Below are 288,358 nucleotides of genomic sequence, written 5' to 3' on the forward strand. Positions count from 1 at the left end.
CCCCCCCCCCCATGCAACCCGGGACGCTTGTAACGCTGTTTTGCTGCCCTGGGCTGCTGACAGGCAGTCTTTTGCTTTTTGAGGGAGACAAAGTGTCTACATTGTAAATAAACCAAATATACATAGCTTCATGTTGTTAAATAACTAAGAAACTAAGATATCTGTGTTTGTTGTAGGAAAAATGGCCAAATATAATGCCGCAAAGTTGCCGCTAAATTTCCATATTTGTGCCGCTAAATTTCCATTTTTGTGCCGCTAAATTTGCTAATCCATGCCGCTATATCCTGGGAGGTCTGTGGTAAATATGCATCTACCACTGTCAATAAGGCTGCTGACATACTCTAGGGCTCAGAATAGGTCTCAATAAAGTATTCCCATACTTGGTAGCTTGGCTGTGAGCAGGTATACTTAACTTAGGAGACAGATATGTAAAGCATTCAAAAACATCAATTCAGTAAATAATGAAGACACAACACACAACAAAATCCCTGGCAAAGTTACACAAATATGACATATTTTTATCTTTAAAATGACACCAAAATTTAAGAAATCCAATGTAGGGAACCGGAGATATGAATTTTCATACAATAAACTCTTTCAAGCACTTAGAAACCTTTAGCACCGTTCTGGGACATGGGGTCGCGCTTTACCGGGTCAAAGTCAACCTTTCAGGCCAACTGCGTTGAAGCCCTTGCACAGGTGCACTAAGAGGGAGGTCCCAGTCAACATTTTACCTTCGAACTTAGAAACTTTTCTGGAGCGTTTTTTGCTGGGATCCCTCAATGCTCTTCACCAGTTCGTATTTGGTAAGGGTTCACAGGGTTGACTTTCAGGGAGCTCCCGGTCAAACTATGAAAGTCAGACTTCCTGAGCTTTTCAGTGGGACAAACCTGAAATCCATAGTGGGTTGTGGCTGAAGGTGGCTGGCTTGATCATCTCGGTTGAATAGGTCACCTTATGGAGTTTTTTCCGAAATTGCTTCAAACTTCTGGAACTTCTCCCTGAAGTTTTTCTTGAGGGTCCAAAGCACAATCCAAGGGTCTGGAAGCTCTAAGATTGTCCTTGAAAATTTGGGTCCACAATTCCCACAATGCACCTGGACAAACCATTTGATGTCCACTAAACAGGCTCAAGGTAGGGGACTTTTGGTGGTGATGAGGTAGGTGAGCTCTGTTAACTTGTAGCTTGCAGGGAGTCCACTCTTTAATCTTTTAGAAGCAAGGTACATCTACATGGCCGTAGTTCCAGATAGTACAACAGGCTCAGATAGTCAGAATGCAGGGCCTGGTGGTGCAAATCCAGCATGGCAAATCTTCATCTCTTTAGTTCAATCAGCAGACCTGAGAGGCTCTACATCTCTCACATATTTATTCAGTGTTATCTGGGCTCAATCAGGTGAGCACTCCTGTCCACTCCTGTCCATTGAGATACAAGGCAATACCCCAAAGCATGACCACTTCCTCCAAAGTGTTGCATAATCTTCTGCCAGAAAGCAATAGTCTAGTCCTCCAAATTTCATCATGGCTGAAATCTCAGCCGAGCATAGAGCTGTAACTATTCAATTCAATTCAATTCAAAAATCTTTATTCGATTGTAGATTTTACAATCATAAAAGTACAATTCTTAAGTACACATTTAAAAACATTACAAGCAATTCATTTCATATGGCAAATAAAGACACAGTATACAGTAGGACGAAAAGGATGGTGCATGAGACACTATGAGCATGAGCAGTATTTGGTTAAAAACATAAATAACTGTATTCTTAAAAAAGCACCTAAAACATTTGCAGCGTAATTAACCATCCATACTTTTCCTAAAACAGATGGCTTTTTAAAAAAAGTTACAGACAAATAATGTACAATCGCTATTCAGTAGTTGTAAATAGTAAAGTGCAGGTTTAATTTGTGCAAAACTCAATTTTTTAAGGCACGGTTTAAGATATAATTTCCGTGGGATGGAATAATAGGGGCAGATGAAGAGAAAGTGTGCCAGATCTTGAGGAGACTTTCCGTCGCAGCCACAAGCTGGCAACACTTCACCCCGTTGAGCCCCACTTGGTACTGCCAGTAGAAGATGATATAGATCAAAACGGAACCTTATTAGCAGAAACCGTTCATAGCTAGTCATTGGCCATGTCAGGTAAGGTTCCATTTGTGGACATGTTTTTAATAGTAAGTGTTTCCTTACACTGTCCTTCTGTATCTCAACCTCTTCTCTGTCAGTACATCTTAACAATAGTATAGCGTTCTTGACAGAAATAACATCAGATTTTATAATTGAGTTGGGAGCATAAAACAGGTCCGGCCGACCAATTGCCGTTAAACAATCCTTTATGTACTTCACCCATGGTACTTTGAACCTCCCGTCTAGCAGTAAGGCTTCTTTCAATAGTGCATGTGTTAGTGGAATGTCAGTGTTAAGCCAGCAATTCAGCCAACACAAAACCGGATTTACTGCTATTCTGTCGCCTAAATAGGGGATCCCCAACTCCTCATGTACAGAGTAATTCCCAATACCCCTTGGCAGCCTCAGTGTCTTTTTCAGGAAGTTATTTTATGTAACCTCTAGGTCTTTTATCTTGCGATAGCCCCAGAGCTCGCTCCCATAGCAGGCGACAGCAACACTTTTTGCCTGATACAGTTTAAGCAATGCGGCCATAGGGCAATTGCCGATTTTTTTTGCAAAGCCAAGAATGGCCGCATTTACCCTTGTTGTTTCGCCCTTCTTTTTAGAGACTGCTGGGCCCCACGATAGTTTATGATCTAGAAGGACCCCAAGGTATGAGAAGGAGTTAGTTGATGGGATTTTCTCCCCATTTATGCTAAAGGAATCAATTTTCCGGGTACCCTTTCCTGTTTTCATGACGTAGGACTTGGAATTGTTTATATTTAGGCCACGTGACTCCATAGATTTAAAAAAGGAATTTAATAATTTCTGGAGACCGATTGCTGTTCTAGATATAAGAACACAAAAAACAGTGGTGACAGAGTGCACACCTTCTTTCCCATATTTCAAAACGCATTCATGTTTTATGTAGTTTTGCGTGCTGGCCCGGAATCGTGGACTGTCCTGCCACGTCATGAAGGAAATCACTGGAGCACGTGGGGGGAAGTTTTCACCCCACTCCGGACGCACAGCGTGGAAGCATAACAAAGATGCCAGAAGTTAATCCAATTTATCGATGTTTTTTATTTCCATTTAATCTTTCCTTGTATAACATTCATCATGGGTTATTCAGTCACGTGTGGGACGCACTATGTTAACATCAAATCCTTAACGCTTTAGACATGCCTTATCGAGCCTTATTCTATAGCATGGAATGCTACATAGATTCTCCTTGATTAAGTCTTTTTCCCAATGCATTTCGTGCCTCTCATGGCACTTCGTCAGGGGTTAAACTACAAATTTAAAAACAGAATTATTAGGCTACATCCTGAAATGGTTCATGTTTATCATATTTAACATCCTATGCACAACATATACACAGTAGATGCTTGCGAATGAAGTTCTCCCCGTGATCGACGTTTTGCCCGCAGAATTCATCATAATTAATGATGTGAGTTAAACTCCCCTTATTTCCTTTCGTGCTTATTATCAAATGATCCCCCAACATACCTTCAAAATAATCCCATCAAACACTATGATATAAAAGCACCCTTATCCATCCCTCAAATCCCACATTGCAACACAAGTTACACAAGCCCATACCTCGAGCGTTTCACTGACTGCCTCTTCTCATTTCCAGCCACATACTGAGTGTTCCGCCCTTTCCTTCAACTATTAACACCTGTCTTGTGTTCTCTGATCCTCCTATTTTTCTCAAGTCCCACCCCTTCAGTGCTCCAAATACAAAACCCATAATGCACTAATGTTACTATGAAAAATGTTGATGCTGACCGTATTCACCCTGCAAAGTCTCTTGTTGTGCCCTTCCTTTAACAATGTCGAAACATATATTTTGTAAAAAACGTGTCCTGAATGTTAAATTATAGAATTCACCGCCCACCCCTAAAGATCTTATTAAACGTTCGTCACATCTAGCATCAAGTTGTAACTGACTGCATAATGTTATTCGTACTAAGATAAAACATCACATCATTCCAATATGACTATAAATACAACTGATGTTAATCACAATCTGTTTTTAAAAAAAGTAGTCCATGTTAATCCTTCAATGGAGGCTGTAAAAGTAGTCCCGCAAGTGACATAATCCTTTGGTTGGTTTGTTTGCCTTATTCCATGGGTGCTACTCGTCGGGTGGACAGAGTAATATTGGTTCACAAAAAACAGTGGTGACAGAGTGCACACCTTCTTTCCCATATTTCAAAACGCATTCATGTTTTATGTAGTTTTGCGTGCTGGCCCGGAATCGTGGACTGTCCTGCCACGTCATGAAGGAAATCACTGGAGCACGTGGGGGGAAGTTTTCACCCCACTCCGGACGCACAGCGTGGAAGCATAACAAAGATGCCAGAAGTTAATCCAATTTATCGATGTTTTTTATTTCCATTTAATCTTTCCTTGTATAACATTCATCATGGGTTATTCAGTCACGTGTGGGACGCACTATGTTAACATCAAATCCTTAACGCTTTAGACATGCCTTATCGAGCCTTATTCTATAGCATGGAATGCTACATAGATTCTCCTTGATTAAGTCTTTTTCCCAATGCATTTCGTGCCTCTCATGGCACTTCGTCAGGGGTTAAACTACAAATTTAAAAACACAATTATTAGGCTACATCCTGAAATGGTTCATGTTTATCATATTTAACATCCTATGCACAACATATACACAGTAGACTTAATCAAGGAGAGCTGTGTCATTTGGATTATCAAACAAAGGTTTGTTGATTATTTGCCAAAACTTGCTGCTGTTCCCCAACACTGATGGGTCTAAAAGGGATTCTATAACGTTGACCTTAATTTCCTTTTTTCTAACAGCTATTGCCTTCTATAAGGCAAACGAAGATTTTTTATCAAATCAGAATCTCTAAGTTTAATTTTTAGAGCATATTTCAGATCCCTACTTGCCTTTGAGCAGTTATGATCAAACCATTTGGAATTTTTCCCACTTTGCCCCTTTGTTGGCGCTGTAAGCATGGAACCAATTTTGGAGACCAGCCCCTCAAACCCGGTCAGAATATTCGAGGGGGTTGAGTCAAAGGATGAACATGCAAACAGCTCCTCTTCACATGCACTGTTTATTTTGGAGTATAAAGTGTCTTGGTTTATCATTGTCCATTTGATGCGGCGTCTGCCATTTATGCAACTCAACGTGTCACGATCAATGCGTGACTGTCGCTTTATAAGTAGAGGCCCGCCCAAATTAACGACGAGGGGATTATGATCACTGTAGACACTGGTATGGATAGTAAAGTACGAGACCCATTGTACAAGATCTGAAGATACTAATATATGATCAATAAAGGATCCCTGCCCATGTCCTTTAAAGGTTGGGGTGTCAAAAATGTTTGTGTCAGGAACCAAGGACATAGCTACAGTCAAATTATTTTCATTCACTAAGTCATTTAAGTTCTTGCCACCCCTAGTGTGAGAGAAGTGAAAACCTTCAACACTATTACACCCCAAGGAACCCATTGGGGTACAGCCTGGATTACCACATGGTTGGACATTAAAATCGCCTACTATCAACAGGTGCCGTGATACAGTGTAAACATTCTTGCTCATTAATTCTGTTAAGGAAGCAATATTACATACATCATTACTGCTATTAGCATTGTAAAAGTTAACCAGGGTCAACACATTCTTGCCATTTTTTAGGTCAATCATCTGGATGTTCAAATTATCGTTATGACAGTTACTTATTTTGCAGAGCAAACCCAGGTTGATAAAGGTGGCCAGGCCACCCTTAGCACTGCCCCTGATCGAGGCGACCGCTGGGATAATGAAACTTAAAAAACCATCAATATGAACATTTTTATCCTCCAACCAAGTCTCTTGAAGACACACAATACTAAATTTTTTGATGAATGATAACCATACTGGGTCTTGTAACTTATTGGCCAAGCCAGCTATGTTCCATGAGATTAGGCTTACACAATCATCGGATACAGGGCAGGTAAAAGTTTCTCTGATAATTAGAGCGGATGTTGGAGTGGGCATCACTGCGTTTGTGTCCACCAAATCTGCAGTGCTTACTGCAACCAGTTCTGAATGCTCAAAGATAAGATCAGAAGCCCCGTACCGAACAAAAGAGTTCTCGGTTTTAGGTGGAGAATCCACAGTTAACAGTGATGTACTGGGGTGGTTTTCGTGGTATCCTAACGTACTTACACCCTTATCGACACCACTTTCAGAGTCGCTATTTACTGGCCTTATAACGGGTAAAAGCATTGGAGTCACCTCATTTTTCCCAGAAAGCACTGTGGGTAATACTGCAGGGGATCTGCTATTTTTTCCAGCATATATTAAAGCAGTACGTGTCTCTGTTTCGTGGCAACAGCTACCCATCTTATCATGTGACCTTATGGTGCATGAGACGCTTTCACCCCCCCCCCGTACCCACTACACTCCTTAAACATCAGTCGCATTCCTCCAGGCCACTGAAGGCCTCGAACCTGTTAGAAAGCTCTAAGGGAGTAAATGGTATCAGATTTGACATATTACCATTAAGTCCTATTTTATGGTTAAATGGTATAGTATTCCACCCTTGTATAACTGGTGGTGGGACTAAATGGTGCATATATGCAGGATTCAAGGCAGACTCCATATTGAGGAATTGGGAGGTAGAATAGGTATTATTATTTTGGTATTGTGGGGGGAAGACAGTGGATCTGGGGTAAAAGTACGTCAGGGGACGTGGTACAATGCAATTCTTTTTATTGCCGAATGGCCAATTCAGGATATGGTGTACTGCTTTTCTGTCCCTAAAATTTATAACCACAACGTCACCACCTATATCCTTCACTCTGCCCCCCAACCAAGACAGGCGGCGAACATGGACTATTTCGCCATTTACCGTGATGGGTTTTGGTCTGTATAGAGAGAGCCAATGCATTATTTTGTTTTTTAATTGAGAGTATCCCTCTCTTTTTCCATTTGGCAGTTCGGGGACCCCAGTGAGTACAACCACGTACGGTAGTGCTTCCGGTGGGAGTTCCATAGGCGGTGTCCTAGACTGGCCCCCTCTTCCCCGGGTATTCTCTTTCCCGTCGGGTCTAGGGAGTCTATCCGGGAGAATGCTAGGTTCCCTGGTTAGAATATTGGCTGAAGTAACTGTATTACTATTTGATGTTGTGGTAGTTGGTCTACCCTGGGCAGCTATTGAGACTGTTGACAAAGATTTGTTACAAGTATTGCCATCATGTATTATCGAGGCCACATGCAAGGGATTAGGGGCAGCTGGAGTTGCTACTGCTGCCTGGCTATTACCTGTAGAGGATGTAGGTGGTGTGGGACCCACAACATTTTTTAAAAGGGATTGTGTTGTTGTGATAACTTTTTGTTGTTGCACTTTTAATGGACCTTGTGAACGTACAAAATTCCCTAGTGCAGTCAAGTCCCCCTCTATTTTACCTAGCCTTGACTCCATCCCCTTAAATCTTTCTGCTAGTGCAAGCATGTAACTACGTACAATCAACTCAATATTGACCAAAAGCGTCTTGGGTGTAATGTCTAGCTCTATAGTTACTTGGGCTAGCAGTGTTAGAGGGATAGGACTAGCTGCTGTAACTTGGTTAGTATCAGGAACTCCCAGTGGTGTTATAGCAACAGTGTTCGCCTTTTTGCCAAACTCAGTATGACTTATTTTGGGCTTATTCACAGTTGTTGTTTTCCGTCTCCTTTTAGATGGAGGGGGCCCATGCATTTTTTGTGCCAATGGCCTCGAGTTTTTGCCTCTTACAACCTTACCAGGTCTTATTGTAGGTGAAATCAAGATCTTAGAGGTATTGTTAAGGGCATTGGTCACAGTTGGTGAGACTTGTTGGGTTTGAGTAGGTGACACTGCTGGGGCTAAGCATTCTTGAAGGAGCAGGGGTGCACTGGCAGTCAGTGAGTTGTTATCTGCTGGGGTGGTGATCAGATCGTCGTCCAGAGGAACAGACATTATGGGTTCGGAAGATGTTCTGTTTTTGATGCGTTCTATTGAGCGACGACGATCGGCCCTCCTCTCAGCTAACAGAAGCTCCTTATTACCTTCTAAGGCTGGTTTAAGAAAGTAATCACCCAGTGTTCGATTTGACGTGCCCCCATTTTTATCTGCTCCCACGAAAGCAGGGCTAGTAGCAGCTGTAGCCATAATGCGGTGGAAAGTAGTGGCGAACTATATACAGATATGAAGCTTTAACTTACGGATATCTCGAACCAAGACCTCTGGCCCAGCCCAGCCTCCTCTGGCCGATGAGGGCCGTAGAGGGCCCGCCCTTTGCCCGGGCTTCGCCCCGGGCGTCCCGCGTTGCGGGAGGACCCGGCTTTTCAGGCGCCTCCTGGCGCAAGATGATGACGCGCACAGCGTGCGCAAGAGCAGGGCCCCCTGGGGTACCGAGTCCGCTCTGCTGCCGCTGGTGTCTCCAGGCGCGGCGGCGGCGGTAACTCGGCGTGTAGCGTGTGACCCAGGTGCCAGGCGAGGTAAGTGGTTTCCAGCTTTTGGTCAGCTAGGGATTTGGCAGCAATACCGGTCAGCTCGGGATTTTGGCAGCAACACGCACTGGTCGGGAGGACCCGGCTTTTCAGGCGCCTCCTGGCGCAAGATGATGACGCGCACAGCGTGCGCGAGAGCAGGGCCCCCTGGGGTACCGAGTCCGCTCTGCTGCCGCTGGTGTCTCCAGGCGCGGCGGTAACTCGGCGTGTAGCGTGTGACCCAGGTGCCAGGCGAGGTAAGTGGTTTCCAGCTTTTGGTCAGCTAGGGATTTGGCAGCAATACCGGTCAGCTCGGGATTTTGGCAGCAACACGCACTGGTCGGGAGGACCCGGCTTTTCAGGCGCCTCCTGGCGCAAGATGATGACGCGCACAGCGTGCGCGAGAGCAGGGCCCCCTGGGGTACCGGGTCCGCTCTGCTGCCGCTGGTGTCTCCAGGCGCGGCGGCGGCGGTAACTCGGCGTGTAGCGTGTGACCCAGGTGCCAGGCGAGGTAAGTGGTTTCCAGCTTTTGGTCAGCTAGGGATTTGGCAGCAATACCAGTCAGCTCGGGATTTTGGCAGCAACACGCACTGGTCGGGAGGACCCGGCTTTTCAGGCGCCTCCTGGCGCAAGATGATGACGCGCACAGCGTGCGCGAGAGCAGGGCCCCCTGGGGTACCGAGTCCGCTCTGCTGCCGCTGGTGTCTCCAGGCGCGGCGGTAACTCGGCGTGTAGCATGTGACCCAGGTGCCAGGCGAGGTAAGTGGTTTCCAGCTTTTGGTCAGCTAGGGATTTGGCAGCAATACCGGTCAGCTCGGTATTTTGGCAGCAACACACTGTAACTAAACTAACTCTCAGTTTGGTTCATTTCCATTATTCTTTAACCCCTAACATCTGCATATTACTTCTTAAAGCCTCTGATCTGGCTGGGTCAGAGGGGATGGGGGTAGGCAGACCTAGCATTCCCTGCCTGTCCTGTTCCACATTTGAAGACTCCTGCTTTACAACCCCTTCCCCCCTGCTCTGGCAAGTTTTTGAATTATATTTACCCAATTTCTAGCAATATTTACTGCGCTCATAAACTATTGCAATCTTATATTATGAGGCTAGGCACATACAATGGAGGAAACTAAAAGGTATAATTCCTCCATAATCAGAGCACAGAAAACATAGTTTATAAGAGCCATGCCTATAGTTACATAACCCTCTACCCATGGGACTCCTAGGGGAAACCTTGTGGGTCCTTAATATGCAACAATAGTGACAATCCTTAGTCCACACTGCTCATGGCACTAAAGTCAGTTTTGGGATGAACTTTATTACAATGTGGGAAGTGAAACGTGTAATTTCTTTATCCCCAGGGCATACAAAACATTTTTCATAAAGACCCTGCTTATAATTACATGACCCCCTTCGCCACCTCTGGGACACCTAGGGGAGACCCTGGGGATACCTACTATGTTTAAATAATGTAGATTATCACTTTTTCAGTGCTCCTAACCTCAAAGATGAGTTTGGGCACAATTTACATTAAAAAACTGTGCTACACCGCAGGGCCGCTTTTAAATGAGCCTAGGCTCTGAGCAGTGCACACATGAAACTGCAACAAAGGTTGCTGGGTCTAAAACTCCATGCCTTATTATATACTAGGGACTTAAAGGTAGTTGCAATACCCCTGCCCTATTATCTACTAGGTACATATAGGGTAGGTCATGCCAATTGAAAGGGAACCCTAATACATAGCATACCCTAAAGCATGTGAGTTTTTCACTGTGTTTTCAAAACAGTCACGGAAAAAACTCTGATTTTATGTCATTTTGTATGAATAAAAAGTTATAATAATGCATTATTTTGTGTACACTCAGCCTTTTCCACTATCATATAGCAATCAAGTTTTCGGATGCTTTATAGATTAAATGTTGCCTAGGGATTTATTTTGAACCAATGAGAAATATTCGGGTCTCAGTAGATCTGCTTGACCTACCTCAAGTCTTGAAGGACAGCAAGGCGTCCACCCCAACCTCACTGTCGTCAGGAGTCAGTCGGTCAGAACGTGCCTCCACCCCTTCCATTGCTTGCGACTAATCCAAGTGACCTGCTGAAGCAATTTAAGATGTTAGCAGCTCAGGACAGGTATATGTCATCATCACAATCATGTACAGAGGAGGCTCAAGCATCTAATGCGGTCAGTTCTTCTATTCACTTTGAATGAATAAACTATTGATCAAATAAATCAGATCTACAAATCAATTGACTACAAATTATCGCAAATTCAAATATTGACAAAAAATAAACCTTTTAATATTACAGGTAACAGCTGAAGTGAAAACAAAAAAAAAGTTGGTTTCTGTTCCGCTATAACTGACAAACTTACTTCTCTACCTCAGAAATTGAGTACAATAATAAAAGAAGGTAAAACGCTCAAAAAGCAGCAACTCGTCCATAAAGAAGCAGATGACAGCTTTATCTCTAATTTAGAATCCCCCACACAATCAAATCAAGGCCCAGAAGCTTTAGTTGACAATCCTGCCCTCACCCAGGTCACTCTAACCATAACCAAAGAAACAGAGGAAAAGGTTAAGAATGACAAACTTGATTACAAGCAGAGACTCCTTCAAGTAGGAAACCCAACGTCTTACCAATAATTGCAAGTACAAATAAATCAAACCAGCAACTTAATCTCATTTATATTTTTCCTACTACCCTGAAAGTGGATGGAGTGTTTAAAATGGAATAACACTAAAGAGGTTCTTAAGGTCCAAAAGGTCGAGAAAACACCCACACTTAATGATATGCAATAAACCATGCAAATAAATGAGAATAAAACATTGTCAGGTGCAGAAAAGTCCACCGACTCATTAGACATCAAGCCGTCCGCAGTATGGGTTGCAGCACCCATTTCCGTCCGGCATGCTGCAATCTTGGTTTCACCAGGCCATTGTTCTCAAATCGAATCAAATAATTCAATCTTTATCCTGCATCGGTATAGCCATAAAAGATACCTACATAATAAAAATATGCAGAGGAATAGAATTACTGAATAAATAAATACTTCTAGCAAACAACGTGACATCAGTACAGTGCAATCAAATCTCTGCTGACAACAATGTATTACGAGCAACGTGGAGGCATTAAAACGGGATACCTGATCAGAGTACAGCAACCACTACCTACGCCCCGGTATTCGAATTCATCGCAGACCACATCCGTGGTTAATTGGTAAAAAACACATACCTGCCAGGGCTCTCGTCCGGAAGCTGCTTGAACCAGCTTATTTCTCGCTTAAAACAGAATCAACTGCTAACTATAAAACTGGGGAGAGGATGTGGCGTAATAATCAGAGCTGCAGATTCTGGAGCTAGGGATCCAAGTTCGAGGCTTGGCGTCGGCTCAACATCTGTGATTCGGGGCGAGTCATGTCATGTCCATGTAAATTAAAGTGTGTTTAAATGGTACTCGAGAAAAGCGAAGGTGTTGATGATTGCGTTCCGGTTAAGTCACCAGCTCAAATTAAGCACAACACAGCCTATAGTACTACCCGCTGGTACAAACATTGGCACCTTTACGGGGGTATGGGATCGGTGCACTCTGGCATCTAGCCCTCCATCGATTTCCTGCACCTCACAACTGTTTGGAGCAGACACCGAAACAAACATCAGTGCTGTTTGGGAGCTGTAAATAAAACAGCACTACCTGAACCCCAGGTGTTTTAAAAGCAGTTTATTAAATAACTTAAAAAGGGGACTATGGGCTAGATGTAGGTGGCCGTTTGAGGCCATTTACCGAGCGGTAACGGCCGATTTTGGCCATTACCGATCGGTAAATGGGTGACAGGTATGTAGGGGGCATTAATTTACCGAATCGGTAAAATTACCGATTCGGTAATTTTACCGATTCTGTGGCACCCAGATGTAGGTGTGATTCTTCAGAGTCCCAGAGGCCTTACCGAATCGGTATTTTACCATCAAATCCAATTTGATGGTAAAATACCGATTCCGGTGTGCATGCACATGTGTGCATGCACACCTATGCCATGTGACAGGCAGACCTGCCCTTAGGGCATGTATGCCTGCCACATGGCACCCGAGCCTGTTTTGGGGGTGCCAGAGGGTGTCAAAGTGACACCCCCTGCACCCTTGTGAAAATCGGTATTTACCGATTCGGTAAATACCGAATCGGTAATGCTCATTCATTCCTATGGGCTTCAAAGCCCATAGGAATGAATGGGCATTACCGATTCGGTATTTACCGAATCGGTAAATACCAAATTCTTCCGAATCGGTATTCCAGCACATCTGGAATACCTACATATCCACCCCTTAGATTTACCGATTTTTCATTACCGAATCGGTAAAATTCGGTAATTAAAAATCGGTAAATCTATTTTACCTACATCTGGCCCTATAACGTTTGCAAAATAGCATAAAGTGCATCAGTGTTCGCTCCGACAACCCATCACATGGGCAGGCCGAAAATTACCCTACCAAGGGCACCACAAGCGTCAGGAAATCACATAAGCTGCCACACTGTGCCATCCCGATAGCGGAAGATTACTAATCTTTCCCAGAGTGTGAGATCTAGAGTTAAATACAGTACACCATCAGCAGGAGTAAGGAACATTAAATAATCTCCAATGGCGATTTTACATAATTCATTGTGCAATCTCTGCGAGTGATACAACTTCATGAAACTGAGTTTAATTAACATTCCCCGTCCCAGCCTTTTTTAAGGGTAGACGGCACATTAAACATGTCAAGTAAACTCAGTGCGATTCGATTTTTTTTAACGTTACCCGGCCATAGGATTAAAGGCCCTTTTAAAAAAAATGTTTTTTACATTTTTATTTTATTTAATGCAATTTTATATAGCGCAAACTTTACCCGAAGGTGTCAGAGCGCTTTACATAAGAACCAGTTACAAAACATAAGGATTTAGGATTACATGCGTTACATAAAAGATACAAACAGAAAAAATTGAAATGTAAGTCACTCAAGTAAGAGATACACATGGATATACTCTAAGAGTCACATAGGAATTGTAGTCAGTACAAAGGTTTACTGCATATACTAGTGATTAGAGTTATCTCTATATACATAAGGTAGGGATACGAATGGATATGCTCTAAGAGTCACATAGGAATGGTAGAGAGTACAAAGGTCTACTGCATATACTAGTGATTAGAGTTATTTCTATATACATGTATACACATGTATACCTTATTACATTTAACCCCTTGAATGCTCATGACGAGCTGAGCTCGTCATGAGCCACGGCGCTCCAGTGCTCATGTCGAGCTCAGCTCGTCATGAGCCGTGAAACGCTGCCATGCGGCGATAATTCCCCTGCTGTGCTGAGCATTCCACGGAAACGGGTGTGGCCGTGACGAGCTGAGCTCGTCATGAGCACAGGAGCACCGTGCCTCATGACGAGCTGAGCTCGTCATGAGCATGTGAGCGCTGTGCGCCCCCTTTCCCCCCCAGCACAGCGGGAGAATATCCCCCATGGCCAAGGGGTTAATGCAGTTTAAGGAGATATCCATGTTTTAGCTAGCCTCAGTGTTGACCCAAACATTGACCCAAGGGAAGGAGGGTGGGGGGTCGATATATATTTGTCCGATATATACTGAAGGCTTAGCTCTGAATGAATAATCAGGTGAGAACCTGTAGTGGGCGGATCAATGAGCTGCCTGCAAATACGATTTTCCTCAATCTGCAAGGAAGTGGCATTAAAATATCCCCAGCACCATATATAGCAGCAGAAGCACACAGGGTATTATATATGTTCAAAAAGGGGGCAACGTGCCTCTGCCTGCAGTCTTGGGCATGTTAAATCGTGCCCCAACCGATCTGCAGAGCTTCAAGCTTGAGCAACCAGTCTGCATTTGCCAAGAACCATTAGAGTCAAAAACGACCCCCAAATAACTAAAGAGTCTCACTCTACGAGAGAATGCCCACTCACCCTTAAGTTTTATATATTTTTCCTACCTGGCCCACACGCCATAATTTTAGACTTCCCATGTTTTGTGACTAAATCTAACTCGCTCATTAAAGATACATTGGATTCCACCAGAATGCATTATGCACCTGGTGTTTGCACCAAAAGTACCATGGCGTCTGCGTAAAGTAATGCCTGCACAGGTACTTGAGTGACCTTCGGGATGCCTCTGGTGGCATTAATCAGAGAGGGGCTTCGGTTTGTGATACTCCCTCTCAAATCTTTCACCTGTAAATGGACAAATAACAATAATACCAGTAGCCGATGTGACCTCTGTAAAGGAGGAGTTCAAGATCTGATGCATATTTTGTTTGTTTGCGCGTATCAAGAGAAAGAGAGAGGACTAGAAAGCTAGTCTGAGTCCCTGTAGTTTATATGTGTTATCAAAAGAGACTAGCTTAAATATGACCAATATTGTTGAGACTCTGATTAGATTTGTCATGGGCACCTCGTTGGTGAGTTCATGAAGCCCTCACCCACCAACCTGGTTGGTGGCATGCTTCATCATCGGGCCCACCAAGTGACACCTAATGTGTCCTGGGTGTGCTGCGACGCCTGATTACATATTTTGTTTGTTTGTCCTAACCTCACAGTAGTCGTCGCCAGAAAGCGATTTTTAAAACCAATTCAAAGTGCAACTCTCCAAGTGTACAGAGTTTGACTTCCATTCTTAAATCACCTCCCAATGAATTTGTATGCTATAATCTGTTGACATTTTTACAAACTTTTTTAAACTTATATTAGGATAAGCGTTCACAATTTTGCCAACTATAAATGTAATTTTACTGTTTTATCATTTTATTTGTAGTTCTCAGTAGAGAACTAAATCAAATAAATAAATACATTTGAATATAAATAATAAAAAGCGAAGGACCAGATTGAAGCCTTGTAAAACCCCAATAGCTAAAGGGAAGGTGTCAGCCATTTCTTCTGCCAGGCCCAATAAACCCTTGTGACTAGATTCTTGTGTAAGATGTCCAAAATATTCAAGAGTGCCACCTCGACTACTGAATCTACCGACTCCAGCGAGAGTTTAGTTGTTTTAACACATTTGAACGCTGTGGACAGGTCCATAAAGGCCAGGTACACCGGACAGCGCTTAGGGATGGTGTACTGGTTTCAAGTTTAAGCACTGTTCCACTATGCCCAGCCCTTAGTTGAAACTAAATTGGAAAGGGCACAGAATGTTGTGTTTTACCCAGGATTTTACACCCTTAAATATCACATGTCCAATTATTAATTCAGAACTATCTTTAATGGAAACGGGACGGTAGCATTTGGACGATGAGCGATCCCCTTTTCAAAGACAGGGTCAATTGTGGAGCGGGTGCAAGAGTGCAGAAGCTTGTTACATAGCAAACTATTGAATACATTCATAAGCGGAGGACCCCAGAGATCAATATTGCACTTGATGAGATCCATTGGAACCCCATCCGATCTCAGGGGTTTGCCACTTGGGCTTTGCCTAATGGCATCAGCCACTTTCTGTAAGGTGGCTGGCAGTGTAGTTGAACTATGTACATTGCCCTTCTGTAATTCCCCCACACTCGCCTCTTCTTCGAGATGATAAATAGCATTAAAGTGAGTTACCCAATCATATTCATAAATCCTTTGATATCATCTGGGGAGGGGATTTTAATATTCGTACCTGCCCCCATTCATTCACCAGAATTTGTGGGCATGATGGGGATAATGGGGAAAACTGGGCACATTTTATTCACTCACCCTATGGTGATTCTCCTAATTCTTTTATGTTAAACATGGACCTTATGATTCACCCTCCGGCCGCTGATGCTGATGGTAACCCTATACCAACTTTTGTCGGACTGAATTCGGCCTCTGTTATAGATCACTTATTAGTTTCCGCACATTTTGTCCCATTTTGCACGGTTCCCATTGTTGCCGACCTAGGAAGTAGCGATCACAATGCTATTACATAACATAACATAACATGTGTATTTGTAAAGCGCACGTTCACCACTACGGGTATCTTGGCGCTGAATAACAGATGTTTGTTGTTTCTGATGTTGATTTCTGTTTGGGGGGCTCCTGCTAACATTCAACGTTTGATAATTGAAGATGTAACCCCTTGTAGGCAGAATGGTATCCGTATCAAGTGGAGTATGGATAACTCCGAGAAGCTGCAGCTTGAAATAATTGAAGCGGGGTCTGTGGCAATATTTAAATGTTTGGATCCTGAGGCATCCCCTGAGTGCATTATAGTCGATTTTGTGGAACTAGGTACAATTATTAAAAGATCCCTTACCATCACTAAAGGCCTAACCAAGAAGGAAAATGTCAGATGGTTTGATAGTATGTGTACTAAATCTCTTCGGGAACTCAAGTGGGCACTCTCTAAACAACCCAGAGATAGGGAGGCTATCATATCCCTTAGACTGACCTATAAAAAGCATTTAGTACGCAGAAAACAAGAGCTAAGGGAGCAAGCTTGGGATGCTCTTAATAAAGCTGCTATATTGCATGATAGCAAGCTCTTTTGGAACACGGTTAACAGCCCTTTTCTTGTAAAAGAAGACTTCCCCATATTGTCAGCTCAGGATAGTGAAGCGAATTGGGTTGCACATTTCTCTGAAATTTTTGACCCGATTAGAGAGGATTGTGCTAGTCCCCCCACCCCCATGCTTGAGTTGAAACTATCCTTGGACATTACCCACCAAGAAGTGGAAACTGCCATCAGCCAGAGTAAAGGGGGAAAGGCACCGGGGCCTGACGGGGTCCCGGTCGACCTGTATAAATCCAACTCAAAACTCTGGAGTCCACTTTTAACTCAGTTGTTTAACGCCTCAGTCAGGGAGAGTGCACCACCTACCTGGAGTGAATCCATAATCCTACCCATCTATAAGAAGGGAGATAGAGGAGAGGCCAAGAACTACCGCCCTATCTCCCTTCTGGATTCCTCCCTTAAGATCATGAGTAGGGTCCTACTGGTGCGTTTAGAAGAATGGGCGGAGGACAATAAAATTCTACCCGAATCACAATTCGGCTTCCGCAAAGGCCTATGGACTACAGAGCAATGTCTTAATCTCGACCTCCTCATCGGGAAGTACACCAAAGCGAAACAGGGCCCTTTATTTCTCTGCTTCGCTGACCTCTCGAGTGCCTTTGATTTAGTGGACCATACTTTGTTATGGTCCACTTTAATGGAAATGGGAGCACCCCCAGCAATTATTTACTTCTTGGCCAGACTCTACAACAAATTATCGGCCCAGATCCGTTATGGTCAGGCAGGGGAATGCACTGGGAAAATTAGGGTTAACTCAGGCATAAGGCAAGGCTGTGTGCTGGCTCCATTGCTTTTCTCCCTTTTTATTAATTCCATGGAGTCCGAATTGAAGAGGGTACAGGCAGATTCCCCGTAGGTTGGTGGTTATCCTGTGCCGGTCCTGCTATATGCCGATGACACGGTACTACTTTCGCGTACCCCAAACGGGCTCCAAAACTTAATGGACAATTTTTATGATTTTATTCAGGGGAGAAAACTGAAAATTAACAATTCTAAGACCTACATTATGGCCTGTGGGAAACAGATTTAACTTTCCAAGCCGTTTCATTTTAATAATCACAGAATAGAGGTTGTGGACAGATTCTGTTATCTCGGTGTAACTTTTTATAACAGAGGGACTTAGGCACCCGAGATTTTAAATGTGAATGTTAGGATGGGCAAAAGCTCCTCTGGAGTATTTCGTTTTGCATCTAAGCTAGGTAGTCGCCGCATTGCAGACATGTTAAATATCTATAGGCACAGATGTGTATCCATCGCTCTATATGGTTCTGGTATATGGGGCTATTGTAATCATAGAGAACTGCAAGTCACTGAGAATCAGTTCCTTAAGAGACTCCTTTGTCTACCTTCCTCGGCATCCAATGAACTGTGCCACAGAGAGGTGGGTTTGAATCATCTTACAGACCTTATGGGAATGAGACCTCTAATGGTCTGGAGGTCAATCTGGGTTAAGGATGAGACTGACTTTACCAGGCGAATTATCCTGGACTGTCTTCGTTTGGACAACGCCCACAAGATTCCCTGGTTAAAATATGTTTCATCCTCCTACAGTGAAATTTTTAACCTTGATATTGTCACTGACCCCCATAGTGCTATTACTGTACCAAAAAAGGAACTCAAAATGTCTTTTTAGGGACTAAATCCAAATTGCGAAGGGCTGAATGTAGCCACATGTCAACCCATGTATTTTATCATTCTAATATGCTGGAAGACAGGGGCATGCCTATGTACCTCAAAACTATTACCAAGCAATCCCATCAGTTTGTTCTCACTAGGTTGAGACTTGGTATTGTACATAATTTAGTGGCTTTCCCACAGATGAAAAGTTATAGCCAATCTCCTTGCCCCTGTGATGGCCTAACTAGGCAAAGCACTTTGCACTTCATGCTTATTTGTCCTTTTTACATGCACCTCCTTCGTTATTATCTTAGACCTGTTTTAAGAAATATTCTGTGTATACTACTGCCCAAGCATTGAAACTGTTATTTGCACTAGAAACTTTGGATATCTGTTTTTTTACTGCTACCTTTTTACTAAAAGCTGTTTTTCATAGGAAAACCCTGGTGTTTTAACCCTATTATTGATGAGTTGTTCTGTACTGAAATGTCTGTCACCTGTTTCTTATATATTGTATGCTTTTGTGATTGTTTTCAATAATCGAATAAAGCTTTGAAATTGAAATTGAGTTACCCAATCTGTACCTGAAATGTTACAATTCAGAAGGGGATTGGTCAGGGCTTCCATTTCCCTGATCTTTTTAACCGTGTTCCAAAAGCACTTTCAAAGTGCTTTCACAGAGCTTTCGGACTTCGCAGACTGCAATCGAGTCCCTTGGAGGTGCAGACATAGCCTTCCTTACCCTGCGCTTAGCTGTAGAGCAATGGCTATCAAACCAACAAGGGTTATCCTGCACACGCCTGTTTTGTTTCAGCAATAGTTGTCAGATATCCAGGCTTAGATTGTTGCAGTGGGCTAGCATTTCATCCCCCGTTCATCAGACAAACAGTTCAGAACTAACCCAAGGTGAGACTTCAGAAATGTAGCATGGGTAGCCCCCAGCTCTATCAGGTGACATACAAGCCTGAGGCTGTCATTGGAGTGTTGGCTGATAGGAATGAACTTTTCTGGGGGAGTGAATCTATTCACTGGGAAGTGGTCTACTGACACTAAAGCAGTATGATCCCCAATCTGTCACTAAATCAACACCCAGCAAGGCCCATGGTAAAAAATTCCTTGCTACAAAACTGTAATGTATATAATTGTCCTCATGTACACAATGCTCTTACTTTGAAGCTAAATATGTTTTTGGTGTTTAGATGTCAATGTATTGTACCACCAACCGCCAGAATCTTTAATCTTGAAAGCCAATCAGTTTGGTTTTGTGAAGTGAAAATATGTTTTTAAGTTGCACTGGCATCAAAGTACAACATAAGAAGCAGTAATGAAAGCTTCGAACAACAGGTGCAGCACACTTAGCACCAGAGTAGCAAAGACACAATTATGCAGAAATGCAGGTGTTTGCGAAGCACATAATTAGTTTCCATGTCAAAATGTAATGCAATGATTAAAAGGAAATAGTAGTTAGCAGGATTCAAAATTGGTCTGGGGAGTCCACGAGATTTCGAGTCCATCGCCTTAATCACTTGGCCACAGATACATCCGTCAATTTCTGCTCTCACTCCTGAATAAGGTTTAGTGTGGTCTATAGTATGGGTAGAAGAAGCTATTTAATGAAGGGAAGGCACAGAGAATAATGAGCACATCATCTGTTTTAGAAAGTTATAAGTTGTGTACTCTGGGGAACCACACAAGAAGATGCAGCAAGGGTCCAGATCTATGAAAGTGAAGGGAGAGGGAGGTGTAAGTGATTGGGGAAGAAGTACAGAGAAAATGTTAGAGGAATGAAAGGGTTAAGGATTGACAGGCCAGTAGTGATTGTGTGTGGTATGGATTAAGCTCAGGTGTGAGAAGAACCTGTATAACATTTAGCAAGCGCAGTGCTGCTTAACCGAGGCCAGTTCCTCTCTGGGTGAGTGTGGCAGATGGGAGGGTCTGGGGATGACTCTTGCTTTCAATCCATCTTTTCTGGTGAGTGATGGTCGTGCAGCTCTTGTTATTGAAGCACATTCAGTGCAGCTTATTAAATAATATCTGTGTTCTTTCGTGACGCTCCCCGGTAAGTGCGAGTTGGTGCAGGATTATCGGAGCGCATCAATGTCTTGGCCTGAAACTATGATGGGTCAGTAATGGCCTGTCTGTCTGTCTATTCAATGTCTCTGTGTACAGTCACAGCCTGTTCAGTTTCATTAGAACTCCTTTAGAGTCAAATTCCGCATTGGCTGGTTAGCTCAGTTGGTTGGAGCGTGGTGCTAATTACACCAAGGGCGTCTGTTAGATCACTGCATGGGTGACAACTTTTCCATAAAGTAGAAAACACATGCATTAAAGCACAAGGCTTTAAAAACACCTTCTAGGGTTGTTGTTTATCCTGGTAATTTACTGAGCTCAGTGTGGTTATTGCTAGAGCCATGTGAAGGTCACTGCAGGCTAACAGCCCCCCTTGCTGTGATACCTGCCTCTGCCATGTATTCTTGGGTCTCTCAAAGTGCACTTTTGGAAGCACTGTTTCAACATGGAAACGTCACTAAGGTGACACTTTCTCTCGGTGAGTGGCGGTTCCTCTGTTTCTCGGTGGGATGTCCAGAGGTCACGAGAGGTGAAGGATAGAGCACATGGGTAATGTAGGCATGTAGGCAAAAGGAATTTATCTTGTATATATTGGAGACCTTTAGGGCATTGTTGCCTGGTTTATTTTAACGAATGTATTGAGCTCCTCGTCCACCAGGGTAAAACATTAGAAAATAAATACAGATATGTACGTATAATGATATTCATTTTTCATGACCCTCTTTGTAATATTTCCATTCTAAAATCAGATTTTTCTTCTCCATTTTCTTGTGGGTAGCAGCAGGAAAACATCAAATCTTTGCAGACAGAAAATATGCAGTGCCTCACAGTGACACCAGGACAGAGGGTACAGTGGTGTTTCTTGAAGAGGCAGAGGTGCTGTGGCTTTGTTGGTTAAAGTGCCTGTCTAGTAAACAGGAAATCCTGAGTTTGAATCTCAGCAGTGCCTTGTGTTTTACAGAATCTTATAGAAGACGTATTGTTAGATAATAGACTCAATGTCTGTAAACCCAGTTGCTCCTATTATAATTAGGGCTCCCAGTTTTATGGTGTTTATTTTTTTGACAATTCCGTCTGTATTTATCCATATTTATTTTTTGCCAACTTTATCTGTATTTATCCGTATTTATGATGGGTTTTGTGAGAAAAATAAAGATGAAACCGGTATATTTCCATTTTTATTTAACCAATAAATATACATCCATGCTTGAATGTCTGCCAGGTTTTAGAGAAAGAAACAAAAGCAGAAGATAAATCAATGCACTTATATGAGAAAATGCGCATTTCATTATCAGCTTTGTGCACATCTACTGCTGTTTAAACCTTTTTAAGAAAATGTCTTTCTTTTTTCACCCCTTTACCTATCAGTCCACACAGTTATTGTCCTGGCAGTCATGATAAAGTGTATTTAGAATCACTCAAAAGCACCCAATTTTCGTTGTTATCCATAATTAAAAATAAATACAGACAAAAAATAAAAAAAATTCAGTATATATTCATCTGTAAAAATCAGTAAAAAATGGAAAACAGGGAGCCTTAATTATAATTATCCTCATGCACACAATGCTCCACTTTCGAAGTTAAAGATGTTATGGGTGTTTAGATGTCAATGTATTGTAACACCAACCACAAGAATCCTGAATTTAAAAAGCCAATCAGTTTCGTTTGGTGAAGTGAAACGAAGTTTTTAATCTACACTGTCATGAAAGTATAACATAGGAAGCAGTAATGCAATCTGCAAACAACAGGTGCAGCACACTTAGCACCAGAGTGGCAAAGACACAATTATGGAGAAATGCAAGTGTTTGTGAACAACATAATTAGTTTCCATGTCAAAATGTAATTCAATGTAAGGGTGGGCGTAGTTCGCGAAGTAGCGCTACGCGAAGCTACGCGAAGTGCACTTCGCACTACGCGAACTTCACATAGCACTACGCGAGCTGCATAGTAGCATGTTCGCACTGTGCAAGATGTGCTTTCAATGATTGCACAGTGCGGACAAGCATCCGGCACTGTGCAATCATTGAAAACGGCATCTTGCACAGTGCGAGCTGTAGTTTTCTGCTGCTCGAGTAGATTATTTCTTGAGCTGCAACTTTCTCAACGCGAACTGGTAGTTTCTCATTGAGAGCGGTCGCGAGCATGCGCAACCACTCACAATGAGAAACCTTACCTCCCCGCGTTGAGAATCTCGCCGGGATGTCATTTTGCTTGCTCGCGGTCGCCAACATGACGTTCAGGACTGCGAACAAGCAAAAAATGAGCGCTGCACTACGCTACGCTGCACTACGCGTGTTCGCACTGTGCTACGTGCAGCTCGCGTAGTGCGAAGTTGCGCAAACTTCGCAAACTCCGCGAGCATAGCGTAGTGCTTCGCCCAGGGTTAATTCAATGATTAAAAAGGATTACGTAGTCAGCAGGATTTGAGCCAGCGCATGGAGACCCTAATGGATTTCAAGCCCATCACCTTAACCACTCGGCCACAACTACATCCATCACATTCTGCCCTCACTCATGAATAATCTGTAGTGTGGTCTATTGTATGGGTAAAAGAAGTGAGTTAATGAAGGGAAGGCCCAGAGTATATTGAGTACATCATTTGCTTTAGAAAGTTATAAGCTGTGTACTCTGGAGTACTACACAAGAGGATGCATCAAGGCTCCATTTCTATGAAAGTGAAGGGAGAGGGAGGTGTAAGTGATTGTGGAAGAATTACAGAGAAAAGGGTACAGGAAGGGAAGGGTTAAGGATTGAGAGGCCAGTAGGTATAGTGTGTAGTATGGCTTAAGCTCGTTTGTGAGAAGACAGATGTTACAGTGGTCGTTTCAGCAGTGGAATAGGTGCTGAGGCTTAGTTGGTTAAAACGCCTCTCTAGTAAACAAGAGATCCTGAGTTCAAATCTCAGCAGTGCCTTGTCTGTAAACCCAGTTGCTCCCATTATAATTAGGGCTCTTTGTTTTATGGTGTTTTTTTTACCTTTCCATCTATATTTATCGTATTTATTTTTTGTCAACTTTATCTGTATTTATCCATTTTTATTATGGGTTTTGTGAGAAAAATAAAGGTGAAACTGGTATATTTCCATATTTATTTAAACAGTAAATATACATCCATGCTTGAATGTCTGGCAGGTTTAGTGATATGAAGAAATGCAGAAGATGAATCAATGCACTTTTATGAGAATAGTCACTTTTCAGTATCAGCTTTGCGCCTATCTACTGCCGTTTAATCCTCTCTACCATATTTTCTTTTTTGTTTAACCCCTTTACCTATCAGTCCACACAGTTAGTGGCCTGGCAGTCATGACAAAGTTTATTTAGAATCACTCAAAAGCACACAATTTACTTTGTTATGCATATTTAAAAATAAATACAGACAAGAAAATAAATGGTTTTCAGTATGTATTCATCTGTAAAAATCAGTAACAGCGGAAAACAGGGAGCCTTAATTATAATTATCCTCATGCACACAATGCTCCTTCTTCGAAGTTAAAGATGTTTTGGGTGTTTTGATGCCAATGTATTGTACCACCAACCACGAGATTCTTGAATTTCCAAAGCCAATCAGTTTGGTTTTGTGAAGTGTAAAAATGTTTTTAAGCTACACTGGCATGAAATTACTACATAGGAAGCAGTAATGCAAGCTTCAAACAACAGGTACAGCACACTTAGCATCAGAGTAGCAAAGACAAAATTATGCAGAAATGCAGGTGTTTGTGAACCGTATAATTAGTTTCCACATCAAAATGTAATGAAATGATTTAAAAAAGAACACGTAGTCCGCAGGATTTGAAACGGCGCAGGGAGACCCCAAATGATTTCAAGTCCATCGCCTTAACCACTCGGCCACGACTACATCCATCAAATTCTGCACTCACTCATGAATAAGCTGTAGTGTGGTCTATAGTATGGGTAAAAGAAGTGAGTTAATGAAGTGAAGGCGCAGACTATAATGAGCACATCATCTGCTTTAGAAAGTTATAAGCTGTGTACTCTGGAGAACCACACAAGAAGATGCAGCAAGGGTCCAGGTCTATGAAAGTGAAGGGAGAGGGAGGTGTAAGTGATTGGGGAAGAAGTACAGAGAAAAGGGTACAGGAAGGGAAGGGTTAAGGATTGACAGGCCAGTAGTGATAGTGTGTTGTATGGCTTGAGCTCGTTTGTGAGAAGACAGATGGGACAGTGGTCATTCCAACTGCCCAATAGGTGCTGTGGCTTAGTTGGTTAAAGTGTCTGTCTTGCTAACAGGGGATCCTGAGTTCAAATCTCAGTAGTGACTTTTACACAACCTCATAGAAGACGAATTGTTACATAATAGACTCATGGTCTGTAAACCTGGTTGCTCCTATTATAATTAGGGCACCTTCTTTTAAGGTGTTTATTTTACTGACATTTCCTGCTATATTTATCCATATTTATTTTTTGTCAACTTTATCTGTATTTATCCATATTTAGTATGAGTATTGTGAGAAAGATAAATCATAAACTGGTATATTTTCATATGTATTTAAACAATAAATTTGCATCCATTCTTGAATATCTGGCAGGTTTAGTGATATGAACATATGCAGAAGAAAAATAAATGCACTAATATGAGAATATTCACATTTCAGTATCAGTTTTGTCCATAGTTACTGTTGTTTAATCTTCTATACCATATTGTCTTTCTTGTTTAACCCCTTTACCTATCAGTCCACACAGTTAATGGCCTGGCAGTCATGACAAAGTTCATTTAAAATCACTCAAAAGCACCCAATTTCTGTTGTTATCGATACTTAAAAATAAATACAGGCAAGAAAATAAATGGTTTTCAGTATGTATTCATCTGTAAAAATCTGTAAAAACAGAAAACAGGGAGCCTTAATTATATTTATTCTCATGCACACAATGCTTCTCATTCGAAGTTAAAGATGTTTTGGTTGTTTAGATGCCAATGTATTGTACCACCAACCACAAGAATCTGGAATTTCCAAAGCCAATCAGTTTCGTTTTGGGAAGTGAACAGATGTTTTTAGACTATACTGGCATGAAAGTACAACATAGGAAGCAGTAATACAAGATTCAAACAACAGGTGCAGCACACTTAGCACCAAAGTAGCAAAGACACAATTATGCAGAAATGCAGGTGTTTGCAAACCACATAATTAGTTTCCACGTCAAAATGTAATGCAATGTTTAAAATGAAACATGTAGTCGGCAGGATTCGAACCGGCGCAGAGAGACCGCAATGGATTTCAAGTCTAATGCCATAACTACTCGGCCACAACTACATCCATCAATTTCTACTCTCACTCTTGAATAAGCTGTAGTGTGGTCTATAGTATGAGTAAAAGAAGTGAGTTAATGAAGGGAAGTCACAGACTATAATGAGCACATCATCTGCTTTAGAAAGTTTTAAGCTGTTTACTCTGGAGAACCACACAAGAAGATGTAGCAAGGGTCCAGGTCTATGAAAGTGAAGGGAGAGGGAGGTGTAAGTGATTGTAGAAGAAGTACAGAGAAAAGGGTACAGGAAGGTAAGGGTTAAAGATTGACAGGAAAGTGAGTGATAATGTGTGCTATGTCTTGAGCTCGGTTGTGAGAAGACAGATGGTACAGTGGTTGTTCCAGCAGTGGAGTAGGTGCTGTGGCTTAGTTGGCAAAAGTGTCTGTCTAGTAAACAAGAGATCCTGAGTTCAAATCTCAGCAGTGCCTTGTCTTCTACACAACCACATAGAAGACGACTTGTTAGATAATAGACTCATTGTCAGTAAACCCAGTTGCTCCTATTATAATTAGGGCTCCCGGTTTACTAGTATTTATTTTTTTGACATTTCCCTCTGTATTCATCAATATTTATTTTTTGTCAACTTTATCTGTAGTTATCCATATTCATTATGGGTTTTGTGAGAAAAATAAAGCTGAAATTGGTATATTTCCATATTTATTTAAACAATGAATATGCATCCATGCTTGAATGTCTGGCAGGTTTAGTGATATGAACAAATGCAGTAGAAAAATCAATGCACTTATATGAGAATATTCACATTTCAGTATCAGCTTTGTCCATATTTACTGCTGTTTAATCTTCTATACTATATTGTCTTTCTTTTTTAACCCCTTTACCTATCAGTCCACACAGTTAGTGGCCAGGCAGTCATGACAAAGTTTATTTAAAACCACTCAAAAGCACCCAGTTTCCGTTGTTATCCATATTTAAAAATAAATACAGACAAGAAAATAAATGGTTTTCAGTATATATTCATCTGTAAAAATCAGTAAAAACGGAAAACAGGCAGCCTTATTTATAATTATCCTCATGCACACAATGCTCCTCCTTCTAATTTAAAGATGTTTTGGGTGTTTAGATGCCAATGTATTGTACCACCAACGTCAAGAATTTTGAATTTTCAAAGTCAATCAGTTTGGTTTTGTGAAGTGAAAAGATGTTTTTAAGTTACACTGGCATGAAAGTACAACATACGAAGAAGTAATGCAAGTTTCAAATAACAGATGTAGCACACTTAGCACCAGAGTAGCAAAGACACAAATATGCAGAAATGCAGGTGTTTGTGAACAACATAATTAGTTTCCACATCAAAATGTAATGCAATAATTAAAAAGGTACACATAGTCGGCAGGAATCGAATAGGCGCAGGTAGACCCCAATGGATTTCAAGCACATTGCCTTATCCACTCGGCCATGACTACATCCTTCAAATTCTGCACTCCCTCATGAATAAACTGTAATGTGGTCTATAGTATAGGTAAAAGAAGTTAGTTTCTGAAGGGAAGGCGCAGAGAATAATGAGCACTACATCTGCTTTAGAAAGTTATAAGCTATGTACTCTGGAGAACCACACAAGAAGGTCCAGCAAGGGTCCAGGTCTATGAACATGAAGGGAGGGGTTGGTGTGAGTGATTTGGGAAGAAGTTCAGAGAAAAGGGTAAAGGAAGGGAAGGGTTAAGGATTGACGGTCTAGTGAGTGATAGTGTGTGGTATGGGTTAAGCTTGGGTGTGAGATGAACCTGCATAACATAGAGCATGCGCAGTGCTGCTGAGACGAAACCAATACCTTTCTTGGTGAGTGTGGCAAATGGAAGGGTCTAATTTCTTTATCAGCTTTGTGCATATCTACTCCTGTTTAATCCTCTTTGCCATAATGTCTTTCTTTTTTAACTCCTTTACCTATCAGTCCACACAGTTATTAGCCTGGCAGTCATGGCAAAGTGTATTTAGAGTCATTCAAAATCACCCAATTTCCATGTTTATCCATATTTAAAAATAAATAGAGACAACATAATAAATGATTTTCAGTATGTATTCATCTACAAAAATCAGTAAAAACGGGAAACTGGGAGCTTTTATTATAATTATCTTCATGTGTAGTGTAGTTCCTATATCCTTGATAGACTATGCGCATTGGAATAATATACACTATAGTTGTGGCATAGGACTGAGGTCAGTATGCCTCTATCGAGTACTCTTTATCTTAATAACTTGTGTGTGCCAGTTAACTTAGAGGTCACTAGAAACTTCTTGAATAAACATCTACTGCTGTTTAATCCTCTTTGCCATAATGTCTTTCTTTTTTAACTCCTTTACCTATCAGTCCACACAGTTATTAGCATGGCAGTCATGGCAAAGTGTATTTAGAATCATTCAAAATCACCCAATTTCCATGTTTATCCATATTTAAAAATTAATAGAGACAACATAATAAATAATTTTCAGTATGTATTCATCTACAAAAATCAGTAAAAACGGGAAACTGGGAGCTTTTATTATAATTATCTTCATGTGTAGTGTAGTTCCTATATCCTTGATAGACTATGTGCATTGAAATAATATACACTATAGTTGAGCATAGGACTGAGGTCAGTATGCCTCTATCGAGTACTCTTTATCTTAATAACTTGTGTGCGCCAGTTAACTTAGAGGTCACTAGAAACTTCTCGAATAAACAAGTAGGGATTTGATTCTGACAACCGCACAAACATGACAATTTTGTTTCACTTAGAATCGTAACAGTCTCAGAATAGTGGAAACAATAGATAACAGTTTCACTCAGTCAATCGTGCATGCTTTGTTTCTGAAGAGTATACACAGAAATAGGTAGATGGGCATTTCAATAAAAAAAGTTTATCGAACACTCTTATTTCTCGTGCAAGAGATATGAACTGCTACAATCATAAGACAGAATGCGAAGTATAATACGTACAGCGTCAGCAGTAAGATAAAATAATAAGGTAAAAGCATGGTTTGTAGCTATGACATATATTTATAAACATACATATATACATAAATACCATAGGCTGAAATGTGAATACTCATCTAATGCTTCTAGCTAGTTCTACCCCAGTGTACCTAACCTAAGTGTAGTAGGAGGTAAGAAGTAGGTGCTGTTTTTCTATAGTCTAGTTTAGCTATAGTTAGGATTGGTGTTGCCAAGATTTGCCAAAAGTCCCTCTAGATTCTAGTCTGCTCTATACCTTTGAATGAGAGAGGTTGGAATCTCTTTCTGGATCGCAATCTCTAACAGTCCTCAAGGGTAGTCAGAAACACTGGAGCTGCATTCTCTGCGAGGAGGATGACAGCGTCTGGTCAGTGCATCAGGCGGGGACTTGACTTCCTTTCCAACTTGCCGTTGCGAGCCGTGCAAGTATACAGCCGAGCAGTGCCGTCATTTGCCATGGCAAGTGAAGATATATTTATACCTTGAAGGTGTTTAGAAATGCCAGTATTGACGTAAATGTTGGGCAGAGGAATGTCATGAATGAACCTCTAGGGAATCGATGTTCATGCATAGTAAATGAGTTCTTAGAGAAATCAATAATCCAAGCAAGGGGAAGTCCTAAAGCCTTAAGAGTCTGGTTTTCCAAGAACTCCTTGTGATGTGAATGGATGGATGTAGGTGGCCAAGCCTGTATTTGGTTAGAATGGATAATGACTAAATAAGGGTAGGATTTCTATGCCTATATAATGGCAATGTGAATTGTGCCTATATAAATCGACACACAACACCCACTCCAGTTTTGCATGAACGACATTACTAAATTCTAAACATGCTAAACATATCTAAAATATAGCTACACATGAATTGCTAAAAACATGTCTAAAACACATTTATCAAAAATGCATTACAACTATTAGTTATGCATAAAAAATGCAATGGTGCTGTACATATTAAAGCACTTTTTCATTCCAAGCATACATTTACAGTGAATGCTAAATGAATGAACATACATATATATATACACATGATGAAATGGCTCGTAAATACAGAAGAAATAAGCAGAAACCATTTCTTGTCAAGTTACATAAAACAATTGTTATTGACAAGGTGACATAATGTCTCTGAAGGTGTTTCAAAGAATTCTGTTCTCTATGAATTGTTCTACTGTAAGCAGATTACTTTGCCAAAAAAGAAAAATTCAAAGTTGGGAAAAAAAAAATCAGTCCTTATATACATTTTACAGAACCTGGACACATTAATCATTAACAACAACATCCTGGTGTGAGCATTTTACAAATATGTCCACGTGTACATTTACCTTATACATGACGCACATGACCATGCTAATATTTAGCCAATCTCTTACGCTACTGCCTCCTGACCTAGAGCTTAAGTCTGTTATCTTGTTTTTGTCAAACATGCACTGTTTGATGTAGTCAGCAGATGCTCATGGTCTCTGCTTTCTACGCATTATTTAAACACACAACATTTGTCCTAAGCAACACTTTACCCAAGCAGGGGCAGGGCAGGTTGACACGTCCCAATTCAGAGAGCCAGTTCTAGGAATTAACTCTCTGAACCGGCTTCTGTACACAGGTGAAGGCTAGTGAACCATTACACATGTTTGAGTTACAACAGAAGGGACATGTACTCTTTCATTTGCAATCCATTTGGTTTTAGCTGAATTTCAGACAATTTAGTTTAACCATCTGTGCATCATGGAGCTGCCTTTCATTATGATTAGTGGGCTCATATTATTTGCAAGCAGGTGAAACACAGAAATTAATGTAAAACTACGGTTCACTTTAATGTATCCCTTCATCAAAGGGCTAATTAATTTTTCATCTTTCACAAATGACCCTTTGAACCTTAGTTTAAAATAATTTCATCTTGAAGCATATCAATATTCAATAATTATATTGTCTATCCTTTTCATTGTCAGAAATGTCCATGTGCATCAATTCAGTAGTGACTATTTGCATCATTATTCTATCATTTTCCTTTGATCTCATCCCTGGGCATATCGTCAGCTGTCCTAATAGTTGACAGCACATTGGCAGGCAATTAATTAATAGACAACAGCCTATTATTAATAGGAAAATTGTTATGAACGCCATTCCTATCTTCCAACCCCATGAACTCAACCAACTCCAAAGTCAACCTCATATATCCCATGTGCCGGAATCCTTATGTGCTTCTACACCCATATGATGCAGTCTTTTTATTGCTTCCCTGACAGTAACAGAGGAGTCAGGGACATAGGTGCAACAGGATGCCCCTATAATTGCACAGACTCCTCCCCCCTCTGCTAGCATCATGTCAAGAATCATTCTATTTTGTAACGAAACTAATCTCACAGCTTGAAGCTCTACTGTAATATTTTCAAGTATACTTGTTGTTTCATTTATTGTTGCTTCTAGTAGTCTGGACAAACTGCGTATATCCCTGGAATTTATAGCTGGACCAATCAATGGTATTACTCCTTTTAATATATAACCCGTTATTTCTGCTGTATCTCTTTGATCCACTCTTCTCCTGCCTCGCCGTGGTGCATGTCTTTGCATGTCCCTCCGTACTTCTTTTGTGTCTTTTATCGCTATAGCAGGTAGTACAAAACCTAGGTGACAACAACCATTCCAATCTGTTGGAAGCCATGTATAAGCCTTTTCTCCACAAATAAAATTAATTGAGTCACCTTTGTAAAGTGGAATGCTATTATTTCCGGCCGTCATTTCGAATGTCATGTTACAATTTGTACTGTGGCCCACCTTGATAGGTCCCATTAATTCTAATACAAATACTCCCTATTGCGTTGTGTTTTCTTAATTTTAACTTCAAAAATGGTATATTCTTATTTGCCTCTTTTGATGGGCCTGCTATCCCAGTGCTTGTATTCTGATTTGGAAAGAGCGGAGTAAAGATATCAGACAGGGGGAATGTTGCATTCTGTTCTACTACTTCTGTGCAGTTCCCCAGTGTCAGAATATCTGCCATATATTTGTTATATAATGTTCCTGCAGGCGGAGCCATAGTTGCTCCTGCACTAGAAGTACTTTTCTTTAAATTTTGCAAAACAGCTGTTATCTCTATTTTTAATATCGTCATGTAAATGGCATAACAGGATGCTGCAAAAGGCAATGGAACTTGAACCAGGGGCAAACTTTGGTCTACCGAAGCTGGGAATTGCAAACATATCCAGCAATTTCCCCTTGTTAATATCTTATTGGTATGATGCAACAAAGTCACAAAGGAATTGTGGTGCATATCTTCTCTCTGGGCTATTTCTTCAGGTGCACAGTGTATGCAGGTATGGTAGCAGGGGGTGTTGGTGTTGGGACCAACTGTTCCATGGGATATAACACGTCCAATAGATATACAGTGATTAATGCTAGCAATAACAGACAGAATATCACCCCAGGTATGCACATTTTAGACTTGTACCATTTTTTCTCCATTTTTAGAGCTGTATATTCCCTATCGATACCTATCTATTCCTACACTTTCTTTAATTAGATGTAGTGCTATTGATGACACTATGTTGTGAATTATCACTGTGAATCTTTACTATAATATAAGCTAAACACACTAAAAGCATGAACACATGTAAGTTGAGGCTGTAGTACACAATATATTGCGAACAGTTATTCGTTAATATTTCAGATGGCCTCTGAGGATTTCTTGGTACTTCACGCCTCCCAAAGATATGCATGTAATTCTTGTAATGCACGACCCTTTGCTCATGTATATCAATCGTTAGTGCAGCTACACTTAACTTTACAGGAGTGTCTACTGTACCTCACCCCAAAGATAACTTTCTAAAGCTGGCTGTCTTGATGACCTGGAAAAAGTTATTTGCTGGTTGCTGCAGCAGCACGGGTGCTCGCAGTGACAGAAGGACTCGCAAATACCTCCTGGATCAGTTCATCTATTCAATGCTGCAATGGCACACTCTTTGCTACTCAGCTTTCTTTCTAGACTAATCATTCCCTGATGAATTGTTGTAGACTTGTCTTGTATACAAACAGGCTATTACCCCTGGTGGTAGTGAGCAATATACCCTGGTTGAATTTTTTCTCAGTCTGAAAGTACTCTATTGAAAGCTTCTTGTCATGCTATACTATTTAAATCTCGCATTAATTGATATTCTAGCTGATCAAATACTTCCTGAAGGTAAATGAGTGCTTCTTCATTGTTTTTTTCACCGCTATTCTCAAAATCAAAGATTGTTGTCAAAATATCTGTTAGGATAATATTTAGTAGTAGTACTTCATCTATTTCCTGTAGAAGATCAGTTACCGGAACTACTGACATTTCATCTCCTTCTTCTTTGTAGACCTCAAATTGTACCTTTTTTTCCTCTTTGATCAGTTCTGGTGTTGGCATGTGCTGCTGACCTGGGTCTTGGCTGGATGCAGTCTCAGGAGGTGCCCTCTTGATATCGCTGGCGTGGATCCAGGATTTGTTGTTGGTGCATTTTACTGCTGTCTTTGTGGCGAGCAGGACTTGCTGTGGAACCTTCCAGCGAGCTTGGAGACAGTTAGGCCTCTGGAATGATTTGATGAGTACCCAGTCTCCGGGCTTGAACTTGTGCCCCTCGACCTGCAGTGGCTCTGGTGGGGTCCCCTTCACCTGCTGGTTGATAGCAGCAAGAGTACGTGTAAGTGACATGCAGTAATCATTCAACAATTCATTTGTCATCATAGGCAGAGCATTTTTGTCTGGAACTCCCCAAGCTACCATTGGCAACCCAGTGACTATTTCATGTGCACTGAGTTTTTTCTTGGCATCCGGTGTGCTCCTCTTGCTCATTAGGGCAATTGGTAAGGCATCCATCCAGGTCAATTTTGTGTCAGCACATACTTTCGCTATTTTGTTCTTTTTTTACGCCATTTTTCTTCTCTACTGCACCAGCAGCCTCTGGATGATAAGCACAGTGCAGTTTCTGCTGTATTCCCAGAGCCTTGCATGTTAGTTTTATTATTTCATTACAGAAGTGGCTGCCATTGTCTGAAAATATTATTTTTGGGACCCCAAAACGTGGGATCAACTCTTTTATTAGGCACTTGGCTGTTGAGATGGCATCGTTATGATTTACTGGATATGCCTCTATCCATTTTGAGTACATACACACTACCACCAGGATATACCTATACTTATTTGTAGGTGGCATCTTCACATAGTCAATTTGCAGGGTTTCAAACGGCATTGTTGGTTTTTCAAAGTGGAATTTAGGTACTGGAGCAGTCTTACCCACATTGTACTGTGGACATACCATACATGTTTGACATATCTCCTGTGCTGTTTTTCTTATGTTCTTGTTCACCCAGAATTTGTCCATACAATTTACTATGCCATACCTACATATGTGGGCCGGGCCATGCATGGCCAAACACATGGAGTTGACCATTCTGTCTGGCAACATGTGCTTCTCCTTGGTCTCATTCATCCAGCATCCTTGTACAAATGACCCATTCTTTGACCAACTCATCTGTTCTTCTGTTGTTGCTCCTTGTTCCATTAGTCTCACGCCTTCAGTTGTTAGATCTAGTGACTTCACTTCTTGGGGTAATTCTTGGGCTGTTAGTACTAGTGCTGAATGACTTTGTGCTGTCTGTTTTGCTGTTGAATCAGCAAGTGCATTTCCCTGGCCTACTTTGTCTGTAACCTTTTTGTGAGCACTGCATTTAACTATGGCCAATTTCTTTGGAAGTGCCAAGGAGTTAAGTAATTTGGTGATAAGCACTCCGTGCTGTATCTTTGTGCCTTGTGAGGTAATAAAACCTCTTTCCTTCCAGAGTCTTCCAAAGGAATGTGCCACATTAAAGGCGTATTGACTGTCTGTGAATATGTTAACACACCTTCCTACAGATATTTCGCAAGCTTGTGTGAGTGCCACAAGTTCTGCTGCTTGTGCAGACAACTCAGGTATCTTACAGGACTCAACTACAGTTTTATTTGTTACAACTGCATAGGCTGCTGATGTATTGCCTTCCTCTGTTCTAAGGCAGGACCCATCCACCCACAATTCTCCTTCAGTATCTGCATAGGGTGTATCAGTCATATCTATTCTACCCTTTGTTTGCTCTTCAGTTAACAAAATACAATCATGGTCTGAGTCCACTAGATCATCAGTGGGAACAGGTAACAGAGTGGCAGGGTTAAGAACATTACACTTGTGAAGTGTTACATGTGCTGCAAATAAACAGATCTCATACTGCGTGAGCCTGGCATTTGTGAGGTGCTGAGTACATGTCTTATTCAGTATCAGCTCCACAGCATGTGGAACATACACATCGACTTCATGTCCCATTATTATGCTTTCTGCATGTTGTAGTGATAGAGCAGTTGCTGCAACCAAACGTATACAGGAAGGTAAAGCCTTGGCTACAGTATCCAAGGTGGCAGAGAAATATGTGCATGTTCTTTTGTGGTCACCAAACTGCTGGCAGAGAACCCCAAGAGCACACCCGTCAGACTCATGAACATAGAGTTGGAAAGACTTAGAATAGTCTGGTAGGCCTAAAGCAGGAGCAGAGCAAAGAGATTGCCGAATGGCTGGAAAGCTTTGTTCATGTTCTGGTAACCACTGAAGGGGTTCTGGCGTGTCCTTGTGGGTCAGGGCCAGTAAAGGTTTTGAAAGCAAGGAAAAGTTAGCAATCCAATGTCGACAATAACTAGCCAGGCCTAGAAAGGCTCGCACCTGTTTTTGGGTGCGTGGCACTGGTGTCTGTAGAATCAATTTAAAGGCTGGAAAGCTTTGTTCATGTTCTGGTAACCACTGAAGGGGTTCTGGCGTGTCCTTGTGGGTCAGGGCCAGTAAAGGTTTTGAAAGCAAGGAAAAGTTAGCAATCCAATGTCGACAATAACTAGCCAGGCCTAGAAAGGCTCGCACCTGTTTTTGGGTGCGTGGCACTGGTGTCTGTAGAATCAATTTAATGCGCTTATCATCCAGTCTTCTCTGCCCTTTCGACAGGATGTGTCCTAAGTAGGACACCTCCTGTTGAACAAATTGTATTTTTCCGGTGAAACCTTGTGACCACGTTCAGCTAGGAAGTTCAACAAATTAACGTTGTCAGGTGTACATTGTGTCTCAGAGGTGCTGCCAATCAGCAGGTCATCTATGTACTGTATTAGCACAGAATTGGGTGATAAATTGAATGTGTCTAGTTCTCTTTTCAAGGCCTTATTGTAAATGCTTGGGCTCTCTGTGAACCCTTGTGGTACACGTTGGAAACAGTACGTTCTTCCGTTTACAGAGAATGAAACAAGGTACATGCTGCCTTCATCTAATGAAATTGAGAAGAAGGCATTTTTTAAATCGACTACTGAAAAATATGCCATTTCTGGTGACAATGTTGACAATATGGATACTACATTTGGGACAACCGGGAACTGCGGCACCACTATTTTATTCATTTCTCTGAGATCAACTATGAATCTGTCATTCTTTTCATCAGTATTTCCAACCCCCTTTTTCAGGACCGGTAGAATTGGGCTGTTGCAAGGACTGCCCGTTATTTCTTTCACAATCCCTTCTTTTAGTAAGTCAGTTACTATATCCTGCAACCCCTTTAGACCTTCTGGAGCTATTTTGTACTGTGGTATCCTTGGTAATTTCACATTCTGTTTGACTGTAATTGTTACAGGTGTGATGTTCATTCTCCCTGTGTCATTTTTATGTTTTGCCCAAATTCTCGAATCTATCTGGTCCATTATTTGTGCTGGTATATTTTTTATTCCTGTTGACAGTAAACAGTTGTCCATTTCATCTATCATCGGACCATCTACTTCCAAGAACACTCCATCTGCACTACACTTAATTGTTTCATTCATTTTTTTTAGCAAGTCCAATCCCAACAAATTAAATGCACATTTGTCTGATATTAGAAATGAATGGGTGTCCTGTATTGGGCATATACTGTATTTCAAGGGTGCCGAAATTGGACTTGTTACAGGTATGTTGGTGAATCCCACTGACTTATTTATTTGTCCCGAGAGAGAAACATCTGGAAACTTTTTCTTTGTCAAGGAGGAATTGGTGGCCCCTGTATCTATTAATAATTCCACAGGTGTACCTTCAATCTTTCCCCTTACATATGGTCCAGTGGGATCTACAGGTATTACCATCCTCTGTATTAACTCTCATAAGAAGGTGCCGCAAGTGTCCAGGTCTATGAAAGTGAAGGGAGGGAGAAGTGTGAGTAATTGGGGAAGGATTACAGAGAAAAGGGTACAGGAAGGAAAGGGTTAAGGATTGACAGCCCAGTGAGTGATAGTGGGTGGTATTGATTAAGCTCTGATGTGAGAAGAACCTGCATAACATTGGGCATGCACAGAGCTGCTGTACCGAGACCAGTACCTTTCTGGGTTAGTTTGGTAGAAGGGAGGGTCTGTGGATGATTATTGCCTTCAATCCATCTTTTCTGGGGAGTGATGGTCGTAAAGCTCTTGTTATTGAAGCGCGTTCAGTGCAGCTCATTAAATAATATCTGTGTTCTTTGGTGACGCTCCCTGGTAAGTGCGGGTTGGAGCAGGGTTATCGGAGTGCCTCAATGTCTTGGCCTGAAACTATAATGGGTCAGTAATGATTTTTCTGCCTGTCTATTCAATGTCTCTGTGTACAGTCACAGCCTGTTCAGTTGCATTAGAACTCCTTTAATATTTCGTCCTGTGTTGGCCAGTTAGCTCAGTTGGTTTAAGCGTAGTGCTATTAACATCTAGGTTGTTGGTCTGATCTCCGTATGGATGATACATTTTCTACTAAGTGGAAAAGACAAGTAGTAAAGCACAAGGCTTTCAAAATTCATTATAGCATTGTTTTTTAATCTGGTTATTTATTGACCTCTGGTGGCTGATGTTTGGACCACGACCAGTGTGGGTATGGCTAGATACATGTAAAGGGCACTAAAGGCTAACAGCCACCCTTGCTGTGATACCTGCCTCTGCCATGTTTTCTTGTGTCTCTCAAAGTGCACTTTTTGAAGCGCTGTTTGATCATGGAAACGTCACTAAGGTGCCACTTTCTCTCCGTGAATGTCAGTTCCTTTGCTTCTCAGTGGGATGTCCAGAGGTCACGAGAGGTGAAGGAAAAAGCACATGGATAATGTGGGCATCAGTAAATTATCTTGTATAAATTGGTGACCTTTAGGTCATTGTACTCTGGTTTAGATTAACAAATGTATTGAGCTCCTCGTCCACTAGTGTAAAACATGAGGAAATAAATACTGATATGTATGTATAATGATATTCGTTTTTCATGACCCTCTTTGTATATTTCCATTCTGATATCAGATTTTTCTCCACCATTTTCTTTTCGGTAGGAGTTGGAAAATATGAAATCTTTCAAGACAAAAAAATATTCAGTGCCTCACAGTGAAACCAGGACAGAGGGTACAGTGGTTGTTCCTGAAGTGGAATAGGTGCTGTGGCTTAGTTAGTTAAATCACCTATCTAGTGAACAGGAGATCTTAAGTTCGACTCTCAGCAGTGCCATGTCTTTTACACAACCTCACATAAGGCGTATTGTTAAATAATAGACTCATTGTCTGGTAAACCCAGTTGCGCCTATTATAATTAGGGATCCTGGTTTTATGGTGTTTAATACTTTCGTCTGTATTTATGTATATTTATTATGGGTTTTGTGAGAAAAATAAAGCTGAAACTGGTATATTTCCATATTTATTTAACCAATAAATATGCAGCCATGCTTGAATGTCTGCCAGGTTTTAGTGATATGAACAAATGCAGCAGATACATCAATGCACTTATATGAGAATATTCACATTTCAGTCTCAGCTTTGTGCATATCTACTGCTGTTTAACCCCTTTACCTATCAGTCCACACAGTTATTGGTCTGGCAGTCATGGCAAAGTGTATTTAGAATCACTCAAAAAGCACCTAATTTCCATTTGTATCCATATTTAAAATAAATACAGACAAGAAAATAAATGGTTTTCTGTCTGTATTCTTCTGTAAAAATCGTAAAAACAGAAAACAGGGAGCCTTAATTATAATTATCCTCATGCACACAATTCTCCTCCTTCGAAGCTAAAGATGTTTTGGGTGTTTAGATTGGCACATCCTAAATTCCCAATTTTCAATACATCTCTGTCATGTTTTCTTGTGTCTCCCAAAGTGCACTTTTTGAAGCGCTGTTTGATCATGGACACGTCACTAAGGTGACACTTTCTCTCCGTGAATGTCAGTTCCTTTGCTTCTCAGTGGGATGTCCAGAGGTCACGAGAGGTGAAGGAAAAAGCACATGGATAATGTGGGCATCAGTAAATTATCTTGTATAAATTGGTGACCTTTAGGTCATTGTACTCTGGTTTAGATTAACAAATGTATTGAGCTCCTCGTCCACTAGTGTAAAACATGAGGAAATAAATACTGATATGTATGTATAATGATATTCGTTTTTCATGACCCTCTTTGTATATTTCCATTCTGATATCAGATTTTTCTCCACCATTTTCTTTTCGGTAGGAGTTGGAAAATATGAAATCTTTCAAGACAAAAAAATATTCAGTGCCTCACAGTGAAACCAGGACAGAGGGTACAGTGGTTGTTCCTGAAGTGGAATAGGTGCTGTGGCTTAGTTAGTTAAATCACCTATCTAGTGAACAGGAGATCTTGAGTTCGACTCTCAGCAGTGCCATGTCTTTTACACAACCTCACATAAGGCGTATTGTTAAATAATAGACTCATTGTCTGGTAAACCCAGTTGCGCCTATTATAATTAGGGATCCTGGTTTTATGGTGTTTAATACTTTCGTCTGTATTTATCCATATTTATTATGGGTTTTGTAAGAAAAATAAAGCTGAAACTGGTATATTTCCATATTTATTTAACCAATAAATATGCAGCCATGCTTGAATGTCTGCCAGGTTTTAGTGATATGAACAAATGCAGCAGATACATCAATGCACTTATATGAGAATATTCACATTTCAGTCTCAGCTTTGTGCATATCTACTGCTGTTTAACCCCTTTACCTATCAGTCCACACAGTTATTGGTCTGGCAGTCATGGCAAAGTGTATTTAGAATCACTCAAAAAGCACCTAATTTCCATTTGTATCCATATTTAAAATAAATACAGACAAGAAAATAAATGGTTTTCTGTCTGTATTCTTCTGTAAAAATCGTAAAAACAGAAAACAGGGATCCTTAATTATAAATATCCTCATGCACACAATGCTCCTCCTTCGAAGCTAAAGATGTTTTGGGTGTTTAGATTCCAATGTATTGTACCACCAACCAACAGAATCTTGAATCTGCAAAGCCAATCAGTTTGGTTTTGTGAAGTGAAAAGATGTTTTTAAGCTGCACTGGCATCAAAGTACAACATGGGAAGAAGTAATGCAAGCTTCAAACAACAGGTACTGCACACTTAGCACCAGAGTAGCAAAGACACAATTATGCAGAAATGCAGGCTTTTGCAAACCACATAAGTAGTTTCTATGATAAAATGTAATGCGATGATTAAAAAGTAATGCGTAGTTGTCAGGATTTGACGGCGGGAGACCACAGTGGATTTCTAGTCCATTGCCTTAACCACTGGGACATGACTACATCCATCCAATTCTTCACTCACTCATGAATAAGCTGTAGTGTGGTCTATGGTATGGGTAAAATAGGTTAGTTAATGAAGGGAAGGTGCAGAGTATAATGAGCACATCATCTGCTTTAGAAAGTTATTAGTACTCTGGAGAACCACACAGGAAGGTGCAGCAAGAGTCCAGGTCTATGAAAGTGAACGGAGGGGGAGGTGTGAGTGATTGGGGAAACAGAGAAAAGGGTAAAGGAAGGGAAGGGTTAAGGATTGACAGCCCAGTGAGTGATAGTGTGTGGTAAGGGTTAAGCTCGGGTGTGAGAAGAACCTGCATGACATTGAGGATGCGCTGTGCTGCTGAGCCGAGACCAATACCTTCCTGGGTGAGTTTGGCGGATGCGAGGGTCTGTGAATGATTCTTTCCTTCAATCCATATTTTCTAGGGAATCATGGTCTTGCAGCTCTTGTTATTGAAGAGCTTTCAGTGAAGCTCATTAATTAATATCCGTGTTCTTTGGTGACGCTCCCCGGTATGTGCGAGTTGGTGCAGGATTATCAGAGCGCCTCAATGTCTTGGCCTGAAACTATGATGGGTCAGTAATGACCTGTCTGTCTGTTCAATGTCTCTGTGTACAGTCACAGCCTGTTCAGTTTCATTAGAACTCCTTTAGTATCTCATTTTGTGTTGGACGGTTATCCCAGTTGGTCAGAGCATGATGCTAATAACAGCAAGGATGTGGGTTTGATCCCTGTATGGGCCTCAACTTTTCCATAATGTAGAAAAGACATGCATTAAAGCACAAGGCTTTAAATAACCTTATAGCAGTGGTTCCCAAACAGCTTTGACCCATGGCTCCCTTGACCTAATTGGCAGTTGGCCGTGGCTCCCCACCATTTTCTTTACCGCCGGGTGGGGGGATGTAAGCCCGACCTCCAGGAAGTCTACTTTTCAGAGTCAAAACAATTAAAGTATATTTTAGGAAGCTAACTGCTGAGAAGTTTAGAGAAAATCATTTGCAGCTAGGAGGTAGTCTCCATCAGGTTAAGAAAATGTGTACTTTAATAGCAAGTAAAAAAATATTGAAAGATATTCAAGTGGATTCCAGCAAGTCCAGAAAGACGGTCACCCACACACTCATCAGCAGCAGACTCAACTACGGAAATGCACTTAATGTTGGCATCAACCAGAAACTCCTCAAGAAACTGGAAAACATACTCATCAGCAGCAGACTTGACTACGGCAATGCACTCAATGCTGGTATCACACAGAAACCCCTCAAGAAACATTCAGAACGCCTCCGCAGGATTCACCCCAATATCCCCTGCCGTTGCCGGAGATCTCCTCTGGCTCTCAGTTAACAAAAGAATCACCTTCAAGCTCCCCCCACAAGCCTACAAAGCCCTATATGATGCGGGACCTTCGTATGTCAACCACCGCCTCGCATTCCACACACCCAATAGAGACCTCCGCTCCACCCAACTGACCCTGGCTACCGTCCCACATAGCTGCAAGACCATGGCCGGACGAAGATCCTTCCCCTACCTCACAGCAAAGACCTGGATCACCCTACCTCTCCACTTTAGACAATCACTGTCACTGCCTCAATTCTGGAAGGACCTCAAGACCTGGCTCTTTGACTGAACAACGGTGCCTTTGACTGATCAGCAGTCATCTCCCTCCCACTCCCCTCACAAATCCCCCCTGTCCTCCAGCGCCTTATGACCGTTACAGGTGAGTAGTTGCACTTTATAAGTCACTTGATTAAAACCCTGGTATAAGGTCAACAAAAAAAGGAATCCATTGAACTCTTGCATTTCTGTGCTTGAGCCAATAAAATATAGGCACGTCTTAAACTGAAGAAACGCCAACAAACTAGGTGTCTACAGTAGGGTGGAGTATGGTTCAACGAACATTAATTTACTGATAACATATGGGAACCACTTTAGAGATGTATTGAAAATTGGGAATTTAGGATGTGCCACATGTTTTACAGAGCTTGAATATTAACTGAGGAGCACTTACAATTTCTTCAGTCTATGTGTCTGCTATTGTTTGCATTTTCAAACCATTTCCAACTGATTTTATTGGAAGTTAAAGGCTGGGGCTGGTGTTGGTGATTCCATTCAACAATCCTTTGGAAAAAATGTGGTCTAGTGGTAGAGTTTCAAACCAGGAATGCAGAAATGTAGGTTTGTACTCCTGCTCCCTTGCTTCATAAAATTCTGTATTATTTGGTACTTCCTTTTATGACTAGGTTCATAGGTCACTGGTTAGTCAAACAGGCGGACATATAATGGCAATTCTGGTTACCTTCTATGCTAGGCAATAGCATTTTTTATTTTAAACTGCTGTGATGCTCCTGATACGAGGGTCTTCATTTGGAAATTCGACTGAAAAACTGCAGCCAAAATGCAGGTGCATACAAGGACAAATAATGGATCAAAAACGTACTCATAAGCAAGAGGCAGCCACATGCGGTCCCTTGCTTTGCCTGGAGATTAAAGACAGTCATTTTATGTGTATCTGTACTCCCAGAGAGAACACCGGGATACCGCCACAGGTTTATTAAGCAGCGCACAAACACCATCTCTCCCAATCATTTAATAACTCCACCATTTAACAATCCAAAATATATGTCTTCAATAGTATGCTTTTTTGCCTGATAATGGACTTGCTACAATGTTGCGCATGAATTTGAAACAGCCGTTAAATAGGAACATTCGTGAATGTGATGTAACAATATGTAGTGAGTGCGCCAACGTTGTACGTCACGTAGCCACGTGACGTACGGTGACGTAGGGGCGCGGTGTGCGCAGCGCGGCATTAGAGCGCGAGCAGGCTGGGCAGGACATGCTTTGCGCTCCTTGTATGTATAAGCTTGAATAAAGAGGTTGACACCGTCACCCGACTCCAAGAGTTATTGGGGGGAAGAAAGTGTATCGTTACAGTGGCGACGAGGGTGGGATAGCGACCCACGACCCCCACCACGCAGACGACGTGAAGTACGGCGGAACGGAGCGGTGTCGCAGAAGCGAGCAAGGAAGGCCCGAGGGAACGCACAGCGACCCCACCCTGATAGGGTACCACAAGGAGCGCAACGCAGCCAACAGCACGGGGAATAGAGCACCGTGGGCGCACAGCGATTAACCTGTCGGAGAACTGCGACACATCCAAAGCAGGAGGCCAGTCACGGTCAAGGCCCACCGGCAACCGCACTGGCTACCCCACCCGAGCAGGAAAGGGCTGAAAGGAGCAGCCCTCCACCCTTACTCAAGAAGGAAGAACAAAACGGTGCGCCAGGGAGCCCGAGAAGCCTGGAAAGTACGCTGCCCGCATCCCGGGGCGAGAAGATGAACGCACAAGCGGGTTACGCGATAGCGCCAGTCCAGTTCCTTCCCAGACCCGGGGAGCCGCTCATGAAATGGGAGGACTGGAAAGAATACATAGACAATTTCATAGAAGTGCTGGAAGATGAAAGTGAGGAAAAATTCAAACCGCCGAGAAAGAAACGCATTCTGCTGCTAAACCTGGGCCCAGAAGGCCTGAGGATCTACAAAAGCTTGGTACCTAAGAAGAGAGAGACAGATGACGACGATGTATACGCCCACGCACTGGAAGACCTGGAAGAACATTTCAAACCCTCAGTATGCGTCTCAGTGGACAGGTTTAACTTCCAACAAAGGAAACAACTACCAGGGGAAACGGTGGAAGAGTATGTGGCGGCGTTGAAGAAACTGGCGGCCTCGTGCAAATACGCCAACTGGGAAAGTGAATTCATAAAAGACCAAGTGGTGATGCACACCTCGTGCACGAGCGTACAGGACAAGCTATGGGCCGCAGGAGACACCTCGCTCAAGGACGTGCTAGTCGAGAGAGCTGAACTGGCGCGAAGGTGTGCAGCGGCCACGAAGAAAGAGAACGTGCCCAGTGGGGTGGTGAACAAAGTGGACAATGAGGAACACCACAGAGATCACCTGGCGCGGAAACAGCCAGAAAAGGGCCCTAACAAATGGCAAAGCAGCCCAGGCAACCCCGGCAAACCGGCCGGAAGTAACAAACGGCCTTGCTACAGATGCGGCAGTTGGACGCACGAGGCGCACGACCGGAAGTGCCCCGCGCTTCGCGCCAAATGCATGTTTTGTGGAATCGTCGGCCATTATGAAAGGGTGTGCAGGAAGAAGGCATCCAAGAACGCAGTGAAGTACGTGGCCCAAGAAGTGGAGGAGCCAGAAGAGGCGGCCGAGGAAGAGGTGGTCACAGTCCTCTGCATCTACGACGAAATCCTGAGCGTAAACGACCGAGGCCGAGGCACCGATGGAAGAAGAACAATGAAGCCAATCTTGGAAATGAAGATAGGGGGTGTAGAAATCCAAGTGGTGGCAGACACAGGGTCACCTTACACCATAATCCCAAGAAACGTGTGGGAGGAGAAGTTTGCTCCACAACTGGGGCCCGAGCTGGATAAGCTGGACATACGTCCAGTCACCTACAATGGAGACCGAATACCCATGGCCGGATGCAGGAAGCTGAACTTCGAGTTCAGGGGCTGAGCGGCCAGGTGCAAACTGTATGTCTCCGAGAAAGGCCCTTCTGTCCTGGGGTGGCTCGACCAAGGAGACCTGGGGATCAAGTTGGATCCGGGTGGCAAGGAGCAGATATTGCTGACGGAGCCGGAGGAAGGGCTGGACACGAACAAATGGAGGAAGGAGTTCCCAACAGTCTTTGGGGGTTCAGTTGGAAGGCTCGACAAATTCGCGCACAAGATCATACTCAGAAAAGGAGCAGTACCGGTAGCGCACAAGGTGAGAAACATCCCGTTGGCAGTAAGGGACGACGTGAAGGAGGAGCTACAACAGCTAGAGAAAAGAGGGATCATCGAGCCGATTGCCTGTGCCGAATGGCTATCGCCGTTGGTGGTGGTGAAGAAACCCAATGGCAAGGTCCGTCTATGCGTGGACCTGCGTGAGTTGAACAAAAACATAGTGGTAGAGAAGTTCCCCCTTCCCCGGATAGAGGAGATGCTGGCCAGCACGAGGGGTGTTCAGTGGTACTCCACCATAGACTTAACATCAGCGTATCACCAGATAGCATTACACCCGGAGAGCCGCAGTTTGACGTCCTTCATAACTCCCTTCGGGTGCTATCGATTCCGCCGCATGCCGTTCGGGCTAGCCTCGGCGGCTGCTGTGTTCCAAAAACTAATGCACCAGCTGTTTCAGGACATCCGGGGGGTGCAATACTTCCAGGATGATATCTTGGTGATGGGTCGCGACAGAATTGACCATGACAAGAAACTGGAGGTGGTATTGGGTATCCTGGAAAGGAAAGGCCTCACAGCAGAGAGGGCTAAGTGCCACATAGGAATGGAAAAGGTGACGTACTTGGGCCATGAGATAAGTGCACAAGGAGTGACTCCCAAGAGAGAAAATGTGAAGGCGATCTGCGACGCACCATCACCAGCCAACAAGGAGGAGGTCAGATCATTCCTGGGTATGGCGGAATATTACGGAAAATTCATTGAACATTTCGCCTCGAAAACCCATCACATGAGGCTACTAACCCGAGAGAACAGTGAGTTCCAGTGGTCAGAGGACGCTCAGCGAGAATTTGGAGTAATAAAGAGAGAAGTGGCAGGGGCGATTCCTCTGCAAGGATTTGACCCCCAAGGAAGCACAATACTCACGACAGATGCCAGTGATAAAGGACTGGGTGCAGTCCTCATGCAAGACCGAGGCCAGGGGAGAGTAGAAACAATATGCTTTGCGTCCCGCACCCTCAATGACACTGAAAAAAGATACAGTGTGATCGAAAAAGAAATGTTGGCAGTGGTGTGGGCCATGTCCCGGTTTCGGCAGTTTCTGTGGGGCACCAGGTTCCGTTTGAGGACCGATCACAAGCCCCTGCTCAAGGTGCTCACATCAAGCGGACACGCAGAAGCAACGCCGAGGATCTCGAAAATGTCGCTCAAATTAATGGAGTTCCGATATGACGTGGAACACATTCCAGGGAATAGGAACAAAGTGGCGGACTACCTGAGTATGGCGGCAGCGATGGAGCCCAGTACAGAATGTAGTGAGGCGGCGGAAGAGTGGGTCGCACTCACCGAGGACCTAGAAATGTCCATAAGTAAGCAGGAATGGAAAACAGCATATGAAGAGGATCCTGTCCTGGAAAAAGTGAAGGCCCATATAGTAAGGGGTTGGCCAGACAAAAGCAAGACTGAGCGTGGCCTCGTCCCCTACTTCGAAGTGAGAGAGGAACTGTCTATGGATGACCAGGGCATATTCGTATATAGAGGGGAGAGAGTCATACCCCCGGCAACGATGATATCCCGGTTGATGGACATGTTACATGAAGGCCACCTGGGAGCGGGAAAGTTGAAACTAAGGGCCAAGCAGAATTATTGGTGGCCAGGGATGGACATAAGAGCGGAAAGACACGTTAGAGAATGTCCGAGGTGCCAGGGCGCGGACAAAACACTAAAACCGTTACGCCCTGCCCTAGGAAAAATTGATCCTCCACAAAATCCGTGGGAGGAACTGTCCATAGATATCTTAGGTCCAGTACTGAATGCACAAGGAATACAGAAGTACATATGTGTAATGGTGGATCGCTACTCAAAATGGCCGGAATTGAGGATCGAAGAAACCATGGACACGGAGAGGATAGTGAGCTTCATGGCGGAAACTTTTGTGAGAGAGGGCATCCCAAAGTGTGTCCTCAGTGACAACGGACCCCAATTCCGTTCTGAAAAATGGTCTCAGTTCATGCGGAGAAACGGAATAGTGACAAAACACACGTCCATACACCATCCGGCGGGAAATGGCTAGGTGGAGCGTTTCAATAGAGTGGTGATGGGCTCGATACAAGCGGCTATTTCAGATAACAAAGACTGGGAAGCAGAGATTTGGCACATGGTGTGGGCATACCGGATAACACCCACGAACACTGGCTATAGTCCCTTCCAGATTCTTAGAGGCCGGGAGCCTTTCACTCAGGACAACAGAATATGGAAGGAAAGAGTCATTAAGAGCGAGTGGTCACCGGCAGTGGTGCAAGCCAATCTAGAGAAAGCACAAGCGGTGTACACCAAACACTACGATGCAAGGAGGAATGTAAAGGACACGGCTCTCGAAAAAGGAGAATGGGTGAGAGTAAGACTGCCCACATTGCAGAAAAAGGGTGAAAGCAAGTACAGCAAGCTTGCCCTGCGAGTAGTGGAAGTCAAGGGCAGGGCAGCCTTGCTGAGCGATGGCAATGTGTGGTCGCAGGACCGCATGGCCAGGTGCAACAAAATACTCAGCTGGAGAAGCAGCGGTAATGTAGGAGAAAGTGAGAGCAGCAGTGACCACCCCGGTGAATATGGGGGAGAGGACCTAGACATTGGTGAGAGAAGGCATGAGGATCAAGAGGCGAGTGGAGAACAGCAGAGTGAAGAAGACAGAAGCCAGAGTGAGCCTAGCGCGGTCGCGCTAGGGAGCCGACAAGGAGAAGAAGCAACAACTGCCACGTCCCCGGTAAGACTGACGAGAAGGGGCAGGGCGGTGGTCCCACCAGCAAGGTTCAGAGACTATGACATGAGTCAGGACTTGTACATATAGTTCGTTGGAAAAAGGGGAGATATGTAGTGAGCGCGCCAACGTTGTACGTCACGTAGCCACGTGACGTACGGTGACGTAGGGGCGCGGTGTGCGCAGCGCGGCATTAGAGCGCGAGCAGGCTGGGCAGGACATGCTTTGCGCTCCTTGTATGTATAAGCTTGAATAAAGAGGTTGACACCGTCACCCGACTCCGAGAGTTATTGGGGGGAAGAAAGTGCATCGTTACACAATAGTTTTGCCCTTTTTCTGTGTATTGGTCAGCTTGAATGTATTCTTTTTTTTTTGCTGTAGATGTATATAGCGCAAATTCGACCAGAAAGGCACCAGTTAAGTTACGGCAGCTTATGAAGGTCAAATGTCACCTCAGTTTCATAGAAGCTGGGTAGCAAATAAGCGAAGAGAGGAAAATCTCATTCTTACATTAAATACATTAATCTTTCAAGATATTATCCCCGAAGGGCACGAACCATGCAACACAAACCGTAACCCAATTTCTTTTCACATTTGCTTAAACAGGGGAAGGGATGGAGCATTTCTCAGCCCTTACTTACTGATTTCCTGATGAAAAGGGTCCCATGAGGCAAAACACGGCGGTCACCAACAAAGATCCTCAAACACTCTGAGCTGCTTATACTGGAAATGCTGAGAGTACACATTTTAAAGCACGTACGACGTGTGCGTACATATGCATATGGAGGCAGTGGGCTATTGGGCCAAACCATTTTAAAGGTGGCATTTTAACATCCCACCGCATGTTGCAGCTGCAGCTGCAATTTCCATGACCCACATCCTGCGAGGCAGCGCAGCGCCCTTGACTTCCCAGCACGGCGCATCAGGGTGCCGCGGTGCACACTTTGGGAACCCCTGCCTTATAGGGTTGTTGTTTATTCTGGTAAATTACTGACCTCTGGTGGTTGATGTTTGGACCAGGACCAGGGTGGGTATTGTTAGAACCATGTAAAGGGCACTGCAGGCTAACAGCCACCCCTTGCTGTGATACCCGCCTCTGCCATGTTTTCTTGATTCTCTCAAAGAGCACTTTTTGAAGCCTGTTTGAACATGGACATGTCACTAAGGTGACACTTTCTCTCCGTGAGTGGCGGTTCCTCTGCTTCTCAGTGGGAAGTCCAGAGGTCAAGAGAGGTGAAGGAAAGAGCACATGGGTAATGTTGGCATCAGGGAATTATCTTGTATATATTGGTGACCTTTAAATCATTGTATTCTGGTTTAATTTAACATATGTATCGAGCCCCTCGTCCAGCAGTGTAAAACAGAAAATAAATACAGATACATACGTATAATGATATTCGTTTTTCATGACCCTCTTTGCAATATTTCCATCCTAATATCAGACTTTCTTCTCCATTTTCTTACTGGTAGAAGTCCGAAAATATCAAATCTTTCCAGATAGAAAAATATGCAGTGCCTCACAGTGACACCAGGACTGAAGGTACAGTGGTGACTTCTGAATCGGAATAGGTGCCGTGGCTTAGTTAGTTAAAATTCCTTTCTAGTAAACAGGAGATCCTGAGTTTGAATCTCAGCTGTACCTTGCGTTTTACACACCCTCATAGAAGATATATTGTTAGATAATAGACTCATTGTCTGCAAACCCATTTGCTCCTATTATAGGGGTCGATTAGGATGGCGGACGGAAACGTGTTCCTTCCGCCATGGTCGCAGGAAAAATACTCCCAACCGCTCTGCGGATAATCCGCGGTAGTGATTAGGATATAACTGACAGCAAACACCAACCGCGGCGGACGGATTACATCAAACACCGACTGCGGCGGACGGATCATATGAAGGACCACCACAGGCGGACGGTACAACATATATTCCCTCCGCCGCAGACACAAGCACCGCGGAAACAGGGCCAACCGCACGATTAGGATAACCCCGCAATCCAAACGGAACTCACCAGCTCCCATGACCGCCGCGTGCTGTCATCACTGTAAAACGGAGCATGACTGCGGAAGGACCAAACGAACATCATCGCTGCCATCAAACCGATTCTAAAATGGCGGACGGAAGTAAATACAAAACACACAAAACAGGACACCCACCAACCTGAAACACCCACCACCAACAACTACACACCCCTGGGCCCCCCTCCAACACAAACAAGAGCACCCAAGTCACCACACCCACAGAACACCTGACTGCCAACAACCATTGGGACACAAGAACCACACAGAGTATAAAGGGAATCCCTCCCATTACCACAATCCTTTGCATCATACCACACCTGGAAGAAAGAGGCAGAATACCGCAAACAGCAGAGACACACATACACACACACACACATAGAACCTGAACACCAGCACACCCACCACACAAACCCCCACAACACCATCCCTACATACCACACACCTGCACACCTCACCCCACACCACCCACACCTTGCACATCACACACCATGGCACCCAAGAAAAACCCCAAGTTCACAGACACTGAGTTGAAGATCATGGTGGATGAAATCATCCATGTCGAACCACATCTATTCGGCAACCTAGTCCAGCAGACCACCTTGGCAACCAAAACAAACATGTGGAGCAGGATAGTGACCAGAGTGAATGCTTCAGGGACCGTGCCACGCAACAAAGACGAGATCGAGAAGCGGTGGCAAGACCTCAAGGCAAGGGTGAAAGGCATCAGGACCAAGAACCACCTGCGGGCACACCACACTGGCGGCGGCATTGCCCCGGAGCCCATACCATTTTCAGAATGGGAGGAGAAGGTGCTGGGCATACTGCACCCTGAGAGCCTGGAAGGAATAGAAGAGGGACTTGAGGCTGGTAAGTACAAACCAATGACCACTATCACACATCACTACAACTCTCAACAGGCCCCATGTTCACAGGGAGGGTTGGGGAGTGTGGAGGGGGGGTAGGCCCAGCACTACAACTCCCAACAGGCCCCCATTTTCACAGGGAGGGTTGGGTTGGGGGGGATTGGTCCAGCACTACAACTCCCAACAGGCCCCCATGTTCACAGGGAGGGTGGGGAGGGTGTGGGTCCAGCACTACGACTCACAACAGGCCCCCATGTTCACAGGTTTAGGTGCAGCACTACAACTCCCAACAGGACCCCATGTTCACAGGGAGGGTGTTGGTCCAGCACTACAACTCCCAACGGGCCCCCACGTCTACAGGGAGGGTGGGGCTTGGGAGGGGATTGGTCCAGCACTACAACTCCCAACGGGCCCCCACGTCAACAGGGAGGGTGGGGTTTGGGGGGGATTGGTCCAGCACTATAACTCCCAACAGGCCCCATGTTCACAGGGAGGGTGCGGTTTGAGGGGAGGATTGGTCCAGCACTACAACTCCCAACAGGCCCCCATGTTCACAGGGAGGGTGGGGGCGGTGGATCCAGCACTACAACTCCCAACAGGCCCCCATGTGCACAGGGAGTAAGGGGGTGAGGGGGAGATTGGTCCAGCACTACAACTCCCAACAGGCCCCCATGTTCACAGGGAGGGTTGGGGAGGGTGAGGGTCCCGCACTACAACCCCCAACAGGGCCCCATGTTCACAGGGAGGGTGGGGGTGGGGAGAGGTTGTGGGTCCAGCACTACAACTCCCAACAGGCCCCCACATCTACAGGGAGGGTGGGGTTTAGGGGGGATTGGTCCAGCACTACAACTCCCAACAGGGCCCCATGTTCACAGGGAGGGTGGGGGAGTGTGGGGGAGGGTGGGGCGGGGGGGGGGGGGTAGGTCCAGCACTACAACTCCCAACAGGCCCCCATGTTCACAGGGAGGGTGGTGGTGGGTGGGGGGTTGGTCCAGCACTACGACTCCCAACAGGCCCCCATGTTCACAGGGAGGGTGGGGGGGAGGGTGTGGGTCCAGCACTACAACTCCCAACAGGCCCCCTTGTGCACAGGGAGAGTGGGGGGATTGGTCGAGCACTACAACTCCCAACAGGCCCCCATGTTCACAGGGAGGGTCGGGAAGTGTGGGTCCAGCACTACAACTCCCAACAGGCCCCCATGTTCACAGGGAGGGTGGGGGGAATTAGTCTAGCACTACAACTCCCAACATGCCCCCATGTTCACAGGGAGGGTGGGGGAGGCTGTGGGTCCAGCACTACAACTCCCAACAGACCCCCATGTGCACAGGGAGGGTGGGGGTGGGGGGGAGGCTGGGGGGTAGGTCCAGCAGTACAACTCCCAACAGGCCACCATGTTCACAGGAAGGGTGGGGGAGGGTGTGTGTCCAGCACTACAACTCCCAACAGGCCGCCATGTGCACAGGGAGGGTGGAGGTGGGGGGTTGTTCCAGCACTACAACTCCCAACAGGCCCCCATGTTCACAGGGAGGGGGGAGGGTGTGGGTCCAGACCTAAACTCCCAACAGGCCCCCACGTGCATAGGGAGGGTGTGGTGGGTGGGGGGGTTGTTCCAGCACTACGACCCAACAGGCCCCCATGTTCACAGGGAGGGTGGCTGTGGGGGGGAGGGTGTGGGTCCAGCACTACAACTCCCAACAGGCCCCCATGTCCCGTCGCAGAACAAGATGGAGTCCGCCTATCATGTGCTGACCACTGCATCTCCCTCTTCAAACTCATATGTAGGTAGCCATCTTCACAGGTGCACCATCCAGTAGCAGGACAGGCCCACACATATCCAAGTATTGTCTCCCCACCTCCCCACCACCATAATGCCCAGTACTGTCTAACACACCAATTTGATGACACCAACAACCATGTCCTCATTCCCTACAAAATAGAAATGTAACAACAACAAACCTGTCATGTCCACAGCATTGATTTCTATATTCTTGTCCCTCAGGTGACCAAGACTTGACAGGAGAAACCAGCAGCCACCAGCACCAGTCGCCCCCCTGAAAGCATGGACTCTTAGGTGATGATCCGGTGGACACCTCGGGTGCAGAGGACGATGCCGGCCCAACTACACTCCCAGGGCCATCAGGCTCACAGGACATCCCTGCCTCCACCGCCATCAACACTGGACCAACAGCAACTACTGCCACTGTGACCTGTGCAGCTACCACCACCACCACCACCACCACCACCACTCCTGCCACTGCCATCCTGCCTGACCCATCGGACGATGATGAACCATCAACATCACAGGCTAGCAGGGAGAGTGGACGGGTGAGGACACAGGTGACGGCCCAGGTCACAAACAGTAGTGCAGCTGCAAGGCGAGGCCGTGAACAACACCCAGCCCATCCTGGGACAGAGACACTGGATGCCATTGCCAGAGTGGAAGCCTCCTACGAGCAGTCGCAGGCACAGGCCGATAATGCCCACCAAGACTCCATAGACACCTGCCAGCTGTTGCGGTCCGTGGACACCCGTTTGGGACAAATAGTTGACATCATGGGGCAGCAAACGGCCCTTTGGAGGGAGTGATTATCCCGCACCACACCACCTCCCTCTCCCCCAAGTGGTCAGCGGGACAGGCCACCAACACCATCTCCCCCTGGCCCGAGTGGCCAGCGGGACAGGGCACCAACACCACCGCCACCATCACCTGAGGCCACTGACAGGGAGGTTGTCCCAGAACAACCTGCACCCACAGCTGGCACCGCTCCGGCTCCAAGACGGAGGGGCCATCCGAGGCTGGATCCAGCTCAGAGCAGTGGCAATGCACCATCCACCCGCTCAAAGAGGGGCTGCCACTGACTTCACCCTTCCTTGAGCCTGGCATTCACTCTGCGAACTATCTTGCACCACAATGCCAAGCATTGGCACTCGTCTGTTGGACTAGGTGTACATCACACAATGTGGTGTCCCCACTGTGTTTTCATCTGATATGACCTTCAAATCTCACTTCCCCACTAAAACCTATTTGTAAATATGCACAAACAGTAATCCACACCCTGTAAATAAACACCACGTAAACACTCAATGCTGTGTGACCTCCATGTTTCAATCAAAGGTTCGTCTTAGTACTTGTCATTACCAGGTGCAGGTATCAATGTACTTGACAATCATGTCTCTGTGGGAGTGACCTAGGGATAATGAGAGAAAAACAAGCACAGGTCAGGAAGCTGAATCACAACCATCACACCACACCATACAGCAACATCCCACAAACCACACTAATCACAAATTAAGTAGCTCACAGGACACACATCAGGGAGCATTGGATGTACACCATCTCCCACACCTATTTGCAAACAGAACATACCAGAACAGGCACCATCCACACACCACATCCACACATCACCACCGAACATACATCACGCTTCGAACACAAGCACAAGAGGTAGTTACTCACATTCAAGTAAAGTAGCGAGCAATGAGCTGACGTCTCTGGTCCACACCTTCTTCCTCCCCCCTATCCTCATTACTGGACATGGGTGGTATGGGAGGCGGAGCAACCTGTTGGTCTGCAGGGTCCATGATCAGTGCAATGTTATTGCGTAAGGCCAGGCTGTGGAGCATGCAGCAGGCAACCACAATTTTGCATACTTTTCTGGGTGAGTATGGCAGGGCCCTTCCGGTTTTATCAAGGCAACGAACCCTAGACTTCAGCAGTCCAAATGTACCCTCCACCACCCAACGTGTCCTCCAATGGGCCTCATTGTAGCGCATTTCTCCTGGGGTAGTTGGATTCCGTAGGGGGCTCAGCAGCCACGGTCGGTTTGGGTACGCAGAGTCGCCTAGGTGGGGGGATGACAGACACATGCATCATTACCGGGATTGGCAGTAATAGCTTGGCACACATACAACACAGTAGTCATCACAGCACACTCACCTACAAGCCACGCACATTCTTGACGCAAATTAGCCATCAGTTGGGGGACAATGCTGCTCCGCAGGATGTGTGAGTCATGTGCGGACCCTGGAAACCTTGCACACACATGGGAGAGGATGTTGTCAGCCAGGCACACCACTTGCACATTTATAGAGTGGTAGTGCTTCCTATTACGATAGACGGCTTCACGTGCCTGGGGTGGAATCAGACCAATATGTGTTCCATCAATGGCACCCACTACGTGTGGGATCTGGCCCAGGGCAGAGAAGTCACCCTTCACTGCAGCCACCTCTGCCGGACATGGGAAATAGATGTATTCATCCTTGTAAGACATCATGGCATCCAGCACATCCCGCAGTATAATGCTGAACATGGATTGGGACATCCGCCCGGCATGTCCAACTGTGTACTGGAAAGTGCCAGTTGCAAAGAAGTGAAGTGACTATACAACATGCGACACACAGACGCATACCCAGTATGCATGTATATCACCATCAATGCGACTTGCACACAGAAACCACACACTCACGACAGCTTCTGGATGTGGGTACAAAGCCATGATGTACTGTGTAGATGTGTACCAATAGAAACGTGTGACCTCAAAACCAAGACGTAAACACATAGCCATGCACATCTGACGCAACTTGGGCTCACATCACTGGCCAATGTTCAACACTGGCAAGGTCAATAGTGTGGGCACACATGTAAACAAAGGACATAACTTATACACGTGTACACGGGCCATTGACATGACATAATGATTAATGACGCATTCCGGACATGTCCTGACATACATGTACAACTATGAACATTACATGTGTGCGGAGACATGCATTGTGTGTACACACGACATCCGGATACGCCTTCCCCCAACACATAAGATGATCCTTGATACTGCAATAGTGCATTACATTTGCTAGTCACGGTCACACCACACAAACCGCACGTGCACACTACCAAGACGGTGCATCATTTGAAAATCATCACTCACTGGCATCGCAATGGCGGAGCACACATTCCGCTTGGGCGGGACAGGCTAACACATACATTTGAATGGACAAGTCGAAATACCAGTCACATAGCAGCACCCACCGCAGACCGCCGGGCCTGGCCGCTCACCCACTGCCGTGTGCGTATGGAGGGTGACCGCCGGGTACAGGCGGTGGCTGACCACCCTGCGTAGTGATATCAGCCTGGCATGGTTGCCCCTGGCCGCTCACACACCATCGGGTGCAGGCGGTGGCTGACCGCCCTGTGTAGTGATATAAGCCTGGCATGGTTGCCCCTGGCCGCTCACACACCGCAGGGTGCAGGCGGTGGGTGACTGCAGGGTGCGGGCGGTGGATGACCGCCGAATGCGGGAGGTGGGTGACCGCCATATGCGGGCGGTGGGTGACCGCTGTGTGCGGGCGGTGGGTGAATGCGGGTGCAGGCGGTGGGTGACCGCGGGGTGCGGGCGGTGGTTGACCGCCGAATGTGGGTGGTGGGTGACCACCGTATGCCGGCGATGGGTGACTGCGGGTGGCGGGTGACTGCGGGGTGCAGGCGGTGGGTGACCGCAGGGTGCGGGTGGTGGTTGACCACTGAATGCGGGTGGTGGGTGACCACCATATGTGGGCGGTGGGTGACCGCGGGCGGTGGGTGACCGCGGGATGCAGACGGTGGGTGACGGTGGGGTGCGGGCAGTGGGTGACCAAAGAATGCGGGCAGTGGGTGACCGCCATATGCCATATGCGGGCGGTGGGTGACCGCGGGCTGCGGGCGGTGGGTAACCGCATGGTGCAGGTGGTGGGTGAGCAGCCAGGGGCAACCATGCCAGGCTGATATCACTACACAGGGCAGTCAGCCACTGCCTGCACCCGGCTGTCACCCACCAACTGCACCCCGCGTACACCCTCCGTCCGCACCCAGCGGTGGGTGAGCGGCCAGGCACAGCGGTCTGCAGTGGGTGCTGCTATGTGACTGTAAGGTGGGAGTACCAACTGCCATTCCCACTTGCACATTCAAATGTATGTGTTAGCCTGCCCCACCCCCACGGAATGTGTGCTCCGCCATTGCGACGCCAGTGAGTGTTGAATTTCTAATGATGCACCATCGCGGTAGCGCGCACATGCAGTTGCCGGCGTGTGACCGTGACGGTCCTTGCACATGTAGCCAATGGAAACAGGTAACGCGGGGCGCGTAAGTGATTAAAAAAAATAGCGGAAGCCGTGCACCGCCACAGCAGGGCCAGTCATTGGCTCTTTTAAAAGAGGCAGCCCGGGAAAACCAATTGCTGCAGACGTGGAGACACCATCGTCCTCATCTTCAGACGGTGTTGGTGAGTCAGCACTGTTGGTAGACACAGGGAGTGGGCAATCTACACCTTCAATCGGTACACAGCACACAGGGCCAACACTGCCAACAACTGCAACAAGTACTGCTCGTGCTCGTCAGACTAAGGGGAGCAGACTGGCCTTCGGTGCAGGCACCGCTGCCCCTGCCCCTGTGTCACAAAGTGCCCTTTGTGCTGAGGCGGTTGATCTACTGTGACAGCTGTGTGTAGGGCAGACCAACATGATCAATGCATTCCTAGACCACAATAGGCAGTTGGGGCAGGCGGTAGCATTCATGGAGGGGATGCATGGCGATGTTGCTGGTCTACACAGAACAGTTCAGTTGTTATCCAACACAGTGTCTGCAGCCATTCAAAAGTCGCAGGGACAAGGTTCTACTTCAGTTCCCCCATCCACACCACTTGATGTCTCCGCGGAGAGTGACATTTCTGAGCAGGGCTGATTTTCGGGATATTGCACTAGAAGCAGCCACAGGCAGCAAGGCAGGGCATGGAGGGCACAGACACCATCCCCTAGGACAGAGAAATCTTTCACAGACCACGACATCAGCTACCCTGGAGTTGATACACAGGATACTCAAAGGGTGTTGGGGACACAGATTCACTTGTAACACAGGGATCCCCCTCCAAAGGTACTCCCAAGGCAAGGGCACCTCCCAAGACCAAGGACACTGCAAAGGACAAGTACACTGCAATGGAAAGGGCACCTCCCAAGGCCAGGGACACTCCCAAGGACAAGGACACTGCAATGGAAAGGGCACCTCTCAAGGCCAGGGACACTCCCAAGGACAAGGACAAAGCAAAAGAAAGGGCCCCTCCCAAGGCCAGGGACACTGCAGAGGACAAGGACACTGCAAAGGAAAGGGCACCTCCCAAGGCCAGGGACACTCCCAAGGACAAGGACACTGCAAAGGAAAGGGACACTACAATGGACCGGGACACTACAAAGGACAAGCCAACTCCCAGGGACAGGGCACCACCCACGGATCAGGCACATTCCAGAGACAGGACACATCCTACAGGCAAGGCACCTCCCAGGGCCAAGGGTTCTCCCATGGACACGAGCTCCATCAAGGACAGGCATACATCACCCCTGGATGTCCTGAGGCTGATGTTGGAGAAGGAACGTAAAACACATGTGTCAGCGGTGGAGTCCCCCCATACTTCTACTCCCATCCACACCCCGCAGAAGCAGAGGAAGGAGTACACTGTTGTTGCATCACCCATTACACATGATGCAGCGGTCAGAAAGCAGGGCCACAGCAAACGTCAAGCAGGGTCCAGCACGTCCCCAGAGAGCAGACCCACACCAGCACATGATCCACCTTTGGTGGGTGATGTTCATGATGAGGCCACACCACTTACCAGTCCAGTCATGTCCAGGGTGCCCTTCCATATCCCAAAGAAACAGAGACACACACCTGTGACACCTGCCCCCCCAATGTCGCTCAAGTACAGCTGTCTCCAGCTCCCAGAGCCACCCTGCCTCCTGGACCATACAGCTCTGTGGCTCATCATTTCAGTGGTCCTAGTGGGTCAGCTGCAGTTCACTCTCATGTGTCAGATAGTGACACTGAGTCTGTTGTTTGCTGTCATGCCTCATGTAGTAGCACTGTGTCAGTTGTGCCCTCTCCTGTTTCAGGTACTACCAATGTGTGTGTCCGCCACTCTCATGTCTTAGATGCTGGCATGGTATTTGTTGGTCACTGTGCACGGTCATGTCCTGGCAGTGTGTCGGGGTCTATGGCTCATGTGTCCGTCACTAGAGCTGTGTCTGTGTCTCACACTCCTGTTTCTGGTGCTGGCAGTGTGTCTGGGTCTATGGCTCATGTGTCAGTTACTACATCTGTGGCTGTGTCCTACATTCCTGTTTCTGGTGCTGGCAGTGTGTCTGGGTCTATGGCTCATGTGTCAGTCACTAGAGCTAAGGCTGTGTCTCCCAATCCGGTATCAGATCCTGCCACTGTGTCCGAGGCTACTAGGTCGAGCAGTCCACCAGATTCTGTGCTGTGAGGTGTAGTTCCCATCACTCACATTTCATTTTACTTGGTGTGTAGATAGTCCATTGTTACCACCCTTGCGGTATTTATGTCCATGGGATGGGCCGCTTGAGACACGTCCTTGTGCTGCCTCTGATGTAGCTGCTCTGTTACAAACACTGCCTGTTGCTGTTAGGATGCTGCATTGTGCCCTCTCATGTGCTACCTCAGATGTACCTGTTCATTGCCATGGACTGTTGATGCTCTGTGCCCCTCTCACGTGCTGCCTCTGATGTCCCTGTTCTTTGCCATGGACTGTTGATGCTCTGTGCCCCTCACATGTGCTGCATCAGATGTACCTGTTCTTTGCCATGGACTGTTGATGCTCTGTGCCCCTCTAATGTGCTGCCACTGATGTCCCTGCTGTGTGCCATGGACTGTTGATGCACTTCACCCCTCTCATGTGCTGCCTCAGATGTACCTGCTCTGTGCCTTGCCATGGACTGTGGATGCTCTGTGCCCCTCTCATGTGCTGCCTCTGATGTACCTGCTCTGTTACGAACACTGCCCTGTTGCTGTTAGGATGCTGCATTGTGCCCTCTCATGTGCTGCCTCAGATGTACCTGTTCTTTGACAAGGACTGTTGATGCCCTATGCCCCTCTCATGTGCTACATCAAATGTACCTGTTCTTTACCATGGACTGTTGATGCTCTGTGCTCCTCTCATGTGCTGCCTCAGATGTCCCTGCTGTGTGCCCTGGACTGTTGATGCACTTGGCCCCTCTCATGCGCTGCCTCAGATGTTCCTGCTCTGTTGTGAACACTGCCCTGTTGCTGTTAGGATGCTGCATTGTGCCCTCTCATGTGCTGCCTCAGATGTCCCTGCAGTGTGCCATGGACTGTTGATGCTCTGTGCTCCTCTCATGTGCTGCCACTGATGTCCCTGCTGTGTGCCATGGACTGTTGATGCACTTCACCCCTCTCATGTGCTGCCTCAGATGTACCTGCTCTGTGCCTTGCCATGGACTGTTGATGCTCTGTGCCCCTCTCATGTGCTGGCTCAGATGTCCCTGCTGTGTGCCATAGACTGTTGATGCACTTGGCCCCTCTCATGTGCTATCTCAGATGTCCCTGCTGTGTGCCATGGACTGTTGATGCTCTGTGTCCCTCTCAGGTGCTGCATCAGATGTACCTGTTCTTTGCCATGGACTGTTGATGATCTGTGCTCCTCTCATGTGCAGCATCAGATGTACCTGTTCTTTGCCATGGACTGTTGATGCACTTGGCCCCTCTCATGTGCTTCCACTGATGTCCCTGCTGTGTGCCATATACTGTTGATGCTCTGTACCCCTATCATGTGCTGCATCAGATGTACCTGCTCTGTTACGAACACTGTCCTGTTGCTGTTAGGATGCTGCTTTGTGCCCTCTCATGTGCTGCCTCAGATGTACCTGTTCTTTGCCATGGACTGTTGATGCTCTGTGCCCCTCTCATGTGCTGCATAAGATGTACCTGTTCTTTGCCATGGACTGTTGATGCTCTGTGCCCCTCTCATGTGCTGCCACTGATTTCCCTGCTGTGTGCCATGGACTGTTGATGCACTTTACCCCTCTCATGTGCTGCCTCAGATGTACCTGCTCTGTGCCTTGCCATGGACTGTTGATGCTCTGTGCCCCTCTCATGTGCTGCCTCAGATGTCCCTGCTGTGTGCCATGGACTGTTGATGCACTTGGCCCCTCTCATGCGCTGCCTCAGATGTACCTGCTCTGTTGTGAACACTGCCCTGTTTCATTTAGGATGCTGCATTGTGCCCTCTCATGTGCTGCCTCAGATGTCCCTGCTGTGTACCATGGACTGTTGATGCTCTGTGCCCCTCTCATGTGCTGCCACTGATGTTCCTGCTGTGTGCCATGGACTGTTGATGCACTTCACCCCTCTCATGTGCTGCCTCAGATGTACCTGCTCTGAGCCTTGCCATGGACTGTTGATGCTCTGTGACCCTCACATATGCTGCCTCTGATGTACCTGTTCTTTGCCATGGACTGTTGATGCTCTGTGCCCCTCTCATGTGCTGCATCAGATGTACCTGTGCTTTGCCATGGACTGTTGATGCTCTGTGCCCCTCTCATGTGCTGCCTCAGATGTCCCTGCTGTGTGCCATGGACTGTTGATGTACTTGGCCCCTCTCATGTGCTACCTCAGATGTCCCTGCTGTGTGCCATGGACTGTTGAGGCACTTGGCCCCTCTCATGTGCTGTACCTGTTCTTTGCCATGGACTGTTGATGCTCTGTGCCCCTCTCATGTGCTGCATCAGATGTACCTGTTCTTTGCCATGGACTGTTGATGCTCTGCGCCCCACTCATGTGCTGCCTCAGATGTACCTGTTCTTTGCCATGGACTGTTGATGCTCTGTGCCCCTCTCATGTGCTGCCTCTGATGTACCTGTTCTGTTGTGAACACTGCCCTGTTGCTGTTAGGATGCTGCATTGTGCCCTCTCATGTGCTGCCTCTGATGTACCTGTTCTTTGCCATGGACTGTTGATGCACTTCACCCCTCTCATGTGCTACCTCAGATGTACCTGATGTGTGCTATGTACTGATGATGCTCAGGGCCCCTCTTATGTGCTGCCTCTGATGTACCTGCTCTGTTATGAACACTGCCCTGTTGCTGTTATGATACTGCATTGTGCCCTCCTATGTGCTACCTCAGATGTACCTTTTCTGTTGTATCCAGTGCCCATGCTCCTGCCTACTCTAGGAGTTATTTACTAATATGTGCAATACAAAAATGTATTCGTGTGTAGTGGTTTCTGTGTGTCATTTCTGGTTGTCTACTTGAATTGTTGATATATTGGTAGTATCGTAAATGCTGTTTCCCCTACATGCACCTCCCCCCTGCCCACGTCACAGCCCGTCCGGTACTCCCCTACCGGCAGCGATTGTTGTGTTTGCGTACCTGCGTCGTCGTCGGCGACGATCCATGACTTGGTGGTGTTGGACCACGAAGAGGATCGGAAATGCGTTCAGAGCTGGGTCCATGAAGGAGATCTGCCTGTGGTGGGCATCTCTCTGCAATGTTTTGCCTCTCCGCAGTGGTGAATACGCCATGTTCAGGCTGGTGGTTTTTCCGCTGCGATTTGCTGTGTCTTATCCGCTATCGTAATTACGTGGACGGTCGGAGACGTCATTCCGTACGGTGGTGTCTCTGATTGATTATGTCCGCCGTGGGATCTGGTGTATTTCCGGGGCGGTGCTTGTTCTTCCGCGGCGTATGTAAATTTGACAGTGCTTCCCATCCTAATGTGGCGAACGGACTGACCGTGGCTGGCAGACTGGAAAAAGGCATTTTCCGCCTACTTCATGCCTGCGGACGTCCTTCCGTCCGCCATCCTAATTACCCCCACAATTAGGGCTCCCGGTTTTATGGTGTTTAATTTTTTGACATTTCCAACTGTATTCATCCATATTTATTTTTGTTCAACTTTATCTGTATTTATCCATATTTATTATGGATTGTTTGATACAAATGAAGCTGAATCTGGTATGTTTCCATATTTATTTAACCAATAAATATGCAGCCAGGCTTGAATGTCTGCCAGGTTTTAATGATATGAACAAATGCAGAAGATAAATCAATGCACTTTCTTGAGAATATGGGCATTTCAGTATCAGCTTTGTGCATATCCACTGCTGTTTAATCCTCTTTACCAAAATGTCTTTCTTTTTCAACCACTTTACCTATCAGTCGGCACAGTTATTGGCCTGGCAGTCATGGCAAAGTGTATTTAGGATCCCTCAAAAAGCACCCAATTTCCGTTTTTATCCATATTTAAAAATAAATACAGACAAGAAAATAAATAGTTTACTCTATGTAATTATCTCTAAAAATCTGTAAAAGCGGAAAATAGGGAGCCTTAAAAATAATCTATGACTGAAGCACGGCCATGTCCCCTAAAAGAGGCCAAAGATGGTCCACCTGTACAGAGCCACTTGGCAAGGTCTACATGGTCATGTACTGCTAAATGCCTGCCTAGCTGCTCCCTTCTACTGCCGGGTTTTAACCACGCTGATACAGATCATTCCATTCCACAAGCCTTAAAATGAGCCACCAACTTGGAATTAAAATCCCCAGAGAGAAGGTAGTTAGCCTGAGACGTAAACATACCTCCTAAAGTCTTCTTTTTTTTAAAGAAAGTAAATAGAACGAAAAATGAGCACATACACAGTTTAAAAAAATAAATACTATATATGTTAATCAAATAAAAATAAAAAGCGCCCAATTTGTCCTTGATTAGCTAATCTCTGATGGCAGGTCTACCCATGTCCAGGACTGAAACTTTCACTTTAAAATTTAAGCTAACCCAGATTGGGAGTCCACCCTTGTGGAGGGGATGGGAGGACATGAACTCCAGGCAAAACCAACAGCACAAGAGGGAGAGGAAGTGTCCCAAGTTTCCTGCAAGGGATAACATCTAATTATGCAATAAAATGAATCCAAGCCTGATTGAGGATCTTATCCTCCAGGCCAGCAATGTTCTAGCTCAAGAGAGTAAAAGGGCGATTCCAATTGTCATTCAGAGCTCTATTTGTTAGAGTCTCATCGCCCAAAGTGTTAAGAGTGTGGTGAGGGGGGTACTTTGAGAGGCGCTTGAGTACCATCCGAAATTCAATCCAGATGAGAGAACATCATATAGGTTTTCTAAAGATGTTAGAACCTGGTCCCCACTCTGGAAGGAAGATCTGAAGCCCACCCACCTGGCTGTGAGACTTTGACAGTGGTGGAAGAAATGTCCTGTGTACTCCTGATGTTGACTTTGGGCATAAGTGCCAGATGAGGGTTGTCTTTTTGCTGTTGTGGAGTGCCAGGTTTGTAGACGTATCCTAGCAGGGCCAGAGAACTATTTTCTTCCATTGTAGAATGACTCAAAGCCCTAAAGAGGAGGCTCTGCACCAGCAATGGTAATCTGAAATTCACAATAGCAAAGTCCTCCCCTTGAAACAACTGGACCAGGCCCAATCCCTCCAATCCTGCAAGTTAGTAAGACATAATTGACAAAGGAGAAAGGGAATCCACTTTGGCATCCAAGCCAGTCCTTAACTTGGCCCCTTCACAAAGAGGGTGACCTCAATGAGAATAACCACATAATAGTAAACAGTAGGAGGGAGATTAATTATCATTCTGTTGATAAGGGAGAATGTCTCACTTAGGGGTTGCCCAGACTTGTGCAGATTGGCAGAAGAACCACTTTGTTTAGGGTTTGGCCTAGACTCATTTGAAAGGGTATACAACCGTTACAACGCATCTTTTACCACGCAATACTATTACCACGCATCTTTTACAACGTAAAGTCTTTTACCACGCATACTTTTACAATGCATACTATTACAACGCAAGTACCTTTACAGCGCAAGTACCTTTACAATGCATTTTTGTTTAAATATGCAAAAATATGTTAAATGTAAAATAATATTAAATTTAAATGATACTAAAGATTTGTTAAAAATACTTTGGTATTTTTTTTAAAAATAAAGGAATTTATAAAAGTGTTGTTTTTGGTTAAAAATTAATACTAGAGTATTATTTGTAGTAATTAGTAGTAATGTAAATTCTGTATATTATAGTAGATAAAAATACTTTAGTTTTTATATGTTTTAAAGATAGTTATTATTATTCTTTTTTTGCTTAAATATTAATACTGGAGTATTTTTTGTAGTAATTGTTAGTAATAGTATTAATGTATTGAACATCAATACATTTTTTTAAATATGTAAATTATGTATAACTAGTATTAATTTAGAAATATGTATTTTCTAATAATTTACATTTAAAACAAAAAATGCAGTATAAAAAAACGTTATTTATTTTTTAAAGGCAATGTGTTTAATAATTAAAGAGTTTTTTAAAACAGTTGTTAATGTAATTAATTTTAAAGTAATTAATTATTATTAAATATAACTTTGTTTAAAGTAAAAATATTTTTAAAAGATTATTTAGGATTTATTTAAAAATAAAAAAATGGTTTGATTAAAATTTTACAAATTATACATATTTATGTACCAGGATAATATAAGTTTAAAAAAAATATAAACACATTTTTACAAAAAAGAATGTTAAAGATAAAATTAATGAGAGATTTGGTTCCCACGTTTTATCATTGAATCAAATGGCAAACATTGTCCTTCTTTTATTTTCATGTTAGATGATATGACTCCCGCGGAACAGAAAAAGAATGTCGGAAAGAAGAAGAAAGAAGATAAAAAGAAGGGAAAAGGAAACAGAAAACAGGTAAGGAGATAAATATATACATTTACAAAATATATAATAAGAATAAGAAGTAATGCATGTGAAATAGATTACAAAAAAATAAAGATAACATTGTTTCAAAGTTTAGTTTTTTTTATTTTAAACACATTGAAAAATTGCTTGTATTATTCTGAATTTATTACATATGTTTACACATTTTTAAAAAAAGGGAAACATTTTGAAATAATTAAAAAAGAATGTATTAAATATTAATAAATAAAATAGTCCCTTTTTTCTCGTAGCAGCATCCAATTACGTAATGACGTAAACGTGAGCGTAAGCGGCCATTTGGAAGAGCATCCAAGGAGGAAGCAGCTGGAAGCTGATCTGTGTCCAGGTAGGAAACATTTTAAACTTAATTTTAAGTAGTTAATTTAAAAAGGTCTAGATATATTGTAAGGAAAGGATAAGGAGAGGTTGCGATATACGTAAATGATGTAATTTACGAAATAAAGCATGTCGCCGATCGTATAGCTAGAGTATGCCTATGTCGGGTCGGGGAAAAAAAAAGGAAATGTTTATCCTGTTTTGAAAAAGTTGTCTTTATTTTAAAAAATGACCTTAGATGTTTATGTATTTTACTTTTTTTATTGGTACGGAGGAAAAGAAAAAAAATGCATTTTTGAAATTATCGATTGTTTTTGCATCATTTTAGAAAGAGACAAAAGAGGTTAGATAATTGTAGAAAAAAGCTTCGATGAAAGTAAACAGTTGTTTTCAAAAGTTTCTTTGGTACGGATACTTTGGGGTCCAATAGGATGGCGGGCGGAATAAGTCCGCCCGCCACCCTAACGGAGATCGGGACCGCCCGCCTAAAGGGCGGGGTTCCCGATATTGGCATTAGGATGCGCCCGCCACAGTGGCGGGCACATCCTTCATTTTTAGCATTGTGGCAGGCGGTGCACTCTGCACCGCCCGCCACAATGCTAAAAATGCATTTTAGCATTTGCATATACAAAGCGGCAGGCACCGCGCGGTGCCTGCCGCTTTGTATATGCAAATGAAGGGGGGTACCACAGGTACCCCCCGTGTGCCACCCCCCTATGGCCGTCACTCTGGGGGCCCACATGGGCCCCCCAGAGTGAACACCGCATGCCTTTCCGTGGCAGCATTGCCACCACGGAAAGGCATTGAATTATGCCCATAGTAATATTGCGGACGGTGTCTGACAGACACCGCCTGCATGTTACTCGTTTTCCGCCCCGACCCCGCTGCGGTCCCCCCCACCATTGTAATGTGTCGGGGGGAAAAGGGTGGCGGGCGGGCATTTCTGTCGGGCGGATCGCCACCGCCACCATGGCAGTGGTGATCCGCCCGACATCATAATGGAGCCCTTTATTTGGAATTGTTGTCTTGTTGAAAAAAATTATGAAACATCACGTGGTTTGGAAGGGATTTGTAGGTTTTTTTCGACTTATGGTTTACCAAAAAAAGAGTTGATATTTTGTTGGAAATATTTTGGAGAGTTATCCATTTTGGCTTTTGATGAGAAAGTTAAAAATAAGTTTATATGGAGAAGAAATAGTTAAAATATATAAGCAGAGTTCAGAGTGAAATGTTAAAAAATAGTCGTAATATACAGAGTAGGAATTTAAAGATGATTTAAATTATTGTACTGTTATAACTTTGTACTTTGCCAAATGAGAATTTGAAGATAGAAGAACATTTTTCTTTACACATGGATTGATTTTTGATAAAAAAAAGTTTACAAGTGGACAATCAACATGGTATGCGGATTTTTGGGCATAATTTAAACCAACAAAAGATGGTTCTTTCCATTTTAGAAAACTATTTTTGACAAAATAGTAATGTCGTGGACTGAAGGAAGATGCAAAAGGTATTGTGTTTTTTAATTAATATCTCTTCAAAATTGAGATGGATTTTTCTTCACATTTTGTAAATATTTGGATTGTTGGGAAAAAATTTGCAGGATAATGCAAATGGAATATGATTTATTGGCAAACAAAAATAAAAAAAAAGATGGATCTCTCTTTTTTTCCAACATTTTTTCCATTCTAACTAATGTTGTGGACTTCTAGAATGTGCAAAAGGAGATGGGTGTATTATAAAAAATCTAATCAGAAAAATGATGGATCACTTTTTTGCTTTTGGAAATAAATTATTTTTTTTAAACACATTTTCTGTAATGAAAATATTTTTGAAAAACATGCTTACTCATTTGAAGAAGCTTTTTTTCCACAATTTTAAGAAAAGAGAAGAACAGAAGATTTTTACTATTTTTTCAAAAATGCATTTCTTTAAAAATCTAAATTCTGGAAAATTTAAAGAAGAAGAGTGGATTATTTTTTTATAAAAAGGAAAAGAAGAAACAACTTGGAATACCTGGAGTTTTGGATTGATTTGCAACTAAGGGTTTTTTAAAGTTGCAAAAAGAAGAAAAAATAAAATGTAATAGCCAATTAAAATTAGAGAGGATATAAATTTTGAGCAAAGCAGGAAAGTAATGTGTAAAAGATGATTAAAAACTAAGAATGTTAGCTAGATTTTCCAGGTAATCTAGAGCCACACACAACGCAAACTGTTGTAAAAGTGCCAATAGTCTCTCGGACATTTCCTTTGTTTTTTGGGTTATTCGTGGGTTTAGACTACCTGTAAATGTATTGTAAATGTATTGGCATTTATATAGCGCACTACTTACCCATAGGGTCCCAAGGCGCTTAGACCGCTGCGAAACCCTTCCTGGCTTCCCTGAGAGATGGTCCCTTAATGGGTATCTCCAGGGTGAGACCAGGCATCCCCGGCGGTCTGGTGGGGCCGTTAGTGAAGATGAGGCAAGCTAATGCCGAGATTTGCCGAGTGTGATCGCTGATCAGAGTGGGCACCAAGGCGGGAGAATTATCGAGTCCGCTGACCCTGGTCCAGAAACCTGCCGCGCCGGGAATCGAACCCTGGTCCCGGGCCGTCCTCTGCTCTCGGGTCTGCTGCCTCTAACCAGTGAGCCACACTACTTCACTAAGAGTTTGGGAAATTCTCATTTCCTGAAAAATGTGCTCCTTCTTCAAAGATTCCAAAAAAAGAGTAGAAATTAGGGTGGGGTTTACCAATTGTATGGTTGAAGGAGTTATGCCATCCCTCAATGGCATTATTTGTTTTTGCCTCTCCCTGTAAGCAACTCGAATAACAGTTCCACCACTCCACATGGAAACGTTGCTTCCTCTTGTGACCCGATCTGCTTAGGTGTCCAATCCATGTGTCTTCCATATAATTTAGAATGGGTGCCAATTTTTCTTCATTTGCCATGTAATAATCAGACTCTGTAATGGCAGTGTAGTACTCGTCTACACTTTCGGGAGGGACAAAACAAAGAGCAGTTAGTTTTTTTAACTCTACCTGTAGTTTGCTGTCAGAGGAGTATTCTGTAACCAGGGGTGTTTTTTGTAACTTACGCCAGAATGCCTGGGAAAAATGGATAAAACACCCCTGAATTTGGGTATCCGTGTACGTTTTCGTGATCACATTGATCATGCTCAATTCAAAATCAATAATAAATTTCTTAGGGCTTTGGTTTGTTGTTGATTTTATAACTGATAAAAGTTCAGTGTAGGTTGCAGAAGTCTTATCAGGCAGCAAACTATATACTAGGGGGATTACATTATTGTTAATTTTTGCATGCATAGTATAAATTTGGGTGAATGGATGGGGCGTACTTTTAAACATCCCATCCATCATCCAAATTTCACTAGTTTCAAGTTTAACAAGGTTGCGGGGTGTACTAAAAATTAATATACGTTTTTGAGGGTTTTCATTATCATGCAGAAGGAAAGGTTCATCAGCAAAAGAAATATTGAGTTCGCGAGGAATAACTATGTCTGAAAAGGTATGAGGTGTATTTGTTTGTGTATTACTTGCCTGCTTTTGACGTTGAATAATTCTTCTCAAATTATGTATGGTAGGCATATTACTAGCTACATGGCTAGGGACATGCTGAGCAACCTCTCGTAAAATGGATCCTGTAGAATCATTTGAGGTGCTTGCAAGCTCCTTCATTTCATTTACAGTTTCTCTGACATCAACCTCCATTGCAGAGGCAGAGTGGTTATGGTCAGTTGTTTTTATAATGATATCATCAACCGTAACCACTCTGCCGCTGCAACAGGTTGAGAAGTATTGCACGCACCTCCAATGATTTCTAGGGAAACTTATCCTTTCCTTACAATATATGTAACCCGCATGATTTAAAAGTCTGTTTCCTTTTCGGGATTTGATGTAGTTTGCTGTGGGTTTAGTAGACATTATCTGTAAAGAATTTTTTTTATTCAGTTTGTGCTTTTGTTTACTTTAAGATTATAAAAAGAAACCAACACTTTCCCTAATGCTGCACCTCCCTGGAGTTGGAATACTAATTGATTCCCCTACACTATCCAACACTTTCCATACTGTAGCCCCTTCCTGGAGTTAGAATACTAATTGATTCCCCTACACTATCTAACACTTTCCATACTGTAGCACCTTCCTGGAGTTAGAAAAGTAATTGATACCCCTACACTATCCTACACTTTCCCTACTGCTGCACCTTCTTGGAGTTAGAATAGTAATTGATACCCCTACACTATCCTGCACTTTCCTTACTGAAGCACCTTCATGGAGTTAGAATAGTCATTGATACCCCTACACTATCCTACACGTTCCCTACTGCAGCACCTTCATGGAGTTAGAACAGTAATTGATACCCCTACACTATCCTACACTTTCCCTACTGCAGCACCTTCCTGGTGTTAGAATAGTAATTGATACCCCTACACTATCCTGCACTTTCCCTACTGCTACACCTTCTTGGATTTAGAATAGTAATTGATACCCCTACACTATCCGACACTTTCCCTACTGCAGCACCTTCCTGGAGTTAGAATAGTAATTGATACCCCTACACTATCCAGCACTTTTCCTACTGCTGCCCCTTCTTGGAGTTAGAATAGTAATTGATACCCCTACACTATCCTACACTTTCCCTACTGCTACACGTTCTTGGAGTTAGAATAGTAATTGATACCCCTACACTATCCAGCACTTTCCCTACTGCAGCACCTTCCTGGAGTTAGAATAGTAATTGATACCCCTACACTATCCTACACTTTCCCTACTGCTGCATCTTCTTGGAGTTAGAATAGTAATTTATACCCCTACACTATCCAGCACATTTCCTACTGCTGCACCTTCCTGGAGTTAGAATAGTAATTGATACCCCTACACTGTCCAGCACTTTCCCTACTGCTACACCTTCTTGGAGTTAGAATAGTAATTGATACCCCTACACTATGCAACACTTTCCCTACTGCAGCACCTTCTTGGAGTTAGAATAGTAATTGATACTCCTACACTATTCAGCCCTTTCCCTACTGCTGCACCTTCTTGGAGTTAGAATAGTAATTGATACCCTTACACTATCCTGCACTTTCCCTACTGTAGCACTTTCCTGGAGTTAGAATAGTAATTGATACCCCTACACTATCCTACACTTTCCCTACTGCTGCACCTTCTTGGAGTTAGAATAGTAATTGATACCCCTAGACTATCCTGCACTTTCCTTACTGTAGCCCCTTCCTGGAGTTAGAATACTAATTGATTCCCCTACACTATCTAACACTTTCCATACTGTAGCACCTTCCTGGAGTTAGAAAAGTAATTGATACCCCTACACTATCCTACACTTTCCCTACTGCTGCACCTTCTTGGAGTTAGAATAGTAATTGATACCCCTAGACTATCCTGCACTTTCCTTACTGAAGCACCTTCATGGAGTTAGAATAGTAATTGATACCCCTACACTATCCTGCACTTTCCCTACTGCAGCACTTTCCTGGAGAAAGAAAAAGTAAATGATACCCATACACCATCCTACACTTTCCCTACTGCTGCTCCTTCTTGGAGTTAGAATAGTAAATGATACCCCTACACTATCCAACACTTTCCCTACTGCAGCACCTTCCTGGAGTTAGAATAGTAATTGATACCCCTACACTTTCCAGCACTTTTCCTACTGCTGCACCTTTCTGGAGTTAGAATAGTAATTGATACCCCTACACTATCCTACACTTTCCCTACTGCTACACCTTCTTGGAGTAAGAATAGTAATTGATACCCCTACACTACCCAGCACTTTCCCTACTGCAGCACCTTCCTGGAGTTAGAATAGTGATTGATACCCCTACACTATCCTACACTTTCCCTACTGCTGCACCTTCTTGGAGTTAGAATAGTAATTGATACCCCTAGACTATCCTGCACTTTCCTTACTGAAGCACCTTCATGGAGTTAGAATAGTAATTGATACCCCTACACTATCCTGCACTTTCCCTACTGCAGCACTTTCCTGGAGAAAGAAAAAGTAAATGATACCCATACACTATCCTACACTTTCCCTACTGCTGCTCCTTCTTGGAGTTAGAATAGTAAATGATACCCCTACACTATCCAACACTTTCCCTACTGCAGCACCTTCCTGGAGTTAGAATAGTAATTGATACCCCTACACTTTCCAGCACTTTTCCTACTGCTGCACCTTTCTGGAGTTAGAATAGTAATTGATACCCCTACACTATCCTACACTTTCCCTACTGCTACACCTTCTTGGAGTAAGAATAGTAATTGATACCCCTACACTACCCAGCACTTTCCCTACTGCAGCACCTTCCTGGAGTTAGAATAGTGATTGATACCCCTACACTATCCTACACTTTCCCTACTGCTGCACCTTGTTGGAGTTAGAATAGTAATTGATACCCCTACACTATCCAGCACTTTTCCTACTGCTGCACCTTCCTGGAGTTAGAATAGTAATTGTTAACCCTACACTATCCAACACTTTCCCTACTGCTACACCTTCTTGGAGTTAGAATAGTAATTGATACCCCTACACTATCCAACACTTTCCCTACTGCAGCACCTTCTTGGAGTTAGAATAGTAATTGACACCCCTACACTATCCAGCACTTTCCCTACTGCTGCACCTTCTTGGACTTAGAATAGTAATTGATACCCCTACACTATCCTGCACTTTCCCTACTGCAGCACTTTCCTGGAGTTAGAATAGTAATTGATACCGCTACACTATCCTACACTTTCCCTACTGCTGCACCTTCTTGGAGTTAGAATAGTAATTGATACCCCTACACTATCCTACACTTTCCCTACTGCTGCACCTTCTTGGAGTTAGAATAGTCATTGATACTCCTACACTATACAGCACTTTCCTACTGCTCCACCTTTTTGGAGTTAGAATAGTAATTGATACCCCTACACTATCCAGCACTTTCCCTACTGCAGCACCTTCCTGGTGTTAGAATAGTAATTGATACCCCTACACTATCCTACACTTTTCCTACTGCTGCACCTTCTTGGAGTTACACTAGTAATTGATACCCCTACACTATCCAGCACTTTCCCTACTGCAGCACCTTCTTGGAGTTAGAATAGTAATTGATACCCCTACACTATCCAGCACTTTCCCTACTGCAGCACCTTCCTGGTGTTAGAATAATAATTGATACCCCTACACTATCCTACACTTTCCCTACTGCTGCACCTTCTTGGAGTTACACTAGTAATTGATACCCCTACACTATCCAGCACTTTCCCTACTGCTGCACCTTCTTGGAGTTAGAATAGTAATTGATACCCCTACACTATCCTGCACTTTCACTACTGCTGCACCTTTTGGAGTTAGGATAGTAATTGATACCCCTACACTATCCAGCAGTTTCCCTACTGCTGCACCACCTTGGAGTTAGAATAGTATTTGATACCTCTACACTATCCTACACTTTCCCAACTGCTGCACCTTCTTGGAGTTACAATAGTAATTCATACCCTTACACTGTCCTACACTTTCCATACGGCTGCACCTTCTTGAAGTTAGAATAGTAAGTGACATCCCTGCAATATCTAGAACTTACCCTACTGATGCACCATCATTGAGTTACAATAGCAAGTGATACACCTACACTATCCAGTACTAACTTTACTGCAGCACCTTCTTGGACTTAGGATAGTAATTTATGTTTCTAAAATATTCTACACATTACTTACTGCAACATCTTCCTGGTATAAGAATAGTTATGGATACTCATTAAGTAATCTAAACTTACTCTACAGATGCTCTATAGTTTTTTTAATACAAAATGTATCTACAACTGTATTTTATCTGTCGTGTAATGTATGTTTAGATGCAACAATGGCTATTTCAGAATACTTGCTTGTTGCTATGTTTAAAAAGAAGGTGTGTATTTTTCAAATACCTTTTGTTCGTGCTGTTCTTTGGTTTTCTTGGATTGCTGTTTTGGGAAATTATTTTATCTTGGTTGTTTTCGTTTGCTGATCTTCTTGTTTTTCTCTTTGGTTTGCGTTTATAACTGGATAATTTTGAAATTGTAGAAAAAAAAACAGAGGAAAATGAGCATTATTTTTTCCAACGACATTTTGAAATGGAAAGAAAAATCATATTGTGTTTTTTTTGCTAATTATACAGTCACTCACACTTTACACACTGCAGCCCTTTCCTTGGAGTTAGTATATTAATTGTCACTTTTAAAATAACCTACACTTTCACTACAGCAGCACCATTCTGGAGTTAGACTGGTAACTTAAAACCCCTCAAACTTTTTCAGACTTTCCTCACTGCAGCATCTACTTGGAGTAAGAATAGTAATTGATACCTCTACACTATCCCACACTTTCTTTACGGCAGCACATTATTGGATTTAGAATACTAATTGATGCCCTACACTATCCTACACTTTCCCTATTGCAGCACCTTCTTGGAGTTAGAATACTAATTGAAATCTCTACACTATCCTACACTTTCCCTACTGCTACACCTTCCGGGAGTTAGAATAGTAAGTGATACCCCTATACTATCCAGCACTTACCCTACAGATGCATCTTCCTGGTGTTGGAGTAGTAAGTGTCACCCCTACACTATCTAGCACTTACTCTCCTAATGCACCTTCCCAGAATAAGAACAGTAGGTGACATTCATACACTATCCAGCACTTACCCTACTGATGGTGTGTTTTTTTTTTTTTCAAATCTGGTCTTTTGTTGACGTTTTTTTTTTTGAAGTTTCCTATTTTGGTTGTGAGATTTTACAAGAGTTACGAAATATTCTGAAACAAAAGAAATGAAAATCGATGTAAGTTTCAGATACAATACCTTTACACTATCCATCATTTAATCTACTGAAGCACTTTTTTGGATTTAGAATAGTAAGTTACACCCCTACACTATCCAGCACTTCCCCTACCGACAAACCATCTTGGAGTTTGAATAGTAAGTGACACCTTTACACTGTCCAGCACTTACCTTACTAATGCAATTTTCTGGAGTTGGAATAGTAATTAATGCCCCTACACTATCCTACACTTTCCCCAACTGCAACACATTCCAGGAGTTAGAATAGTAATTGATACCCCTACACTATCCTGCACTTACCCAACTGCTGCACCTTCATGGAGTGAGAATAGTAAGTTGCACCCCTACACTATCCAGAACTTACCCTACTGATGCACCTTCTTGGAGTTTGAATAGCAAGTGACACCCCTACACTATCCAGAACTTACCCTACTGATGCACCTTGTTGGAGTTAGAATAGCAAATGACACCCCTACACTATCCAGCACTTACCCTACTGATGCACCTTCCTGGAGTTAGAACAGTAAGTGACACCCCTGAAGTATCCAGCATTTACCCTACTAATGCACCTAATGGGGTTAGAATAGTAAGTAACACCCATACATTTACTGCACATTTATTGAGTTAGAATAGTAATTTTTACTTTTACTGTGTCCACAGTCCTACAGAATTTGAATTTTTTTCGACAAATTTGATAGTTTACATTTGAAATGTTGCTATTTGTCTTGCACACTAGTTAGGTATGCTATTTGGGGCCAACCTTACTTTCAATTACCTTTTAATGTTGATGTATACTTCTTTGTCTGGATCCTGGACGTGTTTCTGGATTTTAGATGGCTTTCTTTGTTGTCTGCTCTTTCGGGTTTTTCTTTTGGTCAGAGGGCTGCAGAAGATCAATTTGAGTATCTTAAAATTGGTTAAAAGTGTACTGTCATTATTGATTTTAATGTTTGCGATGCAGTGAAAAGTGACAACATTACTCTGTTTAAGGTACATTTAAGTTACTGTTCTGTCCCTACTGCCTCACCTTACTGGATTAAGAATAGTAATTGCAACACGTATAATATCCATCATTTTCTCTCCTGCAGCACCTTCCTGGAGTTGGACTAGTAATTGATATCTCTACACCATCCCACCCTTTCCCTTCAGCTGCACCTTCCTGGTGTTCGAATAATATTTGATACTTGTACATCATCTCACACTTTCCCTACTGCTGCATATTCATGGAGTTAGAACATTATTTGATTACCTTTACTATCCCTCACTTTCACTTATTATTTATACATTTATTTAATGAAAAAAATATTTACCCTCTTTAATACGAGACGTTTGTATTTCAATGTTGAAATTATTTTGTTTAATCGTACTTTGTTTTCTGTGGAAAAATAGGAATAAAAAGGTATGCATTATTAAATGTTTTGACGTGTAAAATAATAAATGATTTTTCTAAAATTTTTTAAAAGTAACTCTAAATAAATGTTGTAGAGGATTGTGGCTCTTTTAACAAAATGCTTTATTTTGCAAAGGTGGTTTTATCGACAAACTTTATAGGAGTTTAAAAAAAAAAATTGTAACTTTAAACGAAAATTACATTAAACTTTTGCTTCGAATTTAATTTAACTGTTCCAATTATTTAGTTAAGATATTAGTCGGGTTAAATTGTTGTTTGCATTTTTAGTGATATATGTAGGTATTTCGTATGTAAAAGCTTAATACTGTTTTCTTTTAAATAATTAAGAAAGTTATACTTATTATTTTCAGCTTTTAAAAAGCTTAAAGCTAACATTTCTTTTATTCGTTTCACAAACTTACTTGTATTTCTGCGAAAAATGCTTCAAAGTAGGCTACGGGTGTTATCACGTTGAAGGGGTCAGAGGGTCAGCTTTTGATGTCTGGTCACTCTGGGAGTTGATAATCAACTGATTAAAAAATGGTGTCTTGCTTGTATTTATAAGTTTTAGTCAGGCTCATCGTTTTTTGTTAAAAATACACCGTTGGTAATCTATTTAAATAATCTTTTAATCAATGAGGAAAGTAATAATTTAATTTGTCGTGTGAAAAAGTGTTGTTTTGACATTTTCTTCCCGTTTTGGCATCCATTTTGAAAGTATTGTTGTGGTATGATTTAATTGAATTGAATTGAATTGAATTGAAAAAGGTTCTTGTATAGCGCATGGCTACTCGGAAGCATCCCAGCGCTTGATGTTGAACAGAAGGGATAAACAAGGATCTGAGATGTGGGGGCTAACTCATCTGTGTCTTGGGAAACAGTGCTGTTTTAAGTTGTTTTCGAAATGCCAGCAGACTGTGTTCTAGGCGAAGTGAAAGCGGGAGGGCATTCCACAGCCTGGCTGCATTTCGCGAGAAGAGACAGTCCCCAGATCGGGCTCTGTTGGTTCTGGGTATTGTAAGGAGGTTTTGCTGTTTAGAACAAAGAGCCCTAGATGGAATGTAAGGTCTGATCATCGTTCAGAATGGGGGGGTCATTCCCATAGAGAGTTTTATGGACCAGACAGAGGGTCTTGAAATGGACCCGCTCTTTTATTGGGAGCCAATGTAGGGTCCTTAGTGAGGGTGCTGCTGAGGTACGATGGCTGGTACCAGTGAGTAGCCTTGCTGCAGAGTTCTGGGCCATCTGAAGTTGTCGGATAACTGAAGTGGGGGCTCCTAGGTAAAGTGCATTCCCATAGTCCAGCCTTGATAAAATGAGGGACTGGACTATGGTTTTCTTAGCAGTTTCGGGTAGCTGGGGGAGGATTTTGCGGATGTTTTTCATTAAACCGAAGCAAGTAGCCACTGTCTTTCTTGCCTGGATTTTGAAGGACAGCTCCGTGTCGAGCCAGAACCCGAGGATTTTTATCTCAGTTTTTGGGGTAGGCCCGGGTCCCATGCAAGGAGGCCACATAGAGAGGGTGTTAAAGGTGGCCTTCCTTCCGAGCAGCATCAGCTCGGTTTTTCCTCCGTTCAATTTCAGATGGGATGCATCCATCCACTTTGCGACCGCACCCAGGCAGTTGCAAAGATTGTTCGGGGGGGAGTCTGCCTGGTTAAGGGAAACTACTAGCTGGGTGTCATCAGCGTAGTTTACCAGTTGGATTCCGAAGGGGGCCACTATCTCTGCCAAAGGTGCCATGTACACATTAAACAGTGTGGGGCTAAGGAAGGAGACCTGTGGTACCCCACACTGTAATGGCACTGGAAGGGAGCAGTTGGTGTCTGAGAAGACCTTAAAGAATCTATTGCTAAGGAAAGACTCAAGCCACTCAAGGGCCTTACCTGTGACTCCAATTCTCTCTAGACGGGCTAGGAGGACACAGTGGTTAACCGTGTCAAAGGCGGCGCTGAGGTCCAGGAGGATAATGGCCGCGCTTCCACCTGCGACCAGAATCCTCCTGGATACCTCGACCACCCTCAACAAAGCTGTTTCGGTTCCCTGTCCCTTTCGGAAGCCTGTTTGGGTGGGGTGTAGCAGGTTATAGGACTTCAAATAGGATGCCAGTTGTTTATTCACCCACTTTTTAGCAAGCTTACTGATGCCAGGGAGAAGGGAGATGGGGCGGTAATTGGAAAAGTCATCAGGGTTGAGATTTGGCTTTTTCAACAGGGCCTTTACCATGGCTAGCTTCCAGTCTTGAGGCACTGTGCCAGACTCCAGGGAAGTGTTGACAAGGTCAATGATGTTTTTGCTAACATGGGGGAGGACTAATTTCAGGATGGACATGGGGGCGGGATCAAGGGGAGAGCCGCTTTTTATGGAGTTGAAAAGGGAAGGGAAAAGATCGTCACTGAGCCGATGGAAGGATGCAAGGTGAGGTATGGTAGAATTAATGTCATCCCTCGGAGGAGGGTTGGATTCAGCTGCTGGGAGTGGAGGGAGAGAAAGAAGAATCTTTTCAATTTTCGTGGCAAAGAAGTTTGCTAGTTCGTTGCAACGAGCACCAGATTCTTCAGATGAAAGCTCGGATGAGGGGGGGGGTCGGGGGCCCTTGTCAAGGTTTTTACTATTCTGAACATTTCTCTGGGAGCGTTAGTGGATTTTTCGATTTTTTCCGCAAAAAAGTTGGATTTGGCTACATTAAGTGCAGTTTTATATTTCTTGATTGTAAGTTTGTATTTAGTTTTCTTCTCCTCGTCGAAATGTTTTCGCCATTGTCTTTCCTCTCGTTTGCATTCCTGTTTAAGGGACCTTAGGTCTGAGTTGAACCAGGGGTGTTTATTCTGACTTTTTTTCTTTGAAATACATTTTTTGGGGAACACACTATCTAATGATTGTTCTATCCATTGGTTGAAGTCAGTATTGGCCCTATCGATATTCTGGTTGGCCGTAGGTTCGTTCTGCTTCAGAGATTCTATCCAGTCGCTGGGTTCTAACTTTGTCCAGCGCCTACCTAAGGTTTTATGGGGGGGTTGATTGGTGCAAGGTCTGTTAATTTTCCATGAAAAGGGAATTACCATATGGTCTGACCAGGGGATAGAATATGGTACAGATGTAGACAATTCAGCAACGTTGGAGAATATTGGATCTAAGAGATTCCCTTTAGAGTAAGTAGGGTGTTGAACAATCAAGTTAAGATGGCATGCAGCTAGGTCTTTGGTTAATTCCGTGGCAATAGTGTCCAAAGGGTTGTTAAAATGGAGGTTCAAGTCACCTAGCACTATGAAATTAGAGACCATGGTGGCTGATTCCAGAATTGTTTCAGTTAGCCCTTCTATAAATTGACCAATCTGGCCAGGTGGACGGTAGATTAAGAGACCGGAGATTGAGAGTTCTGAGGAGTGGGTGATGGAGAATTGTGTACTCTCACTGTCTGGGATAGTGCTGTCGATCAGGCGACAAGCTAAGTGTTCCTTGTATAAAATGGCGATCCCTCCGCCAACTTTAAGTTCTCGGTTTCTGTGCTGGATCAAATATCCAGCAGGTAGGGCCCGGACGATGTCGGGGCCGGAAGACGAGCTGAGCCACGTTTCTGTTAAAAACAGAATGTCCACGTTTAGATCTTCGATCAGTAGTGCGATTTCCATGGCGTGCTTTGGTAAAGAACGGCAGTTAACCACTGCCATCTTTAAAGCAGTGTCTACTGTCCTGTTTTTAGGGAGTGGTGTGGTTTTTATGGTAGCCTCTGTAGCCCTAAAAGAGCAGTTGTTGAAAGAGAAGCCACCGAGCCCAAGGTCCATTGAATGGTTGCATGATGATGGAAGCTCCCTGTTGAGCGAGAGTAGTGTCAAGCAGGAGTATGTTAAAGGGCATGGGGCTGGTATACCAGGGGTCTTGGGCCCTGGGCCCGACTGTGCGCGAACGGGCGCAAACGGGCATGACTCTGGCACGACTCCGGCGCCTCCGCAGTACGTGTCCGCTGCGCGGAGTCATGACCGTTCTTTTTATAGCGCCGCTAGAGCGCGCGATTCACCTGGCCCACACCCAATATGGCCGCCCAGTTCGAATCCCAGCCCTCGGCGTCGATGCTCAGCCGAGGGCGGTCCGGGTAGGGGAGGGGCACAGAGCGCTTAGGAGCGCTGAGGAGTCTCTATTCTGAAGCGCTTTTTGATCAAGCACTAGAGAACACGCTAGGGAGATGCAAGTTTTTAAAAGTGCTTTTTAATCAAGTATGAGCTAACAAAGTTAAAAATACAATTCCTAGGGTGTCAAGGCAAAAGTGAAAGAAAGAGACCTCCCGGCTTCCGCCTCAGGAGTGAAAGGGGTCCTTCTGATGGTAATCGCTGGAGGAAAGTCCTACTTCCTTTTTATAGCACCGCTAGAGCGCGCGATTCGCCTGGCCCACACCCAATATGGCTGCCAAGTTCGAATCCCAGCCCTTGGCGTCGATGCTCAGCAGAGGGCGGTCCGGGTAGGGGAGGGGCACAGAGCGCTTAGGAGCGCTGAGGAGTCTCTATTCTGAAGCGCTTTTTGATCAAGCACTAGAGAACACGCTAGGGAGATGCAAGTTTTTAAAAGTGCTTTTTAATCAAGCACGAGCTAACAAAGTTAAAAATACAATTCCTAGGGTGTCAAGGCAAAAGTGAAAGAAAGAGACCTCCCGGCTTCCGCCTCAGGAGGGAAAAGGGTCCTTCTGATGGTAATCGCTGGAGGAAAGTCCTACTTCCTTTTTATAGCGCTGCTAGAGTGCGCGATTCGCCTGGCCCACACCCAATATGGCCGCCAAGTTCGAATCCCAGCCCTCGGCGTCGATGCTCAGCCGAATGCGGTCCAGGTAGGGGAGGGGCACAGAGCGCTTAGGAGCGCTGAGGAGTCTCTATTCTGAAGCGCTTTTTGATCAAGCGCTAGAGAACACGCTAGGGAGATGCAAGTTTTTAAAAGTGCTTTTTAATCAAGCACGAGCTAACAAAGTTAAAAATACAATTCCTAGGGTGTCAAGGCAAAAGTGAAAGAAAGAGACCTCCCGGCTTCCGCCTCAGTAGGGAAAAGGGTTCTTCTGATGGAAAGAGTTGAAGGACAAATATTGAAACTACACAGTTTAAAATGGCGACTCTGTGTATTTGAAATGTTTGTGTTTACGAAAATATTTTGCTATATTTTTTAAATACATTTCTAATATATTATTTTCAGTAATTCGTCGCCTTGGTAAAGTATGTCATTTTTTAATAATATTAGTATTAATTTTAATACTCGAGTATTAATTTTAATACTCCAGTATTAATTTTAATACTCCAGTATTCGTTTAAAAAAAACTTCGCATTTCGTAAAATTACGTTCAGTTTTTTACCACATTTTAATACACTTCCCCACCCAAAAACCCCTAATTTCCCTGCATCCCGTGCCAGGTTTTATTTAACAAAAAAAAAAAATAATAATATATTTGCGTTGTAATGGTATGCGTTTTAAAGGAATTCGTTGGAATGGTAGTTTTTCATTAAACACACTATATTTCGTTGTAATAGTATTCGTTGTAAAATAATGCGTTGTAATTGTATTTGCGTTGTAAAAAATGCGTTGTAAAAGCATGCTTTGTAAAAGTATGCGTTGTAACGCCATACATCCATTTGAAAGAGATGGTTGCGACCTAGAATTGGTATTGCCCACAGACACCAAGGCTGATTCCTATCAGAGGGTAACCCTCTGGGTGCTCCAGAAGTGGAGGTTGGAGATGAACTGCGAGGAGGAGTCCGGGTGTTTTAAAGTTATCACTGCATGTGATGTGTAGGGTGATCTCTTTATGGGAAAAACTGCCTTAGCAGGGTCGCAGGTTGTGACTCGTAAGCTTTGAGTCTGTGGATAAGGGGGGAAAGTTTGGCGTGAAAAAGCTCTTGGACTTTGTCGAGATAGACCTCCATAATACAATTGATGCAGAATTAATTCATGGTTGGAACCAGCAAAACCCCCGTCAGAGAGGGTGATAGAGGTGGAAGAAAGGTGGAGCCTGACCCTGTGACCAGAGTTTGATTTGCCTGACTTAGCTCTTTACACATTATTTTTTGTTTGCTACAGGTTCCTTTTTGTATTTCCTATTGGCTGTAGAAGAAGTTGGTGATTTCACAGGTTATTGAGGTGATTAGATTAAGAACACCCATAGCATCAGGGGCTGGTGTGTTGAAGTTTAAAAGCAACTTGGACACATGGCTGAGGAATGTGTCTTAGGTAGCGTCATTGGGATAGGTGCTGGAGCCGTATTTGCTTCTGTGATACCAATAGTTCTGGGACTTTTTCTGTTTCTGCTAATGGCAGTTCCTCGGGCCTTTAAAATAGCTTTTTAGCAAATACTTTCAAAAAAGCTATTTTACAGGCCTGAGGAATTGCCATTAGCAGACTCATCCCAATGCCAATCCAATGTTATTACTATCACAAAATATGTCACGACAATTACAATTACAATATTTAAATAACCTGGACCAACATCCACAGTGGTAAAGTTCTCCTTTAATTCTAAACGGTGCAGAAGAATGCCATAGACACAAGTCATTTATGCTGCACAAGCTTGTTACTTCGAGATCAGGGTAGTCAACTCACAGGGCCATTACCACATGCATGTTGGCTCCTCAACGTATGGAAAGATAGGAGAAAGCTGGCTTTGGCTGTCTGCCACTCTTAATTATTCAAAGAAGAACTAAATTGAGCAATCGGCGAACGAGGCATGCCTGAAACACTTTTGCTTGTGGAACTTAACCTGTCTTAAACGTTTAACACAGGACTGTGACATAATCTCCTTCTGGGAAACCTTTGACTTTCAATGGTTCTAGGAAACATGGGAGCATGTGTACAAGCCCCTTTCGCCACAGGAATGTCACTATTTGTGTTGTTCCTGTGGTGACATGGGCCTTTCCTTATGTACAAGGCAGTGTTAAGCCACTTAACGTGGCTGTTAGATCTGGCATCCTTGGCATGGTTTCCCCTGACATTTCGCCTCTACCGCCTATATTTTTGATACTGTGCTGGAATTCGTTTTTGCTGGTTTAGTTGCCTTGGGCACTTTGCCACTGCTGCTCAGTGCCAAAGTGCAAGTGCTTCCTGGTTAAATTATTATTGTGATTGGTTATCCATGATTGGTATATTTGTTTTACCAGTAGGTCCCTAGTAAAGTGCACTGAGTGTGCCAGGGTTGGTGATTCAAATGCTACTAGTGGGCCTGCAGCACAGATTGTGCCACCCCCATGAGTAGCCCTAAAATGGTGTCTCAGGTTTTATGTATGAATTGTATATTACTGTATTGTGTGCTTTTATGACTGCTTTTCTGTCAGTCGAATAAAGAACTTTTGATTTGATTTGATTTTGGTGTCTAAGGCCTGACACTGCAGTGCCTGTGTGCAGTTTGTTAACTGCCATGTTGTCCTGGCCAGTGTGCACACTTCCCTGGCCCGACCCTTCCCTTTTCCTACACATTGGACACCCCTATGGTAGGCCTAAGGTACCCCCCTGAGCAAGGTGCAGTGTATGTGAAAGGTAGTAACATGTCCTGATTGTGAAATACTGCCAATTTCGTTGTACACTATTGAAAGGCTATCTTGCCCATAGGATAACATGGGGAATGCTGTGGAACATGTTTACCTGCATATCTTCCCATAGTGGCAAGATAGACATATGGAATCTGGTATCCTTGAACTCAGAATTTAATAACACATATTTTAGTGAAGATGGTTTTTAAATTCTTAGTTTGTAAATAGCACTTTTTGAAAGTGGCTATTTTCTTGTTCAGACTTTATGTGTGCCTCTGCCTGTTTGTGGATTGACTGTCTGGTTTGTGAGTGACAGGGTCTGGGGTGGCTCCAGGAGGCTGGGTGAGTCAGCACTAGGCTGAATAGATCTATCTGCATGTAGAGTGGTGAGAAGAGTAGCCCCTGGGTCTGAATAGAGCTCTGCCTGCCTTCCACAATGCTGGCTCCGCCTCGTGCGATGCGTCTGATGGTCCTGGCCCACACTCACAAAGGAAGAAGATGTGCACTGGCAGAGTGCACCCAGAACTGGTTTGGACTGGGTCCAGGACGTCTCACACATGAAGAACAAAGACTTTTGCGATATAAATATGTGAGCTGAAACCCCAAGAATTTAGATTAGGAAAAACTTTGTGATCAAGAAGGAATCCCTGCCAAAGAAGAACAGCCAGGAAAACTAAGGGAAAGTACTGCCATTGCTGAGTGTCTGGGAGCTGACCTGCAGTTACTGTGATTGAAGGACCAAGGGACTGTCTGTTGTGTCCTGTGTCCCCCTTGCTTGAAGAGGAGTTGTGCTGTGTGCTTTGCCCTCTCTGAAGTTTACCTGTCTCCAAGGGCCTGAGAAGAGCTGGCCTCCTGTTGAAACTCTGAGATATAAAAGTTGCCAAGTACCTCTGCAAACTCACCCTATATCGTTCTCCACTTTCCCTGCTGTCTCTGGGGCTGTCTGTGTGTGCCCAGGATGTCGTTTGTGCCACCGGGCTTGCTGGTATGCTTGGCTGCTCTCCACCAGTACTGAGAGAGCCGCGTACATCATCGCTGCTGGCCCAAGATCAAAGCAGTGCACTGAGGGCCGGTATCTCTTCCCCATCGCCCCCCGATTGACAAGATTGCTGACCTTTAATTTGGTAAACACTGCTGCTACTTGAGCAGTCTGTCCAAGGCTGGGTCCATGATCCAAGAGGAGCTGTGTTGCCGTAAGACTAGAGCCGGAGGGTTGCCTAGCAACCGGGACTCCAGTGCCTACGTCACTGGGAAGCAGAGCGGAAGAAGGAAGTCCCGTCCCCACTGCAGCTGTGCTGCAGTAGGAAAAGGGCTCCTGTCGAGAGGTCCACAGGGAAGGAAGAGATGCTGCAAGAGCATCCCCAGGTATATGCTCCCAGCCGCGCTGTGTCTATGTGAGCCCAGGAGTGGGCGGAGAGCCGGCGGTGGCAGCGAATACCAGAGCAGGTGCACAGCGTTGGCTGTTCGCACTGTGGGGTCAATATTTAAGGACAGTGTCCTTCATGGCTTCATCCGAGTGCAGCGGGGGCAATATCTAGGGATAGCGTCCTTTTGGTGATTGAAAGTGCAGCGTCCTTTTGGTGATTGAAAGTGCAGTGGGGGCAATATTTAAGGACAGTGTCCTTTTGGTGATTGAAAGTGCAGCGGGCCATATTTAAGAACAGTGTCCTTCTTGGTTTCATCGAGTACAGCGGCGGCATTGTTGAGGAACGCCCGATTTCCATTTTTGAAGTAACTTTCCACATGCTAGCAACAACGGCTCACAGCCATACTAAACCTACATGTGCAGTTATTCTTACAAGTACGTTTTTGCAAAATAACATTGCTAAAGTGAACTTTTTCAACAAAAAGAACATTGCTACAGTGAACCTTTTTTTACTAAAGAACCATTATTGGAAGAGAGTTTATTTTTGTATGTGGGATTCATGTCATTTTGACTCTGCCTAATCAAGGTAAAGTGATTTATATTTTTTATAAAGAACTTGTGTAGTGTCCATTTGTGGTGTTTCACTATATTACTGTGAGTGTTGGTACAAATACTTTACACATTGCCTTGGGGATAAGCCTGTCTGCTCGTGCCAAGCTACCAAGGAGGTGAGCAGGGGTTAACAACAGTGTGTATCCCTTTACCCTGACTAGAATTAAGGGTCCCTATTTGGACAAAGGTACTTAAATCTGCCAACTAGAGACCCCAAGATCCAACAGTGGCTTAACGCTGCCTTGTACATAAGCACCCTTTCACACTATGTTTAGCGAGAAAGGGCCGTGCAGGGGGTGTTGTGTTGGGCGTTCCACTGCAACAACCATTGTATTTTTGACGCTTTCCCCTATGTACAAGGATGGCGTACATAGGAGGCAGCGCTAAAATCAAGATCAGGAAAACCGTGGTTTTAAGTTGGTGATACGAGGAAAAAGTGAATATTTCTCATTGTTTTTGCTTTTTCCATGTGTGCTGGCTTGTGCAAATGGTTTAGGATTGTTTATGTGCAGTAAGGGACACTTCCTACACATGACCAATCTTTCCCTGCACACAGACACCCTTGCACTCTGGTGCAAGGGTGCCTGCATTGGTGTTAAGTTGTTAAACTTAGCGCCATCGCAGGGGGAAAAACAAGCCTGCATCACATTCTTGTAAATATGGTGCAGCCTTGGGTTTCCGATGTGTCGGAGCGTGTAGTTAAGCCCAGAGGCTAACAAAACGCTCTGCCACTTCTATTGTACATATCCCCCATGGTGTGAAATCAATGTCCCCTGCTTTTGCACCTTTCATAAGCACGAAAAATGAAAGCTATGGCCGACCAAAGGCTGGCTTGGCCTCTTACATAAAATTGAAACACCAAATTTAGCTATAGACAACCATTCTGTATATGCGGTTTGACTTGAAAACTGTATCAGAGTGACAAACCTCCAACTCTCTTATTTAAAATGTATTTGTTAATCCAGCCCTGAAAAGTAAAAGAGTAGCCATAAGGAAAAACACAAACAACATTACAGCAACTCGTAAAAAACAGCTATCCAGAAGATAACTGGATAGTCACAGGAGATGTGAATGCACACTTAATGACTGCTCCATTACCATATGAATATTAAACAACTTTAGCATAGTATGAATTATGTGTAATACCACAAGCCTTTTCAATGCCTCAAAAAAGAGATTAGCAAGGTGAGTTTCTAGTTGCCAACTTCCATTAAATGGACATGAGAGTCCAAAACAGTCGATTTGACCATGATCAACCAGCAACTTCAACTGGGACCAAAATTTGTTATTTCGGAAACTAGCCCATAAATCATACAGGAAAACAATTAAAACATTCTTATATATACCAGTAAAAATCGAAGCCCATGTACAAAGTACAAAACAAGTGCATGACAGCAGATTCAATCATTATAATTCATTCATCACAGTACTAAATGGAGCATCAAGACAACCAAGAAATAAAACTTGCAATTATGTTAAAAATACTTGGCTCGTGGTACAAGGACAGGTGCATTGCAACAAAGAGAATCATTATAGGTCATACAGCATAAAACCAAAATGGAGCATCAAGGTAACCAAGAGATAAAACTTGGAATTATTTTTAAAAAGCTTGGATAATGGTAAAAGGACAGGTGCATAGCAGCAAAGAGAACCATTATAGTTCATACAGCATAAAACCAATTTGGAGCATCAAGGTAACCAAGAGATAAAACTTGCATTTATATTAAAGAGACTTAAATCATCATTAGGGCTCCCAGTTTTATGGTATTTATTTTTCTCACATTTGCGTCTGTATTTATCCATATTTATTTTTTGGTAATTTTATCTGTATTTATCCATGTTTATTTTTGACGCAAGTAAAAAAAACGCTAAAGCTAGTATTTTTCCACATTTATTTAAATTGACATGTACATTTGCACTAAGTTGTTACGGCTGTTTTTAGGTCAGTCTGCAAGACCTGGGGTAAACAGAATACGGAGGGTAATCCCGGCTGCTGCTTGCCATTGGGTAACTCCTCCATTCCTCTTCTTTTCTGGCTCTTTTTGGTTGGCTCTTCAGATACATCACTTCCGATGTATGGGAAGCAGCACCGACCAACTACTGTTTTGTCACAGAGTAAGTGTTTAAGTCTTTCGTTCTAGGACTACTTACTTTGTTTTGGCCTAGGTATATTTTATCACTGCGGTGCCAAGGGTGGCACCAGGTTTTTAATCTATCATCATGGCGCCCGCTTCATGAGACGCCATACACATATATGAAATATATACGGGCGCTGCGCTTTCATCATTATTGTCAGCTTCTTTATTCTCGTTTTTTTCCTTTAACATGTAAACTCTGGTGTTCTTTGTGCACTCTCTTCGGCCTCCTCCCTTCTCTTACTGACCCCTTCTCCGCTGTGTTTGTGGGGGATGCCTGCATTAACTCTGCCCGGCGTGGTGAACACTCACTGCTTTCTAAAGCCATCCCTGCCAGCAGCCTGGATCCTTCTGTTTGTGCACTGCGCCCGAAAAGGCAGACCTCGCTTTTAGTTGTTAAACTGTTTAACTATTTTTACCTTTAACGGAAGAGAACTGAGCAACGAACAAGCCTTCAAGAGAGTAGAACAAAAGTGAAATCGTGGAGGTAAACTATGCCCCACTGCTTTCGACAACACAAATCACACTTGTAAATACTGTCTTTCGTCCGCTTTACTGGCTCATGGAGTTACACGTTTTTTCCCAGAATTCAGCCTAAAGCCTCTTTTATGCACATTAACTCCGACCCCGGGAGCCCTGCATTGTCTCCATCCTTCTATGTATCCCGATGTCTCCTATTATATTTTCTTTTTATCAGACACATGTATTTATTTATTTATTTATTTCGATATATAGCGCGTAATCACCCCGGGGTCTCTAAGCGCTTTGTCAGGTACATATCAAAAAATTCTACAGCCGATCATCAAGTTACAGCACACCCCATGCTTGCTGAAAAAGCACTGTTTTTAGTTTTTTTCGAAAAGGCAGCAAGTTAGATTCTTTGCGCAGTTCGATTGGTAGGCTATTCCAGACAGCTGGAAAGATGTTAGAGAAAGCACGACCACCCAAGGTGGATAATCTGAAATGCGGTTGGGTTAGGAGGGTGGCTTCTTAGGAGCGCAGCCGCCTACCAGGCTTGCATGGGGCCAAGCGGGCTTTAATATAGCTTGGCGCCTTTCCATACAGGACTTTATGCGTAATGCACAGCCCTTTAAACAAAACCCTCTGTTTAACAGGCAACCAGTGGAGTTCACGCAGTAAAGGGGAGGCATGCGTTCTCCTCGGTTTTTTGAAGATCAATCTTGCAGCGTCATTCATGACGATTTGCAGTCGGTTCAGGTGTTTTTGAGGGAGCCCTGCATATAGTGAGTTGCCATAGTCCATCCTGACTTGGATCATGACAGATACAGAGCGCCTCAGAATGGCAAAGGACAAGAGCGAGGAAATTTTCCTTATTTGTCTAAGCAGGCCCACACAAGTGCCCACCACCCCGAGACTTGCTTTTGCATCGTCAAACTCCCATCCAAGGATATGCCCAGGCTTTTCACTACTGCTGCAGGTTCTGGGGGCGCCCCTAGTTCTGTTGGCCAGAACCGATCATTCCAGGGGTTGCCCATGATAGTGATTGGCAACACCTCGGTCTTATCTGGGTTGATTTTCAGGGAGTTCACAGACATCCAATTAGCTGTGTATCTTAGGATATTCTGCATTCTTGCATGTGCACCCGGACAATCTTCCATTTTGATGATAATCTGGGTGTCGTCGGCGAAGTTGTAAATTTGACAGTCCATCTGGTTAAGGGCCGAAATCAAGGGTTGCAAATAAACATTAAATAAAAGAGGGGAGAGGGCAGAGCCCTGTGGCACACCACAGGTAATTGGCACTGTGGTTGAGACTAAGTCTGCCAGTTGAACTCTCTGAGTTCTCCCTTGGAGAAAGGAGGAGAGCCAGACATATGCTGTGCCCCGGATGCCTAAGTCCCTCAACCGCAACAACAATTGACTATGACAAATGGTGTCAAATGCCGCAGAGAGGTCTAATAGCACCAGGGCCCCAGGGAGTTTCTTGTCTGCTCTACGCCTTAGCTCATCCAAGATGGATAGCATCACTAGCTCCGTGCTGTGGTGCGCACGAAACCCTGCCTGATTTTGTTCAAGTAGGGCATTATTCTCCAGATGATCGGAGAGATGAGTAAGGACATGCTGCTCCAGAACTTTGGCCAAGAATGGTAGTTGAGAAATAGGCCTAAAGTTCTTTAGGGTCTTAGCGTCCCCCCCAGTTTTTTTCAGCAGGGGGATCAACCGTGCCTCCTTAAAGGAGGAAGGTACTTGTCCTGTTTGTAGCGAATTGTTGAGTAGGGTCAAAACATCTTCCTCAATGCCTGCATAGCTAACTTAAAAACCCCTGGGGGACAAGAATCATCCTGAGAGCCGGATTTAACCCGCCCCACAAGATTTGTCAACCTGTCCTTCGTAATCAAGGGCAGAGTGACCAAGGGGTTATTCACCGGCATGGTAGCCGGGGTAATCTGTAGAGGACAGTCCATAATCGGGTTATGGGCGATTTCTGATAGGAGATCTTTAATCTTATTGGAAAAGAAGTCCTGGAATTTTGGCAAAATTGTAGGGACTGGTAGCCCGATGTGCCTTTGCTATGTCTCATGATGTGTGCTCCAGTGGTCTTTGAGTAATTTAGGTTCAAAGAAATATATATATCTATGGCAGCGCCCCGGTACACGCCCTGGGGAGCGCTCCGGGCGCGCCACGCGAGGTGCGCACGGAAAGCTGATTGGCTCTCGGGTGTCTGTAAACATTAGAAACAGTACGGAGCGGCCGCCATCTTGTGTCTCGGTAAAATCGAGACACAAGAGGTGGCTAAAACAAAGGGGGAAATGACCATAAGGCGTCAGGGATAGACCCCCTCTGACCCCCTAGGTTTGATGTGGGGGCTATAAAAGGGCCCGCGGGGCATTCTAAATATTTATTTTTTTTTTCGTTTTGCACGGGGGGAGCGGACCAGGGAGCGTACTATGAGGAAAAAAGAATGACAGAGTTTTTAAAAAATGAAGCTTTTTTTCTAGAAATTGGAGGTAGTTCTAAAAAGAACTTTTTTTTCTTCTTTTTGTTGTTTAATATTTTTTTGTGTTTTTTGAACATTTTGTACTTTTTTTGGCTTTTCAAAACAGTTTTATATTTTTTTTGTATTTTTTTAGGGGTAGAAACAAAAAAAAGGGAATTGAAACTGGCTCAACTGGAGCAAAAAAACAAAAAACCCAAAAAATTACTTCTTTTTGGGGCACTTGTGATTGTCACCTGCAAGGACGATGAGCTTTACGCTCTTTTCACCATAGGCGATAAGCTTGCCACATGCAGTACAAGTGATTTTAAAATCAGCAAATCGTGGCTGAATACAAGGCATCATCTCTGATGTTTCTGGTCCCGATGAAGTGGGTTCGTTTCTTTGGGAGGTGGTCCTTGAAGACTGGGGGAGGTTACTGGCCAGTTCCCTGAGCTCTGCACGAGAATAGTTGTTAGGGTGCTTACGGGTCATGTGTCGAATCATGGTATTGTTACCAAAGGAATATTTTTTGTTTGGGTTGCCCTTTGAGAGTTCTTCCTTACATAAGTTACCTTGGCCGCATTCACTTTTTTCTTGCCCTCTGGGAGTGAAAAAAACTCCCATACAATGTGTGACTTGGGCTTGTATGGGGCATTTTGTTCAGGCAGCCATCTTCCACAATCCTCCTGTTCCTCTTCCTCCTCCTCCTCTTGTTGACCACCAATGTAATCTTGAGCTTGTCCTCTTGGTGGTTGTGGTGGTGGTGGTGGTGGGGCAGATGCACCACCTGCTGCTGCTACTGAAGCCATTATAAAGATCAAAAAGGTACAGAGATGTACAAACAGGTCTTCCTAAGTCAAAGGACAAAGACAGAATAAGGAAAAAAGGTGGGGTCTTTCATCATTTGGAAAAAAAACTGTCCTGAACCAATGAGAAGTGTTATTTCCAGGTCACAAGACCAGGGGCTCCATCATTATGAAACCAAAACTGTTATGAACCAATGAAAAGTGTTATTTTCAGGTCCCATGACCCGACGCGCTTACGCTACGCGCCCCCGGGCGCGCCCGGGGGCGCGCCCCGGGTCTCGTCGCGTAAGCGCGTCGGATGTTTACGTTGCACAATCGTATTCGTTTGAGTACTTCCGGGTGCGCTTATGCCGTGCGTGTCACGCGGACGCAGCTACGCGATACGTCACGATCACGTTTTTGTTCGCGATATGGGCGCTAACAGGACGCTCCCCGGTACGCGCCCTGGGGCGCTTCATAATACTACGCTTTCCGGGGCGCTCACCGGGGCGTGCACCGGGAGCGCTCCGAGAAAAAAATATATATATATATACAAACAAAAAAATGGGCTAAATTGTAGAAACTGGTAGCCCGATGTGCCTTTGCTATGTCTAAAGATATATGCTCCAGTGGTTTTTACGAAAATTAACTTTGAAAAAATATATATTGGGCTACATTGGGCTATATATATGTTGGAGCCCAAATGAAGCCCAATGTAGCCCAATGTAGCCCACCAGAGACAAAAAAAAACAAATGTAGCCCAAATATCAGCCAGATGTAGCCCAACTATAGCCCAATGACAGAATGTCCCAGAGTGTTCTAAAGAACAACTAGAGCGCTAACAGTCTTACTTATAAACTGAGACTTATAGTTAGGAATTAGCATTTAAAAAACCTATGAAATTCACTGAAAAAACCATAGGTTTGACACCAGTTATAGTTAGGAATTAGCATTAAAAAAACCTAATAAATTCACTGAAAAAAACATAGGTTTCACACCAGTTATAGTTAGCTGGAAATTTTACTGACATAAAACCAATGAAATTCCATGTTATAGTTAGTTGGACTCACTATAACTTGCGCGTGTAATGCACTGCTGATGACATCACATATTACATCACTCATGACATGGTCAGTGACATTACTCATGACATCACTGATGACACTATCCTTGTGACAAAGTGACAGACCTCCTTTCACTGTAAAGTAACCCCTGAAACACATATTCAAAAATAGAAACTAACATTTTCTAAAAAAGTGGATATACCCATACCAGTTACAACAACCAATTCAGTAATTCCATATATACACATCCACTCATTCACCAACAGTTCTATATAGTCACTCATACATATACTCACTCATCATATGTAGTGATACACCTATACATCCTGTTACACACCGACAGTCATCAAAAGGTTACTCACACACATACTCACACATGCAAATAAACTAATAAACATCCATTTATTTACATATACAGATATACACACACTACCACCTTACTTCTAAGGAAACTTACACATACTTACTCTCTTAAACAATCACTTATAGAAACACATACTTATTTAAACAGAAACTCTTTCAATCTCTCACTCTCACATATACTGACTTATATATATCAATACTCACGTATACTACATTAAAACATATGTCGTTACTGATGAAGACACTAGTGAGGCAGGTATTCACTCACTAACACACACATATACACACTCATCCACCCATACAGTCCTGCACATATGCTGTCTTCAAAAAACATACAAACAGTGAGTCAGTCATTGATGCATCTATCTGCAAAGTAACATCCCCACCAAACCATACAGACACTCATACTGATACTAAAAAAACATCTAATAACCCATATACACACACATGTAGCTACTCACCAAACCATGCAGCCACTTATACACAAAGTGAAACACTGATACATATATTTAAATATTTAAACATTATTCGCTAATATATGTATTCACTAAGATACACTTAACAAGGCAGTTAACCAATCAATTCTTTTAAAAACAAACATCCATTTACACACTTATTTAACCATTTATTCTTCCATCGTCCTTTACAAATACATATATAAAACATATTTATTTTTCAGAAAGACAAACATTCACTGGATGGTGTCATCAGTGATGTCATGAGTGATGTCACTGACCATGTCATGAGTGATGTTTATTTATTTATTTATTTATTTATTTAATTTGTATGGCGCGTTATAACCACAGGGGTCTCTAAGCGCGGTGTGACCAGATTTACATGATAGATGTTAAATTCACTTGGAAACCAGCTGTGCACCTAAGACCTGCTCCAGGCTTGTTTAAATAGTACGGTTTTAAGTTTCTTTCTGAAGGAAAGTAGATTGCTCTCCTTCCTGAGCTCTGGATCCAATTTGTTCCATAAAGCTGGGATTGTGTTGGAAAAAGCACGGCCCCCCACCGTGGTCAATTTGAAGCGGGCTGGGACAGAAGAGTAGCGTCCGACGAGCGCAAAGTCCTACCCGGTGTGTAGGGGGATAGACGGGATTTCAGGTATTTTGGAGCTTTGCCATACAAAGCCTTGTGGGCAATGCACATTCCTTTGAAAATGATTCGCTGGCGAACTGGCAGCCAGTGTAACTCCTGCATCAGGGGAGAGGCATGGGCATTTCTAGGTTTTTTAAATATCAGCCTAGCTGCATCGTTCATGACTCCCTGTAGTTTGTCCAGCAGCCGTTGTGGCAAACCCAGATAAAGGGAGTTCCCGTAGTCCAGCCTAGCCAGAATAGTGGCTGAGACTACGTGCCTCAGGGTGGAAAAGGAGAGTAGGGCAGCGATCTTTCTAAGTTGTCTTAGCAAGCCTATACTGGTGCCTACTACGGTGGTGACTTGTTTTTCCATGGATAATTTCTTATCCACATATAGGCCTAGGCTTTTAACTGCAACTGCCGGCTTTGGGGGGACACCCAGCTCCCTAGGCCAGAATTTATCACTCCAGGGGTTACCCGAGATGGAAATGGGTAGTACTTCCGTCTTATCCGGGTTAACCTTTAAGGAGTTCTCAGACATCCAATTGACAGTGGTTTTCAATATGTCTTGTAGCCTGGTGGATGCTCCTGGACCATCATCCAGCCGGATGATTATCTGGGTGTCATCGGCGTAGTTGTATACTAGGCAGTCCATCCTATTCAGGAGAGCAATTAGTGGCTGCAAGTAGATATTAAAAAGTAGTGGGGACAAGGCAGATCCCTGAGGGACCCCGCAGGTGATCAGAGCAGGGGTAGAAAGTAAATCCCCCAGCTGTACTCGTTGTGTCCTCCCTTGCAGAAATGATGTGAGCCAAGCATGTGCTGTGCCCACGACACCAAAGGATCTCAACCGCGACAGAAGCTGTTTATGGCACACGGTGTCAAACGCCGCGGAGAGATCCAATAGTACCAAGGCGCTCGGTGTTTTTACATCAGCTCGCATCCTAAGCTCATCCAAAATGGATAGCATAACTAGTTCCGTGCTGTGGTTCGCACGGAACCCTGCCTGGTTAGTCTCCAGCAGGTTGTTGCTCTCTAAATGGCCTGACAGTAGAGCTAGCACATGCTGCCCAATTACCTTCGCCAGGAAAGGCAACTGAGAGATAGGCCGAAAATTCTTCAGACATTTTGTATCCGCTCCAGGTTTTTTCAGCAAGGGGATCAAGCGAGCCTCTTTAAAAGCTGAAGGGATCTGTCCTGAGCGAAGAGAGGTGTTCAACAGGTGCAGGACCTCTTCCTCTATTCCTGGCATTGCCATCTTGAATATGTCAGGCGGGCAAGGGTCTACCAAGGAGCCTGATTTGACTCGGCCTGTGATTTTGAGCAATTCCTGTTTTGAAATAAGGGGTAACTCAGCTAGAGGCAGGATGTTTAGTGGACCAGTGGAGTCCGGTATGTGCGGACATTCGAGGTGTGCAGTTACTGCAATTTCATCCAGGATGTCGGATATCTTCTTTACGAAGAAGTCCTGGAACCTCTGACAGTCCTCCTGGGTGAACTCAGGACTTTGCTCCTTGTTCACTCTGAGCTCCGCCAGGACCCGGAAGATTTCTTTTTGTGGATTGATGTAATATGTGAAGTCATCAGCAGTGCATTACACGCGCAAGTTATAGTGAGTCCAACTAACTATAACGTGGAATTTCATTGGTTTTATGTCAGTAAAATTTCCAGCTAACTATAACTGGTGTGAAACCTATGGTTTTTTCAGTGAATTCATTAGTTTTTTTTAATGCTAATTCCTAACTATAACTGGTGTCAAACCTATCGTTTTTTCAGTGAATTTATATATATATTTATATTTATATATGTATATATATATATATATATGACAAAAGTCCCAAATCCACCGAACTATTGTTTAATCATCCCATTGGACATGCTAGCAGAATATTTTGCTAATTGGATTCGATACAACCTCAAGCTTTTGGCAGTAAAACATGACTGTATCCCTTTTTCACAAACAGGATTCTGCCAAGGCTTTGGCAATGACGTTAACATTCTTATCCTCTTATTTCTAACCACAAAGGCAATGCTCTAAAAATCTTCACTTTCGTTTCATTGACTTTAGTGCTGCCTTTGACAAAGTGCTGTGAAATCTGTTCTGGGAAAAACTGTACAAATGGAGCATCCCACTGCGTCTACTGAAGACCATTCAATTACTTTACACAAACATGTGGGTACAGGATAAAATTGGAAACAAGGGAGCAATTTCCAGAAAAGTCTTTAGCATGAATAGATTCAAACAAGGATGTGTCATGGCCCTCATCCTGTTTAACCTATTTATAGCAGACCTAAATGATGCCCTTGGGAAAGTAAGTGCAGACTTTCTGAGGCTTAGACAGCATTACCTGCCAATATTTCAATATCCGACAACACGGTCCCTATAAGCAAAACACCAATTGACTTCCAAAGGCTTTTGAATGAGCTAAGCACATATTGTGAAAAAATAAGCTGAAAATAAACTTAGATAAACCAAGGTCAAAATAATTGACTAGAAAATCAAAAATCAAGGTTCTTGTTACATACATAAACGAAACATGTAAATTGCAAAATCATATAAATAATTGGGTGTCATCTTCGACCATCAAGGCCCTTTTCAAGACTATAAGTCATCATTAGAATCCAAGGCTAATGCTCTGGGTAATGCCTATAATTCTCTACAAACCAAAAATGCAGGGTCCTTCGTGTGACCCTTTAACCAAGACAATCAAAAGCAAAATAAAACCCTCTATATCTTATGTTCTGGCAGCCTTACCTTATCTGAGAACACATTAATTTGTGAAGTTTACAAGTATATTTTTGCCTCCCTCCAAATGCCTCACAATCACAAAGCAGGCTGGTGAACGGCGTGTGTAATCAGAAGACTGATTTATATTTGTCATATGTGAAACTCTTGTATAAATGCACATATGCGGAACTACTATATTTGGTTAGACATAACACAAAAAACCTGAAACATCAAAAACCTGTGGCACAACCTCTTCACTAACTCCTTGAGTCCTTAAAAAAGCCTGAACCCTAGAAGAACTGTATGAAACAAAACAAATCCTAATTTATTTTAATAAAAGAGGTTATAACATTGCAAGATGTACTCCTTTTACAGTAGAAGAGTGCCTATTCAGAAATTCCATGAGTGAAAAATGATCAATTCTTATTCTAGATCACCTTGACAAGAACACTTACGGTGGCCTTGCAAGGTAAAATGTAAATCATAATGTATTCTGCATTAGTTAGGGATTTTTCCCTGCAAATATCAAGCACCTCCAGAGGTTATAAAGACGCCAACTCAAGCTGCAATTTATGCGGTTAGCATGTGAGGTTACTCCATGAGTGGATGTGTGGAACACCCATGCCCCACCCATGGAACGCCTCCCTGGGGCAGAATAACACAACGTAGCGATTTGCGCTGTGTTGTGTTACTCTAGAATTTTCAAGCTACTCAGGGCCATGCAAGGTGTTCTTGTGTAGCTTGTTTAATCTAATTTAAGAGTTGCCTGGCTCTTGCGCCCCCTTGCGAGGCCCAAGGGTGACACAACTCTTTGATAAATATGCCCCTTAACCTGTAGATATGCATTTTACAATTGTTGTTTTTTATATTTTACCTTGGTGGTTTCTGCAATGTCTTCTTTTTAATATATCAAATTGTAGAATTTTGTAAAGATTTTAAATAAGCAATACATAATTACTTGTTATGGTTTAACACGGCTTATAAAGTGTATTCAATAGCTCTTGATGTTCCAGTGAGAAAGTGTGCGTACGAGGAGGAAAAGTACTATCCAAAATATCAGTTTTGGGGTGTGCCAGTTAATGTCAAAATGTAATTCTAAGGAACAAATAATTTGTCCTGGGTATTATATGCAAAAAGCCTTTGACTTCAAATAATCTGTTTTGAAGCCTGATTATACCGGCCTGAGATCTGTTGCTGCTTCGTGGCTGTGTGTGCCATACTTCACAATATTGCCACCAAGCGGAGGATACCTGTTGAGGTCTCTGGTAGTGAGTCGGAGGGGGACAACCTGCCACCTGCTCATGTGCATCATGCACACGGGGAGAATCCTGAGGAAGGTCACAGGCGCCGCGCCAACAACACACAGAACTATTTCTAGTGCACCCATACCCCGCACACAACACTGCACTCATGCAAGCCACATCAATGATTGACATGAGGAAGATTTGTTTTCAAAATAAAGCTCTTGTTTAATTCACAAGCTCTCGATGTGCTTTCATCAGCAAAAGATAGTGCTACTGTATTCAGACATCCAAGCTCATGTAACCTGAGCTAGCGTGCATGGTTACCTCACCACGGCACTGCCGGAAATGTCAAGTAACTAGCGCCTCCTGCCAGACACACCCTGTCGCCTCTCACCCTCCATGTTAGGCTGGTTTTGTCATGATGCAGTGTTGTGCCGGGAACTGCGCCGCCTTTCTGTTTGCACCGGCACAGACAGGTTGTTGAGGCTAGATGTCCCTTCGCTGGCATCATCCCCCCCTCCCCTTGCATTGCTATGGTCGGCCTCCTGTTGGTGCTCCACAGAGTTGGTGACCTGCTCCAGAGCCCTTGCAATGTCAGCACAGCATTGGAGCATCTGAATCTGCATGGCCAATGTTCTGCCTGAGAGCTGGGAAGTGGCGTTCCCAATCAGGTGATTGGAACGTGTGTAGGCTGATAGCCGTGTGAGCAGCTGCCTGTGGCATCTGCGGGTGATGTCCTGCTGCGCCACCATCAGCTGCTTGCTCTCCCTCACCGCTGTGGTTAGTTCCTGCACACTCTCAGTGAGGAGACTAATGCTGTGTGCATTTTTATATAGCTGCAGCTGCATTGCTGCCATGCTCTGCGCCTGTTTACGGTGCACAGCAAGCATCCGAGCCTCAATGCTCAGGCCCAAGTTGTGTGCCTGTTGCTCCATGTCTGCTGTGGTGGGCACGGAGTGCTACTGCCTTAGTCTGCTGCTGGCGTGGGACCGTACACTTGCTGGGCATCGTGTCTGACTCCTGGGTGGGGGTGGGATCTGCGTGCCGAGTGGTGAGGTTGTGCTCCACCTGTAGCTGCAGGGGTGTCCCTGTGTCTTGTTGCAGGTGCAGGCGCAGGTCCAGGTGCAGGTGCTGGCTGGCCCTCCCCCTCCATCTCTTCAGGTGTCTCCGCAATGTGGAGAATCTCACAGACGTTTCAGCATCCGTAGCACCTGATGTGGATGAGTGCATGATTAATGATATGATTCAGGCACCTGGGATGTAGCAACATGCATGCAGGCTCGCTATTGCTTGATGTCTGCATTCCCTGACAGGCTTCAGAGGTCTGTGTCACTTCACTATTCTGACTGTGTGTGGCTATCAGGGCACATTGACATACTACAGGTTCCACAATGCATTTGGGCGTTTGGGAGTAGCAGGGACTGGATTACTGGGGTTACAAATATGGATTGCACCGGGTGCATGGGCATTGTTAGGGTACGGGGTCGCAGTAGCATGGCTCTTACCTTTAGATTGGTGTGTGGCACGGGAGGTGTCCAGTTGAGTGACGCCCACGCAAGCTGCAGGGTTGCTGGTGTCCTCCACTAGGTCCTCCATGGGTGTGTTCTCGGGGACTGTGGAGTGTCCTCCTCCCGTAGCCAGTCTCTCCCCCAGCCTATCCACGATGCACTCCTTGCTATGGCCTCTGAGGTCGTACCACCTCTTTTTTAGGGTATCGATGGACCGGTGCGTGACTCCCACCGCGTTCACCTTAGCCTTGATGCTCACCCAAATGTGCCTCTTGGCAGCCTCGGGGCACCTTCCGGGACAGCTTCCCAAACAGTTGGTCGTGGTCCCTGCTGACTCCTTCTATCAGGTACTCCAGTTCTTTTTCACTGAATTTTATTTTGCGCTGCCTGGGTCTTTCAGTTTGTCCTGCAGCTTCCTGGGACATTGGGGTGTTTATTTCAATCCTGTATTGGCACTGCAGGGTGTGTCTCTTGGAGCTCAGTGCTCTGCCTCCTCATGTATCCAGCTCTGTGATCCAAATGATGCATGGAGCAGGCTACTTCCTGGCAGTGATGTCATCATTGTGCTGAAAATGCCACTTCAAGTTTTTGCGATCTCGCAATCTGCGAGATCGCTAATTGCGATTCCGGTAATTGCGAATTTGCAATTAGGGGGTTGGAAACAGCCAACTCTGCAAATTTGTAGGGATTTCGGCGTATTCGCATTTGGTGATTTGCGGGCGGTTGCGTTTTGCAGATATTTAGCGATTTTTATGATGCATACGATTTTGCGATTTCTAAATAGCGATTCGTTATTTTTCGCTATTTGGGATTTGCAGAATGGGTGCTTGATGCATCTAGGGGTTAGTTCCTTTGGCTTTTGTGTTGAAAGACCAGCAGTAATTGAGAGGCAAAGAAAACAATGTTTGACAGATATTCCCAGGAACCAAACCTGGAGGAGAGAGTATTCTAGAGAGAATCAAGAGAATCAAGGCGAAATAAAATGCCAAGGATGACCTAAGTGTAATGTAGGAAACATTGCAGAATTGGTATTCAATAGCAGGTGGAACTGGTGCAATTGGGCCTTTTAGCACTACTGCTGAATTTAAAGACAGTTAATATGTGGAAGATAACTAGGACTACACCTATGGAAGAAGTCTGTAGAGGCCAGGTCACATTACAGTGGCACGAGACACAAACCATATCTCTAGGCAATGGTGAAGCTGACTTCCCCCTCCAAAAGGAGGAGCACCCTCAGGATCGTACACCAAGAATGCTGTGGATCTTTTAAAGCCAATGCAGCATATCAATGAAGATGGGGCAGGGAGGGTACCAGGGATCCAAATGGCCCACTACAGTGTCAGATGACCCAGGAAAGTCCAGTTTGCCAGCTCGGCGAGCTGTTGAAAAATGCCACACAGTGTCATTTTAGTCCAAAGAGTGGGTGATAGAAGACTTCCAGAAGACAGAGCTGGCCAACAATGATACACTTTATTTCCATTGGGGGTCCTACAGGGAGTACACATTATAAAGCAGGGAACACTAACAGGCCACCAAAGGTGCTCATTATCATGATACCATCATGAATGAGGGGCAGGCACTAGAGCTCAGGGGCAGTCAGTCATCTGCTGCTCAATATGCAAATATGGTCCATCAAATGCTCAACAACTGATCAGAACTGCCTACTAGTAGCATCCCCCACTTGAAATGTGTGTTTCGGAAACTATCACCAAAGGAACACATGCACTAGTCACATTTGGATCTGAGAGTATGCTAAGAGTGATGCCCATCAGCTCTTCAGCACAGTCATGGGCAGCAAGTGCCCAGCTGTACATGAGTGCTGACTGCCTTCTGTGATATGCAAGTTGCATGTGGGCTGGCTGCCACAACTTATTACAGCCCAGCAGCACAGGGAAATTAGTTACCCTGCCTCCAGCATATCACTTCAAAGAATGGATCCAACAGCATTGATACTCTTCTACTCATAAACGAGTAATCAGTTCCACAGTCCTATGAACTCAGAGGTTTCAAAGATTAAGGATATGCATGCGCATACTGTGGACTCCAGAATTGTGGACAACATGTTAGAAGACAAGGAGTATGTTGCATAGCAGGAGAACACCTCCCTGTTGGATGGAGTCTCTTTTGTTTGTGAGCCAATAAAGTGAACAACTATTGAAGGATAACTCAGTGCTGTAAGGGACCCCCAGTGGTAAGCTAAGTGAGTGCTATCCTTACGACAAATACAAAGGCTCGGTGGGAATTATTCACTGTTATTCAATAGTAAAACTGATCTTTCACGGGGGAGCGGAGCTAGCCATGCCTGGAGATGGCCGCTCTGTAAGCGAGCTCCTCCGGTCGTGTCTAAATCCTGCAACTATCCTGAGTACATAACCAGACAATCATCCCAAAATCACAGATACCTGCACAGGAAAATGGCAGCAACCTGTGGACCTGTTTTCTGCTGCTGAAATCCACGTTGTAAGGGGTATAAGCTGCAGTGCTCTCTGGGCAGAGACGTGGCCTGTGCCATGTGGGTGTGCGCGCCCCGGCCGGTCTTCTACACAAGCCCCGCGGGCGGAAATGAGGAGGCACTGCGGGCGTGGCCACAACATTGTGCGGCTACGTCTGGTCTGGACTGCCACTGAAATCACTGATTTGCCTTGCCCTTCGCTGTCCACCACCCTCCTGTGTGTTATAGAGGGGAGTAGGAGGAGACCCCGAAGTCCAGATGCAATTTCTGCTGTGACTGACGGGCGGGCCTGAGCCTGGACCCAACGCTGAGCGCGCCCCCACCAAAGAAGCGTGTCCGCTGCTGAGACCGCCGCTCCATCCTGCACTGTTCATGACGGTCCCTAAAGTGCGGAAAAAAGGATTGCGGAAACCTGATAGCGCCACCTTCGCTGATGAGAAAGACACCGAATGCGGCCTTGCGGCGCAGAATGCGCCATTATGGTGAGGTGACAGTGGTGATATAGGGAAAGGAACACCTATACACACGCCAATCTGCCTGCAGTCTGTTGACTCCGAGTGTGGCGATACCATACCTAACGTACACGAAGTAAAGCAAGAGTAATCCCCGCATTTGATTTGCCTATGCTAGATGTTTGTCTCTGTGATTGAGGTTGCTGCTATCAAGGTCCGAGACTAATGCACAGACACACGGGGCTTAGATTGTGCATAGACCACACCCCCCACTGACTTTGGAGTGAGGAGTGCGTTGCCGGCCTGAGCTGGAACAGGGGCCCCTCCTTGGCCCTGCAGACACTGTCCCCCTGCAACAGGGCTCCAGTGTGTAGGAGCCCGGGGGACTGGTTGGGTGGGCTGAGGCGCCTCTTCAACCTCACCTGCATATTGACTATATCTGGCATGGACATACTGCATTATCTACCAACCCCCTCGGCTGGGGGTTGTTGCAGAGTGGCGTGTCGCGCCCATGAGGTGACCTGCTGTGTAATCCTAAATCAGCGCGGCCCTGAAGTGCTGAGACGCCAGCTGTGGAGACTGGGCTCTTACCGCACCATAACTGGTGATCCCTGCTGCTCATGAGAACTGCAGACTATGTTCGAGATTCCCTAAGGCAGCTGTAGGTGCGCACTGTATAGGTGCGAGAGGATTATCTGGGCTGAGACAGTGCAAACTCATTGGCTACAACTGTTTATTCCCCAACAACCCACTAGCTGCAAGTGTGGACAATTGACCCCCGCGAGGCAGAAGTTGGGCGCCACCTTCAGCACAACCTGCCGCTCACAATATGGGGAAACCAGACAGAAACCAGCCCAAACTGCATTTCGAGCAGTCGAAGAAGACAGTTGAGAATAACACAGACGACCTATCTGGCAACCAGGCAAATACATTAGCAGCGGGCCCTGACGCAACCGTAGATTTCCATTCTATGTTAACAACGATCCAATCAACATTATCAAATATTGATGGGAAAATAGACTCCTCAACCTTCCGAGTTGAGCACATGTCTAAACGTCTGGATAGACATATGGGGGCAGATTTATGTTAACTGGCGCATCCCGAGGGATGCGCCAGTTAACATGCGCCATAGTGCGCCACAGCTACGCCACCCATGGTGCGCCGCATTTATGATGCGGCGCACCATGGGGCAAAAACGGCACAGATGCGTGACGCATCTGTGCCGGAAATGTGGCGCATTGCTGGAGTTGCGTCGCAAGCGCGACGCAGCTCCAGCAATGCTCTGGGGGGCCTATTCTTTCAATGCTGCCTCAAGCCTTACGCCTGCTTCAAGCAGGCGCAGGGTTTTGACGTAGCATTGCCCTGAAAGTGACTGAGTGAAATCTCATAGATTTCACTCAGCCACTTTCAGGAGGCGTTCCTGCGCAGGAACGCCCCCCCCGCGCAGGAACGCCTCCTCATGGCGCAGTGCTGTACAACGTGACGCATCTCCTAGATGCGTCACGTTGTAAATAGGGCGCAGGGATGCGCCACGTTTCCGTGCCGTTGCGTCACGCAACGGCGGCGTAAACGTGGCAGAAGCCCTTCATAAATCTGCCCCATGGAGAGGAAAGACATGGCAGAGCGTCGTATTTCAGATACGGAAAATGCACAGCACCAAATGGAGACAAAGCAAGTGAAAATTAATAAGACCTTGACGGCAATAATGGCAAAGACGTAGGATTTGGAAGCAAGGTCACGCGTTAATAATCTGCGCTTCATGGGTGTATCAGAATCGACAAATACAGGCAACATGGAACGCTATATTGAGACCCTTCTGATCATGCTTCTTGGCAGGGACACCTTTTCGGATGTGTTCATTGTAGAGAGAGCGCACAGATTTCTTGCACCACCACCTCCAACAAGGTTGAGGCCACGCCCTATATTTGCGAAACATTTCAATTATAGAGACTGCGATGCGGCCCTCCGCAAGGCCCGAGAATATAGTAGTCTAAATCATGATGGGATGGATATTTCCATCTATCTGAATTTCAACTCACAAGTTCAGGAGGCATGAAAGAAATTCCTGGAATTAAAAAATAAACTGCGTGAGAACAACATTCCCTATGCAATGATCTACACGGCTCGTTTGAGAGTAACAGACGGCGGCACGAGTAAGGTCTTCAATGAGCCCAAAGAGGTGCCTAAATATTTGCAAATAAAAAAAGTCACAACCTACACGTCGGACATCTCTCAGGGACGCACAAGAAGAACAAGGTAGTACCTCTGATGTTGAATAAAGTTCTGCCTCCTCTGAGCCACTTGTGATATTGAGGCGGAGATCAAGGGCTGTTCCAAGCCACGCTTTATGTGGACTTAGATAAGTACTGCACATGAAAGTTTGGTTTAAAAACTATTATACAGAAAAGAGGGCAATAATGTACACTTGCATAGTGCAGGTGCATGTGACAACATTTTAAATTGCATCCTACAATCCATGGTGATAGCCCCTTGCTGTTACTAGCTTATTTCAAATGTATTATAGTTTTTCTTAATCATATAGGATTGGACGGACAATCCCCCTCGTGACGTTTTTACGGGGGCTCTCGGCTGGTAGCTCCCGCCACCTTGTGTTCACCACAACCTCCTATTTTTTTCATTATGGGAATGTTGGGGGGTGGGGGACATTGTTATCAGCTTATTGGGTTTGTCTTTACTATAATTGGGATGGCAAAGTGGGAGGGGGAGGTAGGGGCAGAAAGTTATGTAACATGGTCAGAGCGAATAAGTCATTTATTGCATACACTGTGATATACGCATCCACACAACGTTACCTTGCAAATGCAGCCACTCTCACAGGGGATGGATAGCAGGTCCCGGGCCAAGAGAAAGCTGGCGTTCATGACATGGAATATATGAGGTCTTAAAAACCCTCAGAAAATTAGGAAAGTCTTTGCATACTTAGACCGTCATAACATAGATGTAGCCTGTCTTCAGGAGACCCACCTCACTAGCACCACAGAGTGCAGGATTGGAGCCAGATGGGCCTCATATAGACTTGCATATTCCTACTCTACTTATGCCAGGGGCGTATTGCTCCTCATTAAATAAGGCATACCTTTCACACTGCTCCATTTGCTTAAAGATGACCCGGGAGGAATGTCATTGCACAGGGCGATTTTGAAAGCACAAGCATAACTATAGTTACTGCTTATGGACCGAACATAGATGACCCCTCCTTTTCGGCAGAAATATTGGCCATGCTGCACACACTTCCACCTTCAGCAACATTATGGGGATTAGATTTTAATACTTGTATTGATCCCTTGTGGATAGGTCCACATGTAATGATAGGTATGTGAGACTATGTACAAAGATACTCAAGGAAGTTATGGACAACTATGCTATGGCGATTACGTCATCCTCACAGCAGGGAGGGCACCTGCATCTCTACCACTCACAACATGTGGTCAAGAATCGACTTCTGTATAACCACTGCAGATGTAAGTGCGTGGACCACTGCAACAACACACATGCCCAAAAAAAACTTTCAGATCATGCACCAGTCCAGTTAGAACTCGCCATCCCCTCCCATACCCCGCAACAGTATACATGGCGCCTTCAACCCAGCGCGATGCAAGACCAAGTATTTAAAGCTGAATTACTATGGGCTATTACCTGACTACTTTGAGAACAATGTGGACTCAGTTGAGTTGCCAAGGTGCTATGGGAGGCTTTTTAGGTAATGATCCATTGATTCTGTATTGGTAAACATGCAGATATCCTCAAAGATACCCAAAGACATCTATCCATGGTTGAAGGGAACATTACACGACTGGAGACCCCATACGTGAACACCCTTGATCCCAAGTTCCTGGCTGACATTAGGGGAAAAATTGATACTTACCACGAGTACGCGGAGAGTGAACTCAAATATATCTCACACAGGTACGCGGCTCATGTTTATGGCGAAGGAGGTAGGCCAGGACAAATGGGTTCCAGTAAGATACGCCCCATGCACACAACGTCTTACATAACTCAGATAGTGAACACACAGGCCATACCCAAATACGACACCCCCCTCTATTATAAGCTGTTTCTCAGACTATTATGCTCATTTATATACTGCAGGGACAACCACATCTACCACCGAGATAAGTCAATACCTAGGTGACATAGCCCTGGCATGGCTGTCTGATGAACATCAAGAATACTTTAGTCACCACATAACAGAGGATGAGATACGAGAAGCTATAAACTCCCTAATAAAGCCCTGGGCATGGGTGGATTGCCCGGGGAATTTTATAAGGAATACAAAAACTTATTGATTCCTCACCTGGCTGCCATGTATGATGGCATGTTGCCTCATTCATTAAGTGAGGCATTATCGATCCCTCTCCTTAAACCTGATAAAGACCTGGTTAAATGTGAGTCATGTCACCCTCTATCAATAATCAACATGGACGCCAAAATACAAGCCAACATCATCACCCTCAAACTAAAGCCACTAATGAAGAAGCTTTGCCAGATTAGGCAGGTTTTCTTCCATCACGTTCAATGACACAGAATTTAAGGACCATATTTGCTATATTCCACCACTTAAACCCAGAACTGCCTGCTGCTGCGGCTTTGCTAGACTCAGCGAAGGATTTCAACTCTGTGGAATGACAATATATCTTCAACGTCTTGTGACGAATGCGATTCCCAGAGCCGTTATTGAGATGGATAACATTAATATATACAGAACCATGTGCATGGCTCAATAAATGGCAGCACATCTGAACCCATTAACAAATATTGAGGGACGAGACAGGGATGTCCACTGTCGCCGCTTCTATTTATGCTAGCACTAGAGCCACTAGCATGTAGGATATGACAAAGACACGCAGATACAGCACTACAATTCCAATTATGCCCTGTTAGTATATTGCTCTAAGCGGACGATATGGTCCTATACACTAGGTACCCAGATATTAACTTAAATAAACTTATCAGAGAATACATTAGGTTTGAATACTTTTGTGGCCTCAGTATTAATTGGGACAAATCAGTGGTAATCCCTCTCACCTCGGTGTTAAACTAAACCAATACTTGACTATCAGCTGCAGTGGCAAACAGAACCAGTAAAATACTTAGGTGTCTGGATACACTGAGATCCAGCGCTAGTGCTACCTGAAAACTATGGCAAAGCAATAGCCAAGTTAGAAGATCAAATAGACAGATGGATCCGGCTACCTCTGTCGCTCGCTGATAGAATTGCACTACAGAAAATTGTGGTACTGCCAAGGTTTCTTCATTTATATATGAACATACCTATATGTTTTCCACAAGCACTGTTCACCAAACTGAGCACGGCTACGCTTCAGCTGACATGGGCGGGAAAACATGAAGGGTAGGATGGAAGGAACTGACTAAACCCTATATTCAAGGGGGCTTTGGGGCACCTGACCTCCAACTATACTATTCCTGCGCACAGGTGCAACACACCCACTATTGGCTACACCCACACGGGCACATACTTCATATAGCAGTAGAATATGAGAGAATGCACCCTACTCCCTTACTTACACTTAAATCTTCACCTAGACAGTGCGTTCTGAACTTGGAGATACACCCAGCGGTTTGCACCTTGACAGCATGGCACACACTAGCGCAACGTGCACACAAACTCCCGACATATGCACCGGCTCTACCTCTGCGTCATCACCCACAACTTATGGTGACACAGGAACGCAAAATGCTTCATGTGCTAAGGGAGATGGGACTCCACACTATGGGGGATGTTTTTCAGAATGGAAAGTGTACATCACAAGACAACGCAGCCTTAAGCACACATCATACCCCCTTAAAAATCTTTGCATATTTGCGACTGCGAATGGTGGTCAATGATTTATGCCCATCATTACCGGACAAACCGCTTACACATAATACACTGCAGGTCCTATTGACATCCACAATGCAGCAATGCTTTGTTACAAAACATTACACTACGCGCAACGCGAACAGTTCCAAGCCCTGGATAGACCCCTAACACAATGGGAAGCAAGGTTAGATGAAGCCATTGCCAAAGAGGATTGGGACAATAGTTGTATGCAGTTGCAATTGCTTACGTTAAATTGCAACCTGAAAATTTTAAATTTTAAGTTTCTACACCAGGTATAATATACGCCTATGCAGCTGCATGAATACGGATTAAGAGCTGATGACCGGTGCCACCGGTGTAGCTCTCCCAATGTGGACTTTTTATATATGGCCTGGGCATGCCCAAAACTCCATCCTTGCTGGCTGGAAGTAACCAACACTCTCACTCATATACTGTCTGAGCAGATCCACAATGCACCCTTGGTATGCCTTTTGGATATTTATAAGATCAAACTGCCACACAGATGTAAATTCCTGGCGGTGGCGCTGCTGCTGGCTAAGAAATAAATAGCAATGAGATGGGGCAGCAAGCATGCACGGAAATGTTAAGATTGGATTATAGATATGACATATTGTAAAACACAGTTGGAAACATATGCGGAGGAACTACCACAGGCCTCTCGTCCATGAGATGTTTGGGATCCGCTGGTACAATACCTCAGTTCCACGCAAGCGGAGGACTGATTGTGTACATTAGTGAGTGCATATTTATTGTACAATATAGGCAGTTGCACCCCATTATGTTCAGATGGTTGAAGACTATGTAGATTCTGTGTATTGAATGTCAAAATCTGTTTCTACCTCTTACCTGTTTCATGGTGCATTAAGTTAATCTTTTCTTTTTGTTTTATGATGTGGTTATGTAAACTTACGGACAACGAAGTTAACAAAACATGCATTTGTTAACATGGTGACCCTGTCATATACAGTAATTTGGAATTATGTATATCTATAAAGTGAACACTGTACTCTTCGACTGACCAAGAAAATACAATAATAATAAAAAACAAAAAACAAAGGCTCGGTGGCAAGTAAACAGTGACTGAGACCATTTTTCCTACCCCTTTGATATATATGACGAACTAAGCAGTCGCCAGACAAAAAATATTGTGAAAATTTCCCAGCTTACCCTCCTGATGTGTTGCACATATATTTAAATTTAGCAAGGTTCTGAAGAAGGTGGTAGAATAATTACAAAACCACAAAAATGTGCATTGACAACTGGTAGTGTCCAATTCAGGCCACCACACCAGAACGAAAGAAAAGATATGTAGGGGATGCTGCTTTCTGAATTAATTTCATGATACATTTGTGTTTTGTGATATGAATGGGATGTCAGGTGAGAGTGTGGCATAGGAGGAAGAAGGGGGGTGATTGTGGTAATTGAAGTAAAATGTGTTTTTAATGTGGCAATGCATATAGTTTAAAATACAGTCAAAGTTAAGCCGTATGATGAAATAGCTTGTAAACAGGTGGAATGTTAGGCCAAAGATGTATGATTAAGTGTTAATAATGTAATTAAAAAAACGAATAGCTTGTCGAAAAAGAATACAGAAAAAATAAACAGAAAAAAAAGATAAAAACATACTGAGTTTGTCTGGATCTGTTTGTGGGTGGATCTATTCCCATGTGAAAATAATTTTAGGCTAGCAGGACCATCTTTGTTTCTTGTTGTGTCCCCCCCCCACATCACCCCCCCCCCCACCCCACCGGTCCTAAGCTTACCCTGATAACCTAGAAAGTGGCGGGGTGTCCTTTTTGTGGATTTTACTCATTTACTCAAACCTTGATTCCATCCTCTTGGAATTTGTTCCCAGTGGCACTTACTAGTTGCACAGTGTTGGTTGTATAGATGAACAGTGGCTATCAGAAGGGTTATCCATGCATTGGGATACCTAGGAAGGTAACAAAGGAATGAACCCAAAAGTCCAGCCCTTGGCAGCACAGCCTTGCTCTGCATTTCTTCCTCCTGCGTTCATTAAATGAGTAATATCAAACTGGATTATGGTTATTTAGAATTTGAGAAATGGGAAAATTGTGTTACAATGCTAAAACACATTCTTATTATTTTTATCAAATATAAACAGTTACAGGTAATATATTGTATTTATTAAAATATACATCCTTGGAGCTTGTGAAACAAAGACCTAACTGAGATTTGGTAAATAGTGGCAGTGAGTACCAAGTAACAAAGTATTACTCTCTTATGAAACAAACAAACATGATACAACAAATTGAGGAATTTTTCCTACCAACAGTGCCCTGGCCAGTGTTCTGGCATTATGCATTCTGACCAGACTGGCTTCCTGCACAAGTAATCTGTTAGAGTTATGTACCTTCTGTATTTGCCTTGCAACAGCAGGTCCTAAGGGTCTTAACTGACTTTCTGTTACTACTACTAGACTGGTAATGGTATCAGATCAAATACTACAAAATGGCTCATTATATTAACTCAAAATATCAATATTGCAGTAAAACAATATTTAAATGGTGCATGATTTTTATCAACTTATGAATGGTAAGTTGACATGGTATGTAGTGTTCAGCTGTTTCCATGCATCATTGAACCATCTATCGATTCAATGAAAGGGGCTCAGCAGTGGGTAATTTACTGTGGTGCTACAGAGCATGTTGCAATAGGTATTGTTGCAGTTGCATTCCTATCACGTGTTAGTGCCGGCGGCATCCAAAGAGTGAGAGTTAAAGCAGTGAGGAGCTGGCCAGGAGTGAGGAGATGGCTGTGGTCTAGCGGCAGTTGAGCAACAGGAAAAACAGAGCAGTGCAGGGGCAAAGGTACAGCAGAAGTACTGAAGAGGTGCACATACTCAGGAGTGGGGGGCACCATTTTCTGACCACTCTCAACATGCGCTCCCTTTAGGCTCGGCGAGCATGAGTGTCATGAATGCTGCCCTAGAAAACCGGAAGAATCCTGTAATTGTGGACAATCATGCTCACCACCGTATGTCTGCTGGACTGCCTGCTCATACTTCTCACACTAGTCATACCAGCCTCAGGAGGTTGTCCCTGGGACCCATGCCCAAAGCCGATGTGACAGGCTAAAAAAGTCAGGGGATGGCAACAGAAAGCAACAAGTGGCAAGGAAAGCACACAAAATGGGCTGCTAAACCCCCTACCGTTGTGGTTGAGCCCCAAGGACCACCTATGCCAGGAACTGCTTGCAGCCTGGGAGAGCCTGCAGCATGCTTCTTCCCCTCCTTCCTTATGTCCATGGAAGTGGCCTTCGAATTCCAAGGGAGATGTGGCAGCTCTGTCTTCAAAGCTATTACCTCAGTTTCCTATTCAGTGGGAGCAGTCACTGCTGAATTTTAAACCAGCATAGTGTGAACCAAGATACCTGTGGAGATTTACCTCTATGTTACTGGAACTTCGTGATGTAATGGAATTGTAATGTGGGGTGTTTCTAGGAAGAGTATTAGTTGGAATAGCTGGAGGTTACTGTGGAGCTAAGAAGATGTACCTGAAATGAAAGTATATGAAAGTTTCAAACCACTTTGAGCGAGGTTACTACAGATTTTGGCTACAAGTGATTCTGCGCAGGAAGCAGACAATGCGTGAGCAGAGTAACCTCCACCCCTGGAAAAGCAGTTAGAAGAATACTGCTGAGGAATTTTGATTCAGAAATCGTGAGTTAAGTGACTTTCTTAACTGTATGCATGGTGAATGAAAGCTCATTGAAGAGACTTCCTGATAGCGAAAAGTTGAGCTAGTGTTCCTGGGCAAATGAAGTCATCGTTTGCTTAAATACAATCGTTTGCTAAAGACATGAATGGATGTGAAGTTAATCGCTTTTATTTTGTAAAGCGAATAATTCCTAGAAAGGAGGATATTGTTTTAAAAAACCATCTGAACCGTTTGGAGAAGCGAGTATGTTTCTTTTGGAAAAGGTCCTGTTTTAGTTGTTTTCTCAAGCTCTTTGAGAAGTGGGATATTAAAAAGTGTTGCTTACCAATATTGTATGCGACCTCTCTCACAGAGGTACATGTTGGATTCCAGTATAAGATGATGAACACGTGACCAACTTCTCTTGAAATCATCCACAAAGAAAGAGGACTAGCAGAGAAATGCAAGGAAAAAAATAGTAGAAATACTGTACAAAAGTAGTAAGATAAAGGAGATACTTACCATGGCGGGTATGGCTTGCAGCCTGGGAGAGCTCAGCCCTCTCCAGGATGCGGTTGGCCTGAAAAGAGATCCAAAAGGTGCCTGCAGCATGCTTGTGCCCCTCCCTCCTCATGTCCATGGCAGTGGGCTTCGAGTTCCAAGGGAGATGTGGCAGCTCTGTCTCCAAAGCTATTACCTCAGTACCCTATTCGGGGGAGCAGTCATTGCTGAATTTTAAACCAGCATAGTGTGCACCAAGATACCTCTGGAGATTTACCTCTATGTTACTGGAACTTGGTGATGTAATGGAATTGTAATGTGGGGGAGTTCTAGGAAGAGCGTTGGTTGGAGTAGCTGGAGGTTACTGTGGAGCTAAGTAGATGTTCCCAAAATAAAAGCAGATAAAAGCTTCAAACCACTTTGAGTGTGGTTACTTCAGATTTTGGCAACAAGTGATTCTGCGTAGGGGGCAAACAAAGTGTGAGCAGAGTAACCTCCACCCCTGGAAAAGCAATTAGAAGAATACTGCTGAGGAATTTTGATTCAGAAATAGTGAGTTATGCTATTTTTAACTGTATGCATGGTGAATGAAAGCCCATTGAAGAGACTTCCTGATAGCAAAAAGTTTAGCTAGTGTTCCTGGGCAAATGAAGTCATTGTTTGTTTAAATACAATCATCTGCCAAAAACGTGAAAGCCTGTGAAGTCAAACGCTTTTATTTTGTAAAGCGAGTAATTCCTAGAAAGGAGAACATTGTTTTAAATTTCCATCTGAACCGTTTGGAGAAGCGAGTGTGGTTTTTCTGGGGGGGAAAGGTCCTGTTTTAACTGCTGTCTCAAGCTCTCTGCAGATTGAGATATTAAAAAGTGTTGCTTACCAATATTGTACGTGACCGCTCTCACCGAGGCACATGTTGGATTTCAGTATAAGATGATGAACACATGACCAACTTCTGTTGAAATCATCCACAAAGAGGATTAGAAGAGCAATTTGAGGGTAAATTCTTTTAGAAATACTGTACAAAAGGAGTAAGAAAAAAAGGAGATACTTACCACAATTGATGGAAAAAATTGGCTATATCCACACTGTTATTATTTTAAACATTTATTTTAAATAGTTTTTTGCATTTCTTATTTCAGCTTCTTATTGTAGTTTGTTCTTTTAGTAAATTGTGGTAGTTTGTTATTTTTACTTTTGTGGCAGGTATTTCTTAGCTGTACCAGGAGAGCCAAATATTCCTTGGAAGAGGTGCAAAACATATTTTTCACGTACATATTGGCAATTAGTGGGGGAAAATATGGCCCGTTGAGAAGGCGAGCAATATTGGTGCACCACTTAAGAACAGAAGGGAGAAGAATATATGATGATCTGCCTGAAGTATCATTGGGTATAGGAAATGGTCAACCCTTAAATGTGTGTGACATGCCACTGCAAATGATGGAGAAGCACTTTATAGCCAAACTAAGGGGCCAATTAGGATTGCGGTTTTTCCGCATCCTCCAGGCCGGCGGAATTGTCCGCCGGCCTGGAGGATGCAGAAAAACCGCTGCGGAGCCTTCAAAGACCCCCCGCCAGATTAGGATGGCTGGGGGGGTCAGGAAGACCGTCCACCGCTTTTCCGCCGCGGTCGCCTTATGACCGTGGCGGAAAAGCTCTAATATGGAGGCGGTGTCTAACAGACACCGCCAGCCATATTAGGATGTGGCAGAACAAATGCCTTTCCGCGGCGGCTTCTCCACTGTGGAAAGGCATACAGTGTTTTCTATGGGGGCCTATTGCGGGCCCCCATGGTGACGGTGGTGCACATGGGGGGTACCCCCCTGCATTTGCATGCACAAAGCGGCAGGCGCCGTGCGGTGCCTGCCGCTTTGTGCATGCAAATGGTACGCATGCATATTTAACCTTGCGGCGGGTGCTGCTTCAAACAGCACCCGCCGCAATGTTAAATATTGAGGATGTGACCGCCAAGGTGGCGGTCACATCCTAATTGCACTGGAGGGAACGCCGCAGCCCCTACGGACGTTCCCTCCACCTCGGGGGTCCGTCCGCGTTCCTAATCGGCCCCTAGGCGTGGTTTTTGAAAGACATAAATGTTTTTGCCGTACACAAGGTCATGATGAGGATATAATGAGTTACATTGCCACATTGCGGGGTCTGGCAGTAATATGTTTAATTTCAAAACTTTTTGGAATATTTAAGTTGTGACCAAATTGTGAGGTGTACTAGAGACAAGAAAGTGAAAGACAGACATCTATTTATGGCTCCTACATTGGAGGAAGCTGAAAAAATTGCTAGAAGCATGGACACTGCTGTCTGGATGAAAGGCATTGCCATGGGAAAATGAAGTGTAAGATCTCCAGAAAAAGAAGTTGTTGCACTTGATATACATGAAGTTAAGGTGAAAAAGTCTATCAAAGTGGTAGAACCTAATACAGATAGAGTGGATGAAAGGAGGAAGATCATGCATTACAGGTGTGGTTGCCCTGGGCACATTACCTCTAGTTTTGCATGTGGGGCAAGAAATGTAACATGTAGGTCATGTGGAAGGAAGAGACACTTGGCTAACGTATGTAGGTCTAAGGGGAAGGTGCAACATCCTAGTGTGAAGGTGGTGGAGAATTTGGGAGATGTTCAAGAGGAAATGTTACTGTCTATTGAAGTAAGCAAGGTATGTACCAAGATCACAAAAGGCAAGGCAATGAGAATAAGAGTGTGCAGCTGGAGAGTTCAGGAAAATTAGAAAAACCTCTTTGTACTATTATGCTGGGTACTACACAAGTCAAGGTGTTAGTGGATTCAGGTAGTCTATTTACTTTAATCTTGAAAGATATCTATGAAAATGATCTAAAGGGAGAAGCCAGTAAACTACAGTAGGCAAATATTAAAGCTGTGGGGTATTATGGCAAGAGGATTAACATCATAGGTATGGTATGGATGGATATAATCTTCAAGAATAGTAGTATACATAGCAGAGTGTACGTAACTGAAGAGGGGTCAAATCTGTTGGGGTGACGTCACCAAAAAGATTTGAACATTATTCTTGATCCCAATGTAAAGAAACCAGTGATGGTAATCAAAACTATGCATGTATGTGAATTGCCTATACACAATGCTGATTCAGAATGAGGTAAGAAGCTAGTGCAATCTTTTCCACTTGTATTTACAGATGAACTAGGTATGCTGAAGAAGTTCAATCAGTGTATCACGTGAAAGAAAACTGTTGTCCCGGTGGTACATAAAGTAAGATCCATACCATTGTTGATGAGGTAGACACTTCAGAAAGAACTTGATAAGCTGTTGGAGGGTATGATCATTGCAACCATTGAATCTTCAAAATGGCTCACTCCAATAGTGGTTGCTCCTGAGGAAGGCAACAAGATTTGTCTTTGGATAGGCTTGAGGGATCTTAATAGGAATATATGGGCGAACCGTCAACCATTACCCAAGATTGGGGAATTGATATGTGGGATGGGTGGAGGAAAAATATTCAGAGTTTTGGATATGTCTGCAGCTTACCATTAAGTGAATTTGCATCCAGAATCTCAACCTCTGACTTCTTTTGTCACACCTCTAGGGGCTTTTCCTTATTGTTTTTCAAAGGATCATGAGGAATATTTTTTAGGAGATGCAAAGAGTATTATGTTTCCAGGACTATATCATGTTGGAGGGTGGGTCATGTGAAGATCATTATGAAGTGTTAAATTAAGTACTGAAGAGAATTGGAGATCATGGATTGACCATAAAAAAGGAGAAATACTAACAAGTGAACTATCTGGGGCACAAGATATCTGCTGGTGGGATAAGACCAAAGAGGAGCATTGTGAGAGCAATTGTACATACCCTGGTGACAAAGAAAAATTAAAATCATGTCTGGGCCTTGCTAAGTATTGTTCTAGGTTTGTATCTATTTTTTCTGAAAAGTGGAGCCTATGAGAGCATTGTTGAAGAAAGGAGTGCTGTTTGAATGGGAAACGGCATGTTAGACTGCGTTTAATTTTATTAAACAGTTACTGGTTAGTGCACCAACCTTGGGTCACTTTGATGTAAAAAAAAACTACGGTAACAACAGATGTGAGCAATGTGAGGTTGGGTGCGGTATTAACCCGGAGAATAGATGATGAAGAGAAAGTGATTGGATTCGCATTGCATTGGTTGCAGGGAGCAGAAAGGTCAGGTTCTGCTATTGAGAAGAAAGCGTTAGCCTGTTGTTGGGGCAAGAATCATTTCAGATTTTACTTATGGGGTTTGCCTTTTGTGCTTAGGACAGCTCACAAGCCTTTACTGCATAGCTTCAAAGGCCGTAGGGTTCTTGAAGGGAATGTGACGCCACATATTTGAGATGTTTGTTATCTGTGATGGATTTAAATTTTACGATTGAATTTGTCAGAGGGAAAAGAAATGTGATAGCTGATTGCTTATTGCGAATGCCTGTGGAAGAGGAGGAGAAAGTTTCTTTGATGACTGAAGTGGAACCATTGACAACATTTGTTTATGTAGAATTGGCCTTGAGACAAGAGGAATGGATGGAAGCTGTGTGCACAGATGAAGAATACAAAGAATTGAAGGATCTGATAAGTGATGGTTGGCAAACTACTTGAATTTTGAGACAGTATGTAAGGGTGAAGGGTGAGTTGAGCACTCAGGCTGATAAGCCTTTGAGATGTAGTCATATAGTTCCACCTAAGCACTGAGAGGGAGACTGATCAAATTGTGCATGAGGGACATTTAGGGAGGAGCATCAGTAAAATGAGATTAAGGCAGGCTTTTTGGTTGATTGAAATGGACAAGGAGGTGGAAGAAATTGTTAAGGATTGTTCTGCTTGTAGCAACAGCAACAAGACCAGGGTATTTCGCCAACCTCCTTTAGGGTGAATAAATGTTCATGCTCGACCATGGGAGATGTTGGCAATGGATTTTTTGGGTCCTATAGAAAGATTGGGTGTCAGGAATAGATTTTTAATTGTTTAGGTGGATTAGTATAGCAAATGGTTCATAGTGAAGTCTGTGGAGCAAATCGCATCCATGAAGGTAATTGAATTGTTAAAAGAGGTGTTTTTGGAAGACAAGATACCTAGGGTGTTAGTCATGGATAATTGGGTGCAATTGGTTTCCACTGCCATGGTGAAGTTTCTTGCAAAGTTGGGGATTTGACAGGATAGGGTGGCATTGTTTAGGTCGCAGGCGAATTGATTAGTTGAGCGGGTCAATCGTACCATTATGGACAATATTCAGCTATCTTTGGCTAATGGACTGGTGTGGAAGGAAAATTTGAACAAAATGGCGTGGGCCCATAGGGTAACACCTCATTTGGTTACTGGAATTTCTCCATTTGTTGCGCTTAAAACCAGAGAACATACAACCAAGGAATCTCCCATGTGGTTGCAAAAGAAAAATAGATCAGGTTTGGGTGGATCGCGAATGCATAGCAGCAAGAGTGAGAGGTTCTCAAGAACGTAATAGAGCAAATTCTGATAAGAGAAAAGGAGTGAAGGTTGTGGGAGTGAGACGTGGTGATTGGGTTGCAATGAAGAGAGTGGGATTCTTGAAGAAGGGAGAAAACAGAGTGGCACAAGTGATGAAATCTGTGGTCAGACTTGATGATGGGAGAGAATGGAGTATAGGTAGTCTATGTAAAGTTAAAGTTCCAGATATGTTTGAGTGAAATGCAGTGACAATTTCCTCATATTGTTACTTTAGGGTACACCTCATATGAGATTTCTTTATTATTTATTTTTAGAGTAATGTTAAGTAGAGATTCTTAGATATTTGTTCTTATTCTTTTATGCATTTCTATATTGGGATTGACTTGTTTTTTGAAGGGGGAGATGTGTGGAGATTTACCTCTGTGTTACTCAAACTTGGTGATGTAATGAAATTGTAATGTGGGGGAGTTCTAGGAAGACTGTTGGTTGGAGTAGCTGGAGGTTACTGTAGAGCTAAGAAGATGTACCTGAAATGAAAGTAGATAAAAGCTTCAAACCACTTTGAGAGTGGTTATTAAAGAACCACATATACAGGCGATCAGAAGCAGGGCGTAGGATGTACCAGGAAAAACACTGTATGTTGCAAGTGTAAGCAGAAGTACAGCCTAGAACAGGGTAACAAAACAAGATAGAACAAAGCTTCATATCCTACTATAGCAATACTTGGTGGGAAATACCAGGACTGGACCCACCAGAAATCATATCAAGATCAAACAGGGTCCAAGCACACTGACATTGGCAAGACGGAAACAGTAGTTTTGCAAAAAGCCGGAAGAGCATATGGTGGATCCGTCCCTGGTGGCCTTCTTCTTTGATTTCGCCATGTCCCCTCTTCCAGAGGATGGGGGGCAGGTGGAAATGAGGTGGAGTTCCAATAGCCCCTGACCATGGATAAACTCCTCTGCAAAGGGAACGATCAGGCAATATTTCTATAAAGCTGGCTGTGATCATCCAGAAATACCTCCAGAAGATGTGAAGCTGAGCATACTGAACTAAATGGTTCAGAGATCTTGGCCAGCCTGGCAAGTAGTCTTCAAAATATCACTCAAAGCTTAATCATTGAGTCATCAAAAGATGTTAATATACAATTCTGCAGGTCCCAATCATGCCCTAGGTTAACAACAGTGGGGTCACCAGAGAAAATACCAACCCAATCAGAAATGCCAACTGAACCTCCTGCTAACAGTGATAGTACCCATGGGTAGCATGGGGAACATGAAGGCAGTAATACTAGGCCTCCAAGTCCACATATTACTAGTGGAGGTGATGCATTAGCAACAGAACCGAAGCAAAATAGGATCATGGTAGCAGCCCAAGTGCACTGAATCCAAGAACATTTGAGCACACTGGTCACAGTACAGAAACCCAGAGACAGACACTCAACTATAAATAACACTCCAAGGAGGGAGAGCCTAACTGACCAGGCACTGGGAAATCTGTCAGACTGTTTCCTAGCAACCATAGATGCCCAAATAAATGATACTCTGCAAACTCCGATAGTGGATCGGAGGTCGGTCGAAAAAGTGTCTGACCTAGACCCCGACATAACATCCATATCCAATACCCACACATTAGCTGCAATAAGTGCCTCACAGGATACAATTGCCGGGGTGCTCCTCTGGCAATCACGCGTGATGTAATTACTGATTGACCAGATATAGTCATTGGGAACTCACCTGGCAGAATTAGGGAATAAATTAAGTAGACTGGAGTTCAAAATGAGTGAACTAGATAAGCACAAACCAATCAATCAATCAATCAATCAAGCAATCATGACATTTGTATAGCACACTACTCACCCGGAAGGGTCTCAAGGCGCTGGGGGAGAGGGGTCCGTTACTGCTCGAAAAGCCAGGTCTTGAGTTGCTTCCTGAAGGAGAGATGGTCCTGGGTTAGCCGAAGGTGGTTGGGGAGGGAGTTCCATGTCTTGGCTGCCAGGTAGGAGAAGGATCTTCCTCCGGCGGTGGCTCTGCGGATGCGTGAAACGGCAGTGAGGGCGAGGCTGGTCGACCGTAGCAGGCGGGTGGGCGTGCAGAAGGTCAGGCGGTTGTTTAGGTACTTAGGGCCCAGGTCGTGGAGATCCTTGTGTGCGTGGGTGAGTAGTCTGAACGTGATCCTCTTGCTGACGGGGAGCCAGTGCAGGTCTCGGAGATTTGGCTGTGTCGGGGGATGTCCAGGACTTGTCGTGCGGAGGCGTTCTGGATGCGTTGGAGTCTTTTCTGAAGTTTGGCTGTGGTTCCGGCGTAGAGGGTGTTTCCGTAGTCCAGTCGGCTGGTGAAGAGTGCCTGGGTGACCGTCTTCCTGGTTTCGGTGGGGATCCATCGGAAGATCTTTCGGAGCATGCGCAGGGTGTTGAAGCACGGTGATGAGACGGCGTTGACTTGTCTGGTCATCAAGAGGGAGGAGTCCAGGATGAAGCCCAGGTTACGTGCGTGGTCCGTTGGCTTGGGAGTGGTGCCCGGGGCAGGGGTCCACCAGGAGTCGTCCCAGGCGGAGGGCGATGACCCCAGGATGAGGACTTCCGTCTTGTCCGAGTTCAGTTTCAGGCGGCTGTTCTTCATCCACTCGGTGACGTCTTTCATCCCTTCGTGTAGGCTGGTTCTGGCGGTGGCTGGGTCGTTGGTGAGGGAGAGGATCAGCTGGGTGTCGTCGGCGTAGGAGATGATGTTGAGGTTGTGTTGGCATGCGATGGCTGTGAGGGGGCTCATGTAGACTTTGAAGAGGGTGGGGCTGAGCGATGATCCCTGTGGTACGCCGCAGATGACTTCGGTGGCCTCGGATCTGAATGGGGGGAGGCAGACTCTCTAGGTTGTTCCGGCGAGGATTGAGATGATCCACTCCAGTGCCTTCTTTTGGATTCCGATGTTGCTGAGGCGCTGCACTAGGGTGCGGTGGCAGACAGTGCCGAACACTGCGAGAGGTCCAGGAGGATGAGGGCCGCTGTTTCCCCGTTGTCGGGCAGGGATCTGATGTCGTCAGTGGCTGCGATGAGGGCGGTCTCGGTGCTGTGGCTGGCTTGGAAGCCGGACTGTGAGTGGTGGAGGTATCCGTTCGTCTCAAGGAAGGCGGCAAGCTGTCTGTTGACGGTCTTCTCGATGACTTTGGCAGGAAAAGGGAGGAGCGAGATGGGGCGGAAGTTCTTGAGGTCGGTGGGGTCCACTGTTGGTTTCTTCAGGAGGGCGCTGAGCTCGGCGGGCTTCCAGCTTTCCGGGAAGGTGGCGGTGTTGAAGGAGGCGTTGATGATGTCCCGGAGTTGGAATGCGATGATGGAGTCGGCCTTGTTGAAGACGTGGTGGGGGCAGGGGTCGGTTGGGGATCCGGAGTGGATGGTGTTCATCATGCGGGTGGTGTCTTCGGTGCTGACCGGGGTCCAGGCGCAGAGGGTGGTGGTGGGGGGCGTTGGTTCGGTGGTTGGGTGCGTGGTTGGTGCGCCGAAGCTGTTGTGTATTTCGGCGATCTTGCAGTGGAAGAATGAGGCGAGTGAGTCGCAGAGGTTTTGCGAGGGAGTGATGTCGTTGTTTCCGGCGCTGGGGTTGGAGAGCTCTTTGACGATGCTGAAGAGTACCTTGCTGTTGTGGGCGAAGTTGTCCAGTCGTTCTTTGAATGCTGTCTTCTTGGTGGTGCAGATCAGCTGGTGGTGTTTGCGGGTGGCGTGCTTGAGGGCAGTCATGTTGTCTGTGGTCTGGTCATTGCGCCAGGCTTTCTCGAGGGTGCAGCAGTTCTTCTTGGAGCTCTTAAGTTCGTTGGTGAACCAAGAGGCTTTCTTGCTGCCGTGTCTGCTGTGAGGGTCTTCAGTGGTGGGAGGTCGTCTGCACAGTTGGTGATCCACTGTGTGATGTTGCTGGCTGCTTCATTGGGGTCTGTTGTGCTGGCGGGAGGGTTCTGGCTGAGGGAGGTGGTGAGCTGGTCGGCGGTCATCTTGTTCCAGTTCCTGCGAGGAACCTGTTGCGGGTGGTGGTGGGTCGTGGTTCTTCTGAAGCTGAAGTGGACGCAGCTGTGGTCAGTCCAATGAAGTCCGTGGAGTGGCTGAAGGAGATGTACTTGCTGGAGGAGAAGACTGGGTCAACTCTGTCTATTATCGACAAGTTAAGCACTCTACCATAGGAAATAGGAGCATGGGTGGGTGCAACCAAGGCCAAGACAGCTAGAAGTGAGCAAATGATTCAGGAAATAAGCTCAGACCTAGGTAAGCTGTTTAGTTTACTGAAAGCGGGACCGGGCACGCCAGAAGAAATCTCAACTGTTGCCTTAAAAGTCGTGACTGAGTGACTGGATGCCCCAGCCCATTTAAACTACAGAGTGGTAGGTTCTGCCATGGAACATCAATTAGAATCGAAGAGGAGAAGAATTCTGTCACTGTGAGATCCTGCAGACAAAGGAGGTCAAGGAGAGGGTCCCCAGACTTTGATAGCACCTGACTCCCATTAACATCCAGTTTATCCAGGAGGGCAATAAAAAGATTAAAGGTGCTGTGCTGCATTGCGTGACAGGGAGAGAGGAGGAAAGCATAACTTCTACTGAGATAAGGCACTCTCTTTCCCTCTCCCTAGTGCCAGTGCACAATAATGCTGCCAGGCACCACACACACACACACACCTGTGCGCCACAATGCAAGGCTGTGTGCATGAGTCTACCATGGGTTTTGTACTGGATGAACACTATGCCTAGACACATTGTAAAACCTGTTCTTCTTTGTATGTGTACTGTCAGTGCAGTACACTTGAAATCTCAGAAAAGAAAGGAGAAAGAAAATGATTTCTCCTTTTACCACTGGCTTCAAAGTGGCGTTAATTTCTTTGTGCAAAACCCTGTCTACTATTGTTAATAGATAGGGTTTTAACTAAAAAAAAGCTTGGGTTTGCCCATGCAGCACTCATGTAACGACCCTCTGATGCAGAGTAATGCAAATACGTTTAGGCAACTTTCCAGTGCAAATAAGTTGTGTACATCCAATAAAAAAAATTTGCACAGGTTTGCATCACTTTTGTGATTCTGACCCAGTGCAAAATGTTTGTCAATCTGGCCCTTTGTTTGCTTGCTGTCATTATTGAGAGCGTCCCATGCCAGCACTGTATTTTTACCAAACATCTCAATGGGAACGTTTGCAAAGATTGCACTTGTGTATTTATCTCCACTCCTTTAATTGGAATGGCATGAACTTCAAATGTTAAAGAGAAAAGTGAAATTATTTTAAAATTTGTTTTCCCTGTAAGCTGGAGGTGCACTAAGATCCTCATTACTAGTTTCCCTGAGTTGTACCCCTAACAAGCAGCAGCTCCTTTCCATCTATGCACCCAAGTTCTGCAACAACATCCACTTATCTATCAGGACCACCCCACTGCTGCTTCAATTTAGGAAAAAAGTAGGGCTTATATTGTTAAAGACTACTGCATCACAATGAATTAACCATCCTCTACACATATACCTCTAGTGAGACTCCTTGACTTTATGTTTGTCTTTCACCTTACACTTTGCTGGCTTTTGGCTAGGTTTCCGCTAAGGAAATAATACATACAAAGATACATACATACATGTATGCATACATACAACTCTGAGAAATTACTGAGCCTTGAAAAACCGGACCTGCTTTTACAGGGTGAGGATCCACTCCACACATCGGAAAAGCGCAGGTGAATAGGTGCTGCTGCAGCACTGACGCAACTCAGCCCTCACCTGCCCCACCCAGTCTGAAGAGGATGCAGACAATGACCCACTAGTGAGTCCACATCCATCCCTTGCTGCAGACATTCTTCTCGCCTCTCAACCAGCATCCACGACATGCACTGGCCCCATGCTGATATTTAGCATATGCTTAAGGAAGGCAGTAAGTAACAGTTGAATTCTCTTTGAAACTGGGGACATCATGCAGAGTTTTGCTTGTTATTTCCACATAGTTATTACCCATTCCAGAGGCTAAAAATTGTAATGGCCAGAAATAGGTCAGGAACAACAGCTGGAGTTGGAAATTCCAGGCCTCAGGAATCCCATATTTAAATATGCTCAACTCTTTATTAAGGGTCTTAGGCCATTATTGAGGGCTGCTCAGAACTCTAAGTTTAGTGGGTGCTGATGAGCTGAATTTTAGCCACAGTTTTCACCTGTCACAAAAAAATGTGAAACAAATCTGAAGTTGAAACCTTTAACTCATACGGCCTGAAAGACTTCAAGGAAATTCAAGTCTAACCTGGCAACCCCCACTACATCAAATACAAGGGGATGGAATTTGGTTCAGACCTAATAGACACCAAAAAACATAATGAAAAACTCACCCTTCAAAATACAAAAACTTCCTAGAAAGCTGGTCACCTAAATTAAGCACTTGGTGGGACAGAATAAAATCTAAAAAAATGAGGATCACACCAATATTTAACTACCTAATCAATATGCTCCCCCTACGTTTTAGATGACTTTCACCACAAACTAGGTAAGCTGATCTCAAGGTTCATCTGGCAGGATACCAAACCAAGAATAGTGCTAAAAAACATCACCTGCACAATACAGTAGGAGGCGTTAACTTGGCTAACTTTAGGGATTACAAAGCAGCCTTTCTAGCCCAAAAACGTACATACTGGTTTCAAACCCCAGACAAATATACCCCTGTATGGTTGGAGGTTGAAAGAGCGATCTTGAATAATCTAGAGCCTCTAACTCTACTCACAACCAACTGCAAGCAACTCACTAATTCCAAATACATCCTAAAAAACACCAGGAATCCCTTAGTAACCATAGATAGGAAACTGCCCTCACGGATACAACTCTCTGCCCTAGACTCTCTATGAAATAATCTGAATATTACATATGAAGGTCAAAGCCTTTACTGGGACTTATGGATCAACAAAGGTATCTTATTCCCTCATCAATTTGGATCTAGAACCTCTCCCATATCCTTTTCGAATTTACAAACGCCATACCTCCTGAACTACTCAGAGTTCCATAATTTCCTCAAGCTTAAAGCATCCATATGCAAATCTAAGCATCACTACAAAGATCCATCTCTCCAACACTTGCCATTACCTTAATAAGCTACGTCACCACATAGCTAAACTATACCACTTACTATGAACCAAAACATCAAAAATAAACAAGAACACCACAATATATTGGGAGACTCCCTCTTCCAACCCCGTTTCAGGGTCTGATTGGAACGTCAAATGGAAATCTGTCACCACACACAAAATCTTGTCAGTGCTCTCCAAAACCAAATTGTGGCTAATACACAAAGCTTATCGGATCCCACTTCACCAGCATACCCTGAACATTCCGGAGACTCCCGTTTGCTGGAACTGCAAAGAGGAAGTCAGCAACCTTGTCCACCTAATCCTTTACTGCAAATCAGTGACCCCTGTCTGGGACAGGGTTTCTCCTTTCTCTCAAACCTATTTAAGCTTCACCCTAAGATAGAATTCCAATTTCTTACCAAAGGATTCCTTTACCCAAGCATCACATGATCTTTTCCTACTTGATCTCTTAATGTAATGTAATGTATGTAATGTATAGGCATTTATATAGCGCACTACTTACCCGGAGGGTCCCAAGGCGCTTCGACCACTGCGAAACCCTTCCTGGCTTCCCTGAGAGATGGTCCCTTAATGGGTATCTCCAGGGTGAGACTAGGCATCCCCGGCGGTCTGGTGGGGCCGTTAGTGAAGATGAGGCAAGCTAATGCCCAGAGTTGCCGAGTGTGATCGCTGATCAGAGTGGGCACCGAGGCGAGAGAATTATCGAGTCCGCTGACCCTGGTCCAGAAACCTGCCGCGCCGGGAATCGAACCCTGGTCCCGGGCCGTCCTCTGCTCTCGGGTCTGCCGCCTCTAACCAGTGAGCCACACTACTTCACATCTCTTACTATCCTCGGCAATTAAAGCCTTTACCTCTAACTGGAAGAACACACATAGGGCTTCGTTTTAAGCCGGGATTAACTGAGTATCAGTCGCGGTGGCGCTTATCCTCTCCCGGCTGGATTATTGTAACGGCCTCCTAGCAGGCATCAAGAAGTCCTCTCTGAAAAAGCTGCAGAGTGTCCAACATGCAGCAGCCAGGCTTGTTTTGAAACTTCCCCGCAGGTCCTCAGCCTCTGCAGCCCTTAACACCCTTCATTGGCTGCCCCTCCATAAGAGAATCTTATTCAAGCACTGTATTTAAAGCAAACAGGGGCTTGGGTCCATCCTACTTGACCAAGCGCTTCCAGCATTACACTCCTACTCGCTGCTTGAGGTCATCTAGCGCCAATTTCATTTCTGAACCCCGTATAAAACTAAAATCCAAGGGTGGAAAGACCTTTTCTTTTCTGGCGGCTAAGGCATGGAACCGTCTCCCCCCCATCCTTAGGCACGCTCCCTCAGAAAGCCTATTTAGGAAATCTCTGAAAACCTGGATTTATTCTCAGTCCGACTCCTCAGTCCTCGCAGCTATCTGATCCATGCCCCCCTAGACGACCTTCTGTGTGCTCAGCGCCAAGATGCTCCCTCCGGAGCGAAAGTTAGCGCTTTACAAATGCCAATAAATATCAAATATCAAAATATCAAATAAATATCACATATCAGAGGCGCTGACAACATTGCCTTACAACACTCCCGCTGGAAAACACAATACAGACCCATATGGGAATCCTCGGATAACTTCTTTGACTCCAATAAACCACCGTAAATTGGGAGCGAGTTATCCCAACCTGATAGAGATACCATTTTATATATACTCCCTAGGAGGGAGAAAGTGACCCCGAATATCTCAACTGTCCTCTTTAACTTCCACTCTTCCATGGCCCTGCAGCTATATCCTTACTTAGACATGTGATCAAAGTACTAATTCACTATTCATTCTACTGTTGTATATGTATGATAGATGAAATTATTGTTTCACAATATCTTTTCTCCATGTGACATTATGACTCATAAATGATTTTATATTCATTTTTCCCTCTTTAATACTTGCTCACTTTTGTTCCTATTTTCTCATTTAAAAAAAAATATATATATTATTTAAAAGTAAAAACAAATGATAGGTACTCCACTTAATGGCAATTCCAAATGAGATTGGGAGAATCCGGGATTATTACAGGCCACTTGTATTAAAGGCCTTAGAAGACATAATGTGAGACTATTCAAGCGCATAATAATGGCCACCTTTAAACTGTTTTATTAGTGTCAAGGAGTCAAGAATGTTGATAGTGCTTATAAGAGGGTATAGTATCTTAAGACTAAGAGCGGCAAACTCCGTGGCTCTAGGCAGACTCATCGAGATTATTAAGTAACCATTTTGGGAGGTGTTAAGGTGTACATATGAACAGTTAGTAGAGAATAAAAAGTTCAGTTCAATGTTATACACTAATGAATTAAGACATCAATTACCAGTTCTGTATGTGGCATGTTCATTTTGCATTCTCCCAGGCTGGGGAGGGTGCTACAGGTGGTCACAAAGGATGTATCTGTGCCCTGAAGAAGCAAGATTTTAAAATTCTTAAGCAAAATAATTTTGTGTATATCACATGTGCCTCTTCAATAAGATTATACAGAACAAGGGAACCCAAAGGAAATTTAGACAGGGACCTTGGGCAATTTCATGTTATAGAGAACAGTGGTCCCTATTCAAGGAGAGTGTGATAGATAACCATACACTAGAATAGAATGTATGTCTTTTGTCCAGCCGGACAAGAATTTATTTTCATAATATTTTTCAAAAGTAGTATCAAATAAAACATTCAGATGACAAGTGGGCACAGCCGTGACCCACAGAACACAAGACAGAACAACGAACACAGAATTGGCCAAAAGGCAAGCCAAAATAGGTCTGTACACTTGTACTCAGTATAGACAGACACAAATTAATCATTTAACAACGTTGCACAATGTGTTATAGTTCGAGTCTGGTGCATTGGGTGTTTGGGTGTCGACGACCACAGATCGTATAGGACTTTTGAAGAAGTCAAATGCCCTGCAAAGAAGTACCCTTGAAAACTTACCAGAAATCCACTGGTAAGGCCGAAGATGCTGCATCACCGCCTACCACAGAGCCATCAAAGATACAAAGCGAAGTGCTAAAGGCAGCCACAACCAGGCAGGATGCAAAAAGCTGTGTCCAACAAATACAAGGTACAAACCCATCACTTACTGTCAACAAAAATGTGGCACCCTACGACTTCCACCTGAAAGAGTTGATTCAAGTTTAAGCACACTGCCAGTGGTTGCGGGAAGTACTAGCCCTGAAGGACAGCTGCCATCATCTGAACAGCATATACTCTTAATGGCAGCAGAAAAGAGCATGAAGTATGAGGCCGCTGTGTTTCTGAAACCACCATTTGACAAATCGAAGAAGCAGAATATTGGCACCATATGACCTGCATGGATGAAGTTGTTAGATGATTTTATAGATGCCCTAAAAGCAGTAGATGATAGCAAAATCATTAAGTACCTAAAGAACCTTGCCAGTGATGGAGTGAAAAAAGTGCTAAATAACATATTGCAGGCTGATACAGCATCATACCGTCAAATTAAGGAAGCGTTGGAAGCCAAGTTCAATCCAGTGCCAAACTTCGACTATGTAAGGTACATTTTCAGTCAAGTGAAACATCAAATTGTTGAAACGATGGACAAATTTGTTGAAAGATTTTTGTGCTCATCAAAAACAGCAAATTTATTGAAGAAGCCATACATCTTTGAGCTATTGATGGCTATCTTTCTGACTCTTTTATAAAGCACTTGTTGAGAGAGATGCTTCAACTTAGAGACAGTGTTGATGGCTGCAAGGGCTGAATAAAGAGCTGATCGATAAGCTGCTGGCATGGAAGCTGGCACATTTGAAAAATGATCAATGCAATAGGAGTTTCAGGGGAACAACAGGACAACCAGCCCCCCACTCAACGAGTTCACTATCAAAAAGTGGCTGTCCCTGGATTGATACACCATAAATATTTTTCAAATCACAGCCTGAGAGGGTCAATTTCTTTGCGACCTCACCTACAGTGACCTATATAATAAATTGGTCACTTTGCTGTGGTGTATCTAATTTCTAAAAAAGAAAAAGAAACAAACTACCATCCACAGACCTTTCATCCACAGAAGAAATGTGAATTGGAAAAAAGGTACCTCACGGTAGCAACACCATAGGGGAAAACTGACTGGTACTCGCCAGGAAACCCGCTTATAATCATTGGTTACCTTCTTTCCAGAAAAAAAAAATGTGCATGTGTGTTTAAGACAAAAGCCTCAACCCAATGAAAACAAAAGGAAGAAACCTAAATGTGAGTGTACTTCCTATATGTGTAAATATAATCCACGTGTTCAAGGATCCTGTGAGAACAAAAACAAAATCCTCACCAATAAAAATTGGTAAAGCTTACTTGCTACTGACACTCTTTATTCCTTACTGTAAGCGTTTCCACATTAAAAATGACTCCTATCAAGTCATAATCAATAACAACTAGCCAACATGTTTTGTTGCTGTTATCAAATTTAAGCAACTTTGTCAGGGCTAGGGATCCAAATAGACGTTTTCATGTGGGATTTGCATCAAACCATCGGGTTGCGTCACTACAGCATACCGGCAACCTCAATGAAACGGAAGCCATGCGTCACACGATCTTGCATCCGTCGGGTGACTGCCAACGGGTCTTGTCACCACGACCTCGGACCTGTGGCGTTTTGAATCAATGAATCAGTGTTCGTCATAAAAACCAAGCACAAGTGCCCGGTAGATGTATGCAAGCTGACAATTGCAAAGTTGTGTCTCAGATGTGGACTTTCATTTCCACATGAAGGCAAATGTCCCGCCATGGAATAGACATGCAAAGGTTGCAGAAAGAAAAATCATTTCATAATGGTCTTGTAAAAGAAAAACCATGTGCATCACAGCGAGACAAGAAAATGGACAACACAGAGTACCAGAAGCAGTCTTGCCTCTCCTCCAAAGAAAAAATGCAGCGTCAATTGCGATAGGTGGAACCTAAATGAAGTCGATTGTCATCAAGTTCATCTTACAAAGTTCTTCAACATCACAATTGAATAACAGTGAATGTGCTAGGAAAATGTCTGCCAAAAAGCGGCATGCACACAAGTGTTGCTGATTGCAAGGAAGAGGAACAAATGACAAAAGCAAGTGAGTCAACAAAACAAAACAATTCATATGGACACTGCCCAAAATCACATTAAAGGTCAACAGCAGTCCCATAACCTTTTTAATTGACTGCATTGCATCGATCAGCATCATGCCATTTGAAGAGTTTAACAATTTGTCACTCGTACCATGACTCAACGTGTCAAACACGAAGGTATACACATGGGCTCAAAACCCTTGCAGAGTCAAGGATTTTTCACTGTGACCTTACAACATAAAACGACATCTGTGCAAGCCCCAATAAACATTCTTCAAGATACTTCGTCCAGTGCATGTATACTCAGTTTTCCAACTGCTTCTGACATGGGACTAATATCTATTGATTATAATCAGCATACACTATCTGAAATTGTGAGTCAGTTCCAGCTATTATTTCATGGCCTAGGAAAGCTCAAGACAATGAAGGTACAACTTAACATCAACAAATACATCAGGCATGTTGTACAGCCATACCAGAAAATAGCCTTCCATCTTCAATAAGCAGTCCAAAAGGAACTATAAATGCTGTTGAAGCATAAAATCATTGAGTGCTCTACTGGTCCCACACCATGGATGTCGCCCATAGTGGTAGTGCCAAAAAAGGACAGCGAAGGTGGAATGCGCATTTGCGTGGATATGAGCCAGCCCAACAAAGCAATTGAGATACAAAAACGCCTGGGTTAGCTCATTGAAGACATGATCATCAAGCTACGATGAGTCAATGTTTTTTCCCGTCTTGTCCTGTACAAAGGATCAACACGAACTGGAAGAAAACTGTAGGTACATTACCACTTTTTCAACTCATGTTTGTTTGTTCAGATACAAAAGGTTGAGTTGTCGAGTGTCATCTGCTGCAGAAATATTCCAAGATGTCATACGTAGAATTATTTTGCCTGTTATACATGCTTTCAGTTACAGTGAAGACCTTCTGGTATTTGGGACAACATAGAAGGAGCATGATAATGCACTCAAACAAGTGTGCCAGTTACTTACAAATACAGGTCTCACTCTAAATGCAGAAAAGTGTGAATGTCACAAAACCAAGCTCAAGTTCTTTGGGCAGATATTCTCTAATGAGGAAAGCCTCTTGACCTAGATTAAGTGTAAGCACTGCCAACCACCCAGCCCACACAAGTTTTTACCATACTACAATCCTACTTGGGCAAGGCTAGCTATTATTCAAGGTATATTCATGACTTTGTTACGGTGAGTGCCCCATTGAGAGACATGACTAAATTAAATTTCCAGTTCCTATAGACCTTCAATTGCGACAATTAAAAATGCCACTGAGCTGGCGTACTTTGATCCAAAATTACATACTGAGATTACTGTTGATGTGCACTCGGTGGGGCTCAGAGCAATTCTTGCTTAGCATAATTGACATCTAAGTGCTCAGAGACATAGTGTGGCATATGCTAGTCAAAGTTTGTCTGACACAGAACCTGCCTATTCTCAGCTGAGATGGAGAGTCTTGCTGTTGTGTGGGCCTGCAAACACTTTCATGTCTTTTTTTATGAACAGGATTTCACAATTTTTACAGAACACCAAATTCGGAAAACAAAAAACTAAGAAGCTCCTTGCATTAACAGGTGGGGGTTGCTTTTACAGGAGTACGACAATACAATTGTGCAAAAGCCAGGCAAGAACCTAAACCCAGCAGATTACTTCTAATGAGTAATCTTACATCCACAACTCAACATCTAAAACAACTGAAGAAGACATCACTTCATTGTAAGGTCCAACATGCCAGCAGTCTTATTCATTGAACAGATTGCTGCTGCTACAAATGTCATTTAAGACATGCTTACCCTTAAAGACATCATTTAAGTGAAGTCATGGAGACAAATAGTTCGACTTGCAGGTGATCAGGTTGAATTTCAAAAGTTTACCAATGTATAGGATAAACTGTGTGTCACTAAAGAAGGCATTGTGTTGAGAGGCTTACTCATTGTCATAACCGAGAGTCTCAGACAGAAAGTCATTGAACTTGCTCACGAAGGACATTGTAACTTTGTCACCCCCACAAGAGCCCTGAGAGATTGAGTGGTGGTTCCCACGATTTGATGAGAGAGTTGGGAGGGAACTACAGGAGTGTCAGTAATGTAATTGCCTTTCCCCTATACATGTCTTATCTTCCTGCATGTGCATTGGAAAGCATGGCTGTTCATTTCTTTGGGCCCATAGCGAATGGACATCATCTCATGGTAGTCACTGACAAATATTCCAGCTTTCCTCTGTTGGAGGAAATGTCATCAACAACCGATGACAAGGTTATTGAGCAGCTAGAAGACATCTTTGCAGCATAGGGCATCCCAGCCATCCTTAAATCTCAGAATGGTCCACCATTCAAGAGCAAAGAGTTCAAGGAGTTTCTAACTATACTCAATGTGAGGCACACATTTCTGGGAGGAATGAATGAAAGAATTACATAACCATCTGTGGGAGGTGTTAAGGTGTGGTTATTAACGGTTAGGAGATAATGAAAAGTTCAGTTGAATGTTGTACGCTGATGAAAAAAGACATCAGTTACAAGCTCCAAGTGTAGCATGTTCATTTTGCCTGCTCCTGGAATGGCGAGGATGCTACAGAGGGCATTAAACAACAACTGTTCAATTTATAGGAGACTATGAAAGAGTGGCATAGCTAGGTGGTATGGGCTCTAAAGCCAGCAAGGAAAAGTGGCATGGTGCATCTTGGTGGAATTGTAAATGACTGTCACAAATGGGAAGTAAAGTTTTGAACTAATATATATAATTCTAGGTTGGTAATCATATTTTTACTTTTTTCTTAATTTTGTGGTAAAATAGACACTTCCATGATAAAAAGGCATTTTCACGGAGAATGGCCCCTGTACGAGTCAATAATCAAAAATATGTGTTTGAATAGTTATTACTTTTTGAAAATACAAATTGCATGGCACAGATATCAACCCCGTCTGCTACCATGACCACATTAATAATATTTACTAAAAACACGCAGAAAAGGCGGATCGTTTTATGTTAAGCATTATCATCACTTATTTTTCAGCCAAATGAAACATTTGCTTTCCATTAAAGCTATTCATTACATGCCTCTGACTTTCATGTAACAGCATGAAAATATTACACATTGAATGGTTCACTCACTAAATCACATACAAGAAGAGTTATTTTTAAAAGTAATATTTGCATTCTTATTGTACAAATTATCTATGAAAGAAAAACTTGAAATTACAATCTTATTTAGTCTGTTTTAATTGATGAGAGATTTTGACTATCCAATAGTGCTTTCTCAATATTGTGTGAAAACTATTGTTCATGACTTGAAGTATATTTCTCTTTGTTTATTAGAGGACAAGATTAATCATATGCCAGAAGCCAAGACCAGCAAACATTTCCAGGTGTTACCAATTCAAATGTATGCTATGTTTGTTGCTTATCACTTTTCTTCATAAGGAATTCCTGTTAATAAGTCATACAAAAAAGATATGCAGTTCCTGAAGATGGACAGAGAGGAAGAGGGGGAAGAAGAGGGCTGGTTGGTGTTCAGTTAGGGGTGTAAAGGGGGCTCACCCTTAAGGAATTAGGGCCCTCACAAACCCAGCTGGGTGTCATGCTTCATCATAGGGCGTGCTCCTCGTCAGGTTGGAGCTGCAACACCAGACAGGCTCCCCATGAGGGGCTCTTTTTTTTAGATATTTTATTTCCAATGCAGTCGGGTGAGGTGTGGGTTTTGAGTTTGTTTTATCCAGGTTTCTAATCCAGACAACCAACCATTATGTAGATAGTTAATTTTACAAATATTTATTCTCACCCACACTCCCCAAATTCATCTACACCACAAGCCCCCTTACCCGCACCGCACCCGAAGGCATTGGGAAAACAAGATCTCTGAAAAAGAGCCCTTCATCGGGAGCCCGTCAGGTATTGCAGCTACAACCTGATGAGGAGCATGCCCTATTATAAAGCATGACGGCCAGCCTGGTGTGTTAGGGCCGCAATTCCTAAAGGGGGAGCCCCCTTGCCCCTCTTACGCCCCTAACTGAACACTGACGGGTCCTCTTCTTCCCCTTTTTCCTCTCTTTCCGTCTTCAGGAACTGCATACCTTTTTTGTATGACATATCCCTAGGGGAATGTATGCTGGACCTACAAGCGCCCCCAGTCCTTCCTTTTATTTGTTATAATTCTTGTTAATAACTCATGGACCGAAGTGAAACACAAACTCCTACTGAGAAAAATAATACAAGTAATTGGTAGAATGGCTGAATTATTCTCAGCCACTGATAATTACTCTGGGGTTGTGGCCTTGTAGTTCAAGCTACACTCTCCAAGACAGAGCAAGACGAAGGCTGATTTGCATATGGTTTGTCCCTGCATGTTGTGGCACAGCAAGCAAAATAATGATGGACTGGAATGTGGCCCAAAGTGATTACCAATGACTGAGATTAAAGCAAGCATTTAAACCATCACTTGTAAGCATTTCTCACTTAGATGCCCTAAGTGTGACAGGTATGCCAAGACATGGGCTCTGTGGCTCACTTTACCATAAAACTCAAAATGCACCACACTGATGAGGCTCTAAAAGGTTGAAATTGATATGGAGTTCTTAGTATTCCACTTTTGCAAGGAAGTCGAATGATAGTTTGGCTGTACTATTGGTATTGGAGAAAGACCATGAAAGGTTACCTAAGAGTTAGACTGTGGCCACAATAATTAACAGTAACTGATATTATTTCAAACATTCCATCCATCATTTTTTCAATTTCCCCCATCTTCTTTTTTGCATTTCAAATGGGATGGTCAAAGGGATACTACTTCTCCACAGTATCATATCAAAACATTTTTGGTAATTCCGAGAAAACAACATTACTTACTTGAAAGAATACATTGAAAAATGTTCTCCTTTAAAGAAACATAAAAGCAAGGACATTCAATGACAGTGCCACATACCTTTAAGAAAAATCCTTAATTTTACCTGATGACTAAACACAGATGCATGTCATATGCCAAATGAATACTGTAATTGATATTCCAATTGGTTCCAGAAGATCTAGACATTTGGGGATAATTCTTTATGGAGGATTATGCATAGGTTTTCATATTCATTCATTTATTGGTGTATTTATGTATTCATTTATTTATTTATTTTAGTATTTATAATGTATAGCCTTACTGCAAAGTATTAGAGTGCTGTAAAGTTGAACAACAAATACAAAAATTAGTTTACAAATTTCAAAGTCTGTTATTGTTTCTCCTCAGAGCCAGTGCAATGATAGTCTTCCTTAGAAATGTGGTTCAACTTTATCAGATCAAATATCAGGCAAGCCCCATTCTTTGAGCTTTTTTTAGCTCTGCTTTTGGGAGACTCGGAGATGTAGGCCATTGCTGTACTTGATATGTGCAATGTATGGGCTTAATACACAATGCAATGATTATGGTCTTGAAAGATGTTCTTGCTTCAAAAGAGAGGTGGTATAAGTTACTTCGAAGAAGTGAGATAATTTCCAGGTCCCATTATCAGTCTTACAGCTGTCTGGCCTAATCCTTGAAGAGATGCAATCAAGGTGTTAGGATAAAAACAGCATTGGGGTTCACAGTAAATGTAAGATATTGCTGGTCCTAGACTACTTGATGGAAGCCTTCTATTTTTCCATGTCTAGTTTTATGGTCCTCAGTAGATGGAGTTAGTAGTGCCATTTTTATCTATCACCACATGCGACCATATGTTGTGACATCTGTGGATTGAGGATGTTAAGGACTTGACTGCTGGAACTAATTTCAGATTGATGTCCAATGATGTCCAAGTGTTTCAATTTAACCAGGTTTGAAAGGTGTGATTGTTCTTGCCTATTTCTCCTAGAAGGAATTATTATTTGACAGAATTTTGTTTCAACAAGAATGAAGACATTCAATTTTACAAGTGGATCAGGAATTAGGAAAATATTTAAATGTCATTCTGTTTAGTTGATTGTTGTCTGCATATTGGTGGGTCTGCTACCAGTAAAAGTCATGTGAACTATTAAAAGTTTAGACAGAGCTGGTGATGGTATCGGTTCTTGTGGAACTCCAAACTTACAAATCATGAGATCTGAATAGTTCAATCTTTATGAACTGTGATCTGGTTTTCAGACAGGACACAAACTGTTTTAGGACCAAGCCATTCATTGTCGTTTAAGATGAAGAAGTCTGGAGTAGGGTATCATGATCAACAGTATCAAACACTGCAGAATTATTTATTAAGGCAAGGGGTCTTCCACCATGAACTTCCAATATCTAACTTATGTAAGGTGTCTATTTCAATTCTACACTGCTTTTGACGTGAGATTTTTATGCTATTTGTCTTCCATCAAAAAATGTGGTTCTATTTTGATTACTGTTTTGACATTTTACTGATGGTTTGCTTTAAAGTATGACAGTGTTTACCAGTGTAAATCAGTCTTGATGAGTGGTTTGTGATATTTATTATCATGCCCTGGCAAACAAATAATCCTGTCAGGCACTTGTAAAGAGGGCCCAGCAATGATTAGCACAGTGCAAAGCATTTACTTCTAGTTTTTGCCAAAGGGGGTAACCAACATCAAACCATATGCCTACTACAGTAAACTGCAAGATGCCTTCTAAAAAGTACATTTCTGTACTCTTTAACACAGTGTATTAACAATACACCCATAAAGGTCTATTGCCATTAACATATGTCTTTCACAATAAAAAGAAGTCAGGCCTACTACTATAATTCTGTCTTTTTATAATAAACAGCTCAGACGCATAGCTTGAGAGATAAAGTATCCTAGCGCACCAATCAGAACTATACCTTTTATCATTGGTTCGTCACCATAATCTAATCAGGTCCTCTGTATTGAGCATAGGTTATCACCCAAGGCACCCATAAAGTATACAGTCTTAAGTATGTAAAAAATGGCTGATTACAAACCAATGTACAACCTCTCCTAATGAGACCTAACAAGGACACTATCTCTGTGCAAATTGTTACCTCCAGGCTTTGTCCCAATTTTTTAATTTCACTTAAAAACATATAAGACATATGGCATTAAACATAGGTCTTCATGCATACAGTCATAATTTTACAAATATTTACAAAATGTCAGTTGTCAGAATATTATACAACACAAACTAAGAAAGACTGCCACAGTGTAAATCTTCTACTGCCTGGGTGTATCATAGATGGTAAATCAGCACACAATTATTGCCTATTATGGTTATCAGTAAAATCACATGTGACAAAATTCCCATATGCAAGCTTTAACTCAATGTATGAACAATCCACTTTTAACTGTCTTTTGGCTTTATCATATGCTTTTCCCAATAAATATGTGAGGAATTCCTTTTTGATACCTTTTCATAATAAACAGATCCGTCCTATGGTCTTGATTATTAGCATGTCACCATAACCGACTCAGCCCTGATATATTGAGTATAAGCATTCCCATAAGGCAAAACGTGAAACACAAGGAAGCATGATACTTCTGCCCATTCAAATGCTATATTCAAAGCAATCAACTTGTGGACACAGCCAGGGTCTCTCTCAGTAGTGCTTCTTAAATCTTTTCTGTAGCTCATATAAGTCTTGGTGACAATTACACTTTCAAACCAGACCTCAAAAGCAGCTACTGCTAATTCAAACCTACCTTCATACTTTCTGCTCCTGTAACTATCATGTTGCATTGCTATGCAGAAACAAGCATTGAATCCTCAACAGGGAATTTGTCTGCAGCGAAGTTGCTGGAAGATGCTGTGATGAATTAAGTGATGAGAGAACAAGATGATCAAAGAGAAACAGCCAGGTTAAAATGGGAACATATTACCTACAGCAAGTTGCAACAGTGAAGTCAGGAACTGCTAACAGACGAAGCACACTTACCTGTACATCCTAAAGTAGCAGGGCAGCTTTTACAAGTTTGCTTAAAACAGCTGATTGTTATCAGGTAGAATAACAATTGGTAGCAGAGCAAAATATATATATATTTGGACACTGCTTGTAAAATAATACTGTTTAACTGGATCCTAACACCTGTATGTTTCTCTGTCAATAAATATTCATGATGTGATGTTTTAGTATTTGTGTCCGTCTTTGACTAGGGTGCAAGCTTTTTAATTGTAATTGCATTTATAATGCTCTTACTACCCCTGACAAGGAGATGAAGCGCTTTATGCAGCCCCTTGGTGTAAACGCACCAGGGAGCTGCATTGCTGAGAGGTGTAAAAAGGTGCGTTTTCAGAGGGGGAACTAATTTCCCTTGCATATTGGGGGTCCTTTGGGTCCAACTAGCCCACCAGGACCCTCCAGTATGCGCCAGGGAGCTGCATTGCAGGGAGGTGTATTGAGGCCACGCCCCTTTTTACAACACTCTGCAAAGCAGCTCTCTGGTGCTTACTGGAGGTACCTGGTGAGCTAGTTGGCTCCCAGGGACCCCCCAGTATTCAAGGGAAATTACTTCCCCCTCTGCAAAGTTGCCAAGGGGTGTGTTTGCAGAGTGGTTCAGGGAGAGGGCAGGGCTTGAGGTGACAGATTGCACCACTCTGCAAACACGCCCCTTGGCGCGTTTGCAGAGGGGGAACTAATTCCCCTTGAATACTAGGGATCCCTGGAAGCCAACTAGCCCACCAGGAACCTCAAGTATGCGACAGGGTGCTTCTTTGCACATAGGTATAATGAGGCCCGCCCTTTTTTACACCTCTCTGCAACGCAGCCCCCTGGTGCGTTTACAGAGGGGAACTAATTCCCATTGCATATTGGGGGTCCATGCAATTTTCCATAGGACCTTTAGCCAGGGCTACAGCCCGAACGGCTGAACAGAATTACACCAAATTTAGCAAAAAGGTAGAGTTCAGTTCGCATATCACGCTTTTTATTAAATGGTGTCAATCCGTTCAGTAGTTCCTGAGAAAATCATAAGTAAAATCATAAGTATATCTATAGGAGCTTAGTGTAAGCTCACTGTAAGCTTACTGTACTCTGTACCTTCCCGAGCTGAATGCTAATTGGCTGTCAACATTCCAAACCAGGAAGTGTTGGCAGCCACCGAGGCACAAGAAAGCAGAGAAACAAACGTGGAAAATGCAAAAAGGGGGCAGGGTAGAAACACCCTGACCCCCTACGCCGGCTCAGGGGTTCCCACAAGGCCCCCCAAGGCCCCCCCAAATGTTTTATTTTTTTTTTAAATCGCGGGGTCCGCGTACGGTACGCGTACTCCGCGAAAAAAAACAAAAAAACCCGGTCTGTTCTTTTATAAATTAGCCCCCGGGGGGACCAAATCCCAGGGGCAAAATGATTTAAAAAGTGTGGAGGGGGGCCCAATCCCCCCATAGCCCCGGGGACCGCCACCCCACCAGCTTTGTTATTAGCCCCCCCAGCCCCAGGGACCACCACCCCGTGGCTTTCTTCCTAGGTATGCGTGGGGGCTCACGGCCCTCCACAGCCCCGGGGACTGCCACCCCCCGGGGCTTCGTTGATGTTGGGAGGGCGGCTGCGTGGGCCCCCTCCTGGAGCCCTCGATGGCCCTGGGGACCACCACCCAACAGGGCTGGCTCCTGCAGTGTCCTGGGGTGCCTACCCCAGGACACTGCTGTTTGCTGCGGTAGGGCGGGAGCCTCACGGCACCAACCCTACCACAGCAAACTGCCCTGATTTTTCAAAGAGAGAGCAGGAAACCTACTCTCTCTTTCAGTAATCAAAGCCGATCGCTTTTCTGTATGGGGAGCAGCATGTCAGCTGCTCCCCATACAGAAAAGCAATGCCAGCTACCGCAGGATGCGGGGAGCCGGTAGGGACGTGGGGGGCTTGTGTACCCCCCATGGCCCCCAACGAGGAAGGCCACACCCCAGGGGATGGGGTCCCCGGTGCCAGAAGTGGCCCGAGAGGGGGGCCACGTGGCCCCCCTCCCCCCAAAAAGATATTTTTTTTAAAAGGCCAGCCCCGGGGGATGGGGTCCCCGGGGCCTTAAGGGGGGTATAGAAGGGGGGCTGATGGGCTAGTTGGCGCATAGGTGACCTCAGGAATGAAGAGGAATATATTCCCCAACCTAAAACGCGCCACAGAGCGTGTTTGCACACATGTCTCCTCATGCCCCTCCCCCTTCCTTCACTATTGAGCAAAATATTCCTCTAAAATCAGCCGAAGTACGAATTCCGATTTACTCACCTGTTATCACGAGTGACGTCAGTGCTGCATCTTTGATCCCTGAAAAGTAATTGTAACCATACTTACAGGAACTTGAATTTCCTTCCATAGGCTAACATTGACATGTTTTACTTGGAAAATCTTCTGTGTGGAGTTTAGGAACTTTAAAAAATTCCTCTAAAATCAGCCGAACTACGAATTCCCATTTACTCACCTGTATTCAAGAGAGACCTCAGTGCTGTATCTTTCAGCCCACTAATGATCCTGAAAGGTAATTCTAATCGTAGTTACAGTAACTTGAATTTCCTTCCATAGGCTAACATTACATGTTTTACTTGGAAATTCTTCTAAGTGTGGAGTTTTGGAACTTTAAAAAATTTCTCAAAAATCAGCCGAATGACGAATTCCGATTTACTCACCTGTTTTCTGGAGAGACCTCAGTGCTGCATCTTTCAGCTTACTAATGTTCCTGAAAAGTACATTTAACTGTACTTACCAGTAACTTGAATGTTGCTCCACAGGATATCATTGCCTGCTTTATAAAATATATATAAATTGAAAAAAGATTTTAAATTGATTTAAATAATATTTTTTCAATTTGTAATAAAAATATGTAATGTTATTTAAAAAATAAAATATCTAAAAATAAATAATTTAAAATAATGTAGTAAATCAGTATAAAAAAAAACAATTAATACATTTAAAAATTATCATTTACAAAACCTTTGAAATTCACTGAAAAAAACCATAGGTTTTACCCGCGTTATAACTTGCGCGCCCGCAATGCACTGCTGATGACGTCACATATTACATCATTTATGACATGGTCAGTGACATCACTCATGACATCACTGATGACATCTCAAATGACATCATTGATGACATCACTCATGACATCATCCAGTGAATGTATGTCTTTCTGAAAAATAAATATGTTTTATATATTATATATGTAAAGGTTGATGGAAGAATAAATGTGTAAATAAGTGTCTAAATGGATGTTTTTTTTGTAAAAATTATTGCATAACTGACTTATTAAGTGTATCTTAGTGAATACATGTATTAGCGAGTAAAGTTTAAATATGTAAATATCTGTATCAGTGTCTCACTTTGTTAAATATTGGTACCATTGTCATGGAGAACTGAAATGTATGCTAGGGAACTTAGGAACTCCTACATGGACTCTTTCCCTAAGCTGTGCTGAGTACGCTTGTGAGGATTTGCTAGAATTTCTTCGAGAGGCAAATTCGAACATAAAAAACATTGAATACAACACACCTGGAGAATTGTGCTCTTTGGATCATGTTAATGTATGCAGGTATTTCAATCATAGATTTGAGGCTATGATGTCTTTTATCTGCAATAAAAATAATATTCCTCTTGGAGAAGTTGTGGATTTCTTTCGGAGAAAGGAGCATCAAGAAAGAGGTGCTCCTCATATACATATGCTGTTATGGATTAAGGACGCTCCCGAATTTGGAACAGATGCGGATGATACTGTTTTGAGTTTTATTGAAAAATATGCAACATGTGCTTACCCAAAAGCACAGAAGAAAACAACTTGAGAGCACACGTGTTACGATTCCAAAGCCACCGATGTGGAAAATACTGTCGACTACGTACAAATCTAAGGACAAGTTCTACACCAAATGTCGTTTTGGATGCTCACGTCCTGTAATATCGAAAGGAGGAGTGAATAGTTTTATGTCATCTATGCGACATACTATCACAAGAAAGTCTCCAAAGAAAACCTACAACTTAAGAAGAAATGAAGAGTCAAAATACATAAATGACTACAACCCAGTCATTCTGTCAAAGTGGAATGCTAACATGGATATTCAATATGTTGCAGACAATTCCATTGCTGTAGCTCGATATGCAATATCTTATATTACAAAATCAGAAAAGACAGAATTGAAAGAAATGTGGGAAGAGATTTCTCACCAGAAGACTCTAAGTAAGAATTTATACAGTTTCAGTTTGAAGATGTTATCGCATCGAGAAATCGGAGCATTTGAATGCTCAGATCGGTTATCATCGGCAAGTCTATACTCCAAATCTAGAAGAATCCTTTATGTGAGTCTAGGTCTTGCAGCAATATTTAGCAGAAAAAGATCCAGAAAGTACAGATATTTTGAAAATGAATATGTTGGACACATATTACCCAAACAGAAGTCATCTCTATGAAGTGCTGTAAAACTATACTTTTAAACAGAATACTACAGAGAACATCAATGATGGAAAATATGGAGTCATTGATTTCGAAGGATGTTTGGTGAAACAAACAAAAGGAAATTTGATTAATCACAGTAATGTGAGTTGTGACACTGCTGATAAAAGGGAATTTTACTATTTAGCTATTTTACAGCTATTCAAACCGTGGTGTTCAGAACTGGAATTACTTGGAGATTTCCAGAGCTATGAAGATTGCTTTAATGCTTGTAAAGATAGCATACAATGCAGTGCTTTTGCAAATTATGTGAAAATGTTGAACGATGAAATTGATCAAGAAGCTACAATTGCAGCTGAGATTGCTAGAGACAGTTCTCAAGACAGTCAAAGTTCTGTTGTACAGAGTCAAGATCCACTAGGACAACCAATTGTTGAAAACGAAGCTGCAATCGCCATGAATGAGGTCGAAACAGCAATGTATCCAGCTCAAAAAGATGTAACAGACTTAGGAAATTTGGAAGAACAACTAAATGTTGAGCAGAAAGAAATATATGAGCAAGTGAGACAACAGATTGACCATGGATTACTTCATGAAAAGAAAGAGTGCTCATGTACATCATTTCAACCTATCCAAATGTACGTGAGTGGATAAGCTGGAGCAGGAAAAAGTTTTTTAATTAAAGTAATTACAATTCATCTACAGAAAATTACTGGGTCACATTTGTCTTGTGTTGTCATTGCTCCAACTGGGTTGGCAGCACACAACATTAAATGAATTACTTTACATTGTTTACTAATGCTACCAGTAGAGCATGAAAACTAATTGGAATATCACAAGCTATCTGGAGAAGCTTGCTGTGAAGTTTCAAGAGTATTGAAGAAAATTAAACTTCTCATTATTGATGAGGTAAGCATGGTTTCACACTTAAGCTTGCCTTTGTGCTTTTAAGAATGCAGCAAATTCTTAAAACAGAGTATGATGTATTATTTGGAGGATAACACGCCATAGTTTTTGAAGATCTACTGTAACTGACTCCTGTAAAAGGACAACCAGTTTTTAAAACACTGGGTGCATGAAGACACCAGAAAGTCTCTGGGTAGTGTTGAAAACATGAACATTTGGTCATATTTTGAATACAAAGAACTCATTACAAATATGAGACAGGCAAATGATGTTGATTATGGAACTATTTTCCAAGATATAAGAATTGGACTACTGACAGAACATGGTAAACAAGCTTTACAGACTCGATTACTTTCCAATTTGTTTCCAAATGAATATATAGTTCCTGAGAAAATATACATGGAAATTGCAGATAAGAAATCTGTAATCTGCTTAATGCCAACACTGTATGAGTGTTCTATATTCAACGAACAACTTTTGAAACTGGAAAATGAAGAAATAATAAAATTGGAAGCCATTGATAAAATAAAACATGAATGGATCACTATTATTTTGAGCGAACAATTGAAGACAAAATTGGATTCTTTACCAAAATCAATATGTAAAACTGCTGGTTTAGAAAAGAATCTTTATGCATGTAGGAACTGTCGGATAATTTTAAGGCGTAATTTGGATGTACAAAAAGGTTTAGTTATTGGAGCAATAGGCAAAGTTGTGGATTTTGTTGTTTATCAAAATAAAGATGGTATTGAATTCTTAAAGATAACATTTGATCAGATTGAAGAAGTGAAACAAATTGGTCGTTGTTCTGTTCTTTTTTTGCTTGGTAAAGATTTATATGTCCGTAGAAAACAGTTTCAATTTTCTCTTGCACAAAAACAATCTCCACATGACACAGACATCCTTGCTCCATGGTGCAAGGGTGCCTGTGTCATCAAATACCTGCAGTTTCTGCAGCGGTGCAGAGAGAAGCACAGACTTGCAACATATTTATGTACATATGTTACATCCTTGTGCTTCGGAAGTACCACAGCTCGCTGTAGTTAAGCAGTTTACAGTGTCATGCTGCAGCACTTCCTTATATTTCTGCACTTATGCATTCACCACACATCAGAAATGTATTTTTATAATCAATTATGCACTACACATACATTCATCTCAATTTTCACACTCTAGCATACTAGTTTAGATATTTCTTTAACCAGAGTAGTTAGTTCTGAAAAGAACTTTTGTTTTCTTTTTGTTGTTTTTTGGGGGGTTTGAATGATTTTGTATTTTTTCGTTTTTGAAAACAGGGGAAAACATGAGAACTGTGAAAAGAGAACTAAAAACTGGGAGGAGAGGAGAAAAGAAATCTAACAATGTTGGTGGTCAACAGCTCGACACAACAGATCCACTGACTGCTCTCCATATCAGCCATCCACATTTTACACAGGTCATTCTAAGTTTACCAAATTGAGGACGAATATCAGGGTGTGTGGTAGAGATTGATGGTGTTGCTCCACTCATACTCGGGCCTTCTGATGAAGCAGGAAGAGCCTCTCTCAATCTCCTTAACTCCTCCTTTGCAAAGTTTACTGGATGATTAGAATGCAAGTGCTTCCACATACTTGCAGTTCCGCATGAGTACTTTTTGTTGGGGTCTCCCCTTGAAAGCACTTCATTGCATATTCGGCAAGTAACTTTTGTTGCAGTCCCCTTTTTTAAGCTTGGTAGAAAGGTAAAAAATTTCCAGACAATGCTGGTATATTTTTGCTCTAGTGTAGGTTCAGAAACAAATTCTTGCTGTGATGAGTTCTCTGAATCAGAGGATGATGGTGGATTAGCAGCCATAGTATCTATAAATGAATCTCTTCTTCGAAAAAGAAATAGGAAGTGTAATGAACCAATCAAATCTGTTTTTAAAGTCACATGGAGCGCGCGTAGGATGCGCGTAGGATCTGGACAGTCAATACGTACCCTGCTTGCATAGTGCTCGCGTCCAGTGCGAGTTCGCGAAATTGCATTAAAAAGTTATGTACTTTTTAAGAAAGTTAAATAATATTATTTTTATAATATCCTCAGAAAATCTCTTCTCCTAATATTTATATTAAATATATAGAAATTAGTTTTCCAAAATTAAAAAAATCATGGAAGCAGCAAACCCTTCGCTTCCGTTATGCATATGACATCACGCGCTATCGGGCGTCTGGCATGTCACGTTATACGAACATGTCCCGTATGCATCAGGCATTGCCCACAGGTTGCAGAGCAAGCGCGTTGAAAAGTTGTACCCGTTGCGCACCCTACTTGGATCCTATACAACAACCATAAAATGGCAGACACGTTTTGCGCAGTAAAGGAGCAGGGTGTTCGTATGGTGCGCAACCCCATAAGAAAAGAAAAAAATAGATATAAATTAATTTAAGTATATTATGAATATATAATATTTTATGTAAAAAATTAATTAAAAACAGTGTCATGTATTTTAAAAAATAACATCTAAAAATAAAATGATAAAAAAATATATAGTTAGAAAATATTAAAAAAACAATAAATATATTTAAAAATTATGATTTAAAAAATCTTTGAAATTCACTAAAAAAACATAGGTTTTTCATATGTTATAGTTACGAATTAGCATTTACAAACCTTTGAAATTCACAGAAAAAACATAGGTTTCAGACATGTTATAGTTAGGAATTAGCATTAAAAAATCTTAGAAATTCACTGAAAAAAACATAGGTTTCAGACATTTTATACTTAGGAATTATCATTTAAAAAACCTTTCAAATTTACTGAAAAAACAATAGGTTTCAGACAAGTTATAGTTAGGAATTGGTATTTAAAAAATCTTAAAAATTCACTGAAAAATCCATAGGTTTCAGGGGTGTTATAGTTAGCTGGACATTTCACTCGTATAAAATCATTGAAATTCCCCGTTATAGTTAGTTGTACTAACTATAACTTGCACACCCGCAATCTCCTGTAAGAGCAACAGTAGGATAAGTGTTGCATAGTGGAGAGTTAAAAATTACTATTCCCACTACAGTGAGTGGAACAGTAGAGAAAGTGCTGGATAACGGAAGGGTAAAAATTACTATTCCAACTCCAGTGAGTGCAACAGTAAGGAAAGTGTTGGATATCGGATGGGTAAAATTTACTATTCCTACTCCAGTGAGAGCAACAGTAGGGAAAGTGTTGGATCATGGAGGGCAAAAATTACTATTCCCACTGCAAAGACCCGAAACAGTAGAGAAAATGTTTGATAGTGGAGGGTTAAAATTAGTTTTCCAACTCCAGTGAGTGCAACAGTAGGAAAAGTGTTGGATAGCGAAGAGGTAAAAATTACTAATCCCACTCCAGAGAGTGAAACAGTAGGGAAAGTGTTGGATAGCGGAGAGGTAAAATTACTATTCCCACACCAGTGAGTGCAACAGTAGGGAAGTGCTCGATAGAGCAGGGGCAAAATTACTAATCCCACTCAAGTGAATGCAACAGGAGGGAAAGTGTTGAATAGCATAGAAAAAAAATACTATTCTCACTCAAACACATAAGGGTCCATTATGTGCCGACGGTGCACAAAAATGCTCTTTTCCATCCTGGAGCAGCGGTACTCACGTCCGCCATGTTAGTATGGCCAAATATAGACCAATTCCCATCTGCCGTGGTGCGACGTGCACCGCCATCAAAGTGCGCCCGCTACTGCGGCGGTACGAGCCAATGGAGACTCACCGTCGTGCTGAATGATGTCCGCCCCACTCCACAAATTAGGATGCTCCAAACAAGCTGACTGACTGCAGCGGAGACAACGCCCAACCAGAGAGGGCGGAAGCTCGACAGTGAAGCGCAAAACCAGAGTCCCGGTCCACACCACCTGGTCAACACCGCCATGGACCCAGCTCTACACATTTTTCCGGTGCTGTACCTGCTACATCACCAGCAACTCATGGACCACCGCAGACGCCACTGCAGGTATGCAATTACACAAACAACACAGAACACACAAGCTGACAAAGGGTCCAAATCCACATCAGACATCCTGCTGGAGACAGAAACACATCCACAAGGGCACCCACACTTGACCCAACTGCCACCAAGTCACCCCTCTGCATCCTGGACACACATCTACCGCCATCTTGCAGCAATATCCCTGTCAAGTCACCGCAGGGGAGAACACAAAGGAATGCATGCGCACAATGCAGAAGGCAGGGCCAGTCCAAGTCATGGGCAAGGCACAAAGACCCCAGTGCCACACCTCCTCCCACCACACATTAACACACCCCATGAAGGCACATGCCATGTGCCCATCCTGTGCACTCCCATGCACAACAAGCCAGGTCAAACCACACCCTGCACCACACAACAAACAATAAGGGAGACAGCCACAGCAGGAGTGGCTGCACAGGAACTCAAAAAACACAGCACAGTAGCACAGGGCCAGGGAAACACACAGCCCACAACACCACCACACACATTGAAACAAAAAAGAGTACAAGCAACAAATGAACACATACAGGGAACAAACATACAAATGGACACACAGTCTGCATAGTCACACATACATACCACAGACTGACACACAGACACATACACACCCCAAATGCCAACAGCAATGGAGTACAACAAATCGGAAAGCCAAAGTTGGATGCAAACAAATAGAAGGCCATGGAGACACACAACAAGCATGTGTACTTCACATGCAAGACAAGAAACACATAACACCCCCCAGACCATCAAACTACACATGGCTGGTACAGTCAGTGAAGTAAAACCACAGACATCACAGTGCAATAACATAGGGAGACAGCAAGGCAAACCATGTATAGGCACAAGGATGAAAGGAAGATCCAGAAGTCAAACTGGGAACAGCCACTCGTGCATACAACCACCAGCAGCACAACACGCAGGGCCCATTGACACAATCCATGACTGCCAAACACCAGGAGGGATGTACACACATACCCCCCTCACACCTGCAGCACACAAACGCAGTGCCAAACACACTGAAGGCTGGCAATACTTGCCCGTCCATACACCCACAAATAAACACACACCCTGAGTGTAGAAACCAACATCACACACACAGGTAGACTAGAACAAATATCTGCATAAAAACTACAGACAAACATAGAACCAAACATCAACACACAAAGACCCACAACAGAAACACACATGCTCTGTGCAGCCAAACTGTGGAAAGGCAATGGGAGCACACAGACAAGAGGAGTGCACAACCTAACCACTCAGGAATAATGCACAGACAACATACCACAACACACACAAGAAGTGCACCATCACAGAACAACACAGCCACATCAAACAAACAACAGATGCACAGGCAAAATAACAGAGCAAACACTGCAGGACATGAAGGGATGTACACCAGGCAAGGACAATGCAACATACATACAGCACTGCACGTACAACAAGCAGGTGTGTGCTCACCAAGCATAACAGTCACACACAGACATCAGTATCACAACATCAACCCACACTACACAAATCAGCACAGTCCAAACACATCAGCACACCCAGGAAGTAAAGCAATACCACAGCCAACCCACATACATCCAACACAACAACAACAGATGCACAAATCTGGGATACAAAGGCGGAATCATCTTGACCAGAGGACTGGGCAGCACACACAGCTGAACAGCAGATGAACAAACATGCTTGCCAAACAGCACAGGGACATCACAAATAAACAATTGGGTAAATATCCTAAGTGGCACATAGCTCCTGGCCAAAGAACTGCATCACGAAGCACAGTGCCACAAATGAAGTGATGAGGAGGCAAACACACACATAGAAAGCAAGGGGACAGCTGACATCTAAGTGAAGTGTACTGCACGTCAGTAGTGGAAATGGCAGGAATGCACCATACACAAACAGAGGGAGTTCAGACCCACAATGGGTAGGCATTTTAAGCACTGATGGGGGATGGCTTTACACCACCCACAAAATGCCATACTGGAGGCTAAAAGGCACCATGTGACAGCAATGCATGAGAACACACAACCACAATGGCATTGTGGAGCAGCAGGCCTGCACAGTCTACAGAAACCAGACACATGTATGAACAACTGTACACCACACTGATGAGCCAGTCACACACTCTGCATACTGACAAGTGACAATAACAACACGTATGCATCAGACAGAACTGCATGGCCACACCAACACACTGCACAGTGCACAACACACAACTCAAACATGTGCATACAACTACATCCACAGGGCTGAACAAGCCAAACAACAGGCACCCAAATACTGGCGGACACATATGTGTTGTTGACAATGCAGGGGCACACACACATCAACACTCCCTACAAAGTCACACCCTTCACACTGCACACTGTTTGACTACCCAAGAGCACACATATAAGGTAGGCCATGGGACCAAGATGATTGGTCATCACAAGATGACCACACACATACACTGCTGGGCACAAATAAAGGTACACCACACATACATCATGACATTCCCCAGACTGCCTGCAAATCTGTAGACAGAATCACACTGTGCTGGCACTGTCCCCCAACCTGACATGTGAAGAAAATATCCAACACTTAAAATGCATGAAAATTACTACTGCAGTGCAGGCAAAATTGACATCGTAGACACCACAGTATCAGTGTCAGGAAGAACTGAAGTCCAGGTCACCCCTGTGAAAAAAAGAGTACGCGAGCAAAGACATTGGCAATGTTGACGTGGCACACAGAGCACGGGGAATGGTCAACCAAATGCACACACCAAAATAACTATTCAGTAAGGGCACAGACAAAATATACAACAGGAGTAACTGTCTTTATACGCATATTAAACAGATAGTCCCCAAGAGTAGAGAAGAGCAAGGCACAAAATGCAGAGCATATCCATGAGAATCTGCACAGGCAAGGTCAAAACAGGAAGGCCAGTGGCCAGTTCAGGGTGCACAACATATCCATGAGAATCGGCACAGGCAAGGGCAAAACAGGAAGGCCAGTGGGCAGGGCAAAGTACAGAGCGAGTACATGAGAGGCTGCCCAGGGAAGAGTCCAACACAGCAAAGAGCAACAAGGCCAGTGTCCAGGGAAAAGTGCAGAGCGACTACATTAGAGGCTGCACAGGGAAGAGTCCAACACAGCACAGAATAACAAGGCCAGTGTCCAGGGCAAAGTGCAGGGCGAGAACATGAGAGGCTGCACAGGGATGAGTCCAACACAGCACAGAGCAACAGGGCCAGTATCCAGGGCAAAGTGAAGGGCAAGTACATGAGAATCTGCACAGGGAGTGTGTCCGACTTAACCCTTTCATGGGCAGCAACACAGTCAGGGCGGTAACAATGGGCAGTAAAGGCCCACCTGTGTGAGAGAAAGGTGTGTGAGAGGGACTCCCATGCAGACTTTGCTGTCAGTGACTGGGCAGAGAGCTGCCCAGGTGAGGTAGTGCTATCAGTGGCTTGGCAAGCCAGAGGGCTGCTTCGACCAGGTGATGTAGTGGCACATGGAGGTGGAGTCATGCAGACCTGAGACCCAGTGTGGCTGGGAGATTGTGGCGGTGTGCCTCCACTTCTTGGGGATTCAAAATGGCATTCCTGTACTGGGATTGATGGAAAGTGGTATTAACACAACAGGCACACATACCAGCAAAGCTGCATCAGGTGCAGACACAGGCACTCCCTCAGGGGACGTGCTGGATCCAGCAGGACGCTTCTTCTGGCTTCGCCTTTGACTCTCCTTCCCCTGTTTGCCAGGTGTACACCCTACAGTGCCCTCCTTCCCCTGCTTCACTGGGCTTGGAATGGGAGTTGAGGTGGTGGGTGAATCTGCCTTGGAGCCCTTCTTAGGTGTACCCTGCCATGCACCACCTCCCCAGTGGGCACATAAACTGCATGCCTCTCTTTGCAAGATGCTTTAGGGACAGGAGAGTCCTTAGCTGGGGATGCCTCTGAGGCATGTGAGCTTGAGGTCTGTTTTTTGCCTTTTTGGTCCTTGGTTTTGCCTGATGGGCTTTTGTCTTTGCATTCTGGACTGGCTTTGCTCTTCTGTGGTGATGGTGTCTGTGGGCGTGACCGCTTGGGTTGTTTATGCTGTGTGCTTTGTGTGCTGTATCGTGACTGTGACATATGTGAACTGTGGTTACTATCATCAGACGTGGCCACTACCTGGGGGGGTGTATAGAGGCCATGGAGCAGGAATGGGAGTATATGCCTGTTGAAGGGCATATGTCACTGTGGAGGACAAAGCCTGGACGGTACAGTACAGCCCACCCACGTCGAAATGTATGCCCTCCATGTAAGTAACCACCTGAGCGAAATTTTTGTCATGGTCAATGAGGGCATTGAGGAGAGCTGTCTGGCCCACACAAAGCTGGCGCTAAAGCTCCAAAGACTCAGCACTGATGGCAGCAGGGGGGACAGGGGCAGGGACAGCAGTGCCAGGTGTGAAGGAAACTGGTCCCCTCTTACTGACCCGGACATGGGCAGCACCAGTGGAAGTGGCTGGGAGGGTGGTTGAAGATGATGCAGAGTCTCCATTCCCTGTGCCCGCCATCATGGATACATCAACGCTGGCATCAGAAGATGTGGTACTTTGCGTCTCAGGCTGGGATTCCTCCTGCAGACTCTGGTCACCCTCTGAGGTGCTGGTGACATCTGTGTCACTGGTTCCTGTGCAGCTGTAGTGCTAGTTTCACACCCACTGGTGTCCGGCTCCTGTTCCTCCGTGACCACTGGTGAATCTGCATGAGAAAGAGATGCAGGGTCAGGTTCGTGGCAGCAACAGAACAAACGAATAAAATCAATGCAGTACAAAAGAGGATCAAATCGACATGATGCACACCACAATCTGCAATCACATTGCGGCAAGTCACTACATAGACCCCAACAGTGCATGTAACCCTTATTATCTGTCAAGACTGTGCCATGTGATGCCCACACAGCACAACCCCCTGCCTGTGGCTGTAGTCCACCCGACACACAACTAGCTCTGTGCACACCTAGGGACATGATGGGGGCAACACAGACTCCGATTACAACATGATAGTCCACAATGGCAAAGAGCACATGCCAACTACCATGTTGTACTCTGGGGCACAAAGATTTGTTCACATTATTGTCAGATGTGCATGCAATGGACACATTGATGAAGTCACACTCAGATTGTGAAAACTGCTGTTCCCTCCCAATGTGATCCCCCAGACTACCCCAATGCTGAAGAAACCTGAAGAGCACAACTCAGACTGCAATGGAAATGCACAGTATGGAGAATTACCTTTGTAGGAACATTTTGGGCAAATCCATGACACTGGCACTCAGCCCAGCAGCCACTTACATGACACTGCAGCACTCCACCAACATCACATAGGCGAGAGCTGGCACAGGCCCTGTACACATGCAGCAGCTCCCAGCGAAAGTCACCCTCCCCAAATACTGACCCCTGCCTTGCTGCTGACACTCCTTCAGATGTGCTTCCAGCTCAGGCTGAGTCATCGCCAGGATGCGGCCCATCAGTGGGGTCATGCTGCGCCGTGCCAACTGCCCAGTGAGAGGAAGCAGCCCCAAGGTCATCTCTACCACGTTCTTTGCCAGATGTCGTCCCTTCTCTTGTGGCAGTGGGTACGCCGTAAATTATGTCATGGGTGTGGCACTGAGAGACATGGGCTCACAAAGAGAACTACCTCAACACAAGTCTGGTCGTGTGCAATCTAATGGGCTGAGATGGTGCATAGCTGGAGTGCAATGCAAACAAACTTAGGAATAACACAGTAAGTGAAGTGATGTGTCCCTGTCTTGGTTGGCCGGCACTGTGCAGACCATCTGGGCTCATGCTGAGATGGACAACAGGGGCATACACAGCCATTCTGCCAAACAATCACTGTCCTGGCTCCTGCATGACCAACATACTGCATAACTGTATGGCTGACATCGCAATTCAGTACACTTATACCCACAACAGCAGGCAGGCCAACCTGTCACATTGGGACACTTGTGTTCCCACTGGAGACTGCATGTTATGCAGTGCATGACACAACCCCACACCCTCAGGCATATACTGCATCATTACAACTATGTGTGTTCCCACCCTGCCCTACACCTCAGTTTTTCATGACTTACCGCAATATTTGGGGCATCATACAGCCTTGGGTACTGTGTGAGCACCTCGTCCACCAGCACCTCCAGCTCCTCGCTTGTGAATGGGCTGGCACAGATCTTTTCAGTCCTTGCCATCACTGTGGCCATGGAACAACTGTGATGGGATTGGGTGGTCAGGGGTCTCAGGCTGCAGTCCCTGGAGGCAGCAGCAGGTGAGGGGTCTCAACAGCAGTCCCTGGAGGCAGCAGCAAATGAGGGGTCTCAGGCAGCACTCCCTGGAGGCAGCAGCAGATGAGGGGTCTCAGGCAGAAGTCCCTGGAGGCAGCAGCAGATGAGGGGTCTCAGGCAGCAGTCCCTGGAGGCAGCAGCATCAGGTCAGAGGTCTCTGGCAGCAGACTCTGTGAGTAGTGGACATGTGAGGCTCCCTCCCACACATATATAGCCCCCTGGGGTCATTTCAAAGGTGCCAAGCTGCAGCAATTGGTGGTCCTGGTCTGCCTCATTCAAAATCATCCAATGATTGCCTCCATGGTGGCGGAGCACACCTACCACGATTTTCAAAATTGCATCATGCCACTGCAATCATCATTCCCATTGGCTCTAGGGCATGCTCTATGGCAGTGATACACCGCAGGGGCCCGGTGTACACTACCGCATCTTTTAAAAGCATCCAATGACCACCTCGGCGGTGGCGGAGCATGCCTACCGCAAGTTTCAAAAATTGCAGCATGCCCCCGCAATCGTCGTTCCCATTGATCTAGGGCGTGCTCCATGGCGGGGATACACCGCAGGGGCCAGGCGGTAGCTACCGCGATTTGGGGGCCATACAATGACATGAGGCACCGCGATATGTGTGGTGGAGCATGTCAACCGCCATTTGGGCATGTCTCCATGCCAATGACTACTGCACCTGTGTGAATGGGGGTGCCGGTGACACACCACGAGGGCCAGGCGATAGCTACCGCAATTTGAGGGCCATTCAATGACATGAGGCACTGCAATATGTGTGGTGGAAACCGTCGACGCTACTTACCGTACAATTCAAGTCTCCATAACCAGATTTGATATGCCGATGTCGTAGCAGTACAACACTGGTTGTTTAACCATGGAGCAGGAATGTACAAGTTGTAACCAACATTTTTTATGTTGTACCCATTTTTGTCTGTTCTCGATGGTGCGTGTCATTATTGAGTGAATTGTTTTATTGTGTTTTATTCTTAGGGATTTAGATTAGTTTGCCCTATTGTGTGTTTTAATTTATTCAAAATAAATTAATATTTAACTTTCATATGCTTCTGTTGTATGTACCTTTGACACTGTAAGGTTTAGTATTCTAAACCTCCACTTAGCTTTATCTCAAGGGAATCCTCTTCTTTCCTTGGTTTAATAACCCCAATTCCCTTGGCTGACTCAAGGGGTACCTCTCCCTTTTTTACTCTTCTTAGGAGGGCCCCTTGTTTGCTTGGCATGAGTGGGCCCTGCTGTGGTGCCGGTGGCATCTGAGGACTCACCCCTCTCTGTGGCCGCAGGGGAGGATGGTGAACTGTCATCCTACGGCCCACCAGAGGGAGGTGGAGGTGTTGGTTCTTGCGCAGGTCTGTCCCTCAGTAATACCACTTGCCTGCCCATGAGGTCCACCATTTGTCCACTGCGGGTGTCAATGGACCTCATCAGCAGGATGAGCTCGCGTAACAGGTCGTCCGACCAGCCTCTTTGTCCTTGGGCCTGTTTGTATGCCCCAAGGACTCTGGTGATGTGTTCAAGGGATGGGGTCCCAGCCTCCTGGTGTCTGGGGGTGACCCTGGCCCTCCCACCTACCCTGCTGCCACAAACTTGTAGTCTCACCACTGTTGGTCCCCGCACACTCTCCCTGCCGTTCCCCAGTTGGTAGTGTGGGGTGGTCATCCCCTGGGACAGGGAGGGTGTTGCAGCTGGCACTGGTGGTGGTGGTGGGTGCACAGGCTGTAACAGCAGGGGTCTGCTGTGCAGTTGGTGTTGCAGCAGATGTAGTGGTGGGGAGGATGTGGTCCAGTGACCTGTTGCTCCCTGGCATGCCAGATGGGCCAGCCTCAAGCTCAGCGCCCTGAGAAGCCAGGGAGTCTATAACCTAGAGTCCATGGACTGGGGAGGGGGGAGACTGGCTCTACAGATTGCTGTTGTTTTCCTCTGCAGTACGTTCTTGGTCACCTGTGGATTAGATGGGAAATGGTCATTGTAGTGCACTCCGCAAGCTTTGTGTTAGTTGTGTGGCATCCACTGTTTGTATAGTACACAATTGACTGATCATCACATTGTTTGCTATGTACCCTACTGTGCCTCCTGACATGATGCAGTGGTACATGCATTACTTGTCCATGGGTGAGGTATCAATGCATATCATGCAACTCATGCACAAATCATGTTCACAGGGACCTTTTGTCAAGTAGGGACGAGTACAACATGTTTTCATTGTTGACTCGTTGATTTGTCTGATCTGTGAGACGTCACATCTGGCCATGTACTGACCATTGTATTCTCCTGCATACCTTTGTCCTGTCATGTGCATATCTTGATTTATAACCCCACACATGCTTTCTCATTTTTGAAATGACCCTTGTTGGTTGTGCCCCATGGCAATGCACTTATCAGTTCGTGCTTTGCATGATTGTGCCCAGTCTTTCTTGTACATGTGCATTGTTGTGTTACACTTTGGTAGCTGTGACAGTTCCCTTTGCTTACCTGTGTGCACACTGTGCATGGCAAGGGGGGTCGGTGTGCATATTTGTGGAATGAGAGGGCTGGTGTTGCCAATAGGCACAATTTCTTTTGTGACATGTGTGGGTGCATGTATTGGCTACTTACCTGTTACGTGCTCATATTTGGCTTTTAATGTGACACACCTGTGTGTGTGTGTGTGGAGGAGGATTACATTCTGCTCAGTGGTGTCATGAGACAGTTTGTTTGGTGTACTGCAATGGCTTCCAGCTTCCTCTGGGTGGGGTGGGTAAAGGGGTCAATCTTGCTAAGCTGTGGAGCAAGGGGGCATGGTGGGAGTAGTAGTGCAGGCCTCCTATCCTCGGACACCCTCCCAGGGAAAATGGCTACATACCTGTTGGTTTGTTTGGTGTACTACAATGGCTTATAGCTGCTTCTGGGTGGGGTGGGTGGAATGGTCCATCTTGCTAGGCTGTTGGCCAGGTGGCATGGTGGGAGTAGTAGTACAGGCCTCCCACCCCCAAACAGCCCTCCCAGGAAAGATGGCTACATACCTGTTAGTTTGTTTGGTGTACTGCAATGGATTCCAAGCGCTACTGGGTGGGGTGGGTGGAGGGGTCCATCTTGCTAGACTGTGGGCCAGGGGGCATGGTGGAAGTAGTAGTGTAGGCCTACCATCCACAGACACCCTCCCAGGGAATAAAGCTACCTACCTGTTAGTTTGTTTGGTGTACTGCAATGGATTCCAAGCGCTTCTGGGTGGGGTGGGTGGAGGGGTCCATCTTGCTAGGCTGTGGGCCAGGGGGCATGGAGGGAGTCGTAGTGCAGATCTCCCACCCACAGACAACCCTCCCAGGGAAGATGGATACCTACCTGTTAGTTTGTTTGGTATACTGCAATGGCTTCCAAGTGCTTCTGGGCGGGGTGGATGGAGGGGTCCATCTTGCTAGGCTGTGGGCCAGGGGGCATGGTGGGAGCAGTAGTGCAGGTCTCCCACCCACAGACACCGTCCCAAGCAAGAAGGCTACCTACCTGGTATTTTGTTTGGTGTACTGAAATGGCTTCCAGCTGCTTCTGGGTGGGGTGGGTGGAGGGGTCCATCTTGCTAGTCTGTGGGCCAGGGGTCATGGTGGGAGTAGCAGTGCAGGCCTCTCACCCACAGACACCCACCCAGGGAAGATGGCTTTCTACCTGTTAGTTTGTTTTGTGTACTGCAATGGCTTCCAGCTGCTTCTGAGTGGGGTGGGTGGAGGGGTCCATCTTGCTAGGCTGTTGGCCAGGGGGCATGGTGGGAGTAGTAGTGCAGGCCTCCCACCCACCGACACCCTCCCAAGAAAGATGGATACATACCTGTTAGTTTGTTTGGTGTGCTGCAATGGCTTCCAGCTGCTTCTGGGTGGGGTGGGTGGAGGGGTCCATCTTGCTAGTCTGTGGGCCAGGGGTCATGGTAGGAGTAGTAGTGCAGGCCTCCCACCCAGAGACACCCTCCCAGGGAAGATGGCTACCTACCTGTTAGTTTGTTGAGGGTAGTGTAATGGTTGACAAATGATTCTGGATGGGGTGGGTGGAGGGGTCCATGTTGCTAGGCTGTGGCCAGGGCGCATGCTAGGAATAGTAGTGCAGGCCGCCCACCCACAGACACCCTCCCAGGGAAGATGGCTACCTACCTTTTAGTTTGTTGACTGTAGTGTAATGGCTGACACATGCTTCTGGGTGGGGTGGGTGGAGGGGTCCATCTGGCTAGGCTGTGGACCGGGGGGCATGGTGGGAGTAGTGGTACAGGCCTCCCACCCCCAAACAGCCCTCCCAGGGAAGATGGCTACCTACCTGTTAGGTCGTTTGGTGTTCTGCAATGGCTTCCAAGTACTTCTGGGTGGGGTGGGAGAGGGCTCCATCCTGCTGGGGTGTGGGCCAGGGGCATGGTGGGAGTAGTGGTACTGTCTCCCACCCACAGACACTCTCCCAGGGAAGATGGCTTCCTACCTGTTAATTTATTGAGGGTAGTGTAATGGCTGAGACATGCTTCTGGGTGAGGTGGGTGTAGGGGTCCATCTTGCTGATGCTGTGGGACAAGGGTGCCTGGTAGGAGTTGTAGGGCTGGCTGCCTGTACACATGCCCCCATGGTGTTGTTGGTGGCTACGTTTGGGGTGAATAGGAGTGGGTGAATGTTGGATCTGTGAGACATGTTTTCGTGTGTGTGTGGTGCAGTGGAATGGGATTTGTCCTATGTGGTGTAGCTTTGTAGTTGTGTAAGACAGTATATATCAGTGTGGTGGCAGTCATTTGTTTGTACTTACCAGCCTCCACTCCCCCGGCTACTCCTGTGAGACTCTCTGGATGTAGTATGGCAAGCACCGTCTCCTCCCATGGTGTGAACGGTTTTGTGGAAGGAGATGGCCACCGCCAGTCCTATCAGCCAGCTTCCGGTTCTTGCTTCTCCTCCCTTTGACAACCCTCTTCAGATCATGCCACCGCTTCATGATCTCCTTTTTGGATCACGGTGTGGTCCCTACTGCATTGACCCTTAGGAATTTCCTTTGCCACATCTGTGTCCTTGTGGCTAATGGTGTCTGTTGGACCAGGCTACCAAACAGTTGTGGTTCCAATCTGATTATCTCATTTACCATGACTGTCAACTCACTCTCTGTGAATGTGGGCATTTTATGTGTGGACATGGTGTGTGGTGTGCAAAGTGTTTGTGGATACAGGGATGTGAGTGGTGTGTGTGGTGGTGGTTTGTGTGATGTGTTATGTGCTGGGGGTTGGTGGTGCTGGTGTGATGGTGATGGTGGTAGTGGTGGTGATGTGTGTGTGCTGTATTCTTTTGCCTCTCCTCTCAGATCTGGCGAATGCCCTTCTCTTCTGGAGTGTTGCAAAGGTTTGTGGTCAGGTAAGGGGCTGGTTTTATACTCGGCTATGTGGGTGTGTCCAAATGGAGTATTCCTGTCAGGTGTGTTGTGTGTTTTGTCCTGGAAATTGTAATTTTCTTTTTGGCATGCGTTTGTGTCATTGGGATTGATTTTGTGTATTTGGGGGGGGCATGGCTACTTTGGTTTTTACATTGTCCGCCATGTTTTCCACGGATCATCTGCAGCGGTTGCTATGCTGCTGCTCTTCCGCTGGTTCTACCATTCATTCCAGTGTGCGACCGCGGTGGTCGGAAACAGTGGAGTGTACCACGGTACCGTCGGGGATATCCTAATTTCCCGTGCGGTGTCTGCGCTCTGGTTGCTGTTTTTTTTCTGCTGCAATAACGACCTCTGCAGTCGGAGTTTGGACATCACCCCCGCTACGGGCGGTTTTTCTTGGGCCAGTTCCCCTGCGGTCGAGCTTTCGTGGCGGATGATCCTAATTTGACCGACGTTTTTTCCATGGTTCCGGCGGGTGGTTGTTTTTTCCGCTTCCATGGCGGTCGGGATGATTTTCTGACCGCCATCCTAATAGGCCCTTATTTTTTTTAAATTAAAAATAAAATAATAAAACCAAATAACAACATTTAAAAAAAATCCATACTAATATAATAAAGAGAGAGCCCAAACCTTTGAGGCGGGTAATCTCAGGAACCACAGCACCAATCACAACACCCAATACAGCGTTGGAAAGGGCAGTTGCAGCAGAAGGACATAGGCTATGCAGACGCCCACCATATACATTTAAAAGGTAAAAGAACCGTGCCAGCAAAGTAGGCCCTTGTGGGCATGTCTGCCTTGTGCTGTGGGCGTGAGCTGGGGGCGTGACAAATGCTGGGGGCGTGACAAACGCTGGGGGCGTGTGGTACGTTCCGCCCTTAATGCCATGTCTCATATTGTGTGCTAATCCCACCCTGCTCCCTTTAAATACCCCTGCACCCTATAATCATAACCCACCCTTACTCCTTAAAATACCCCAACACCCTTAAACACTAACCCATCTTAACCCTATAAATATACCCTGTACCTCAATACCCAAACCTATCCCTGAACCCTATAAATACCCCTGCACCCCAAAACCCAAACCTACCCTTGAACCCTAAAAATACTCCTGTACCCCAAAACTAAAACCTAGCCCTGAACCCTAAAAATACCACTGTACCCCAAAACCCAAACCTACCCCTGAACCCTAAAAGTACCCCTGAACCCTAAAAATACCCCTGTACCCCAAAACCCAAACCTAGCCCTGAACCCTAAAAATAACCCTGTACCCTAAACCCCAAACCTACCCCTGACCCCTAAAATACCCCTGTACCCCAAAACATAGCCCTGAACTCTAAAAATACCCCTGTACCCCAAAACCCAAACCTAGCCCTGATTCCTTAAAATACCCTGTACCCCAAAACCCAAACCTACCCATTAACCCTAAACATAACCCTATACCCCAAAGCCCAAACCTAGCCCTGAACTCTAAAAATACCCCTGTACCCCAAAACCCATACCTATCCCTAAACCCTAAAACTACCCCTGTACCCCATAACCCAAAACTATATCTGAACCCTTAAAATACCCAAACACCCCAAAACATATACCTCAGTACCCCAAAACATATACCCCTATACCCATACTTACCTTATCCAAACATAAAAAAACATGCTTTTACCATTCATGCATTTACCACAAATTTTGTTGTAAATGTATGCGTGGTAAAAGCATATAAAATGAAATGCCATGCGTTATAATGGTGTTGCGGAGTAATGGTACTTTCGTAATGAAAGTATGCGGAGTGATGGTATGTGGAAAGAAAGTTGCGGAATATTGGGTGTTTACCCTCCCCCAGTAAGTACATTGGTGGCACGGCGGCCCACATCTACAGCAACATACTCATATTTTTTCACCACCCATTTGAAAAAATGCACAGGTCTCTCTCATTGATGGCCAGCACTGACATACACTTTTAGACACACCTCCCGCCACAAGTTCTACAATTGCGAACTTTAGAGCTGGGGAGCTACGTTTGAATCTCGGCATCAGCTCAACATCCTGTGATACCAGGCAAATCCCTTTGTCTCCCGGTGCCTACCACAAATTAATGTTTTCTTCTGTAATGTAAATTGCGCTCATGCCATGTTGTCGAGTTCGCGCTATATAATATTGCAAGGAAAAATAAAGTAGGGAAACTCGAGTTCATACACTACTGAACGCACACTCTTAAGTGCATCAGCAATGCACTGTGAATCGGAGCGTTTCACAGGCCTGTCACAGATAGGAAATGCTATCAAAAAGAAATCCTACAAAACAATATACTACTGGCCGGCAGCAATTCATACCCAGACAAAGTTGGGACCGGATGCTAGTATATATATATATATATTAAACATATAAACATAACATATATTATAATATTAATTACATATAACAAAAATCATATTATATAAAATAAAATAATAAATACATTCACATGAAAAAAAATTAAACTACAAAATATTTGCAAACAAAAACATTAATTAAAACATAAATGTATTTATTTTATTTCACCCTTTAATACCACACCAATAACAAAACACGTAAACATTTTAAATATTTATAGCATTAACATAAATAATATTCAATTAAAAAAATAGTATTACAAAAGAAGCTAATAAACATTAATTACCTACACAAACTTTAACACTATAATGCCCACAACACACACATAAATTAAACTATAAAATAATAAAACACAATTAAAACCTATTTTAAAATTAAAAACTATTACAATTAACAACTAATAATTACATAATTAAAAATGATTTAATACCCACCCTTTACCCTTTTAACAGTTAAAACAACACACAAAAGAATAAACAGTTACCCAAAATAAATAACAAATAATTAATATTAATTAACAACTATATAGTAATTAATTAAACACTATGGGGTCTATTAGGATGGCAGTCGAAAAACCACCCCGACCGCCAGGTAGCAGAAATCAACCGTCTGCCCGTACCAAGGCAAAGCCGGCGGTCCGATTAGGATCAACCGCCACAAAAATCTGGCCGATGTGTGTTAGTAGGACACAAGCGTTCTTACCAGAAAAGGTCTGAAAAAACTTTATTCAACAAAAACTGCTCAATCCAGCGCTGTTTAGGTATAGGAGTTTGAGCAATAATCTGCAATTTGGTGTACCAACAAACGCTTCTCTCATTGATATAGGGCTACCTACATAGAGATAGGCAGGGCGCCACTACTACAGGTGCAAAGGAGCAGGAGTTATGATATTGTTTGTCAAAGCGAATATAGAAATGATGGCTTAGAAAAACCTATGTCTCCTTGTTATTTATTTATTTATTTTGTTTTATTTTGAGGGTTTTATATAGCGCGAACAAGACTCTTACGAGCATCAGAGCGCTTTACAAGACAAATGTAAGAAAGAAAACAAAATGTAACAAAACAAGAGATAGGTGCGACCATGGTACAAAACTTAAACATGTAAATTCAGTTATCTTGAAGGAACAAATGCCAGCTAATTGAGGACAGATACATAGATAGCTACAAAAAAATAAAAAAAAATAGCAGAAAGGTCAAAGATCATGTGAATTGAGCCATGAGGATCGCTTTCACTTCTTTTTTGAAGGAGATATGGGACGGGTTTGTTCTTGTTTCCGTGGGCAAAGCGTTCCAAATCCTAGGAGCCATACCAGAGATGAGCAAGAATAGGTTTTTTTCTTGACAAATTGTTGAGGTTTTAGAAGAAGTGTCTTGGTACTCCTGGAGGTTCTGCTGCCAGCAGAGAGCTCCAGTTTCTGAGCTAGATAGTGCAGGGAATTGTGGTGAAGGCCCTTGTGAGTCATACAAGCAATTTTAAGATGAATTCTAGCATCAAATGTTACCCAGTTGAGGGCTCTGAGGTCACTTGATATGTTTGAGTTTCTTTTTGAGCCTGTGATGAGTCTCGCAGCAGAGTTGATAGTGGCTCTTAGTGAGGCTGTTGATGACCTTGAGAGGCCGCATTAGGTTTCAGCACCATATTCCACTCTAGGTATTACTAGGGCTTGAACAGCTTGTTTGAAATCCAAGGCTGGCAGAAAGGGTTTCAGTTTGCGCAGGGTCTTCAGGTGAAAGTTGGCTCCTTTAGTGGAGGCGCTGATGTGCGTCTGCATCTTTAAATTACTGTCAAGAGTAATCCCAAGGGATTTTGCTGAATCAACGATGAGTGGTTGACCTTTGAGAGCTATTATGTGCTTCAGCCAGTCACAGATAGTGAGAGTTTTGTTAGAGGGGGCGATGATGGGGGAATTCCATTTTGAGGGAGTTTAGTTTCAAGTGATTTTCGGCCAGCCAAGTTTGGGTTTTTGTAAAGTGGAGTTGAGTGATTTGATGTCATCAGGTGAGTGGATTTTGATGTAAATTTGGGTGTTGTCTGTATACATATGGAAGTAGATCTTGGTGAGGCTTAAAAGATCAGTAAGAGGTTCCATAAAAAGTTTGAAAAGGGTCCGTGCGAGGGAGGAGCCTTGTGGAACTCCAAGTGTTACAGGCTAAGGATTGGACAGGGTTTGGTTGACTTTGAATCTTTGGGATCTGTTTTGAAAGAAGGAGGCGAACCAATTAAATACAGTGTCAGACAAACTCATTCTGTGTTTCAGGAGTTCAAGCAGGTTGTTGTGTTTGACAGTGTCAAAAGCAGACAATAGGTTTAGATGAATAAGTAGATAAGCTTCATTTTGGTCCGGAATTTTTAAGAGCGTCGTCAATTACATGAGTTATGGCAGATTCGGTACTATGACCTGTTCGGAAACCTGATTGAAATTGGTTAAGCAAGTTGAATTTATCAATGTGACTGTTCAACTGCATGTTAACACATTTTTCCAAGAGTTTGGCTAACAAAGGTATGTTAGAAATCGGCTGGAAGTTATTTAGGTCCGAGGGGTCAGCTGTTTTCTTCTTTAGGATCGGCGAAACCTGACCATTTTTCAGGATGTCTGGAATGATTCCTTGCAGGAGGAACATATTTACGATCTTGGTCCAGAGAAGTAGTAACAGGGGAATAAAGTATTTTAAGTAGTTAGCCGGGAGCGGGTCTTTGAAATGGTTGGAAGGTTTCAGAGAGGTTACTGTTTTTAGTATAGAGTCTATACTGTACGTGTTGAAGTGGGACCAAGTTGTGTTGTTTTTAAGTTAGAATTTAGAGAGGATGTTAGTTAGCGCACCAAACAGGTCCGCAGATGAATTCTTATCTATGTCTGAGATGGATAAGATGTCCTTGAGTAGATCTGATTTTATGGATTCTGTTTCAGAGGCAAACTAGGAGGCAAATTCTTCACAATTGGATAGATTAAGAGGGATGGCGTATGCTCTTAGTTTGGGATTTAATAAGAGCAAAAAGCTTTTTGGGTAGGTTCCTGGCTTGGTCAAGTTGAGACCTAAAGAATTTGGTTTTAGACTTTCTGATTTTCCTAAAATAGGAGTTTCTGGAGAGTCTTAGGAGCTTAAGATGGTCTGCTGAGCGAGCGCCTCTCCAGCGCCATTCAATTAATCTAAGAGAGTGTCTGTCTTCATTTACGCTCCCGTCATACCAGGGTTTTGAGATTTTTTTGGAGGCTCTTTTTAGTTGGAGCAGGGCAATGTTATCAAGAAGATTATTCATGGAGTGAAAAAAGTGATTGGTTAGTCTCTGGACATCGGTTAGGTGATCCAAGGGGCATAGAGAGTTAGAGTTAGGTAATGCTATAGGGATAGAACCAACGTTTTTCAGGTTACTCTTCCAGATCTTAGATCTCAGGGGTTGTGTTGGAAGGCGTTTAATATTTTCTAAGACTTGGAAAGTGATAATTTGATGGTCAGACCAATGGCAAGGGAGGATCGAGTCAGGCAGTGTGAAATCCACATTCGAAATTACAAGGTCGAGAAATGCACCTTTGTCGTGAGTAGGGCTGTTACATATTTGGTTGAGATTGAGGTCAGTGAGAAAGGCTTTGAGGCTGTTTACCCCAGTGTCGTTCTGATCATCCCAATGGAGGTTGAAGCCCCCACAAGTATTTGCTTATTTTGATGGCTATTATATGACACCAGAATATCCATGAGTTGCTCAATGAATGTGAGATAATCTCCTGGAGGGTGGTAGAAAGTGTGAAAAAAGCAGATTTGTTTGTTGTTACTGGCGATGTTTAAACAGAGGTATTCACAGAAATACAAGTTTGGGGCATTGGAGTTGGACACCGTTAGGCTGCTCTGATGTATGCAGGCTATCCCACCACCTGGTCTGTCGGTTCTGTTCAGTCTGGTGATGTCATAGTTAGGGGGTAACAAAATGTCCATGATGGAAGTATCAGTTAGGATCAGAATGTCTGGTTCATTAGTGAGTAATAAGTCCGCTATCTCAACTGCATGTCTGGATGCAGATATGCAGTTAAGGAGAATACAACTTAGCCGCGTCTTGATGGGTACTGTGTTGAAATTGCATGTGAGGGGGATTCTAGTGAGGATATTCTCAACTATGCCTCTGGATAGGTGTCTGGAAGCTCTGTGTATGTTGATAGGGGTAGGTTGAATTTGTGATTCTGTGAGAACAATAGCAGAATGCCCAGTGTTCAGTGGAGGGGGAGGAAGCTCTTGTGAACAAAGGAGGGCACCTATTTCTATGGTAGAGAGAGGGTTTATCATCCTGTTGGGGAGGGATGAGGGCATTAGGGTGCGGCACTGTACTCCAACGAGGAGAACCCTGAACCAGGAAACTTGCAGGTAGATGTTGGGTGAGACTAGAGTTCTTGGATTGAGGGAAAGATTTCCTGTTTATTGCGAGAGATCTTGGGTTGTTGTAAGATCAGATCATATAGGGATCGGATGTAAGATTTGATTTGCTGTAGGGCTGATAATATCTGGTCGAGATTGGGGTCAGGCGTGAGAGTTTCCAAACTGAAAACATGGGCAGAGGAAATAGCTGGAGTACTAGCATGTTTGGGGTCGAGTGAGGGATAATCTTGGTCGGGATAAAATAAGGTGCGCTATCTGAGAGTATGTCAATGGAGGGGGGACCGAGGAGGTCGGGGGGATCCGAGCGACTGCTGAGTCGGGGTCAGTATTGGTAAAGATGGTGTTGCTGGGCTGATAGGAGAGCTAAGGATAGCAGTGAGGGGGGAAGGAGGGGGTGCAATAGGTGTAGGGTGAGGTGGAGGTGGACGAGAGATGGTTAAGTCGAGATTAGTAGGGGTAAAGGTGGGGTTGACCGGGTGGGGAGAGGGCAAAGAGATGGCTAAGATGGGCACAGTGGGGGTAGAGGTGGAGCTAGTGGGTTGAAGGGAGGTGCTGGGAGAAACTGTGAGGTGGGGGAGGACGAGTAGAGTGGGGGGCTGGAAGAGGGCAGCGCTAGGATCTATGGTGGTGAAGGTGAGGTTGATGGGCTGAAAGGCGATGTTGGGAGTAAAGGTGGGGGGCAGGGAGAAGGCGGGAGTTTAGGGTGAGGTGCCTGAGAGACGGTTAGGTGAACTTAGAGGGGGTATAGGTGGGTAGATGGGCTGAAGGGGGTGCATTGAGGGATGGTGAGGGGGAGGATGGGGAATAGATGCAGGGAGAGGAGGGAGAGAGAGTGTATTGGTAGGTTTTATGAGGGAGACAGAAGTAAGATGGGATGGGTTCTTCGGTTGAGAATCGTTGAGGTTTAGGGGTTGTAGTGGAGCAGACGGGGATAGCTGGGATTGAAAATTTGGGAATGATTTGATGGAGAGGAGGGGTGAGTTAGCGAGACTCTCTCCATCAAATCCAAATGTGTGGCCTAACATATTTAGGTTGCGGTCTGAAGATTGTATGAGGATGATTCCATTGTGATAGATATTAACGGTGACTGCAGCATTGAAAAATGTGGAATGTAGGATAGAAAGAATGAACCTGTGCGCTGTTTTCTTCATGGAAGAGACTTTAAATAGAGCGAGAAAGGCTTTTCTCCATTGAGCTCTTCTTCTAGTGAAAAAGATGATGTCGTTCTTGATAAGACCTTCGTTCATAGATAAGTATGGGTCAGAGACAGGGGTTTCAGGATGGTATTTTAATAAATTATATTTGTAGCATTTTGTTGCTTTTTTGTGAGGTTTAGAGGGTAAGTGAAGGAGAAAGTGACGGTCCCAGTGCGCTCCATAATATGGGTAAATACTTGAATCACTGAGGGTGAACAAAAGGAAAAAGTGTCTTTGCAATGTGCTGCTCACCTTAGGGCAGAGGTCTTCAAACTTTTGGATGCCGAGACCCCCCTGTCAACATTTTCAAGCGTAAGGACCCCCTCCTGACAAAAATTTCTAAACCTCTAGGTTATGTGGAAGGTGAGGACCAAATTATGCGACAGGCTTGACTAAATTGTGTGAGTAGAAAATGTAAATAATGTTTTGTGATGCTGCGTATTTTGGGGTAGTATTGCTTTAATATTTAGATTTTTTTAAACACAGTAATACTGAGGAAAGATTTCACCCCATCAGTACCAGTTTATAACCAAAATACAGCAATTAACATCAGAAAGATGTCTAGTCAACCTCTGTGAAGGGCCTCCCAATCCGCAGGAATACTCACTGCCACATTAGAAGCTCACCTGGCCATGGCCGGGAGCAGCAAGGGTGCATTCAAACCATGGAGGTCTTGTGCAGAGTTAAGCAGTTTACCCATGCCCCTTTCCTCTCATCCCCTTCCTTCCTTCCATCCCTCTCTTCTCTCCCAACCCCGGATCCCTCTCTCACATTGCAGCCAGATGGTTATTAGCCCCAGGACACCTTTTGGTAACAGTAGCACACTACAAATGTAAATAATAGACAGAAGCAGGGGATCCACTAGACCCGAAGTTCGGGGAGGGGGGGGTTAACACTCCCAGCCAGGGCTTGTACAAGCACTGGTCGCACACTGTGCAACCGTCTTTCCACCTTCTCCATGAATTCCCTCACTACCACTCACCAACAATACACCTCATCTCTCTATAGCACCTGTCTGACAAACATTTCATTTTATTATAGCGATACTCATAGTTTAGTCACACTCAGTTCTGTGATCTGCATGGTACATCTTCTTTGTACTAGGCACTTTAACCTTCTGCACTGTGTGGGTGACAAGAGTGCCCATGTGACTGCACGGTGAGCAATGCAACAGTGTGAGAGTAGGGTAAAAGGAGTGACTGCAGGGTGAGTTAGGTGACCATATGAATTTGGGTTCAGCTGTAAGTGCAGAGTGGGACAAATTAGTGCATGGTTAGTGATGGCCTTGTTTGAGTGAGCTACAGATTGAGCAGTAAGGGGGGGACAGGTGAGTGAAGTGTCACATGAGTGCAGGGTGAGAAGTGTGCTCGTGTGACTGCAGGGTGAGGTACAGAGTGAACAATGCAAGTGAATTTTTAGTGCAGAGTGATCACTGTGAGAGCAGGGTGAGCGGGTGAATGTTGTGAGTGCATGGTGATCAGTGTGAGTGCAGATTGAGTGGGTGAATGTTGTGAGTGCATGGCGATCAGTGTGAGTGCATTGTGATCACTGTGAGTGCAGGGTGAGCGGGTGAACAGTGTGAGTGCATGATGATTGGTGTGAGTGCATTGTGATCAGTGTGAGTGCAGGGTGAGCGGGTGAATAGTGTGAGTGCATGGTGATCAGTGTGAGTGCATGGTGATCAGTGTGAGTGCAGGGTAAGCGGGTGAATAGTGTGCATGCATGGTGACCAGTGTGAGTGCATGGTGATCAGTGTGAGTGCATGGTGATCAGTGTGAGTGTAGGGTAAGCAGGTGAATAGTGTGCATGCATGGTGATCAGTGTGAGTGCATGGTGATCAGTGTGAGTGCGTTGTGATTGCCGTGAGTGCATTGTGATTGCCGTGAGTGCATTGTGATTGCTCTGAGTGCATTGTGATCAGTGTGAGTGCATTGTGATCAGTGTGAGTGCATTGTGATCCCTATGAGTGCATGGTGATCTGTGTAAGTGCATGGTGATCCGTCTGAGTGCATTGTGATTGCCGTGAGTGCATTGTGATTGCCGTGAGTGCATTGTGATTGCTGTGAGTGCATTGTGATCAGTGTGAGTGCATTGTGATCCCTATGAGTGCATGGTGATCAGTGTGAGTGCATTGTGATTGCTGTGAGTGCATGGTGATCAGTGTGAGTGCATTGTGATCACTATGAGTGCATGGTGATCGTTATGAGTGCATGGTGATCAGTGTGAGTGCATTGTGATCAGTGTGAGTGCATCGTGATCGCTGGGAGTGCAGGGTGAATGTGAAAGTGAAGGCAAGAATGAGAAGTGAGTAGTCTGAAAGCAGGGTGCATTCCCAGAAACTTGAAGCGTAGGGTTTCAGATATAAGTTAAACTATTGCTATAATGGCATTAATAAGGGTTCGAGGGTGGCGGAAATAAATAATGTGCTGATCCTGCAACAAACTTCCAGTCTAATGATTAGGGTTACCAGCTCATTATTTTGTCGGCCCAGAAATCAGCAGTCACCTACAGCTGTTTTTTTTGCACTTATCTGTGAATATTTAGAACAGCAAATATAAATAGAAAGCACTTTTAATTGTGTTCTAGGGATGCCTCAATGATCCATGACTGATAATTAACGAAAATAAAGACAGAAAAGTCACATCACCAATTAATACATACTTTTTTATTTATAACTCAGTTTAGTGCCAAGAGCAGGTCTCTGCAGGATCTTCAAACAACACATAGCAGGCATGTTTCTTTGGCAACCCAACTTTATATTTATTTTCATTAAATGCATTCTAACACTACAGCAGTAAGTGTAAAAATACAAATGTAAGGAATAGGCTGAGTGGGGGCCCAGGGGGTACTGGAACCATCAAAAAACTAAGACTTGGTAATCAGTTAACAAAGGCATGTAAATGTGCTAATGGTCTTTAAAGACCTGTGAAAAACTCGGGCCGGAGATAAGACTCCAAACACTGCCCAGCCGAGGCCCCAGTAGTGACAGCTGCTCTGCAGCAGCCCGGGCTGAGACACAAGATGGGGGAGGAGGGGGGCTGAAGCCCTGGAGGCCAGGGCAGAAGTGACACTGTGAAGGCGGGACCCCCTTTGCATCGCTCCACGGCCCCCCTGGGGGTCGCGCCCCACAGTTTGAAGACCCCTGCCTTAGGGGGAAAGAGTACCAGGGTTATGCACGTAGACAATCCAAGATGGCTGCACAGTTAGTTAACTAGTGCTGGTAGTGGAGTCCTCTGTCTATTTACGTTGGAGGTCATCAAGGGAAGTAGTCCTTTTTCTGTGTTGTCTTTATTGTGGCTATTTTTTATGTTATCAGAGGATTTCCTCTCAAGGGGTTCTTGGATCGATACGTAAAGGCCGATCTAACTAAGCAATGCTGATAAGTTGCCTGATTCCCAGAATAAGATCGGCTAAGGAGTGAGACTGAGTGTCTCTGACCATGCACAAACTGAAACTGAAAGCATCTGCAGAACTCCAACCATCCCTGCAGGGCATTCAAAGGGATGCAAAGGGATGCATGAGGCTCCTAGATCACAAGACCTCTGAACCGAAATGCACATGCCTCCCTCTGTATATGAAAGGGGGGGCGGGGTCATTAAGGAACCTGTTAAAAATCAAAAAGATAATGAGGCTATTGCTGCGGAATACGAAGGAGGGGGAAGGGGGACGCTGGGCATGTGTACCTTAGAGTGTTGTTATCGAGGATACTGAAGACTCCGCTTCGACATCTCCCGCCTACTCTCTGCTACTACTGTTATATAAGTAAATAAACAGTATCAAATGAAAAAAGGCTTTATGTGTTTATGACTATTGAAAACAATTAGACATTCATAATGTTTGTTAGATGTAACACTACTATTGACAATGTATGATAACAGAATCAAAGACATATAAATAGTGTTGTTATAGTCCATAAGTGCAACACGTGTATCTCAGGATGCATCGTTTGTTGATTTATAACGCTAGCCAAGGAATATCATCATTAAGACCAATGATATCACTCTTCAGTCTGTGCACCCAAGGTTGTTCTCGTCTAAACAAAAATTTGGATATGTCTGTAACATGGGAAGGAATGTAGGGTTGTTCTAGGACTGTCCAGTTCAAATCCCCTTCGGTGTCATTCATGTCCAGGAAGTGATTAGTCATTTTAGTAGAGCATCGTCATTCCCACGAAGTGTGAACCACATGGGCATGTGATCAAGTATATCAATGTATCACTATTGCAGTTTGTGTGTTTTGTCAATGTCCAAGGTCTGTTTGTTCCAATGTCAATCTCAGCAATTTGTTTTGTCTGTGGGCCCACAGCACAAGATCTACATGGAAAGTGTCCTTTGATGTGCGGTAGGCCCAGAAGATTTCTTGGTCTGACAGACTGTTGGATGCAGGCCGAGTGTGCACTAGCTGATCTTTGATACTGGTACTCCTCTTAAAGGTGAACAATAGACGCTGCAATGGTTCGTTCCCAATATTGAGAATTCTCCAGTGTTTAATAGTGCTCTTTTTTATCTGGTTGGAAGATCTACCAACGGTATTAAAACAGGTAAGCCTGGGTTGTTCTTCTTTTGGAGGTGTCTCTTTGATCAGAGCCTCTCTGTTGTTATTCGCAGCTCTCTTTCTAGATTTCCGAATAGTATTCAGAGGATATTTATTTTCTTTAAGCTGAGAAGTGAGGTTGCTGGCATGTTCATAGTATTTGACCATTGAGTGATGATTTTTCTTCAGATATTTTTGACTGTTCAAACTGTGACTGTATGACCTACATACCTTGTCTTCTTCAGTGTCAGCCTTTAGTCCCTTAATGTTTGACACATGATGCTATTATATACATTTTCCATTTTTTGTAGAGCGGGCCCCCTTCCCTGAGCTGTTGCCAGGACGAGTGAGGCCGCCTATTCAACACTTTTGGGTAAGTGCAATTGTTAAAATATTAATGAATACCCAAATGGGCATGAGAGGACAGTATGATATTCCTTCTCTTTCAGCATTTTAGATAACAGATTGATATTTGTTAGACTTGTGGCATTTGCCTACTTTTTTGTCTCACTATTATAGGTACACACAGTAGAATCTGGCAAAAGATACATAGGATTTCTGGTTTGGTTTAACTATTTAAAAATTGTTATTATTCACTTTTACACATCAGCAACTCTAAAACCTTTTGGTCCTGATGAAAACCTAGATACTATTTGAGATCACTTAGGCTGAAACATGTTGACCTTTTTTTGACACCAAGCAGTTCAAATCCATATTGCTCGCTGCACTGTTTTTAACCCTACCAGTGCGAGCAAGTGAATAAAGTGTTCTGTTAGCATCCACCAGGTAGTTTTAATCTCAATACTTTTTGATGCACCTTTCTTTTGCACTGCATCCTCACTGCACTATCATACATCTGTGGGATGTTAGCATCCTTTGAGTGTAACAATACCTGAAAAAACATCCCCGAGCTCCTTCCTCATATTGAGGAGGTTCTAGCCCTCAGTGGGACCATATTAATGAAGCATGCCACCTATGGTGGGTGAGGGTATTCATCCTAAAAGGGATCTCTCACAAGTAGAGATTTTGTGAGACACTTGTGTGAATGGATGTGTGGGTCGCTGATGTTCTTCACATGCTCATCTGTGGCCTTATCAAGGGTTTACGTCCAGAGGGTACTGATAGAAGTGTGTCTGACTCAAATTTGACATCAAGTATAGGTCAGCACTATGCTCAGGACTTAAATGCCAGAGGGTGACACTATTGGTGGTAATTCACTTATGACACAGCATATTATTGTACTTTTGTACAAAGCCAATTCCATTTCCACCTGCATGTGTACTGACTCACATGTGTAGGCACTGTTTATGCTCTCAATTTGTCCCTTCATGTGACATTTCTGATGCCCCACATTAGACCTCAGTGTGGGCCCACCTGGCCTGCACAGTCACTGCCCAATCTGATAAGGACAAATCACTGAATGTACAGAGTTAAACATATGGGTTGTCTGCTAGACTATCCATCAAAGAACCATCTCAGCCCTGTAGATTGCACACGACAAGCCTTGTGAGAAGGGTGTGAGATTGTAAGATCATGTCCCTAAATCTGACCTCCACGACACAGTGAGCCATTCACGGGGCAGGGACATTGAGGGCTGCGCAGCGTTGGACACAGTGAGCCTGCCCCTATGTAGGCATGGCTTGGCAGTTCGGGCTGGACTGTTCCCATGAGGCACAGGGTCAGACTGATTTGCATATGGCCATCTCTGAACTGGGGTGGCAGAGTGGGCTAATGAATGGTGATGGATTAAACCCAGATCTGTTGACTGGGTGTGAGTGTTTCATTGGTTCAGATGCTCCATCCATCATCACCCCCTTTTGTACCACTTTGTTCGCCATAAGCTGGCAGGGTATGCTCAGACGTGAGTGCCTTGCTCACTTTGCCACTGGATTCAAGCAAGCCGGGCTGAAGATGGCTGAAATGCCAGAAACCGGTCCTCGGAAGCTTGTTTCCGGTCCAGGGAAGGCATGGCTTGGCAGTCCGGGCTGGACGGTTCCCATGAGGCACAGGGTCAGACTGATTTGCATATGGCCATGTCTGAACTGGGGTGGCAGAGTGGGCTAAAGAACGGTGATGGATTAAACCCAGATCTGTTGACTGAGTGTGAATGTTCAATTGGTTCAGATGCGTCTCCCATGCTTGCAGCTCAAATTCCACCAGCGTAAGGTCATGTGGAGGGAAATTGCACGCAAGGTGTGAGCTCTGGGTGTCTCCAACCGACTGCGCATACACTGTCACCAGAGGTGGGATGACATCTGCCGCCTGAGCTAAAACGCGGCGGAGATGACGCTGGGGCTGCTCCCTCGGACTGGCAGGTTGGCACGCAGGAGCATGACACCGCTAATGGCCCGCATCTTAGCTGTGACACATCCTAAGCTGGATGCACATTTGAAGGAGCATCAGCAGCAAGCTGAGTGTGAGTATTCTGGGAAGGATGACTTTGGTTGTGAGTGGCTGCATGTGTTCCAAGCGTGGGCCAGTGTTGGGCTCTGTGATGTTGCTAGCGTGATGCAATGGCATACAGGTGGCCTCTGTGTTGGATGCAGCTGTTATGCATTTTCCCCACCTGTACTTTCTCATGTCATTGGAGTAATGGCCCTTGACATTGCATTCTGAGTTGTGGCCTTCTGGCATCATCTGCATTGGGGTAGTCAGGGACATCCCATGGAAGGGACCTGCAGTGTGCGTCATCTGAGTGTGCTTTTATCAATGTGTGCATTACCTTACGTCAGAATTGTGAGGACTACACATCTGACACCAATGTGCAACTGTAGTTGTGCCCAAAGTACGACATCGGGGATGGCATGAGCTCATGGCCATTGTGGACTGATATGTTGGAGTCTGTATCTCTGTTGTCCACTTCTGCTGCCTCCAGATGTGACAGAGGCAACATGTTGGGAGGTACATCTCACCCCCTCAGGGCCCTAGGTGTGCTTAGAGAGATCTGTGTGTCTGGTTACACGGAGCCACCGGAAGGCTATTTGGCTGTGTGGTCGTCACATGGGTGACTTATGCCAAGTTTGCAAGATAACATGCAAAAATCGCACTTTGAATTGAGGTTGCACAATGTTACTGCACACAGTGGTGTGCAACATGGGGATATCATTATCTTGTTTCGTGCTTTACTTGCATATGATGTTTGTGTTAATGCCACTGAACTTATCATACATCTCTGTCTCTTGCAGCATCTACCGTGGGCACAGAAGGACAGGGGACGGACACCAGGGGCGATGCATCAAGCATGACTGCTATTATTATTTATTATTATTTAAAATATTTATAGAGCGCGGCTGTCACCTGGCAGGTATCCTGGCGCTAGTAGCTACTCCTGGGGTTTATTGCCGGGGGGAAATGAACTGTGGCTAGCTGGTTTAAAGGGGTAGAGGAAAGAGCCATGTTTTGATTCGTTTCCTAAAGGGGAGGAGATGGGAGATTTGGCGAATATCGACAGGCAGACTGTTCCACAGCTTGGCTGCGGCTACTCTGAACGATCTTCCCCCCATCCTGGCCTTCTTACATCTGGGCACTCTCACAAGGCTGGCAGTTGTGGACCTGAGTGTTCTGGTGGGAGTGTACCAGGAGAACAGACGTTGAAGAGGTCTGGGTCCTGCGCCATGTAGTGCCTTAAAGACCAGGCATAGAGCCTTGAAGGCGATGCGTTTCTTCAGAGGCAGCCAGTGCAGCTCGGCCAGTGCGGCGGTGGCCGAGGATCTCCTGGTCCAGCCAAGAGCCAGTTTGGCTGCTGCCGACTGGACTCGTTGGAGTCTGTCCAGTAGTGTCGCAGGAGATTCTAGCAGCAGGGCATTACAGTAGTCGAGGCGACTAAGAATGGTACACCTGACTACTAAGGCTCTGGCGGAGGAGGGTAGCAAGGGCAAGACCTTGCGCAGTGAGCACATAAGGCCAGAGCAGGTAGCGACTGTTCTTGAGACCTGCGTTTCCATGCTCAGTTGGTGGTTTAGCATGACGCCCAGGTTGCGAACACTGGTAACAGGTGGTGGGTTGTTAGAGTTTTCCGGGGGCCAGAACTCTGCGGGCAGAGGGCGGGGTATACGACTCGCAGGGCAGAACAGCACCTCGGTTTTCGAGGCGTTGAACTGAAGGGAGTTCCGGTGCAACCAGCTCGCGGTATCTCTTAGACACTCATGGAAGGCTTGCAAGGAAATGGAATCTTCGCCTTCCCAAGAGAAGAGGAGCTGGGTGTCGTCCGCATAGTTTACTGTGGTCATGTTATGTGATTTAATTAACGTGACCAGTGGTTTCAAGTAAACATTAAAAAGAATCGGACTGATAGAGGAACCCTGGGGAACACCGTGAGGGACAGGGGAAAAGACCGATTGGAAAGGGAGGAGGGATACGGCCTGTTTTCTGTCGCTGAGGTAGGAGTGAAACCAGATCAGGGCCGTGCCGTCGATCCCTGCCTCTCTCAACCGCTCGAGCAGAATCCCATGATTAACAGTATCGAATGCGGCAGACAGGTCTAATAAAATCAGGGCCACGGCTTGGCCCCTGTCTGCGCGCATTCGAAGCTCCTCCATGGCAGTAAGCACAGCAGTTTCAGTGCCATGGGCTGGGCGAAAACCAAATTGGAATTCGTCCAGAATGTGGTGTTGCTCGAGGTGGGTTGAGAGGCATTTACTGACCCAACGTTCAAGCACCTTCACCGGAAAAGGCAGGAGTGATATGGGGCGGAAGTTGGACAAACATTCTGGGTTTAGCGTTGGTTTCTTTAGTAACGGTGTGATCAGTGCTTGCTTCCAGGGACGGGGGACGAAGCCGCAGCTAAGGGATTGATTACAGATCATCCGGAGTGTGTGAAATAGTTTGTGCCCACATGCTTTCCAGATTTTCGGAGGCAGGGGATCAAGGGGGGATCCCGAGGTGATGCCCTGTGCTACTTTTTCAAACTCTGCTTGAGAGATAAGGGGAAAAGCCAGTAGTCTATTCGTAGGAGGGCAGGCTGACCTGAGAGAGTTAGGAATGGTAGGGCACACTTCGGGAAGGGCGGGATGAGTGTGTGACGAGGGCGATGCCAGGTTGTTGATGATGGTCTCAATTTTGTCAGTGAAAAACTGAGCAAGGCTATCACAAAGGGACTGAGATGGGGAAATGGGGTTTTTGACGCAGTCAGGATGTAAGATGTTGTCCAGGATCTGAAATATACTTTTTGGACTGTTGGCCGCATTGGCTATAGTGGAGCAGTAGTACTTTGCTTTACTCTCTGCGATGGCGGCTTTGTAGTCACGGAGTGACTTTTTCCAGAGGATTTTATTGTCATTGCAGTATCCGTGTCTCCACTTTCTCTCAGCCTGTTTACAGGCTGATTTGAGGGTTTTCAGAGAGTCATTGTACCAGGGAGCAGGTGTTCTACCTTTAGGTTTACAAAGTTTAAGAGGGGCGACAGACTCCGCAATGGAGGTGATTCTCGAGCTAAGGGATCTGTAATTGTCTTCCACCGAGCTGGTGGGGGAGAAACTTTCCTCCACCTCGAAGACTTTGGTCTTCTAAAGCTTTCCAGTTCCGATAAGAGAATTGTGGTGGCGAGTGATTTTTGGGCTTACTTGTAGTGGCGTTATTGATGAACAGTTTGATGAGCGAATGATCTGTCCAGCTCATGGGTAGAATGTCGCCTACTTGAGTTAGACCCGGGCTCGAAAAGATAAGGTCAAGCCGGTTGTCTGCGGAGTGAGTGGGGTCCTTTATCAGCTGGTGAAGCCCCACACTATCACAGCACAGCAAAAGATTGTCTAGACCTGTGTCTAGGCTGCCGTTTGGCCAGAGATTAAAATCTCCTAGAAGTATAAGTTTATTATGAGAGGTTGCCATGTTGGTGATAGTCGTGAGGAGTGCTTGCTGTTGCGAGAGAGAAAAGGCCCCAGGTGGACGGTAGCAGATAATCACTGTAAAGGTGGCTCCTTGGTGGCAGTTTAAAGTCAGACCAAAGAGCTCGATACCGGGGGCAGGATCTATGTCTAAGGTGTTTATTTGCCACGAGGCTCGGAAGATGACGCCAATTCCGCCACCGCGGCCTTTAGGTCTGGGGAGATGAAGAATATTAAAGTTTAGCGGGCAAGCAGCTGCTAAGTTGGTCTCACAGTTTGCATGTGTCCAAGTCTCGGTTAGGAAGAGTACATCCAGATGGTGTGAGTCTATAAGGAGGTTGATTTCAGTGGCATGCTTCGGTAAAGATCTGACGTTCAAGAGGCCCCTGCAATAAGGTCCTTGTGGGTGAAGTCAGTTAATGGAGAAGCAGTCTCTTCAAAGGTGAGCTTACCTTCGTGCGCATACCCTCGAAGATTAAGCAGTGCATCCGATGCTACACACAAGCAAAGTGTCACTGATGTGACCAACCCCTCAGAGGGGGAAAGGAATCTGCTTGAGGAATCACTGCCAGAGACACCAACCTCAACGTCATCTGACACCAGCGGTGACAGGTCTATGTTGGCAGGCACAAGGAGTTGGAACTCTGCCTCCTCTTCTACTACACAGCGTCCAGTGCCCACCCTCCTATCTACTTCCATTAATGCTGCCCATGTTCGCACCAGTAAGAAGAGAAGAGTGTCTTTCACCAAAAGGCACTGCTGTCCCTGCCGCTGTCTACCTTGCTGCCATCAGTGTTGAGTCTGTGGATGTTTCGTGCCAGCTGTGTGTGGGCCAGACAACTCTCATCAACACCCTCCTAGACCACAACAAAACATTTACACATGTTGTTGCTTTCATGGAGGGCATTCATCCAGACGTGGGTGGGCTACATCGGACTGTCCAGTCTTTGTCCTCGGCAGTGATGGCAGCCATTCAACTGGCACAGTCTAAAAGTCCAGCTCTAGTCCCTTTGGCCATCCCCTGCCAGTAGCTACATCTGACGATAGTGACCACACACCACAGACCTCAAGCTCAACATACAGCGCACGTAGCATTCAACAGCAACAGCCCAAGTGGACAAGAGCGCAGACCCCATCCCCACAAAAAACCAAAGCCACCCCAGAGAGCAAAGGAAAAATCTCTTTAGGGTACACTCAGGCTCACATGCCTCAGAGGCATCCCCAGCCAAGGACTCTCCTGTCCCAAAAGTGTCTCGCAAAGACAAGCAGACAGTTGCTGTGCCTGCTGAGAAGCTGGTGCCTGCTAAGAGTCCACATAAAAAGCCCACTAAGGCAGATTCACCCACAATCTCAACTTCCATCCAGAGCCCTATGAAGCAGGGAAAGGCGGTCAGTGTAGGGGGTTCACCTGGTCAACAGGTGATGGGGGAGAAAAGGCAAGGCAAGGCCAAGTATACCTCCGGATCCAGCACGTCCCCAGAGGGAGAGTCAGCAGCTGCACCTGGTGCAGCTCTGGTGGAGAGTGTGCCTGTTGTTGTCGCAACACCTAACACTCCTCTCAAAAACAAACCTACATTTAGACTCCTCAAGAAGTGGAAAGGCACCCCTCCACATTCTCCTTCCAACACTGTGTCTCACTGCAGCATGACTCCACCTCCAAGTACCACCACTCCACCTGGTCAAAGCAGCCCTCCGGCTTCCAAACCTACTGATGCCTCTACCTCAGCTGGGTCTCTCTCTCCCAGGTCCAGTCCTCCAACTGGCCCGACACTTAGCCACACCTCCCAGTCCAGCTGACAGCCAAGTCTGAGTTAAAGTCCCCCTCACACACCTGTCTCTCCCACAGCGGTACCTGGACTACCCATTGTTATCCCCCTAACTGTGTTGTTGACCATGGCAGTGTATATTCTCACCAATTCCCTGTGCAGGTTCTTATGCACACATGTCCCTACTCTGCACTTTGTACTGGTCACTGGACTTGCTGTTCATTACTGTGTTTGACCATTCCCTGTGCATCTTCTCATGTACCTACTCTGCACTTTGGACTGGACACTGCCCTGCTGTGTTTGCCCATTCCCTGTACAACCTCTCATGTACCTACTGTAAACGTTGGACTGGCCATTGTTATTGATGTTCCTTGCTGTGTTTTCCCATTCCCTGTGCTGCTTCTCATGTACGTACTCTGCACTTTGGACTGGCCACTGGCTTTGATGTGTTTGCCTATTCCCTGTGCAGCTTCTCATGAACTTACTCTGCACTTTGGACAGGCCACTGGCCTTGATGATCCTTGCTGTGTTTGCCCATTCCCTGTGCAGCTTCTCATCTACATACTCTGCTCTTTGGACTGGCCAATGGCCTTGCTGTGTTTGCCCATTCCCTGTGCAGCCTCTCATGTACCTACTCTGCACTTTGGACTGGCCACTGACTTGATGTTCCTGGCTCTAGTTGCCCATTCCCGTGCAGCTTCTCATGTACCTACTCTGCACTTTGGACTGGCCACTGGCCTTGATGTTCCTGGTTGTATTTGCCCATTCCCTCTGCAGCCTCTCATGTACCTACTCTGCACTTTGGACTGGCCACTGGGCTTGATGTTCCATGCTGTGTTTGCCCATTTCCTGTGGATCTTCTCATGTACCTAATCTGCACTTTGGACTGGCCACTGGCCTTGCTGTGTTTGCCCATTCCCTGTGCAGCTTCTCATGTACCTACTCTGCACTTTGGACTGGCCACTGGCCTTGATGTTCCATGCTGGGTTTGCCCATTCCCTGTGCAGCTTCTCATGCACCTACTCTGCACTTTGGACTGGCCACTGGCCTTGATGTTCCTTGCTGTGTTTGCCCATTCCATATGCAGCTTTTCAAGTACCTAATCTGCACTTTGGACTGGACACTAGCCTTATTGCGTTTACCTGTTCCCTGTGCAGCTTCTCATCGACCTACTCTGCACTTTGGACTGACCACTTGCCTTGATGTTCCTTGCTATGTTTGCCCATTCCAGCTTCTAATGTAACTACTCTGCACTTTGGACTCACCACTGGGCGTGATGTTACTTCCTGTCTTTGCCCATTCCCTGTGCACCTTCTCATGTATCTCCTCTGCACCTGAACTGGCCATTGGCCTTGCTGTGTTTGCCCAGTTGCTGTGCAGCTTCTCATGTATCTACCCTGCACTTTGGACTGGCCACTGGCCTTGATGTTCCTTGTTGTGTTTCCCATTCCCTGTGCAGCCTCTCATGTACCAACTCTGAACCTTGGACTGGCAACTGACCTTGATGCTCCTTGCTGTAGTTGCCCATTCCTGTGCAGCTTCTCATGCACCTACTCTGCACTTTGGAATGGCCTCTGGCTGTGATGTTCCTTGCTGGGTTTGCCCATTCCCTGTGCACCTTCTCATGTACCTCCTCTGCACCTGGACTGGACACTAGCCTTGCTGTGTTTGTCCATTTTCTGTGCAGCTTCTCATGTATCTACCCTGCACTTTGGACTGGCCACTGGCCTTGATGTTCCCTGTTGTGTTTCCCATTCCCTGTGCAGCCTCTCATGTACCTACTCTGCACCTTGGACTGCCCACTGGCCTTGATGTTCCTTGCTGTAGTTGCCCATTCCTGTGCTGCTTCTCATTACCTACTCTGCACTTTGGACTGGCCAGTGCCTGTGATGTTCCTTGCTGTGTTTACCCATTCCCTGTGGAGCTTCTCATGTACATACTCTGCACTTTGGACTGGCCACTGGCCTTTCTGTGTTTGCCCATTTCCTGTGCAGCTTCTCATGTACCTAATCTGCACTTTGGAATGGCCAGTGGCCTTTCTCTTGTCTACTTTTGTTGCCTATCTGTGTAATATGGGAATAAAGACAGTTACTCCTTTTGTCTGCTTTGTCAGTGTCCTTGCTAAATAAATGGTTTATGTGTGGGTATGCTATAATGTGAAAAGAAATGACGCAACTAAGCATAACAGACTCCCGCCCCATTCACGGAAACTTTAAATGTGGAGGATGCAAGTCGTGCAAGCAATGCATAGAGGGAAAATCAATATGTCAAAATGGCATTACCATAGAGAGTAAAGGTATCACTAACTGCAAATCCAAAAATTTGGTATACCTTCTCATGTGCCCTTGCGAAAAAGCGTACATAGGTGAGACTTCCAGATCGATGAATACCCGGTTAACGGAACATCGATCTGCAATCCGTACCCAAAAAGTGTCTGCGCCAATGGTATCACACTACATTGAAAACCATCACTCCCCAGAAGACATTCGATGGTTTATACTTGAAAAAATCCTCCCCACAGCAGGGCTCTGCTGTGAACAAGTGAGGAAAAAAAGAGAGGTCTACCACATTTTTATGTTTAATACGGTTACTAATGGCTTAAATTCAGAAATTGCATGGGAACATGCTATTATATAGGGAAGATTATATATAATTTAAATCAACTGGTTAGACATGTACACACTAATGATGAGATATCTAATTGAGCTTATGTTTATCACCTATGTAATTACCACTCTTTCACGTTTTAAGCTAATAGTAACACAGATCTAGCATCAACATAATTATGCGCCCTGACCTTCATCTCATCTTATCCATTTGACATGGATGCCACCTAACTGAAAGTAAACTGTCTAATCCATGATTGACTGGGTTCATGACCCAAACGGAAGAGCTTTTGATCTAAAATACAAGACGCTTAGTTTTCAGCGTTATTAACTTAATTATGCACAACTACAACTTACACCTTATATGTATCATCGCCATTATACCCCTAATAACACTTTACGCATAATTTACATAGTAATAGCCTCCTGGCTGTTATCTAGTTTAACAAAAACCTTCTTTCCAGTCCGCCTTCTATTTCCATAGACCAGGCGCGTCGAGTTTTGATTCAATAAACCAATTGGTTAGTCATCTCTCACCGAGGTGAGCACTTCTAAGCCACGTCATACTGACGCGACCCTAGTCCATTCTCTATGTCTGGTATTGCACCTATGCCTGACCCAATCAAAACGACCTATATATAATAGGCGCCGCTGGAAAGACAAATGTTTACATCCAGCAAGCTACCACACATCACGCCAGACCAGCCGAGATGCGGCATTAACTCCAAGAGGCTCCTGTCCATCACCAACACTGTGAATCGGTAAGACCATTAATCCGCGACCATGTGTATCTGTTAAATAATTGTCGAGTAATTATTAACGCATTCTTTCGCATATCTACTTCTTCTCTTCGTAGTCCAAGAAATGGACCCTAAAAGATAGAACTGAGCCTCTTGTCCATCCGAATTACTGACTGCCTAGGTAAATATGATAAGCCTCGACCTTCCATCTGGTCGCACGCGCTATATAGCGCTTAGTGTTGCCGATTTTTAAATAGAACCGGATAGCCGATATGACCGCACCGTTTGCTCTGTCTCTCTTTTCACCACGCTAAAGATTTGACAATGTAATACCTTGAAACACTTGTCATAGAACAGGGAAGCAGATCGTTTAGTACATACAGAATTCTCGCTCTGAATCCTTCTAAAAACCTAGAGTATATCCATGGCTTCCAGGCAGCTACAACAAACTAGATTAGCCTGACCATGCCGTACCTAAAGTGTATTACATATCACCCAGTGAACTTCTAACGCTTTCTATCTGATATTATATTTAGAATATCGTCGCTAAAGAAAGCAACCCCTAATTACAAACTACCTGACTGCTGTCTATGAAAGCTACCCCTTCCAACAAATTATCCATAAAGAGAAGCTATCCGCTATTAAAGATATCCCAGAAAGCGCATACATTATAAAATCAGGTACAAACTAGTGACCAATATTATTAATTTATGTGAAACAATCCTCATTAGAATTACGTTTTAAGCACCTTCTCATTATATCTATCCACAGCTCTCTATCCGGATACTCACCGTTGGGACGGCTATTTCCATATATTTCGGCAGACTTGTGATACCATAGGTAGATTCCCTACGATCAGCGGTCCATCTCCATTGTAATTGACATTTCTCATCACCCAGTCATTACATGGTAACTTTTTATTCTCTCATTAATAGGTACACAATCTTAAACAGAAACCTAGAAAACGCGACAATTAGCAAAGTGTGGCTATTCGAAGACCTTTAAAATAGCCTCCAAGTAAGTGACTTCTGTATATATTGATAACCCATCCTAATGTAAGTACCAACATCCGGATTACTCAGGTTGCATAAACCCAAATTTCCCCCCCCCCCTTCCTTTAAGAACATCCATGATTGTACCTGTCTTACTATAAAGCGTGAAAGAACGGTAAAGAAAAGCTATGTCAAATTAACATATCTGGATATAGAGGATAATGTTGTTACACATAAAATTGTTGTGTCAAAATGGTGTCAAAATGGTGTCAAAATGAAGTTTTATAAAAATATTCTGCAGTGTTATCTAGGATGGCAATGTAGAATATATATCCCTGAACATGAATACAACAACCTCACTTGTACATACGATGCTATGAAGTTATGATGAGATGCACCTATTGTGGATAATATGCAACTGTATATTCGTATCTCTGTTGTTTTTAAAATGTATATAAACTGCGTGGTATTAATGAGATAATGTAAATAGTTGTATGTAATATATGGTCCAGTGTGTTATAGTGTCTGAGTCTTACATGTAATATTTTTCTAAAATTTCAGAGCAATACACGGCCACCTGAAGAAGGCTATTTGGCCGAAACGCGCGTCGTGATCCACCTTGCCGTATTGCTAACATCTTTCGTCTCTTTCTATTCACTGTTTGTTTATAACTAATTGTAGAATGAATGTATATGACTTATCAATTGATATAAACTAACTGTTATACAAAAATAAGGGAAAAAAATAATTTTTATAAACAACAAAAATACTACAAAAAAAGATATATATATTTTTGGAACTAATTTCAACAATAAATAAATGAAATAATCTGTTTCTAAATTGGCTCTGTTTGGTGACCTTTTCACTTAAAACACTGGAAATTTACCAATAGAAATATCACATTGTTTTTATGAGATTTGAGTACTTGGCTATAGACCTTTTCCAAACTAAGTTACTGCTCTATGTATAGCAAGTAGAATTTTCTCTAATATATAGGGGTCCCCTACTTTCAAAAATAATATGCTATAATGTGACACATGCTCTGTATGCCACTTTAACATTGCCAATGTCATTTTAACTTTTCCAGGATTTTGTAGAGGTGACAGGCATTTCAGTTCTTGTTGACTATGAGGCTTGGGGGTGCAATGATGGATGTTTGTGATGAGCTACAGTTATCCTAATCAATCTATGGTTATGTTAGCTCAATTCTACACATGCAATGGTTGGACGCACTGCCAGCACAGAGTGGGATTCTCTCAGTTCTGTGTGATCTTTCTTGATGTGTGAACAGCAGTGTTGATGTGTGGTCATCTTGTGATGGCCTGTCTTCCTAGTCACATGGGTACATTTGTATGTGTGCACTTGAGTGGTCAGGAAGTGTGACGGGGTGACTTTTTTTCCCCCTTATTTTATTTTTCATGTAAGTAACAGAAAAGATACAGAGACAATAAACAATAAAGATGCAACATCAGAGATACAATTTAAACATATAGACAAATCGAAGGATAACAGAAAGGAGGATTTACATGATTCTAAACTTCATGACAACAAAAAGAGAAAGAAGGAGAAAAGATTATATAAAGGAATACAATTAATATTTTACCACAGTATGCAAGAAAAAATAGCAGCAATTCTACAATCCATTAAATCCATTCAGTTATAGGGGCCCATATTTTTAACCCTCTTATCCTCTTCCGAATATTTTAAGTTTTAAATATAGCAACTTCAATATTGTACATGGATAATAGCTGGGCCCTCCATGAAGAAAATAATGGGGGATCTGGAGATATCCAATCCTTAGTAACACAAGCACGCAGGACAGCCATACAAATAAAAAGAAAGGCATCACGTGCCACCGGTCTGGTTTGCACATTAGAGTCGATACCTAACATCACCAACTCTGCTGAGATACATATTGGCGAACCACGAATTTCTATCAAAAACTGTTGAATGGACATTAAAGAACTGAAACCTTGGGACATAGAAAGAACATATGCTGCGCATCGGCAGCAAAACCACCACATCTGCTACAACTGGCTCCAGCTCCGGTACACCATTTGGAAACTTTCCTGGGAGAATAATATAAATCATACAAAACCATATAGTGTTGTGCCCGCATCCTGCCAGAAATCAGAACTTCATTAGCCAGAATGATAGAGGAAAAGAGATCAATTGTCCCTACCTTTAAATTAGTTCTCCATTTATCTTGGCATTGCTCTAAATCATCTAGCAATATCTGTATTAAATTCGAATAGAAAAAAACAATGGACATCCCTTTTCTAATTCCCTCTATCAAAGGAAATTTGATAAACTGAGAATTATATTGCCCCAATGAACTATAATAGCTACGAAATTTGTATTTTTCAAAAAAATCCTTCTTTTGCACACCAAATTTTTGTTGTATCTCAATAAAAGACAGTGGTTGGTGATCTTGGAACATATCCCCTAAACTACTAATACCTAGCTGACGCCAGTTCCTGGTTGTTACATCTCATAGGATAATGGAGAGGATTCCCACTGCTTCAAAAGGAGTATAACCATTTATATGAGGAAGCCTTAGATTACGCTTAATTTGTCTCCAAATCAAGAAGGCAGCAATCAAAACTTTAAACTTAGTTTTTTTATAATAACTAAGGGGCCTATTAGGATAGCGGATGGACCTGCGTCCGTCCGCTACCCTAGAGGAGGAGGGACCGCCCGCAGGGGCAGCGGCGGTCCCTCCGTGCTAATTAGAATATGACCACCACCCTGGCGGTTACATCCTGTATTTTTAACATTGCGGCGGGTGCTGCTTGATGCAGCACACGCCGCAATGTTAAAAAATGCATGTTTACCTTTGCATGCATGAAGCTGCAGGCACCGTGTGGTGCCTGCCGCCCCATGTGCACCCCACCCCCTCATCACCCCTGGGGACCCGCAACGGGCCCCCGCAGAAAACACTGTATGCCTTTCCACTGCAGAAATGCCGCCGTGGAAAGGCATAGGAGCACCGCTATCCTAATATGGCTGGCGGTGTCTGATAGACACCGCCAGCCATGTTAGAGCTTTTCTGCCCCGGCCATCCTAATCTGGCGGGGGTCTTTTCTCAGTCCGCAGCAGATAATCGGCTTCCTCCGGGCCGGCGGTGGCTTCCGCCGGCCCGGAGGATGCGGATTATCCGCTATCATAATCGGGCTCCCACGTTCCGAATTTTCAATAGACAACCGTTTGCCTCTTCACCTAGTGCAAATTAATAGATTGAGGGGTTATGGCATGGCAATAATAATTTTTTTTGCACCTACGACTAAAGGAGAAATAAATTGCAACACAGATGCCCAATAATAGAATAAAAAATAAGGGATACCCCATCACCCACTATCTCTTGGAAGTGCCATTTTTTTGAGAGCCCTTCTATGTCATTTGTAACCCCACAGAAATCTAGAGTAGATATTATCCAGCCTTTTAAAACAAGTTAAAGAAAATTCTAATGGGACAGATCTAAATAAATAAAGAAATTTGGGAAGAACCATCATTTTTAAAACGTTTGCTATTCCGTATAATGATAAATGAAGATGGTTAAGACGCTCCAAGGTAGAATTGACTTTATCTAAAACTGGATTAATATTGATTTCAGGAATCTTATTAACTGGTGAGGTGATTTTGATCCCTAAATATTTTGCTTCTGTTACAGCTGTTATTTCCCTCGGGGAATCACCCCCCACATACAGGAACTGAGTCTTATTTATATTTAACTTGTACCCGGAGAATTGGCCGAACTGCCCAGCCAGATCTTCTATAGTTATTAAGGCCAGCGGTAGGTCGGTGGTTATGACAACAATGTCGTCTGCATAGGCGAGAGCTCTATATTCAACATCACATATGTTTACTGGTTTGATATATATAGATTCGGTTAATTTTACCAGAAAGAAATCAACATATAACGCAAATATTAACGGTGACGTAGGACAGCCTTGCCTTGTGCCGCGTAGGATCGGGAAAAAATCTAAGTCTCTTCCGGCTAAGCGAATTTATGCCTTAGGAGACAGATACAAAGTTCTAATTGCCTGAAGGATTTCTGGCCCAAACCCCTTCAAACGTAACACCTCCAAGAGATAAGGCCAGGCAACCCTGTTGAATGCCTTCTCGGCATCCAACAGGGTAACGCCTATAGGGGTTTTTGTAACCTCAGCCCAATCCATCAAAGCAATGACATGATCTGTCGTATCACGCCCTGGCATAAAACCATGTTGTAAATGAGATACCAGAGAGGAGATCATTGAAGAGAGTCTAGTGGCTAAAATTTTAGAGTAGAGCTTACTGTCCGCATTAATTAATGAGATTGGCCTGTACGAGGATGGAGATAGAGAGGGTTTATCCTTTTTTAGGAACATAGTTATTATTGATTTCGGGGCAGGAAGCCGGAGGTGAACCTCTTTGTGCAGTTACACAGACTTTCAGTAGTTGTTCCTTCAGGATTGATAAAAAAGTTTGGTAAATTTCCAAAGGAATCCAATCAGGACCAACCGCTTTCCCTGGCGTTAAAGATAAGATTGCAGACTCAAGTTCCTGTGCTGTAAAATCACCCTCTAAAGCTTCACTCTGGGTGAGGGTAAGCTTAGGAAACTCCTGATCACCCAAAAACTCAGCATGCTTATCTACAGTATCACGAGAGTCCTCATTTAAGTTAAGATTACTATAAAACTCCTTAAATGTTCCCAAGATTTTTTCCGGATCGGTATGTATTAGACCCTTTTCATCTTGTGTGGCATCTACTTTCCTAGCCACTGCCTTCTGTCTTAACCTTTTGGCTAATAGTCGTCCCGAGTTTTCACCCACCTCGTACATATCAGCACGATAAATCGCTATTTGGGCAGCTAATTTATCAGCAAAACATTCATATATTTTAATTTTTGGAATAGCGAGATCACGAACCTTCTGTTCATATCCTTGATTGGTGCTGTCTGTTTGCATCAATCCAATCTCTAAATCAGGCAATTTGGTCAATTCCTTATCTTGTTTAGCCCTAATCTTGCATTGCTTATTTATAGAGAAGCTTAGTGTTTCTCCACGGACTCCAGCTTTAAAAGCGTCCCAAACTATGCTGACTGAAACAGAACCAGAATTGAACTAAAAAAACTTGGGTATCCAATTGGCCATATGTTGTAAGTAAGCCTGATTCACCAGTAGATGACGCTCAAAAGTCCATGAGCTCCTATTGGCACAAGGCAAGGTATCTGATACTAATTCAAGAACGATTGGATTGTGGTCTGATTTTAGGAAAAATATCAATTTTGGCATGGGTTAATAATTCTACAGGGGAAAGAAAATAATCAATACGAACGTGCTTCTGGTGTGGAGCAGAAAAAAAAGTATAACCAGGGGCTCCAGAATTTTTAAACCACCAAGCATCCACTAGTCCAAACTCATTGATAATACCCTTAATAGCTCTAAAGATCTTGGGCTTTCTACCAGCATAGCGGCAATTATTGCGAATATCAAAATCTCTGGGTAAATGCAGGTTAAAATCTCCACAAATCACAAGGAGTGAGGGCCAAGAAGCCAGTTCGATACTAATATCGTTTAACATGTTCGGGTCATCCAAATTAGGGCCATACAAGGAATAAATAGTAATTGGGGAATTATTAACCTTAAGATCAACAATCACCCATCGCCCATGCTGATCTGCTTTTGCACGTTTACACTCTCCCCAACCATATTTATAAAATCGCCATCCCTCTTGTAGTTTATCCCTGTCGTGTACATGCCAAAACTTCAAAGCCCAAATCTTTCAAACAAGCCCTGTTGTTCCAGACAATATGTGTCTCTTGAATACAAAGGAACTGAACCCTCATATTTTTAAGAATCTGTGCCATAACCCCCCTTTTCTTTCGATTGTTCAGCCCACAGACAATCCAAGAACAAATAGAAAATGTATCCATTGTCATAAAGGAAACAAAACGACATGAAAGATTTATTGTTGCACAGCTTCAGTTGCTGATTCAACTAACCCAACTTCACAAATCTGTTCCTTCTACTCCTTGCCCCCTGACGCCCATCCCCCCAACCACCCCAAAGGCCCTTCCACTGCCCAATACCCCTCCCACCCAGCAACCCACCAAACCCACCCCTGTGAGGCAAAGTGGGTGGAAGGTCCCTATATGTGATGGGAAGAAAGGAATGAGCACTCTCCAACCCACCCCACCCCCCTGCTCTAACTAAAAATCCTACAAAGAAAAAAACAAAGTTTAAGAAAAAAAAAGAGACACGTCATGTGGGACCTGACCAGAATAAAAAGGAGACACAGGCAATTTCCAAGAAAAAAACAAACATACCGAAAAAAGGGGGTATTCATTAAAGAGTGTCTAGGAACTCCTTTGCCTTAATCTCCGATGTAAAAAACAATGGGGCATATTACCAAGCAATAGCGATAATTATCGCTATTGCTTGGTTAGAGATAAAAATTTACCGCTTAGCTGCGGCGATTTTTACCGCAAATAAACCTTGGTATTACCAAGGTTTATCGCAAATGCGATAAAAATCGCCGCAATGCATGAATATCGCTCTTAGCCATGTTATCCACCTCCCATTGGATAACATGGCTAAGAATTGCTAAGGGCAGGTGTTAGCTTTTGGAGATATTTGCGCTTAGCGCGAATATCTCCAAAAGTTGGTAATAGGAGATAGCGATGTTAGCGACTGTTTTCAGTTTCTAACATCTTGGCACGCCCACTTTGCATGTCATTAGTGATAAATATCACTGACATGCAAAGTGGGGCCCAAGATGGTCGCTATCTCCTACTAGCTGTCGCTAACTGGTGTTAGCGGCAGCTAGGTAATGGGGAGATAATTTTATCTCCGCTTTCTTGGCTTTTAAAGCCAAAAAAGCGGAGATAAACCCCCTTGATAATATGCCCCAATGTTTTATCTCTGGAGATAACCTTGAGCTTCGCAGGGATTAATAAGAAAGCTTGTGCCCCCTGTCCTTGGAAAGATGAAATACGTTGGCGCAAGTGCCATCTTAGTTGTACCATAGCCTGACAGTAGTCAGGGCGAACACAAAATTCACAGCCTTTAGCCTTACGTTTACGGTCAGGTCGGGCCAGGTCAGGTCGTATAATTGCTCACGTAATACAAAATTATTAAGACAAATGAGGATTGCCCTTGGCTTGATCTCATCTCACCTCGACCCCGCCCGAATCTGGAAGGGGAATCTATGAACCCTTGGGAGTTCCCATTTCCATTCCTTTAGCTTGGGAAAGGCTTCCATACACAACTCAGTAACAAATTGACGAATATCTTTCCCCTCCAACCCTTCGGGAACCCCTAGGTCAGGAGGCAAGATGGCGGACATGGTCGTGTCCGAGTGAGTCAGGCTGTTGGTGCTCTCCTGCCGCTACCCCACCTCTGACCCCCTGCCTCTGTGAGACACCTAATCTTGATCGGAATGCTACATTGATCTTAACGTGCCGGCAGAGAAGAATTCCTCACCCTTGGTGAAAGTCTGGCATCTCGGCATATTCTATCCCCGTGCATCGTGGTGTGGCTGAGCTGTGACTGGACTTCATCGGGGCTTTGCTCTCTTTGATACTCCTGGTGCGTAATTATACAGACTCGGATAAAGACACAACTATTCATCTTACCATACCCCACTATGCTGAAATGCTGAGTCTTTTTACTTTGTTCAGAGCAGCCCGCCAGAAACGCCGATTTCAGCTTTTATTTACTCTCGGCTACCGGCGTGTGCCCTGGTCCTCTCGCAGCTGGCGATTTCGCTGGAGTAAGTGATACCCGAGCAGAGTATATGAGGCAGTGCTACAGGGGTGGCCTGTCTATAGCTCGTCGCCGTAAACAGCACGTTTTTCTCAGTGAGAATAAAGTGATTCAGAAGAGAGTTGGTTTTTTCACCAGGGTGCACTTGGACGGTTCCTTGCAAAATCCGGAGCGGAGTGGTGAACTACTCACAATGGGATCCAAGAATACCGGCTCTAACACAGCATAAAAAGGTGCAACCACAAGGGCGGCGGCTGCCGCAAACACTCCTGTCTCACTCACCTCTACTCTGCAGGCATTACCCGATCTGAGAAGTATGGATATTATTGGTAACTCTCAGAATGGAAGGAAGGCTGAAAGATTAAAGAACGGAGATAACAGTTGTAATGAGAGCGTGAATCATGTGGTTTTTTTCAGACGGACCTTCTGGGACAATCGATTCTAATGCCTCCACGCAAGGCCCAAAGGTAATAATTCCGTCCATTTTCAATTAGAAAAAAAAGATTTGGCACGAGAGGAAACAATGAGCTGCTGACTGTTGTTGAGCTGCCCAATACAAGTGTTGATACATTACCTGGAAACATTCAGCACTCCTTGGCCATTAATGTTTCCGGTTCCATCAGGGCTGAGTCTGTTCCCACTTATTCTGTTACTAGATCAATCACCGATGTGCTGAACCCATCCATTGAGAAAAAAATTGTTAATGACCTAGATTCTGACCTCGACCTTGACTGGGCAGATGACAGAAGCTTAGCAAGTTCTGCTCTTATGGAGGAAGAGGATATTTTTTTTAATTCACCAGGGGGCGACAACAAGGTATTAACTGTACAGGAGATTGGTAATACTCTACCATTACGGGTCTCCACTGATTAAGGCTTTCCTCCATTAGACACCGGGACTGCATCGCATGGCCCAGATATGAATGTGAATGAGGATGTAGAGAGTCAAAGACCCCTCTTTGATGAAACGGATAGCAGTATCACTCTCTCCACAATTTATCAGGCCATAATCACACATCGGGAGGAGACGAAGGCTGAGAGTCTTCGCATTCATGGTGCTGTGCGTAAGCTGCAGAATTCAGTGTGTCGCATTGCAAAAACAAGTTCTGAACTGTCTACTAGGGTGGCTGAGGCTGAAGGTATAATCTCTACAATAGAGGATGACTTTTCTGCTTGCAAAGCTGATGTCTCAGCCCTGCATTCAGTCCGAGACGATATAAGCTAGAAACTGATCGATATGGAAAACAGGGCGAGTAGAAATAACCTTCGAAACCTAGGGGTTCCCGAACGCTTGGAGGGTGAAGGGGTGACTTGGTCAGTAGTGTTAATGTGTGTGTGCCCCTGCAATGCCAACTGCACACATGTATAACCCAGAAGCTGAGTGCCTGTTTGTTTCAATTGTCAGCCATGTGCCTCAGATTGTGTGCAGATGTAGGAGTTGTAGGATGTGTACCGTGCAGTGTGTTGGTGTGTCCTTGCACTCCTGGGGGACACCTACTTGATGTTGCTGCCAGTTGTGCTTATGCAGAGTGTGTGACTGCCAAGTTTGTGTTGTGTTTTGTTGATCAGCCATGTGTGTTGTTACTGTTTGTGCTCAGTGTGCATACCTGCGCAGCCACTCTGACATTGTGGGTGGGATTTCTTATACCTTAATGCCACTTAAGGCATTTTTGGCTCCAGTATGGCATGTGGGATGTGGATTTATACCATCCCCTATCTGTGCTTCTGATGCCTACACATTGTGAGTGAGCACTCCATCTATTTGTGTATGGTGCACTCCAGACATGTCCACTATTGATGTGCACACCACTTCACTCTCATGTCTGCTGTCCCCTTGGGTTGCCAGTGTGTGTGCCTCCCCAATACTTTATTTGTTACACTCTGCTTTGTGGTGCTGATCTACGCACAAGTTGAATGTGCCACTCAAAACAGTTTCACAATTGGTTATATGTGATTTTCTTGTACTGTTTTGCATTCATTCCTGCACGGGACACGTGCAGGCAGATTAGTTTGCTCTGAAACAGGATTTACCTGGGGGCACACTGTGTTTTTAATTATTTTAAACTGTGTTGATCATTTGTACAGCTGATTTTCACCGCGCACCTTTGGCACAAAGTTATATTTTCATTGCTCTTGCCAACTCCCTCCTAGCAATGCTCGTGCTCTCGCCTGTACCCTGGTCCACCGTAGTTTCTACAGTTTGATGTGGATGGTGTAGGCGGACTCATTACTCCTTTGCCGGCTGGTGAGGGGCGGAGACGGGGGGTTAGCGCTCTAGTGCGCAAAGACTATAAACCCAGCATGCCCTGCCCGCCACGTAGCGGGCATGCCGCCGGCGCACCAAAGACAAGCCCGTCTGCGCCCCTCCGCGCCAAGACCGCGCCGTGCGCCAGGGACACTGGTACTTCTCTGCAATGTTCAAAGGTATGGATCAGGTGTTCTAAAAATTAACTTTTGGAACTCTGCAAGGTTAATATTCCCTGCCAACATACTTTAGACCTGGAAACCCTTGCCAGGGAAGCGCTCTCTTCCTGTGCTTCTTGTGATTATTGTTCGACAGGGGGAGTAGAGGAGGGTACCACTATTACTAAGGCTATAATTACTCCCTCCCTTAAGAGGAGATAGTTCAGGGCTACCTCATTAATGTTTAGATCCCTGATTAAAAATAAAGTGGCTTTTAAAGATTTTGTTTTACAACGAAAGCCGGACTGGGTGTTCGTAACAGAAACATGGGCCAATGATTGCTAAGGTCCCGATCTTGTAGAGGCTATCACTTTTGGATACAGCTTTGCCAGATTGGACAGGGCAGGACGACGAGGGGGGGACTACGTATTTTGTACAGGGATATATTTACCTGTCACTCTGAACCACTCACCTTATCTCTCGATCACTACCAGGCTTTATAATTCTCTATAAATACCCATCCCACAGAAAGTTTTTCCAGTGTTCTCTGTTACCGACAACCTGGCTTTAGGACATCTTTTAGTCAGAATTTTGGTGATCTCCTGAAGCCCTACCTAGAAAGAACAAATCTTACACTTCTCTGTGTTTTTAATTTTAACTTAGAAAATATTTTAAGTCACGACACACAAACCCTTCTGGAAAGTATGAATTGATGTGGTTTTACACAGCTGGTTACATCTCCCACACATGTGGCGGGCCACACCCTAGATGGGATTTTTTGTAATGATCATCATATTAAGGTGGGAGAGCCTCTTCCGCTTGCCTGGTCAGACCACTTTGTCATTCCCTTTAATTTAATGGTTTTGGCATCTCAGAATACTCGATCAGAAAATTGGAAAGTGGCTGATAAGCGGAATCTCAGTCTTATCAGTAATGAGGCTTTCGCTAACCTTCTCACAAATTTCCAGCTTCCAGGGCATCTAAATGCTAATTTGGCTGCAGATGAGTTATCCAAAAATTTGTTAGTAGTCATGGACACCTTAGAACCTGCAAAAAGACATTATACAGCAAGAAAACGGCCCTCCTCACCCTGGTTTACCGATAGATTGCGTAAGCTGAGACAGGTGTGTAGGAAGCAGGAAAGGCTATGGCGCATTGATTTAGCCCCATCAGGCTGAGACCAGCATAAAAAATGCTTTGAAGCATATAAAGCAGCTATCATGGAAGAAAAGGGAAGGTATTATTAAAAAATCTCAGAGTCGATCAAATCCTCCAAAGAGCTCTTTAACATAATCGACTCCCTTATTTCTCCCCGGTTACAGACCCCGTGGAGTCTTCACAGGAGCACTGTGATAGGCTTTCAGCCTTCTTTTGTACTAAGATATCTATGCCCATCTGGAAGCATTAAATACAAAAAAGGAGGCAGATTCCCAGCCTGTAATCTACCTCAAAGTTTACTTACTTTTCCTAGTATGTCACTAGAGATCACTGACCATTTACTAGAAGGATTTAAGTCCGGATCACCCTTGGATCCCTGTCCCCTAAAGGTCCTAAAAAGTGCTAGAGAAGCTATCATACCTCTTCTCACTACGGTCCTGAATCTAGCCATCTCAGAGGGGCAATATGCTATGTCATGGAAGGCTGCAGTGGTTAGGCCACTCTTAAAAAACCCTAATTCGATCCTATGGAACTGAAAAATTATCGTCCTATGTCCCTCTCGCCTTTCCCAGCTAAGATTTTAGAAACACACTTAAATACCCACCTGAGTGCCTATCTAAGGGTCCATAAAATCCTTGATGGTTCACAAAATGGGTTCAGAAGCTGTCACAGTGGAGAAACTGCTCTTACTGCAGTATTTAACAACATTCGCACAGATGGACGCAGGCCACACCACCCTACTGGTTTTACTTTATCTTACCGCAGCTTTTGATACCCTGCCTCTGCAGAGACTTGTAGAGCATCTCTGGGAGTTAGGGATTGGTGTCTCGGCTCTAGGGCTACTTGCCTCTTTCCTTAGTGAGCGGACCCAAACAGTAAAATTGGGCAATTTCTATTCGGATCCAAATCCCCTATTATGTGGAGTGCCTCAGGGCTCCTCCCTGAGCCCTACGCTATTTAATATCTATGTTGCCCCGCTGGCAATGGTGGTAAAATCTTTTGCTTTGGATGTGTTGCCATTTGTGGACGACACACAAATAATTGTGTCCATCATTCACAACATCAGTGACTCCGCCATCAATTTTAAAAACTGCATGCAAGCAGTCTCCTCATGGATGGTGCAAACCTTCTGAAGTTAAATGGTGAGAAGACTGAGGTTCTTATATTGGGGACAAATTAGACATTTGGTCCAGGGATTGGTGGTCTGACTCTCTGGGCATCTGCCCAAGTCCTGTCTCTCATGGAAAAAACTTGGGAGTTTTGGTGGACAATTCCCGCACTCTGAATCTGCAGATTAGCAAGACGGTGGCTACCTGTTTTGGGCTAATCAGGATTATTAGGAAGATTTATCAGTTCCTACCATTTGCCTCATGCAAACAAGTTGTCATTTCACTAGTAATGTCCAGATTGGACTATTGTAATGCCCTTTATTTGGGCATTAACAAGGGACTGGTGCGACACCTGCAGCTGGTGCAGAACGCCACTGCCAGGCTGGTGATGGACCTGCCTAAATACCACGCAGTCTCATCCACTCTTCTCTCATTGCATTGGCTTCCTCTGGACTGCAGAATCATTTTCAAAACCCATTGTCTGACTCACAGTACCTACTATGGCCTGGTCCTGACGGTATCAAATCTATATTCCAGCGCTATGCTCCCGTCAGGGAGATCAAGTCAGCAAGTAAACACCTCCTCATTGTCCCTAGGTTTAAAAAGGTGAGATGGGGAGGTAGAGCCTTTTCAACTGTTGTGGCTAAATTGTGGAATTTCCTCCCGGAGGAAATCTCAGGGTAATTGGCACACTCCCTTTTCTGAAAGGCTTTGAAGACCTGTCTGTTTTCAAAGATGTTTGTTTGAGTGTGTCCACTCTTGCTGGCATATTGTTCTGCTAATAGCGTCTTGACGCTCTTGGGCTGAGTTAGCGCTTTATAAATTTTACATTCTTTCATTCATATGCAGTTCAACTTTTTGTGCTGCACAGTCCTCTGGTCATGTTGCTTTCACCTGGGTGTCCCAGACTTGTGCATCTGTGGGCGATGGGTGAGCTGAATGTGTGTTTGCTGAGGTACTTCTTCCCTTCCTGACTGTGATGTTGTCTGTGTGTTGTGGTGATTTGTGTTGTGGGGGTTCATTTTGTGGCACTCATATCTGTGTTGAACTGGTATGTTTGGTGTTCACACACTGCTTGTCATGCATGAAGTGCTGTGAGTGTATGTTGCCTTGTACTTTCCTGGTGTGCATCCCTGATGTCCAGCTGTGTTTGCAATGTGATGGATTGGCATGTGCATCTGTTGTTTGCTTGCTGTGGATGTGTGCAGTGTTTGGCCTGTGTTGTCTCTTTCAGCTGACAGATGCTCTGTGTGTGTTAGTCTATTTGCATGTCATTGTGAATGAGTTGTTTGTGCATTGTGATACATTGAGATATGTGTTGCAAGTGTAGTGTGCATTATGTGTGTGTCTGTCACATGCACTCATCTTTGATGTTTTCTCCTCTTATATTTGACCTGTCACTTGTCAGGATTGTGCATGTGCTAGCATGTGGTACACTATTACACCATGTTGACTTGATGGGTGGTGTGGTATATCTGCCTGTGTTTTATTATTGGCCTCTTACTCCCAATTTGTGTCCATGATTGTTTAAAGATGATGCACTTCTCGTCTGTGTTGGGGTGTGTTGTCTGTGCATTGTTCCTGAGAGATGATGTTTGACAGTCATGGAGTGTGACAATGGGTCCTGTGTGTTGTGCTGATGACATGCACCAGTCAAAATGTTGGATAAGGATGTGTGGCTGATCACTGTTTGACTTCAGAAATTTTGTATCATCCCTGTGCCTATGCATGGGTTGCCTTGCTTTCTGCCTGAGTTGTTGCACAAAGGTGACTCTGGTTTAATTTCACTCACTGTGCCAGCCACGTGTGATTTGACGGGCTAAGGGTGTTGTTACATGTTCCTTCTCTTGCATGTGATGTACACAGGCTTTGTGGCTAGCTCCTTGGCTTTTCATTGTCAGTGAAATTGCTAAGCATGGGCGAATTTTGCGAATCTTGCGAATTTGCGAACTCGCAATCCGCAAAATCCGCAAATTCTCGTGAATTTGCGGATTTTCTTTTTGTGTTCGCAAGGATTTCTGCCAGTTTGCAAGGATTTCTGCCAGTTCGCGAGGGTTTTGTACCAGTTCGCAATTGTGAACTTACATGTCGGCTCGCAACGTCACGATTATGTTGTTTCTACGTCTGGTTCATCATCACAGGTTCCCAGCAGCCTCTGTTTCACCCCTGCCACCCTCTGTTTCACCCATGCCACCCTCTGGTACATCAATGCCACCCTCTGGTTCATCATCACTGTAGATTATGGGGGGAAAAAGCAAGCACACCAGCCTGCTTCAGCTGACATGAATTAATTTGGGGTTGATTTATTAATGTGTCACTGTTTTAAAATTCCAATCTGGCACCTGCTTCCTTATCTGTAATTTGCTTTCTGTTGCAGTGCAATTTTTTTTCCAGGACCTTTGTGGCCTACTTGTAGCTATTCTATGAGCCTGCTGTGAGGGTCAGAGCAGGGTCATACAATTGTTGCAACTAGCAACTGAACTCTGGAAGGGCCCTTGTCAGGAAGCACTACAGGGAATGGTTACTAATGATGAGTTTGAACTTTTGAACCTGCTGAATGCTTTCACTTTTGCAAAACTCGTTTTTCTGCAGAACAGCATTACAGCAACTGTAATGCCCCAAACAAGCTTATATGAGAAAGTTGATTTCTAATCCAAAAGTTATCCAAAGAAAATCAAAAGGCCTCAAATCCAAAAAAGTGCAGGCAAATTTCAACCTGAGGAGTTATTCTGATAAAAATCATCATTTTCAGAAGGTCTATGCTGCTTGCTAGTAGATTTCTTGTGCAGAATTGCAATTTTTGTAATTTCGTGAGTGCGAGAATGTTGCTGCCCGCCGCACCTACATGTTCGCAATTGCGAACTTACACCGCACGCCGCAAAATTGTATCACCAAGAAAAAAAAATCCGTTGCGTGCGAATTTGCGGATTTTGCGGGAAATTCGCGAATCTCGCGGATTGCGAATTTACCGAAAATCCGCAAAATCCGCGAGCCGAACAGATTTTACGCCCATGCTTAGAAATTGCTCTCCCACCCTCGCAGCTCCACCATTAACTGAGGTGCCCCTGCCCCTGCATTCTTAAGTGTTAGTGATTGAGGCCCTCCTCACCCGCAGGTTTCCCTGCGCCTCATCCCTGGTGGTCCAGTGGACCTCTGTCTCCTTTCTCTCACTCTGCTCCTTCACTCGTTTTTCTACCCTTTCTGTCTTTCACCCTTCTGCACCTTTCTGCATCTCTGCTCTTTTGTGCCTTATTTCTGCCCATTTTCCCTTTCTCTCCCTCTGCTCCTTCACTCGTTTTTCTACCCTTTCTATCTTTCAACTTTCTGCACCTCTGCTCTTTTTTGCCTTATTTCTGCCCATTTTCCCTTTCTCTCCCTCTGCTCCTTCACTCGTTTTCACTCGTTTTTCTACCCTTTCCATCTTTCACCTTTCTGCCCTTTTCTGCATCTCTGCTCTTTTATGCCTTATTTCTGCTTATTTTCCCTTATATCTTTATCCCTTCTTTCCTCCCTTTACCTTTCCCCGCCGCTGCTGCCCCCGCGGCCCCTCCCCCCAGCGCAACCGGCCCAATTCAGCTCCTCTCCCCGCTCCCGCCTCCCAGCTGTCCAGCCCCCCGACCCCTACTCAATGGTGGCCACTGCGGGGACAGGCGAGCAAGACCACTGACTCATTGTCAGTGAAATTGCTCTCCCACCCTCGCAGCTCCACCATTAAGTGAGGTGCCCCTGCCCCTGCACTCTTGAGTGTTAGTGATCGAGGCCCTCCTCCACCCGCAGGTTTCCCTGCGCCTCATCCCTGGTGGTCCAGTGGACCTCTGTCTCCTTTCTCTCACTTGCTCCTCCACTCGTTTTTCTACCCTTTCTATCTTTCACCCTTCTGCACCTTTCTGCATATCTGCTCTTTTGTGCCTTATTTCTGCCCATTTTCCCTTTCTCTCCCTCTGCTCCTTCACTCGTTTTCACTCGTTTTTCTACACTTTCTATCTTTCACCTTTCTGCACCTCTGCTCTTTTTTGCCTTATTTCTGCCCATTTTCCCTTTCTCTCCCTCTGCTCCTTCACTCGTTTTCACTCGTTTTTCTACCCTTTCCATCTTTCACCTTTCTGCCCTTTTCTGCATCTCTGCTCTTTTGTGCCTTATTTCTGCTTATTTTCCCTTTTTTCTTTATCCCTTCTTTCCTCCCTTTACCTTTCCCCTCCGCTACTGCCCCCGCGGCCCCTCCCCCCCAGCGCGACCTGCCCAATCCAGCTCCTCTTTCCGCTCCTGCCTCCCAGCTGTCCAGCCCTCGCCAACCCCTACTTAATGGCGGCCACTGCGGGGACAGGCGAACAAGACCACTGACTCATTGTCAGTGAAATAGCTCTCCCACCCTCGCAGCTCCACCATTAAGTGAGGTGGCCCTGCCGCTGCACTCTTGAGTGTTAGTGATTGAGGCCCTCCTCCACCCACAGGTTTCCCTGCGCCTCATCCCTGGTGGTCCAGTGGACCTCTGTCTCCTTTCTCTCACTCTGCTCCTTCACTCGTTTTTCTACCCTTTCTATCTTTCACCCTTCTGCACCTTTCTGCATCTCTGCTCTTTTGTGTCTTATTTCTGTCCATTTTCCCTTTCTCTCCCTCTGCTCCTTCACTCGTTTTCACTCGTTTTTCTACCCTTTCTATCTTTCACCTTTCTGCACCTCTGCTCTTTTTTGCCTTATTTCTGCCCATTTTCCCTTTCTCTCCCTCTGCTCCTTCACTCGTTTTCACTAGTTTTTCTACCCTTTCCATCTTTCACCTTTCTGCCCTTTTCTGCATCTCTGCTCTTTTGTGCCTTATTTCTACTTATTTTCCCTTTTTTCTTTATCCCTTCTTTCCTCCCTTTACCTTACCCTGCCGCTGCTGCCCCCGCGGCCCCTCCCCCCCCAGCGCGACCAGCCCAATCCAGCTCCTCTCCCCACTCCCGCCTCCCAGCTGTCCAGCCCTCCCCGACCCCTACTTAATGGCAGCCACTGCGCGGCCGCGGGCTGCGGGCGCGCCGCTGGTGCACCGAAGGCGTGTCAAAGTCAAGCACGTCTGCGCCCGTCGACCCGTCCGCTCCCAGCAATAGGAAACCTGGACCTCCGCCCTGCCAACGCTACGACCCAGCAGCACTCCACGCACTCAACCCAGGCTGCAACAACAACTGCAAGCTAGCATCACCAGCCGACACCCATGGACCCTTCAGCTGTCACCGCTGCCGGCACACCTGCAGCACCGCCAAGAACACGGATCCAGCACAATCCGCCCTCAAGAACACACCCGAACCGAAGACCCTGCAATGCACCCTCCTGAACGTCCGATCCCTCCACAAACACGCCACAGAAATCTGGGACCTCATCGACAGCACTACTCCGGATGTAGCATTCTTCACCGAAACCTGGACCAACGCCACCTCAGGACCGGACATCGCCATCGCCATCCCCCAAGGATACAAGATCTACAGGAAGGACTGCCTCACCCACCCAGGAGGTGGAATATCCATCGTCCACAAATCCATCCTCCGCCTGAGCACACTCCCTGACGAGTCCACAGAACTGATGGAACACCTTCACTTCAAGATACTGGCCAGCCCCACTGCCGCCCTCTGAGGAACCCTCATCTACCGACCCCCTGTACCCCGGGACCCTTTGCCAACTCCATCACGGACATTATCTCCCAACTACACCCTGCTGGGAGACCTCAACTGGACCCCAACACCACATGCCTTCTGGACAACCTCCACAACATTGGACTCTGCCAGATCGTGCCCGAGCCCACGCACTCAGCAGGACACACCCTCGACCCCCTCTTCACTACAGGAAACTCCATCACCTTCAGCCACACCACTGAACTCCCATGGACCAACCGTCGTTGCGTCATCTTCACCTTCAGAACACCCACCATCCACAAACAACAGCACCTGCTTCCACAAAGAAACTGGACCTAAAATCACCGACGACCAGCTCATCTCCTCACTCAACAACTCCACCCCAACCATCACGGAAAACGACGGAACCAACACCGCAGCCCGAACCCTGCATAGAGGGATCTCGGACAGCACCAACACCATAGCCCCCCTCAAGAAAAACCACAATACCCGTGCCAAGAAAGCCAGATGGTTTACCACCAAACTTTGAGAGTCCAGGCGCACATGCCGCCGCCTCGAAAAGGCCTGGAGAAACACCAAATCCACAGAAGCCCACAACAACTTCAGAGCCGCCACCAACGCTCACCATCAACTCATCAGAGAAACGAGGAAAAAAGCGATTGAAGACAGAATCTCCACTCGCGCACACGACTGCAAGGAACTATTCAGCATCATCAAGGAGTTCGCCCAACCCACCAGCGAGTCTACCGACATCCCTCCCTCACAAGACCTCTGCAACAAACTCAGTCCCTTTTTCCACCACACAATCAAGAGCATCTCCGACAACTTCGACGAAGACAACCAACACACTGAACCCTCACCAACCACCCCCATACACCCGGAAACCAGCGATTGATGACTGGACAGCCCTCACCACCAAAGACACACTAAAGACAATGAAGTCAATCCACTCAGGGCCCCCACGGACCCCTGCCCCCACCACATCTTCAACAGAGCCACTGACACCATCGCACCCATGCTCTGCCACACCATCAACCGCTCCCTGGCGACCGCCTCGTTCCCCGACGACTGGAAACACACCGAGGTCAGTCCCCTCCTGAAGTAACCCTCAGCGGACCCCACCGACCTCAAAAACTACAGACCCATCTCCCTGCTCCCTTTCCCAGCGAAAGTCATCGAGAAAGCCATCAACAGCCAACTGGCCACATTCATTGAAGAACACAACATCCTCGACTCCTCCCAATCCGGCTTCAGAAAAAACCACAGTACGGAAACCGCCCTCCTCGCCGCAACAGATGACATCCGCACCCTACAGGACAAAGGAGAAACAGTAGCCCTCATCCTCCTAGACCTATTAGCGGCGTTCGACGCAGTCTCCCACCGCACCCTAATACGCAGACTCTACGATGCAGGAATCTAGGACAAGGCCCTCAACTGGATCTGCTCCTTCCTCTCCGGCAGGACGCAACGGGTCAGACTCCCCCTTTCCTCTCAGACCCCACACCTACCACCTGGGGAGTCCCCCAGGGCTCCTCCCTCAGCCCGACGCTCTTCAATGTATACATGGCTCCGCTTGCCCCCATTGTCAGAACCTACGGACTCAACATCGTGTCATACACAGACGACATCCAGCTCATCCTCTCCCTATCCAACGAGCCCAACACCGCCAGACGCAGCATTCGAGAAGGCATGGAAGCCGTCGCCAAATGGATGAAAAACAGCTGCCTACAACTAAACACCAACAAAACAGAAGTACTCATCATGGGCCCAAACCCCGATGCCTGGAGCGACACCTGGTGGCCCACTGCCCTCGGAAACCCACCAACCCCCACAGACCATGCACGCAACCTGGGAATCATCCTGGACTCTGAGCTCAAAATGGACCGCCAGATCAACTCTGTCTCTTCTTCCTGCTTCCACACCCTCCGCCTCCTTGGTAAGACCTTCAAATGGATCCCCCTCGAAAACCGAAAGACAGTAACTCACGCCCTGGTCACTAGAAGACTCGACTACGGCAACGCACTCTACGCCGGAATAAACAAAAACCTAATCCACAAGCTACAGAACATCCAGAACGCCGCCGCAAGACTTGTCCTCAACCTGCCAAAACACTGCCACATCTCCCAGCACCTGCGCACACTCCACTGGCTCCCCGTCGAGGCGAGAATCACCTTTAAGATGCTCACCCACGCACACAAGGCCCTCCACGGCACCGGACCAGCATACCTGAACAGCCGCCTCAAATTCCACGCACCCCAAAGGACCCTACGATCAGCCCAGCTCTCCTACGCCGAGGTCCCCCGCACCAGAAAGACCAGATCGGGAGGCCGCTCCTTCTCCTTCCTCACGGCCAAAGCATGGAACGCCCTTCCGCTCTACCTCAGACAGACAACATCGCTTCCCATCTTCGCAAGAAACCTCAAAACCTGGCTCTTCGACAGAACCCCTCCTTGATGGAAAGGAACCTGCACCCCCCCACCCCTAGCGCTTTGAGACCCTTACGGGTGAGTAGTTGCGCTTTAACAAACTCCTGATTGATTGATTGATTGATTGATTGATTTGTGTCCACCTCACTTTAGCTTTGCCTATTTCTTGTCCTCCATTGCTGCTGACATCTGTTCTGTGTATTTTATTTATTTCATTTATTTATTTATTTATGGTATTTATAAAGCGCTCTGCAACCCTACGGGCATCCTGGTGCTGTGAAAGTATAACTGGAACGATGTGCATCATGGGTGGGATGGATGGTCATTTGATTCTGGGGCAGTTAGACTTTAGCCTCATCGCTGCTACACATATTCCCCTCCGGTGCTGAAGTATAATGATAATGGGTGTGGTCATGACGGAACGGTTCCGTCATCAGCACAGCTCCACTGTGCCTCATGACGGAACCGTTCCGTCATGAGCATTGAAGGGGTGAAGGAAGAGCCATGTTTTTACCTTTAATCGAAATGCCATCAGTTCATCTGTTTTCCTGATAGAAATAGGGAGGCTATTCCAGAGATGGGCTGCCGCTATACTAAAGGCTCTGCCACCATGAGTGGCTTTCCTGATCCTGGGTATACTGATGAGGTTAGTGGAGGAGGATCGGAGGGTCCGAGTGGGTTCATACCATTTGAATTTATTTTGTAGTGGTATGGGGCCCATCCCATGCACTGCCTTAAAGACAGTGCATAGGGATTTAAAGAGAATCCTCTGATGTACGGGCAGCCAGTGTAGTTCAGCAAGTGCAAGAGTGGTGGAGGATCTTCGTCCTCGGGAAAGTGCCATTTTGGCTGCAGCCGCCTGGATGCTCTGCAGTCTGGAGATCAAGTAAGCAGGAGATTCCAGTAGTAGAGCGTTACAATAGTCCAGGCAGCTGAGAATGGTGCTCCTGACTATGGTGGCTCTAGCCTGTGCTGGTAGAAGGGGCAGCAGCTTTCGAAGGCCTCGCATTAAGGCGAAGCAGCTGCTCACCTACTTATTGACATTAGTCTCCAGACTCAGGCTGTCATTAAAGCTGACCCCTAGATTCCTCACTGATTTTACTGGGGTTAGTGGCTCCCCTGGCTTCAAAGGCCAAAAATCGGCGGGCAGGCTTCTAGTGATTCTGCCTACTTTGCAGAGCATTATCTTGGTTTTATCACTATAAAACTGTAGTGAGTTCTTATTTAACCAAGACGCCATTTCCAGCATGCAGGTATGGAAGGACTCAAGTGGATCTGCATGAGCACCATCAAGAGAAATCATCATTTGCGTTTCATCCGCATAGTTGATCACGCTAATGCCGTGAGCCTTGATGATGCCCATCAGGGGTTGCAGGCACACGTTAAAAAGTATCGGGCTGATTGCGGACTCCTGTGGGACCCCATGTGGGACTGTAGCAAACTCAGACTGGTATCGAGGGAGTGCTACTGCCTGCCATCTGTCCGTCAGATAAGAGCGGAACCAATCGAGCGCAACTCCCCCTACTCCAAGGCTTTTCAATATTGTCAGCAGCATGTCGCGACTCACCGTATCGAATGCGGCGGACAGGTCCAGCAAAATTAAGATTGCTGATTCTCCCCTGTCCGCCCTCATTCGCAGGTTGTCCAGGACCATCAGCAGAGCTGACTCGGTTCCATGGGCTGGTCTGAAACCGAATTGCTCCTCTTCAAGGATGTTGTTAGTTTCCAGGAAGAGGGACATTGATCTGCTGACCAGGCGTTCCATGATCTTAATTGGATACGGTAGGAGCGATATAGGTCGATCGTTTTTATGGCAATTGGGGTCCAAATTTGATTTCTTCAGTAGGGGGGTGACAACTGCCAATTTCCAATCTTTTGGTACAATACCTGTGTCGAGGGATTGATTACACAGCTGACGAAGTACTGGGAAGAATTCATCCCCAAACTCCTTTACTATTTTGTGAGGTAGAGGGTCCAGTGGGGATCCCGATGTTATATTGAGGGCTATTTGCGCAAACTCTTGTTCTGTTAGAGTCTTGAATTTATCCAGGATAGCCTTTGGTATGGGGTGTCTTTCCTTTCCTTCACTCTTCATCCCGTTCTCTATGTTGCTATTACGCTGCGCTAGGTGGGTGGGTGCATCCTTCAAGCCCTCAATGATCTTGGTAATTTTTTCCTGGAAAAAGGAGGCCAAACCGTCGCATAGTTCCTGTGAGGGCTTGATTTTGCTATTAGCACATTCAGGATGGGACAGCTCTTTTACTATCCTAAAAATGTTGCGTGACTTGTTGGCGCTTTTTAAGATTAAGTCTACATAATAATTTGCTTTGGCTGTGGTAATCTCTTTCTTGTACTGAATAAATGTCTGCCTCCAGAGTAGTCTGTCCTGCTCTAAATAGTTTATCCTCCAGTGCCTCTCCGCTTTTTTACAGAGGTTTTTCAGCTCTTTCATGTTTCCGTGTAGCAGGGCGCGGAAGAGTTACCTCTTTTTCTGATTACTTTCAGCGGTGCAATATGATCAAGTTTTCTGGTTACCTCATTGCATAGTAGGCAATAGTTCGTGGTGATCTCGTTCTCTGGGTTAAACAAGTTCCCCACGTGAAATAGGTCAGACTTCTCTTCCTCTTTTCTTTTTAGTAGACCCTTCCAGTCACGGCTAGTGATGGTCCTGGTCTGCGTGTTTGTCAGTCCTATATTAACCAAAGTGTGGATATTGAATATTAGGAGATGGTGGTCTGACCATCCTACTGGTTGTATTGTTCCCATGGTTATGAGATCTTCTGCAGCGAATATTAGATCCAGAATGTTTCCTTCCCTATGTGTGGAGGTGGTTATCCATTGTTTTCCTCAAGTTGAAATCTCCCAGTACCAATAGTCTGCTATGTGAGATTGCCAGGTTGCTAATGACGGCGATCAGTTACTGCTGTTGCATGGCGTTGATGTGCCCTGGTGGCCTGTAGCAGATTAGGCCTGTAAGGCAATGGCCTGAGTCATGCCTGATCGATATCCCAAGAACTTCAGCACATGAGATCGTATCAATGTCCAACATTACAAAATTCAAATCTTCCCTAAAATGATTCCTGTTGTCCCCCCCCCCCCACCCCCTTGTCCCACGGTCCTGGGTTTATGGACAATCTTATACCCTACTGAGCATGCCGGCCCCAGCTCTGACTCTAGTCCGGCCGCCGTCCATGTTTCGGTTAGAAACAGAATATCCAGGTTACTGGATTCAATCAGTAGTTGTATCTCAGTGGCATGTTTTGGGTGAGATCTAACATTTAGCAACCCACTTATTAACTCTCCCTTAGGTGTATGTCTTTGTTCTACATACGATGTCTTGTTTAGCGGGATATGCCTGTTGCCTGAGGTCAGATCAGATTTCGATAGTAGTTTGAGTGGGAGGGGGTTGATATGTGGCAAGCAGATTAGGCAGTTAGGGCAGGGATTCATATCCGTGGATGTTGTATTAGGGGCTAGTCGAGGGCAGGTTGCTTTGCCGGCCAGTGGATCCAGCATTATCAGGGCTTCCCTGCTATATATGTGGGTCTCAATATCCGGCGTAAGTCGGGCAGGGAGCGTGGCCCTGGGCCTGGTCTCAGCGCGGACGAGCGCAGACGAGCTTGCCTTAAGCGCGCCTTCGGCGCGCAAACGTCGCGCCCGCTGCGCTCGTCCACTGCGCTTCAGGTATATACACATCCTTTATGGGAGTGGAATAAATGAAAAGAAGGGGCGTGGCCGGTACAAGTGGGCGTGTCTTGTGATTCTGGCAAATGGCGTCCGGCCTGAAGAAACACCCGCTCGCAGCAGCGATCGATCCGGTGTGCGGGGATGTTTGTGCCTGAGAGATTTAAGTGCCCAGGGTAGCGGTAAGTCTTAGATTCTTAAATAAACACAGTAATACAAAATAAAATCACCAATTGTCACTACTCCCGGCTGTGCCTCAGGAGGTTCCAGCTATAACGAGGCGCTTGCATTCAGCGCGCGCTTTGTACCTGGTGCGGGGGGCGTGGCCGGTACACGTGGGCGTGCCTTGTGATTCCGGCAAATGGCCTCCGGCCTGAAGAAACACCCGCCCGCAGCAGCGATCGATCCGCATGTATGAGGCTGTGTGTCAGTGTGGGGGGTGTCTAGTTGAGTGATTGTTCATATTCATTATGATTTAACTCCGTTTGCTTGACATGAGTGTAGTCTGGGTGTGGTGTGAGGGTTGCCCTGGCCCTGAGCTTATGTGCTGTGTGTTCCTCTCCAGCACCACCTGCTGAGACTGTCTCCCTGGTTGTTTGGTATATGATGCAGGGTGTGAATTCACCTGGCTGGTTATTGTGCCTGGGGGGCACATGAGGGATGCATAGCATGTCCCTTAATGGGTGCGTGTGGCCTAGTGTGTGGAGGGTGGAGGTGTGGCCCTATGGTCTTTGTGGACTGCCAATGCCTGGCGCTGGCCCTGCCTTCGACATTGTGCGCATGTTTTCCCACGTCTTTACCGCTGCGGTGACGTAACCAGGACATTGCATTGATATCGCAGCCGATGGGTGACCTGGATGTGGAGGGGTGATTTGGGGACAGGTAGGACATGGATGGGTACACTTGTGGATGTGTTTCTGGCCCCACCAGGGTGTCCGGTGTGGACTGGAACCCTATATCAGCACTGGAGTTGTGTTTTGTGGTTGTGTGTGGAGTTGTGTGATTGTGTACCTGCGGTGTCATCCGCTACGGTGCATTACTTGCTGGTAGTGGATCAGGTACAGAACAACAGGAAGATGTGTAAAGCGGGATCCTTTGCGGTCGGGACCGCATGGAGGGGACCGGAAATCTGGTTTCGCGCTCTGCAGTCGTGCTTTTGCCGTCTCTGGTTGGGTGGTTTCTCTGCTGCGGTGTCACAGGCTGCTTGGGGCATCCTGATTTGGAGGGGGGTCGGGACGTCATTCCGCACGGTGGTGAGTCTCTATTGGCTCCCACCGCTGCGGTGACTTTTCACGTTGCACCGCGGTGGATGGGAAATGGGCTATGTTTGGCCATTGTAATATGGCAGGCGCGAGGACCGTTGCTGGTGTGTGGAAAATTGTATTTTCCGCCACCGCCAGCACCGAAATGGTGCCTGCGCCCGCCATCCTAATGGGCCCCTATGTACTTTCCACCCTTTACTCCTATAAATGCCACAACACACACCTAAAATTTATTACACAATTACCATAATTAATTACCAATTAATTAATTCAAATTAATGAACAACCAATTATTAATTCAACATTCAAAAATAAATTTCTTCCCACTCTTTCCACCATTTACGCCTATGAATACCACAACACCCACCTAAAATAAATTACACAAGTACCAAAATTAATTACAAATTAATTGATTAAAATTAATTAACAACCAATTATTCCTTAATAAATTAAGAATACATTACTTCCCACCCTGTACACCTATAAACACAACAACACACACCTAAAATAAATTACACCATTTCCAAAATGAATAACCAATTAATAAAAAAATTAACAACCAATTAATAATTAATTAATAATACATTTCTTCACACATTTATCACTATAACATCTCAATTAAACAAATATTATTAAATAAAAATTAATCAGTACATGTAATATGATTAAATTACTTCCCACCCTATTCCTCTATAAACCCACAGCCCGCTACGGAACTAAAAATGTAAAATACAAATTAAAAAAAATAATACATTTAATAACATGCTAATAACTGCTAAAAATTTAACACATTTATTAAAAATACAAACAATTACTATACAAAAAACATACATAACATACATATAATATATATACTAAAATACAAATCAATATTAAAAAGTTATATTTTTAATAACTATATTTTTCCAACCAATATTAATCAATTCAATATTTTTAAAATCAATATTACTTACCTTAAATTGATTTTCTTGACCTTGATATTCTTGCTGTCGATATTTCTGACACACAATATTAATGACTCGATATTTGTGCAACTTGATATTTTGTACTCAATATTCTGTCTCTGCACCGAGCTGGAGGCTGCAGTGTGGAGTCAGTCATCGAGGCTGCTGTCGACAAAGGATACAAAGGCATGTGCTTAGGATGGATTGCGCAGCGGTAGACCCGAAGGAGGTTGCAAACAGTGGAAGGGATGTGGGTCTTTGCGACAGGTCCAGTCCATGCTGCAGAGGTAATGCGTCAGTTCTGCTTGGGTTTGTACCGTGCAGCAGGGAAGATGCATTGGTTCCACTGCATTCACAGAGGCTGGCAAGCATCTGAGGCCCACTTCCAAGGGTCCAGCACTGGGGTGGCACCACTTGGCAGTTAGACTCCCAGGTGACAAAGTCCAGGTGCAGCTACAAGGTTGGTGGAAGCCTGTTGTGTCTCAGAGGCATCAGATCAGGAGGCCAGCCAGCTAGCCATTGCAGTCACCCTGGGTTCTGTGTTTAAGAGTTGCAGGTCCAGTCAATCAATCAATCAATCAATCAAGTTTATTGTATGTGGTTACTTTGCAGGTCCAGTCATTCTCACCCAGGCCAGAGAGCAGCAGGTCAGCACAGCAGGGCAGCAATTCCTTCAGAGCAGTAGCCCATCAGAGTGGAAGTCCCTTCAGTAGCACAGCATTCCTTCTTTCTGGCAGAATATCCACAGGCAAGTATACTGAAGTGGTGGTGTCTGAGGTCAGTTGTTACTTTGAAGTGGGGAGATACTCCTAGAGGCATGCCTTTGAAGTGCACAGATGCCCTGCCTTCCTGGTCCTGGCTCCAGAATAACCACAGGGGGTATGCAGCACTTTGTATGGAGATAGGACACAACCTACTCAAGTGTAAGTGCAAGTGGGGCTGGGTCCAGCTCCTCCCTCACATCCTGCCAGGGATGGCCCATCCAAGCACGCCTAAGCTCTCAATTTTGTGGCTGTTTAGGAGGAATACACAGAGCCCAAATGACAACTGCACCCAGTCATATGACTCGGAGAAAGGCTGCAGGCACCAAATGGGTAAGGCAAGAAAATGCCAATTTTCTAAAAGTCCTGTTTTCAAAATTTTATTTAAAATCTGATTTCACCATAAGTTAGGGTGTTTCATTACAATTCCAGAAACACTAACCATGACTGGTCATCTCTTCCCATTTGGAAATTAAAATTATAACATGTAATAAGGTAACTCCAATGTTATGCTATTAGAGAGGTAAGCCTTGTAGTAGTGAAAAATGAATGTAAGAGTTTTTCACTACCAGGACATCAAAAACTTAAACGTACATGTTCTACTTTTTAAATACATTGCACCCTGCCCTCTGGGCTGTCCATGGTCTACCCTAGAGGTAACTTACATGCATTAAAAAGGAAGGTTTGGGCCTGGCATAGGGTTTTCTTGCCAGGTTGAAATTATACCATGTCAACGATGCAAGGTCTAATAGCACCAATTGTGGTTATCTGGTTGCGCCGGACTGGGACAAAGTCAGAACTTTAGGTTGACCACAATGGATTATGTGCTGGACACAGGGATATAAGCTTGCTGAACAAAGTACCTCAAATCTTTGTTGCTGAGCTTGGCAAGATCCTGCAATATATATTGCACAGCAGTTCTGAGGAACTGTGAGGCTGCAATGTGAGGTCCTGCATCATAGTTGAGAATGCTGCTGATGAGGGGCTTGCGATGGAAAATTCTGTGTGGAAGATGCATTGTGCACCAGCGATTCCAAAGAAGCTGGAGGGCTGTGATGCAGAGTGCTCCATCATCATTGACAATGCCGTCGACAAGGGGCCTGTGATGCGAAGGCCTGAATCGAGGATGCATTGTGCAGCGGTGATTCTGAGGAGACTGTGAGGTGTGATGGGAAGTCCTGCATCTGGGATGCGTTGTGCAACAGTGGTTTCAAAGTGGAGCTGCCTTGGTTTGAACCACAGAACCACAGCTGAACTAGCAGAGCACCTTCAGTCCTACTTCAAAGGGTCCAAGACTGTGGTGACACTACTGGGAGGTCAAGACTCACAGCAAGTACAGTCCAGGTGCTGGGTTCAAGATGGTTGAAGACTTTTCTGTCCCCGAGGTTCTGATCAGGAGGCCATCCAACTAGGCCTGGAAGTCACTCTGGTGGTCCTGGGATCAAGATGCAGGTCCAGTCCTTTTTACTCAGGTAGCAGATCAGCAGGGCAGTAGGGCAAGAAAGTAGCACTCCTTCTGGCAGAGCAGCACATCAGTCCTTCTGAGTCTTTCATAGGTCCAGAGATATACTGAAGAGTTGGGTCTGAGAGTCCATTATTTATACCTGGTCCCCACTTTGAAGTAGGAGAAGGTTCTGGAGGTTTCCAGCCCAGAGGTGTTTGGACTTTTCTGCTTCCTTGCCCTGTCCACAGTTTGTCTGGTGTCACAATATATTAGTGTCAAATCCTTTGTGACTGTGCCCAGGCAGGTCCTTTGTGATGTACAAGTATGATAGGTGACATCTCTTCCCCCATCAAGTCATCAATAGCCCATCCGCCAAAACCTTTGCCTCCCTGTCTGGGAGCAATACACTAGGCCTGCTGCATGGAACACCAGGGAGTGGTCAAAAAATGTCACTGCACTACATGGAGTTCCGCGAGGAGGCAGGGCTTCTCAGCACGACCATTTCTACATCTTATACTGTTTGAAGTGCGTTTTCATACCGGAAATCGTGTGTGAACTGCACCACGCAGTTCGCATGGGTGCAGCAATTTTGTTTTCTGTTCTGATCATGGTGCTTGGCCTGTTTTTCCTATCCTTAATCAATCTTTTCAATTCTCTCCCCATTTAACTTAATTACCCCTAATTTGTATTTATTGCATTAGTGTGTGTTTTTGTGTCTGTATATTATACAAGTTTTTCATTTTTTTTGTTTTTTGTGACTTTTTCATTTTTGTTTATTCCTCCCTTTATTTCCATATTTCTTCCTTCCTTCCTTTTCCTGCTTCTTTTTATTTTTTCAACCCATGCAGACCTGGGCATAGCATACTGACCAGTGGAGCGGCGGCAACAGCCCCCTCAAACTGCCAGTAGCAGCTGCCTAGCTTGCACACAGCGGTGCCACAATTAGGTGAAGCCTAAAACAATCATGTGTGAGGCGGAGGTGGCAGCACTCATTTTTTTGTGAAGCACCACCTCACCGTCATGCTGGCAGTTGGTGGCAGGGCTTGGCAGGTACCCTCTGCAGGAGCATCAGCTTTGTTAGGGGTGGGTGCATAACCCACCCCTATAACCGTTTTCATTAAATACATATCTATAAACTTATGACAATTTACCTGCTTTTACCAGCAGTATAGTGTCAATTGAGTGATGATATAGTCTGTAATTGCTCTCAGTATTTTTTTTTGTTTCTTGCTCCTCACGTTCCCCATTTTCCTTTAGAAAAAAATTCTGCTTAAAAATACCTTGCGGATTTTCTTTGTAGTGTGCTACTTTATATACAGTCTCATTATTATTATATTGTTTTGTTATTGTTGGATGTGGCCCTCATGCCAAACATTTTGCCTTCAAACCTCCTGTGCACTGAGTCACTGCTAACCAGTGCTAAAATGCTTTTGCTCTCTCCCTATAACATGGTAAAATTGGCTTAGATCTGATTGGCGCATTTACTTTACTAATAGGTTCCTAGTAAAGTGGTATACTATATACCCAGGGCTGGTACATGAAATGCTAGTAGTGGGCATGCAGCACTTATTGAGCCACACCCTTTAACATCCCTTAAAAAATGTCCCAGGTCTGCTACAGCTGCATGTTGACAGTTGTAAGCTGCCAGTTCAGCTTGGCAAAATAATTATATTCCTAAGCCTTAAATTCCCTTTTTATTACATATGTCAACCCTAAAGTAGGTCCTACACAGCCCATAGAGAAGGTTACATTGGAAATAAAAAGTTAAGTTTTACATCTCCTGGTAGTGAAAAACTCACACATTTGTTTTTTACTACTGTGAGGCCTACCTCTCCCACAGCATGAATGAATGAGGATATTTATATAGCACAAAGGCTACTCAGAAAGAGTGACCAGTAGCTGCAACAGGGTGATGGGGGGGCAGGAGAGAGCACTACTCAGGCAGATTCAGATTCTATACATCAAAGGTGTGTTGCAAGGCAGTTCTAGAATTTGGTTGAGAGAATGAGAGCGAAAGCACTACCGCGTCCAGGTTTTTTTTTAACTGGGTAATAGATATCAGGTGAGCCTTACTGGACTGTAGACATCTGCTAGGGTGGTGGTGGTACTCATTGATTCTTTTTTTCCTGTAGGTGGGACCAGAAACATGCAGAGCTAAGTATGCTCGAGTGAGAGCTTTGAAGGTGATCCTTTTATTGACAGTCATTGCAGCTTGGAAAGGAAGGGTGAGGTAGGGGTGCCATTTCGGATTTTTAACAGCAAGCGAAACGCTGTGCTTTGGACTGTCTGTAGACAGTGAATCAGATAGGCAGGTAAACCCAAGTACAAGGCGTTCACATAGTCCAGTCTGGTGAGAATTGTGGCTTGAACTACCATGTTTCAGGCCACCCATGGAAGAAGGGTTTGGAATTTTATGATGGTCCTTAGGATCCAAATACAGTCTCTGATAACAGAGTGGATCTGGGTTTTGAAGGATAAGTTGTTCTCAAAGATTGCTTCCAGATTTCTTGTGGCCTACATTGGTGGGGGAGGATTAGGTCCATCCCTTGGCAAAGAGCCATACCAGCCCAGATTGGGAATTGAACCTAGTAATAGGATTTTTGTTTTATCCGGGTTACAGTGAAGGTGACTTTCCTGGAGCTAGCTCGAGACTGCTCTCATGCAGTTGGATGTCAGAGTCACCCATAGGAGAAGACCTGCTGAGTGCCGTCAGCATATGAGACGATAGTGATGCAGACGGTGTCATTCATTCAAATTCTGTGCCCTGCTCTCACACAAAGAACTTCACACTAACCTTTTGTGCCTGTAGACAGACTGGGACCAGATCAGCGATGGCAAGATATTCCAGACACTTCTGTGAGGAGTAGCCTCTAGAAGTTTCTCCCACTTCAAAGGATGCACTAGGCATAAGCACAGGCCCCGCAAACTCACTCTTCATTTCACTTTCTGGACCTATGGAAGGATTTTCGGAGAACTGCCTGCTTCTGTAGCCAGCTGTGAAATTCAAAAAGACTGTTTTGCTGTACCAAAAAGGACTGCTCTGCCACCTGAAGCCTGCTCTGAGTCCCCAGAGGTTTACTGTGCTCTTCTATTTGTACCCAGGGTCTCCAGATTGACTCCAAGGGTACGTTGACTGGCCTCCTGATCAGAGACTCAGGGACAGAAAAGGCTCCAACCATCTTGAACCCACATCTTGAACCCTGACTGAGCGAGACATGATCCTTGAAGTGTTTCATCTCCAGTCCTGGGCCATTGAAAGTGGTGCTAAAGGTGCCAAGACAATATCACAAAAACCATGTCCCAGGACATTTAATATCAGTACTCGTATTCATGCAATGGAGAGACAAACAAACAAAGTCCAATGCTACACCACCTATATTTGAAATTTTTTCTTTTGGGTTTATTTAGAGTATTTCATCCAGAATTCTTAACATAAAAATAAGGGAAAATTCTAGTAAACCTTCAACAAGACAGTCAATCAGAGCACTGAACGATGTCTGAATCAGTCATGTACACAGTACATCCACCCACACTTAACACATGTGAAAGAATGTGTGGAGAAAAGAATGACCCCTCACAGGCGCACCACCCTCGGGGCAACTGGCAGGTGTTCACCAGATTGAGCCCCTTTTCTCATCACAGGTGGTCATTCAATTCAGAAAAGAAGAGGAAAGGAAAGTGTCCAAAACAAAACAAAAAAGTGTGTAAAGTGCCAAGGAGCAATGAGCATTCACTCCCTTTTGTGACAAAAAATTGCAATTTAATTCTGAAATTAGGTGTGTTCTGTTGAACTAAAAAGGCTGGTAGCTAGCTTCGCATACCATTACCTACAGCTAAAGGTGCCCAAACAGCCCAAATCCAACATTTGTGACCTACAAAGTTTATCGCTAAAAAGTGCTCTAAAAACCGGGAGGAGCCTGAGATCTACCTACTCGTTGATACTCCCAAGATGTATTGCTCTGTTGGCCTGATTTTAAGACAACTCACACAATGTTCTTCTCTGCAGCATCAAATGCTGTTAAGCTGCTCGTGGCAGAAGGGGTATCTGGCTTCATGGCTTCATGGCCTCATCGGCTACAGCCTGCACCTTCATCCCTTTGGAGAGTTTCAATTTCCAAAAAAGGGACTAAGAAGTAGGTTTACAAGATTATCATGCAGCACAGCAAGTCACCTTGCTGCTCTGTGCGACAGGGAAGGGGCAGAGATGCTCTGCATTTCAATGGTACCCTTTTAGAAGCTTAGCACCAATGTAGGTGCCCTGGTGAAAGGCTGCCTCTATTGCATGTAGGATTCTTTTTGTACAGGAAGGAGCAAAAAACCAATCGTGAGAGGCATATTTCTCTTTTTATGTGTGCTGCAGAATACTGCACACATAGAAAGAGGAAGTAATGAGGAGAAATAAAGATATTTCTCCCTGTTACGCCTCTCATGGGAAGGCGTATCTTTTTGGACCATTTCCAGGTTGAACAATTCAGGTAAATCTAGGAATGTGCCAAAATCCATGAAAGTTGTGTGGGAAAACCCATGCAACACCCATGAAGCACCTTCCCAGGGGAGGGTAAACAAATGCAGCAATTTGAACTGTGTTTCTTTACTCTAGATTTATGTAGCCACTGAGAGCCATGCAAACTGGCCTTGCGTAGCTTCATAAATCTCACTCAAGGTTCGCATTGCACATGTATCACATTGTATGGTGCAAATATACGCTATCCAACGCTTTCCCTACTGTTGCACTCACTGGAGTGGGAATAGTAATTTTTACCCACCCGCTATCCAAAGCTTTCCCTACTGTTGCACTCTCTGGAGTGGAAATAGTAATTTTACTCCCTACACTATCCAACGCTTTCCCTACTGTTGCACCACTTGGAGTTGGAATAGTAATTTTTACCTTTGCGCTATCCAACGCTTTCCCTACTGTTGTACTCACTGGAGTTGGAATAGTAATTTTTACCCGTACGCTATCCAACGCTTTCCCTACTGTTGCACTCACTGGAGTGGGAATGGTAATTTTTACCCGTACGCTATCCAACGCTTTCCCTACTGTTGCACTCACTGGAGTGGGAATAGTAATTTTTACCCACCCGCTATCCAACGCTTTCTCTACTGTTGCACCCTTTGGAGTTAGAATGGTAATTTTTAATCTTACGCTATCCAACGCTTTCCCTACTGTTGCATTCACTGGAGTTGGAATAGCAATTTTTACCCGTACGCTATCCAACGCTTTCCCTACTGTTGCACTCACTGGAGTGGGAATAGTAATTTTTACCCACCCGCTATCCAACGCTTTCTCTACTGTTGCACCCTTTGGAGTTAGAATGGTAATTTTTAATCTTACGCTATCCAACGCTTTCCCTACTGTTGCACTCACTGGAGTGGGAATAGTAATTTTTACCCCCTACACTATCCAACGCTTTCCCTACTGTTGCACCCTTTGGAGTTAGAATGGTAATTTTTAATCTTACGCTATCCAACGCTTTCCCTACTGTTGCACTCACTGGAGTTGGAATAGCAATTTTTACCTGTACGCTATCCAACGCTTTCCCTACTGTTGCACTCACTGGAGTGGGAATATTAATTTTTACCCACCCGCTATCCAACGCTTTCCCTACTGTTGCACTCTCAGGAGTGGGAATAGTAATTTTACCCCCTACACTATCAAACGCTTTCCATACTGTTGCACCCTTTGGAGTTGGAATAGTAATTTTTACCCTTACGCTATCCAACGCTTTCCTTAATGTTGCACTCATTAGAGTGTGAATAGTCATTTGTACCTTCTTGCTATCCAACACTTTCCCTACTGTTGCACCCACTGGAGTGGGAATAGTAATTTTACTCCCTACACTATCCAACACTTTCCCTACTGTTGCACCACTTGGAGTTGGAATAGTAATTTTTACCTTTGCGCTATCCAATGCTTTCCCTACTGTTGTACTCACTGGAGTTGGAATAGTAATTTTTACCCGTACGCTATCCAACGCTTTCCCTACTGTTGCACTCACTGGAGTGGGAATAGTAATTTTTACCCGTACGCTATCCAACGCTTTCCCTACTGTTGCACTCACTGGAGTGGGAATAGTAATTTTTACCCACCCGCTATCCAACGCTTTCTCTACTGTTGCACCCTTTGGAGTTGGAATAGTAATTCTACCCTTACGATATCCAACGCGTTCCCTACTGTTGCACTCACTGGAGTTGGAATAGTAATTTTTACCCGTACGCTATCCAACGCTTTCCCTACTGTTGCACTCACTGGAGTGGAAATAGTAATTTTTACCCACCCGCTATCCAACGCTTTCCCTACTGTTGCACTCTCTGGAGTGGGAATAATAATTTTACCCCCTACACTATCCAATGCTTTCCCTACTGTTGCACCCTTTGGAGTTAGAATGGTAACTTTTAATCTTACGCTATCCAACGCTTTCCCTACTGTTGCACTCACTGGAGTTGGAATAGCAATTTTTACCTGTACGCTATCCAACGCTTTCCCTACTGTTGCACTCACTGGAGTGGGAATATTAATTTTTACCAACCCGCTATCCAACGCTTTCCCTACTGTTGCACCCTTTGGAGTTGTAATAGTGATGTTTACCCTTACGCTATCCAACGCTTTCTCTACTGTTGCACTCACTGGAGTTGGAATAGTAATTTTTACCCGTACGCTATCCAACGCTTTCCCTACTGTTTGACTCACTGGAGTGTCAATAGTAATTTTTACCCACCCGCTATCCAACACTTTCCCTACTGTTGCACTCTCTGGAGTGGGAATAGTAATTTTACCCCCTACACTATCAAACGCTTTCCCTACTGTTGCACCCTTTGGAGTTGGAATAGTAATTTTTACCCTTACGCTATCCAACGCTTTCCTTAATGTTGCACTCATTGGAGTGTGAATAGTCATTTGTACCTACTCGCTATCCAACACTTTCCCTACTGCTGCACCCACTGGAGTGGGAATAGAAATTTTTACCCGTAAGCTATCCAATGCTTTCCCTACTGTTGCACTCTCAGGAGTGGGAAAAGTAATTTTACCCCTACACTATCCAACGCTTTCCCTACTGTTGCACCCTTTGGAGTTGGAATAGTATTTTTTACTCTTACGCTATCCAACGCTTTCCCTAATGTTGCACTTATTGGAGTGGGAATAGTAATTTTTACCTATTTGCTACCTAACACTTTCCCTACTGTTGCACCCTATAAAGTTTGAATAGTAATTTTTAGCCTTATGCTATCCAATATAATTTATAATTATTTATGTATTTTATAATATTTTTATTATGTTACATAATGTTGTGTTTAAATAATTTTTTAAATAATGAAAGTATATTTCATTGTTTTTATGTATTAAATATAAATATGTATTATTTATGTTATTATTTTATGAGTGTTGATGTATTTATAATTTATAGTATTTGTTAATATTTTTAAATTAATTAAGAAAATAATAAATATTATAATTAATTAAATAAATATTACCTATTGTACGTTTATTTTAATTAAATGTTTAACATTAAATATGTATTATTTAATCATTTTAAACATTTTAAAATATTTTTACATAAGTTTAAATTATATTAAAGTAATATTTACTTTATATTTCTTTTTTTAATAATAAAAAACGATATATTTACTTACGATGTTTTTAACATCGATATTTTATTTTCGATATTTTTGTACTTACCATGTTGTAGATAGGGTGTCGATATACTTGCCTTCGATATTCCAACGTCGATATTTTGAGTGTCGATATCCTGTCTCTCGATATTCTGTCAGAGATTCAGAGAGAGAGCCTGAGAAAACCTTGACCAAAAAACACAGAGCGTTAACTGGAGAGTCCTATTCAGCAATGATACAACATGGCTTGTGTCAGGCTTGCCCCGTTCGCCGACTGCAGTTAGTGGTCGGGGAAGACCCCGGCACACATGAAAGGGACAAGCTGTGGTTGGAGCATGCTTCCTGTTCCATTACAGTTGCTGCCTAGCCTCCCTGCTCACCCGTTTTGCTCCTAACCTGTTCTTTGCCTTGAAGTGGCCCGATCTTGAGACATCTCAGACGCATTCCTCCGATGACTGGAGGAGTCCTCCCTTTCCGGGTTTGTCGATTCCTCTTTCGGGTTCTTCTCTCTCTCTTTTGCGCTCCCTTGCCGGCAGACACCTCTTCAGCTGTGCAGGTCCCAGGCAGTTGGTGTTCCTTCTGGCCCCTGACAGCCTGCAACAAAGAAACGTGTACAATTCAAAGGAATCCTAAGCCTTCTAAAATACACAGTAAGATTGTGATATTTATTTTCATGGCAATAGCACTTATCTGATCATTTTGTGAATCCAAAAAGGGTGGTTTTGTTTCTTCTTTGGTTGTTCTTCGAATGTCCAAATTTGGGGTATATCTGGAGCCCCCTAGACTTTACTTGGATTCTATAGTATATGGTGCGTCGACGCGTTTTGGTGTTTGAGGCCGTAGATATGGTCACACCTTCTTCAGGACAATTTTATTTCAGTATGGGGTCATCATGTTCTTGTTACTGGTATCCTTCCTTATAATTGGCATAGAATGTTCAGGATACTTCGTGCAGATATGGGCAGACCTTATTCACCCACCGATAATCATGCTCCGTAATTGGCAGTTGATACCCGAATAGGAGCCTTTAAATCAAGTCTTTTCCTGTTACTTCTCTCAGCCTTTTATTTCCACATATTAATGTGTGCCAGTGACTCTCACTCTGCTCTTGGATAGTGGCAGTTGTTTTGTTTCATATAGAGTTCTTATATATTTAGGAATATTATGTTCACCGAGGTTTTACATGTGATGCAGACTGACAGATGCGTCTTTCATTGAGTTAATGGAACTGGATATGTTCTATTTCCTCGTCACCTCCGTTTCTGCCTCGGGTACCGTCTCGGCCTCAAACACCGAAACGCATCGATGCACCATATACTATAGAATCCAAGTAAAGTCTAGGGGGCTCCAGCTATACCCCAAATTTGGACATTGGAAGCCACATGTGATTCATGTTAAGATTATTGGATCTGATTAATTTGTAGCAATATTGTCTGTTTCATTGAAGATAAGGGGTTTCTTTTGTCTTTCTCTTTTATTTTGAAATTGTGTGGTATGATTACACTTGACGATTAGGTTATGGTACTTGTGTTTTCTTTTTTATAGAAATATCTGTTGTATTAACTTGATGTGTTTTTGAATGTTTTAATATATTTTATTGTACTGTATGAGATGTCTCAATGTTAATTGTCTTCAGAGAAACACTTTCTCTGAAATTTTAAATAACTCTTGTGTCTCCTATTGGAAGGAGAATATTGTTTGATTTTTTTAATAAAAGATTGTGAATGTTACATTTTAGTTGACCAGTAATTCAAGGAATACACTAATGAGATGCCCTGAGTGAATGAGATGCGACTAGAATAGAGTCTATTGAGTGTTATTTTTCTTGAACCAGTCCAGGGATAGCCTTTTGACTTTGATAATCCAAGAAGACTCTTGACTGAGCTTCTGCAACCCTCCTTTACTTTCCTCACTTCCCATACTTTCCCACATTTTTGCACATTTTCTGCAGTTCCCTGAATTTTTAGATTCCTTAGATTAATGAACCATCCTCTAAGTTCAGACTTTAACTTAGATGATTCTAGTTTACTCATATATAGAAGAGAGGACAAAAAACTCTTCTCGGAGCACCAGATCTTGATGCTAATCTTTTGCATTGCTGTGACTGAACTGCTTGTTTGTCTAATACTGGTACACCTAAAATTTTTAGGCGGCTGGGTTTCCCAGTTATTATTCTGTATCTTAATAGCATGGTGCTGAGAATTGTGTACCTTAACTTGATTGTTCATTTGCAATAAAACTTCTTAATTTTAGTCACTGATTCCTGCTCCTTATTGTGCTGCCAATGGGTTACACTGTTAACTGACATTGGTTGATGTAATGTTAACTCTCCTCACCTCTTATTCGGAAAGAAAGGTTCACCAAAGGATGAATGGTAAGAGGGTTGGCCCAAAATGCTGCAACATTAACTGAATGGACTGCAATAGAAAATACATTGTTGAGGAAAACATCTCTAAATATAGAAGAAAGACCTTTCCCTTCGGGTCCTTTTTACTTTCTATTACAGATGACGCTTTGCATAAGAGTTGATCATGTGACTATGCTATATTTGTTTCCTATATAATGAAATACAATGCAGTGCTGGTAAGCGTTCGCTGATATATTTTACATTTTTAATTGTTTGAGGGTCAGCGTAGGACCTAGTTTGTCACTAGTTGCTGATCTACAATCCTTTTCATGTTATTTTACTTTTAGTTACTTTGAACTTGGATTACGAAGGGCCTAGCGTAGCCCATATTAATATCACTTGTTAGGTGACCAGTGGTGGCTCCTCGAGGGAGTGCTGCAGAGCGGGGTGGGGAGGGTCAGGGTGCGGGGTAGTAAACTCCGGCGCGCAATGTAATTTGTTTTATTCATTTATTTATGTACTTAGCTCGGTGCAGCCGTATGCCGGAGTTTACTAACCCCTACCCTGCCCCTCAACTGCCAAGTCCTACTGCCCGCAGCACTCCCTCAAGGAGGCGCCACTGGTTTGGACCCTAATTAATGCTTGTACTTTCAAGAATTGCATCTCCTTTGTGGACAAACATTTAGACCTGTCAGGCTGCCAGACCAAGATTTTCAGTGGTGCTTTTGTATATATTATTATAATTTCACATAATCAATCCACTGATTATCCTTGAGTAATTTTGTGAGAGGAACTAACTAGTTAGAGGTTTTCATGTGTATCATCTTGTGGCTATGTTTGCTCGCAAACCTCCTCTCTTTATCTTTTTAGTTCAAAAGAGCCTTACTTGCCATTCTGCAGTTATATTTAATAGCATGACCTTTATTTGCACAATCATGAATTATATCAGTGTGGCTAATAGGTTTTTAGGGTTCTGTCCAGCACCCCTATTTCCAGTTATGAGGCTAATGTGCCCTCCGTTTATTCAATTGCCAATTCTGAAGTGGCGGGCTTGAAGTTTAGTAAGTTCCAAGTATAAGGTCCAAGTATTCTCTCCCTGGAGGGTAATGCTGCTTTTATTACTGGTGGTAAAATCCTTACTCGAGGCTTGGACCTTACTTGCCTCTGTTATGATAGTTTTAAAGTGGGTTGAGTGTGTTCTACTATTAAAGTATGGATCTTATATTTGGGGTATATTTACAAGAACGTGTGATAACTACCGCAAAAATAGTGTAACACAACTTTCAACATCGCAGCCTATCGGGGGAAAATAACCCAGCGTCAACGTGAAATTCACAACAAGGCGGTAGCATGCGATAGACACCAAGTAACGCGACAAATGCCCGCGTGAAAATCAACGCCATGCTGCAAAAATGCGGTACGCGAACGTAAAAAAAACATGCAATGAAGCCAACCACGGGACAAAAAGTAGCGAAAAACAGCCACTGGCCTGAAAATCCTGTGCGTCTGGCCCGACAATGCACCATAAAAACCACAGAATAAATACAACAGAAACAAGCCAAAGTACGTAGCAACATGGATGCACCATGACCCAGCGCAGAGGCCTATTCAACCCCCCACAGACCACCAGCAAGGAACAACGGGGTCGGAAAAGGCCAAGGAGATGGGAGAGGAAGACAGGGTGCAGACCACAGGAAAACAAGACTATAGTCACGGAGGTGACAGAGCACTACCAGCAACTGACCCACTAGCAGAGGAATCCAGCACCCCCAAACAGTCACAATGTACACCGCCATACAGTCCGCATGCAAACTAGCACAATGCACCAACATATCTGCCAAGACAAAGGCAACACACACCTCTCCTTCACATCGTAGAGGGGCACACAACACCTGCAGCAGAGCACATATTATAACGCATCAGTGATGCTTAAGAGGACCAAAACACTGTCAACTCCGACGCCCTACAACAGCCTATGGATATCCCACGCAACCCCCCACCAGGACCCGGACAGCCAAGCTACTCATAGGAGAACTCCAAGCCGCCAACAGACCACACAACAGGAAGCTCCTGCAGGCACAGCTGGCTCACGACACTTCACCCACCCACACATGGCACCCCGATGGCATGTGTCAGCATGCCAAAAGGAGGTGGCTCAACAGGTGTGGGAGGGGGCCAAACCCATGGAATGCAAACCAGGACATATACGTAGGGATCACCCTACAGGGCCCACCCACACCACACTAAGGAGACCCAAGCTGCCATAGAGACACATGCAGATGCAGATGCACAGCACAGAACCATGCCCAGGAGTGCGCAATTAGCAGTCACACACCCATGTTAGCTGTGCACATGACGGCCCTGGCCACTCCCCTCACAAATGGAGTGGGTGACAACAAAGCTACATGTTCAAGTCCCAACCCGCTGCCTCCGGTGACATTTCTGCATCTGTGGTACACTGCACAATGTAAAGTTGCAGGGCCCAGGGACCACATGCATACTACAAGACCACAGCGACACACGCAGAGATCATGTTGAAGTGGCTATGGGCACATGCACCCGGCCCCTTTATTCGCAGGGCCACATGTACAGTGACGCCTGTGCTGGATGTGTGGGGGGTGAGTGTAAGCCAACCAGCACGGAATGTCTGGTGTTTGAAACCACTTGGACATTGGACACTGGTGCAAAGCAGACAGAAAACACATGCAATACAGAGTCAGCTGATGAGCAACATGGGGTGATCTGGATAAAGTCCAGAGGACAGCCAACATGCAAACAGAAGTGTCCGTGAGTCACAGTGCACTGAGCTGTGGACACTAGAGATGTGCAGAAAAAGTCTCAGAATGTGTCCCTTCAATATATTCCTGATGCAGATGCAGTGGAGTGTGTCAGACCTGCATCATATTCACCATCAATGTCACAGGGTCCCCACACTGTTTGAGGTGACATACCCGTTCAACCGCTCCACAGCACAAAACACAATCAGCTATGGACAATGACCTGCAGTGTACTGAGTCAATGGCACCTGGAGTGCTGAGCAGGGTAACACGACAGACCTGAGCAACAACAAAGTCTGTCTGGACCACTGCTTCAACTCTTGCAGATGGCGTTTGGAAGTGGTCCTTGCGGTGGTGGCGTGTGCCTCCTGCGGTGATGCGTCATCTGAGCCGGTCTGGACTCGCTTTGGTGTGTGAGCCCCGGTAGGGACCCATTGGGCTTGGAGGCTGCGTACAGCGCAAGGCCACAAAGTCGTGGCGTCGATGAGCCCAAGGCCCACGCCTCAGTGGTCTGCCTATGTCTCCAGAGAAGGGGTCCCGGACTTGACTAGCACAGAGTTAGAGGCCCTGGATGCACTGCAGCTGGCACAGGCACCCAGCCATGGGACGGTAACTTGCGGTGCAGTCAGATGGGCCATGTGACCTGAGCAGATAACCATCATTGTCCGAGGTGTATGCTTAGGAGTGTTTGAAAGGACAGTGGAAGGTGTCCTCCAGGGCAAGACAGAGGAGTGGAATGCCACAGCCTGTTGCCACCACCAATTCTGTATCAGCTACATGGGGTGAAAACTGCCCCTCAGTCCATAGGCTCAGATGCCACCACTGTTTGACCAGAGAGTGTCCATGAATGTCGGGGTACAGACTTATTGGCACCAGGGCTGAGTGGGGATGCAGACTGCGATGATGCTGGTACACTGATATGAACTCCGCCATTGCTGAATCATGATTCTGTGACCTACTAGACCATAGTGTAGGCCATAGGCAGCAGTCATCAGTTACCCACATCCAAGTGTCTTTGGCTTGTGAGGCACAGCGCTAGTAACACCAGAGCAGTGTCGGTAGTGTATGAACACCTCTGTAACGATGATCCTTTTATCTCCACCAAGTTGCAAGGTGACCTCCTACTAGGCCGCTCCTTGTGTGCAATGAGGTGTAATCTGCCTTTGCATACTCAATGTTCAGTTCCAAATCTGTGGCCTATTCGAGCAAAGCCCAGGCCGTGAGCAGTGTAGGCCGGAGGCAGCAGACAGCACAGGCTATTCACTGAGTGTTGCTGGCATAGGTTGTTGGCCCCACTGGCTTGCGCAGTTCAGGTTCAGTGGCACCACGTGTTCGGTCACCTCCGTGAATGTGACCTGGCTTCCATCCGAACTGAGCCTCATCTTCCTCCTACTCCTCTCTGTGCATCCACAGCATGAGTGGACCCAGCCATTCGTGATTCGCGACTAGATGCTGGATGTGAGACCTACTGGTCCGCAAGGTTGTCCTGGTCCCTCATCTACAGTTTGTGGCAGCGCAGCTCACCAGATGGCATTGGACAGGGTTTGTGGCGGCTCGGCTCGCCGGATGGTGTTGGACAGGATTTGTGGCAGCACGGATCACCAGATGGCATTGGACAGGGTTTTTGGCAGCACGGCTCGCCGGATGGAATTGGACAGGGTTTGTGGCAGCACGGCTCGCCAGGTGGCATTGGACAGGGTTTGTGGCACAAAGTGTCGCAAGTTACGCATATGAAACTATGCCTCACGGTTCAAAGGGTGTCTGGTGCTGTGGCCGCTGTCCCGGATTTGGGGCCACTGCCATTCAGGAGCCAGGACACAGTCTCACATATGGGACCCACTGGGCCACAGAGGTCGCCGGTAGAATATGTAAACGAGAAAGGAGTAATGTAGGCCAGCGTCGGGGGCAGCGGTGGTCTGAAAGGCTGGCCGGTTTGTGGGCCTTGGGCTTGGAGCTTACACTGGCACTTGGTGGGTCCTCCATGACACACGCCGGTGTCGGATGCTGATTAGTGTGGTCTGGCTCCGTATGGTCGGCCCTGATGGGTTTGTGATCCTGTGGGCCGGGGTATGGCAGTCGCACAGGATCTCAGGCAACTCCGCTAACAAGGACGGCGTCAGCCTCCTGGCGGAGTGGGAGGTGCCACCCTGGCAGAGATGTTGGGCTTTCCAGAAGAGGACAACGCCCAGGGTTGTGTGCTTTTTATTCACACCCCTATGGTGGCCTGTCGTATGCCGGCCTATCCCACTCTTCTCACGCTTACGGGTGGGGCATAACAGGCAACATTTCCGCAAGGACCCCACTGGCTGGGTTGACATGGTTGCGTCAACTGTCCACTACACTCCATTCACCAGAGGTGTATGTTGCCGTGGATATGGGTGTGTTCTGCATACTGTGGTTTGTTCAGCTCTTCGCTGCCACTCTTGGCATTGTGTACTTTCCCAATCATGGTTCTACTGCATCCTTCACATATGCCTGGTTGCCTCCTCTCCCAACATTCGTCTATTGTGTGGCTGAGGTGACATGCCCTAAATTGGTCATGTTCACGGCTTGCCCAGGTTACCATTGTGAGTTGTTCTATTGTGTCTGGTGGGTGGACATGTTGTTGTGCATCTTGGTTGTGGACTTGTGCCGTGTGCATTGCCAGAGTTGTGGATTGCATGGGTGTGGAGTTGAGGTGAGTGGGGTGTTAACTGGGAAGTTGCCAAGTGGCTGTGTATGTACCTTTGTGCCATCTTGGGACGGCTGGTTGATGTTGAACTGTCAGAGGGAGAATTTGAAGGCGACATTGGTGTTTGGATGTTGCCTGAACATTAATGTGTGATGTGTGCTTCCTGTTGCGCTGATTGTGTGCTGTGTCACGAGGTGGGACATGTGTGCAGTGAATTGCCCCCTACACGTGTGTGCATCTGGCTATGGCATATAGTCCTTGCTTGGTCTCCTGTGGTTCCTGCACATTGTGTTGGCTGTAGGGGGACTGGGGTGCCAGGGTAATGGTGATGTCCAGGACAGGCGTAGGGGTCTTGTATGTGGCTGGCTGTGAGACTCCGCCGACTCTGGCGGGTGTTGTTTGGCCTGTGCCAGGGGTCAACAGGTGGTGCACAGCCAGCAGCTTGGTGTGGGGTGGAATGTTGGCTGTCTGCTGTGTTTGTGTCGTAGGCCTGATAGGCGATGATGGCGAAGATGCATAGGATGGTTGTCCCTTTCAGCCTGTAGTGGCCAATGACATTGTCAGATGTTGGGCCTGTGAGGCAGGTGCGTTTCCTGGGGGGCCACTGTGTTTGACTGCGCTGCCTCAGTGGTGGTCCAGGGGCGGGTGCCGGGTGGGTGTTTTGGGCCTCTTGGGTGTCCGGGATGCATGATGAGCGGCTCCATGGCATCTGTTGCCCTTCCGATGACGCCCTGGACAGGGCTCCCTATTGTGGTGCAGGCTGCCATCTGACTTTACACCAGGTCAGAGCAGGTGTAAAATTCCTGCTGCTAATTATCACGTGTTTTGTGTTCTTATTGCCAATCTGTCTGGTCGTTGTGAATGTTGAGGTGGGGTGTTGTCGTGGCTTTTGTCATGGGAATGCCTACTCTGCATCTGATTAGCGATAATTGCAGGGGTCCTCTGTGTTGATGTTTTTTTGCGGCAGCTATAACGGGAAACATGGTGCAGTGTGCTGTTAGCACCTACTTGTGAATGGTGGGGTATATTTATCTTGACTTTGGCTGCGATAAAGTGTAGTTAATTCGACGATAGCTCCTTGCGAATCTGCCTCTTTGAGTCCTGTATCATAGGTAGTTAATTCTTTTTAATTCTCAAATCTAATTTTTCATCGTGCTCCCAGTGATGCATCAAATATTTAGTGATTTGAGAAAGTCAAAACGAGTTCGCCCTGTAGTAATCTTTAGAACATCATAGTTGTTACATGCTGCATATACTGTCATTCAACAAATGATTTCAACTGTGAAGTCAGAAGAAAGTTGTTTTTTTGGTGAAGTCGTGTTGAACAAAGCCTTGGGTTAAATCTCACATAATAGAACTACACAGAAGATTATTTGATTTGGGAGTATCATACATCAGTGAACTCTTAAGCAGGTTTTATGGCTGAGCTTACCTGACTTCAAAAAGCTCCTGCCTTCTAGAATCTTCCTCTACTACCTTCAAATGCTCTACCTGTAGTACACTTATCTGAAAGCACTGCTGTCTAGATCAGTGCTCAAAATGCCTCCCACTTTGAAGCTTTGCTCTTCAATATGCACCTCATATTGCTGCACCATTGTATTACCTTGACGTGTACAGGGATTGCTCAAACTATCTGTCGTCCTATATTTTTTATCATTCTGTCCTGTTTCTTTCCCAAGCATCCTCCGTCTCACACACGCACACTCCAGCTATGCTTTCAGAGAGACACTGAAGCTGGAATTGGAAATTCACTTGCTTTACTGCCTAGCCATGTGCCTCTCAGCAACTTTCCAGAGCGACAACTGTTTTTGGAAACACATATACACTCATTACGATATTCACTATACATTCGTTACATTTTAGTTTTACTTAAATAAATATGTCCACGGCTACTGGAATTATGGGATCCTGCAGCTGCTGCATATTCCTCATAATTATGAATTTTCCACACGAGCCACATAATACATCTGTTGCATAATGTGCAGATTTTAATGACGTTTTGGGCTTATTCATGAGCCCTTGCATCACTTTTGTGCCGCAGGTGCGTCACTTTATGTGATGCACCAGCAGGGTCAAAAATCGCCATGTTGTGTCATATTTACAAAGTGACGCATCTAGGGAAATGCCTCACTTTGTAAACTCCTGCGTCACATTATACCTGTGCCAGTTATAATTTATCTATATAACAGAAAGGAGGAGTACCACCAGAAAAGGCTCAAGAAGCGATTTAGGTGGGATGGTTTTCTAGTGGAAAAAGAAGAAAGCCCTTCTTTGGTTTTAATAAACCCCTCACTCACAGACCTAGTTGGTGACATGCTTCATCATCGGGGCCACCTTGACAGCTGAGTGCCATCAAGGTGTGCTGCGACACCTGGAATACAGTGGAGCTGGTATATGAGTGATGAGTGCAAGAAAAAAGTAGGTGTGTTAAAAATTGTCCTGGTATGGCTTTTATTCTTAAGACTACTGGACAATATTAAAAACATGTGTGTAGATACAATTATAGGTTATTTATGACCATGTGTATCTGTAAATAAGTGGAAGGTCTACATCTTTCAAACCGTAATGGAAAATGCTGGTTTTTCTTCAGGACCAAGAAAGGAAATGGGTGGTCAGGGTACACTAACGCCCTGCCATACCTACATTCCTTTGTTCCCTGATAACAAAAATAGTTACAGGGCGAAAAAAGCTGTAACCCGGGGGTGGTTACGCTGAGAGTAAAAATGACCTGTAAGGAGAGAAAGAGTATAAGTCACAAGAAAACTAGTTACGTGCCTGCAACGTAGTGAAGTGACGAAATCTGCTATCTCTGTGAGTCATCCCACACTGAATTAATGCAGACTATTTTAGTGCATTGTGCTGCTCAAATACAAAGAAATAACGTATTGGCGCAATACAGCCAGTATGGCTTCCTAGCACACCTATCAATAGTTGTGTGCTTAGTGAAAAAGATCCGTGGTTTTTTGTCACTCGCATCTATTAATTATAGGTGCGTGGCTACGCAACAATCATATCCTTAGAAGTGAAAGGAATAACGGCGTGCTATTGCTTCATCATGATCCAATTGAGACAATACATAACAAACACAACATGTAACACACAGTATGCTCGAAAAGTGCTTACTCCTAATTTAGGATCATTAGGCTGCACGGGATTAGAGGGAAGGGAGGCCACTGTTGGAAAACATATTCTGCAATGAAAAGGGAAAGGATGCTTAGTACCGGGTTGATTAGCCAAGGGTACTGGAAAGGTTCGAAAGAAGAAACGGAAGCAATCGCGTTTCATCCGGGGACAACAGAATTCTACTTACAGTTTTCGAGTGGTATAGTCAAGCGGTATACCTAGTTTGCCCCTCCATGCGCCCGTGATGAGAACGCATAGAGAGCCGGGTTAAGACTGCCGCCATCGGGGTCGGGGTGGGCTTGGTATCCTGAGCGTGATGACGTCACGCGCTTCCAGAACCAGAGGTACGGAAGCCTATGAGGCACACGTGGTGGCGTTGGAATGGAGACGCTGCCGCGTTTGGAGAAACAGTGAAGGGGGAAATTAATTGGGAAGGGTCTGAAGCTCCAATTGATGAAGCGGTAAAGCGATCGTTTTAGTAATGTGTCTGAAGAAACTGGTAAATTTACAAGATAAGAAGCTTCGGAAAATGACGTTCCCTAGACTGATAATAACTCTTGATAGATCAGTACAGAGGTGTTACTCGAGCAGTAGGTCTAAGACCTCAAAGGGAGCTGTGATTCTGTTGGTCACTATACAAAGTGAATATTATATGGGCAGCCTGAATAGGGGCTGTGCTGTAATTAAACGGACACATTACAGGCGTTTCTTTTAGCAATGCAATGGGGTTAGGTACATATTTATGTCAAACGGTCAATAAACCAGGGGTGCGGCTTATTGTGTATAGAAATGGGCCAGACAGGATTGAGGGGGAGAACAACAGAAGGTTTGGAGGTGCAGAATATTAGGACATAAGCCCATGGGATCTTAGGGGCTAGGTATATATTGATAGAGAGGGAGAGCAATAAGGTTTATAGGACATTAGCCCATGGGATATTATCATTTAATCCATTGATATGTGTTGATGGTCTGTAGACCCATCTTTGTTCCTTTTCATACAGACGTTTCTGTAGGTTGGGTCCAGGTGTTATTTGTTCGATGACCAGTTATAATTTATCTGGTACACAGACAAAATATCGAGTTTTAAATTTCGATATACAATTATATCGAAGTTTAAATATCGATGGGACATAATATAGAAGGTAAGTAATATCGACAGTCTTAATATCGATATTAGTATGATATTAGTAATATCGAAGTTTTAAATATCGATGTCAATAATATCGAAATAAATAATTTCGATGTTACTAATATCGATTTTTAAATACATTTTGTGTATATTATATTGTATTTATTATGTTTTATTATTTATTTTTAATGTAATTTAATTAAATATTGTCTTTTAGTACTGAAGCGGGTTGTGGGTTTATAGGGGAATAGGGTGGGAAGTAATTTAATTATGTTAAATTAATTATTAATTAGTAGGAATTATTAATTAATTAATTGAGAATTAATTTTTTATTAATTTTAATTAATTGATTAATTGATAAATATGTTCTGTAGCGGGTTATGGGTTTATAGGGGAATAGGGTGGGAAGTAATTTAATAATAATTAATTAATTAATATATGTTTGTAAATATTTTAAATTAATAATTAATTGTTAATTAATTAATATTAATTAGTTAATTAATTAATATAATTTGTACATATTTTTAATTATTAATTAGTTGGTAATTAATTATTATTAATTAGTTAATTACATTAATTAGAGTAATTTTCTTATATATATAAATTTTTGTTATTCTTAATTAATTAATTGGGAAAAAATAATAATAATTATAAAATTTAATTAATTACAGCTAATGTGCTAATATATTTACTTTATTGTTATTGTTAATTAATAATTAATTGGTAATTAAATAATAATAATTAATTTTGGGTAAAGGAGTTTTTTTAGGGTTCAGGGTCAGTTTTCAGTTTTTGGGTAAAGGGGTATTTTTAGGGTTCAGGGTCAGTTTTCAGTTCTTGGGTAAAGGGGTATTTTTAGCGTTCAGGGTCAGTTTTCAGTTCTTGGGTAAAGGGGTATTTTTAGGGTTCAGGGTCAGTTTTCAGTTTTTGGGTAGAGGGGTATTTTTAGGGTTCAGGGTCAGTTTTCAGTTTTTGGGTAAAGGGGTATTTTTTGGGTTCAGGGTCAGTTTTCAGTTTTTGGGTAAAGGGGTATTTTTAGGGTTCAGGGTCAGTTTTCAGTTTTTGGGTAAAGGGGTATTTTTAGGGTTCAGGGTCAGTTTTCAGTTTTTGGGTAAAGGGGTATTTTTAGGGTTCAGGGTCAGTTTTGGGTTTTTGGGTAAAGGGGTATTTTTAGGGTTCAGGGTCAGTTTTCAGTTTTTGGGTAAAGGGGTATTTTTAGGGTTCAGGGTCAGTTTGGGGTTTTTGGGTAAAGGGGTATTTTTAGGGTTCAGGGTCAGTTTTGGGTTTTTTGGGGTACAGTCGTACAGGGTAAAAATAAAATAAATTTAAATTAAATCAATTAAATGAAATTAAAAAATATAAAATTACATTAAATTAATAAGTTTTTAATTTATTTTAAATGTATATGTATTAGTTTTATGTTTTTTAATTATGTTTTAATATTTTTATTTAATATTTGTAACATTATATGTATTTTATAATTATTTTTACATTATTATTAATACATTTAAAAAAACGATATTTTTTATTTCGATATTTTTGTACTACGATATTAATTTTTCGATATTTTTGTACTTACCTTGTTAGGGATAGGATTCCTATATTTTTGACTTCGATATTTTTGTTCCGATATTTTTGTATTTCGATATTTTTGATTTCGATATTTTGTCAGACATTCAATTTATCTATATAACAGAAAGGAGGAGTACCACCAGAAAAGGCTCAAGAAGCGATTTAGGTGGGATGGTTTTCTAGTGGAAAAAGAAGAAAGTCCTACATTGGTTTTAATAAACCCCTCACTCACAGACCTAGTTGGTGACATGCTTCATCATCGGTGCCACCTTGACAGCCGAGTGCCATCAAGGTGTGCTGCGACACCTGGAATACAGTGGAGCTGGTATATGAGTGATGAGCGCAAGAAAAAAGTAGGTGTGTTAAAAATTGTCCTGGTATGGCTTATAGGAGAAATATTTTATTCTTAAGACTTCTGGACAATATTAAAAACGTGTGTGTAGATACAATTATAGGTTATTTATGACCATGTGTATCTGTAAATAAGTGGAAGGTCTACATGTTTCAAACCGTAATGGAAAATGCTGGTTTTTCTTCAGGACCAAGAAAGGAAATGGGTGGTCAGGGTACCTTAACGCCCTGCCATACCTACATTCCTTTGTTCCCTGATAACAAAAATAGTTACAGTGTGAAAAAAGCTGTAACCCGGGGGTGGTTACGCTGAGAGTAAAAATGACCTGTAAGGAGAGAAAGAGTATAAGTCACAAGAAAACTAGTTACGTGCCTGCAACGTAGTGAAGTGACGAAATCTGCTGTCTCTGTGAGTCATCCCACACTGAATTAATGCAGACTATTTTAGTGCATTGTGCTGCTCAAATACAAAGAAATAATGTATTGGTGCAATACAGCCAGTATGGCTTCCTAGCACACCTATCAATAGTTGTGTGCTTAGTGAAAAAGATCCGTGATTTTTTGTCACTCGCATCCATTAATTATAGGTGCGTGGCTATGCAACAATCATATCCTTAGAAGTGAAAGGAATAACGGCGTGCTATTGCTTCATCATGATCCAATCGAGACAATACAAAACAAACACGACATGTAACACACAGTATGCTCGAAAAGTGCTTTCTCCTAATTTAGGATCATTAGGCTGTACGGGATTAGAGGGAAGGGAGGCCACTGTTGGAAAACATATTCTGCAATATAAAGGGAAAGGATGCTTAGTACCGGGTTGATTAGCCAAGGGTACTGGAAAGGTTCGAAAGAAGAAACGGAAGCAACGCGTTTCATCCGGGGACAACAGAATTCTACTTACAGTTTTCGAGTGGTATAGTCAAGCGGTATACCTAGTTTGCCCCTCCATGCGCCCGTGATGAGAATGCATAGAGAGCCGGGTTAAGACTGCCGCCATCGGGGTCGGGGTGGGTGTGGTATCCTGTGCGTGATGACGTCACGCGCTTCCAGAACCAGAGGTACGGAAGCCTATGAGGCACACGTGGTGGCGTTGGAATGGAGACGCTGCCGCGTTTGGAGAAACAGTGAAGGGGGAAATTAATTGGGACGGGGCTGAAGCTCCAATTGATGAAGCGGTAAAGCGATCGTTTTAGTAATGTGTCTGAAGAAACTGGTAAATTTACAAGATAAGAAGCTTCGGAAAAAGACGTTCCCTAGACTGATAATAACTCTTGATAGATCAGTACAGAGGTGTTACTCGAGCAGTAGGTCTAAGACCTCAAAGGGAGCTGTGATTCTGTTGGTCATAATACAAAGTGAATATTATATGGGCAGCCTGAATAGGGGCTGTGCTGTAATTAAACGGACACATTACAGGCGTTTCTTTTAGCAATGCAATGGGGTTAGGTACATATTTATGTCAAACGGTCAATAAACCGGGGGTGCGGCTTATTGTGTATAGAAATGGGCCAGACAGGATTGAGGGGGAGAACAACAGAAGGTTTGGAGGTGCAGATTATTAGGACATAAGCCCATGGGATCTTAGGGGCTAGGTATATATTGATAGAGAGGGAGAGCAATAAGGTTTATAGGACATTAGCCCATGGGATATTATCATTTAATCCATTGATATGTGTTGATGGTCTGTAGACCCATCTTTGTTCCTTTTCATACAGACGTTTCTGTAGGTTGGGTCCAGGTGTTATTTGTTCGATGACCAGTTATAATTTATCTATATAACAGAAAGGAGGAGTACCACCAGAAAAGGCTCAAGAAGCGATTTAGGTGGGATGGTTTTCTAGTGGAAAAAGAAGAAAGTCCTACATTGGTTTTAATAAACCCCTCACTCACAGACCTAGTTGGTGACATGCTTCATCATCGGGGCCACCTTGACAGCCGAGTGCCATCAAGGTGTGCTGCGACACCTGGAATACAGTGGAGCTGGTATATGAGTGATGAGCGCAAGAAAAAAGTAGGTGTGTTAAAAATTGTCCTGGTATGGCTTATGGGAGAAATATTTTATTCTTAAGACTTCTGGACCATATTAAAAACGTGTGTGTAGATACAATTATAGGTTATTTATGACCATGTGTATCTGTAAATAAGTGGAAGGTCTACATGTTTCAAACCGTAATGGAAAATGCTGGTTTTTCTTCAGGACCAAGAAAGGAAATGGGATGTCAGGGTACACTAACGCCCTGCCATACCTACATTCCTTTGTTCCCTGATAACAAAAATAGTTACAGTGTGAAAAAAGCTGTAACCCGGGGGTGGTTACGCTGAGAGTAAAAATGACCTGTAAGGAGAGAAAAAGTATAAGTCACAAGAAAACTCGTTACGTGCCTGCAACGTAGTGAAGTGACGAAATCTGCTGTCTCTGTGAGTCATCCCACACTGAATTAATGCAAACTATTTTAGTGCATTGTGCTGCTCAAATACAAAGAAATAACGTATTGGCGCAATACAGCCAGTATGGCTTCCTAGCACACCTATCAATAGTTGTGTGCTTAGTGAAAAAGATCCGTGATTTGTTGTCACTCGCATCCATTAATTATAGGTGCGTGGCTATGCAACAATCATATCCTTAGAAGTGAAAGGAATAACGGCGTGCTATTGCTTCATCATGATCCAATCGAGACAATACAAAACAAACACGACATGTAACACACAGTATGCTCGAAAAGTGCTTTCTCCTAATTTAGGATCATTAGGCTGTACGGGATTAGAGGGAAGAGAGGCCACTGTTGGAAAACATATTCTGCAATGAAAAGGGAAAGGATGCTTAGTACCGGGTTGATTAGCCAAGGGTACTGGAAAGGTTCGAAAGAAGAAACGGAAGCAATCGCGTTTCATCCGGGGACAACAGAATTCTACTTACAGTTTTCGAGTGGTATAGTCAAGCGGTATACCTAGTTTGCCCCTCCATGCGCCCGTGATGAGAACGCATAGAGAGCCGGGTTAAGACTGCCGCCATCGGGGTCGGGTGGGCGTGGTCTCCTGAGCGTGATGACGTCACGCGCTTCCAGAACCAGTGGTACGGAAGCCTATGAGGCACATGTGGTGGCGTTGCTATGGAGAAGCTGCCGCGTTTGGAGAAACAGTGAAGGGGGAAATTAATTGGGAAGGGGCTGAAGCTCCAATTGATGAAGCGGTAAAGCGATCGTTTTAGTAATGTGTCTGAAGAGACTGGTAAATTTACAAGATAAGAAGCTTCGGAAAAAGACGTTCCCTAGACTGATAATAACTCTTGATAGATCAGTACAGAGGTGTTACTCGAGCAGTAGGTCTAAGACCTCAAAGGGAGCTGTGATTCTGTTGGTCACTATACAAAGTGAATATTATATGGGCAGCCTGAATAGGGGCTGTGCTGTAATTAAACGGACACATTACAGGCGTTTCTTTTAGCAATGCAATGGGGTTAGGTATATATTGATGTCAAACGGTCAATAAACCGTGGGTGTGGCTTATTGTGTACAGAAATGGGCCAGACAGGATTGAGGGGGAGAACAACAGAAGGTTTGGAGGTGCAGATTATTAGGACATAAGCCCATGGGATCTTAGGGGCTAGGTATATATTGATAGAGAGGGAGAGCAATAAAGTTTATAGGACATTAGCCCATGGGATATTATCATTTAATCCATTGATATGTGTTGATGGTCTGTAGACCCATCTTTGTTCCATTTCATACAGACGTTTCTGTAGGTTGGGTCCAGGTGTTATTTGTTCGATGACCAGTTATAATTTATGCAGGGTGGGCGTTTTGACGCAGGTAAGTCTTGTAGAAGTGACGCAGTGAATCTATGAGGTTTCACTGCATCACTTCAAGGACGCAAATGCATCAATATCTTACGCCTGCCTCACATCAGGCGTAAGACCGATGCAAGCACATTTGAAATGGGACTTGCCCATGTGTAATGACCCATTGCTGGAGTTGCGTCACTTTTGTGACACACTCCAGCAATGCATCATTTTTGCGCCTATAAATACGTCATAAATACTGACGTATCTGTAACTCCTTGTGACATTATGCATCGTACTGTATATATGACGCATCCAGCATGTCGCAAGGAGGGGGCAATGAAAAGTGAAGCATCGCTGTTTTAACGCAGTGATGCGTCACTTTTCATAAATGAGGCCCTTTGTTTCTAGCTCAGCCAGATCAAAAGTACAAAAATTGCGGCAATCCATGTTGCACGCAGTGGAGGGCCCTCTGCAAATCTTGACTGATCACCTCTCTATTGCCTGTTTTTGTATTTGGATGTTAAACTGCTACTAACGAGGTGAAACCTTGGCCACGACAGTATTAACTTGTGAAAAATTGACTAAATTGTGAAGTAATACTATCACAAAATATGCCACATTAGGTTGCATTGTTAGCCTTTCTTGCTGCATAATTTAGTGCACCCTGCATAATTTAGACGCCCTCTGCCGCATAATTTCAGTGGTCCTGAATATGCCACAACCTTGACCCTTTTCTTCACAGATGAACAGAGAATCACTGACCTGTCCCAGCTTTCATGCATGGCCACTGACTATGATAAACATGCCTTATAGACTTAGCACATTCTCGTACAACAAAAATTACAAAATGTTATGGGCATTTGAGGTTGAGGTCTAAGCCACGTTGCACTCCGACCTAGCCTTCACTTTTATTCACATTGCACCCAAGAAACCCGATATTCTATTTGAGCCTTTAGGGCTGAAACCAACGATAGACAATTTTGTGGCATGAAATACTCAATTTGACCACCAGATGTCAGCAACATGAAGTTTTTCAAAGAAGAGCTGAATTATTGCACTATTGTTAAGGCTATTTTTCTTTAAAGCATTTTCCATATGAATGGAAGGATTAGAAACCGGGATTAGAATCGAACTGGGTATTTAATAATAGAGTGAAAGATAGTAGTCATTGTGCATAACAAAAAACACGCAAAAAGCCTGTGGAATGCATTTATTTAAAAACTACATTTTAATGTTAAGTGTTCTAACCTACAATGCTATAAAAAAAACAAGCATTTACAATGCAATGGTCTCGGCAGCATTAAAGGTAGAGCTATTGGCATTGCTCATGATTTTTTTATTTTAAATAATAAATAAATGGCATTGTCATTTACATTGCTAATAGCTTCATCGCTAAAACATATCGCTAATGTTTTTAAAAAAATATGAAAGTTAACTTAGGCTCTGCCCAGTATTTCTCTCTCACCTCATACTATTGAATATTTGGAGTTTTATTCCACCTGAAATAAATTAGATGCATTGGAATATTTAAGTGACTAGTTTCCATCTCAAAAGTACACTGAATCTTCACACATTAACATATTTTTTTGTCAAAAATGCACTGTACATATTATCCTTTTTTTTTAGCATTCAGTCACAATCAAAAGGCAAACCTGACCTACCAGCTGTGCCAATGCTTGCTTCCTTTTGTGCATGGCTTGTTTTGGTCCCAAAATTGATTTTGACAATGTATATTCCGCATATGATGTACGTTTAATTATCTCTAGATGCTGATGAAAGGTGTAATTTTCACCCATTGCAATAGAACTCAGCCATTTTGCCAAAAGGGGATCAGTAGCAAAAGAGATAATGTTTTTAAAAAAATATGAAAGTTAACTTAGGCTCTGCCCAGTATTTCTCTCTCACCTCATACTATTGAATATTTGGAGTTTCATCCCACCTGAAATAAATTGCATGCAACGACCCCTCTCCGGAGCACGACAGAGGAGAGCTGCGGGTGGGGGAAGACGGACACAGGAGAGCTGCGTGTGGAGGGAGGGGGGGAGACGGACACTGGAGAGCTGCGGGTGGAGGGAGGGGGGAGACGGACACAGGAGAGTTGCAGGTGGAGGGAGGGGGGGAGACGGACACAGGAGAGCTGCGGGTGGAGGGAGGGGGGGAGACGGACACAGGAGAGCTGCGGGTGGAGGGAGGGGGGGGAGACGGACACAGGAGAGCTGCGGGTGGAGGGATGGGGGAGACGGACACAGGAGAGCTGCGTGTGGAGGGAGGGGGGGAGACGGACACAGGAGAGCTGCGGGCGGAGGGAGGGGGGGAGACGGACACAGGAGAGCTGCGGTTGGAGGGAGGGGGGGAGACGGACACAGGAGAGCTGCGGGTGGAGGGGGGGGGAGACGGACACAGGAGAGCTGGGGGGGAGACGGACACAGGAGAGCTGCGGGTGGAGGGAGGGGGGGAGACGGACACAGGAGAGCTGCGGGTGGAGGGAGGGGGGGAGACGGACACAGGAGAGCTGCGGGTGGAGGGAGGGGGGAGACGGACACAGGAGAGCTGCGGGTGGAGGGAGGGGGGGAGACGGACACAGGAGAGCTGCGGGTGGAGGGAGGGGGGACGGACTCAGGAGAGCTGCGGGTGGAGGGAGGAGGGGGAGACGGACACAGGAGAGCTGCGGGCGGAGGGAGGGGGGGAGACGGACACAGGAGAGCCTCACCCAGAACCTACAGTGGCGAGTACAAAAAACAGTGCAATATACTTCCTGTGGCGCTCCTGACATCACAGTATCTAAAATCTACTGTGTCACACCATAGGTGCTGGACGAGGACAGTGATTGTGATGGTGTCCTCTGAAGTCTGCAGAGCCACTTTTTTCCTTACCCTGCCCTTGTTCCCCCCAGCCCGAGTTTTTTGCATAGTGCTCGTTTACAATTGAGTGCTTGTACTTACGCACAAGGGGGGTACAGGGTTAACGTCATAAGCACCTGACTGTTTGCCTGGCCCCATATGGATCTCGGCATTGATTCCTTTACCTCTGTTGTAAAACCAATTGATTGCTTACATAAATAAATGGAAACCTCAAAAGCCAAACAAAATATCCTGTTATACAGACTCAAGCAGTTCGAACTACGGCCTACGGATCCTCCATTCTCAATCCAGTGGGTCCTTATGTGTCTGTATTTAACTCTCGAGGTAATACATCACAACTGAATTTTCTAACATCCTTGCTCATAAACCTGACAATTCTAAACCATGGGTTAGCCTCTCCTAGCAAATATACGAGGGATCCAAAAACATTATCTGCTTTCTTAGCAGTGTCAATTAAATTTAATGAGTCGATCATCACTGTTTACTACTGACACAGTCAAAAGGTTTGTTATACTGCCCTATTAGATGAAGGACACTTTGGCTTGGGCCACTCTTTTGATTTTAAGGCAGACCCATGTATTTTTCAATTCGAGGCATTCTTAAACTAATTCTGACCAATATTTGAGAGCAGCCAAACAACGGTTTACCCTCTTGCCATCACAGGACACAGGAGAGCTGCGGGTGGAGGGAGGGGGGGGGGAGACGGACACAGGAGAGCTGCAGGCGGAGGGAGGGGGGGAGACAGGAGAGCTGCGGGCGGAGGGAGGGGGGGAGACGGACACAGGAGAGCTGCGGGTGGAGGGAGGGGGGGAGACGGACACAGGAGAGCTGCGGGCGGAGGGAGGGGGGACGGACACAGGAGAGCTGCGGGCGGAGGGAGGGGGGGACGGACACAGGAGAGCTGCGGGCGGAGGGAGGGGGGGAGACGGACACAGGAGAGCTGCGGGCGGAGGGAGGGGGGGGACGGACACAGGAGAACTGCGGGCGGAGGGAGGGGGGGGAGACGGACAACCCTTTCAGATGTGGCAGGTCCGGAGGCCGTTTAGGAATGTTTCCAGTCTGAATTGCACGCATTACGATCGCCCAAGGAACACCGCATTCTTTCCCTATGAAGCCTTCGTTTCCCGCCTCTCGCTCCACGGCAGCCGGCTCGGGTTTCAACACACACACCCTGCGCTGGAGGAGGTGAAGCATTCTGGAATGGCCTGAGCTATTTAACAGGTTTCGCATTTTCCCCATATTTATTCTGCAACACGAGATAAATGTTTGGATTGCATAAATGACTAGTCCCAAATTTTTTGTGTGTGAGGTACACATGCTTTGAAAACCCTCTGCCCAATGTCCGCCACCCTGATCTATATTCACCAAATGCTCAACTTACGTTACCAGGACGGAATCGCAAGTTTACCACATGAATTGGGTTGTTAAACTCCACTGTTTAGATTGACAGCTGTTCAAATCCATTACGGACAAAAACTTAAAGAAACACACAGACCGTGGGGGGGGGGACGGACACAGGAGAGCTGTGGGCGGAGGGGGGGGGAGAGACGGACACAGGAGAGTTGCGGGCAGAGGGAGGGAGGGGGGAGACGGACACAGGAGAGCTGCGGGCGGAGGGAGGGGGGGAGACGGACACAGGAGAGCTGCGGGCGGAGGGAGGGGGGGAGACGGACACAGGAGAGCTGCTGGCGGAGGGAGGGGGGGGAGACGGACACAGGAGAGCTGCGGGCGGAGGGAGGGGGGAGGGGGTGAGACGGACACAGGAGAGCTGCGGGCGGAGGGAGGGGGGGGAGACGGACACAGGAGAGCCTCACCCAGAACCTACAGTGGCGAGTACAAAAAACAGTGCAATATACTTCCTGTGGCGCTCCTGACATCACAGTATCTAAAATCTACTGTGTCACACCATAGGTGCTGGACGAGGACAGTGATTGTGATGGTGTCCTCTGAAGTCTGCAGAGCCACTTTTTTCCTTACCCTGCCCTTGTTCCCCCCAGCCCGAGTTTTTTGCATAGTGCTCGTTTACAATTGAGTGCTTGTACTTACGCACAAGGGGGGTACAGGGTTAACGTCATAAGCACCTGACTGTTTGCCTGGCCCCATATGGATCTCGGCATTGATTCCTTTACCTCTGTTGTAAAACCAATTGATTGCTTACATAAATAAATGGAAACCTCAAAAGCCAAACAAAATATCCTGTTATACAGACTCAAGCAGTTCGAACTACGGCCTACGGATCCTCCATTCTCAATCCAGTGGGTCCTTATGTGTCTGTATTTAACTCTCGAGGTAATACATCACAACTGAATTTTCTAACATCCTTGCTCATAAACCTGACAATTCTAAACCATGGGTTAGCCTCTCCTAGCAAATATACGAGGGATCCAAAAACATTATCTGCTTTCTTAGCAGTGTCAATTAAATTTAATGAGTCGATCATCACTGTTTACTACTGACACAGTCAAAAGGTTTGTTATACTGCCCTATTAGATGAAGGACACTTTGGCTTGGGCCACTCTTTTGATTTTAAGGCAGACCCATGTATTTTTCAATTCGAGGCATTCTTAACCTAATTCTGACCAATATTTGAGAGCAGCCAAACAACGGTTTACCCTCTTGCCATCACAGGACACAGGAGAGCTGCGGGTGGAGGGAGGGGGTGGGGGGACGGACACAGGAGAGCTGCAGGCGGAGGGAGGGGGGGAGACAGGAGAGCTGCGGGCGGAGGGAGGGGGGGAGACGGACACAGGAGAGCTGCGGGTGGAGGGAGGGGGGGAGACGGACACAGGAGAGCTGCGGGCGGAGGGAGGGGGGACGGACACAGGAGAGCTGCGGGCGGAGGGAGGGGGGGGACGGACACAGGAGAGCTGCGGGTGGAGGGAGGGGGGGAGACGGACACAGGAGAGCTGCGGGCGGAGGGAGGGGGGGACGGACACAGGAGAGCTGCGGGCGGAGGGAGGGGGGGGGAGACGGACAACCCTTTCAGATGTGGCAGGTCCGGAGGCCGTTTAGGAATGTTTCCAGTCTGAATTGCACGCATTACGATCGCCCAAGGAACACCGCATTCTTTCCCTATGAAGCCTTCGTTTCCCGCCTCTCGCTCCACGGCAGCCGGCTCGGGTTTCAACACACACACCCTGCGCTGGAGGAGGTGAAGCATTCTGGAATGGCCTGAGCTATTTAACAGGTTTCGCATTTTCCCCATATTTATTCTGCAACACGAGATAAATGTTTGGATTGCATAAATGACTAGTCCCAAATTTTTTGTGTGTGAGGTACACATGCTTTGAAGACCCTCTGCCCAATGTCCGCCACCCTGATCTATATTCACCAAATGCTCAACTTACGTTACCAGGACGGAATCGCAAGTTTACCACATGAATTGGGTTGTTAAACTCCACTGTTTAGATTGACAGCTGTTTAAATCCATTACGGACAAAAACTTAAAGAAACACACAGACCGTGGGGGGGGGGGGACGGACACAGGAGAGCTGTGGGCGGAGGGGGGTGGAGAGACGGACACAGGAGAGTTGCGGGCAGAGGGAGGGAGGGGGGAGACGGACACAGGAGAGCTGCGGGCGGAGGGAGGGGGGGAGACGGACACAGGAGAGCTGCGGGCGGAGGGAGGGGGGGAGACGGACACAGGAGAGCTGCTGGCGGAGGGAGGGGGGGGAGACGGACACAGGAGAGCTGCGGGCGGAGGGAGGGGGGGAGACGGACACAGGAGAGCTGCGGGCGGAGGGAGGGGGGGGGAGCCACCCTGAGAAGAGCTGCGGGCGGAGGGAGGGGGGGAGCCGGCCTGTTCAGGATCACACAGTTGCGCAAATAAGGACAAACTCACCGTAGAGGACGTTCAGCATGTCGGCGACGGCCAGGGACATCAGGAAGTGGAAAAGACTGCAGCTGGGCTCCGAGGCACTGGGCGGAAGCCCCATCCGCACCGGAGCATGTGTGCTGCATCACCGTACTCGGCTCCGGCTGGGCAACAATGGCAGCAACAAAGCTTAGGACATTTTCGGATTTGGGGGCGTGTTTTGATGTTCTGAGTGACGGACAACGTCACTGTCTAAAGAACATCAATAATTACGCCCCCAAATCCGAAAAGGACGGGGCTACATCGGAGTGACTGATCTCTCCTCCAATGGCTGGCCTCCTTTTAGGAAGCCAGCCAATGGTGGAGAGACAGAGCAGGGTGGCGGGTTCTGAAGCCCCACTAGAGGACATTAATTCTCTGACCGGAAGCTGCTTTGCAGCTTCGTCCCGAGACCTAACAAGTGTGTATATAAGAATATTTTTAATACAATAACACAAAGCAAACTAAAAAGAATGACACTTGAAACTGATAGACCAAATACATGCCATATAGTCCCAGAGGTGTGGCATAATGAAGTTGTTGTACAGATAACTCTTAAAACAAGTAAACTGATACTTTGCATTGCAAAGTCACTTAAATGATATTGTTCCCTTCCAGTATATCCATTTGATACATAGTCATGTGGGCCAAATTAGAGAAACTTTTCAGTGGTGCAAAAAAACATGTAGACAAATCTGCATAGTTTTTACTATTTTTCTAAAACGGGATGAGCACATCGTATTTTCGAAAAATTACACATGGCACAAACTGATTTTCACCTAATAAAAGGTAGAGAAAATAAGTTTTCTCCGCTTACCAAATGTAAAAACGAGACAATGTTTGGAGGAAAATCCATTTGTTTCATTATTTTATTTCATAAGTATCAAAACAAGTCTGTTTATTCATTATTTATATGACATCTTGATTGTGGACTATAATTTACGCATCACAATTGTTTTGACAAATGAAACTTATTTACAAGCAAATACATGTAGGTATGTAATTATGTTCAGCAAATTTTGCCATAGTGTAAAAGTATCGCTATATTTTGGAATGTGACCAATTCAGTAATCCGAAGGCTGCAACACAGGGCAAAATTATTTGGCACTTTTATACATCACAGAGAAATTTCGGCCCTTAGAGGTGGATGAAATTTTTGGGCGAATTTCACAAGAATTCTTTTATTATGCCCTTGGAGTGGAAGTTGGACTTATCCACAGCTCAGAGAGGGGGAAAAAATGAAAGCTCAGAGCCAACAACACCATGAGGGACTGAGCAATGTTTTTAGCTACATGCTAACTGCAATAATAAATATATTGCCCCATTCACAAGCTGGTGCTAACATTCCATATCATCAGTTTACCTGCGATAGCAGCCGCAAAAAACATTGCCACAGAGGACCCCCGCAACTAGCGCTAATGAGATGCAGAGTAGGCGTTCCCGTGCCAAAAGCCGCAACAACACCACTCTGCAACATTCTCAACAACGGCCAGATCGGCGATAAGATCACTAAAACATGCGATAAGGCACGTTAGCAGCAGGAACTCAACACCAGCTCTGACCTGGTGTAAAGTCGGACGACAGCCAGCACCACAAAAGGGTGCCTAGCCCAGAGCGACACCAGAATGGCAACAGATGCCATGGAGCCACTGATTATGCCATTGGGAGCCCCAAGAGGGCCACAACACCCACCGCCAGCACCCCCAGAACTCCCCTCTTCCCACGGGCACCCTCCCCCGGGCAAAGACATGTCACATCAACTCCACGAAATCATGTACAAAAAATTGGACTGATGTTGCACAATCACATGTAACATGCATGTGTCGTCACAAAAAGGAGTATCACACTTTCACCTTACAAGTACCAGAAAAAATCTATTCAAAATAACTCAAAAGAACATCAATGAAGACTCATGGCTGCTCTCCTCAGGACAATCTGTAGGTTACAGCCTGCAAGACAAAAATCCAGATGAGAAGGTGTGTCATGCTGCCATCAAAGGACCGAGAGAGAGTGAAGGACAGAGAGAGATACAGAGAGAGAGAAAGAGAGGGATAAAGAGAGAAAGACGGAAAGACAGGGATAGAGAGAGGAAGACGGAAAGAGACGGAGGGAGAGGAAGAGAGGAAAGAAAGGGATAGAGAGAGGAAGATGGAAAATGAGGGAGAGAGAGACAGAGAAAAGCAGAGAGGGACAGGGAGAGAGAGAGTGCCGACACTGCGCACCCAGGCCTCACTGCTCACCCTCTGCCACTGGTGTGTCTCCAACCACATGCCGGTATATACTACAGTTCACCAATTCTCCCATCTGAAACAGATCCCTCATCTGAAACAGAGACCAGATACGAGAATGGCAAAGTACATACAATTGCACACAACATCATCACCTGTCTGCCCCTGTGCACCCAGGCAGCTGTACCCCAGCCCCTACTGCCGCCCAGCAGTGCATGTCCGCCCTGTGCTCCCAGCCCCTCTCGGCGTCCAGTAGTGCATGCCCGCCTCTGAGCACCCAGGCAGCTGCACCACAGCCCTTCCTGCCACCCAGCGGTGCATGCCTGCCCCTGCGCACCCAGGCCTCACTGCTCACCTTCCGCCACCGGCATGTCACAATGAGGGCCTACCATGTGCCGGTGAAAGTCCTAATCCTGGGGCCCGTGAACATGGCACCCTCCACATCATGCAGCCCGGCTCCCTGGGCCACCAGGTCTCATATTGATTCTGGGACTTGTTTCTGCCACTGCAGAGGACAAACCAGTGCACCCGGCATTATCGCAGGCTGCACATCAGGTCAGAACTAAAGGTGCCCCACCTCAGTGCGCCAAATGTCACTGTCCCATGGTGGTGTGCCTGTGCCGGTCGCAGTGTATCCGGTGCCACCAAGTCTGTGTCCCGCAAGTCATGGGCCCTTTATGATTGAGTATCATGGTGCGGATGACAGCATGTCACCCCGGCCCTGGGGAATCTGATGTTGCAAGTCCCTAGGCCCTCATGCCTTCATTAACACCACATGGATACAACCAGATAGATAGTGGAAATGGTGCTCATCACGTGCACCCGGCCATTTTTGTTGGCAGGCTCACATGTCCTGTGACACAGGTGCTGGATGGGTGTGGTGTGGGTGTACACCAGCTGTGAGGGAGTGACTGGAGAATGCTGTCAACTAGATCTGTGACCCGCAGATCACTACAGGGAAGACCTGGGATATGTAGCGTTGTCGTCGCCCCTGTGAGCGTATGTGGAGTGGGTTGGCCTGGTGTATGTCAGTCCAGCATAAGGGTGTAAACAATGACCCCGGGGCTCTGGGAGTGGTTCCTTACTGGATTGGAAAAGGAAGTAACTAATTCCTGTGTCCCTGTTGTTGTGTCGGTTTCCACCTCGACCACATTCAGCAATGTGTCATCCTGTGACCCAAATTCAATGACATGAGCCACGTGGATGTAAGAGGAAATCACTGAACCTACATTCATCCATACTTCCACACTTGATAGACCATAGACATGACACATCTGTGTGATTATGAATGTTTAATCCATATTCAGTAAAGTGTTGCATCTGGAGCAGTACAGGGCCATGCAAACCCCACATTACAATGTTGGCCCATGGAGGGCCAGCCAGTGTCCTTCAGGGAATGACAAGTCCAAACGAAGAGGAAGAATTCAGTCCTCAGTCTGATTGCTGTGTCATTGGTGATCAAACAGAATATGGCAGTCCATGTCGAGATCCAAGGTGAGTGTTGCAGGATGCATCAGGGGACAGTAGAAGGCAATGATGCAGAAGCAGAACCAAGCAGAAACCGGCCATTTGGCGGAGATGAATGCTACTGCATCCTTCTTAACACGAAGGCAGGTTCATCCGCATCTTCTTCCACTGCTGTTTCATGTGCCTCACGTGTCGGTGGTGCTGGTCTTTCTCCAGCACTTTGTGGCAGTGACACCTCAGGGGCCAGAGGTGGAATGTCTGCCGCACTGTGTAGCACTGACACTTCAGGGGGCAGAGATGTGGATGTAGTGGTAGCAGCAGCATGCATCACTGCCAGGCCTTATGGCAGAAATGCCATGAGGATGGTCTTGAGGTCATTGAGGAACCCAGCTACTACTCACTGGTGTTCAGCCGTGGCAGCGGCTCTTTCCGCCTGTGCTCGCTCCATGGTCTCCATTAACCTCCTCATGTTTCCCAACTCCTGTGTGACATCGCTAGAACCACTCTGACTGGACAGTTGTTCTATTCTCTGAGTCAGGAATCCAGCGATGTCAGCCATGGTCCATTGGAGAGCATGGTGTAGACTGTGGGTGTCCGTTAGGGACCGTGAGTGGTCTCTGATGGGACTTAGACACCCACGTTTGGCATCTAGTTTGGCTGGCATGCGGTCGAAGCCCACCTGCACCTTGTTCAGCCAGATTCTTCTGGCACCCCAACACACGGCATTGGAAGGCCATGTGTTCTTCGTCGGGGTCCTGGCAGGGAGACGTGAAGGTGAGTTATGCCTGCTGTGTGGTCTGTGCAAAGGGAGGGTCTCCTAATAGCAGCTGGGCTGCCCTGCTCCTGGAGTTGGGGTGCCGGGTCTCTCCACGAGCCGTTGGAGGGCGTCGGAGTTGATGCTGTGGTGGTCTTCTTTGTCAACAGAGAAGAGAGGTTTGGGCTGCACTGTAGGAGGTGTTGATTCTCCCTCTGAAATGTGAAGGGGGGATGTAGTTTAATAATGTGTTCACATATATGATGTCGCATTGTACATGTTTTCATACAGACTGCCTGACTGTGTACATTGTGGCTGTTTGGGAGGAACTGCCTATTTGATGGGGGTTAGTGAACATTTTGACAACATAACGGATGTGTGTTTGTACTTTTACATTTCCAACTCACATTTCTCTGCAATGCCAAATGTGATTGGCCAGTGCCTACACACAAGCAGCACCAGTTGTGACCTGTGTTCTGTTGTGGACGAGTTTCGGTTTGTACCACATTGTTGTTAGTGTTGATGTACTCAGCATGTTATATGTGTGTGCTGCATTTCGCATTTGGGTACATTGGTCTCTTGGTGGGAGTTGGGGGCTGGGGCATGGTTTGTCCACAGATGTGCTCATCTCATTTGTACATGTGTGCCATTGTGCCCATCTCCCCCGTCCGCCCAGTCCGTGGTCATTACTTTCCCTGGTCCCTGGTGCTGTTGAAACGGTCATGTTGAGCAATGTCCGGTCCCCCAACTCTGGCCACCGTCTCCCCACTGATGACTGTGGACACCATTTCATCCATATCAGCCAGCTCTTCCTGTGGTGCAGGACTCCCACCTCCAGTCTGCATTGCTGCCTTCCGGTTGTTGGTGAGTTCTAAACTTGGTTTTGCACTTGACATCATTCCAGCGCATCTTGACCTCTTTCATTGTCCTCTTCAGCACTCCGACTGCATTCACCTTGTCCACGATGGACAGCCATAGTCCATTTTTGATTGCCGATGACACAGTGGAGGTGACGAACAGTAGTTGATGGTGTTCTACAACTTCCATTATCAGGATCCTGTTTTCCTGTGGACTGTACCGCTTCTTCCTACTCTTCTTCTCCTTGGCCTTCTCTGACCCCGAGGTCCCAGGCTGGTCCTCCAGGGGCTTGAGGGGTTCAGGTTGTCCTCCGTACTTGCTCCGGCAACATCCATTGTGCTTCGCTGTTGTTTGGCACTGGTTTGTCTGTTTTTTGTTCTACTTTTATGGTGATTTTTCCGACCTGACGTGTGTGACTTGCAGGCCTGTTGCTAGTTGTTGCTGCTTTTTGTATTGCAATTGGCTTCATCGCAACTTTTTTTTGCGTTCGTGTTTTGCATTTTTGCGGCATCGCATTGATTTTAACACGGTAATGCATGGTACCACCGTGTTGTGAATACTTGTTGTGAATACTTGGTTAACAGAGCGTCATTGTCCTGTGATAGACTGCGATGTTAAAAGTTGAGTTAAGCTAATTTTGTGATAGTTATCACACGTTCTTGAGAATAGCCCTCTATGTATTTTGTTTAGGCTCTGATACTGTTGCATGGCACCAGAGTTCCTTGTTCCATTCATTCCTTACTGGATGAAATAAGGAAAAGAGGAATCCTTGTTCTGCTGGGCATTTTGTGTGCACTCTGCCTTCTGTTTTAATCTTTGGCATTTGGATACTAAAACAGCAAAATTGGCAGGTTTAAAAAAAAAAGAAAAAAGGTTTTGCCCCCACTGCCCCTGATGCCTACTGGCCAATTTAATAGCTTATTTTATAACTGTCAATGGCCCGAGATCTTCTAAACTGCTAAAACATAGGAATTAACATTGGAATTTAAAAAGGGGCAGCAGGGGTAGGCAGGTGCACAGGCCTGAGAGCGTGAGTGAGCGGGGGCTTCCCCATAATGGAAGCTGCTCCTCCAGCTCCTATCCAGTGGCAGCTCAATTTGGCAAAAAACATTATAACAATTAATAGCCACAGCTGCCACCTGCGTTTGCCTTGCTTGTGCTATGTCCTTGCGGGTGAGTAGATAGCAACAATACTACAGGAATATTTAGTGGGGGAGACTCGATAGAGGAGAGAGACCCGAGAGTGAGATGCGAGACAAGAGAAAGAGAGACAACTTGTAAAGAGACAGGTGACAAAAAGAATACGACAGAAAAGTGGGAGAGAAAGGGTTAAGGCAAACAGTGGTAGAAAAAAGAGAAGGAGGAAAGAAGAGGAAGCCACAGGTTGATTAGTGTTTGAAACAGAGAGAAGTTATAACGTGAAAGCGAAGTGTATGAGTCCGATCTAGAATGGGAGACAGGAGAAAGAGACAGCTTAGAGAAAAGTGCATGAGGAAGGGAAAAAACAAACAGCAGTAGAAAAAAGGAGCAGGAGGAAATAGGAGGACGCAACTGGCTGATTAGTGTTTGAGAGAGTGAAGTTATGAAGTGGAAGCTAGGTGTATGAGTCCAATCAGTAGGGAGCAATACAGAAAACTAAACAATAGAGAGCTTTTTTGCCTCCAGGTACTTGCACGGATATATCCATTTTGCTTTCTGTCCAGCATTCATATTGCAAGAAGGCTTTTTAGCTTCTCGATTTACCAGAGACATCCCCAGGGAGACTGATCTTACTGACGTCGTAGTGAGATCGGGGAGACCTTATATTCAGGTTCCTTAGTGTGGATGTGAAGGACATACAACGATTTTGAGTGAAGTTGGATATCATTGAACATTCAGATTGTAATTGGATTAGAGATTCAACATAAAAAGAAGCCTTCGTTTTTGCTTCCTATATTGGATAACGGTCGAAGTGAAGCTATTTCTTTCTATCCGAGTGCTTCGCATTGGTTATTTTATTCCATCATAACGTTAGAAGGGCCGTACTGGCCATAGCGGACACCGGGCGTTTCCCCGGTAGGCCGCTAGGGTGGGGGTCGGTTTTGGGCCCCAGTGGGGGCGATTTTGTAATCGGGGGTCGGCAATATCGGCCCCTGGTAACAAAATCGGCCGAAACCGGCCCTGGCAAACTGCTCGGCTGCACTCCCCCCCCTCCCGGGGGAGGGGGGGGGGGGGCAGCTGAGCTGTTTGCCAGGGCCGGTTTCTGTTCCCAGTCCGGCCCTGAACGATAGGAGGGGACCAATCTTGGTGTACTGAAGAAGGTGGATTTATTCTGCACTATCCACCGAAATATGTTAATGCTTGGAGTTTGTTAAATTTGTGCAACAATGTGTTGCTTTTATGGATCCCTACAAATTAATGTAATTTGATTACAAATGTAAATGCCTTATGTGTTATCTCTCCTTTTTTATCTATTGTACCTATGTGAGCTTTATGCACCTGTTTTTTTATTGATATTTATGCCAAATGTTAACTGATATTCTGAAAAAAAACTATTTTTTAATTACATTTGGAGATTTAAATCTTCAGTGTAGTACTCAACTCTTTCAAGACTGAGTGAATGAATGTGAGGCAACCTGAAGTTTGTAAGTTGAGTTGAATGATTAGTGACCTCCAAGGGAAATATTACGTCTTCAATCTGTGTTGAAAAATAGTAATGTACCTACAGTTTTCTTTCCAGTTCAAGTTGATGGTAACCTTTGTTCAGATCAATAAGAAGACTTAGGCGCCATTCAGCTGTGTGATCATGTCGGCAAAGCATGGACCTGAATGCTTTCTTTTTCGATTGCCTTGCTGGTCCGTCAAATATCAACACAAACGAGCCCTGACCTGCCACTGTCATTTTTTTGGGCACCACCGCAATGGGTGAAACGCACGGTGTTGTACCGGTACAGCGTTCAATGATTTTGTGTTTTAAAAGAGTTTCTCTCAGCATGCTTCGTCAGAATGAGCTGGAGAGACAACCATCAATATCTCTACGACAAATGGCTTCTTCATAATTGACTTTATTGAACTTGCAGTGCTTCATGGGCATATCATGTCTCTCAACAAACTCATCCATTATCTCACCAGGTTGCTGTCTTGTTTGGTTGAAGATGTACCTTTCATAATTGATGTTCGTCATTGATTGAATTTGATTTTGAATGCAGCCTTAATCAGACAAAAGATGTTTCATCAGCTTGTGATATTTTCTTTATCGCTTAATTCACTTTATCACCGGAAAGATTATCCAAGTATCTGATGATTGTTTTGTCACTTTCTTCTAGCTCGAAAATGAAATCTAATGTTTCAATCCAGGCAGTCCATCTGGCGCCAATATTCATTTTTCTTGGGCGGTATTGATTGGGAGTGGAAATTTGAAGAACATTGCAGCATCATAACGCCCTGCTAAATTTCCTGTTCTCGAGAGCATGGCCCACTCTGGCAATGTTGATTGCCCACTTGGACTGGCACCTTCATGAAGCACTAGCCGTGTGCCGACATCTGAGTCATCACGCCCAATCCAAGTTTATGAGGCGCCAGTTTCTTCTTTGGCTATTGTTGGACTTGGCCCTTTTTGCAGGGTCATCCCTGAACTTTTTTTCTTCCTCCTGTATTTTGTCTGACCTGTGTTTGTTGCTTTTATGACTCTGGGAACTTTACCACTGCTAATCAGTGCTAAAGTGCATATGCTCTCCATATTGTAAATTGATGTATGGATTAGTGACTCGATGATTGGCTTATTTGATTTACTGTCAGACCCTAGTACAGTGCACCGCGGGTGCCCAGGGCTGGTATATCAAATGCTGCTGGTGGACTTGCAGCACTGGTTGTGCCACCCACAGAAGCAGACTGTAAAGTGTGTCTCAGGTCTGCCATTGTAGGGCCTGTGTGCAGTCTGGTACTGACTGGGCAAGTGCACCCACTTGCCAGTCCCTAAACCTTTCCTTTTATACATATTAGTCACCCCTAAGGTAGACCCAAGACAGGGTGCATTGTATGTAAACGATAGGACATGCCCTGATGTGTGTGGCATGTCCTGATAGTGAATTACAGCCATTTTTGTTTTTCACTATTGCAAGGCTACCTGTTCACCATAGGCCAGAATGGGCAGTTTGATTATAACATCTTATAATCCTAACTGACCCAGGGAACATGGAAGACATTCGAGTTTAGTATGCCTGAACTCAAAATGATAAAATAAATCGTTTAGTGAAGTTGGTTTTAACATTCTGTGTTTGAAAATGCCACTTTTATAAAGTAGACCATTAAATGTAATGGGGTAACCCTATAACCCTCAGAACCTGGGCGGGTAATGAACTTAATAATAATGGTTCTGTCGGCACACGATACCTAATGATTTGGTATTTCACTGATATTATTTGTTTACTTTGCCCCTGAACAAGATACAAAGCTAGCACAATTTATGGCACACACAATCACAAACCACTGACCAAAAGATAAAAAGAAAGCACATTTTTACTCAAATACTTTCATATTTTGAATGGAAACACATATTACAACAATAGCTGTCCCTAAAACATACTTAAAATATAATTTGGCACATACATTTTATGCAAATGATTGATACACAATAAAAACAACAAGTACATTTGTTAGTTCATGTACTCATTGATGAAGACAACTATATATACAATAATCTGATAGGTGCAATAATTCGATGTTGGTTCCTACGAGATTTTGAATAGTTGGTTCAAACAACGAAAGGGGTTGAGTCGACGTTTCGACCCTGGGAAGGATGCAGTGATTTAACGCATCAAGGGTGGGTCTTCATCACGAATGTATATACATATATAGGACAGCCTGTTGGATATACAATAAATAAATATCAGGAAATGGTCAGTGGACAAGTGTCTAAAATATTTGAGGGCGTGTTGATTCGCTCACCTCTTGTGAACCTGCTCCACTCGGAGTCCTGGTCACTTTCTGAAAAGAACTGTCGGTCAGCCGACTCAGACAGCGTAGATGCTCTTCTTACCTATAGTTTAGAATGAGGTCATAGTCCATTTAATATTTAGCCAGTCTCTGAGTTATTCAATTGGTGTTCCACAGTTGTGTAAATACCTACCTCTGTCGTAAAATATTTGTGCATGAGGCAGAGCAAGGCGATTATTCTCCAATTAATCTGTAAATTAAATGAGGTATAATATTTCAATTGTCAGCTAATTTTTATATGGTTACTAGTCACATTTTATGGGAACACACCCTCTTAAACCCGAGTCACTGCTTGGATTTTATAAGGGCTAACATTTGCGCACCCGGTGATGATGTTAACACCCTACCCTTATGTGAATCAAGTCAGCTTGATTATCTGGATGTTAACTGAGCAAGAATGTTGTGGTGCTCACTTGAACTACTTAGCGATTTAACCTTTACATATGGCCCACATGGTTCAAAACTATCTATTTATCTAAACGACGTTAAGTCACTCGCCATTTCTACCGTTAGGTACCTTAATCAACATAGAGCCATTATTGTCATGCTTTGATGAGCACTCAGCCTGCAATGTGAAGCCCCGTCTGGCCCAAGGACTCGTGTTAGTCCGCGACCTGACCGTTCAAACGTGCATTCCTGTTATCCCTCAGCTTGCATTGGGAGGGAGGGGTGAGGGGGGGTGAGCAGACACCAGACCAAATTGAAAGTGTGCAAAAGGCCGCTTTTATTGAAACAGGTGCATATTTACAACAATACAAACCTGGCAACCGCCTCACAAAACTAGTCCTCACTAAATAAGAGGTTACCTTACAACCCCAAACGTCAGGCCCGCCCCTAACACGTCACAAAACCCCGTCCCCACCCAGCACAACATAATTACAATTCAAACAATACCAAAACCTGATAATCATTTAAATATCATCCCAACCCACCGCCAAACATCACATTGCAAAATTTACCCACCAACAACTTACATTGCCCAAAACCTTGTAACCACCCCACGAAACAACTATTTAAACTTTTCCAGCCATAGCCCAACTTTATCAAAAACCCAACAACCTTCATGTCCCAGCTGACCAAGAACGCCCAAATTCCGCACGGCACCTGTTCCAAGCGACAATGAACAACATGTTGAGTTACCCCATATCCACCTGTTCCGACAAAAGACCCTAAAATTATGGAGATAAATAAATAAATAACGAAAATAAATGAATAAATGAAAACCCGGAGAAAATAAGAGACAGAGCTAACCGAGAATAGGGAGGGAGGGAGGGAAAATTTTCAATTTAACTATGGACTCCCGGCCACCAGGTCATTCAACCTAAAATGGTGGCCGGGAGGCGGGGCCAGGGGAATATATAGCTGGGCTCCCTCAGTAGGAACCGAGGGAGCCCAAAACCAGCCCAAAACCAGCCCAAGGCTGGCGCTCTGACGTAACCCCCCCCCACTGGCCCCTCCCAATCAGCCCGGGGGTGGGGACCTCCCTACGGTCGGCTGCCCCCCCCTAAGCCCCCCTTGGGAGGGAGGGGTGAGGGGGGGTGAGCAGACACCAGACCAAATTGAAAGTGTGCAAAAGGCCGCTTTTATTGAAACAGGTGCATATTTACAACAATACAAACCTGGCAACCGCCTCACAAAACTAGTCCTCACTAAATAAGAGGTTACCTTACAACCCAAAACGTCAGGCCCGCCCCTAACACGTCACAAAACCCCGCCCCCACCCAGCACAACATAATTACAATTCAAACAATACCAAAACCTGATAATCATTTAAATATCATCCCAACCCACCGCCAAACATCACATTGCAAAATTTACCCACCAACAACTTACATTGCCCAAAACCTTGTAACCACCCCACGATGGACTCCCGGCCACCAGGTCATTCAACCTAAAATGGTGGCCGGGAGGCGGGGCCAGGGGAATATATAGCTGGGCTCCCTCAGTAGGAACCGAGGGAGCCCAAAACCAGCCCAAAACCAGCCCAAGGCTGGCGCTCTGACGTAACCCCCCCCACTGGCCCCTCCAATCAGCCCGGGGGTGGGGACCTCCCTACGGTCGGCTGCCCCCCCCCCAACCCCCCTTGTGAAACCCCGTCTGGTCCTAGGACTCGTAGTAGTCCGCGACCTGACCGTTTGAACGTGCATTCCTGTTATCATAACATCCGTCATTCTTATCCTACCATATGCGACTCGCTGCACAGTATTTCTGAAATCACCCTGCTTTCTAAAAACGCGCTGCCAGTAAACTCAGTTCCACTTACTCGTGATACATGCAGGTCGTCTGTTTACCCTTCCGATTATCATGGATGATCCACCCTCTACCTTTTGACCTATGTATATAACGTTACTCACGTATATACGTATCACATTGTCTACATTCTTTTGCTCATACTAGTTTAACCCCTGACGCCCTCTAGTGGACTATTCAATTGTTTACATCGCAATCATAGTTGGCCTTATTTCGCACTTGACGTGCGAGACATTCGTACAAATAAATGGATGAAAACATTGCAATAATTCAGATCACTTTTCTTGGCAAAAAACATATAGTTTCATAATCCAGCGTACATATACATTGTCATAGCACCATACTTATGTGAAATGTGAGTTTTACAGTATTTCATTTAGGTCTGAAACAGGATGCAATTAATACATTCAAGTAAAATTGTTTCACTATGCACAGCATCTGTAACAAGTCAATCTTCCTACTTATATTATGCATATTCAATTCTATAGGTCGATTTTCATTGGCATGCAAATATCTCTTCCTGCAATAGAGTAGGTATACTTTTTCATGATGTAATGTTCATATAAAATTCATTGGCATTCCTTAGGTTCTACAAAGTATTTACAACAAATCCATTAAAGTAAGCCGAATTCAATGTGCACACGGTCTGTTTTTCAAAGTTACCCATTTTGAACAGTTAGTTTTTCCTTTAGGTTATGTTTTTACACGATCACATGCAGATGTTTGCATCATATACTCCACTGAACACTGGCCTACCCTACTTTGCACAAACTCTTTTATTGCTAACATGTTTGTCTATACCTGTTTCAATCTCCTATCTCCAGAAAAACACATTATATTGCATTTTGTCGTGTTCGAACAAATTATATATCTCTTTCTTTTAGCAAAGTTATATCTATAGGGCAATATGACCTACCAATTTTTAACTCCTTGTAAGATGAGGCTGTACATATGTAGTCTAGGACACACAACATGATTCAAGCTATACTCCGGGCCCGTATGTCTATAAACGGCTCATTTGTATATACGTCTCCTCCTGCTTGTTTAACCCCTGAGTAGTAGCTTCCATTGTGTGTATCCATCTACACTCCTTGTAGTTTAATTGATTGCACACATCTCCACCCCTCGGGTGTAGTGTAAGTTTTTTCCAGAACTGTCCATTCTATCTGCTCTGGTGTATGCCCCACTGTTGAATAGTGTTCCACTAGTGGTGCTCCCGTCACTTTGCACTTGCTTCTACTCTGATGTTGAAGGATACAGCTTTTCACCCTCTGTGTGGTTTGAACTATATATATAAGTTGGCATGGGCATCTGATTGCGTACACGACATTTCGACTGTTGCAGTTTGTGAATTGTTTAAGTGTGTAAGTCTTTCCTTTATGAATAATTTGGGTTCCAGTGATCGCATATTTACAGGCCTTACATGCAACCCACCTTTGATGTCCCATGATAGGTTGTAGGCCAAGCTGTGTCCGGATATCCGCCGGTGTCGGGGTTTCCAGAAATGCAGAAATTCCAGAGCTTGTCATGAGCATAGAAGGGGTTAAGGACCAAACAGCAATATTCAGCCACCTGTGTAGTTGTGAAAGGCCATATACACAATGGGATCTTCCATCCTGAAAAAAACCTACATGTTGTTACTAGGTGATTGCACAATACAGCTGACAAAACTTAAGGCTCTAGTACTGGCACTACAGAATACGGATGCTGGATTTCCCACACGGATAGTGTGTGAGTAAAATTATTGTGTGCAGTCATATAATGAGTATCTTCACTATCATAGTCAGAATGGATTCAGGGACTCAAAAGGCTGCACAGTGAAGCACAAGTTGCTTTGGGAACATGTGGCAAAGCTGAAAGAATGCTTGCCATGAGCTCATGTCATTCCTACAGTCAATATGTTGGCGTTCACATTGCTGGGAATTTACTGGCTGATGAAGCCGCAAAGGCAACAGCTTGTACTGCTCGGTTGCTGTGATAACTAGTTCAATTACGGGAATAGACAGAGACATCATGGTGGCCGTCAAGGCTGAATTCAATGACACACACTTGCTGAAAGGCTTTCCACTCAAGTACTCTTACAAGCTAGATGGCAAAGCACTCTGTATTCTCAGATTCCAGGAGTGAGGGGCAGAGTAATACCAAAAAGTGATTGCAGACTAGGACTAATACTGGATGCACATGAGGGTCTTGCTTATGCACATGCAGTGGTGGCTGCTGCACTTTCTCTATTGCAGCAATGCTATTGGTTGCTGGGTCTTTGCAAACAGGCTAAGGACTTTGTCCTAAGATGTGACATCTGTCAGTAGATAAAGGGTTCTACTGAAGCACGTCCACCTCAGACACATCTTTTGATCTCAAACAAGCTGCTGGCTTGTGTGTAGTTGGACCACGGTAGCCCCCTGTCATCTGATGGGGCTTACAAGTACATCTTGGTGGCAGTGGATTCCTGCTCTCAATTCCTGTGGGTAATGGCCAAAGCGATTGGCTGATGCCTGAACTGGTATAAGGGATCTGTTAGTCTTTATTGAGACAAACGCAGTTGGCACACTATATTCTGATCAGAGTCTAGAGTTTAGCTTTTGGGCTTATAAAGAGGCCATGGGAAGTCTGGGTGTGAGCCTTTCTCATCTTCATACCATCCTGAGGGTAACGCTGTGATGCAGAGGAAAAAAACAGGACTTAAAGCAGTCTTTAACAGCAATGGTTTTAACTCGCAGGTGGGTCTATCACCTTTATGGGGTCCAGAGAGCTTTGAACAATATGCCAAGAAAGTCTTTGGTTGGTCAGACTCCTCATGATATCATGTTTGGGGTTAAGATGTAGGTCCCAGATCTTGATAATGCCAGCACAGTGGAAGCAGAAACACTGTTTAAAATCAATGAACGTTTGGCTGTCTTACAGGAATTTAATGATTTCTGGAATGAACAAAGTAACGTCCAAGTAAAATGCACTACCACTGGAGAAGTGAAGGTTGTTTCAGCAAGAACCGGCTAGATCCCAAAGATTGGGGATCTGAGCCAAGAAAAGATAGTGGACAAAAAAGGGTTTGAGCCCTCTTACAGAGTGCCTGTGCCTGCCCTTGCTGTTGAAGGTACATAAACTCTCCTTCTCCTGCCCCTTACCGTATGCTGAGACAAAAAGTTTTGTCTCTATCAATCCGATCAAACCCGATTATGTGGTCCATTCTTAACAGTAAGCCAGTCTCCTCTCACTACCATACAGGAGATTCAGATGTAAGCTTTAATTCCAAATGAAGCTTGCTCTCTTCAAAAGAGAAAATGATGAACAACAATGCAGTATGCCTTTTTACCTGTTTCAAAAATGAAAACTGTGCAGCCTACAAATACAAAAACACAGATTTCAATTTGGAATCCTGGGAAGGTCTATGTCGATGTACCACAGATTGAGTCTTCGTTTAATTCAAACAAGCCTGCTGAGCCCCTCATGATAGACTGGACAGCGTCTGGATACTTTATCAACTTTGAAGACTTCTCCTCTAACACATCAGAGGTTTCACTGCCCCTGCCGTTTGAACTGAAGGCACATGTCTTCTGTTGTTGGCTGAAAAGAGCATTTGAAACTCTCTATGGTTACATCTTTGGATTATAATTGCGTTACTTGTCCTGGACCTTTGGATTAGTTTTGTGACTGCTGAGTTCTTCCTTCTCCTAACTGGACACTTTGTCCCAGAATGCTCTGCAGTACAAACTGTGAATTTGGTTCTGAAACCACATGCATCATCACACAGTAAACAAAGAGACTTGTCCTTAGTGAACATATCAGCTCTTCCTGTTCCAGTTCCAGTTCGGTATATGACATGTTAGAAGATCTAGAACATGTAACTGTATTTTCGCCTGATGAGTTTTATGATAGAGCTCATTTTAATGATATGTTCTGTTTTCAACATTATGGTCCTCATTTCCTACACATGGCAAGTACACCTCATGAAGGGGCTTATTTACAAGCCCCTTGCACCACTTTTGCGTCATTTTTAACATGGGAAAAGTGACCTACGGGTGGCGCAAGGGGCTTGTAAATCTGCCCCGAAGTATTTAACTTTACACAATAGTAACATTGCCCTACACCATCAAGGGGTAGTATTTACACAGAAGTTTGACTATTTTTCAGGTTTTGACACATTTGATCCATCCTCATTTTAATATAGACTTGCACAATCACTTGCAAAGAAAAAAATGTTAACTGGCACAAAGCAGCTTTACTCTGTTTCTTTCCTTTCCAAACTTTGTACAAGGTTTCGACTTTTGGAGGGATACGGTGGATGTAAAATCTATTTGGAAAAGCTAAAGATTGGCAGGTTCAGGAAACTGAGGCTTTGTTTAGAGTCTGTTTAATACTGCAACAGATGATTTTCCTAAACAAAACTGTGCAACAGACGACGTGTCTTGGCCTAGCCGAGATAAAAGATTTGGACACACTAAGGGTTCCCACTCACACGATTTGACAACTAGCAGCAGTTAACACAATATGATGAAAACACTATTGACACTGTGCTGCGTAAGAGTAGACATGACTCACTAACAAGTGTCAGGATAGATTCCTGGGAATCATCAAGTGATTTACAGCAAACAGGCCTGACATACGTTATGGGATAAGTGAACATTCAGGGGTGGTAATAACTTACAGTGTTGAGAAGCTGTGCCTTGATTAGCTTAAAAAGCTCAACACTGCCTCAGGTTCAACGACATTTGTCCCTTTTATCTGTTGACCTAGGCTTACAAGAATTATTAATGGCTCCTCGGAAACCACGTCAAAAGTGCTTCCTTTACGCTGTCTATAACGAGGTGCGGAAAATATTTCAACAAGAAGGGGCTGAAAGGCTGCCTGAGATTGACAGGGCTAACTTAGAACAAGCTCTTGCAGTAGTAGTCAACGGTATGACTATCTCATCATCTGGAATTTATTCAATGAGTAACATTGTCTCTTCTACAATAGATGTACTTCAGCAAGATTTGTCTGCATTACAACATGGGAAGTGCCAACTTAGGTCAATTCTTTTGTTAAGCTGGATACTACAGCCATTATGTTCTGGCTGTGTGCCCACCCATCAGACCTTTTGCCAGACATTGGACATTCAAATACAATCAGAGGAGATGCTTCTGCTGACTTCGAGGGGTCCCTGTATGCTGAGGTTTTCGCCTAGCAGCTGACTAGCAGCTGACTGACATCTCCCTGAGGGGTGTTCAGTTTGTCATCCAGAAGGGGGTTTCTTAGCAGACCACACACCCACACTCTAGACATATAGGTTAGGGTTTGCATCATGGGAGTACATTATGTAGTTATAATTCTGTATATGCATGCAGATATATGCAGGTACATGCATCATTGTAAATTGCATTTGCAAATGGTGCGAATCGCAAAATTTGGCCGTTTGCGAATGCAATTTCACTTTTTGGGATGCATCACCATTTTTGTCCTTTTTCGCAATTTAAGAAATCGCAAAATTGCGATTTCTTTCATTGCGATTGCATTTAAGGAATCTCAAATTGAGATTCCTTAATTGCAATGCATCAAACTTAAAAAATTTGCGAATTCGCAAATAAGGGGAACAAAGTACCATGAGGTTGAACCTCATGGTAATTTGCGAAACTTTGAAAAATGCACTTTTGTGCATTTTTCAAAGTTTGATGTTGTGCACACACCTGCCCTAAGGGCAGGTGTGTGTACAACATATGTGCACAGATTCTTTTCAGGGGTGCAACAGGGTGTCCTTTGGACATCCCTGCACCCTTGAAATCGCATTCTCAATTTGCGATTCGCTAATTGCTAATCGCAAATTGAGAATGTCTTCCCATTCATTCCTACTAGACTCTGGGCCCATAGGAATGAATGGGGAGGTATTCCTTAATTGCGATTTGCAATTTGCGAGTCGCAATTAAGGAATTTTAAGAAATCGCAAATTTTTCAGCGATTTCTTCATGCATAGGCTTTTGCGATGTCTTAGTTGCGATTCCTTAAAAATCGCAATTAAGAAATCGCAAAAGCCAACAATGATGCATGTACCTGTCGCTGTCTCAACAAGATGCTGGAACTCTTTGTTTTATTCACTGTTTTGCCTCTCATTATAACGTTTGTCTGCTTCTGTCTATTAATCATTGCAGCACATATTTTGAATACAAGAATCACTATAGTTCAATAAATATTGGAAAACGTTCCTTTGTGTGTAGTTTGTATATTTCTCTGAGTGAAAGATTGCACAAGTGACTGAGTGGAAAGTTCTAGTTCTGTCACCATGGTTCCTGAGAGAACAGGGTTGTCATGTTCAGTAGTTGCCAGGACTGGTCACTCCCTGTCTAGGTTTAGGGGGACTAACAGTGGCACTATGAGCTAGCTGGTCCAAGGGACAACATATCTTGTGGGGGTACACAGAATCAGTCGGGCACCATATTAAATGTATATTGTCTGCAAACATGCAGTTCCTACTTGTTAGTGGAAACTACATGACACTTGGGCCTCATAGGATATTACAGGACATTTGTCAAGAGATATGGCACCATTCTTGCCCACTTGACTGAGCTGACTTCTAAAAAGCGCCCAGAAATATGATTTGGAAGAGGCATGTCAGAAAGCATTTGACTCTTTAGGGAGCACCTACGCGCAAGGCCCCTGAATTTTCCAAGGAATTAATTGTTCAAACTTATGCCTCAGAGGATGGTATAGGGACAGTGTTTTTACAACTTAATGAGGAGGGCGGTATACAACCTTTACCACGCATCTTTTACCACGAAATACTGTTACAACGAAACTATTACAACGCAAGTGTATTTACAATGCATGTATTTACAACGCATTACACTACAACGCAGATACTATTACAACGCATACCATTGCAACGTAAGTATAGGTAAGTTTATCTTTTTTTTAAACATTTATTAGGGGTATTGGGTTTGGGTTATGGGGTACAGGGGTATTTTTAGGTTTCAGGGCTGGGTTTGGGTTTTGGGGTACAGGGGTATTTTTAGGTTTCAGGGCTGGGTTTGGGTTTTGGGGTACAGGGGTATTTTTAGGTTTCAGGGCTGGGTTTGGGTTTTGGGGTACAGGGGTAATTTTAGGGTTCAGGGCTGGGTTTGGGTTTTGGTGTACAGGGGTATTTTTAGGTTTCAGGGCTGGGTTTGGGTTTTGGGGTACAGGGGTATTTTTAGGTTTCAGGGCTGGGTTTGGGTTATGGGGTACAGGGGTATTTTTAGGGTTCAGGGCTGGGTTTGGGTTATGGGGTACAGGGGTATTTTTAGGGTTCAGGGCTGGGTTTGGGTTATGGGGTACAGGGGTATTTTTAGGGTTCAGGGTTGGGTTTGGGTTTTGGGGTACAGGGGTATTTTTAGGGTTCAGGGCTGGGTTTGGGTTATGGGGTACAGGGGTATTTTTAGGGTTCAGGGCTGGGTTTGGGTTATGGGGTACAGGGGTATTTTTAACATATATATTTACAAATTCCTAAATAAAAATTAATATAATTAATTAAAATATTTAAATAATTATTAGTTACATTATTTTAAAATATTATATACATACCTATACTTACGTTGTAATGGTATGCGTTGTAATAGTATCTGCGTTGTAGTGTAATGCGTTGTAAAGGGTCCTGCGTTGTAAAAATTGCATGGTAATGGTATGCGTGGTAAAAGTATGCGTGCTAACGTCATACATCCGAGGAGGGCGTAGACTAACCAGTAGTTTTCATCTCTAGGATTTACTTCCCAGGGAACAGAGGTGGACTGCTATAGAAAAAAAAGCTTTTGTTGTGGTCTAGGCATTGAAGAAGATGATATGCTCTGTGTGTTCAAGGCATCTGCATGGTCCTCCCCCTAGGTTAGGGAGGATCCCAAAATATCATCTCTCTCACTCTTTGCTACATTATTACTTTCATTTTTGAAAAATGACTATATGCATTTTATCATGTAAAGACTGAGAGACTTGCAGGGCCGGACTGGAGATTCTGGGCACCGGGCAATCCCCCGGTAGGCTGGAGGGTGTGGGGGCCTGTTTTATCAGAGGAGGCCGGTTTTACTGCGGCTGTTTTTCGGGCTGTGACTCTGTGAGTCAGAGTCAGACTGTAGTAGTCTGTCTGACTTTACTGAGTCTGGGGTGAGCACAACTGGCGCATCCATGGACCATACAATTGGTCACCGGTTCAGCTAATAGGGAAGGAGTTGCTTCGCCACGCTGGAGGATTATGTAGAAGCAGTTTTGGTGAGTGATAGTGGGGGGGGACTGATGGGCAGGACCGTAGCCAGGGGGAGGGCCTGGCGGGGCAAGGCCAGTCCATATTTTTCTTTCGCCCCCATAAAAACCCTGGGCCTCGGCTTTCCTATTCCTGTACAAAACTTAAAGTGTACTAGTCTGTCAGATTGTGTTGTGTGAAGTTGCGCTAAAAGTCAGTTGGGCAAAAAGAAAGTAACAAACTGAAAAGGGGGGCCGATCGGCCCTCCCGCCCACATGGCAGCGCGGTGCCCCCCCTCCCCCGGCCTCTCGGTGGTGGGGGTGTGTCGCGGGTTGATGACACGCGCGTCGCGCCTCCACCACCGATTGGCTGATGCCTCCCCCATGACCTGGAAGCGGTTGGACAGCTTCCGGGGCCGGGGGGCGGGTTTCCTGGGGGGCGGGCCGCCGGGGCCGGCGATCCCCTAGTGCGGCACCCCTTTAAGAGGCTCGGGGAGCGAGCTGGGCGCCCTCTTTGTCCCTGGCTCGCTCCCCGCATACCTCGTGTGCCCCACGCTCAGGGCTTCTAATTTTCTATTTATTTTTCAGGACCTGGTGCCTCGTGGCCTCGAAGCGGCAGTGAACAGATCCTGGTGGACGTCGGGAGACTCGGACGGTGCACGCGGGCAGTGCCTCTCTTTTTCTATCGGAGATTCCTTTGCGGAGATCGACAGGCAAAAGCAGCGGAGGCGTGAGGTCAAGCGGCCTGGAGAGCAGCTGGTTGTTGCCTGGCAACGAGGTATTTTTCGGGGGTGGGAGCGTCTTCGGCGATTGCCGGTGAGTGAATCTGCAGCCTGGGCCTCGAAGAGCTCACGTGCTGCTAGGGGTGAAGGGGGGGGGGGGGGGCTCTGCCCAGAAAAACGAACACCGCGCTTAGTGGAGCAACATCTACTTATATAGCTTAGCGAGCCGACTAAGTTTTTAACACGGTTGAGGGTTAAACGCTGGCAATTCACTGTCTGGGGGCGAAGCAGGATTTAGTAGGGCAGCCAGTGGATGGGAGACCAATGAGGGAGTGCAATTTGTAACTGCCTAGAAGCTGGTTTTACAGACCCGGGTTGCCAAATAATTTTGTCAATACCTGTGTGGATTGTTTAACCCCCCTTTTTAAGATTTTTCAAGTATATTGCAGGGTTTAAATTATAAAGCCTTTGTTGCAGGTTGGGACATACTTTTATTGTGCCTGGATGGTGCCCTTTTAGCCTCTTTTGATTCAAATAATTGGTGCATTATATTAAAAGACAGTGCCCCCTTTTGAGGTCTTACCCCTTCTCCAGGTTAGCACCCAGTGCGACCGCACAAACCTAAAGCCGGCCCTGGGTAGAAGACAATTTACTGGGTAAAATGGGAAAAATAGTAAAGGGCAGGAATGGAAGAGAACATGAAGGCAGTGTAAAGTAAGGGTAGAATGCATGCACAGAAGAGGGCAGAAAGCATAGACAGCAGGCAGAATGACCGGGTAACAGAAGGACATGGTACAGACTAGGGAGAGTATGGCAGTGAGCAAGCATGAAGGGGAGAAGCCAGAGTAGAAGGCAGGGAGTATAAACATCACGGAAAATCACATCATATACCCAATCAGAGAAAATTATCCCATAGCTTCTGATGATATCCAGGTTATATCATGAAAAATAAGTAATGGCATAACATAGTGACTTTTTTCACTCTCTCAATCCTTACACTCACAAATGCATCTCTCTTGACTCCAGTCTATATTTGTTGTCCCTGTCCTTACTCTGAGGTTAAGTCTAACCTCGTCTTATCAAGTATTTCCGAGTGGGCGTCGTCAGTTTTTTTATCTACCATTGCCCTCCACAAGTGCACGGTTCACCTACTGGAATCATATAGGCCTTCACCAGAGTAAACATAAGGCATCCTACACCACAGTTTGGAGATCTCCATTACCGATAGAACCTCGGATTCCAGTTCCCTACTGTGCCCATCGATTATAAGTTAATATAATTGTGCATGAATACACACTTCCTGAAGAAGGCTCACGCAGAAATGCGTTGAAATGGAAATGCACTTCTGTATTTTATAAAATGTATTTAAACTGTCTGTTTTTTTCATATTATGTTATATGAATTGGATTTTTGTATGTAGTAAATTATAATAAGACTAAAAAACACTTTCTATAAAAAAAGATGATATAAAAAGTAATAAAATATTAGAATATATCAACACAATTATAGTGTGAGTTCAGTCATTAGCTCCTAGTTTTTTCTCTCTAATAAAACAGGCACAAAACCCGGTGCAATTTTACCCCTTCTTTACCCCAAGCAAGTCTAACCTTGGAGCCAGATAAGTACTTTGCTACCCCTGAAAATATCTATGTATTTTAGTTTGCCCCACAGTTACATAAGGGCTCTCCGCACATTCACATCCTGTTATTTTAGTCTCCATCCAGAAATTATTTGTTTCTTTCTAATCTGCTTATTAGCTGTGAGTTTCTGAGGTGTTTTCTGATTATTATTGTCCTTCAGCAAACAAGAATGATGTACCTCAACCTGTGGCTTGGCTTTAGCTGGTGCAGAGTTCTTCTGCTGTGCCTTACATGCCAACATTTGGTGTTAGATAAGGAGAAATTTATAACACAAGTTTTGGGATCTTTAATTTTATATAGACTAATATTAAAATGCAGAAGGTTTTAAGTTAAGTTTTTGCTGCAAAAATCGAGAGTCGAATTGGGAGTTCCGTCATGTAGGACTATATTGGCAATAGAGTGATCCTTCTCCAGTGGATGCACTCTATCCCTTTGTTTTTAGGATGCTAGTGCAAGGCTCTCTCTGGATGGATGGTGGCAAACTCTCTCTGGATTCTTTGGCATATCCAGGGCTTCTCTTGTTGATACTAAGATTACTTTCTTTTTGCTTAGGGCCTGGTCTTTGTGGTCTTACTTACCTGCTGTCCCCTTTAGGGTCTCTTACACATGACCACTTAGCTGTGCAAAGTGGTGTTTGGGGTCGATGGAGACACTTTTGCTTTTGTCCCTGCCACAGCAACCTGGGTGTGTTTGATGTGGATGATATGTTTCTCTATTTTCTTGTCTGCAATCCTTTCTGGGATTCACATTTTTCTCTTGGACTACCTCCTTTGACTCCTTACTTTAGTTCCCTGGGCTCTCTTTATGAGCCAGGCCTTACTTCCTTTTCCTGGGGCTTCTGCTTCATCCCTCTCCCTAGAGGGAGAAAAGTGCTCTGCTTGGCGACTCTCTTTACAAACTATGTGCTGTTAATTTTGCAGTTGTTATAGCTGGTGTTTGCTATATGTGTCAGTGCTCATGGCTGCAACTTTGTGACCTTGGCCTCTCCTGTACTGTTTTCCAGCACGCTGTGTTGTTCTGCAGTGCCCAACATTTGTGTGAATTTCGAGCTGCCTAGTTGTGTCCCTCTGAAACGTTTACTTCCTTGGACTTCTGCTTGTATGATTTCTTCCTTTTGGTGTTAGAAAAATCATTTGCCAATTACTTAAGGCCTGGCTGTTGTGGGCTATTCTGCATAAACTACTCTTTGGAGCTGGTGCTCTTTATGGTCTTCATCTACTATTTACTGTGTTTTAAAAGTTGATACAATTAAAAATGTAATGAAAAATGTGCTGTAAAATGCATCATTTTGGTCTGTTTTTTCCAAATTTTTCTTGGGGGGAGAACACCCCCAACCACCCCTAGTAGTGGTCGGGCTTGCTCACTTGCGACGAACCGGACAGGGGGCTGGTCTGGTCTGGCAACATTTGCCTGGGCTGCTTTCAGTTCTCAGTCCGGCCCTGGATACTTGATATTTTACCAAAAATATTTACGGTCTCTCTTGGTGGAGTGAAGTTGCGGAATTCATGTAGTTTTTCTTCAACTTCATGTAGTTGTGCGTAGTAGTACTCCGCCAACTACGCCCATCCTTAGTTACCACAGGCAAGTCTCCAATTCAATTAACTTGAGATTAACCTTCTACAGGCCCATATGTGTTCTCCTTTATTCTTATGTTTTAATTCTAACTATTGAGTACTCACGCCCCATCCTGATGATGAACGCCCCATCCTGATGATGAACGCACATTGATAGACGTAGAAACAGCATTGACAATAGATCTATATAGACTATATATATACAGCAAACATATAATTTCAAGGAGTCACTGCACTTTTCTTCACTTAAGTGTGAGCACTGGATCTATATTAAACAGAAAAAGTCACTATAATGATAAAAGTATGCAATGAATGGATAAATTACTTTACAGTAATGATTACATGTCTTTTTCTTATTTGCCTTGGGCAATTGTTGTTATGCCTCTTATGACAGAAACCATTAGAGCGGCTCTTGACCAGGGGAAGAAGGCAGTCCTGATTCTCCTGGATTTATCTGCAGCATTCGACACGGTGTCCCACACCATATTACTACATCGCCTAGCTGAGGCAGGCATTGGGGGCACCGTGTTGAAATGGTTCACAAATTTTCTGCTCCACAGAAAACAAATAACCAAATTGGGACACTTCTACTCAGAGGAGAAGGAGGTTAGGTCAGGGGTGCCCCAGGGCTCTAGCTTGAGCCCAACCTTGTTCAATCTGTACATGGCACCCCTGATCAACCTAATTGCCACGCATAATGTAACCACGGTTGCTTATGCAGACGATACCCAATTGGTCCTGGTCTTAGATGAAGATACAGGAAAGGCTGAACAGATACTGAAAGACTGCCTAACTGCGACTTTTGGATGGATGCACAATAACCATCTAAAGTGCAACTCTGCGAAAACAGAGATCCTGCCCTTCGGGAAAAATAACATCTTTTCCCCTCTTACATGCTGGCCATCAGACGCAGAAGCCCCTCCCAATACCATCAGTGCCACACGCAACTTAGGTATAAAATTTGACGATATGCTGTCCTTTAAACAGCAATCCAAAGAAGTGGCCGGTATCTGTTTCAACATAATCAAGGGCCTCAGAAAATTTTTTGATTACCTCCCACTGGCCGCCCGCCGTACGGTTGCAATCGCTCTCATAACATCGAGAATCGATTACTGCAACAGTTTGTACGCAGGAGCAGCTAAATCTACCCTGCACAAACTGCAAATGATTCAAAATGCGGCGGCCCGGCTTGTCTTAAGATGGCCTAGGAGATCATCCGCATCAGCTGCTCTGAATGCGTTGCACTGGCTCCCCATCCAAAAACGGATACTATTCAAAGTCCTTCTGATCACATACAGAGGCTTTCATAAATGCGGACCCAAATATCTGTCAACCAAATTTCACAGATACCTCCCAAATAGGGAACTTAGATCAGCCACTGCTAATCTAATGACCATACCCAAGTTTCGACTGACCACCAAGGGTGGCAAATCCCTAGCAGTCCTAGGCGCCAAGGCCTGGAATGCCCTTCCAGCTAAACTTAGAGCATCACCATCAGAAAAAATCTATAAAAAACTTCTAAAAACATGGATTTACGGATTATCTGATGCAAAATGTAAGACTCTAATCTAAGGACATCTACAGCTCAGCTACCATCCCCAAATATTTCATCTTTGCAGTGAAATCAGCAGCGCCAAGATGCTCCATGGAGTGTATGTGCGCTATACAAAAACCAACAAACATCAAACATCAAACATGACTGAAGACATACTGGTTTTTTATTTGGATGTATTCCCCAGTGAACCATAGTGTTTCATTACCTTTAGAAAGATTACATTTTTCTGTTCTTAGCCCTGTGTGCTTGCTGCCTGTCTCCAATACATGTGTGGAGTGGGTGATAGCTGGGCCTTGTGAATTCCCTCTATATAGCCACACACAAAGGGAGCTTAGGTGTGAATGATGGACCATCCACATCCTGATGAGTCATCCTGGGCAGGATGGTAGGCAGGAGCTGGACACAGCCTCACACTTACCCCTTAATAGGTTGTGTCCTGTCCCCACACAAATGTCTGCTTACCTTCTGTAGAGAGTCTGGAGCCAGGGTAGTAAGGGAAGATATCTGGCCCCTCTTTGAAATCTCCCCCACTTCAAAGACATTGTTGGGTATAAGAACTGGACATCTGACCCTACCAACTCAGTACACTTCTGGACCTACGGATACTCTGTCAGAAAGAAGGAAATCTGTACTTCTGAAGCACTGCCACTCTGCTGGACTGATGCTCTGAAAGAACTGCTTTTCTGCTGTGCTGACCTGCTTCGTGCCTGCTGTCCTCCTTGCCTTGGTGAAACTAAGTGAACCTGCACCACTTGAACCAAGAGTGACTTCAAGGACTTGTCTGCTTGCCTCCTGTTTGAAGTTTCAGGGACAGAACCAACTACTCCACAAACAGCACTGTGACCCTGACATCTGTGCCAACCTAGTCCTTGGCCTTTGGAAGTGGGTAGAAAGTGCTGAAACATACAGAATCCATGGATCTATGATGCTGCATTGCTCGGAATGGGTGCATCTCCTTCGGCAGGGACGCATCAGAAGGATTCAGTACATAGCTTTGCTGACTAAGTGGTGCATCAGCACAATTCCCCGACGCATCCGCAGCTCGTGTGGCACAACAACAATGCATTGCCTACAGCCTGCAGCTTGACAATATCACATCGCCTCTTTGTTTCTCACATTGCAGTCCCGTCGATGACGCAACTAAGGTATTTTACAGCGGTTCAACCCTGGACCCTGTAGCTAGCCCAGGTTACATCGTGGTTGGCTTAAACTTTTGACTTTGTCCAGGTCAAGTTCAGCTTGCCTGCTCTGTGTCATGCTACCAGAGTGTGAGCACAAGTTAATTTATGGTGTATCTGACATACCCTGACTAGGATTGCGGTTTCTGCTTGGGCAGGGTGCATACCTCTCCCAACCAGAAATCCAATTTCTAACATAAATGAATAATTTTATTCAGGCAAAGTTGTTTTTTTAATTGCATGCCATTGCATTTATGTTTATAGTCTTCAGACTCAATTTCGAGACTGCAGACTCAGCCCTCCAACAATTGTGCCAATAGTACATCACCGGCAATGTGATAAAGGACTTCATCAGTACATGCCCCCTAAATATGCAGCTCCTATCCTCAGTCTTGTTACTGGGATTATACAAAGAGGGCAAACGTCAGTCTATATAGTGCACTGTCTTGCCATTGAGGCCAAGGACTCAGTACGCTTAGGCATCAAAATCACATGTCTAGGGGGCGTGGCTAGCGGCCAAACATGGCGACAGCTTAGAGTGAGAGCTCCTGAAGGCACGGTGGCCTAATTACTAATCCGACGCACTTATCCGCTACATCACCCACCCGAAGCGGCAGGGATCAGGTCCGGGATCGGAGCGGCATCTCCGGGTCGACTTCTGGCGAAAACTGGGGACCGGAACCCACCAAACCACGCTCTAGGGCACTGGGGCCTGTAACCAGGAAGGAAGCAACGACCTCGAGTGAACCGCCGGCCCCGGCGGAAGTGAGACCGGGCCGGCCTGAAGGGGGAGGCACTTCCCGGCGCCCCACTGGGAGCACTAAACCGCCCACAACGAACACCGGAGCAGTGGAGGCACCCTTTGAAAAGCGGCCGACGAAGGTGTTACCCCACTACACCTGCCGGCATCTGCATACGGCGGCGAGAAAGGAGATAGCAGACTCGGAGACGGAGGAAAGGCGGAGCGGCCGGCGGAGCACTGCAAAACGGTGAGCCCCCCCAGGGAGTACACAATCAACCCAGGACATCCGTGGCTAAAGTTTGGCAGCCACAACAGAAGAAACAAACCCCATTTACTCCCCGGGACAGTGCGGCTGAGCGCACCGACGGGAGGCCGATTGCGGGGAAGGCGAGTGCCCCCGGGGGACAGAGAGAGACAGCATCAACGTACATGAGAACGCGGGGACAACCGGCAGCACCCGACCACACGAGACAATAGTGGCAGTCCTGACCCACTAAAAGTAGAACAATCTCAATAGCCAAAGTAAGAGACACCCTGGCGGTACCTCGACCAAACCAGTAGTGACAACACCATAAGGGGCACATTGAGGATATTGTGTGCAACCGACAAGATATTCTACCTGGCAACGTGACGGCCGACTTGACCCTACCTGAGAGGCCTAACATGAGTCCATCCTGTCTAAGACGCAACCAATGGCAGACAGCGACATAGTACATTAGACACTAAAAGTAGAGGATTGGAGCACCGCAGTCATCACGGCCGCTGCAGCAGCCTTCCAGACGGCGACAGCGCAAGGGTCCGCAATTACTGGCCAGAGGCGTCCTACACAAGGGTCGGTGTGATGACAGTGAGGGGGTGAGAGGGACACCTACCCAGACAAACGAATTATCAGAGTGCACGCCCACCCGCAGTCCCCTGACCTACACGCCGGGGAAAGAGACAATCATCCAACGCAGTCCACAGCACAGAGAGGGACGGCCCCAGACTCCGCAAGTCTCTACGCCATGGCGGGCAAAGGAACCAGGAGTGGATCCACACAGGCCAAGCTGGATAAATTTGGTACAGCCAACACAGACAATCGCAAAACAATGGGCGCAACTCCACGGGTGCTACCCCGGAAACGGAAGGGACCAAAAGGATAACGCTAGAGGACATTATGAAAACCCTTACAGAAGTCAAAACAACAGTGGGCTCCATCTCCTATGAAGTCACGCTGTTACGTGCGGACTTCCAAAAAATGACTGAAAGAGTATCCCAAGTAGAGGTGGTCACGAAATCTCTTGTAGAAGACACGTCAGAACTGCAAATAGCCATGGAACGCATGGAGAAAGTCACCAAACTCCTGCAGGATAAGTTGGACGACCAAGAAGGGCGTTCTCGAAGGAATAATGTACGCATCCTTGGACTTCCGGAAACGGCAGGGAAGGGGGCTATGGACCTCTATGTCGAAGATCTCATCAAGACCAAACTGCAACCCAAAGGACTATCCCACTTCTTTTCAGTGGAAAGAGCACACAGGGTTCCGGGCGGAGCGCCTAATCCAGGAGCAACACCGCGGCCTGTGCTGGCAAGGCTCTTCAATTTTAGAGACAGGAATGCAATCCTACAAGCAGCAAGGGTCTCCCCACCTGTTAATATTCAGAACGCAACCTTATCCTTCTTCCCGGATTATACGGCGGAGGTGGCCAGACGCCGCAAATCATTCACGGAGGTGAAAAAAACACTACGAGACAGAGAATTGCCATACTCCATGCTATTTCCCGCCAAGTTACGGATAGTAGCCGATGGAAAGGCGTGGTTCTTCGACACACCAGAAGCGGCCAAGACTGGCTGGAGGGTTGGGTACAACGTCACCGTCCACACAAAGATCGGACTAATCACCGCAACGGCACGCAAATGGACAGCCGGACCAGCCACCCATCTCATCAGGATGGCACAGCGACAACGGAGTCCGCCTCGGCACAAGATCCGCTAGACTCTGGGCGAACGGCGCCGATCTGAAGATTGGCTATATATGAGAAGACCTGAGTGTGCCGCAATGGAGCTTGGACCTGGTGCAGCTGAGTAAGGTGGGCGCAGTTAGTGCCTGAAGGGGACTCACCAACCCCACAAGCAAGTAAGATAGTTGGGGGAGGACTAAAGCACTCTGCGATGTTGGGGAAACGGGCGGGGTTTTGTCCGTGGAGCAGGGGAGCAGGGAGGGGGGATGGGGATACAGTTTTATTGTTCACGTTTTTGTTCATTGTCATCACTCACTTCACACGTAATGCTGCCACTCTAGATAGCGGCATACTCCTAGGCCTCATCACGAAAGGCAACGGCTGCACGGCACCCACCGACACGTTGCTCACGACACTATCCCAACGACTCCATGGCCAACCCACTTCAGGCTGCACCCACTGAAAGTGCCACGGTAACGGTAGGGGTGCCCCCTTTGCGCATGCTAACTTGGAACATCAGAGGCCTGGGAGACAAAATAAAAAGGGGCCTGGTGCTGCAGGCCATTAAACGCCAGAGCCCTTATGTGGTTCTGCTCCAAGAAACACATCTTGCAGGGACGACATGCAAAGCGCTTGACAGGCGCGGATATAAAATGGCAACACATGCAGACTTCACTTCTGGGTCCAGGGGGACAGGGATACTACTAAAAAAGTTGTCGCCCTTTATAATTACACAACGTGCGAAGGACGACCAGGGATGCTTCGCAGCGATATATGGCCAGTGGGAGGGCAAGCCGCTTAATGTGGTATCAGTGTACATCCCCCCGGCACTTCACTCCGTAGCGTTACCTGCACTGGGCAAATTCCTCTTGGACCTCCCTGAAGGTGACACAATCATAGGGGGTGACCTAAATGCAATAATAGACTCTGTGTTGGACGCCTTTCCCATCAGGGCCCGCTCAAGAGGAACTACACCACTCCCTGACTTTTTAGAAGCACTGGGCATTGTGGATGTATGGCGGCATCTACACCCCGCAGCGACTCAATACACTTTTTACTCCGCCGTGCACAACAGCCTGTCTTGCATAGATTACTTTTTGTTCCTGGGGGTGGGACTGGGATCTGTAGACAAGGTTGACATCCTACCCAGAGGCATATCTGACCACTCACCAATCATTCTCACCCTTACTACTAGAGAACAGAAATGCGCTAGGATCTACCCAGTTTACCCCAATTATTTAAAAGTGCCTAAAATACAGAAGAAACTAAAACTAGCGACGACACACTACTTTGCAGAAAACGCTGGGACAGTGGTCTCACCATCAATCCTATGGGAAGCTTACAAAACCGTCCTACGAGGGACTGCAATAGCAGCCATCACGGGGCACAAACGAGATTCCCGGAGAGAACTTACAGAACTAGAACTGGCACTCCACGATGCAAACACAGCGCATATGGCGGACCCCTCCCCGACTACGACACACACACTGCAGCTACGGCAACAACAGTACCAGGCCCACCTCAGAACGACAGTGCAGGGCTACATCGCAAACACTAAACATAGAATTTATGATGTGGGCGACAAAGCAGGGAAAATGCTGGCATGGTTGGATAAGAGAGAGGGAGGCGCAAGAGGTATTCAGAGACTATGTACTACGGACGGCCAAGAAATAACACACCCGGAAGACATTGTGCGCACTTTGGCAAATCATTTTCAAAACATATACACCCCAGATCATATCGTCACTGCACAAATGGCGACAATCTCACTAGCGGACATTGTCATCCCCAGCATAACACCAGAGACTGAACGAGACTTAGAGGCAGATCCATCAGAAGATGAAATCCAACTGGCGATACAAACGCTACAATCAGGCAAAGCACTAGGTCCTAATGGACTGCCTGTGGAATGGTATAAATCAATGGCCTCGGAACTCAGTAGACCCCTACTGGACATGTATATGGAGAGTAGGGAGCGGGCAGAACTGCCGCTGGATCAACGCACGGCCACGATAGTAGCTATACCTAAGCCGGGTAAACCCCCAGCCGAATGCACCTCATACCGCCCAATATCATTACTAAATGTGGAAGCCAAGGTGCTGGCTAAACTTCTGGCCAATCGTCTGATGCCGCACCTGCGCACCCTGATCCACCCCGACCAATCGGGCTTTATGCCCCATAGAAGTACGGCGCTGAACCTCTGGAGGGTTCATGGGGTACTGGCTTGGTCACACCTCCTCTCAGAGAAGGCTGTAATCCTCTCCCTTGACGCCAAAATGGCTTGTGACCTAGTAGAATGGGAATACCTCTTTGAGGTGCTTGCGCGTATGGGCTTTGGGCCGAAATATATAGCCTGGATACGACTACTCTACACAAAACCAGTGGCACAGGTAGTGACTAATGGCCACATCTCACCGGTGTTTCCGTTGGGCAGAGAGACCAGACAGGGATGCCCTTTGTCACCCTTACTCTTCGCGTTGGTGCTCGAACCCTTAGCAATCCTGATCAGAACAACGCCCTTATTTGAGGGCATTAAAAGGGAGGAGGGGTGGGAAGACAAAATCTCCCTATATGCTGACGACATGCTCATTTACATGGTTGACCCTGACAACGGAATCCCAGCCCTGCTAGAAATTTGTAACACGCATGGGAAGTCATCAGGCTATGCCCTGAACTGGTCAAAATCGGTGATATACACATTAAAGGGTCCGGCACCGAGACTACAGGAAGACTGCCCCCTGGCGGCGCTGACGACCTCCTTCAGATATCTGGGCATTGTCATCGCACATTCTGAAGCAGATTTCTTCACTAACAACCTCAAACCACCTATGGATCGCTTACGCGCAGACGCTAAGCACTGGGCGACCTTGCCCCTCACCCTCCTGGGAAGGGCAGCCTTATATAAGATGATGGCACTCCCCAGATTTCTCTACATATTGGAAAACACCCCACATCCTGTCCCACCGCGATACTTCAAACAGATTGCGGCGTTGGTCTCCAACCTACTCTGGAATAATGGCCCAGCGCGAATAGCCTATGACAAATTGGTGAAAAGTTGGTATGAGGGAGGGATTGCGCTTCCCAATATTCAGCTATATTACTGGGCAGCTCAACTCAAAATAATTAACCAATGGATCCACACCCCGAGAGACGACCCAGCGTACAGGGCAGACTGGTCACAATTAGGGACGGACTGCATGCTCTCGGTACTGTATAATAAATTGCAACTCAAAAATCTGCATGGTCCGACACAACACACAGCGACCCTCTGGCATATAGCACAGGCACGACTGGGCTGGAAAGGAAGAATCACCAAAATGACACCATTATGGGACACGAAATCACTGGGAAACCTTAGAGTATGCAAAGGGTTTGCGCAGTGGGACTCTATAGGAATCTCCACGGTGGGAGACCTCTGGGACAAAGACACGGTAATACCATTCCCACAACTCCAGCAGCAGTATGGCCTCAGACCCACTGAAACATTTAGGTACGTACAAATTAGGCACGCACTACTCCAGGCAATCCCAACGGGCACTGATCTGCCGGAATCCTCACCACTTGAGGGCAGACTATTGACAGACTTCATGCAGCAGAGCGCCACTTCCCTCACATACAAAAAAAAACTGATCAACAACTTAGAGGACCCCACGCTGAAACTTAAGGAACGATGGGAAGGGGAAATCGGTATGACGGACGAATCGGAATGGATTGAAGCCTTGGCCTCCCCGAGAGAGGTAGGCATCTCGGCAAAGTTTAGACTGGTGCAACTAAAGATTTTACACCGCATCTACTACACCAGGACACTACTCCACAAAATACATAGAGCGCCCCATCCCTTTTGCTTGAGAGGTTGCAGGGAGGAGGGAACACTGCTTCACACACTATGGGACTGCCCACACATACAGGAATTCTGGAGGCAAATAATGCGCACAATCTCCCAGACACTCAGGGTTTCCACTTTACCAGAACCACGTAAGTGCCTTTTGAACATCTGGGACCCCAATGACCTAGATAGATACGGGATAATTTGGGCCATGCTGGCCATGACAGTAGCTAAGCGTGATATTGCACAGAAATGGGGGGCTCCGGACTTGCCCACTGCGAACAGATGGGCTAAAAACATGGATATCCTGATGGTCACGGAGAGAACTGTGTATGTCCTTCGAGCTGCCCCCCGCAAATGGAACAAGGTGTGGACAGCACGGAATGTTTATAGGGGTGAAATCTGTGAACCCTTGCCAGAGGGAGACGAACTGGACTCCGAGGGGGAGGAGGAGTGATGGATGGGGCTGGGGATATATGCTTACTCGTGCTAAACGCAGCAACGTATTGGAATAACTTACCTGGGTGAAGACAATGGGGCAAGGAGACCTGCTGATGGAAGGAGAAGTGTGAAACATAAATAAAAGTGATGACCCAAGTCGGGGGGGGGGGACTTTTCTTGGAGTTATACGAGAGATGCCCATGTTGGGTACCACATAGCGGGAGAAAATTGTTATATTCTGATAACATATGTAAGGATATACGGAAGAGCATATACAGATTTTGGAGAGGGAGAATGAGATTAGAATACAGAATAGATGATGCCGAATAAAAATTCCAGAAATGTATTATCCGAATATGAATATACCAGCTTGAATGTATCATAATAACTGTATATTATGCCTTCATGTCAATAAAGATTTAAAAAAAAAATCACATGTCTAATGCTAATTACTCATAAAGTACTGAAGGGATTTAGAGCAAACAAAACAAGAACGCATCCTAAAGTAAAATTCTACTCTCATGTCCAGTGTGATGTAATTCCATTCATTGATTTTTAAATCATGACTGAGCAAAGAACCCTATAGGAAATGTCACTTTTTTGGCCAGCTTTTCTTTTTGCCCGTCCGTGCCAATTATGGTTAGCAATGCACATAACACATGTCATAACGTGATCGGTTGTCATTTTGTGTATCTTTTTTCTTGCATTGTTGGCAAATTGGTGTTTTGACCGTGGCAGGCAGCACACAAGTTATGGTGTGAGTTGTCTGTTTTGCTAACCATAACTTTCAAATTTCAGTGGTTTTGCGCTTTTGAGCCAGAACCATGACTCGGTTTTTAACTGTGTTTTTTTAGTGACTTTCATTGATTTTTTTTAATGATGTACTTAGTTTTCAACCCCGCTGTGCATCACAGAAGGATCCACAGAGTATGCAGCTATCATCTTGTTCCCTTATAAGCCCTTTTATTTTGCCTTTTTCAGAAAGTGGTGACTGTGCAGCATGTCCTGAAATGGCCTCTGCAAGAGACATTTTCCTTTTGCGGAAGCCAAACTCTGATCTGCTGTTCTGGTTCTGATACTGCAGATTTGAAAGGATGAAGAGAGAAAAGGCTCCCGTCCCCAAAAGGATTCTTTTGTTTTTTTCTAACTTTTCAACTCACTGGGCAACCACTGACCCTGACCAGCAGAGATCCCAATTCGTAAAGCCTGTAAAACACGTTGCAACATTTTTTAAACATAATGATGGTTTATAAATATCCCCAGAACCCCTGGCAATGCAATATAAGCCCATATTAGAGTTACAAGTTAGATAGATAGATAGATAGATAGATAGATAGATAGATAGATAGATAGATAGATAGATAGATAGATAGATAGATAGATAGATAGATAGATAGATAGATAGATAGATAGATAGATAGATAGATAGATAGATAGATAGATAGTTTTTTAATATGTATCCATCCTGCGATTGAAAGTATCACGCCCAAGGGAACGTGAATTTCAAATGTATACGGGTTGTCACTGAGCTTCTGAAATTGTTTGCAACTTTATTTTTCCATTGCATCTGAACTGGGGTGGCAGAGTGAGCTAAAGAATGATGATGGATTAAACCCATATGAGTTGACTGGGGGTGGGTGCTTGCAATGTTCAACACTCTGTCCATCATCCCCTATGGTTTTGATCAATATAATGCAGCCACAACATTGTTTTGTCCATATGGTTTTATTTTCCTTCCATATGTACGCTTTTTCCCACCAACCCATGAAAAGGTTACTCTCATACCTATACCACATTTCGGCAGTAAACAATTTTTAGGAAAACAAACATATTTTCAGTAGACTAATTTCAATCATTTCCAGCATCATTTTTGTATGACTGAAGTATTGTATATTTCTTTCGCTAAGGTATTTGTGAGCTTGAGTTCCATCACAATGTTGTATGGCCGTGTAGAGCTCTGTCACATCCACTGTGACCAGATGATAGGTTGTTTCTCAAGGAATGCTGTGAACAATTATTTAGAAGATCTCCAGTATCTGTCAAATATTGACTCAATGTTTTTAAGATTGGTGCTAAATAGCCTTTTAGAAGGATGTTTTTACAAAGATTGTCAAGAAGAGATTGTGGTCTTCCCGGATGATTGTTTAATAAATTGCATTTTGCATTCTGGACTTCTGCCTATGTAGGTTACGCCATGGCATTTTTTGAAGTTTATTTGTTTTAAAAATATCATTAATCGAAACTAGGATGCAAGGGATTACATTTGTGCAAGCATATTCACATTGAAGAAGACTTTTGAGCATAAGAGATTTGTTTCCATGATATAATTTTAATATGCAATCTGTAAGGCAATAAACTGATTGCTCATGCCAGGCTCACTCTGTGGTGGTAATACATTGTAATTTGACCTTTCCACTGTTGTAATATACGTGTGAATGGGATTTTATTAGTACAGTAGCTCTAAATAAGATGTATTTGTCAAAAATAATTTTCACAGCTATGGCATAAACATATAAGGGCTGATTACAATGGCGGGGTGACCACCACCAACAGGCTGTCGGTGGCAGTCTCGCCGCCATCATAACCAACTTTTTAACCCGTCATATTATGATGGCAGGCAGACGTGTGGTGGCAGTAAAGACCGGCCATCACACATTCGACGGGCTCCTTGAGCCTGTTCATGCGGCGGAAGGGCTTGTAGTCCTTACAATGCTGGTGGTGCCTTCCAGCCACCGCCATGGGGATTATGATGTCCCTTTCTGCTAGTCGTTTCATAGCGGGTTGCCCGCCAAGAAAAAGCTGGCAAAAAGGGACATTTGGGGCCTGTAGCGGTCCCTTTCCCCCTGTCCCTTGGCTGTGGGTGCATCCCTGTACCATATGGCAGGCTCCGCAAGGGGCCTGCCACGTAGTGCAGCGATATGTGCAGTGTTCTATTTTTACATTGCGGCAGGTGCAGCCAGCAGCTCCCGCCCCAATGTAAAATATAGGCATAATACCTACTATGGGACCTCAGTCGTTCCCAAACATTGATACGATGTTGAACGGACTAAAGTCCGCCCACCATCCTAATGAGCCTCATAGATCTCATATCCATACCTCAGAATAATGTCACATTCACCGTTAAAATTCTTATCTTATTCCATGATCTCAAGATTCTCTCATATTCATCACGAGTGCCCTGGCAAACCAGATTCAATAAAAACTCATCTTTACATTCGAACCACGATAACAGGATTACATATAACGATTTAATGCATGTGCATTGTTTTCCCTTTGAAATTTAATATTTCACCCAGAAAATCTGGCTACATTTATTTGCATTCGGAAAAGAGTAAAAAGAGGTTGTAAGGAGGTGAAACGTGATAATCAGGAGCACAAATTCAATTACTGCATGACTCGTTTCAACCTCCCCAACTCAGAATTGAGTGGTAGTAGTAATGAAAAGATATACCATGCACTGCTATATCAGTGTTTTTCAGGTGTTATTACCACATTAATTCCCAGATCAGCATTGATTCCAGTTAAGAAATTGTAAACGCCAATATTTAACCATTCACAATTTGTGAATTCTTTATCAGGAATGAACAAAAAATTGATTTGCTAAAAGTACATCGACTTTTACTGAATGCATTTGCATTTTGTGAACCAACTTATGTATCAATATGTCAGTTCCCGAAAAACAAAATCAAAGTGAGTCGCAATTCGATCTTCTTCACTAAGATACATGAGGTACGTTGCAAATTGTGACCTCCTACGATAGACAGCATTCATTGGCATAGTGGCCTGCAGGCGTCAGCACACCATCATGTCTGTAATTGCTTTTAATTAAAGCAATTGTTTTTCATTCTACAGCATGCGCAAAAAAAATTGAAATATTGCACAAACCTATTTAGTAGCAAGCAGAAGTTACATGAATCACTGCCTGCTTCTAAAACCCGTTTTTGTGAACATTCACGAAGGCGACAGGGGTTTAACACGTCCATTAAAGAGGTCATTAAATATTAATGTTTTGCGAATATTTTTTGATCACAAACTGTTAAAACATCCTTAAAGGAATCAATATCTGGAAGAAAGGTTATTTATTTATTTTTTTATTAAGTTTTTCTCGGCAGCAGACAAACGAAATGCAAACATACATCAAAAAGAAGGATATACAAAAACTGTACACAAGATTTCAATTTCAACCGTCCGTTGACAAATCCAATCGATAGGGTGAAAACTTATAAACCTATCCAGCTAGCAATTGGAGCCCAAAGCTTACGACCATAAGTTTTCCTTCTTATGGCTTTCATTTTATGTAATGCCGTTTCTAGATAAAACATAGATAAGAGCTTTGTTTGCCACATTATAAAGTTGGGTGGGTCTATGTCAAGCCAATGAGATGTAATACAAGAACGATATGCTGACATGCAAATAAAGATAAAGCCTTCTGCTTCCTCAGTTCTTTGCTGGTTCAACCCCTCTTCATAACCAAAAATAGCCAGTGATGCCGATATTTTAAAAGGGATACCTAAATTCCTCAGCACAAAAACTTCTATATTGGCAATAAACGGACCCAATTTAGGACATGCGTAGACCATGTAAACAGCATCAGCTGCATAAAAGCTACAGCGGTTGCACATCGTCCCCCGCCCAGAATTCCATTTTGCTAGTTTACTAGGAGTATAGTAAAGCTCAAATACTGACATAAAATGCTGGCTTATCAGGGGACAATTCAACAGAGCTTTACCAGCTAACTCAATGCTTTTCTCTAGATTAGCACATTCTATGCCCATTTTGTTTTGCCACTTAACAGCTCTAATTGCTAAGTCATCTTCCAGTGTCTCCACAAATAATTGATATAAAGACCCAATTTTTTGCTGGCTTTTAACTGCTTCTAGCAGCTCATTCTTCGCTAATCCTATCATGGATTTTGACATTTTCTGCATACAAAAACTTCGAACCTGCAGATACTTGAAGAAATCCATACGGGGTACCTGATATTCTTTCATTAAATACTCAAAAGAGACAAACTCATTCCCCTGAAACACATCCCCAAACTTACAAATCCCCAGGTCAAACCATCTAAGCACCACCCCATCTTGAAATAATTCTGGTAAAAACATGCAGCCCCTCAACGGAGTATAAATGTTAATATTCGGGCCAAAACAAACCCTCTTTTTTAAATTTCTCCATATATAATAAGTCATTACAAAAATCTTAAATTTGTTTTTTTTGTAGTAACTAGGTTCAATAACCCTGGTTAGACACTGCTTTGCCTCAGTTCCCAAGAGCATTTCATATATAGATGGCCTCAAATACTCCTCTGTGGGGTCTTCTGAAAACATTAAGAACCCCATTGTGCTGCAGTAATGCACTCCAATGATAAAACTGGAAATATGGGATACCTCATCCCCCTCTCTCTCTGGGTAATGCACAATACTGAAGTGCTCTCCTAGCCCGGTGGTACCCCCAAAGAAACCTTGAGAACATTCTATCGATACGAACAAAGTAACCAGAAGAAATTAAAAAGGGAATAGCATGAAATACATATAAAAATTTGGGAAAAATTAGCATTTTTATCACATTACTGCGTCCTAAAAGGGAGAGCTTCAAGTTATTTATCCGTTCAAGAATTTTGTTAGAAGAACCTATTATAGGATCTAAATTGATAGGAATAATATCTTCTGTTTTTGCAGTAATCTTGATTCCTAAATAAGTGGCCTCTTTATCAAATTGTATACTTTCTGGACGCCCTGCCACCGAATGGATAAGCTGTGTCTTATTGATATTTAATTTATATCCAGAATACTGGCCGAATTCCTCTGCAGAGTCCACTATGATAGGTAATGCAATGGCAATCTCCGACGATCCTATAGCTATATCGTCTGCATATGCGCAAACTTTAAAATCCAAGTTATTTATCTGTACTGGTTTTATTGCCAGATTTGTTTCCAACTTGTTAACAAACGGATCAATGTACATTGCGAACATAAAGGGCGAGCAGGGGCAACCCTGCCTCGTCCCCCTTGCTATCCGCACCCTACCTGAGGTATTCCCTGAAATCTGAATCACGGCAGATGGCTGTGAATACAGTACCTTTACTGCCATAATCAGTTCTTCCGGGAGGCCTTTTTTAACCAAAACAGACCACAAAAAGGTCCATGTGACCCTGTTGAACGCTTTTTCGGCATCCAACAGGGCCACGCCGACAGGTGAACCAGACCCCTGAGACCAGTCCAGCAACGATATTATACACCTTATATGGTCTGTGGTGCTTCTACCCTGTATAAAGCCATGATGTCTGAGGGAAACAAATCTTGGCATCAGGTCATTTAGCCGATTAGTAATAACTTTCGAGTAGATTTTGCTATCTGAGTTAAGTAGTGATATAGGTCTATTAGACCCCAGTTCGTCCTCTTTTTTGCCTTTATTTTTAAACTCCACAATAGTGGCTTCTGCCCAGGAGATTGGGGGTGCGGTGGTGAGGAGGGGAAAAAAGGCAGCAGCAGGCAGTTCGGAAGAGGAAAAGAATTGTATAGTTTAGAGGGTTGGGGTAAACTGAGCAATGTATTTCAAGAAAGGGAAGAGAAGTCTGGAAGAACGGTTTTAGGATCTATATTTGGTTATCCTAATTTAGAATATGGCGACAATAAGAGGAAGTGATAGGAAGCTTAAGATTTGTACCTTAAATATCTGAGGTCTGAATGATCCGAGGAAACGTCGAATGTTAGCAAAAATAATCCAAATATTAGGGGTTGATATACTTTGCCTACAGGAAACCCATGTGGCTTGGGTCAATAGGGATTATTTTAAAAAATGGGTCTGGAGTTGATCGTTTGTTCTAAACAAACAGGTATTAAAAGGGGGGTGACGATACTCAAAAAACGGGGAGTGTATGAAGACACTGGCAGATAAGTGGGGTCGCTGGGCCATTGCTGAGTTTAAGTTGGGAAGGTATAGACTTACAATCTGTAATGTTTATGGCCCTAATTTGGACGATGCAGAGGTCTTCAATTTCTTAAATCTCGAGTTGGCACAATGGACTACACCTGTGCTGCTGTGTGGTGATCTTAATATAAATATAGGTGTAGATTTGCACATAAGATCCAACCAAGTGTATACTGGTAGAAAGAAGCTAACGTATACTGCAATACGGCAATTATGTTTGGATCATGGTCTTTATGATATATGGCAGGCAAAGAACCCCGCTGACCCTGGCTTTACTTTTTTTTCAGCTCCCCACTCAAAATTCGTACGGCTAGACTATGTTTTTTCCTGGACTGAAATTTTAGCCAAAAGTACTATAGCAAACTGGCCTAAACTGATCTCCGATCACAATCCGATTATAATTGACCTGGCTTTAGAACTAGAAGGACTATTAGAATTCTCCCCATGGTCTTTTGATCGAAAACTGCTATTCGATGAGGAATACTGTCAGTACATGACCCAAACTATTCAGGGTTTTTTTGACATAAATAAAGGTAATGCAACACAAGAAATAGTATGGGACGCTTTTAAAGCCGTGCTTCGTGGAGAGACCTTAAGTTTCTATACATTTAGGCGTAAACAGATGCGCCTTAAACAACGGCACAAGTTTAAGCAGGTTTTGCAGGCAGAGGAAAAACTAGCAGAGATTATAAGACTAGGAGCAGAAGTAGAAGAACGCAACCAAGCTCAAAAAGATCTCACTATAAAAAGGGCTAATGTCTATGCCAACATTGCCGAACAAATTGCAGTTAATTATTCACAACATAAAGAAATAGCATATGAATTTCGGGAAAAAACAGGCAGAATATTGGCGAAAAGGGTAAGGGATAAAGTGGTATAGAATGCGATATTAAAAATTAAGAATTCGCAGGGAATTATGCAGGAGACAAAGGAAGGGGTGCTGATCGCTTTTCAAGAGTATTATCAACAGCTGTATAACGATGATATTGAGGTTGACACAGACGTGGTTTGCGAGTATTTATATGAGGTGACTCCTGTGACCCTAACTGAAGTTGAAAAAGCAATCTTATCGGCACTGCCACATTGGGAAGAAATCGAGATAGCTATTTGTGGGTTAGCCCAGGGAAAGGCTATGGGGCCTGATAATATCCCTCCGGAGTTTTATAGAAAGTTTAGACATCTATTAAGAAGAGAGCTAGAGGGGGTGTGTCAGCAAGCGTTTTTGGGAAGAAAGGTTCTTAACACGCCCCTTCCAAATATCAATGTGGTTTCTATTCCCAAACCCAAATTTCGATTCGGTAATATTTAGAATCAAATCACCAAATCACAGACTGGGTTTGGTGAGTTCATAAATGCCATTTTGCAGTCAGATAAGCTCTGAATTTATGAATCGAAGTCTTACCGACCGTAAAAAACATGTGTTATATGAGGGCCTAAGTTCCTGGATACTTGTAATGCAGCCCTCTGTAGCAGCATAGCTATCGCTACATCTATTTTTACCGTAGTCTGACATTTTCAATTCACAAATTGCTTAAAGGGCTATAGAATAAAGCAGTGAGAGACTGCTTCAACAGCTTTTCGAGGCGCTAATTTGATTTATGCCAGACAAAGTTGCTATTTAGGCATGTATAAATTTCAAGTAGTTAACACGTTTGTAGGTGAAGGATCCGTCTGCGCAGTGTATGTAATTCATGGCTATTACTAGGAGATTTTCAGAGGAAGTTTTTGTAAAGGAGATGAGCACACACACAGTAGCCTCGGTATGGATTAAGATATTCAATCAGTCATATATTTTTCACACAAATCTGTACTTGGGAAAGAACGCCTCTATGTCAATTTCAAACTGTGTGTGAAGAGGTGGTGCATTCGGCTGGAAAACTATTTTATTGAAGGAAAAGGTTTTTAAAAAGTCAGATCTATTTGCTCACTCCACCCATGCACATTGTACATAAGGGGCAGCACAGACAGTCTTGAAGTTGTGACGAAAAGCATTTGTCAGCAATATTCTTGAATTTCACACAAACCCACCCATGTACATACATTATGCATTCAAAGTTTGCACATATCAAGAATATATGCTGCATTGAACACGCTTGACAACTCCACCCATGCATATGCGCAGAGCACTGATGTTGGAGTTTCCTTTTTTCTTTTTCTTTTTTTTAACAGTTATATTGTTTATTTCTTTTAAAAAAAAAAAAATATTTGACAAGCAAGTCCAAAATATACAATACATATTCTTAAACATACACGTTTGAGTGATTACAGGGACAGATCATAATTCAACATATATGTCAATAATAAAAGGTTGACCAGTTTTCTGAAAAAAAAAGAAAAAAGAAAAAATAAAGAAGAAAAACAGTCCAAGAGTAATCCACATAAGTTTTAAGTATTTGTAAAAGCAAGAGATACGGCTTAGATCCTTTAAAAATTATACAAAATTAATCCATATCTTTTCCATTTTGACTACAGACTTTAGCCTTCTGTCCTTTGCAAGGGCCTTTTCCATAGTATATATTTCATGTAGCAGGTTCATCCACTCTATCATGTGAGGGGGATTCTGTGATATCCATGCTCTAGCTACCACCAATCTCGCACAGGACAAAGCTATATTTAGCCAACTCGTGTTATTATTCCCCAAAGGGTGTAAAGAAAGTAATACCATAGATGCAGTGAGTGAAGTATCGATCAATTGTTTTTGAAATAAAGTATTTTCTATTTCTTGCCAATACTATGAATAGATCATATGTGTGAGGTCTGCTGCCACCAGATTACATTTAGGGCATTTTGTGCGATCACTGCTTCAACTGTTCTGTGACCATTTGGATATTTTTAATGGTGTATGGTATATTTGACTAACCGTCCTGTATAACTGTAACTTCAAGCTTGAGGAATAGACTAATTTATTAACGCTGACAAGAGCATTTGAAATATTCTGTGGTGTCATATTAATTCCTAATTCAGCCGTCCTTTTAAGTGACAATCTTGGGCAATCATCCGCTTTATACTGACTAAGACAGTTATAGCCCACGCTAATGAAAGACTTTTTTTTGTACTATATAAACAGCCCCAGATGTCCGAGCTGTTTACTTTTTTCAACTTCATTTTCCGTATCAAATAATCCTTAATTTGCATGTATTTGTATGTCATTGCTCCGGGCAAGTTATACAAAATATGTAAAGTTGAAAACTGTAAGAAGCCATCTGAACTATATAAGTCACCTAGTATATTAATTCCATAATTAGCCCAATCCCTCCCTGTCTTGTCGCTAAAAATATCAGGAAGCCCAGGATTGTCCCAAAGTGGTAAGTCGGTATGAAAAAAAGAGGTATCGCAATGTTTCAAAATCAGATTCAAAA

The sequence above is a fragment of the Lissotriton vulgaris genome, chromosome 1_1 (assembly GCF_964263255.1).
Source record: "Lissotriton vulgaris chromosome 1_1, aLisVul1.2, whole genome shotgun sequence".
Classification (NCBI taxonomy): Eukaryota; Metazoa; Chordata; class Amphibia; order Caudata; family Salamandridae; genus Lissotriton; species Lissotriton vulgaris.